The following is a 288,358-nucleotide window of genomic DNA, read 5'->3' as shown; positions in this document are numbered from 1 at the left end:
GTATAGGGGCAGTCCACCGCCAAAGAAATGTCAAACTGTGGACCAAGAAACCTCTGCGTGGTCCCCGTTTTGGCAGATTTTGTAGAACTGGACACAGCTGTCAAGGTATGGGTACGCACCACTCCGAAAGAATGGTTTCAGGAAGATCTGGAGTGACTGACACATGGATAGCATTAACAACTGATGTGTAAAACAAAATAGTACGCCCTTCGTCACGCAAGATGTAGAGCGCATTCTCAGTGCTGGTTTGTGTTCGCAGGTACCGCAAGTACCACCTCCACGGGGAGTTCCCCTTGGTTCAAACAGCCGAGCCGGAGTACTCAGTGTTCGACACGGATTTTGGAGTCCGCTTCGGAATGTTCATCTCTTTTGACATGAGCTTCCAGGAACCAGCCACGAAGCTGGTCACCGACCTGGGAGCACAGGACATAGTGTTCAGCGCGGCCTGGCTCTCCGAGCTGCCCTTTCAGACAGGTACACGGCTCCTTACCAGAACGAAACGTATCCATCGACTTTTATGATTATTTCTGTTTCAAAATTGAATAAAATTGGCTTAATGCAAATATTCTTAATCCGTATACCCTCCAGGATTGACTCGGACTCAGCGAGGGATTCCACCTCTGTCGTCCGAATGGCAGTGTCCTGGATTGGTGCTGGTGATTTTTGTTTTAAGAGGAAGTACAACTAGGTAATGATCCTCTCTGAACAAATTACATGGAAAATAAATTTAAAGTAAAACAAAATTATTTATCCAAAAATAAATTTTAAAATGAAGTACAAAATAAAACCGAATAAAGCCGAAGAGTCGCTAACGAACGTGTGTTCCCTGAGTAAGAGAAAACTTGCAGCTTACATACATACTGTCACGTGAGACTTTGGGTTGAGGGATACAACTGTTGTGGTGGGGCTTTGTGGGGGGGATTGGAAGCCATGAGCACGTAAGAGGGAAATAAGCGGTCTTGGCCTTAAGTTAGGTTTCAACCCAACATTTGCCTGAAGAAGAAGTGAGAAACCACGGAAATCCATTTCAAGGATGGATGAGGTGCGAGTCGGAACCCCATCTACTAAGTTGACCACAGGAGGCTGAGTGGACCCCGTTCCAGCCCTCGTACCACTTTTCAAATTTCTTGCCAGAGCGGGGGAACGAACCCGGGCCTTCGAGGATGGCAGCTAATCGCTGTAATCAGTACACCACAGAGGAGGACCCTTCGCGTAAATAAATAGTCAAATTTCGTAAGGTTGAATAAATATGATTATTGTGATTATATGTACACGACGACTTATTCGCTGCAGACAAGACTTTCTTATGTGGCATTGCGTTTCATCGTGCCGTCTTTCGTTACTTCTCTTGAGGCCCAGGCGAGAGTATCTTCAATACATCAGACCTTAATGCAGCTATCAATATTAGCCAAAATGGCACCGCGTTTGGTTTGTTCAAATGTAAACATGAGAATGTGCGAAGCATCAATTTAGATTTTTCTGTTGCTTTGGTTTGATTAGGAAACGTCAGTGTAGTGATATTTTTTATTGAAATTTGGTTGTAAAAAAACTAATACGATACCACATAGCAGGATCGTGTTGTTCCTGCTTGGATGTAAATCATTTTGAAGCAGGAAGCGTACTCATTGTGATGGTTTCTAGTTACAGATCATCCAATGGGGTGCATTGAAACGTTCGAGGGTAAATTTTTTATTAGAAAGGATATTTTCCGTTTACTTGCTAGTTACTTTCTCCGGGTAACGCCAAGGCTCTGAGTTGGTGCCTGTCCATTTACCACTACTATATCTTTTGAGGTTTATTTGTGAATTAAGATTATTATTCTGTTTGTTATATTAGAGGTCCAGTTATCCTCTCCCTTAAAGTGAGTATTTACTGACGAGATACGAAAATTCATGTGCCACCAGAGAACTTCAAATCGACTCCACTAGTGAGAGACGAAGATTATCTGAAGTGTAACAGAGGAAGTATAAGAGGTTAATCATTATCAGAATCATTGCTATGAGAGAACTGAAATTCCTGACAGGGCTATGTTTCTAATTAATTTCTTGAACGAGCTAGGCTATTACGTTTTAAAGTGTATGTAAATAGAACGTTCGTTCAAATAAATGTATTTATAAAACAAGTGCCAAGCAGAGAAGCTCAGGCGTTTGAGGCGTTCGCCTTCTGACCCCAACTGGGAAGGTTCGATCCTGGTTCAGTTCGGTGGTATTTGAAGGTTCTCAAATACGTCAGCCTCGTGTTGGTAGATCCATTGGCATATGAAAGAACTACTGGGGTATAAATTCCAGCACCTCGGGGTCTCCATAAACCGTAGAAGTAGTTGGTGGCACGTAAAGCCACCATTATTATAAAACAAGTATTGATTTATAGGCAGAAGAATTACGGACTGCGGGGGAATCAAACGGGATTTTACTTTTTAGTTAAATTCATTTATTGAAAAACACAAGCAATTACAATTTATATTTCCACATATTTTCCTGCTTTGGAAATGCATTTGTCCCAGAGTATGGGCAACTTTTTGATCCCTTACACGTAAAAGGAACAGGTTCGTGTCACCACAGTCTCGTCATCCTCAAACCGTTGTCTTCCTAGAGCTTCTTTAAGCGATCCGAACAAATGGAATCCGGGCTGTAAGGAGGATGATCAAGTGTAGCGCCGCTCATTGTCGTGAAGGAGGATGACCTGTCGCATCAGTTGGTCTCGTATTTTACGACGATATGCAACCCTCGCCTTGTTCAACAGCTTGCAGTAGTAAGCAGCATTGATTGTGCGTCGCTTATGCTAAAATCAATCAGCAAAATGCCTCGCCGATCGAAAAACAACAACGGTTGAAAGCACCTTGCCAGCTGACAATCACTGGTGCTGCCTCCCCTTTCCTCCGCCACACCTTATTGGAGTGTAGTGGTGGACCCATGTTTAGTCACAGGTGACGATCCGACACAAAAATGCATCATCCGCAAACCTTGATGTAAGCCTCTGACAGACCTCTGAACGTCTGAACTTCAGATTTTCCGTCAAAAAGGCGAGGGAACAATCTGAAAGACACTTTACGGAACTGTAGGTTGTTTGTGACGATTGCTTGACAGCTCTCATAACTGATTCCGAATTGTTCTGCAATTTCTGATACTCTCGCACGTCGATCTTTAACTGCACGAATGTTTTCGTCTGTAATAAGGACGGCGGTCGTGTTGCTCGTTCTCGTCCTTCCTGTCAGGCAAACACACGCGTCTTTGACGAACTGTGCAGTCAATCTCCACCACTGTAACTCCTTCACGTTGCGCAGTGGAGCGGTGCACCTGTTGCTCCGACATCGTGAGCATTACAGACGAAACGGGGGGAAACACCTAACAGCACGCTTTCTCCACTGCTATTGGTCCCGCCTAAGCATAGCAGAAGAGCGGGACTGGTCCTACCAACTACTGATGCTCAGCAACAAAAATGCGGTTTATATTTGACCGACCTTCGTACGATAAATTTCCAACTTGTTAGAAATCACTTAAGAAAATACCAGATAAACAACAGACAGGTAACCTACCCCCATGGACTACAGCCCTCAATGCAGCTCAATGGTGATGATTTATTGGAAACTGCCGCTCTTTGAAAGGCATCGGATATCCCCCAGGACTGTTATTTTAGAATGCAATCGTATCTTACCCATTTCTTGGACTATACCAGTTCATGGAAAATATTTATGTTTTGACTTTTACACATATTTCTAGACAGCATTGGTTCTATTACCCCAAGTTAAGCATTCTTGAATCGAAAATAGTATACTGCTTTTCGAATCAGGAATGTAGTGTGACATGACGTGCAGAGGATGAAAAGTACGTATTGCGTACGGCAGAAAATACACTTTTTATTTCGTCAATCTCATATCCACGAAATAAGGATATTATTGGCCTCCCCTGCTAATGGTACACCATATAACATTATAATTGCCGTTTCAGAGATAATTCTAGTGATACAACTGATGTTCAATATCGCTGAAATAGGTCTCTGCGTTACATGTGTCGACATTTGGTTTAAAGTGTTCTATATTTTGTTACTTTATCTTAAAATGATACATTGACATGTGTACGTCATTATTTACAACTTAGCAATTAAATACGATGATCAGAAGATTATTTTTATGTATCACCGATGCGTCGGTTATGTTGATTTTGTATTAAGGTCTGATACTATAGGACATGGTTTTAGCCCAGGGCTGGCACAAACGAATTTCCAGTGTTATGACTGTCATGACTAGCGCGGGCAGTTCAAATCGGAAAATGGAGGTGAAAAGTATAGAGGATATAATAACCTTCTTTAGAGACGACAATGGGAGATTTTATGAAAATTGCAAGACTTAAGACTAAATTATGTATTTCAATAAAATAGGATTATTCTCGCACTACTATAAATATTCATTAACGAATTCGGGCAAAAATCAACAGACCGATAAGGATAGGAAAATTCAATAAATAATAATCAATGAAAGCAAAGAACTTCAGTTGCAGGAAGACTTCACAAACCAAAGACGTACTAAAGCCCAGTGATGTAGTAAATAGCAATAGGTACTCCTAATGTACTCTGCAGTGAGCGTATTTATATATTTCTGTTTTAATGATCCACCTAATTTCACTCGTGATTTACCCTAAAACAATCATTACCTTCTATTTAAGACAAAAATGATCATGGAAGTCGATGGGTACGATTCGTTCTTGTAAGTTAAGGTTGGATAAAATAAAATGAACCAGAAACCACAGAATTAAATCAACAAGCACCAAGAGTTCGAAAACCGTAATGAAGACACGCGATCCAAGAGGGTGTGAAGACTATCTGGATGGCAGAGAACAATTTCTTCATTGTATGGATGAGGACATCTCAATTGGTGCCCACAGGGTTCTGTATTAGATCCTATTCTCATGACATATTTATTAATGATATTTGTTGTTTAAATTTGAAGGGTAGAATATCTTTAGAGGCTGATTATAAACATATTTTCTACGTCGGCGATACTTGTCATGACCTTGAATAGAAAATGCAAAACGATGTAAATTTAATTTAATGTTGGCTGGATGAAAATGGATTAACAATCAACCTGGAAAAGATAAATGACATTGTTTCCCACAGGCCTTCCTTTGAACCTAACACCAGGGTCGATATGTGCAAAGTCGACAAGGAAACGCTCCCTTGCTGTTTGTTATTCCTGCTATAGGTATCTTGAGCAGGCTGAAATACAAGTTAAACCCGGGGACTGCTGAACAGTATTTATCATGCATTTACTGAGAACCACCTCACGTGATCCATATTTGGGCAGGACGAGACAATTTGAAAATATCAATATCTTGCATAAAAGGGCACGGAAATATTCTTCAGTCTACTCTTTTTGACACCAATTACACATTTCTATAAATATTGTAAGGTGCTATCATTCACTAGTCTTCGTCAAAAGGCCTCAATTCTCATCGTTCATAAGCTAAAGCACAAGTTGATACACTCCTATACTTCCTGTACGGTAATTCAGATATCCATATACAGAGTGTATCCGTGATTATGTCACAAACTTGCAGAGTAAATGGAGGATGGCAAATGGATTAATTTGAGATAAAGAACCACGTTCCGAAAATAATCGAGTCAAAAGTTGAGCAAAATTGTACTTATTTGAGTCCCTTTACCTGCACAAGTATCACAAGCTTATCCATTTACAACAAACGTTCGAAATGGCGTCCCCCTGCGTCAATGCAGACATGGCATCGTCGCAAAACGTTGTGTGGTACGCGTTCGAATATCCTCGGTGTCGTTCGAACGGCGTCGCAGGCATCGAGATCCAACATATGTCTCATACACAAGGCTCCGCAAGAAGAAATGAAGTGGGGTGAGATCAGGTGAACTAGCGGGCCACGAAACAGGACCTCCTCTTCCTAACCAGTTTGCAGGGAATGTCTGATCCTCTATCCAAAGTGAGGTGGGATTCCATCATGTTGAAACCACATCCATTGACGAAGTGCAAGTGAAATGTGTTCCAGGAACGTGGTTAGTATATCTCTGAATTTAGGCGGGGAGAAAGAAGAAACGGGCCTACCACGTAATCATTGACTATATCTGTACACTCGTTGACTAAACGTTTGTGCTGATGGCTCTTCAAAACTGGTGCGTGGGGATTCTCATCGGTCCAAACATGATTATTTTGGCATTAATTTCTCTGGTGCAACAGGCTTAATCTGTGGAAAGCACATATGCAGGAAACTGAGGATAGACAGCAAGGCGCTTTGGGTGAACACGACTGGAGGTGCGAATTCAGCAGGACTAAAAGCCTTCTCTTTCTGTGTATGGTAGCGGTGTAGCTGCATTTCACGTAGTACTCGCCACACAGTCATATGCGCAACTACTCGAATGCTCATTCTAAGTCGGGAGTCCTCCTCATTCATTGTACTGTGGTACCGATTGCTCTGTTTCACTTAATCGTTGGAACAGTCGCGGAAACAGGGTGTGAGACGGATGTCTCCTACGTTGATATTTGGTCCTGTACAACGGTTCGGCTTCCTTGCTGCTTCAATTTGCTTGCCCATATATGAACACCTCATCAGCAAGTTCCATAACCAGGTACATCTCCATTTTGATAGGGATGATTAACGTATCACTTGAACCCGTAAACACAGACTGAAGCCTAGAGTACAGACATCGCACACCGATCACGTCAGTACACAGCACGCCATCTGCCTTGGAGTCGTTGAGTTACTACCAAGCCTCTTCTGCTCGTTGGGATTGTCTCCCCTATTGTACTCTGAGCACATGTCGTGCGCAGTACAGTCGGAAGTATCAGACTGATTTTTGCTTTAACGTTTCACTGCCGGTCAAAGTGGTGTAGTGGATACGGCGTTGATCTAGTAATCCCAAGTTAACGGGTTCAAACCCGACTGAGGTCGGTGGCTTTTAAGGGTGTTTAAAAGTGACAATCCCAAGTCGTTAGCTTCCGGCACGTTAAAGAACTACTGTGGGACGAAATTCCAACGCCCCGGCGTCTGTTAGGACTCGGCCTCCATTTGCCTTCCTCCATCATTCCTGAAAGATTGTAACATACACCAGAAGGGCTTCAATCATTCATTTTATCCGAATACATACTTGTAAGATTGGTACAAATTTAATATGGAATAATTTCGATTCATGTATTTATTCACGAAGAACTAGATACAGCTACGCTGAGCAAATTTCACTTATACTGTCAACAGGCTAATCATCAAGTGTAAACTTTCATAATAAAATATAACAAACATAACAAAAGGTAACAAGATCAGGTACACAGCCTACTAATAACAACTGTCCAAATCGAGCATATCCATGTTCATAGCCAAGTCGTCATGAGTCAAAATGGCGTATAAGCATTTCACTCAACTTATCGTTAAGAGAATGTTTACAACCATCTCGAATATACTTTTACTTGATGCTGTATCGAGCTCGTATCTCCTATTAATATTGTTAAAGAGAGTTGGGAGGCGGATTAGGAAATGTCGCTGAAGCATTGAGTGTCGTGTGTGGGGAATGTGGGGAACGTCTTTGGTTCGAGTGGAGCGGGAGAGAGAAGAGTGAGACAAGATGTTCCGAGAGGTAATGACATGGAGGAAAGTCAGGTCAGCTACCTGTCCCCTGATGTGCAGCTGTGACACATTGATGATTCTATATATGTTTCCAATAGCCTCCCTGTAGACATGCACATTGTTCACTTTTAAGTGTAAGCTAGTTAACTGCCTCCTGTCAGACAATGTTTGTATGTAATTTAGATTAAATCTGCTGTATAAGTGAATGCATAGGCCCTTTCTTACGTCATGTGGCTCTGTCTTAATGTTGCAGCTGTCCAGTACCAAGCAGCCTGGTCATATGCGATGGATGTCAATTTCCTAGCGTCAGGTTACAACTACCCCGAGTACGGTAGTGGAGGCAGTGGGATCTACGCCGGAAGAATGGGTACACTTGTAGCCGTCGTTCCACAGGTGCGAAGTAACTATTTGTTGGTGTCCACACTGGTCAAGAAACAATCATCTTGTTTCGATCATTTCGTCCAACTGCTTCCCAAGGGACTGGTCATACCACTGCCAAGTGAGGCTGGCGAGGAACCGGCAGCACCGTTCGAGTACGACCGCGACAATCCTGTGGGAGTGCCTGCTTCAGCACTTACCTCCCCTTCAAAAGCCGCACCCCGAGAATTTGCTTCCCGCGTGGATCAGCCCGTGAAGGAGATATTCACGATTGACCAGCGGCAAACCGGTCCTAAAAAGGAGTATAAGGAGGAAGATTTAGAGATGAGCGAAGGCGAGGAACAGTACCAACCTGAGGATGATGAAGAGGAACAATTTCAAGAACCTCAGCCAGAGTATGATGACGAACCTTTCTATTCTGAACCTGAGGAAGGTGACAGTCCCTCAGATGAAGACACATCAGCTACTGAAGCAGATGATGCTGAAGCACGAGATACTGAAGAAAGCGATGCAAATGATGGCGAAGCAGAACAAACTGGGAGCGAAGATTTCTCAACATTCGCGGAAGAGGTGACTGAACCTGTGATACTGGAAACACCTCCGCAAGATGAATCAGAATCAGAGTCCTCTTTGGAAGTGCCCGGTACAGTAAAAGAACCTTCGGAAGTTGAAACAAACTTGCCACACCCGTGCACTGACGAGTCTCGCATCACATATAATGCAAGTAAATGGCTACCAATTTACGTTTATCCGAAAAATTCAATAGGATCAGGACTTCATATAAACAGAGAGAGTTTGGAGGACTTTTCAACCTTCATACTTACATCCGAGAATGTGAAGGAAAATAGTACAGTTAAGGTATGTCACGGTACCTTCTGTTGTGATTTTGACTTCATATTATATTCTGGCACAGAGAACAACCGCTCTCCGCACTATCATTACCGTCTTGTGGCCTTCGATGGCGTAAGAAATATGAACCAGTTTGGTGAGGGCCGATATCAGATCTGTGGAGTGATTTCTTGTAAGGACGAGAGTCTGGAGTCCTGTGGACAGGTCATAAAGGACCCCAACGTGGACGTGAACTTCGCTCGCTTCCATAAACTTGACATAAGAGGCACCTTCAAGAACAATAACACGATAGTCGGCGCCAACACAGCCATTCACAACCTCCTGCCCCTCCCAGCCTCCAAGTTTGATTATGTTTCTGAGCCCATTTCTGAAGATGAGTTGAATGTGAAGATGACATCCACAGTTCATGATCTCACATTCCTAACATTTGGGATCTATGCTCGAAACTATGACGCAGATGATTTCCGTATCAATAAAATAGTGTGTGAAGTTTAAACATGGCTTTGTTTACAGTAAATGAAAGGATTGCGAGAGATTGCAAAAAAAGAAGTCAATAATGTTACGAGTTGGACAGCAGAAAATGGAATGATGGTAACCGCTAAGAAGAGCCAGGTTTTAAGTTTCGCCAAGAGGAAACGTTCCCTCTATTTTAGTTTCTGTACAAGTGAAAGTGTTTCCTATGGACCAGATAAGTACCCACAGCAGGTTTTAATATAAGGAAATATTTTCGTTTTTGGTTATCATATTAACGAGGTTTTAAATGAAGGTTACAGATCAATTCGTATGATTATGATGGCATTTGAAAGTATTACTATAATAAATTCAATAAATAAATTATCGCTGAAGGTAATAGATGCACAAGGGAATCAAAAGAAGAATAGCTCTTGCTAAGAAGGTCTTTCACAATAATGGAAGTCTTTTGTTTAGAAACAAGAAAGGCTTGGAGTGCGCTACTTTACGGCTGTGAGAGCTGGACTGACAAATCGACGACTGGAGTAATTCTAAAGGAAAATCAATGAACAAAGGAGACTGATAAAGGATATGGAAAGAAGGAAGATAAATCTCCTCGGTCACATTCTGAGACGTAATTACTTCCTAGTCAACGTCTTTGAAGGAAAATACTAGGAAAGAAAGGGAGAGGAAGACATACGAAGGGTGTACATTACACATCAGTTGTTACGTCCACCACCTCAACATAATCTCCTCGTAACTGTATGCACTACCGAGCGCCCGGCTGTGAGGTAGTGGGTTCGAATCCCACTGTCGGCAGCCCTGAAGATGGTTTTCCGTGGTTCCCATTTTCACAAGGGGCAAATTCTGGGGCTGTACCATATTTAAGACCACGGGCGCTTCCTTCCAACTCGTAGGCCTTTGCTATCCCATCGTCGCCGTAAGACCTATCTGTATCGGTGCGACGTAAAGCAACTAGCAGAGACTGTATGCGCTTTTGCCACCGATGTGTCAGTCTATCCAGACCTTCCTGAAACCATTCTTTCGGAGTGCTGCATACCCATACCTTGACAGCTGCGTGCAGTTCTGTAAAATCCGCAAAACGGCGAACACGCAGAGGTTTCTTCATGTTCCCGAACAGGTGACAATCACTTGGTCCACAGTTTGACATTTCTTTGGCGGTGGTCTGCCCCTATACTTCCATTGCATCGAATGTTGTTTCGTTTATGGCTCATGGTAATGGAGCCATGTCTCATCACCAGTCACAATCCTAGTCATGAAGTCGGCTGGATCTTGATCATGGCGTTGCAAAAGTTGTCTGCACAACTACACACGCCTCTGTTTTTCGTCTGCAGACAAGAATCTGGGCACCCACGTGGATGACACCTTCCCCACCTGAAAGTGGCCGTGCACGATCCGCTGCAGGGTGTTTCGGCTAATTCCCGTGCCTGCCTCCATTTCCGTAAATGTGATGCATTTGTTTCCTGTTCGGCCCGAGAAATGTTGACACTGTCCCTGGTTCCCTTGTCCACCGATGTGCGCCCTGTTTCCCAACTTTCCACCCAGTTATGAACTGTTTTCCGTGACGGAGCATGTTCTTCACAGACTGCTACCAAGCGCCGATGAATGTCTGCAGTGGTCACGCCTTTTCTGTAGGAACAAAGTCGTATAGCGCTGTCCCTGACTCCTACGCGGACAGTGTTGTTATGAAATGGCTATGATAAGTGCATTCGTTGGCCCCTATGCGTGTGCTGCTACCAAACGGTGGAATAAGGCACTAGTTACACGTCACCACCTTCAAAAGTGAAATGTGAACCATACCAGGGCGAACAAAAAATGAAGTGTAAACCAATATAGCACGCCCCTCGTACTGCGAGGATTTGAGAAGCAGGAGAATGGTTGCAGTGTACGATGATGATGAAATGAATGATTGAAAATCCACAGTCTGTTATCAGTTGCAACCGGATCAGGAATAGAATGAATGAATAAAGCCCCATCTAGTCGCAAAGATGGGGAATGTGCCGACCGCCAAATCCTGTCGCACTCCTGTGGGACTGGCAGATGAAATGATATTGGGTAGTGCTCCTGGAATGAAAGATGACGGGGAAGACCGAGAGAACCTGCAGAAAAACCTGTACCGCCTCCGCCCTGTCCAGTTCACATCTCGCATTGAGTGACCGGGATTTGAACCTTTGAATCCAGTGGAGGGCGGAACTTCATAATAATAATTATTATTGAAAAGTATAGGGTTCTTCAAACAGCGCCCGCGTATTCGTTATTGCGGTTATCCTGAGAATGCACTGACTTATTGTCCAGACTGATGTGCGTAACTCTATAATCGACAACTCTATATTTATTTTAAGTGAGTTGGTTATAATTGTACCGGGCGGTACACCTCCACGCCGCTAGTTCAAATATTGCGCCAATTTATTCTACTCTACAGGAGAAAGCCCGAACTTTGAAAAACTGTATTAATTCTACTATTTCTCCGTAGATGGCTCTATGTGAGTTTCGAGGTGTTTTTGTTTGCTCTGTAGCAAGAAATGTGGACCTTCTCTTCTAGATGTCTCTACATAAAAACTATACCTGTACACATTACACTCAAGGCCGTCACAGTCCTAATGGTGTATAAAAAGAGGATCCATTTTGGTTTTAAACGCTCAAATATTCATGATTAACCACGTTATAATCTTCAAAAACTCTTAATTCAAAATTTTTTAACGTACTTTCCGTGCAATATCCCTATTTTAGATGTTATAGTACAGCATTTTATGAGATCATTGTCCAACATTTTACTCTATAGTTTATAAGATTAGAAAGATCCCGTATCCATTAATTTTTAAGATTGATATAGGCTGATGATGCCTGTAAAAATGGTGAAACATGTACCTAAGGCCTTTATGTATTATGTATATGTTTTAACCACATAAAATAGTGTATTGTATTGCATTGTACTGAAGAGGTGGATCTATAAATATTATTATAATATTTGTGACTAAAAAGATCCGACCCAACAGATACAACGTCTCCTAAAATCAGTCCTAAAGTACCTCGTTTTTATTTAACGTAACCTTCTTGAAGAAATATTGTATTCCTAAGTTTTATTTTTACTAAATTTTGTTCTGTGGTTTGGGGGGTTGCCAATATAAATCAGTTCTTTCCGCCCGTTTTGAATGTAACCAATCATGAATTTTCTAAATTAATTTTCCACCAATACTAGTTTTCTTCTTCAGTTTTGACATGTAATCTTTGGCTGACCAATAAATGCTTGTGGGCGGGTGTTATCATTCATGAAAGGTCTCGAATGTTCCACGAGGGTATATAAACTGCTGATTTTCTGGGGTCGGGGCCACTTCAGTAACATCTTTCTTTGTGTATGGATATGTAGCAGGGGGCGGGAAGCGCCTCTTCCTTCAAGCAGCAGTTCTCCTACAAGGTAATGGCCTGTTAACATCTTCATTCCTAGCTAGCTCAGCAGTTTGACTCTCGGGGAAGGTTCGAACCCTTTAATATGTAACCGACCTTTTAAAACGTTAATTCTTTTCTGTCTATCTATAAAGTAGAAATCTGTAAAGCGGGGATAGAGAGTGCTTCTCCCTCTCGAACTCCCCTTCATTTTTGTAAAAAGGAGGTGACTACGTTTTCGTAACCGTTCTTCTCTTCTTTTATGTGGTAAAATTTTCTCATACGTGTCACCTCCCTAGTATGGGATTAGCCCCTGTATAACTGGCCGAGTGCCACCTAGGTTTTTGGCAATTTCATGTAGGAGTGCAAGCTACGCCTCCAGTCAATTTGGTTTTCTGGGCCATTTAATTAACCCGACATTTTGTTTTCCTCATGTAAAGGCCCTGTAGGTTGGATATTAAATACCCCTGTTTTTGGTGTGCCTTGAGGGCAGTCTTATGTGAAGGTTGTTGTAGCCTTTGATAGGCTTGTAATATTGAGAGCGGTTCTGCTCTTTTCTTTAACATTGTAATTAGGAGCAAGTGCTCCTTGTACTTAGGGGTTTTCTGCCCTGTAGCTCTGTGATTGTGAGCTGAGAGCTCGAGAGTTAATGAATTCGGGCCGTAGCCCAGTAAATTGTGTACCTGATGTAACTTGTTGTTATTTGCTGTCAAAATTCTATACTACCATTGTTAAGTTTTGAAAATATAACCTTGTTAACATTTTAATTCATCTTTCATGCTTCGGTAGTTGAGACCTATTCCAGCCAGCACCTTCTTTCTCCTCTGCAAATCCACAAATCTCCGTAAGAATAATTATTATTTAACACACAGTGCGCTCTTAATTCGGTCATTCATAATCGATTTTGGCCTCCTATGGACCACTTCAGTTCTCATTCATTCATTATTTTGTTAACTGCCTCTTTCTTTCCAGCCGTCCAATGCTGTTTCTGTTTCTTGCTCTAGGAACCCCTCAGATGGATGTCTTGAATCATGTTAACAAACATAGGTCATAAGAGTTTGCTTTCCTATTGGGCTAGGTGTATCGTCGGGCATTCTTGAAAAATGTTCAAAGAATTCTACCGGTCGTTTGCGTATTGTATCTCAAATCCTGCTGCATGTTATATACATGTCTTTACTGCTACGTAATCAGTGTCAGCGCATCTTTTTGATCCGAGAATTTTTCTTAAAAACTTCCTTTTCTTGTCCTCGATTTCTTCATTGTCTTTTCTGGCTGTTAATCCTAGGCATTCTGAAGCATACAGGTACTATCGTTGGATTATTGCCTGATAGCGTCGTAGTTTGATCCAAATAGAAATCGCTTTCTTGTTGCATTTGTTTTTCGTGATGTGAATTAGAGAACGCTTTTATACTACAGTTATTTAATTGATTAAACAGTAGATATTAAACAGATATTCAGATAGGTTAGTTATTAATGGGAACCAGTCATTAATAAGGTGACAATTAGATAAAGCATGACTCTTATGTTATGTCAAAGGTGTAGTGCGATAGCTTACTTGAGAAAAAGTTTCTTTTTACAATTAGTTTTACGTCGCACCGACACATACAGGTCTTATGGTGACGATGGGATAGGAAAGGCCTAGGATTCGGAAGGAGGAGGCCGTGTCCTTAATAGTCTTTATCTCCCGGTATCATCAGCAAAGAGGCGCACTTACCATTTTATCGAATCAGGCGTATCATTCATGAAAAGTATAAAAAGAATTGGCCCAATAACGCTACCCTGAGCCACACCAGACGTAACGTTTATTGGAGAAGATAGTGTTTCTTTGTTCAGCAATTTCCTGGCGAAGCGTCATCTTCATGAGCACAGATGTATGTAATTTATTGTAAATAAATTTGAAACTACTGGCTCAGTGCTGGAAATATAATACATGCGTGCACACGAACAGTTGTAACACAGAGATGCCATTGGTGTGAATCTTGAACGGTCACGAGATAAATACATACATACATACATACGTACATACATACATACATACATACATACGTACATACATACATACATACATACATACATACATACATACATACACAGATACATACATTATCATTATAGACTGTTATGCCTTTCAGCGTTCAGTCTGCAAGCATCTGTGAATTTACTAAAAGTCACCACAATCCTCGATTTGCAACTAGTGTTGTGGCCTCATTTAGTTGTATACCTCTCATCTTTAAATCGTTAGAAACCGAGTCTAACCATCGTCGTCTTGGTCTCCCTCTACTTCTCTTACCCTCCATAGCAGAGTCCATTATTCTCCTAGGTAACCTATCCTCCTCCATTCGCCTCATATGACCCCACCACCGAAGCCGGTTTATGCGTACAGCTTCATCCATTGAGTTCATTCCTAAATTAGCCTTTATCTCCAGATTACGAGTACCCTCTTGCCATTGTTCCCACCTGTCTGTACCAGCAATCATTCTTGCTACCTTCACGTCTGTTACTTCTAACTTATGAATAAGATATCCTGAGCCCACCCAGCTTTCGCTCCCGTAAAACAAAGTTGGTCTGAAAACAGACCGATGTAAAGATAATTTCATCTGGCAGCTGACTTCCTTCTTACAGAATACTGCTGATCGCAACTGCGAGCTCACTGCATTAGCTTTACGACACCTTGATTCAATCTCACTTACTATATTACCATCCTGGGAGAACACACAACCTAAATACTTGAAATTATCTACCTGTTCTAGGTTTGTATCACCAATATGACATTCAGTTCTGTTGAATTTCTTGCCTATTGACATCAATTTAGTCTTAGAGAGGCTAATTTTCATACCATACTCATTGCACCTATTTTCAAGTTCCAAAATATTACATTGCAGGCTTTCGGCACAATCTGCCATTAAGACCAAGTCGTCAGCATAGACCAGACTGCTTACTACATTTCCACCTAACTGAATCCCTCCCTGCCAGTTTATACCTTTCAGCAGATGATCGATGTAAACTACGAACAGCAAATGTGAAAGATTACAGCCTTGTCTAACCCCTGTAAGTATCCTGAACCAAGAACGCATTCTACCATCAATTCTCACTGAAGCCCAATTGTCAACATAAATGCCTTTGATTGCTTTTAATAATCTACCTTTAATTCCATAGTCCCCCAGTATGGCGAACATCTTTTCCCTCGGTACCCTGTCATATGCTTTCTATAGATCTACGAAACATAAACACAACTGCCTATTCATCTCGTAGCATTTTTCAGTTACCTGGCGCATACTGAAAATCTGAACCTGACAGCCTCTCTGTGGTCTGAAACCACACTGGTTTTCATCCAACTTCCTCTCAACGACTGATCGCACCCTCCCTTCCAAGATGCCAGTGAACACTTTCCCTGGTATACTAATCAATGAGATACCTCGATAGTTGTTGCATTCCTTCCTGTTCCCTTGCTTATAGACAGGTGTAATTATTGATCTTGTCCAATCTGAAGGTAACTTACCAATACTCCATGCTAATTTTACTACTCTATGAAGCCATTTCATCCTGCCTTCCCACTATACTTCACCATTTCAGGTCTAATTTCATCTATTCCTGCTGACTTATGACAATGGAGTTTATTTACCATTCTTTCCACTTCCTCAAGTGTAATTTCACCAACATCATTTTCTTCCTCCCCATGAGCTTGGCTGTTCGCGACACCACCAGGATGATTTCCTTTTACATTGAGAAGATGTTCAAAATATTCCCTCCACCTCTCCAGTGATTCCCTGGGATCTATTATGAGTTCACCTGAATTACTCAAAACACTCTTCATTTCCTTTTTCCCTCCCTTCCTAAGATTCTTTATTACTGTCCAGAAAGATTTCCCTGCTGCTTGACCTAGCCTTTCCAGGTTATTACCAAAATCTTCCCATGACTTCTTTTTGGATTCAACTACTATTTGTTTCGCTCTGTTTCTTTCATCTACGTGCAAATCCCTGTCTGCCTCGGCCCTTGTTTGGAGCCATTTCTCATAAGCCTTCTTTTTACGTTTAAGGCTGCTCTCACTTCATCATTCCACCAAGATGTTCGCCTTTTCACATCTTTACACACAGTTGTTCCTAGGTATTTCCTTCCTGTTTCTACTACAGCATCCCTGTATGCCACACATTCACTTTCTATATCCTGAACCTGCCTACTGTCTACTGGTCGAAACTTCTCACTAATCATATCCATGTACTTCTGTCTAATTTCCTCTCCTGGAGATTTTCTACCCTTTTTCGTTTGCAGACAGATTTCACTTTGTTTACGCTAGGCCTAGAGATACTTAGTTCACTACAGATCAGATAGTGATCTGTATCATCAACAAATCCCCGGAAAACTCGTACATTCCTAACAGATTTCTTGAATTCGAAGTCTGTTAAGATATAGTCTATTATGGATTTGGTACCCCTAGCCTCCCATGTTTAGCGGTGAATAGCCTTAAGCTTGAAGAATGTATTCGTAACAGCTAAACCCATACTAGCACAGAGGTCCAGCAAACGCTTCCCATTCCCGTTAGCTTCCATATCTTCCTCACATTTACCAATCACCCTTTCGTATCCTTCAGTTCTATTCCCAACTCTCGCATTGAAATCGCCCATTAGCACTATTCTATCCTTGCTGTTGACCCTGACCACGATTCCACTCAATGCTTCATAAAACTTGTCAACTTCATCCTCATCTGCACAGTCACATGGTGAATACACGGAGACAATTCTTGTCCTAATTCCTCCAACTGACAAATCTACCCACATCATTCGCTCATTTACGTGCCTAACAGAAACTATGTTGCGTGCAATGTTATTCCTGATAAAGAGCCCTACCTCAGACTCTGTCTTTCCCTTTCTAAAGACAGTCAAGTACACTTTATAATCTCCTATCTCTTCCTCGTTATCTCCCCTTACCCGAATATCACTTACTCCTAGCACATCCAGATGCATCCTCTTAGCTGACTCAGTCAGTTCTACTTTCTTTCTTTCTTTCTTCCATAAGCCCCATTAATATTTATAGCTCCCCAGCGAATTCCACTTCGTTTGCCAAGTTGTTTCCGAGGAGTCCCTCGCCTGTCAAATGGGAGTGGGACTCCAATACTCCCATAGGTCCGAGGCTTGCTTAAAATATTCTGAGATCGGTAAATTCATGAAGCAGGATGCTGCCCTGCTTGCAAATAGTGAAAGTGAGGATCTCTCCTCTAACGGGTTAAGGACTACCGGTGAATTGTATAGTCCTAGCCGCCTGAGCACAAGGAAGGCCACTCAGCCGTTGAACTAGGACGTGACTACAAACATGAACCTTGAATAAATCACTCACAAAAGTAGGGCTTTCGGTTTCTTCTGCTCACAGAAGTAGTACTATAATACAGGGATTCTGACTCCTCCTCCTCCTCCTCCGGGTCCCAGGGGCCCGCTCTTCCTTCTCCTCCCGAGGGGCCTTCACAGGGGCCCGCTCCTCCTCCTAATCCCGGGAGCTTTCCCAGGGGCCCGCTGCTCCTCCCGCTGGAAATTTGAATTGGTAAAGAAAGCCACGTGCTTTTGGAAGCTATCATCGACAACAACGCATCCCTAACCTCAGTACTGCCATCTTGACGGGCCTAAACCTCAATGCTGCCAACTTAACCTCACTAGCACGAGATTTGAATCGGTAAAGAAATCCACGCGCTTTTTGACAGCCACGTGCTTTTTGACAGACAACAACGTATCGCTAACCTCAGTGCTACCATCTTGACGGGCCTAAACCTTAGTGGTGTCAACTTAACCTCACTAGCTCGAGATTTGAATCAGTAAACAAAGCCACGTGCTTTTTCTAACGTCTGTCCTCCGCCATATTTAATCAAGAGAGCACCGTGCTGCCCTGTTTCGGGCAATTTCGTCAGCCGTCATCCGCCATCTTTAATCAATAGAACACCGTACTGCCCTCTTTATGGCACGTAGTAGCGGGCAACTTGAAAAGTTCTGTTAGCTGTCATCCGCCATCTTTAATCAAAAGAGCACAGTGCTGCACTCTTCAGCTACTTACCTTTGAAATACGGTGGTGGCAATTACAAAAATTCTACGTGCTCTTGTTTGGAAACAAACCCACGTGCTTTTTTGACAGCTGTCATCCGTCATCTTTAATAGTCAGAGCACCGTGCTGCACTCTTTATTTGAAATGCAGTGACGGCAATTTGAAAAATTCTACGTGCTCTTGTTTGTAAACAAACTCACGTGCTTTTTGGACAGCTGTCATCCACCATCTTTAATCAAGAGAGCACCGTGCTGCACTCTTTAGCTACTTACCTTTGAAATGTGGTGGTGGAAATTTCCACATTCTCTTCTTTGGAAAAAAACTCACGTGCTTTATTCGACAGCTGTCTTGCGCCATCTTTAATCAAGAGAGCACCGTGCTGCACTCTTTAGCTACATACCTTTGAAATGTGGTGGCGGCAATTTGAAAAATTCCACATATTCTTTTTTGGAAACAATCTCACGTGCTTTTTGACAGCTGTCGTCCACCATCCTTAATCAAGAGAGCACCGTGTTGCGCTCTTTAGGTACATAGCCTTGAAATGTGGTGGCGGATAATTTGAAAAGCGGCCATCTTTAATCAACAGAGCACCGTGCTGCTATTTTTATCGTAGTAGTGGGCAATTTCTACGTCACATCTTTCATCCGCCATCTTGCATCGCAAACCTCAGTGCTGCACTCTTTAGCTACTACATTTTAAATATGGTGACGGATAATTTAAAAATTTCTACAGCAGCGATCCCTCAACGCTAATTGCACAAGATGGCGGCTATCCATGCCTCCTTAAGGGTGCTTACGCAAGATGGCTGCTATACATAGGTTCTTATGAGAGGCCCTTGAGGTGCTTGCGCAAGATGGCGGCTATACATGGCTCCTTATGAGACGCCCTAGGGATGCTTGCTTAAGTTGGCGGTTGCTCTTATGAAACGGCTTAAGGGTGCTTGCACAAGATGGCTTGAGACTCCCTAGGGATGGTTGCGCAAGATGACGGACACAAGACGGCAGCTATACGGACCTCCTTATGAGACGGCTTAAGAGCGCTTGTACAAGATGGCTGCTGCTCTTATGAGACGCCGTAGGGGTGCTTGCGTAAGATAGCTGTGACAAGATGGTGACTATACATAGCTCCTTATGAGACAGCCTAGGGGTGCTCGCACAAGATGGCGGCTACTCTTATGAAGAAAGCTAGCTTAGAAGCTACTGCGCATGATGGCCGCTACGGTTATGCATGCGGTGGAGGGCAATTTGAAAATCCATGTGCTTGCGGTCATCTTTAATCAACAGAGCATCGTGCTGTTATCTTTAGCTACTACATTTGAAATATTGTGGCGGCAATGTCTACGTAACAGCTGCTAACTTCAATTAACAGAGCACTGTGCTACCATCTTTAGCTACTACCTTAGGTACGTGGTAGCTTGTAATTTGAAAAATTCTACGTGCTTTTTTGACAGCTATCAGCGGTCATCTTTATACAATATCGGTTATACATAAGCTGTTAAGGCCTTTTCCTATGTCAACGAATTGCTCTGTCAAACAAGTTTAACCCTGCATCGCGAAGGCAAGAGTGTGCAGCGATAACATTATTGTGCAAGTTTAGACTTGCAGATCACAAAAGAAACATGACAAGACTAGAATCAAACGCTGTACTCGTTACAACATGTTTTTAGAACATTGCTTGATGTGTTCAGAACACTAAGAAATGATCAAGACTAGAATAGAACACTGTACTCGTTACAACATGTGTTTAGAACATATTAGGGGGTACCTTTGTTCTAAGAAGATCAAATTGAAACATAACAAGACTAGAATCGAACAATGTAATCGATGTCGTTAACTTCAACATGTGGTCAGAACATTGATTGATGTGTTCAGAACACTAAATAAGTGATCAAGACTACAATCGAACACTGTACTCGATACAACATGTGTTTAGAACATATTAGGGGGTACCTTTGTTCTAAGAAGATCAAATTGAAACATAACAAGACTAGAATCGAACACTGTAATCGATGTTGTTAACTTCAACATATGATCAGGACATTGTTTGATGTGTTCAGAGCAAAAGTACAATTTCAATGATTTGCTTAGTGTAAAATCAAAAACTATGGAAACACACTGTGCACATATCGCGTAGCTAACTCGCTCAGTAAACTACATTGCAAAACTAAAACTTCAATGATTTGCCTAGTGTAAAAATCAAAAACACACTGTGCACATACTGCGTAGTCAACTCGCTCGGTAAAGGATAGAGCAAGAGTACAACTTCAAATAATTTACCTTCCATCATTCGTCTTGTGGGAAAATCATCGAACAAGTTATCGCATAAACATAAAATATCAGTCAATCTGTTGGCATGGGTTACAAGCATGTAGCTCATGCGGAAGGTAAAATTAAACAGAACGCTAGTGCTATAAAAAATACACTGCTTACATTTAAGTCTTTAGCTGTTGAACAAGTTATCCCATAAACATGTAACATGGAATATCGGTTCGGAAACATATTGTTTCATTCTTTTAGCATGGGTTACAAGCATGTAGCTTGTGTAGGAGAGGACTACTATGCAAAATGCTGAACCGAAAAAATAATCGTGATAGGGAATGGAACCCAGGTGTTACGTCTTTTCATAAGGGCAAAAGGACTCTTCCTCCACCACCTCCTCCTCCTGCTCCTCCGCCTAGGGCTAATGGGCTAAAGGGCTAATGGGCTCCTCTACTACCTCACTACACCCTCCTCCTCCCGGAAGGAGTTAGCTGAAGTTGGTACATTTTTAACATAATATCCCCGAGGTGCGGTGAGTTGCTTTTTTCTAACAGAAATCAGTATGTGCTTGATATTTTTAAGTGTTTGGAACATCGAACTTTTCAAGATGGCAGCAGTGAGATTAGCGATGTTCTGTTGTTGGATTTTAAATTCCGCGCTACGACATGCATAAGGTGGCAGCCTTGACGTTTAGCGCCGTAAAGATGGCAGCAGTGAATTTAGCGATGCTCTAGTGTCCTCCAAAGTGAGGTCAAGATGACAGCTGTCAAAAAAGCACGTGGCTTTGTTTACAAACAAGTGCACGTAGTCGTGACGTCATGGTCACGTAATCAGTTCTAAGCTCTGCGTTGTTAAGAGCAGCATTAGCATTAGTTATGTTTAAAAATCTTGGGATTAGAACAGCAGTAAGAATAGCTATGATTAAAAGTGTGTACACATCACCTATTTATTTTGCATGCATCGACTCTCGTACTAAACTTCTCCCGCTAGATTGTGCTGCTATCTTAGCATAACCTATACGCATGAACTTAAAGTACAAGGAATAGCCATGTTTTAAAGCGTGTACACACATCACCTATCGATGTTGCATGCGCCAACTATCGTAATAAACTTCTTCCGCTGGATTATACCGCTATTTCAGCATAACCTATACACATGAACTTAAAGTACAAAGAATGGCTATGTTTTAAAGCGTGTACACATCACGTACCGATTTTGCATTTATCGAGTATCGTACTAAAGATTTTTCACTACATTGTGCTAAAATCTTATAAGTTTGCTGCTATCTTAGCATAACCTATACGCACGAACTTAGAGCACAAAGAATAACGATGTTTAACAGCGAGTACGCATCACGTATCGATTTTGCATTTATCGAGTATTGTACTAAACTTCTTCTACTAGAGCGTGCAACTATCGCTTGTGTGTGCTGGAATCTTAACATAACCTATGTAAACGAACTTAAAGCACAAAGAATAGCGATGTATAAAAATCTTGTGAACATAGCAGCAGCAGTAAGAATACCAATGTTTAAATGCGTGTACACATCACGTATCGATGATGTACGCATCGACTATAGTGCTAAACTTATTCCACTAAAGTGAGCTAAAATGGTATAAGTGTGCTTCTATCTTAGTATAACCTATATGCATGAACTTACAGCACAAAGAATAGCGATGTATAAAAAATATTGTGAACACAGCAGCAGCAGTAAGAATAGTCATGTTTAAAAGCGTGTACACATCACCTATCGATTATGTATGCATCGACTATCGTACTAAACTTATTCCGCTAGAATGTACCACGTTCACATGTGTTTATGCTGCTACTTTAGCATGACTTATGCACACGAACTTAAAGCACAAAGAATAGCGATGTTCCAAAATCTTGCGAACATAGTAGCAGTAAGAATAGCAAGGTTTAAAAGCGTGTACCCATCACTTTTTTATAATGCATACATCAACTATCGTAAAAACAACTTCTACTCGAGCGTGCGACCTTCGCTTGTACGTGTGCTGCTACCTTAACATAACGTATGTGCACGAACTTAAAGGAAAAATATATCTATGTCTAAAAACCTTGTGAACATAGCAGAGTTTTAACTACGTAGGCGTGGATTTTAAATTTCGTGTGCTGACGTAGCATACCACGTGGCCGTGACGTCACGACCACGTGCACTTGTTGGTAAACAAAGCAGTAGTATAGGGGCCCATCCAGGACAAATCCGGCATTCACCGGCATGCCGATTTACAACACATAATATTTTTCCTATTGTATTCAATGGCCCCACGAAAAAAATATAAATAACAGTTATTTAACAATTTTTTATTATTTTTTCCTATTGTCCTAACTGGGTCCTGACGAAAAACTGTTTAAATACCTATAATTTAACCTAAGTTTGGTCCTCGGAAAAAATATAAAATACCCATAATTTTTCCTACTTGTCCTAACACATAATTTTTTTCCTATTGTCCTCAATAATCCCACGGAAAAAACACTATTTTTATTATTTTTCCTTTTTGTCCCAAATGCGCCCCAACGAAAAAAAATGTTTAAATACCTATAATTTGTCCTAAGTGTGCCCCTCGAAAAAATATAAAATAACAATCATTTAAGACTATTATTATTATTATTATTATTAATTGACAGTACTCATTCATACTCGTTCTCTGTTGAAACGACCTTCCAGAGCAACGTTCTATCTTGTTGAAGCTAACAAGGTCATTTCCTCAATGTAATTACTGCTTGCGGTATTAATCATTCTTCAATGTCATCTACACTGTTCCGGTGACGTAATCGCACAGCGGTGTGCAATCTTGTTTATCCGCATGTGCTGCCATCTTTTAGCTACTGACAAGTACTATTTGCTAATGCTTTCGTACTACACTCTAGCGGCAAACGATAATAACACTTAGACAAGACTATTTTAAGAGCACTCTAGCGTCTGCTAATAGAACATTTTAGAAGTGAGCATGATGTAACGTAACACATATAAGCAGTTAATCTGACCTTCACTCGTCAAGTCGTCGTGGCGCAGTGAGTAACGTGTGCAACTGGTAACAGCAAAGACTACAGTTCGAGTACAACTATTAGAAAGAATTTTTAACATTTATTCAACATTAAGTTCATATATATATCCCTACCTGAACGAGAATCTTTGTCTGCCACGTTAGCTCAGGTGGTTAGATGTTAGGTAAATGTCTAGGATTTGTTCTCTTTCGGTCGAAGGCGTCTCCTTTCAAAAATTCTGAGCTATATAGGAGAGGTGAGAAGAGGTTAGAGTGTAATGTTGGTGAAGGTTCTCCAGCGTTTACAATGCTGAGAGATGACTTCGGAGGAGTTGGCCGCTCCAGGAAGTAAAGAGAAGGAGAAGGAGTGAAAGAAGGAGAAAGGAGCGAATAAAAAACCCTGGGGTTAGATCGAGGAAAAATTAGAAAACCAGCGCTGGCTTCGAAAAGTCCCCAGGGTTTCTCCTAAGTTAGGAGTTTTGCAATATCTAACAGCGCTGGTAAATAAAATATGTATATGTTAAGACCTCTGGCAAGTAAGTCTGTGTGTATGATGGCCTCTGACGTAGTGGTAAACACTCTCAAGCCTGAATGTAAAGAGACTCCTGGCGAGGCTTTAACTAGTCCGTAAGTCTCTCTGTGGGTATTTGGCCTCTGGCACGGCTATAAACGCCTGCAAGCCTAAAAAAACCTGTAAACCTTAAGACTGAATATAAGAGACCTCAGGCGCTGCTATAACTAGCCAGTAAGTGTCTCTATGTGTGTGTGTGTATGAGGCCTCTGACGTAGTGGTAAACACTCGCAAGCCTGAACGTAAAGACCTCTGGCATGGCTGTAAATGCCTCTAAGTCTGTGAGAATGAAAGACCTCTGGCGTAGCATAACTGCTCGTAAGTCTGTGTGTATGTTTTGCCTATATATATTTATATGAGTACATCTAGTCTATGCTTTCTATGTGTTAGTAACCATATGGAACGGTATCATAATTAGGAAGAACTACTCTTTTATCGTACGCAAATGAAAATTGTTTGGTTACGTCCTTATTTACTAAATTTTTAGTTATAGCGTCTCTGGATATTTGATTGTAGTGTAATGGTATATTTTCCCTTACTTCGCTTTCAATAATCTTTAGCATAGCTTCACCATTCAGACGTTGTAAATTTCTCCAATTTAGAGTGAAGCCCTTAATTTTCGTAAATAGCGGAACTATCATTATTTTTTAAATAATAACTCTTAGGGCCTGTCGAAGCCAATCAACGCCGCAAATACCTTTTCCCAGTTCATTTGTCCATTCACCTAACATACAACCTGTTTCTATAGTATTTAAACCATTATCTTTATACACTATTGAATCCGTATCGAAATATATCACAGCATCCCCCAATTTTTCAAGAATGTGATATAAGCGTAGTCTTGCGTTTGAAGTAGTAAAAGCAGCAATAAAGACGTTTGTTGCAGTATTACTTTCTATATAATAATCTTTAAAGCTGTACTTCATTTGAACCATATCGTCATTGAGAAAATTCACATCTATTCTCTCTAACCTGTCGTCTAGAAGAATTTCATAGAATCTATCTAGCGTAGTTACGTATTCAGTTTTACTAATATTTTGTCTCTGACCAAACTTACCCCATAAAGAATTTAAGCATGTTTTTGAAACATTACGTTTTCCTGGATTTTCTCCAATATTGTCTAAATCTAGATTAATATCTAATTTTTCCTTAACATCCTGTACATAGTGTTCCTTGCTTTCGAAATCATCTTTCCAAGGACTTGTTTCCAGTTTGATTTTCATAAAATCTTTCACATACCCTCTAAATAATGTGTTGCTCTTGTTTTCAAAATGCCAGACTTCATATATATTAAGTATTTTATATCCCTTTTCTATAGCCATGTTGACTTCATCTGTTGTCCATGTGCCTATAAAACTTCTTTCTATTTCGGTATGGTTACAACTTTGTATTTGTTCCTCTACACACTTGTAACATAGAGGAAATAATAATTTTTCATTCTTGTCAATTTTGATTTTTGCAGGAAGAACAGGGTGATATAATTTTCTTGGTGCTGTAACTCTGCATTTTATTAATCCGTACCAAGTATGATCATAGTAATCCGGTTTATATATTTTATTGGGTGTCCGACAGGATAGTAATCATAATACTGAACAGTTGGATAAAGACTGCAAACATCTACGTATTCTATTTTTTCATGAACTCCATCAACTGTAACTCTTAGTTTTGTGGCATTCGTTCTTCCTCCAAAGAAAGCATCTCTTGGATTAAGAGGTTCAATAATTTCAGGCAGTTTTTGTTCTTTTTCATCGTTTTATACGTTTGAGAATTTTTCCATTCGCATTCCCAAATCTCAATTAGGTTGTTTCCAGCATCTCGTATTTTTTTTACTTCGCTCTAATGTTTTTTGATACAAGTCACTCATAGTTTCCTGATTTTTGTTGTTAATACTTTCAGATTTAAAACATCTTCGACATCCGTGCCAGAAGCATCCGTGGAACTGATAAACGGTATTATTTTCTCTGTCAAAACCATCGACTTTAGCGCCCGCACTTCTAACTTCTCCACCATTCAAAGCATGCTGAATATTTTTCTTGTAATGACTTGATAACCACGAAATAGATTCTTTACTGTATCTTTCATTTTGTTCTTTATCCAGTACAGCGATTGTATTTTCTTGCAGATATTTTGAACGATATATAGCCATACAAACTCCAGCTGTGGTGAGATAACAAAAAGGATCAATATTTACAATTTCTAAAAATTGTTTCCGTAATTATGGACAGCCTCTTCGCAGAATATCAACATCTGAATTACAATATTCGTTAATTTCTTTTTTCATGTTGAATACGTAATTCTCTTCAACTCTTTCTTTATGCCATTTCAAAAACATTTCTCTGTCTTTTGGCTTCATTGTATCGATGCAGTAATATTCTGTATCTGGAATAGAACCTATATAATTTTCATTTCCTTGAGTATTAAACAAGTGTGGGAAGTATCCTTTTTTCAGTTCTTTCAAGCCAAATGTTTTTGGAAAAGCACTCAGAGCACCTTGTACAAAATTACTACTGTCAATAATTTTTAGTCTGATACTCTCAATCTCAAGAAGCATAAGTTTCGTTCCAGTGTAAACAGTGTAAGGTGTGATTGTATTTTCAACGCAATATTTCAAAATAAACTGTGAATCGTAGGCCTTAGCATAATGAGCTATAAATGTATAAACCTTGTGTTCTTTAGAAATCAACCACTTACAGAATTCTTCATTTGTTTTGAATCGGTAAACTGTATCACCACTGAAATTGTGAACTATTATTAAATTAGGTATATGAATACCTGTTTCTTGCTGAGCCTCGTAATCAAACCACATATACTTTTCGGTATAGTCACAATCGTTCTTAGGTTTTAAATATCTGCCTTTTTTGTAATTACAACACTTGAATTCAGAGATATTATCACATTTTAAAATTTTGTGGCATTCTGAGCACTCGAAATAATAATATGGAACACGCTCTACAATTTTTGTCTCATCGAAAGCATTCGTTAAAGTCGTGCCATCTTTACTGCAATTAGGACATCCTCTTGCCATCAAAGGTTTACCCTCTTCTTCTTCAATTAATCTCGTGCATATTCCACCTCTTTGTTTTCTTCTCTGCATGTAACATTTGTGATTTTTAATCTCTACCTCTTCTTTACAGTTTCTACACCATTCGAATCCGCATTCATGTTCTCGATTTCTTAATATAATTTTATTACATCCTGTACATTTCAAAACCGTGTCACAAACGTTTTGATGGTTATCTAAATATTCTTGATTGTAACAATATCTATTACATTGGCGACAATATATTTTATCCTCTTCCGTTTCATGTTCATCTCCAGAACACAATATACATTTGGTTTTTACCTCTTCTCCTTTACACGTATGTTTATTTTTATTATTGTATGGCTTTTTACATTTGTGACAGAAGTAAGAAGAACCCAAGAAAGCCTGCATACTGTTGATTACATCGAAGTGATTTTTATTTTTATATAGGTATATTTTTGTCCCACTATCCCTACCGCTGTAAATAATCGAGTTAAAATTTTCTGCGCATACAACGTTGATTTGAATATTCAATAACTCTTCTGTATTTTTTATATCAGCCAACGTAAACCCTTCTTCATTAAATTCACCCAATCTGTTACACAATTCTACAGCAAGTTGATCCTGTAATTTTCTCCCTTTTCTAATATATGTTACTTCATTATCACTTAATTCACGGTCAAGAATTCGTTTTGTGTGATAGGTTAAAGCCACAATAACAGCCCTCGGACAACATAAATTATCAGTATTGTTGATCTGAGTTACACACATTTTTGTTCTAACATCTTGACTTAAATTTATAATTTTCTTTCCACCACCAGCACCTCGAGGCATTGAAATAACTCGAATGCTAAAACCAGTTTCAGCAAAGTCTAAAGTTAAAATCTGTGCTATTCTTTCGAAAATGAGTGAACTGATTCCTTGTAGCTGTGAAATTTGTAAAGTCCTGTAGAGATGGGATTATTAAAAGATAGATTATTAGCCACAACACACACCATATCGTCTCTCTGTAGTTTAGTCCTCTTTGCAACCAACTTTAGCATTCTGGTTAGTGTGTCTTCAATTATGTTAACATCTGTAGTGGTATTTGCGTTGTTATTGAATTCAAAACGGTAATTAATTTCGTAGGATTTATACTTTTCGTTAAACCTTGGATTTGACTCTACAATGTTAAAAATATCTGTTCTTTCTCTCTTGGACTCTTTCTCTTCATCTCTTGGTTTCTTAAACAGTTTATTGCTGAAGGGAAATATATCTTTTAATTTTTGTGGTCTCTCTCTACTGTTACTAAATAAATCATCATCGAACCGATAAAAAGTAATTAATATTTGGAACACGCTTTTGTCTTGGAGGTCTTGGTTTTTCAAAGATATCATTACTAAACTCGAGGAATGGATTGCTTACAGATTCTTCTCCTTGTATAAGATTTTGAAGTCTTTGAATCAGATCAGCCTTTCTTAATGTAGAATAATTCCTAATACGATTTTCTCTTGCTAATGCTCTCAACTCTGTTACTTTTAGACTGTTCAAGTTATTATTGTTAATTGGCGGTACCTCTAGGGGATTTTGAAGTCTTTGAATTAGATCAGCTTTTCTTAATTGAGAACAATTTCTAAGACCTCTTGTTCTAGCTAGTTCTCTTAAATCTCTCACTGACAGATTTCTCAAGTTGTCCATTTATATAGGAAAAATATTATGAATAATATTTTCTTGTGAAAGAGACTACGCCCTTTCTATTTATATAGGAAAAAAGTTCTTAATAAAAAAAGATGAAAAATGAAAAATAAAAGAATATTCAGCATAATTTAAGCGGTAATTTTCTCATGATAAGGTAGTTTTAGATGGCTTCTCATACTACATCTGGAGAGAACCTTACCACAAATGCATTCAACTTTCTCTGTTAATTTCGAGCGATATTTATCATAGTAAGCCTTTGCACAATCTCTACACCTATGCTCGCTTGTACAGTTTAAACATGGTTTTTCTTTTGTTGGTTGAGCACATTTGTGATTATATCTGCTACCATTTTTAATGTCTTCATTACATACTGGACAGGTAATTGTTTTTTGCTTCCAGTTACGTTCGAGTTCCTTAAGATGTTCAGAATGTTCCTCTCTATAATCTTTTTGTTTCTTCTTTATACATTCAAAGCACCCACTCTTCGATGGTAAATTTTTCTGATTAGTTATTTTGATCTCTTTATGCATTTCTTTCTCTTGTTTACACAAGGGACAAATAACCATAGAAACAGTTTCCATTTGTTATAGGAAAAAGAACATCAGTAAAAATCTCTAAAATAAAAAATAATAATTTTTCATTTATTATAAAACACCTTCATCAGGATCAATTTCGGTTTCGATAGAATCCTCATCAAGTGTTATTTCACTGAACATAATTATTTTCACTTGAGCGGGTAAGATCTTAAGACCTTCATTAATTTTAAATGTTATTTTGTTGTAAATATTAACCTTAAATGGTTTACCTAAATTTAAATGAGTGATAGTTTCTTCCATCGGATTATTTTGGATATACACAGAAAAAACTTTATTGATATCGCTTCCAGAATGTATCTCAGGAACGGGTATTTCGATATCAAATATTGAAACAACTATTTTTCTGATATACAGCTCATAGGAAAATACGTAGCTTATTTCAGTATCTAATTCAGTTGAAAATTTCTTTTCTATTTCAGTTTTATCAAAAACTTTCCTGTTTATTTTATTTACCTTCCGTTCCAGATTATGTATATCATTTGTTAAGGGAGCAATTTCTGATTTTGTAGAATATTCTCGAAATACTGTTTCAATTTCTTCCTTTGTATAATAATTTTTAAACTCATCTTTAGGTATATATTTTGAACTTGTGACTTTTTCTGATGCTGTATTAAATTGTTTCAAACTAATTCCGTCACCATCTTCAACACCATCGCCAATATTTCTTAACATTTTTTTCCTGAATCCGAAATAATCCTTACCATACCAGATTTTACTTTTGAATTCTTCATCAAATTTGTCTTTAGATATAAGATCTTTAGTTTTATTATCAATACTGTTTATTAATTTTGATATTTTTTTGGATTCGTCATCAAATTTCTTTTTATGTAACAAATCTTTAATTTTGTTATCTACAGCTGTCTTTTTGTAAACATTTTCATTAGTATTATTTATTAAATCCAATATTTTTTTGGATTCTTTCTCAAAATTTTCTTTTGGTAACAAATCTTTAATTTTATCATTAGTGTTATTTATTAATTCCAATATTTTTTGGATTCATCGTCAAATTTCATTTTAGGCAAAAAATCTTTAATTTTATCATCTATATCTATCTTTTCATAAACACTCTCCAATTCTTCCCGTATTATAATACTATCATGTTCTTTAATTTTATTTCCGAATATATCCATTTATTATATCCAAAATGTATGGCCCTATAACACTATCTTTCGGTACCCAACTGTTGTGTGAGTTATCGAACCCGAGCCACTTGACATATTCTTGATCACCTTTTTTTCTTAGAACCTTTTCAACCAAGTAGTGATCAGGATGTTTTGTTTTCTGCAGTCCTTGTTCGTAAAATGTGCCCTTAATCTCTTCTCCTCTATAGTCTTTAAGAAAATAGTAGATAGGATTCGTTGCAAAAACTTTGTCAATTTTAAATATTTCTGTGGACCAGTTCCCAGTATATCCTTTTTCAAATAACCCTTTTATTTTGCTTACACGTACGTAATCACCTATTTTAAATTTTGGTTTTCCATGTATAGTAGGCTCAGAATCAAATAAATTATTATATACATCTTCTCGGTTCTTTGGACTAATATCTACTGGTTTCATTTTAATAGTGCGATGAAATGTGTTATTATAGTCATGTACTAATTTTGGAAGAATGCCTACCCATTTATAATTTCCTTGTAGTGAAAACTGCTTCCACATTTTTTCTTTCAGTGTTCTATTGAATCTCTCAACAACAGCTGCTTTGAAATTGAAAATGTAGAGTAGTGATTGATGTTGAATTTCTTCATGAGATCTTGTACATCCTTGTTGTAAAACTCTTTACCTTTATCTGTCTGTATATTTTTTGGAGATCTATTTGATGTTTTAAATATATGGTCTAGTGCATCTCTAACACATTTACCTGATTTATCTTTAAGTGGTATAGCCCATGCGAACTTGGAAAACACATCGATGACAGTCAGTAAATATTTATTGCCTTTATTGATTTTCGAAATTCCTTTCAAGTTACCAGAATCCATTTCTACAAGATCAGCTTGCCATAGATCATCGATACCGTATGTGATAGTTTTTCTAGTAGGATAATTTCTTCTAGCTGGTTTGTGTACTTCATCGATAATGTCTTCTCGTATTCCCTCACCGATCAATTTTTTTTTTACAAATTGACTTTTCTTTGCAACACATACCGAACATATGCCTGATATTCTCTCTCTTCCATTTACTGTTTTCACTCGTTGAGAATCAACTGTGTTTGTTTCTTTCTTGCACTTCAGGCACCAGATATGTTTCATTTATAGTGTAAAAAATTCTCAACCTTATTGTAACTCTAATATTATGGTAGTCGTAGCACCATTAAAGTCAATCAAGTCATCATTTTCATCTGTAATCTCGAGATGTATATTTTGAATTCTGTCATAAATCGGAACAAATAAAGGGTATTGTGGTTCGTAGATTATTGCTCCTCCAAATTCAACATCTGGCATAAAACAAGAAATTACGTTTGTTTCTCGGTGATAGTGATTCCCATCTTTTTCAAACATTCCATCGGCTAAATTAAAGTGAACTTTGATCATTTCGAAGGGTATTATTTTTGGTAAGTCAAGCGCAAGAGTTTTTGTTTTTGGATATACGATTTGATCATTAAATCCTAACACTGAACCGATGCTCTCTACTTTATCAAAGTACAATTTAAAATCACTTTTAATTTCAACTCTATTTAGCTGTTTATTTGCTTCAATACTTATATTGGTAGCATTGAAAGGTGGTTGACTCTGAATACTTTTTTCTAAACTCTCTAATGTATATTGTCCTGGAGGAATAACCATCATAGATATTACATGTGTTCCATCATCTGATGAACCAGGAACAACTTTTTCATAATGTAGTTTATTGTTTTTTGAAGTTACATTTGGTGTCAAAAATCTAGAATAAAATCCGGCGAGCCTAACTTTTCTAAACTCGCTATTCAAGGGTACTGTTAGTCGCTTTTCTAGGGTAGATGAGTCTCCGCTCAACTTTAATAATCTACTCATGTATTATAGCTAAATAAATGAAGGTTGATTGGGATCCAAAAATACGATTACCAGAAAAAGGAGATAAAAACTAAACATGGAGAGCTTTTACCGAATTCTATTCGTTGTGCTATCGTTGGTTCGAGTGGATCTGGAAAAACTACACTTACGATAGATAATTACATCTTAGCTCCAGGATGGCTTAATTGGAAGAAAATCAACAATTTGTACGTTTATTCAAAGAGCTTAGATCAATCAAAGTATCAGGATCTCATCAGCAGATGTAAGAAAATTGAAGATAAAAATGGTCTTTCGATAGCTACGTTTATAGACAATAATGAAGATGCTATACCTTTAGACGAGTGTGAAGATTGTTCTATAGTTGTATTTGACGACTTTATTCTAGAAAATCAAGATATTGTTAGGGAATACTTTACGAGAGGAAGACACAAGGATATTGATTGTTTTTATTTAGCTCAAACTTACTCTAGAATTCCTAAACAGTTGGTTAGAGATAACTTGAACTTTTTAAATATATTCAGACAAGACGACACCAACTTAAATCACATTTACCATGAAAAAGTAGGTGGAGTAGTGGAGATATGAAATTCGATAAATTTAAAAACATGTGTAGTAATTGTTGGAATCAAGATACTTTCGGATTTTTAACTATAGATTCAACTCGTAAACCACACATCGGTCGATACAGAAATAAAATTCAAACATTCTTGTAAACAGACACAACAGACACAATAGACAAACACACTGTTTTTTCGTTATATAAATGTTAGCACATTACGAGTCTATGATGGCTAAGCCAAAGAAAAAGAAGGCAACCAAACTGAGAGAACAAGAGACTTCGAAAGACTCGGAGGAATTTGAAGCTGTCAAACAAGCAAAATTAAATATTAGAAAATCAGAAGAATTGAAAGAAGACCAACCTGTTATAGATGCCATTAGTATGGTTACTAATAAATTAGAGGCATTAGAAGATAGTGTTGTAAAAGCTATAGAAGAAAACAGAGAGGTTGAAAAAAGATTAGTACCATACAAACACGATGACTTTAGTGATTTATTTCCGATACCACCAACACCTGAAGAAACATCGTTTGAGAGAAAGATATTCCTAAGTGACGATGAATCAATCTCTTCTCCAGCAAGGAGAAATTTAGAACCACTCTTGGAGCAAGTTGAAGAGAAAGAAAAGAATAGAATTGCTAGAAAACGTATGTTAAAAGATAGTCCTAGTCTCATAAACGTAGGGCCTGAATTACTAGAAGCCATTAACAATTCTGATGATTTTATATTTGGATTTAGACCTGAAGGAAAAGAGAGATATATTGGTGATTCGAAAGTTACATTCGATCACGATGATTTTATCGTTCAGAAAACAGGTAAAAAATATACAGGGACAAAAGGTCTTCTAACACTTCTAACAAGGAAGGAGATATCCGACAAAGAGTATTAGAAAAACGATTTAAATAACTACAAAGAGATAGCTGAACACACGAATTTGATTTTCGAGGACTATAATCCAGATACAGGAAAAGTACGATCATCAAGAGGAGAAAAATGGACAGATATTTTTAGTGATCTATGGAACGACATTAACGTAAAGAGAGGAATAGGAAAAATATCAAGATCAGCATCTTTAACTACTCCTCCAAAATCTGCAATGTCTCCTGTAAAAACTGGTACAGGTTTTGTGAAAAAATACACAGAAAAGCCTGTAGAATATGTTTGGATGAATGATGTTCGAGATTTGATTGATAGACTTGCTGTCATTCACGGTAATAATTTTTTAAATGAGAAGGTTGGAATCACACAAATGTTAACGAGTAAGTTTAATGACTTCATTGTGAATCATCCTAAAGGTATTCCTTATCTTATTCGATTCTTGAGTAATCTTCCTCATACTTTTTGGAAATCTGAAAAACATGGAAAAGGAATAGTAAATTGGGCTTTAAATAATTTACCTCTTCCAGAAATGCATATACCTGGATTTAATTATTGTGGCCCTTACACGAAGTTAGAAGAACGATTAGCAAGAGGTGATAAAGGAATAAACCCTTGTAAAGCTTGTAAATCTCACGATATAGGATACAGAGATTATAAAGATTTAGAACATAGACATGTAGCTGATAAAGAATTACAACAAGTAGCAAAAGAGATAATGTATAGTAAAGATGCTGATATGAAAGAAAGATTGGCTGCTGCAGCTGTTAGAGGAATAATGTACTCTAAAAAAAATTAGGTATGGGCATAGAAGTTGATGAGAACGGATTAGGATTGTAATATATTTTTATCTATATAAATGAGTCCAATTAGTATTAACTATACAACTTGTCCAAATGTTAAACCCAAACCCAAATCTGTTTCTATCAAATTTCCAAAAGACAAGGTAAAAGAACTCAATAGCATCGATGATTATTTGACTGCCACACAGAAGACGAGAAAACAAAATCAAATAAAGAAAGGTGGTAATTTACTCTTAACATTTACTATACCTGTACTGAAAAAAATATACGAACATTTAATAAAACAGAAAGAGGGTTCAGGTCTATCAAAACATGAAGGAGGAATTTTACCACTTATATTTGCTGCTCTGGGTGCTCTTGGTGCATTAGCTGGAGGTGCGGCAGCAATAACAAGTTCTGTACACAATAAACAAAAGAATGACGCTGAACTAGAAGAACAAAAGAGACATAATCTAGCTGTAGAGAAAAAAGGTTCTGGTTTACCAACAATTCTCGGATCACTTTTAGTCAAGTACGGTTTAGAAAAATTATAGAGGCACTAAAAAGAAATCTGGTCGAGGGATTTTTTTAGAGAAATAGACGACGATATATTAAATTCATTGATCAAACAATACCCACAGGCACTGAGTAATTTTGACATAGAGAAATTAGTTAAAAAATTAAAGACTAAAAATTTTAGAGGTGTATTTATGATTGATGAACTACCAACTAATCCTAATAAAAAAAATTGAATCAGGTATTGTAAATCTAGATACTTCTGATCATGTTGGTACGCACTGGATTTGCTACTACAAGAAAGGTGATGAAAAATTTGTATTCGATTCCTACGGTGGTAATGTTTCGAAAGAATTAGTTGATTATCTATAACCCGAAAATTTATTCTTTAATGCTGAAAGAATACAAAACTATGACGAATATATCTGTGGTCACTTGTGTCTATTTGTTTTGAAACTGTTTTCGGAAGGACATAATAATCCGAGTGAAATTTTAGATATCGTAAATAGGCTTAGACGCTAAAGCAAAGACACGATATTTTCTTTTATATAAATGGAAAAAATCGAAAGCTATCAGTGGCATTCATTCCCAGTGAATGAAAGAACTAAAAATAATGTCATGGTTCCAAACAAAGACACTGAAATAGAAGTCAAAGTTGCTGATGGATGGATAAAAGATAAATTCCAACTATTCATGAATTTAAATGTTACTCATGTTAATGGCACAGACTATACACATTACGAAGGAAAATCGAACGTGAGACTCATAGATAATTATCCAGCATTCTTGTTCTCTGCAGTAACTGTTAAAAAAGGTAACAATGTTGTTTCTAGAACAGAGAATCCAGGTATCGTTGCCTCTGTATTGCATCAACTCATTTCGTCTTTAAGTGAGGAAGTTAGACTTGAATCTAACAATGTCAACAATGGAAAGTTGCAATCAAAATCAGTCGAAGTACTGTATCCGTTAGAAAAGTTAGGTGGATTCTTCAAAGATTATCAAGATATTGAGTGGGAAGGTAATTATACAATTAGTTTCACTTGGAGCCCAAACGCAGGAGATGTGCTATATAGATGGTTCAGTAAAGATGAAACAGGAGGTGATATCGCTGGAACTCGGCCTGAGGAAGGAAAAGTAACTATTACACATTTAGAGATACGCACTCCCGTTGTCAAGTACGAACCAAATTATGAAGTTGAGTGCAGGGAACAAATATATAAAAATCCAAAAAGTCTCATCTCATTTTTTGACCTACAAGCACGTGAATTTTCAGATATTGTTGGTAAAAGGAACTTTGAGATAGACATTACCAATTACTATCAGTCTGTGGGGTTTGATCAACCTTTATTTATTTTTGTAGTATTCCAGACAAACAAAAGGAAATCAGTTGCTAGATTCGTCTCTCTTTGACGACGTACAGCTTCAGAACATATACGTAAAAAATGCTCGAGATGAAATATTTCCAGAAGAATCTTGGAATCTTGACCCTGCAGGAAAATTCTTAAAAGCTTACGACGCATTTACAGATTTCAAGAGAATAACTCAGTTAAGCACAGATGTTGGTATTAGTCCTCGTCAGTATATTAAATCATATCCTGTTTATGTTATTAATATGAGTAAACGTAGAAATGTTATAACTGCTACAAAAACAAGTATGAAGTTGTGTGCAACATTTAATGCACCTATTCCTGGTAATACATCGATGTATGTAATCATGTATGGAAAGAAGAATATAATCTTCGATGCTCAGCATAGACTAATTACAGAAAAATTTTAAGCTATATAAATGAATAAAAAAACTAAAAAGCATTCTAGAGTTGATTGTTGTATGTTTTTCATCGTTAGTTAAGTTTCTTAGAAAACGCGAGAAGAAGAATAATTAATTCAAAATCTTTCTTTTATATTTTTATATTTTCATTTGTGGGGAGTTTAAGGACAAATACGAAATTAATAATAATAGTCTTAAATGATTGTTATTTTATATTTTTTTCGAGGGTCACACTTAGGACAAATTATAGGTATTTAAACAGTTTTTTCACCATTTTAGGTATTTACACGACTTTTTTAGTTAGGGAGCGTTTGGGACAAAAAAATAATAAAAATAGTGTTATGTTTTTTCGTGGGTTTATTGAGGACAATAGGAAAAAAATTATGTGTTGTAAATCGACATGCCGGTGAATCAATAGGAAAAAAATATGTGTTAGGACAAATAGGAAAAAAATTATTGGTATTTTATATTTTTTCCGAGGACCAAACTTAGGTTAAATTTTAGGTATTTAAACAGTTTTTCGTCAGGACCCAGTTAGGACAATAGGAAAAAATAATAAAAATAGTGTTAAATAACTGTTATTTATATTTTTTCGTGGGGCCCATTGAAGACAATAGGAAAAAAATTATGTGTTGTAAATCGGCATGCCGGTGAATGCCGGAATTGTCTTGGATGGGTCCCTATACTACTCAAAGCCACGTGTTTTTTTGACAGCTGTCATCTTGACGGACCCTAACCTCACTTTGAAGGACAATATAGCATCGCTAACCTCACTGTTGCCATCTTTACGGCGCTGAACATGCTTGTAACCCATGCTAACAGATTGAAACTATATGTTTCCGAACCGATATTCCATGTTACCTGTTTATGGGATAACTTGTTCAACAGCTCGAGACTTAAATGTAAGCAGTGTATTTTTTATAGCACTAGCGTTCTGTTTAATTTTACCTTCCGCATGAGCTACATGCTTGTAACCCATGCCAACAGATTGACTGATATTTTATGTTTATGCGTTAACTTGTTCGACTGATTTCCGCACAAGACGAATGATGGAAGGAAAATTATTTTTAAGTTGTACATTTTCTTTATCGTTTACCTAGCAAGTTGACTACGCAGTATGTGCACAGTGTCGTAACGCGAAATTTAAAATCCAACAACAGAACATCGCTAAACTCACTGCTGCCATTTTGAAAAGTTCAGTGTTCCAAATACTTAAAATTATCAAGCACATACTGATTTCTGTTAGAAAAACGCAACTCACCGCACCTCGGGGATTTTATGTTAAAAATGTACCAACTTCAGCTAACTCCTTCCAGGAGGAGGAGGGTGTGGTGAGGTAGTAGAGGAGCCCATTAGCCCTTTAGCCCATTAGCCCTAGGCGGAGGAGGAGGAGGAGGTGGTGGAGGAAGAGTCCTTTTGCCCTTATGATAAGACGTAACACCTGGGTTCCATTCACTATCACGATTATTTTTTCGGTTCAGCATTTTGCATAGTAATCCTCTCCTACACAAGCTACATGCTTGTAACCCATGCTAACAGACTGAAACTATATGTTTCCGAACCGATATTCCATGTTACCTGTTTATGGGATAACTTGTTCAACAGCTCGAGACTTAAATGTAAGCAGTGTATTTTTTATAGCACTAGCGTTCTGTTTAATTTTACCTTCCGCATGAGCTACATGCTTGTAACCCATGCCAACAGATTGACTGATATTTTATGTTTATGCGTTAACTTGTTCGACTGATTTCCGCACAAGACGAATGATGGAAGGAAAATTATTTTTAAGTTGTAAATTTTCTTTATCGTTTACCTAGCAAGTTGACTACGCAGTATGTGCACAGTGTGTTTTTTATTTTTACACTAGGCAAATCATTGAAGTTTTAGTTTTGCAATGTAGTTTACTGAGCGAGTTAGCTACGCGATATGTGCACAGTGTGTTTCCATAGTTCTTGATTTTACACTAAGCAAATCATTGAAATTGTACTTTTGCTCTGAACACATCAAACAATGTTCTGATCATATGTTGAAGGTAACAACATCGATTACAGTGTTCGATTCTAGTCTTGTTATGTTTCAATTGATCTTCTTAGAACAAAGGTACCCCCTAATATGTTCTAAACACATGTTGTATCGAGTACAGTGTTCGATTATAGTCCTGATCACTTATTTTGCGTTCTGAGCACATCAATCAATGTTCTGACCACATGTTGAAGTTAACGACATCGATTACAGTGTTCGATTCTAGTCTTGTTATGTTTCAATCACTTCATTTGTAATCTGTTGTTAAGGTATCCCCTGGCATGTTCTAAACACATGTTGCATCGAGAACAGTGTTCTATTCTAGTCTTGATCACTTATTTAGTGTTCTGAACACATCAAGCAATGTTCTAAAAACATGTTGTAACGAGTACAGCGTTTGATTCTAGTCTTGTCATGTTTCTTTTGTGATCTGCAAGTCTAAACTTGCACAATAATGTTATCGCTGCACACTCTTGCCTTCGCGATGCAGGGTTAAACTTGTTCGACAGAGCAATTCCTTGACATAGGAAAAGGCCTTAACAGCTTATGTATAACCGATATTGTTTAAAGATGACCGCTGATTACTGTCAAAAAGCACGAAGTATTTCTTAATTACCCACCACCACACTTCAAAAGTAAGAAATAAGTGCTGTAAAGATAGCAGCACGATGCTCTGTTGATTAAAGATGAGAGCTGTCACAAATTGCCTGCTAGCACATTTCAAAGGTACTAGCTAAAGATAGAAGCATGATGCTGTATTGATTAAAGATGGCCGCTGTCAAAAAAGCACGTAGATTTTTTCAAATTACAAGCTACCACGTACCTAAGGTAGTAGCTAAAGATGGCAGCACAGTGCTCTGTTAATTAAATATAGCAGCTGTTACGTAGACATTGCCGCCACAATATTTCAAATGTAGTAGCTAAAGATAACAGCACTATGCTCTGTTGATTAAAGATGACCGCAAGCACATGGATTTTCAAATTGCCCTCCACCGCATGCATAACCGCAGCGGCCATCATGCGCAGTAGCTTCTAAGCTAGCTTTCTTCATAAGAGTAGCCGCCATCTTGTGCGAGCACCCCTAGGCTGTCTCATAAGGAGCTATGTATAGTCACCATCTTGTCACAGCTATCTTACGCAAGCACCCCTACGGCGTCTCATAAGAGCATCAGCCATCTTGTACAAGTGCTCTTAAGCCGTCTCATAAGGAGGTCCGTATAGCTGCCGTCTTGTGTCCGTCATCTTGCGCAAGCATCCCTAGGGTGTCTCAAGCAATCTTGTGCAAGCACCCTAAGCCGTCTCAAAAGAGCAGCCGCCATCTTAAGCAAGCATCCCTAGGGCGTCTCATAAGGAGCCACTTATAGCCACCAATTTCCGCATCTTGTGCAATTAGCGTTGAGAGATGGCTGCTGTAGAAATTTTTTAATTGTCCGTCACCATATTTCAAAGGTAGTAGCTAAATAGTGCAGCACGGAGGTTTGGGATGCAAGATGACGGATGACAGCTGTGACGTAGAAATTGCCCACTACTACGATAAAGATAGCAGCACGGTGCTCTGTTGATTAAAGATTGCCGCTTTTCAAATTATCCGCCACCACATTTCAAAGGTATGTAGCTAAAGAGTGCAGCACGGTGCTCTCTTGATTAAGGATGGCGGATGACAGCTGTCAAACAAAGCACGTGAGTTGTTTTTTTTGCTAGGGGCTTTACGTCGCACCGACACAGATAGGTCTTATGGCGACGATGGGATAGGAAAGGCCTAGGAGTTGGAAGGAAGCGGCCGTGGCCTTAATTAAGGTACAGCCCCAGCATTTGCCTGGTGTGAAAATGGGAAACCACGGAAAACCATCTTCAGGGCTGCCGATAGTGGGATTCGAACCTACTATCTCCCGGATGCAAGCTCACAGCCGCGCGCCTCTATGCGCACGGCCAACTCGCCGGTACGTGAGTTTGTTACCAAAGAAGAGAATGTGGAAATTTCCACCACCACATTTCAAAGGTAAATAGCCAAAGAGTGCAGCACGGTGCTCTCTTGATTAAGGATGGTGGATGACAGCTGTCAAAAAAGCACGGGAGTTTGTTTCCAAACAAGAGAATGTGGAATTTTTCAAATTGCCACCACATTTGAACTAAAGGGTGCAGCACGGTGCTCTCTTGATTAAAGATGGTGGATGACAGCTGTCCAAAAATCACGTGGATTTGTTTCCAAACAAGTGCACGTAGAATTTTTCAAACTGCCGCCACCACGTTTCAACTAAGGAGTGCAGCACGGTGCTCTGTTGATGAAAGATGGCGGATGACAGCTGTCAAAAAAGCACGTGGGTTTGTTTCCAAACATGAGGACGTAGAATTTTTGTAATTGCCACCACCATATTCCAAAGGTAAGTAGCTAAAGAGTGCAGTATTGTGCTCTTTTGATTAAAGATGGCGGATGGCAGCTTACAGAACTTTTCAAATTGCCCACTACTACGGACCATAAAGAAGGCAGCACGGTGTTCTATTGATTAAAGATGGCGGATGACATCTGACGAAATTGCCCGCAACAGGGCAGCACGGTGCTCTCTTGATTAAAGATGGCGGAGGATAGATGCTTTGTTTACTGATTCAAATCTCGCGCTAGTGAGGTTAAGTTGACACCACTAAGGTTTAGGCCCGTCAAGATGGTAGCACTGAGGTTAGCGATACGTTGTTGTCTGTCAAAAAGCACGTGGCTGTCAAAAAAGCGCGTGGATTTGTTTACCGATTCAAACCTCGCGCTAGTGAGGTTAAGTTGGCAGCATTGAGGCTTAGGCCCGTCAAGATGGCAGTACTGAGGTTAGCGATGCGTTGTTGTCGATGATAGCTTCCAGAAGCACGTGGCTTTCTTTACCAATTCAAATTTCCCGCGGGAGGAAGAGCGGGCCCCTCGAGCCGGAGGAGGATGGGGGGGGTCGGCAGAATCCCTGTATTATACTACTGCTGTTGTACATCAACTCGTACAGATTTACACAGGACCATTGTTTAAAACCTGCTGATCCAGCCACAAGAGTGAGATACTGTGAGTGGTATCTTGCATAATTGAATGATCGTTTTTCGACCCCCAGCTTGTGCTCTTTACGGATGAGGTCTGGTTTTACCTTAATGGTCGTGTGAACAGTCATAACTCTCGCTGTTGCTGTGCAGAAAATGCTAATGAAGTCCGTCGTTATGAAGGATGATACGTCTACCACCTTTTAACATGTAAGATTTCATATAAGATTTTATTGACGCTTAAAGCAGGGCGGCGGCGCGTGATGGGCACCTGCTGTGTGTATACAACACAACAATAATGCGTGCAGTAAGCAACTGACAAAATTACTGGACAATTACGGCATTTAACGGTTTTTTGGATTGTTTACGATTGTTTTTACATGCACATGATAGTAGTGTAAATAAATACAAAGTCAGCTGATTCATTATTCCGATAATTTGTAGTCTTAGTTCCCTGCATCTCTTTGCTTTGTATTTTTCACCTTCATTTATTCATCGAGTAATAATAATCAAATTCCTATATCCCAATAATATTGCACTTCAAGCCCCCGGCGTGGTTTTGACAGACATTAGAGTAGGCAACCTCTTATTCTCAGCATTTAAGGACACTTTTATTCTCCGTCCCGCGTAGTAGGGAAAATAATACTAATCCACCAGCGGTAAAAGTTCATATAACCACAATTCAGCTGAAAAATGTAGTGTAGATACATTGTAGTATAGATACAGTACATTTAGATAGTGCCGTATCTTGCCTGGTATATTCATGTGTATCTATTAGAGCGTAGTACTAATATAATTTGTCTAAGCATTTAGATTTGTTGGTAATCTTTGAGTACAGAAGTTCTTGCAAATTTCATTTCTGTTTGTGCTTTGTAGTGACATACGGTACCGGTATTGTAATTAGGATACGTCTGAAAGTAGTATAAAAACTACTGTAGTGTAGTGTACAGTAGTATACGAGTAATATCCTATTTGAATTTAGTGTGCTTATTTTATTTTTGTAAAATATTTGTGTAGTACTGGTGTAGTAGAGGTATCCGTAGAAACTCTTACTAAATACAGTTGTTGTAATTAGGATAGGCTTAATTGCAGTTTGGAATTGTGTAGTTCTTGTGTATTACTTTCGATATTCAATAATAAACAGTAGTTTTTATCCTGTTAGGGGTTGTAGGATAAAAAAATAGTGTACGACTAAGTAGTATTGTAGTGTAATCGTATATTAATTACCTTATTGTTGTGTGATCTTTGAGTACTATCCCAGATAATATATACCTCCGTTCATTTAATTTTTGCAAATAAGTTATTTTATTTTTATTTTCATTTCTCCCCGTAAAGAATGGCTAAGGAGCGCGAGTGTCGAACTGTGGGTGTGGCGAGGCATTGAGGAGTATGAGGGAGGAGTTGGAGAGTTTGAGGGAGATAATTAGGATTCTCACAGAAGACAGGAAGGAAGATAGGACCCCCTCAAACAATGTACAGGTTACAGTAGGTGTACAAGAGGGAGGGAAAGGAAAGAGGGAGTTGTAGAAGATAGGTGGTCTAATGTTCTAAGCGGAAGGAGATTGCAGGCTAAGGGCTCTATTCAGGATCAGAATTCAGGACATGTGCCTGTGCGAATTCGGTACGAGTCACTCCAGGTAGAACAACACAGGGAAGATGAGGGACAGGGAACTTTTGCTGAGATGTGTGGAAGTAAGAAGAAGTGAAAAGGTAGGAAAGGGAAGTGTAGAGTAGAGGATAGGAAAAGACAGGTGGAACAAGGTCATGGGAAGAAGAAAAGGGAGGAGGAATTAGCTTCTGCAGCTATCAGGAAAGATAGGGCTGACCAGGAGGGGAGGGGATCAAATGATGTGGGTAGGGTTGAGGCTCTGGTTATGGGGGATTCCGTCGTTAGACACGTGATGAAAGTGTGTGGAGAAAGGGAACCAGGGTAGAATGTTATCCAGGAATTAGGTTGAGGCAGATGTTGAGGAAAGTAAAAGAGAGGGAGGAGGGGATGGAGAAGGTGGTAGTGTTTCACGTTGGTACCAACAACGTAAGGCAAGCTGATATAAGTACCAACATAGTTGGAGATGTGTGGGATCTGGTAAATGCAGCTCGGGTGATATTAAAGAAAGCGGAGATTGTTATTAGTGGAATACTGTGTAGGAGGGATACTGACTGGAGGGTACTGGGGATTTAAATGAGACTATGGAGTGGGTATGTGGGAAACTGGGAGTGAAATTTCTAGATCCTAATGGGTGGGGAGGAGTTAGCGAACTGCGCTCAGATGGCCTTCACTTAAACCGCAGTGGTACGTATAAGTTAGGAAATTTGTTTCGAAGGGTAATAGGGAGGTACATTCAGGGAAACGGGATGGCCTAGGGAGCGATGATAAGTGAACAGGGAACTGGAAATCAAGTAGGGATGACATAAAATTGTTAGTGTTGAACTGTAGAAGTATTGTAAAGAAAGGAAGTAGTTTAATATATATATATATATATGATGTCCCCGTTAAAATTGGCGATATTACGAATATTTTAACAAGTGGAAAGTGAAAATTTTATTGTCTGCTTGTAACTGCAGCATATCATTTGGGGAGTTGTGGCGAGCTGAGAACGAGTTTTTTTCGTCGTTCAGAGGGGTGACACACCGGCAAGATTGTGCCAAGGTCAGAGTAAACCACGTGACTGCCTTCGCACGCACGCAACCCAGCTTGTTTCTGGAATAGTCTGCGCCAATTAAATGAGACCATCAGCCAATTACCGTCCTCGCTGAAGATCACACCTCCCAGGCTAATTAGATAAAAGGCCTTGTTTCGAGTAAATCGCTCTCTTAATGCTCTTAATGCTCTTGATATTCTGAAGCTCTTTCTGGGACACCACGTTCTCAGACCACGTGGAGAAGTAATTTCAATTCAAGTCGACGCCGTTCTGCTAGAATTTAGAGAAACCATTAGTGAATTCTATGGAATAAAGACGCCTAGGAGCCAAGTTAAGTGTGACAGTGTAGACGAGCTATTTATATTCGGCGTGTGCTTGTGCAAAGTACTTAATTTTGTCATCTCAGTTACAGCTTGTGACCGGCACTCTACGGAAGTCGTCGTAGAATTGAACATCTCAAGATGGATAATTCTGCAACCACCGACAACATCATTTCATCGAGGGACACCTGTTGCAGAGCCTCCATGGAGCTGTAAAATGTGAGGCGTATCTGGTAATTGGAAGGAGACTGACCGGAGGAGTATGCTGGAATAACTGACTGTCGACGGGAATCGAACCCCATCAAAAACTTGATACCTTTTTAATTTAATTTATCTGTCTTACCTTTTGTACAACTAGAGGTCTTTCTTCTTAAGTCGTAGATCTATTAGTTTGTTGTAGTTAGAAATATTTCATTTTTCCACTTCTTAAGGTGTCGTGGTAGACTAGGTACGTGTAAATGAAATTTTGGAATCTATTAGAGTAGACATGTAGGTTGTCTTTGAATGATTTCCCATGCTTAAGGAGCTTTATATTTAACAATCACTGACCACACGATAAATCTACTTTCCTTGTAATGCTGAAAGTTACTGGATGGAAATTTACGTGTACATTTTGAGTGAATAGGGTCGAACCTAGTGTCTTTCAAGATCACTTGTTGTATTTATGATGAAGTCATCTAATTTTACGATATTCCATGAGGATCAGTAGATGTAATAATCACTTAAATAATAAAAATATTAACTAAAGATCGGGTAAAACAGAAGTAAACGCTCGTGAGCCATAAAACTACTGTAGAGTCCTTATATGTGAGATTGAATGTGCTCTGTTCATGAAGGGTCTGGAATATGACCAATCCTGAGGGATACTTGTTGTATAATTGTGCAGTTGATGATTTAATGATGATATTTGACTTATTCTTGTGTATTGGGAGCGCAAGATAGATTATAATTATTGGAGCACGTGTTGCGAGTGTATTTCACAGGTAGGAAATAAAAGTAATACAAGCAAGGTTCACGCTTGCGGTAATTTCAACCTGTAGCCCAAATGATGGTAGTGCTTATGGATTTTACTAGAATCTTCCATTATAATTTCATGAGTTAGATGAACTTACATTGATATGTGAAATGTGTTTCTACCAAGTGATACCCATGACTTCGATCACTAGCCACCATAAATGAAGGATAATTTCAGTGCACGGATTATTTCTGCTAGACATTACGCGTCCTGACCACCAATAAAAATCATGCATAAACTTGCCAAAACAGGATTCGATGTAAGTAATGTACATAAAAACGTGTTTCCCTAGTGTGAATGTGTGTGTGTGTATGTAAATATGTATATTTCTCTTGTGTCATGTTGGTTTCATATAATTTTGATCTGGTCACGCACTCGCTGTGACGCAGATTACACTCATCGTTGTGTGTTGCCTTAAGAAATAATTTTCATGCCCTTAAGGGAAAGTTTGATTAAGTTAAGTCGAGGAAGACTAGGAAGAATTTATGTTCTTAATTAGCGAGATTTAAAAGGAAAGATCGTCTCGTTACTTTATGAAGGCACTCGATTTGTAAATAAAATTTATTTAACTAGCTCACACGTTGGTAATGCAAATTTCTAAAATTTGAAATATTTTTTAGATTAATTTGAATAGAAATGAAATACAAAGATCAGAGGTAGAAATTTGTTAGCCGCATGATTAATTGGAGTTATGGTGAAAATAAGTCATTAATAATTAATTCAAATTAATTATTCTGAAATGCTAATGACGATCATTAGGTAAATAATGCAGTGTAAAATTAATAAGAACACGATCGTGTGACAATGAAACGTGGGCTAATTGAATGATGAGAAATTAATAATATTAATAATAATAATCAGAATAATAATTAATTAATTTTGAGAATTTTGAAATCAATTTTCATTTTCTATTGAGGTTCATGTTGGTGTCATTGACTATTATTAAATACTGTAAATGACAAATTCAGTTGAGTACATCCTAAAACCACGTGTTGAGACTACTTTGAACACATTTATTGTAAAACCCTCGTTAGCAAGACAGCTGTTTATGATTTTATGAAGCTCTATGTTAATTTATTTAATTCTTTCAGTCAAATATTGTGATTTGAAAAGGCAAGAGGCCTAATTTTTCTTTGGTTTCATTACAGCACAGTAAGGCTGGAGATTAAGAACACGAGTCACTCTAAATCGAGGAAGAAATGCAACATTATGAAAGTTCTCTGTTATAAAAAGAAATATCAGCCAGAATGTTTTCATTTGTTTGTTTGCTTATGTGAATAAATGTCAGAGTGTTGTTTTAACATTTCTTTTTATCCTGCTTGGTCATCAATCCCTAACAACCCTTAAATGCCTCTAGAAAGTGATAGCCAACGATCGAACGGTCCACCTTGGGATCTCTCGCTCGATGGCTGGGCTTAGCTCGGGAAAAATGGGGGCAATATATACAAGATATTGTAATAGGAGTTGAATCATGGCTGAGAAATGATATAATGGATGCAGAAATTTTCTCACCGCACTGGAGTGTGTATCGTAGAGATAGGATAGGAATGGTGGGAGGGGGAGTATTCATTCCGGTGAAAGAAGTATTTGTAAGCTACAAAAAAGTTAAAGATGAGACACATGAAAGTCTAGGTGTAACGCTCATTTCTAAAGATAATAGGAAACTTGATATATTTGGAGTGTACAGACCGGGAAAAGGTAGCACTGACGCGGATTCGGAATTATTTGATAGGATAGTCGGCTATGTGGGAAACGACATGGAAAGAAATGTGATTGTAGCGGGAGATCTGAATTTGCCAGATGTCAATTGGGAAGGAAATGCGAACGACAGGAAGCATGACCAACAAAAGACAAATAAGTTAATATGGGAAGGACAGCTGATTCAGAAAGTGATGGAACCAACCAGAGGGAAAAATATCCTGGATGTCGTGTTGATAAAACCAAATGAGCTCTATAGAGAAACTGAAGTAATAGATGGTATTAAGGACCATGAAGCTGTCTTTGTCGTAGTCAAAAATAAATGTGATAGAAAGGAGGGGCTCAAAAGTAGGACTATTAGGCAGTACCGTATGGCTGATAAAGCAGGCATGAGGCAGTTTCTAAAAACTAACTATGATCGGTGGAAAACGGTAAATGAAAATTTAAACAGACTCTGGAATGGGTTTAAAGAAAATGTTGAGGAATGCGAAAACAGGTTTGTACCTTTAAGGGTGGTAAGGAATGGCAAATACCCACCTTATTATAATAGAGAAATAAAGAGACTAAGAAGGAGATACAGACTGGAAAGAAATAGAAATGGCTGTGGAAGTAAGGAGAAATTGAAGGAACTTACTAGAAAATTGAATCTAGCAAAGAATGCAGCTAAGGATAACATGATGGCAAGCATAATTGGCAGTCATACAAATTTTAGTGAAAAATGGAAGGGTATGTATAGGTATTTTAAGGCTGAAACAGGTTCCAAGAAGGACATTCCAGGAATAATTAATGAACAAAGGGAGTGTGTATGAGAGGATCTTCAAAAGTCAGAAGTGTTCAGTCAGCAGTATGTAAAGATAGTTGCTTACAAGGATAATGTCCAGATAGGGGAGGAGACTAAGGCCAAAGAAGTAATAAAATTTACATATGATAACAATGACATTTACAATAAGATACAAAGGTTGAAAACTACAAAAGCGGCTGGAATTGATCAGATTTCTGGGGATATAATAAAGACAATGGGTTGGGATATAGTACCATATCTGAAGTACTTATTTGATTATTGTTTGGTCGGAGGAGCTATACCAGATGAATGGAGAGTTGCTATAGTAGCTCCTGTGTATAAAGGAAAGGGTGATAGACATAAAGCTGAAAATTACAGGCCAGTAAGTTTGACATCCATTGTATATAAGCTTTGGGAAAGCATTCTTTCTGATTATATTAGACATGTTTGTGAAATTAATAACTGGTTCTATAGAAGGCAGTTCGGGTTTAGGAAAGGTTATTCCACTGAAGCTCAACTTATAGGATTCCAGCAAGATATAGCAGATATCTTGGATTCTGGAGGTGAAATGGACTGTATCGCGATTGACCTGTCTAAAGCATTTGATAGGGTGGATCATGGGAGACTACTGGCAAAAATGAGTGCAATTGGACTAGACAAAAGAGTGACTGAATGTGTTGCTATATTTCTAGAAAATAGATCTCAGAGAATTAGAGTAGACGAAGCTTTATCTGAACCTGTAAAAATTAAGAGGGGAATTCCTCAAGGCAGTATTATCGGACCTTTATGTTTTCTTATATATATAAATGATATGAGTAAAGGAGTGGAATCGGAGGTAAGGCTTTTTGCGGATGATGTTATTCTCTATAGAGTTATAAATAAGTTACGAGATTGTGAGCGGCTGCAGGGTGACCTCGATAATGTTGTGAGATGGACGGTGGACAATGGTATAATGATAAACGTTGTTAAAAGTCAGGTTGTGAGTTTCACAAATAGGAAAAGTCCTCTCAGTGTTAATTACTGCGTTGATGAGGTGAAATTTCCTTTTGGGGATCACTGTATGTATCTAGGTGTTAATATACGGAAAGATCTTCTTTGGGGTAATCACATAAATGGGATTGTAAATAAAGGGTACAGATCTCTGCACATGGTTATGAGGGTATTTAGGGGTTGTAGTGAGGATGTAAAGGAGAGTGCATATAAGTCTCTGGTAAGACCCCAACTAGAGTATGGTTTCAGTGTATGGGATCCTCACCAGGATTACCTGATTCAAGAACTGGAAAAAATCCCAATAAAAGCAGCTCGATTTGTTCTCGGTGATTTCCGAGAAAATGGTAGCGTTACAAAAATGTTGCAATGTTTGGGTTGGGAAGAATTGAGAGAAAGAAGAAGAGCTGCTCGACTAAGTGGTATGTTCCGAGCTGTTAGCGGAGAGGTCACGTGGAATGATATTAGTAGACGAATAAGTTTGAGTGGCGTTTATAAAAGTAGGAAAGATCACAATATGAAGATAAAGTTGGAATTCAAGAGGACAAACTGGGGCAAATATTCATTTATAGGAAGGGGAGTTAGGGATTGGAGTAACTTACCAAGGGAGACGTTCAATAAATTTCCAATTTCTTTGAAATCATTAGGAAAAGGCTAGGAAAACAACAGATAGGGAATCTGCCACCTGGACGACTGCCCTAAATGCAGATCAGTAGTGATTGATTGATTGATTGATTGATTGATTGATTGATTGATTGATTGATTGATTGATTGATTGATTGATTGATTGATTGATTGATTGATTGATTGATTTTTGAGTAACTGCACTTCTGTTTATATGTATGCTCATTATAAAATACTAGAAGTAAAAGGCTAACTTTACGAATCTATTGCTACGCTAAATACGTATAGTTAGAGGCAGATTATTCATTATTATTATTATAATTATTATTATTGTTATTATTACAGTCATGTTCATAAAAACCAGAAAACATTGAAGGAATAGAGGCAGGAAGTTCATATTCACAGGACACGTGCATTAGTATCTTTCGAAGATTAACATTTAAACTTGTCGGCCTTCAGGTTCAAGGTCCCGGCGCACCACCAACGCCTGCGGCTCACGTTTTCGCTCTAAACCATAGGTAACGGATCAGTGTGACTTTAGCAGACGTGAAAGGTGCCTCGCAGACGTATGCGAGAACCGTACCGTCAAATGAGTCAGTTCAAACGAGGGCGCATTTTTGACCTGATAGAACGTGATGCATCCATCCAAGAAATTGCTGCTCGTGTGGGACGAAGTGTGTCGGTAGTGTACAGAATGGTTAACAGAAGGCCGCTTAATACGACGAGATCAGTCTGGTCGCACCAAACCACCCCTCCCAACTCCACCACCGAGAAGATCGACACCTCATCCGACTGGCATTTCAGCACAGATGTGCGTCCTCCTCGGCTCTGGCGCAACAGTGAAACAGTGTAATAGATCATTCACTATCGTCGTTTATTACGTCCTGGATTACTGGCACGTCGTCCACTTCTACGCCTACGTTTGACTAAACATGCTCTGCTGTATGGAACGACGTCACTGGGGACAGGAATGGCAGCAGATAGTGTTTTCGGACGAATCCATGCTCTGTTTGTTTGAAAATGGTGGCCGCATTTTGGTTCGCTGCAGACAGGGGAGAGGCATAACAATGACTGCATTCGCACAAGTCATACAGCGGCAACTCGAAGCCTTATGGTGTGGGGTACTAATGGGTACAACCACAAATCACAGCTGGTGCGTGTCCAGGGCACTGTGACCAGTTTGCCCTACGTGGATGACATCCTTGCAACCCGTAGCGATACCCTTTCTGCAGGACACCGCAGACACCATATTTAAGGAGGCCAATGCGCGACCACATGTTGCTGCACGAACTCGTACCTTCTTGTTGTCACACGATGTCAGACTGTTGGCCTAGCCCGCCGGATCACCGGACTTGTCGCCAATTGAAAATATGTGGGATATGGTGAAACGACTGGTGTGGCGCTGTGACCCAATGCCAACCACCAAGATGAACTGTGTAACCAGGTGAATGCAGCCTTGATGGCTATACCTCAGGACGCCATTCGCGCCTTATACGCGTTGATTCTATCACGCATGGAACAAGTTGTCAGTGCCCATGGAGGACCCGGTGCCTATTAGCCAAGAGGACCTATGCTGAACGTAGGTAACTGAAATGCTAGTGAACATGTTCTGTGAATATAAACTTCCTATCTCTGCTTTTAAGAACATGAGTGTATATCACAGCATTTGTGACTAATATATATTGAAACAGAAACGCCCGTACTGTAGCTTAGTGGAGGGCGTGTACGTGCCATGCTCAGAGGTTTGTGCAATAAGTTCTTTTTAAGTGGAACTTGCAGTTTATTCAAGAAAAACAGATAAATCGTATCACCTTTACAGGCGAATGGTTGGAGTTTGAGTGTCTAGAAAGATGTAGAGAAGGCGTCGTTCGTCGGCGTCGGCGTCGGTCGTCGTCCCTCAGCGTCGGCGTTGTCCGACGTCCCTGAACTCCTTCCCCTCACCATGGCATCACGTCATCCCACGGCGGTTGTCGACCCTTGATGTTTGATAGAGACTCGAACCTGAAGTCTGACGTCTGGTGATAGTGCAGCGAGGAACACATTCCACTGAAATCCCATGAAGGGAGTAAAGAAACTCCTCTACCGCACGACATTGCACGAGTTCCACTGTCAATAGTGTTGGATGCAAACTACTTGGAAGAAATAAATTCAGAATCACAGTTCCGTGATGATAACAGTGCTCAGTCACTGACGAACTTGAAATGACCGTATGCAACTTCACTTAATCTCAGTTCAAAGGAAAGAAATAAATTGAGTCCCTGGGACACATTCTTTCGTAATGTTCGTAGTGAATACGGTGAAGCACACATAAACATTACAGTTTCTATGAAGGCAGTTTTAATTGGTCACAGTGCAGTCTCGTGACTTGAAACCAAGTTTTCGTAAAGTAACAGTTTATAAATTGTAACACGCAGTCTTGTGGAAAGAAACTAAGTTCCAGTAAGACATAGTCTTTACGAAGTAACTTAACACAGTCACTCGAAAAGAAATGTAGGCACAGTCTTTTAAGAAGTGAATAAACACAGAAATTAATTTTCCACTGAGGGACAGTTTTTAGAAGTAACTTAATACAGTCTCTCGAAAAGAAATGTAGGCACAGTATTTTACGAAGTGTCTCTCGAAAATAAATTGATTTTCGCTAAGGTAATGTCTTTATGCACCAAGTTAATTACACTCTTTATAAAAGCAATGTCCACGTGACAGCAATTAATGTACAGTCTCTACAAGGCGAAATTCACAAATCAAAATAATGTTAATCAGCTGAACCGATTCTATGAGTTGCATTACTATTGAACAAGTCTTCCCCGGCAACTTATTTCCTTCAGGCGAAGTTAAAGTCCTACGAGTACACGTTCGACATTTAGACACTCGAACCGTATCGCGTATCATCTACCATCGGCACTTAGCCGGACAGAATAACCGACTCAGCTGGGACACGTCTCAATGGACATAATTGGGCGGCGCCCAAGTCCATTTGAGCATAAGCCCTTCGGCCTGTATGGCCTTGAGTGCTACTTTCGACTGGTTGGGGGTTGAACAGAACGGTTTTTGAAGGATGTGGTATATTGATACTCACGGGTAAGATCATAACTGGTCAGAATGTGACCTGTACCCCGAGGGCTAGAAGGAGTGGCCTGGGGGAGTGCCCGAGGTAGTCTTAATTTCCCGTGTGGGAGCTTGTGAATTGGAGTTCATGAGATTGTATTACGGTTTGTAGGTAGAGCAAAAGGAGGGTGAGTGGTCACCCATCCAAGTAATGACCATGACTAATGTTGCTTAACTGAGCTTTGTAGAGTGATATAGCGGAATGAAGAACTTGAACGGAAAGAGAGAGGCAGGAAGGAGAGACTGATGGAGCTTGGACGGGAGATATCTTGGCATGGTTGCATGGTGGGGTTAGTTTATTATTAATTGCTTGGCAGGCATGGTCGGAGTGACAGGGGTAGCTTGGAGAACAATTAAGTGTAGTATTAATTGCAGGAGGAAGGAGGGGTCTAGGTTTATGTTCTGGAGCGGGCTGGAGGGAGGGCCTAGACCAGGGGGTGGAGGGAGATTACTGATTGGGGGCGGGGGAGGAGGTTTGTTGGGTTTGATGTGCTTGAAGTGCTTGTAGTGGGACTTGATTGCCTTCTTGATGTAAGGACAGCCAGGGAATGAAGCGGCGTGGCTTGCAATCGGCGAGGCGGTGTGGACCTCCACATCTGTTACATCTTGCAGCATCCTTGCAGGTAGCAGCAGTGTGATTTAGTTTGAGACAGTTGTAACATTGTATTACTGGTGATGGATTCGGCGGAGCGTGGGTTCGACGCTATGGGGGTAACCTGAGGGGGGAGTGGTTCTTAGGAGCAGGTTTGGATTTATTGTTTTTGCTTTTTGGTTTGAGTTTGCTTTGGGTCAGATCTGGTTGGTTTGAGGTGTTAGGTGCAGACAGATCGGATGTTGGTTCGGATGAGCTGGAGGGGAGAGAGTCTGGAGTGGTGGAGGATAGAGGTTGTAACAGAGTAGAGATGGTTTGAACTGCTTTAATCTGGAATTCCATTTTCGACCATTTTCGAGCCATTCATTGAGACTCTCAGCCAAGCGCTCGTCACGAGCACATCACGGAGAGCCAAGCTTCCGAGTCTCTAACTGCTTCGCCGCCAGCTCAAGCCTACAGCCAAGTTCCCTGCGCGGTCCATCTACTTTGATACACTCAAAGCGGACACCCAGTTACCCCATTAACCAGGACATGCAATCACAAACCACACCACTCCAACCCCCACTCCCTCCCCTCCCCCAGGTACATCAATCAACCCTCGCCCAAAACCCAACCGCCGCCTCCACACCCATCTCTCACTATTTTATGCTACAACTGCCTCAAACTAGACCATCATGCTGCTACCTGCAGAAATAAAACCAGATGCAATAGGTGTGGTGGCCCACACCGCCACACCGAATGTACAATACCTCGGGCCCAGGTGCGGTGCGCGAACTGTCAAGACAGTCACGCGGCCTCGTTTCCTGGCTGCCCATACTTAAAGATAGCAATTGTAGCCAAACAAAAAGCCAAACTTCAAGGTAAACCACCCTCTAAACCTACCACCCTTACCGCTAACCCTTCACAACTACTCCCCACCCCCATACCACCCCCGCCAAGCCAAGTAAATAACGCCCTCTTATTCCTACTCCTCAATATCCTAAGCAGCCAAGCATACCCAGCTCAGGGTCCCCTCGGTGGATTGAGTAGCTGAGGACCCTGAAAACTCCCAACCAAGACCTCACCAAGAACTACCAAGAACTCTCCCGAGTCCTCACTTCCTAAATTGACACTCTAAAAGCACTTCAGCCCCTAAGATGAAGCACTGGTCTCGGAACGAGGCTCGGTGCAACCCAAATGCCGATAAACAACGCTGCTATTTTTCCAAAACCAACATCTGCACGCTTTCATTAAACAGTAAACGCATAGTTTGCTAAATGTTAGCCTCTGCTCAGAAATCAGATAAAAGTCCCATTACACAAGAAAAGGTAAAATATGGGCGTGGTCAGTACTTGGATGGGTGACCATTCCAATACTACCACATATCTGAAACACTAATTCTGTGTCAGCCATCACTTAGCGAATAATTATTTTATGTCCATCTAACTTCACTCTAATAACTCTCCTACTAACAACTTCAAGCTACCAAACCGCCGTTAAGCAACATTGGGTTGGTCACTCACTGGATGGGTGACCAATGTCAGCATCACTTACCTTTTCATCACTTATTAAATATTAATTTCACTACTATCTACTAAACCACCGCTAAGCAACATTGGGCTTCGTCACCCACTGGATGGGTGACCAATGTCAACACCTCTCTACTTCCTGGATACACTCCCAGTGATCTGTCTGCGGTCCCGCATCGGAACACATTCTCAGCCCAGCGCTCGAACAGAGCACATCGAGAGACCCAAGCACAGGCAGCCAAGACAGTAGCACCTAGATCGCTAACCACGTCGCCGCCAACCAGACATACCACCGGTGAGCCCCTAGCTCGCCCAACACCAGCAACCAGCCAAGCGCCAGAAACCCACCAGCGAGCTCCTGCGGATAGGCCACCTGCCAGGACTAATTCAAATCCAACAATAGCCAACAATAGCCAACTGCCAACTGCCAACCAAGAACAGGCAGTTAAACCAGCAGCCTGTAAACCCCGAATACACAGGCACAGAGCATTTGTCAGAGCCTGTAAACCCCGAATACACAGGCACAGAGCATTTGTCAGAGCCTGTAAACCCCGAATACACTGGCACAGAGCATTTGTCAGAGCCTGTAAACCCCGTATACACAGGCACAGAGCATTTGTCAGAGCCTGTAAACCCCGTATACACAGGCACAGAGCATTTGTCAGAGCCTGTAAACCCCGTATACACAGGCACAGAGCATTTGTCAGAGCCTGTAAACCCCGTATACACAGGCACAGAGCATTTGTCAGAGCCTGTAAACCCCGTATACACAGGCACAGAGCATTTGTCAGAGCCCTCAGTGTGATTACTGGCTCGGAACTTGTCCCGTTGAGATACGGAAAAACTACACCTGTTCCGACCGTACCCACTGAGCGATCGCCCTTACGCCGGTCCTCTAATAAGAGTTTGACCCGACCAGTGTTTCATCTTACCCTCTATACATTTCATAACCATGATCCACTCACAAGAATGGCAAGCCTTAATGGAAGCCGTTGCCAGCCAACCAGCCTCACACAACACTATTCCACCACAAGAATCAATCCTCACTCAACCACAACACACCCCACCTCCGTCAGCAGTACAATACACCCCTAGTCCACCCAGACATAACTCTCCACCCTAGTCCCCCACCTCACCCAGTTCATCACCTCTCCCACCCCTCCTACACTCATCCCAAGAAGAAGAAGAAGAAGAAAAGACAAACTGCACGGACAGCTACTCAGAAGATATTGACTACACAGACCCTCTTTTCTGTGTACGTGGGAACACCACCTTCCCAGTATCTCCAAGATGCAAAGTACTTATCTTCAACCTTAGAGATCCTGACCCGGTCCCAATGACCAGGAAAACGATCATCACCAGCCTTATGCCCATCTTCGATGAACATATTTCAGTCATAGAAGAGTCTCATAACAATCTTCTTTTAGTAACTCCATATAGAAATTCCTCAATTCATAACATACTGGAAGCACTTGAAAAGACCAACATTCCAACGCCTATCATTATAAATCCCATGAATAATGATGTCAGTCAGCTAATAACTCTCCCAACAAAAACTGCACAACAAACTACTCAAACTGAACTCTTCTCCACCACCATATCTCAAATGCAACCAACAGCACAACCAGCAATCCGGACGACCACGGCCCAAGACCGAAAGAAAAACCAGCACTCCAAAGAGGACCAAGATGTCAACGGCACGAGAAGAAAACCGAAGAAGATCAAATATACTCAAACCGACTCCTCCTACTTCACCACAAATACCATGTCACAAACAACTCCAAGCACACAAGATAAATGTCACCAAGCATCTCCTGCAGCCTCCGATATGCAAACCCAAACCATACCCGTCCCTCCCACCCTACCCCCCCCCCCCACAGAGCCGACAAGAAAATCCAAGCAACCAGCACCACCATCCATTCACAAAACAAGCAAACCTCAGTCAACACTCATCCGTCCTCAAAACAAAACCAATCAAACTGCACCAATGCACCCCTTCTTCCCGCACCACATCTCAAATCCAAGCCTCGCCCACCACACCCATGCTGTGGTCCTCACCACCACAGCGACTGCAAGGTACCACGGGACCAGGCGACCTGCGCAAATTGCCACGGAAACCACGCAGCATCTTTCCCTGGTTGCCCATACTTCAAAACAGCCCTAAAACAGAAACATCGCAGAAACACGTACCCAAAACCTCAATCAAACTTGCCAAAACAGAAAACCATTCACCCACCTCTACTTACTACCACCACCTCCCAAGCTAATGCACCCAACAATAACCTGCTCCTCCTCATTCTTAATCTTCTCCAAAACCACCTCCAAGAAACTCAGGGCCCCCTCGGGTGATCGAGTAGCCGAGACCCTGAAGAACCAAACCAGCAATCCTCCACCCCCCCCCCCCCCAGCCATGCACAGTAAGAAAACCAAGTACGTCCTCACTTCCTTACTCCATCAGCCTTCACATCAGAAATACAACAACTAAGATGAAGCACTGGTCGCGGTGCACACATTATATGCTGCCAAACACGATGCTTTACAATTCCAACCGTCAAATTTATTTAATTTAAATATTCCAAATTGCTGTATTTCTAAATTTCAAGTATTAATAACATCTAATACACGGGAATACAAACATATTCCAGTTAACAATTCAGTGACAGGGTCCGATATAGCAAAGTAACATCGGGCGTGGCCAGAGTGTGGATGGGTGACCGTCCAGGTTCGGCCCCTGTCACTGATACATAAAAATTTAGAAATTCCATAAAACAGCCATGGTCAACACGGTCAATTGTTGCGTTAAGCCATCAACACTTAACAGTACTCACTTAACAGAAAAAATTCACCATCTTATTATTATTATTATTATTATTATTATTATTATTATTATTATTATTATTATTATTATTATTATTATCGCCATCTATAATTTATTCTTCCTATACTTATTTTCCCGAACAGACCAGGTGAGGAGCGCAATAGCGCACCGGTACTGGTACTACAACAGGCGCCCCTTAGGGGTGTCCATCCCTCGGGGGTGTCCAAACAGTAATTTGGCGGTCCCGCATCAGCCATTCACATTCGCCTGGTAGCCTTCGTACCGAGCACATCCCTGAGCTCCTCCGACGTTCTGCCCTATCTTCGCCGCTGCTAACGGCTTCTACGGAGTCTCCCTGGTCGCCTCCAGCAACGCCGTGATCGTCAAGCCGTTCCCGGCCAGCCGCTGCCGCCTTTAATTGGTGTTACCTGCCCGGATCACATAAGCTGTGAGGAGGTATTCCAACTGGCACTTGTGCTGGTTGCCTATCTCCCTCTGCTCTGCGGGCTACATTCCCTGCTGCCGTGATTCTCGTCTGGAACCCGACCTCTGCTACCTGCTGAGGCTCTTCTACCTGCGCTGAGGGTTGCATAACCCCTCCCGCCTGAGCCCCTTGGGCTCACACTGCATCGTCTCGCCGTTTGTTCACGGACACTCACGCTTCCGACTGACCGTTGCTATAAGCCAGGAGTGAATTTCCAAAAGAGCAATTCCGAAAGAGCACAAAATTTGTCGGCTCCTTGGCTTCTTAGCTGGTCTGGGTGGCACTGTTGCCTCCTCGCAGCAGCACTGGTAGTTTAGGGAGCAAAATTTAGCGTACTGCTGCGGGCATAGGTTCCCCTTAAATAATTTTACTGCCGCTTATCGGCCATCATATTTCCGTTTCCTGTTGCTCGGAGCTCGTGACTTGTCTGTGGCCACAACCACGTACAAAGAACTGTCCCTGGCGCGACTACTCTGACAACAGGTATACGGCTTTCTCTGTCCACCTCTGGTGTTTGACATTCCCCCATTCTGCCGCTCATTTTACAGAACCACTATAGCTGCATTGATGTCCCCCCACACTCTCTACTGACTGCCTCCCCAGGCCTAGTGACACCCCGTGCCTCGACAGGGGACCCCATTGTCGAACAATTTACTTATTTTTTTCACCAGATGCCGTACTATGACCAAGGTAGGGAAACACCCCTCTAACATGAAATCATCCGCTATCAATCGCCTTAATAGGCCTGCGAAAGCCAATCCTGTGAAGGGGAACAAACAACCCTGGCACGCAGAATTTATTCCCCCTATCACTCTCGGCAAAACCACTTCAGCTAGGAAAATTCTCAGCATTGATGATCCCTTATTCTCCCCTAGATCTACGACTGCAGCCTTGGTAGGCACTTTTACACAGGGTAACTCCCCACCCAGGACGAGGTCCCCCTCACCATGCTTCTCATCAGACTCAGGATCCACTACTCTGTCTCAGTCTACCCACGATGATCAGTCAACACGCCACCCTAACCAGGACGAAGATCACCCTCTCTCATATGCTCAAGAAAGATGTTTCACTCCAGACAGGAACTCAAACGAAAATGATTCTTCCTTAGACAAGGCCACTGCCACCAACCACCATCAAGATGGACGCACCATCGCTGGCCAAGAGAGAAACGATGTAGATCTCCCCTACTCTTCGCCGACAGGAAGGTCACAGAAGAAAAGGCTGAAGTACCTCACTGTTGAGCCGAGACCTATTGTGACTTCAAACAAATATGATGTATTCAATACTGTCATTCCATCTGTTACTCCCACTACCGCCCCCAAGCCTTCCAGCATTGAGAAACCTCCCCCCAATTCTCCAGCAACATCTTTCAGATCTCCTACTCATCAACCTTCTGATACCATAACCAATACTTCCAATCCCTCCTGCAATGCTACTACCCAAGCTGATCCAAATCCCCCACCTACGCAGAAGAAAATCAAAATTCCACCAGTCTATGTTAAGAATGTCAAGGACATCCATGCCTTCAATTGAAAATCAAATCGATTACTCCCTCAAGATCCTTCACGACGGAGTGAGGGTCCAAACCAAAACACCAGAAGATTTTGAGACTCTGAAATTGGTCATCCTCCACCATAAGGGCGAGTTCCACACCCGCCCTCTCTACGACAGGCGCTATAGAAAAGCTGTCATCCGAGGTCTCCACATTACACAAGACCTAGAAGGTATCCAAGAGGCTCTAAGGCAAATAGGATTCAACATTACATCTGTGGCCCAACTCACAGCTCTAAGGACAAAGAGGAAATTACCTCTATTTCTCATTACCTACTCTGGTGACACTACGGATGAAAATAATATCTATAAAGTAGAAAACCTGCTCCGCACCGATGTCAAAATCCAGCAATACAGAAGCCCTGCTGGACCTGTGCAATGCTATCGTTGCCAGGGGTTTGGTCACCTGTCTGGAGGTTGCCACTGCCACACCAAATGTGTAATTTGTGGTCAACTACACGCTACTAAGGACTGTCCGAGAAGAGGGGACAAGCAAGCCAAACCCTGTTGTGCTAACTACGGCCTGGAATACACAGCCAACTACCGAGGCTGTAGTGCCTACCAGCGCCTCATTGAGGCCCAGAATACCAGATTACCCTCCATCAGGAAGAAACCAGCTGGTCCTCCCCCTGCTCGTCTCAGACCGAATATCACATTTGCCAATGCCACTTCTGGTTCAGAACCTCCCCCTCAGCATGCCCCAATACTCTTTCTCCCTCCGATTTCCCTGCTCACCCCCTGACCTCGACGGCCCCCTTATCGTCAAGGGAACTACCGTCTCATTCTGCTTCCCCATCTTCTTCAGAGTTCTTAAACCTCTTCAAATTACTTACTGACCCATCTCTCAAAGAAATCATATCCTTTATCAAGTCTACTCTTCAAAAAATAGTGGCAGCCCCTACCATTAATGACAAAAAACAGATATTACTTGAAGCTGTATTCCTCTGGTTCAATAATGCTTACCCAGGGAATTGAGAGTCCTATTCTGGAATGCCGAAAGTATAAAGCGCCAGCATACTGAACTCTGTGTAATCCTAAATCAACTCCACGTAGATATAGCCCTCATCGGTGAAACCTGGCTCAAACCCCATATCCCTTTCCGTATACCTAACTTCACAATTTACCGTGATGATCGTCCCACCGCATTAAAAGGTGGCACCGCTGTCCTCATTCGACAATCTCTATCCCATCAAAGAATTCCCACCCCTCCGGATCTCACTTCCCTTGAAGCTACCACTTTTAAAGTTGATACCCAGAAAGGACCTCTCAATCTGATTGTTATATTTCCCCCTCAGCCAGGTTCGACTCAGCTGATTTGGACAAACTCATTCAGGGTAGCTCCCAATGCATACTGGCAGGAGATTTTAATGCCAAGAAACCCAGATGGAATAGCCGAACCACCAATCCCAGAGGTAATCTCCTCTCTAATTACTGTGATAGGAATCTCCTCCTTACTCATGGTCCAGACAAACAAACTTTTTACTCTCACAACGCTAACGTGAGACCTGACACACTGGACATTGCCATCTCCTACAGAATCAGACACCACATTCAACTTAATACCATAGATGTCCTCGATTCCGACCATCTCCCGTTGCGTGTAAGCTTTGGGAAAGCATTCCTTTTGATTATATTATGCATGTCTGCAAAATTAATTACTGGTTCGATAGAAGGGAGGTCGTGTTCAGGAAAGGTTATTCCACCGAAGGATTCCAGCAAGGTATAGCGGATATCTTGCAATCAGGAGGTCGAACCATTGACCTGTTTGAAGCATTTGATAGGGTGGATCATGGGAGACTACTGTCAAAAATTAGTCCAATTTCAGTAGACAAAAGAGTGACTGAATGCGTTGCTATATTTCTAGAAAACAGATCTCGAGAATTAGAGTAGGCAAAGCTTTATCTGACCCTGTAATACGAGGATTGAGGTAAAAGTCATGGCAACTTTTTTGTTGTAGATATGTGAACGGATCACAAACGTATATGTGTCGTGTGGAAGTTCTGCGGTCATAGTGTGTATGCAGAACAACAGATGGCTCTGTGATAGCTGGTAGTAGCGCAGCGAGGGCTGTGAAATCAGTCAGTTGGTGACTGCCGTGCGAGATGGAAGTAACCCGTGTTGAGCAGCGCACTTACATCAAAATAGCCGTTCTCCGAGGGAGAAATGCGATGGAATGTCACAGTGAATTAGTGGAAGCCCTTGGGAATAACGCCCTACCATACCGTACAGTAGCACGGTGGGTAGGAATGTTTCAGCAAGGACGTGTGTCAACCAGTGATGAGCAACGTTCGGGACGACCTGTCAGTGTGCAGAGCGAAGTGGCATGTGCCGTCATCGAGCAGCTCCTGGATGAAGACAGACGATGCACGCTATACTTGAGTTAGAGAGGGCAAGTGGCATCGAGAAAGGCACCGTCCACAGGATAATGCGTAATGACCTGCAACTGCCCAAAATCGCATCGCAGTGGGTACCGCATGCACTGACGGAAGTTCAAAGGTGGGTGCGCTATGCAATATGCTCCGACCACCTTGTACGCTGGCAACAGGACGGCGATAAATTCTTGCCACGAATAATCGCCATCGATGAATTTTTGGCCAGGACATACGAACCAGAACTGAAATGTCAGTCCGCGGAGTGGCGACATGCTGGATCACCAAGGAGGCAGAAGGTCCGTCAGAATCCTTCCCCAGTCAAATTGATGGTGATCGTGGCGAATGACGTCAGGGGTGTGATTGTTTGCCACTTTGTTCCACATGGCAGAACAGTGACCGCACAGTACTACAGGGACTTTCTGGTGTACAGGTACGACGTGGCGTTTGGGAGAAACGTCCGGATCTTGTGGACAGTGCAATAATCCTGCACGACAATGCAACACCACATAAAGCAGAGTGTGTAAGGCAGCTGCTGCGACGTTGGGGATGGGAAGAATTGGAGCACCCACCGTACTCTCCCGACATTTCGCCCTGTGACTTTGATCTCATACGAAAGATTAAGGAACCACTACGTGGTGAGCAGTTTTCAGTACGAGAGGACATCGCTAATGCTGTGCGTCAACAGGTGACCCGATTCACACATGGTGCGGCAAATGCTGAGGCAGATGGTATTGAGCGCCTCCCACATCGCTGGCAGCGTGTGATGTCAGTAACAGGGGACTACTTTGAGGGTCTTTAGGCCCAGGTTTGTCATGTCAACTTCATGTGTACTGTGTTGTCATTTTTTTGCACTGGGAAGGCCATATTGCCCTGTATACTACCGCAAAAAATTAGTGAGTTACGATATTTCAGTGCTATTCATTGTCCAAACATGTAGTTAACACCTTGTCCTTTCGTCTGTATATGTCACATTCTCCAACCGGAGTGGTATCTTCAAGAAAAAAAAAATAGTTGCCACCACTTTTGCTCCATCCCTCGTAATTAAGAGGGGAATACTCAAGGCAGCATTATTAGATCTTTAGGTTTACTAACTTATGTAAAGGATATGAGTAAAGAAGTGGATACAGAGATATGGCTTTTTACGGATGATATCCTCTATACAGTAAGATTGTGAGCAACTGCGAAATGTCCTCGATAATGTTGTGAGACGGACAGCAGGGTATGTTATGATGATAAACGGGGTTAAAAGTCAGGTTGCGAGATTCACAAATAGCAAAAGTCCTCTCATTTTTATTACTGCGTTGATGGGGTGAAAGTTTCTTATGGGGATCATTGTAAGTATCCAGGTGTTAAGGGAAGATCTTCATGGGGGTAATCACATAAATGGGATTGTAAATGAAGGATACAGATCTCTGCACATGGTTATAAGGGTATCTAGGGGTTGTAGTAAGTATGTAAAGGAGAGGGCGTATAAGTCTCTGGTAAGACCCCAACTAGAGTGTGGTTTCAGTGTATGGGACCCTCACCAGGATTACCTGATTCAAGAACTGGAAAAAATCCAAAGAAAAACAGCTCGATTTGTTCTGGGTGATTTCCGACAAAAGAGTAGCGTTACAAAAATGTTGCAAAGTTTGGGTGGGAAGACTTGGGAGGAAAAAGATGAGCTGCTCGACTAAGTGGTATGTTCCGAGCTGTCAGCGGAGAGATGGCGTGAAATGACATTAACAGACGAATAAGTTTGAGCGGTGTCTTTAAAAGTAGGAAAGATGACAATATGAAGATAAAGTTGGAATTCAAGAGGACAAATTGGGGTAAATATTCGTTTATAGGAAGGGGAGTTAGGGATCGCAATAACTTACCAAGGGAGGTGTTCGATAAATTTCCAGTGCCTTTGCAATAATTTAGGAAAAGTCTAGGAAAACAAGAGATAGGGAATCTGCCACCTGGGCGACTGCGTTAAATGCAGATCAGTGGTGACTGAGCCAGATGCAATTGGAGGCCAAGTGAATGGCGTGGGTAGACTATGAAATCTGGAAACAAGGTACAGAATGCGAAAGATTTTGTTAACGTTTTGAGCAATAAGTCCAAGCAAATTACTGTTCAGGAGGTACCGCAGTTTGAGAGATAGATCTTGAAAAATGGTTGCAAAATGTGTCAGTCATTCCGGCCACACATTATGTAGGATGAACAATCAGTATGTACAAGTTTTGCAGTTAAAACCTAAACTGTTGCGCTAGTCAGCGTTCCTCGCAACAGTGTGCCGCAGTGTGTTCCATCAACATGAAGAAGGTCATCACGTAAATTACAAACACCGCACTATGCTCGCTTGCCACTAGTCAGCTACAGTAGGTGCTGATATTAAAAATATTATTTTATCTTGTTCATTCATGGCAATTCCGTTTGTAATATTTAAAGTGCATTTATATTACTGACTGTTCTGATTATTTTTTTGCAATAAACCAATGCCTATAAAATTGTATGAGAGTAAAATAATGTGAATTATAAGCAATAAACTAACAGAGTGTGACATTTATAATTGCGGAGATGTCAGCCAGTCACACACAACATGCTTTTAAATTTAGTTTTAGACGTTCTTTTTATGAAAGAGCACCTTAAGCCTTGTTCGCCAAACTATATTTTGGGAAACAGTATTCAAAATAAACTTTCAGAGAAATATGCGGAGGAACTTGTTCACGCGAAGAGGGAATTGACATTTATGTCAGTCATTCACGGAAAGATTGCAACCAAGTATTTAGTATAATTTTTATTTCTGAGCTACGTCTAACACAACATAACGTCCGGCTCCTTGGATAACTGTTTAGCGTGAATGGCCTTTGATCACGGGGACCAGGGTTCGATTCTTGGCAGGGTCGGGAATTTTAACCATAATTGGTTAATTTCTCTGACACGGAGGCTGGGTGTATTTGTCGTCTTCATCAACATTTCATCCTCATCACGACACGTAGGTCGCCTGCGGGCATCATATCAAGAGATCTGCATCTGGCGAGCCGGTCGAAAGTCATACGTCATTTCACTTCATTGTAATTGCCCAGTGTAGAACTTTCTATTTACACGCACCACGACGTTTATATATATATATATATATATATATATATATTCCCTTGCCGAAATAAATTGTGAATATCAGACAGTCACATTTTATGTAATTGACCTGAAATATTTTTTTCACATAGAATGAATCCACCGACCCCGCAATGAACATCCTAATGAAAGAAATTGAAATTAGTGTAACTGGAATCATATTTGCCTTAACCACACTTGGGTCACAGAAATTGGAATTCGGACTCTTTTCCTCAGCTGGATTTGCAGTATAGCCGTTTCTAGCTTCTTAGGTTTACACACAGCACGTTGCAATGGATGTTAAGGGTTCATATTTAAAGCAAGTGAGATCTCTCTTCAGTTTCACTTTAATTTTGTTCATTTCATTTTATTTTCTCTTCTACTACAGAAAAGGTGTTTAAGAGGTCATGGATGAACTAATGAAGATTCGAACTGAGAATGAGTCAAAAAGCCGTTAAGACCTAAAGAGTTTAAAGAAGAGAAAAGCACCTTCAGTGCCCCAGAATGAACGTCTTGTGGTACGAGCGGCGATACATGCGATGGAAAAAGTGAAACAAGGAGGAAGATACAAGATCAGAAAAGGAAAGAGAATGCACAACTATAGAGGTCACAATCTCGAATTTTTAAATTCGTTTCAAGGGAGATAAAATAACTGTATTCATCTCACTATACATATAGGTGACCACAAGAATAGATAGAAAATAATTGCGAATTTGATATCACAACACCGCCGAATCAGCTCTAAGTAAATATAAAATTCTCTAACTAAAAGTACAAATGGTGTTGCTCAGGGATTCTCCGATCACAAGAAGACAGGATGCCACATACCGCCTCTAGCAAGCATCTTCCATTGTGATGGTGGGTTTTTGTAAGTTGAGTGAAATAAATTCAGAAATTAACACAGATATTTACTTTAATTCCTATACATTTCTCAGAAAATCATTGAACAAATTAACACAATGTCTAAACAAATTATGAACAGAAAACGTTCAAAATGATTTACCTCCGAACGCATTATCGAACAAATATTATGTACAAATGGCATTCATAATTTCAGATCCTGTATTCGTTTATTGATTTATTATTTATGCTCCGTGTGAATGCATTTTACAGCAAACGCCAGTAGTTACGTTTCTCTGTGTGTCTGTATCCGCATCACGAGAAAATGGCCGAACAGAATTTAATGGTAAACCGGAGAATAAGGCGCTACGCTTTAGGATATAAATACATTTTTTCCGGTCAGTGAAATGGTACTTCGGAGGAAGGCCTAATATTTAATTCTGACTTATCTACGTTATTACTGATCCTGTCAATAAATATTACATACCGAAAGTTATGCACAGTACAATTGGCAGTAAGTTCGTTGTACGCGTCCACTGAGGAGTACCAGGGCTGATGACGATCATATCGTCAGAGCTGTAATAAGTTAGACGTGATATATCTTGAGGAATGGACTGGACACACGAGAAACGTGGAACTTACAACATCAAGGATTATGGTCAAACCTCATTCTGAGGCAGAGGACTAAACTATTTTTTAAGAAGGGAGAGATCAATTCAAGATAAGCAATAATGAGAAAGTAAAACAGAGAGCAAAGAAGCGGGTACGTAACGACAAGCCACTGACAGTGTACAGAATCCGGGGAACATCGTACACATGTTAAGTGACGGGTACTAAAGGCAGCAACTATAGGTAGTGTGACTAGAAGACAGCAGTTAAATGATCTACTTCCTGACAAAAGAATACGGCGGAAATTAAGAGCGTCTTGCAGTTGATCTCCTCCTCCACACGCCAAAACCGTGCCAAGGCCTGCCATTCTTTTCATTCACTCCGATACTGAAAAATGAACCACGGTGCGACAAAATTGTCCTTTGTTGACGGACGACTGCTCCTGAGAAGTGTTGTCTTCAGGAGACTCTGAAGCGTGGATAATGAGTACTTTAGTACTAAGGTGGAGATAATATACTCAGAAAATAGAATTCGCTATTCTTTAAAATTCATACAATGTTATTTTATATGAGATTGCGGAAGACCTGGAAAAAAATGAAATGTCGTATGGCTTTTAGTGCCGGGATATCCCAGAACGGGTTCGGCTCGCCAGGTGCAGGTCTTTCTATTTGACTCCCGTAGGCGACCTGCGCGTCATGATGAGGATGAAATGATGATGAAGACAACACATACACCCAGCCCCCGTTCTATTGGAATTAACCAATTAAGGTTAAAATCGCCGACCCGGCCGGGAATCGAACCCGGGACCCCCTGAACCGAAGGCCAGTACGCTGACCGTTCAGCCAATGAGTCGGACGGAAGACCTGGAGAAAACGCAGAATGGCGTGAGTCTTGGGTAAGGAGTACAAGATGAAAATAAATAAGCCCAAATCAAAAGTAATGAAGTGCAATCGAACGAAGTCAGGTGATGAAGGAAATATCAGATTAGGAAATGAAGTCTTAAAGGAAGTAAATAAATATTGTTACTTGGGTACTAAAGTAACTAAAAATGGCAGAAGTAAGGAGGACATAAAATGCAGACTAGCACAAGTTAGGAAGGTCTTTCTTTAGAAAAGAAATGTGACATTGGATTGATATAGGAATTAGGGAGATGTTTTTGAAGACTTTCTTCTGAAGGGTGGCGTTGTATGGAAGTGAAACATGCACAACAACTAGCTCAGAAAAAAGAAGAGAAGGTTTTGAAATATGGTGTTACAGGATAATAAGATGGATAGGTCGAATCACGAACGGAGACATACTGAATCGAATCTGTGAGAGGAGATCGATTTAGCTAAACTCGTCCAGAAGAAGCGATTGAATGATAGGATACACCTTAAGACACCCAGGACTTGTTCAGTTGGTATTTGAGGGAAGGGAAGACAGTAAGAATGGTATGGGTAGACCAAGGCATGAGTATGACAAGCAGGTTGTAGATGTAGGACGCAACAGTTACGTACGAGTGAAAAGGTTAGCACAGGACAGGATGGCTTGGAGACCTGCATCAAACTAGTCTCTAGACTGATGACTCAAATAACAAGAACAATATATTTTATCATCGTATGCTCCGAAAATCCAAATTCATTCCCTTTACACAGCAATTTACATTTATTTACTAGTGTACCACGAGTAAGGCCTCCCGGTTAATTTTAAACTGTGCATGCACCTCACATAGAAAATGTTTGTGTCCATAATTCTCTGAGGTTACCTAAACTCTAGAGGTGTGATATCAAGGTAATTCACCTATGAGAGTATATGATATTAATTTCATTATTAAGAGTTTTCACTAAAAGCTCAGTAAGATGCGAGCATTAGGGAGGGGGGGATCTCGGCATCATGAGATCACATTAGACTGCTACGCCCTTTTTAGTATATAACTGCTAGGTCACCGGCTCCGTTTCCAAATTAGATGTAGGGCTTTTTCTTTCAAAAAACAAACGCAACTTTTCGTCTTTACATTTTTGTATTTTAATTTCCTCTGCGAAAATAGTCTAAATGTAAGGAAGATCGGGTGTTTGCCCTCGTCAACCTTCCTCTAATATTCTAAACCTTCTGAATTTTCTTCCATTTTTCTGCTCTAATATTTCTGATATTAGTCACCCGGATGTATGGGATTTCCCTCTGTGTTATAGGGCCGGATGCCCAGTTAGGGATCTTACTTCTCACATTAAGGTGCAGTGTTTGGATTTCACTGTGTACTTTCGGCCTTGTAAATTTAAAGTAATGTAGGCCATATACCTCTGTAAATAATCTCTATTTTTTAAGGTAACATTCAGTAGCGGTAATTGTACGCTTTCTTCTGTCATGATTGTTACGGAGTTTTCCGTGGTAGGTAGAGGTGAAAGAAGGTGCGGGTGTGAATAGGTCTCCAGCTACGAAAGCAAAATTAATTTAAAATTTAACAAGGTTATATTTTCTTTTCAAAAACAAAGAAATAACAAGCATGGCAGGTACAAAGTAGCAAATCAAAAGGGGTAGTTACAATATTTACAGGAATTGGGCTTCGCGCCCTGATTTTACACTGCTTGGGCAATCAGCTCAGTTTTACCCCAAACAGGAGTTTTAACAGAGGGGCAGAAAACCCCATTCATACCTAGGAGCCCTTGCTCCAAATTACACAGAAAAGCCTCCACGAGGCATACAACACTCTATTTTCAAAAGAGCCACTCGCTCTCAAAATTTAAGCCTCTCCCAGGCCACACCAAACTCCACCTTCAAGTTGTCCTCCCTGGACATAGACACAGGGGTAAAATACCCAACCTACTGAGGTCTATTAAATAAAAATGGGCAATTACATGACCTCTAAAATAACAATTTGAGAGGAGGCGATCTTGCACTCCTAATACACCTGTTTTTTAAAAACCTAATCTGGCTCTAGGCCACTAATGCAAGGGCTAATCCCATACTACCGAGGTGACTTTAGGAAAGAACAATTTGTTTTACATTAACGAAGAATAGGTTGAGAAAATAAGTTCACCTCAAGACAATGTGAGTGGGAGCTCGAGAGGGTTAGCACTCTCTACCCCAATATGCATCTTAAAAGAGAATAGAAGAAAAGATCGTTACATTTTAGGAAAAGGTTACATGGAGGAACGCTTCGCACCCGCCCCGAGAGTTAAACTGCTGAGCTAGCAAAGAAAGAATTTATTAATCGGCCATTACCTTATTGATGACCGCTGCCGAGGAAAGAGGCGCTTCCCGCCTCCTGCTATGTACTTTATACACTGAAAGATGGAACAGAAGTGGCCCGGAGACCCTAAAATCAGCAGTTTAAATACTCTCGCAGAAGGTTCTAGGCGTTAGGGGAATGAAAACACCCTCCCGCGATGATTTTATTGGTAGATCAATAAACCCCCTACACAATACTAAGAAGAAACACATAATTGGTGGAAAATTAATTCAAGAAATTCGGGATAGGCTAGATTTAAAACAAGGGGAAAGAAGGGGTTAATATTGCCAACTTAACCAAAGACTGAAAATTTTTTAGCAAAGAACAAACATTTGAAATAAAAATTTCTCCAACAAAATAGTTCTTTGACTCCGCACTAGGTTGCACTATTGTTGATCTTCAGTAGTGTCCTCTAGAAGAGAAAGTTCACACTTCTTACTTCAAGCGAAACAAAACCACATCAAAAATGACACAGTTCAAAAACTCAAAATTTTCCACGTGGTGACATCTTCTGAGAAAGTAGAGAATTAATAGCGTAGATAAAGTTCAGACTTCCTCCAGCAGAGGAGTTTCAACTGGCGCACATTTTAAATTAGCGGAGTGGAGGTGTACCGCCCGGTACAGACCTCCCCCCCCCCCCAAAAGTTCCTCCCGGGGTGACACATGAAATTGTTTGAAAACAAGGTCCAAGTTTTGATGTAGATATGGAGATTAATTGCCAAAAAAAAATTTATAAGATTTTCTTAGTTTGGTTTGATCTAGTTTCAAAATTTTGTTGTTGCAGATGAAGAATAGTTTTTAAGTTTGTAGAAGTAGAATTCTGAGGATAAACTTTTAATACTTAAAAGTGATGAAAAATTTTGCAATGTCCACCAAATATTGCTGTTGAATTCCCGAGTGTAGTTATCTCTTATAGTAACTGTCCATGTAGTTGATGTTGATTAAGTTGGATGGCCAGACCGGCCGTTGCAGCTTGCGTCCAAAGGAGGTCGCTCGGACCCCTCAAGTACCCTGAGATACCGCTCGCCCGCACTATGAGGGGAGCAGTGGTGTTGAAACACGCCGCGCCCGCGGTGAAGGAATACAGGCTGCGGGCAAGTAGCAGGTCGTGCGCCGCACATCAGCCTTGGCCGGGAGGAGAGCTCCGGCTCGCCGTGCACATGTCGTCCTCGCTGGGGCCGAGGGGGCCCGTCCTCGAACCCAGTCGCGGCACAGCGCCGCGCGGCTGCGGGGGCACTGAAACATTAAAGCTAGGCGGCAGAATATTGTTGGACCATCATGTTTCTTTTGAGGGCACAGGCATGTAGAGAGATTGAGGGGCCAGCGGCGTGCAGATATCCATGGCATTTCATCTAAGCCAGCCACAGTGTGTAGTGGAGCAGGAGACGGGAGCGTGGTAATGGCCGTGGCAAGGACAGGATGGCAGTTTAACAAATCGGGGGAGGTTTCACAGAAATGCTTACATATAAAATAAAATAGAAGGAGCAGAATGCCTTAAGAGTGGAACTCAAAAAAAAATATAACCTTCATATTCCTATCAAATTATATGAAGCAAGTTGACACAAAATTTACACCGGTTTCACCTGGGACAGGTGAACCCTAAATATCCTCTCGGTGGCTGGATTGCTTACTAACAATGTAACCGGCGTAAGAAAATCGAGAATGATGCATGGCCCATGAAATCTGGGGGCAAGCTTGCCCGCGGGAACAAAATTCTTGACCATCACCTGGTCACCTACCTTCAAAGGGGTGGGTCTCCGTCCACGATCATACTTTTCCCTAACCTTTTCATGAGATACCTTAAGATTGGCTTTAGCCTTCTTCCAAAGATCTTTAATATTATCCGGATATATTGTCTCGGGTAGAATGTCACTCAGAGACCAAAGGTTAGAGAGCGGCGTGTTGGGAACAAACTTGAACATCAAGGAAGCTGGAGTGAACTTATGAGATTCATGAACCGCCGAATTCAAAGCAAAAGCTAACCAATGCAGGGACGTGTCCCACCTGGAATGATCTTCATGATGATAGGCAATAAGTGCGGACCTGAGATTACGATTAACCCGTTCAGCCAGAGATGGTTGAGGGTAATAAGCAGAAGTAGTTACATGAGAGATGGATAAGTCAAAACAGAATTTACGAAATAAGTTAGATGTAAAAGCCTTAGCATTATCAGATACAATATATTGGCACGGACCAAAAGAAGCAAAAATAGAATTTAAGCAAGTAATGGTAGACTGAGCGGTAGCCAGCTTAGTCGGAAATAACCAAGAAAATCTGGTAAAACCATCTACACACACAAGGATGAACTTGTTGGCATTACCCTTTGACTGGGGGAATGGTCCTACATAATCAATATACAGGCGTTCCATGGGGCTCGACGCTTGCTGAGAAGACAAAAGGCCTACCTTGGTGGACATGGTCGGTTTACTAAGCAAACAGGATTTACAAGCCTTTACTAGTTCACGGATTTCACCGTCCATACCTTTCCAGATGAACATTTCACGAATCTTTTCACGAGTTTTAAAGATACCAAGATGCCCTCCTAATGGGGTCTCATGATAATACTTGAAGATCATAGGTACAAGAACCGCTGGAACAACAACTTTCATCATCTTATCATGCCTCGAAGGGCAACATAGAACACCATTCCTCAGAACATAAGGGACAACATGTTCCCCAGAAGAAAGGGTTTCCATTATCGGAGCCAGCGTCGGATCTTCACGTTGGTATTTCTCTATATCCCTAAAGAGCATGGGAGCATCTGTTAGGATGGCATTAACCTTAGATAGTATGGACTCGGAAGGTGATGAACTGTCGACCGGTTCGTGGGTCTCAACGTCGTTAGAAAACATACGGCTGAGTCCATCAGCAACAACATTTTCGGTACCTCTGATATGTCTAACATCAAACTGGAAGGCAGAAATACGGATGGCCCAGCGGGCTATACGACCAGTACGACGCGGCCTACCTAAGACCCAGCTTAAGGCTTGATTATCTGTCTCCAGGTCGAATTTGACATGTTCCAGATAGAGACGGAACTTCTCTAAGGCGAATAAGACTGCCAAACCTTCGAGCTCATAGATGGAATACTTGGCTTCTTGAGCCGACAATGTCCTAGACGCATAGGCGATGGGGCGCCTCCCTAGTTCAGTCTCTTGAAGAGGACTGCAGCTACCGCTGACGACGATGCGTCGGTTTGGACAATGAATTTCTACGAGAAATCAGGCATAGCAAGTACAGGGGCATTACAAAGAGCTAATTTAAGGTCTTCAAAAGCGGCTTGTTGAGAAGGTCCCCACTCGAATTTGATGCCTTTCCTACGAAGAAGGTTTAAGGGCGCCGCTCTATTAGCGAAGTTAGGAATAAACTTCCTGAAGAAATTCACCATACCAATGAACCTGGCGATACCTTTAATGTCCTTGGGAGGTTTAAAATCACGGATGGCCTGTGTTCTAGAATGATCGACTGCTACACCATCAGGTGACACAATATGCCCTAGGAAAGACATAGAGGGCTTAGCAAAGGCAACCTTGGACAACTTAACAGTTAACCCAGCCTTACGAAGGCGATCGAGAACTTCTCGCAGATGATCTAGATGTTCTTCAAAAGTCTCTGAAAATACGACGACATCATCCAAGTAGTGATATAAGTACTCAAATTTGATGTCGGAGAAGACCCTATCTAGTAGCCTAGTGAGTACAGCTGCTCCGGTGGGGAGCCCGAAGGGCACGCGGTTGTATTCGTATAAATTCCAGTCCGTGGCAAACGCTGTAAGATGTTTAGACTCTTCGGCAAGGGGAATTTGATTATAGGCCTGATTCAAGTCCAAGATAGTAAAGAACTTGGCCTTACGAAACCATGAAAAACAAGAATGAAGGTCGGGAAGGGGCACAGATTGTAACACCACCTTCCGATTGAGAGCCCTGTAATCAATGACAGGCCTGAAGCCTCCTTGGGGTTTCGGGACTAAAAAATAGGCGAAGAATACGCTGACTTAGAGGGCCTAATAATACCGTCCTTCAACATCTGATCGATGATTTCTTTTAGAGCCTTCATTTTAGGTGGAGATAGCCTATAAGGTGGAAAACGAACAGGAATCGAATCCGTGACCTCAATTTTGTATTCAATAAGGTCAGTAACACCAAGAGTATCAGAGAACACCTCGGGGAACGACTGACACAATTTGCGAATACTATCAGCCTGCTCCTCAGGTAGATGTCTAAGGTCTAACAACATCTCATCCTGGGTAGGCGAAATAGAAGAACATGATGCAGAATTACACTTTAATAGAGGGATATTACAATTAGAGGCAAATTTGAAAGTGCAAGACCTACTCTGAAGATCGAGCACAAGACCAGTGTGAGAAATAAAGTCCGCTCCCAATATAATGGGGCAAGACAAATGCTTGGCCACAAACAATTTAACTTTCCATGTGAATTGAAAAATACGAATTTTTACATATAAGGAACCGAGAATTTCTAATGGAGAGGAATTAGCCGAAACGTATTGGATCGCCGACAAACAATAGTTAGGAAGCTTACAAACAGATTTCAATTTTGAATACCAATCAGCCGAAATAATAGAACAAACACTACCTGAATCTAAGAGAGCTGTTATAGGCTCGTTACTTAACTCAATTTTGAGAAAGGGGACCAGTGCGGGGGAATCCGCCGCAATCCTAAGACACTCTTTGGGACCTTCAAAAGATGAATTTGAAAATTGCTCGTTCCCTGAATTTACAACCTGTTTACCCGGGGCTGAGTCTCGGAAAGATGGATTAGTCGACTCAGCCGAAGCCACTAGTCACTTTTTATTATTGGCATAGGTGGAATTTGCACCAGAAGTTGAGCAGGAGGGGGTGCTATTAGAATTGGGACAATTCTTGGCGATATGTGAGAAAGCCCCACATTTAAAACAGCCTTGTGATGACCCGGCTCCATTCCTTGTCCCACTTGACTTGATCAGTGGACACTTGTTGCGCAGATGGTCAGGCGACCCGCAAGCATAACATTTACGGGGATTGACTGGTCGGCGAGGTGGAGGCCGAGTATTACTAAAGGAAGGCGGGGGTTCTTTCGCTACACGCAAAGAATCGCCGTATCTAACTCCTTCCGCTGAGACGGCCAATGCTTCAAGTTCCGAGAAAGTTTGCGGGCACGCCGCGAAACACAAATATGACCTGTAGGGTGGTGAAATTCCTTCCACAATAGCTTGTACAATCTGATCCTCAGGGAAATGAAGAGCAAACACCCTAGTATAAAACTTAATGTCCTGTATGAAATCAGCCAAGTTTTCATCCAAGCGTTGTACACGGTAATAGTACTTCTGAATAAGGGAGGACCTGGCCCTAGCCGGGATGAAGTTAGCTAGCAAATGGGCATGGAAATCCTCAATAGATGATTGCTCGGCAATGGCTCTTACGATTTTATCTGAGAGAATACCAATAGCATACGGATAGATAATTTGCAAAATTTGACATGGAGAAAGAGAAAACACAAGGGCATGATCCTGAAATTCAACTAGAAATCTTAAAAAAAAATTACATCACTGGTGGTATTAACGGAAAACTTAGAGATACCTCTGAGCAACATTGCCAATGGATGAGGCAAGCTGCTAAACCCGGGTGACATAGTAGGTAAAGGTTTTAATGGCAAGGAAGTTAATTCAGAACGGATGTTACTCAATGATGCACGACGTTCAGATTCGTTGTCCAATGGGGCAGGGATAGTTTGAGCAGCAACGGTTATCCTATTAACTTCTCCCTTGGGAGGCGTTTCCTCACTACCTGCATTCACTGTGGTGGGTAGATCGCTTTTGGGAGGAACCTCCCCTGTTAACAATTGAGTGACCTTGCTAGATAATTCAGACATATTTTCAAGCAGCGTACTAGCTTCCTTCTTCTGAACGTCATTCAACTTTAGAGACAACAGATCGTTAACCCTATTCGAAAAATGATATAGCCTAGCATGCACACGCTTGATTTGATTAGGAGAAGGATCATTTTCATCAAAAAAACTAACTACAGAAGCTAGCCCAGTAATATTCTCCGTGATCGTGGAAAGAGAGTCGTCAATTTCTTTCTCTCCCAAATTGGGGATGGAAATGGGCAAATCTAGGGACTCTCTAAGCTTGTTTGTGTCTACTGCAACCGTGCCTCCAGATTGTACATTTCTAATAGTCAATTCATAGATCAACTCCTCCTTGCGCAAATAGTTAAGATGGAGAACATCGCGAGGGCCGGGCATGGTGACAGAACAATTTTGAAAAACTCAAAAAATTCCAGCAACTGGGAAAATAGTTAGAGTTTGGAACAAACAATGTTTAGCCGTCAAAAGGGGCTAAATTGAGACCCATTCAACCACGCTCTGCTACCACTTGTTACGGAGTTTTCCGTGGTAGGTAGAGGTGAAAGAAGGTGCGGGTGTGAATAGGTCTCCAGCTACGAAAGCAAAATTAATTTAAAATTTAACAAGGTTATATTTTCTTTTCAAAAACAAAGAAATAACAAGCATGGCAGGTACAAAGTAGCAAATCAAAAGGGGTAGTTACAATATTTACAGGAATTGGGCTTCGCGCCCTGATTTTACACTGCTTGGGCAATCAGCTCAGTTTTACCCCAAACACGAGTTTTAACAGAGGGGCAGAAAACCCCATTCATACCTAGGAGCCCTTGCTCCAAATTACACAGAAAAGCCTCCACGAGGCATACAACACTCAATTTTCAAAAGAGCCACTCGCTCTCAAAATTTAAGCCTCTCCCAGGCCACACCAAACTTCACCTTCAAGTTGTCCTCCCTGGACATAGACACAGGGGTAAAATACCCAACCTACTGAGGTCTATTAAATAAAAATGGGCAATTACATGACCTCTAAAATAACAATTTGAGAGGAGGCGACCTTGCACTCCTAATACACCTGTTTTTTAAAAACCTAATCTGGCTCTAGGCCACTAATGCAAGGGCTAATCCCATACTACCGAGGTGACTTTAGGAAAGAACAATTTGTTTTACATTAACGAAGAATAGGTTGAGAAAATAAGTTCACCTCAAGACAATGTGAGTGGGAGCTCGAGAGGGTTAGCACTCTCTATCCCAATATGCATCTTAAAAGAGAATAGAAGAAAAGATCGTTACATTTTAGGAAAAGGTTACATGGAGGAACGCTTCGCACCCGCCCCGAGAGTTAAACTGCTGAGCTAGCAAAGAAAGAATTTATTAATCGGCCATTACCTTATTGATGACCGCTGCCGAAGAAAGAGGCGCTTCCCGCCTCCTGCTATGTACTTTATACACTGAAAGATGGAACAGAAGTGGCCCGGAGACCCTAAAATCAGCAGTTTAAATACTCTCGCAGAAGGTTCTAGGCGTTAGGGGAATGAAAACACCTTCCCGCGATGATTTTATTGGTAGATCAATAAACCACCTACACAATACTAAGAAGAAACACATAATTGGTGGAAAATTAATTCAAGAAATTCGGGATAGGCTAGATTTAAAACAAGGGGAAAGAAGGGGTTAATATTGCCAACTTAACCAAAGACTGAAAAAATTTTAGCAAAGAACAAACATTTGAAATAAAAATTTCTCCAACAAAATAGTTCTTTGACTCCGCACTAGGTTGCACTATTGTTGATCTTCAGTAGTGTCCTCTAGAAGAGAAAGTTCACACTTCTTACTTCAAGCGAAACAAAACCACATCAAAAATGACACAGTTCAAAAACTCAAAATTTTCCACGTGGTGACATCTTCTGAGAAAGTAGAGAATTAATAGCGTAGATAAAGTTCAGACTTCCTCCAGCAGAGGAGTTTCAACTGGCGCACATTTTAAATTAGCGGAGTGGAGGTGTACCGCCCAGTACAATGATGATCGACAGAAATGGGCACATTGTACTCCGGTTTAGAAACACTGTACATTGTAAATCTTCCGGAAGCTAAGGCTTCTCTTTTTGACTGTAGAAGAAGTTACATCCCCTTTTGCTAGTTTCTGAAGACCGGCCGCTCAAACATTTTGACTGAGCTACTCAAACGAGTTGTATTTAGTTCACCACACCGTTGTAAATGTTTTGAGTCTTCGAGCTCCTGATGTTCAAAATATCCGTAAATTCTAGAGCGTCTCGACTTTCCGTGAATTATTGAAGGAACCTGCAATTCTTGTAACTTTTTAAATGCAATGAAAGAAAAGAAGAAAACTTCAAATGTGATTTTGCTGGCTATATGTAAATTTTCGTTGTTAATTATCCAGAAAACCACCCCTGACGCTTCATTCCCTCCTCTGCTCTGCGGTAGTATTACTATCTGACGATTACTTTTTGAGAGAATTCCAAAATGAAGCCACCTGATTTGTATGTGAAATCCCCTTACCTGTATGATCTCTAACTTGCCTGCAGGTCAGTTCGGAGTGTCTGCTTTGTTTTGAGGGGTCACTAGCACTTTAACCCCCATGTCACATGCTCTTTGACCGAACCAACACATGAAAGTCTCTTCGAGATTATACAGAGTTTATGAAGTTATCGCGGTATTTGCCTAGCATTGAACTAAATACCTCAGACGAAGAGCATTAACGGCAGTCGAGCTCTGATCACACTAACATAGCTTTCCAATGTCATAGAGAGATATTCTTATCGATTGAAATGGAGTTCGTGTTGCAGAGACTATTAATATCAATACTTTTTATTACATAATAATATTAAGTAAATAGTATGATTTCATGATATTTTTAAATTCCAGTGTTATTGACAATTATAAACATAAGAATTAAGAGGAATATCACAATAATATAGCATGAAATAGATGATCCAAGACACTACACAAAATATTTCATACTAAATAACAAATATAAAAAACCACAGATCATAAATGTATAAAGGTTTTTTAACAACACAGATAGGTCTTTATGGCGACGATGGGATACGCGAGTAGCCTTCACAATAAAGGAAAATTGAAGTATGGAGTCACACTTGGACCGGGACACCCATGTCTGAGTTAACACCTAAATTGTTTATCCTTTGATACTGAAGCTAAAATCTAGTGTTTTGTGAAACTTTAAGTCAAACTTTATTATCATTGTATTGTACTTGATACAGCCACACATTCTTAAATTTCTTGTGCTGTTTTATGAAAATATATTTAATTTAACACTCTCATCTTATTTACGATTTGTATTTAAAGGAATGGTTAATAATCAGTTTAAATATCTTAATAATTAGCCAGGTACTCGTATTTTTATAAACCTATCGTTTAGTTGTTTCGTGGTGGTAGCCTCTGGTCTGAGATAGGAGTGTGAAGACAGGTGTTAAGGTATTAGACATGGGTATTATAGTAGAGAAATAAAAAGAAATAAAAAGGGCATCCACCCGTCAAAACGAAGCACATAACTAAGACTAAGGGGTGGACATACCGTTTCTCCGTTACAGGCAGCAGCCATCGAATTGACGCGATCGCCTTCAAGACCAGTGAAAGGCTTTATAATAGATCCGATGATCAGATTGGAGACATTCGAAGGAAAACCCAGTGAGGTACATGAGGATAGAAAACAACATTCTATCAACAAGAACACTTCGATTATATCAAAGTTTGGTTTGCGCTGGCGAAACCATTCCTCTCTTTCTCGTCCAGTTTTACAAATTATTTAACCTCAGAAAGGAAATTGCAGTGAATGCCTTGAAATGTTACATCCAAGTCCAAAACAACCTTATCTCCCTAACTTTTAGGTTAGAACGCAAAATGATTTGCTTATTAGAAAGTTTCGTTTAGCGCGTTCTTCTGGGATGTAGCACAACAGTTGTTAATGCCTTCTGTTCCGTTACTGCCTAAACATAAGAAGTCTAGTGATCATATAAGTACCGAGAGATACACCTCAACTCCGCGCCTTCAAAAGAAGAGCCTTAATGAACTCTATCTATCCAACAACATGTGAAACTGCTATTACAAGGAGTTGGGACTTTAGTCAGAAGATGTCACTACTGGAGTATGGAGTAATTGTGTTGTTGTGAAGTTGCCTAAACTGACTGGATTTATTTGCTTTGTGTTTGTTTACTTCAAGAAGTTTGGACATTGCTCCATAGAGGTCACTACTGGTCATGCACTGTGGTGCAAGGTAAAAGGAGCCGTTATTGAAAGAAATTTTGTGTTCATGGTTTTCCTCTAGTAAATCAACTTTCATTTGTTTTTCTTACATATTTCAAAGTGTGAAACACTTCTTTCTCATTCCGCCAGTTTTGAATCTGGCCAATGGGAATGTTTTTCAATTATTTTTCAGCCTATCACAGGCTTCTTTTTCGTTCTTTGGGTGTAACGTTTGAATTTGCCAATACAATTGAGAGGGTGTGTCTGGATTACTCCACAATCCTCTCGAGCCTTTCCTTTGGGTGTATAAACTGCGGCTGCTCTGGCTACCTTGTCTCATTGATCGTCGTCTTTCTGTGTGTGTGTGTGTGCGCGCGTTAAGACAGGAGGGGAGGAGTCTCATTCTTCGTCTAGCAGTCCAGCAGCCAAGGTAATGTCCACCAGACTTATGTTTCGGTAGCTATCTCCGCAGACTTACACGAGGGGAAGGTCGTAAATTCCAACTATGTAACCTGTTTTCTAAAATGTAAACCGTCTTTCGGCTAATGTAAAATTTCCTAAATTCTTAAAACTGTAAATCGGGGATAGAGAGTGCGTTACCCTCTGGAGTTCCCCTTCAACTTGGTTTGGGGTGACTACGATTTAGTTCTGTTTTTCTTTCCTGCAATGTATTAAATTAACTTTCATTCGGGTCACCTCAGTAGCTTGGGATTAGCCCCTGTATCATCGGACCGAGAGCCCTGTAGGGTTTTAATACTTCATTATCTAGAGGCGCAAGTGTAAGCCTCCGTTCAGTTTGTGTTCGGACCATTTATTTAACTAGTTCTTCTTCCACAAAGGCCCAGTAGGTTGGGTAATTGATACCCCTGTGTACTGACACTGCGCCTAGAGAGGACAGAGATTGTAAAGTTTTGTGTAATGTTGGAGACCATGTAAGCTCTTTCCTAAATTTCTGTAATATTGAGGAGTGCCTCTGGAAGGCTGTAATTTTTGGGAGCAAAGTGCTCTTGAATTCGGGAGATTTCTATCCTTGCTCTAAATAATACCACTTTGAAATTGTAATTGTGTGAACTAGGGGATTGAATCCCAAAATTGTTAAATTACCTATTCGGGGGTGTTCCACCCTTGTAGCAAAATTGGCATTTTACCTGAGATTTTGTTAATTTCACGTAGTTAAAAATGTGTTAAGTTTGTGATTTAAAGAGAAATATAACGTTTGTTGAAGTTTAAATTAATTTTGATATAGTAGTTAGACCCATCCAACAACCGCACCTTCTTTCACCTCTTTCTGCTCCACGGATATCTCCGTAACAATATATATTCAAACTCCTCCGTGGTCAGTGGTACTTGGTAAAGTTGTATTTTACCTGACAAAATTAAGGCTTTCAGGAATTGTGTTCCATCTAACCAGGTACAGAAATATACATATATTACACTGTACTACTTAACGATAATTAGATTAAATACAAATTAACTTAATAATATAAGGGGATGAGAGATGAAGTTATATTAATTGAAATAATTTGTAGATGTATAAAAAATCTTAAAACTAATATCCTACATGTTAAAAACGGGGTAGTGCATAAACTTTAGCAACATTTAAAAAAACGCTTAATAGTTTTTGTACCGGCTGGTTCACCTCTACGACGCACATTTGACCTTTCCGCCTTAAAGTACTCCTTTACAGGAGAAACTGTGAACTTAAAACTGGATCTACTTGAACTTTTGCTCTGAAGATGTCACTCTGTTAATTTCGTCGTGTTTTTGTTTACTATTTATCAAGAAGTTTGGACATTGTCATATAGATGTCTCTACTAAAAAACTATGATCATGCACCCTGGTGCGAAGTGAAGGAACTTTTTTGAAGAAATTTTGTATTCATAAGTTTTCTCATTACTAAATTTCGTTCTTTCATTTGTGAGTTGGCAATATTAATCTTTTCTTTCCGCCAGTTTTGAAGTTAGCCAGTCAATTATTTCTGTAATTAATTTTTGACCAATCGTGTCTTTCTTCTTCGATTTTGTGTGTAAGTGTGTACTGTAGCCAATAAACGCCTGTGTGTGTGTCTTAATTATTCATAAAAGGTCTCGAATCTTCCCCGAGGGTATAAAAACTGCTGATTTTCTTGTCTCTCGGCCACATCATCAACATTTAACTTAGTGTATGGACGTGTAGCAGGAGGCGGGAAGCGCCTCTTTCTTCAGGCAGCAGTTCTTGAGTAAGATAATGACCGCTTAACATCTTTATTTCTTGCTAGCTCCGCAGTTTAATCCGCGGAGAAGGTCCGAAATCTTTACCATGTAAAATTCTGTAAAAACTTCATATATTTTTAACTGTAAATCGGGGATAGAGAGTGCTTTACCCTATCGAGCTCCCCTTCATTTTGATTTGAGGTGACTACGTTTTCGTAACCGTTTTTCTACTCTTCCTTAATGTGTTAAATTTATTCTGTATACGAGTCACCTCCATAGCTTGGGAATAGCCCCTGTTTCATCGGCCTAATGCCTTTTAGGTTTTAAATTGTGTGTGTAGGAGTGCAAGTCCTTTGGTATTGCGGGCCATTAACTTAAACTGTTCTTTTTCTGCCAAGGCCCAGTAGATTGGGTACAAGGTACCCCCGTTTCAGTGGTGTAATTTGTGCCTTGATGGCAAGTGATTGTAAAGTATGGTATGCCTTTAATAGGCTTGGAAAACTGAGAGCGGGTCAGCTCTTTTCTGTATTGGAAATGTGCCTCTAGAAGGCTTGACATTGCTAGATGGGAGCAAGTGCTCCATGTAATTAGGGGATTTCTGCCCTTTGGTAATATGTGGTTGTGAGCTGAGAGCTCAGGAATCGTAAAACTTGGGGCTTGAAGCCCAGCTTGTTAAATTGTCTCTGAATCTTGGCTTTTCCTGGTCTTGGACCTGAGTGTGGGTTATTTGTTGACTTGTTGTTATTTGTTACATTTTCAAATTCTATGTAAAAATTGTTAAGTTTTGCTATTTTCGAAAATATAACCTTTAATGATATTTTAATTCATATCTCGGCTTTGTGGATAGACCCATTCCAGCCCGCACCTTCTTTCACCTCTGCATTCCACGGATATCCCCGTAACAGTTTTAAACTAATCTTCTATCTTGACAATAGAATGGTGGTGAGTAGCAGCATCAAGTTTACTGATGTTCCTTATTGGTGCATAAAATGTCTCCAAAGTGCTTCCTTGAAAGTGCGAATAGCGCTTAACTTTCTGGTGCCTTCGGAAAGGAGGTTCTCCTCACGGAAGGCAATTACTGTCAATGAATCGTCGTAAACGGCAATTTGATGCGTAGGTAAAGCAAGGATGGAATTATTAGTAGATCTTCATATATCCAGATCGAGGGTTCAAAACTGGCGGATGTAGTTGCGATTTTGACGACATTCCATGCCACGCATACAGCAATAGATCTCTCGCTCCTCTGCCATCTGGTAGTGTAACTTACAAATTAACGAGCAGGCACCCTAAAGTTTGTTGGACCTAAACCAAAAGGCTTTATTAAGATTCAAAGAATAAGAGCGGGTATTTCCCTGATAATATTGCATTATAAAGTGCTTAAAGTGATTCTCCATACTACGATTTTAGACGGTACGTATGCTGGGGCTCCAAACATGTTTTCTGTCTGCACTGCAGGCAAATGTCTGAGATACATAGCGACGCTGAACCTAGATCACGTACTAAATCTGTCCAATAAGATGCCTTTGTTCTGTCGGTCAGTTAAATTACGTCATTGACAAGCTCATTGGTGTATAGACAGCGCGTGTAGAACTGAGATAAACAAACGCATTCCTGCATGGAGCATGGCGGCAAGTGTTTGGCTGAGTCAGAGTGATGTCTGCAGAGTATGGAGAAGTTCATTTGCTGGTTGGCTGGACATCTATCCAGGGAGACTGGTAGGTTCCCTGACTACTGGAGGAGTTGGCCGTCCCGTTAGGGGCGCGCAGCTCTGAGGTAGTAGAAACCACTGTCGGCAGTCCTGAGGACCTCTGTGTGTCGGAACGACATAAAGCAAATACTGAAAGAAAGGAAAAGTTTCCCTGAGCGACTGGAGGGGACCCAGACAATGGTGTGATGGTGAATGCGATGAAAAGTCAAGTTGTAAGCTTCACTAAGAGGAAAACTCCTCTCAGTTTTAAATACTGAGTTGATGGCTCTGGGGAATAATGTAAGGTGTTAATGTCAGGAATGATCTTCATTGGGGTAATCATATTAAAGAAGTAATAAAGAAAGGTTCACATGCTTATGGGAGCATTTAGGGGTTGTAGTAAGGATCTGGTAAGACCGCAGTTAGCAGCACGATTTGTTCCAGGTGCAAACCTTGGCCTGGGAAGACTTGGGAGTAAGGGGACGAGATGCTCGACTATGTGGTATGTTTCGTGCTGTCCGTGGAGAGCTCGCGTGGAATGAAGAATAAGCTGGAGTTTAGCTTTTAAAAGTAGGAAAGATCATAATATGAAGGTAAAGTATGAATTCAAGAGGACAGATTGGAGCAAATAATCATTTCTAGGACGAGGAGTCAGGGGTCAAGGAAAATGCTCAATAAATTTCCCTGTTCTTTGAAAATGTTTTTTTTTTCTATTTTCTTTACGTCGCACCAACACAGATAGGTCTTATGGCGACGATGGGACAAGAAAGGCCTAGAAATGGGAACGAAACGGCCGTGGCCTTCATTAAAGTACAGCCCCAGCTTTTGCCTGGTGTGAAATTGGGAAACAACGGAAAACCACCGACAGTGGGGTTCGACCCCAATATCTCACGGATGCGAGCTCATAGCTGCACGCCCCTAACCGCACAGCCAACTCGCCCGGTTTGAAAATGTTAAAAGAAAACCTACGTAAACAATGGATAGGGAATCTGCCACATGGGAGATAGCTCTAAATGCAGTCCACGTAAGACCTTCTCCGAATAGTAGTGAAGGCACTCGAAGGGTTTAGAGACGGACCACTTGGATTGTCGTCAGCTCTACACATTAAATTAATTGCATTTAATGTATTTTCCTGCAATGCTGGAATGTAACGACATTGTGTAAAGTAAGCACGTTGTGTCGTCTATCAATCCGAGCCACGGGACACGTCAGTTTATTTGAAAATTCGCACATGCGTTGTTCGGGATTCGTTTTGGTTGAAAATAGAGTCTGGGTATTTAGCCATTAAAAGGTCAGATTGCAAATTCCCTACACTAGCCCGCGCAACAGTTTTGCCGTGAGATCTGCATAAACCTCACGAGCCGCGCCTCTTGGTACTCCTGAAAATTATGCTATTCTTGTTACATTTCAGAAGAGCGGGCAAGACGGTGCCTCCTACTCGACAAATTATTTTGATAGCTAAACTAACACTGCCTATACATCCGGGCGCTAGTTGCAAACCAACCACCGGATAAGTTGGCCACGCGGCTTCGGGTCACGGGACTGTCGGCAGCCCTGAAGATGCCTTTCCGTGGTTTCCTATTTTCAGACCAGGAAAATGCTCGGTTAGTATCTGAAATAAGAGTAGGGCCGCTTCTTTCCCACCCCTAGCCTTTTCTTATCCCATCGTAGCCATGAAATCTATCTGTGTCGGTGCGACGTAAATCAAATTGTAAAAATATAAGCCAGGCATTACGCCGCATTTAGTAGTTTCATCTCCAGCAGTGTGACATCTATAAGAGTTTTGTCTGTAACTACGCGCACCACGAAAAAATGGCTGAAGAGAATTTAATGAAAAAATGTACGTAAAGTCGGCGAATGAAGGCATAACACTCGATTCTCAAAAATCCATTTGCCATTGATACTTTCACAGCCAGTACTTATAGACATGATATAGGCTTTTGAGCTTATGCCGTGTCAAGAAAATAAGGTGAAATTCATTACGTTTCGCAGAGAACTGTACTCTGAGTCATCAGAAGAAAATCTCGACTGTCCACGAGAAGGGCTTCTTAAACAATGACTTTTTTGAAATTTAGAACGTTATAATAGAAGTGGAAGCGATTTGCAGATTCCTAGAGCCCTTCATCCCTGAGAAACGACGAATCAAAGCTCACAGAAGGGAGAAGTGAAGAGAACTGCCCACTTGCCTTACATTCACAACACCACAGATTGAATTGCCAAGGTCCTCCGCAAACACAATATAAATACCGTGTTTGTCGCCGCCACTAAAATTGCTTACAGTTTGAGTAAAACCAAGGACAAATTGTCCCCCCTTTTACATCCTGGGGTGTACGAAATTCCCTGTACTTGCGGTAAAGTATACATCGGACAAAGATGCCGGTCCAATGGTACCCGTATCAAGGAACATGAACATAATATACGTCTCAGCCAGCAATAGCTGAGCACGCGAAGTCATGTTCCAAGATGCTCGAACTCGTACCCACACTAGACACTACAGGTCCGGGATTATACGGGAAGCTGTGGAAATACGTAGAAATCCTAACAATTTCAACAGGGACACCGGCTATCAATTAAGTAATACCTGGTTGCCAGCCATTAAGAATTTACGTAGGTAGTTCCCTTCCCGGTCCCTTCACTATTGTTATTTCTTCTCGGTGTTTTCCAAATTCGTACGTTCCTCGTCGCCAGATGTTTCATTCCAGGCTTGTGTCAATGTCATGTCTTACGTACACACGTTATGTGACCCTCTTAGACTGATTCTGATGGTTCGATGAGCTTCCGCTTCGAACGCTAGCGTTGCCACGTCCTGGGAGCCATCTGGTGATGAATGAACGTACCATTTCCACTTCTATTATAACTTTCTAAATTTCAAAATTTCATTGTTTAAGAAGCCTTTCATGTGGACATTCGGGATTTTCTTCTGATGACTCAGAGCACAGTTCTCTGCGAAACGTAAAGATTTTCACCTTATTTTCTTGACACGGCATAAGTTCAAAAGCCTACACAGTATCATGTCTAAAGTTTATGTTATTAGTGGTCCTATCGATGAATAAAGTTATATTGAATTAAATTTCTGATCATCTACGTCTTTTATATTTTTATCGCACAGACTGTGATAACAGAGATATTCCATATCAATGCTGAGCCTAAAATTGAAGTTTTAAATACCTATGTTATTACAGTACACAGCTTCATCTAGAATACTGTAGCGACTCCTGGCTCATATACAAAATTTGAAAACTCGTACGAGGACTGGAGTTCATTTGAGTAGAGGGGTTTGATTCTTACCTCACCCATGCTTGAAATGGTTTTCCGTGGTTTTCGACTTTTTCTCCAGGCAAAGGCCCTCTTCCTTACCATCCCGCACGAGATGCGTGTTCGAGGTACTGGTCCTCCTTACGACCAAATGTGTCCATGAGGAGGAGAAGAAGGGATCTCTCGCTGAGCCCTAGGAAAAAACAACGCTGGATGGCAAACGGGTTAAATAATCAGAGGGATTTGAAAATGATTTTATTAAGCCGAAAAAGAAAATGAAGAAACTTACACGTCCTTGATTAGTCCACTCTGACACAGTATTCTCGTCATAGGATGTGGACTACCTACACTAACGGTATATGTGAAGTACGGGAAGTTGATGACACGTTATCTGCGGTCCATCGGATAGAGAACAATATTCACGTAACACATTAATCTTGCAGTTAAGATATTTATCAGCCAGAAAATATCATGAGTTATCATCCGTTATCGGCTCTTTCAGATGTTGCCTCAGTCGTTCAATCTCCGACCTTTGCTTTCCTTCTTATCTTTTTGTTTGGGAGGTGTAAACATCTGCTATTGAGCAGTTCAAGACCTGCTGTGTGCTGGATGCTTGTCTAAGGCTGTGAGTAGAGTTCTGTTCTTTGTTTCTTTCGTGTTATTATTGTCTTTGCCTTTATTATAATTAAAGGGTCGTCGGGTTTCCCCGGCGGAATTAAAATGAGCGCCCTTTGCTGTTGCCAAATTTGGTTTTATCCGTCACTGGAAACGAAGATCTTGTTGTCATGTTTAATTTATCAGCCAAGGGGCAGAATTGCCGAGACTTCTTCTCTAATTAAAATAAAGAATATAGATATATAATTAGTCAACGTGTTGTCGTAACAACTTCATAAAGGGAATCTTAAAGAAATCTGTGACCTCGTGCTCATTCAAGGACCACGTAATCACTTTTCCGGGAGTTGAAGAAATGTATTAGTACTTTGAGGAGATGCGCTGTCAAGCTGATGGCAGTGCCGACAAGAGAGTGTCGCAGGTTTTGGTCCTGGCTGATTCCGGTCGTATTTGAAGGTGCCTAAATACGTCATCCTCGTTTCGATAGATTTAATGGAACATGAAAGAATTCCAGCGGGACTAAATTCTGGCACATCAGCGTCTCCAAAAGCAGTAAAAGTAGTTAGTGCTACGTAAAGCTAATAAAATTATTGTTATTGTTACGCAGATATCCGTGGAGCGGAAAGAGGTGAAAGAAGGTGCTGCGGTGAATGGGTCCAACTACAATATCAAAATTGAATTAAAAGTATAACTAAAGGTTACATTTCTTTTAGAACTTCCAACTTAACAATTTTCTTCACTGAGTGATCAATAACAAATTTGTGGATTGAAAATAGAGAATCCCAGAATAGGGCATTTAACAATTTTGGGCTTCAAGTCTTCGATTTACAATTTCTGAGCTACAAGCTCAAGTTTACAAAATTTACAAAATGAAGAATAATTTAGTAAAGGGCAGAAATCCCCTAACTCAAGAGCACTTGCTCCCAAAATCACAATGTCTAGCCTTCTAGAGGCACCCTTCACTATTACAAAACTTTGAAAAGAGCTTACAGGCTCTCGATTTTTACAGCCCATTCTCCGGCCTCCCAAGGCACGAATTACAAATGGAAACAGTTTTACACAGGGGTATCTAGTCCCCAACCCAATGGGCCTTTGCGGAAAAAGAATAGGTTAAATAAATGGCCCGAACACAAACTGAATGGAGGCCTACACTTGCGCTCCTAGGTAATGAAATATTAACACCCTAACAGGCTCTGGGCCCAATGAAACAGGGGCTAGTCCCAAGCTACTGAGGTGACTTGCATGAAAATAAATTTAATACATTACAGGAAGAAGACATTTACGAAATTGTAGTCACCTCAAACCAAGATGAAGGGGAACTCGAGAGGGTAACTCACTCTCTATCCCCGATTTACAGTTAAAGACTTTATGAAATTTTACATGAAAAATAAGATGATGATGACGATGCTTGTTATTAAAGGGGCCTAACATCGAGGTCAACGGACCCTACTTGAAAAACAAGAGCTTTACATTAAAACGGTTACATAGTTAAAAATTCTGACCTTCCCCTCCGGTAGGTATGCGGAAACAGCAAGAAAGATTTAATTTATGTGGCCATTACCTGGCTGATGTACTGCCTGCCGATGAATGAGGCGTCCCTCCTCCTGCCTTAACACACACACACTCAGAAAGACGACGATCAATAGACAAGAAAACTCGAAAAGCTGCAACTTATATACCCTCAGGGAAGGTTCAAGAGAATTCAGGACTAATCCGGACACCCCCTCTTATTTTTATTGGCTGAACCCAAAAGTTACACTCGAAACAGAACAAGGAACCTGTGATAGGCTGAAAATTAATTACAGAAAATTTTCATTGGCCAGAATCAAAACTGGCGGAAAGAGACATAAGTGTTTGCAAACCTAGAATTACATAAAAATCAAATGAAAGTTGAGAAAACCTATAAATACAAAATTTCTTTCAATAACACTTCCTCTAGCTTGCTCGAGAGTGCATGACAATAGTTTTTTTGGTCGTGACATTTGTGGAAAAACATCCAAAACTTTTGATGTAAACAAACACACAGCAAATAAACTCAGTCAGTTTAGGCAACTTCATAACAACACAATTACTTAATACTTTAGTGGTGACATCTTCTAATTAAAGTCTCAACTTTATGTAGTAGCAATTTCACATTTTGGTCCATAGAGGAGTTTATTAAGGCGCTTATTTTGAATGTGCGGAGTTGAGGTGTACCTCCCGGTACAATTATTATTATGATTCTTATGATATTTATTATTAATAGGAGAGTGTTGAACCTCGTGTTGGGAACAATACAAAATATTTGCAAAACATGACAGAGATTCTTGTATATGCACACATTTTAAAACGTTAACTGAAATGAATACTTCAATAGTATCATGCTGGAATCATACAAGTTGAGCTTCACTGGAATAACCTTTCCTAACACCGAACTGCCTTCTATCGAACCAGTTATTAATTTCACAAACATGTCTAATATAATCAGAAAGAATGCCTTCCCAAAGCTTACATACAATGCATGTCAAACTTACTGGCCTGTAATTTTCAGCTTTATGTCTATCACCCTTTCTTTTATGCACAGGGGCTACTATAGCAACTCTACATTCATCTGGTATAGCTCCTCTGACCAAACAATAATCAAATAAGTACTTCAGATATGGTACTATATCCCAACCCATTGTCTTGAGTATATCCTCAGAAATCTTATCAATTCCAGCCGCTTTTCTAGTTTTCAACTTTTGTATCTTATTGTAAATGTCATTGTTATCATATGTATATTTTAATACTTCTTTAGCCTTAGTTTCCTCCTTTATCTGGACATTATCCTTGTAAACAACACTCTTTACATACTGCTGACTGAATACTTCTGCCTTTTGAAGATCCTCACATACACACTCCCCTTGTTCATTAATTATTCCTGGAATATCCTTCTTGGAACCTGTTTCTGCCTTAAAATACCAATACATACTCTTCCATTTTTCACTAAAATTTGTATGACCACCAATTATGCTTGCCATCGTGTTATCCTGAGCTGCCTTCTTTGCTAGATTAAATTTTCTAGTAAGTTCCTTCAATTTCTCCTTACTTCCACAGCCATTTCTAACTCTATTTCTTTCCAGTCTGCACCTCCTTCTTAGTCTCTTTAATTCTCTATTATAATAAGGTGGATCTTTACCATTCCTTACTACCCTTAATGGTACAAACCTGTTTTCGCATTCCTCAACAATTTCTTTAAACCCATCCCAGAGTCTGTTTACATTTTTATTTACCGTTTTCCACCGATCATAGTTACTTTTTAGAAACTGCCTCATGCCTGCTTTATCAGCCATATGGTACTGCCTAACAGTCCTACTTTTAAGACCTTCCTTTCTATCACAATTATTTCTAACTACGACAAAAACAACCTCATGATCTCTAATACCATCTGTTACCTCAGTTTCTCTATAGAACTCATCTGGTTTTATCAGCACCACATCCAGGATATTTTTCCCTCTGGTTGGTTCCATCACTTTCTGAATCAGCTGTCCTTCCCATATTAACTTATTTGCCATTTGTTGGTCATGCTTCCTGTCGTTCGCGTTTCCTTCCCAATTGACATCTGGTAAATTCAGATCTCCCTCTACAATCACATTTCTTTCCATGTCATTTCCTACATAGCTGTTTTCATCTTATCAAATAATTCCGAATCCGCGTCAGTGCTACCCTTTCCCGGTCTGTACACTCCAAATATATCAAGTTGCCTATTACCTTTAGAAATGATCCTTACACCTAGAATTTCATGTGTCTCAGTTTTAACTTTTTCGTAGCTTACAAATTCTTCTTTCACTAGAATGAATACTCCCCCTCCCACCATTCCTATCCTATCTCTACGATACACACTCCAGTTCCGTGAGAAAATTTCTGCATCCATTATATCATTTCTCAGCCATGATTCAACTCCTATTACAATATATGGTAAATACATATCTATTAAATTACTTAATCCTATTCCTGTCTTTACAATACTTCTACAGTTCAACACTAAGAATTTTATGTCATCCCTACTTGATTTCCAGTTCCCTGATCCCTTATCACTGCTCCCTAGGCCACCCCGTATCCCTGCTGCGTATACTGAGTAATATACCTAGACCTTGGAAGTGAATTTTGATAAAGATGACTCTCTTTGTCTTTGTGAAGACATACTATCTCTGTCCTACGTTATTCGGGAATCCCTTTGTTGGTCAGTTTCATGGTTACCTGATAAACGGACTTTTCGAACGCAATGTACTGCGACCTATATTCGCTTTCCATTTCGGCATATGGGTTATCACATAAAGATAGCGAAAAATCACTACAAAATATTAATTGTTGTATCGTAACACGTTAGAGGAATACTGGCCGAAGTCGGTGATAGGTCGCAATTCATTCGGTCGTTCTGAAGCTGGTTATTTACATTTTCATGTTTCAGTGTGGAAATTCTGCGACAAAATGAACACTACGATATGTGTGAAAGTATAAAGGAAAATAACATTCTTGTAAGTTACATTTAGTTACTTGAGGGAAGTAAACAAAGTATTTTGATAAGGATTGGGTAATTAAGTGGTGTAAAGGTTGGAGTGATTAGGTGCCACCCCCGGAGGCCCGGGTTCGATTCCCGGCTCTGCCACGAAATCTGAAAATTGGTACGAGGGCTGGAACGTGATCCACTCAGCCTCTGGAGGTCTACTGATTAGAGGTGGGTTCGATTCCCACCTCAACCATTCTCAAAGTGGTTTTCCGTGGTTTCCCATTTCTGCTCCCGGCAAATGCCAGGATAGTATCTACCTTAAGGCCACGGCTGCCTCCTTCCCTCTTACTTGCCTCTCCCTTCCAATCTTCCCATCCCTTCACAAGGCCCATGTTCTGCAGAGCAGGTGAGGCCGCCTGGGCAAGGTACAGGTACTCCTCCCCAGTTGTATTCCAGATCCAATGTCTCGCGCTTCAGGTCACTGACCTTGAGGCGGTAGATGTGGGAACCCTCGCTCAGTCCGAGGGAAAATCCGACCGTGGAGAGCAAATAGATTAAGAAAGAAAGAAAGAAAGAAAGAAGGAAAGAAAGAATTACATAATTTATTTAATATTTGTTTTTAAATTTGACGTTTAAGTGTTAAAACATTTGTTAGCAGTGAAAGTAGGGGTCCCCATACTACGAAAAACGTAAAATTAAGCTCTCAAGGGCCCGGAGAGCTTCAAATTGTGAGTCTTGGAAAACACTTCCGACCTAAACGCTAACCCAAAACCGCTGGTTTCTTTACTCCTTTTCTTTTTTATTAAAATCCCAGCCAAATTAAGTTATTTACACAATTCTTTCTGCACTGTGTTCCTAAGTTCGATACCGTCAGGTGTTATTTGATTTTTGGAAAATATCCACACCGAATGTAGTTATAAGGGCGCGGGTGAAACTCGTAGTGGTAGAAAAAGGCAAACTGCGACCGGATAACGATGATTAAGGAAAGGACTTTAGGCCTAATTACTAAAGAATGTATTTTCATACTTAATTTACCTGAAATTCGTAGCTCGGATGTCTTCAACACTGAATTGCTTGCCTGAAGGTCATGTTTTCTTCGACTTGATTCACTGAGATCGTAACTGCTCCGCTTCCTGTGGTCACAGATGAACCGCTGCTACAGCTTACCGCGTATCTGACAACGGCAACGGAAGACGTGGTCCAAGTGCTTGATATATTCCTAAATGATTTATGCCCGTAGCTGAGTATTTTGCACTTAAACACATTATAGGCAGAAAGGCAAGAAGTTGTCGAAGGTTCGCTAGTTTTCGATTCACTCCAGAGGTCTGAAATCAGTACGGCTCTCGGTTAGTCAATCGAACTTCAAGAAGAACAGTCGGACGATGAATTCAGGTCAGAAAATTACAAAGTTCCAAAGTCGAATTCACCGCCTGTTCACAGCCTGTTTCCAGTCATTCGACCAGGTCAGCAATGGAATGAATGAAGCCTCGCCTAGTGCCGAAGATAGTAACTGTGCCGGGTGCCGAAGCAAGTCGCATTCCTCTGGGGCAATGATCAATGAATGACAGATGAAATGAAATGATGTTAGAGAGAGTTTCTGGAATGAAAGATGAAACAGAAAACAACAGTACCCTGAGAGAAACCTGTCCCACTTGCGCTTTGTCCAGCACAAATCTCAGATGGAGTGACCGGGATTTGAACCACGGGACTCGGCTCTCAGAGGCAGGCGCGGAGCTACTTTGCATATAGATACCACTGTAGCACTCACAATGATGGGGTTGCTTGTAATACAGGTTGGTAAACACTGGTCATGGGAGATGTTCAGTTGTTGCCGGCTCACCGCACGCAGCAGTGTTGCACATTAGCTCGTTTTAATGGCAACACATAAAGCGAGTTTACGTGCTCCTATCAGCGAGGTCTGCGCACGCTGTCTGTCATAACCTCATCTTGTGAGTCGAGCCTCTAACCCTCACGCCCTTCGAGAAACAAGAAGCGTTAATGTGGAGGTAAGTGTTCTGACGTTATGGGCTGATGAATATGTAATATCAATGACAGGGAAGAAATGACATTTTCAACTTGAGGCTTGAAATAAGGCTTCTTGAATTGCTGCAACGAACTACCGCTAAAGGAAAGTTAAGGTATTATTCTTGTGTGTTTTACTAATTATTTGAAGGAAGTAATTATCTCCCAATATGACGATGTTCTGTTTCTAAAGACTAGCCTAGAAGTTAGCTCTCACCGCTGTCAGATTTAGAGTGTGCACACCCCCCAACCCCCTCCTCCATCAGTACGAAATATCTCCTTCGATTTTACTCTATAGTGGCTTAAAGGTTTTGGCCTTTAAACCATCTTCAGTTTGCGCCAAATGAAATATAATTCGAAAGCACTGAAGATGATCTGTTTGAAATGTGGGTGCTGAAACTCTACGACATGAACTCCGTGACAGTTCATTAATGACTTTGGACAGTTTATTTTCAATTTACTTTAAGTCGCACCGACACAGATAGGTCTTATGGCGACGATGGGATAGGAAAGGCCTAGGAGTGTGAATGATGTGGCTGTGCCCTTATTAATTAAGGTACAACCGCAGCATCTTCCTGGTGTGAAAATGGGAAACACAGCCGGTCCCACGGTCTAGGGGCAGAATGTTTACCTCTCATACGGAGGCCCCGACTTCGATTTCCAGTTAGTTTTTTTTTACCTGGATCTGAGAGCTGGCTCGAGATTCACTCGGCCTACGTGATTACAATTGAGGAGCTGCCTGACGGTGAGATAGCGGCCCCGGTCCAGAAAGCCAAGAATAAGGATTCATCGTGCTGACCACACGATGTACCGTAGTCTCCAGGCCTTCGGATTGAGCAGCGGTCGCTTGACAGTCGATGGTTCTCCGGGGCTGGTGCGTCATGGGGTTTGGTTTGGAAAGTCGGAAACGAAGGAAGATCATCTTCATGTCTGCCGACAGCGGCTTCGAACCCACTATCTCCCGAATGCAAGCTCACAGCTACGTGACAGATTGTTATTATCACAATGAGGAATGTAAGATTGATTAAATGTGTACCGGGAGGTACCCCTCAACTACGCTCATTCAAAATAAGCGCCTTAATAAACTCCTCTATCGATCAAAAGTTGAAACTGATACTACGTGAAGATGTCACTACCGAAATATTAAGTAACTGTGTTATTGTGAAATTTCCTAAACTGTTTTATTTCTCCTTGTTTTGTTTCGCTATACATCAAGAAGTTTGGACATTTTTCCACAGATGACACTACCAAAAACTCTGATGATGCACTCTGGTGCAAGGTGGAAGAACTTATAACTTAAAGAAGTTCCGTATTACTAGACTTTCCATAACTGAATCTATGTTCAGTTTTGGGGTTGGCAACAGTTCTTTTTCCTTCCGCCAGTTTTGAATCTAGCCAATCAGGAATTTTTGTAATTAATTTTCAACCAATCCCGCATTTCTTGTTCACTTTGTGAATGTGTGGCCGGATTAGTCCTGAATCCTGTCGAACCTTCCCTGAGGGTATATAAACTGCGGCTTTTCTGGCTGCCTTGTCCATTGATCGCCGTCTTTCTAAGTGTGTAAGGCAGGAGGCGGGGCGCCGCTTTCTTAGGCCGGCAGAACATCTACAATGTAATGGCCACGTAAATTCTATCTTTCTTGCTTTCTCCGCAGATTTAATCCAAGAGGAAGTTCCGAATCCTTAACTAAGTAACAAACCTTTCTAAAATGAAATCGTCTTTCGGCTAATGTAAAAATGTCATAAAGTCTTTAACTGTAAATCGGGGATAGAGAGTGAGTTACCCTCTCGAGCACCCCTTCATCTTGATGTGAGGTGACTACGATTTAGTAACTGTACTTTTCTGTAATGTATTAAAGTGATTTCCATGCAAGCCACCTCAGTAGTTTGGGACTATCCCCATTTCATCGGCCGAGAGCCCTGTAGGGTTTAATTTTTCATTATCTGGGAGCGCAGTGTACGTCTCCATTCAGTTTGTGTTCGGGGCGTTTATTTAACCTGTTCTTTTTAGCAGAGGCCCTATAGGTTGGGTACTAGATACCCCTGTGTAAAACTATTTCAATTTGTAAGTTGTGCCTTGAGAAGTTAGAGATTGGACGATTTAGATGTTGCCTTGAGTAGGCTGGAAGAAACTGAGAGTCTGTTAGCTCTTTTCAAAGTTTTGTAATAGTGAAGGGTGCCTGTGGAATGCTAGACATTGTAATATAGGGAGCAAGTGCTCTTCAGTTAGGGGATATCTGCCTTTGACTAAATTATTTCTCATTCTGAATTGCAAACTTGAGCTGGTAGTTCAGAAATTGTAAAACTAGGGGCTTGAAGACCAACATTGTTAAAGTTCGGAATCTCGGATTTTTCCAAGTTTAGCTTCAAGATTGGCATTGTACCTGATTGTTCATTATGATTTCACTTAGTGGATTTTTGTTAAGTTTGTTTTTAATATTGAAATAATTATAACCTTTGTTAAAATTTTAATTCAGTTCTTGGTATTGCAGTTAGACCCATTCAAACCCTCATCTTCTTTCACCATCTCGGCGTTCCACAGATACCCCGGAACAAGTGGTAGCAGAGCGTGGTTGAATGGGTCTAAATTAATTTTAATTTTAAATTTTGATGGCTAAACATAGGATCCGCACCGAACTCTAAGAATTTTATCGGTCGCTGGGAGCTTTTCTTAATTTGTAAGTTTTCTATCATCATGTCTGGCCTCGCGAAGCCCTCCATCCCGGGTACTAGCGCAAGGAGGAATTGATCTATGAGTTACTCATTAGAAATGTTCAATCTGGAGGCGCGGTTGCGGCAGATACTGCCAAACTTAAAGAGTCATTAGAATTGCCAATGTGTATCCCAATTTTGGGGGAGAAGGAAATTGATGAGGCTCTATCCACTATCACTGACAATACCATCGAATTATCGTCTGTAGTTTGTTTTTTTGAAGTAAGCGATCCATCTGCTAACCAACTTAAAAGAGTACAGGCTAGATTGTTCCATTTTAATAACAGGACTAGGGACCTATTGTCTGTAAAGTTGAAAGAAGATCATGCTAGGGAGGCTAGTTAATCAATTGTTGACTGGGGCAGCTGCTCCCAAACCCGACCAATCCCCAGCGAGTGAGGAGGATTCTTCCAAATGCTGGAAAGTGGAACATCTGGGGCAACTCAACAAACACCGGCCTCATTGAAAACTGAGTCTGGTCATTCAAAAAATTTCACTTTTCTTTTTTAACAATGCTGTGTTGGAAGCCTCTCAACTCTCTATGCCGTCACCAATTATGTCACCCTGTTTTAGTAGTTTGCCCCATCCATTGGCTATGTTGCTTAGGGGAATTTCTAAATTTTCAGTCATCTCCACTAATGATGTCATTTCATTTCTCAAGATCATGCTCTAGTATTTCCCTCTCTCATTCGTAAATTCTTCAAATTATGTATCCATATTCCCCAGGCATCCTCTCGGACAACATAGTTAAGGCCATTGCTGATCGCTCATCCATAGAAGACTTCCATGCGCACCTTTTGGCATATTTCATTCCGGCTAGGGCAATGCCATATAAAATACAGAAGTTCTATTTTAGGGTACAACGTCTGGACGAAAATCTTGCAGACTTCATCCAAGATATCAAATTTTATACCCGAGTGTTCACTCTGCATATTTCTGAGGACCAAATATTGCAAACTATTGTTGAAGGTATCTCTACACCTTATAGATCTTACTTACGTTTTGAAATTCGTCTCCAAGGCTTGGCAGAATTAGAGACTATGGCTGCCTCAGCTGATGGAGTAAGGTATGCCGACACCTCAAGAGTTGCAAAGGAGCCTCCTCCATCGTCTAGTAGTTATCGGCCTCCACCTCGCCGAACTTTTACCACCCGCAAGCGCTATGCTGGTGGGCCTACGGAACATCTGCGTAATAAGCGCCCAGTGATAAAATCGAGTGGGACAAAGAATGGAGTAGGGTCATCACAAGGATGTTTTATATGAGTTTCGTTTACTCACCGAGCCAAGAATTGCCCTAACGCTAATAGCATCTCCTCCTGCTCAACTTCTGATGCAACGTCCGCGAACTCCAATAATATGAAGTGACTAGTGTCATCGACTGAGTCGTCATGTTCATATTCCACAGGCTCAGCCCCGTTCTTCTAATCCATCATTTGAAGGCCCTACAGAGACACCGGCACTTGCACTGCTCTATTAGACTCAGGGTTATGATTTCGGCTGAATGGTATTCCAAATTAAAAACTGTTGTAAGTTTCCTGACCCTTTTTCGTCTACTGTCAAATGCGTTTCGGCTAACTCTTCTCCATTATAAATTTTGGGTTTCATCCTTGCTAAAATTCGAATTTCTAAATTCACCTGGAAAAAAATTATTTTGTGACTAAACACTTGTCTTGCCCCGTAATAGTGGCAGTGGATTTCATGTCTTCTACTGGTCTGGTGCTCGAAATTTAGAGCAAGTCTTGCACCTTCAAATTTGCTAATACTTTTAAAATTCCTTTTCTCAAATGTAACTCCGTGTCATGTTCATCTGTTTCGCCTACCCAAGATGAGATGTTGTTAGACCTTAGGCATCTACCTGAGGAGCAGGCTGATAGTATTCGTAAATTGTGTCAGTCGTTTCCTGATGCATTTTCTGATACTCTTGGTGTTACTGACCTTACTGAATGCAAGATTGAGGATACGGATTCGATTCCAGTCAGATTTCCGCCTTATAGGTTTCCTCCTCCTAAAATAAAGGCTCTTAAAGAGATCATGGATCAGATGTAAAAGGACGGTATTATTCGACCTTCTAAATCAGCGTATTCATCGCCCATTTATCTGGTGCCGAAACCCCAAGGTGGCTTCTGGCCTGTGACTCTTCCTGACCTTGATTCTTGTTTTTCCATCGTTTCGAAAAGCCAAGTTCTTTACCATCCTAGACCTTAATCAGGCATACAACCAGATCCCTCTAGCTGAAGAATTGAAACATCTAACTGCTTTTACCAAGGATTGGAACTTGCGTGAGTACAACCGCGTGCCTTTCGGGATCTCCACGCGGGCAGCTCTTTTCACTAGACTGCTAGATTGGGTCTTCTCCGACATCAAATTTGAATACTTGTATCACTATCTTCATGATGTCGTTGTATTTTCTGAGACTTTTTTTTGCTAGGGGGCTTTTACGTCGCACCGACACAGATAGGTCTTATGGCAACGATGGGATAGGAAAGGCCTGGGAGTTGGAAGGAAGCGGCGGTGGCCTTAATTAAGGTACAGCTCCAGCATTTGCCTGGTGTGAAAATGGGAAACCACGGAAAACCATTTTCAGGGCTGCCGACAGTGGGATTCGAACCTACTATCTCCCGGATGCAAGCTCACAGCCGCGCGCCTCTACGCGCACGGCTCTGAGACCTTTGAAGAACACCTTGATCATCTAAAGGAAGTATACGATCGCCTTCGTAAGGTCGGATTGACTGTCAAGTTATCTTAGGTAACTCTTGCTAAACCTTCTATGTCATTCCTAGGGCATTTTGTGTCGCCCAATGGTGTTTCTATTGATTATTCCATAACACAGGCCATCCGTGATTTCAAACCTCGTAAGGACATCAAAGTTATTGCCAGATTCATCGGCATGGTGAATTTCTTCACGAAATTTATTCCTATTTTCGCTAACAGGGCGGCGCCCTTGAATTTACTCCGTAGGAAAGGCGTCAAATTCGAATGGGTGCTGCCGCTTTTCAAGATCTGAAATTAGCTCTCTTTAACGCCCTTTAATGCCTGAATTCTCAAAGAAATTCATTTTCCAAACCGATGCCTCATTCGTCCTTCTTCAGGAAACAGAACTCCGAAGGCGACCCATTGCCTCTGCTTCTAGGACATCATAGGCTCAAGAGGCCCAATATTCCATCTATGAACTTGAGGGTTTAGCAGTTTTATTTGCACTAGGGAAGTTCCGTTTCTATCAGGAACATGTCAAGTTTGACCTAGAAACAGATAACCAAGCTTTAAGTTGGGTATTACAGTAGCTAGGCCGCTTCGTACTGGTCGTATAGCCCGTTGGACCATCAGGATTTCTGCCATCCAGTTTGATGTGAGGCATATCAGAGCATCTGAAAATGTTGTTGCGGATGGACTGAGCCGCATGTTTTCTCATGACGAGGAGACCACCCAGAAGTAAGACAGTTCTTCTCTTCTCACTCCCATAATTTCGGGCATTAATGCCATCTTAACTGATGCCCCCACGTTATTTCGGGATATTGAAAAATATCAGCGTGGAGACCCTGTGCTGGCCCCTATTATTGAAACCCTTTCTTCTGGGGAACATGTCTCCCTTATGTGTTGAAAAACGGAGTTTTGTTGTTGTCCGTCGAGGCATGACCAAAAGATGAAAGTAGTGGTTCCAGCCATGCTTGTACCTATGATCTTCAAGTACTATCATGAGACCCCATTGGGAGGCATTTAGGGATCTTCAAAACTCGGGAAATGATCCAAGAAATGTTCATATGGAAAGGTATGGATGGCGAAATTCGTGAATTGGTAAAAGCTTGTAAATCTTGCTTGCTTAGTAAGCCCACCTTATGCACTAAGCTAGGTCTATTATCTTCTCACCAAGCGTCGCACCTGATGGAACGCCTATATATAGACTACGTCGGACCCTTCCCCCAATCAAAGGGAAACGCCAATAAATTCATTCTGGTATGTGTAGATGGTTTCACTAGATTTTCTTGGTTATTTCCGACTAAGCTGGCAACCGCTCAGTCCACTATTTCTTGTTTGAATTCTATTTTTGCTTATTTTGACCCTTGTCAATATATTGTTTCTGATAATCGTCAGGCATTCACATCCAAGTTATTCCGTTAATTTTGTTTTGATCTGCCTATATCACATGTAACTACTTCGGCTTATTATCCTGAAACATCTATGGCTGAGCGGGTCAATCGTAATCTTAGATCTGCTCTAATTGCGTTTCATCATGAAGATCATTCCAGGTGGGATACGTCCCTTCATTGGTTGGCGTTTGCTTTAAGTTCGGCGGTTCATGACTCCCATAAGTTTACTCCAGCTTCTCTTATGTTTAAATTTGTCCGTAATACGCCGCTCTCTAACCTTTGGTCACTTAATGATATTTTACCAGAGACAATAGATCCCGATAATATTAGAGATCTATGGAAGAATACTAAAGCCAATCTTAAAGCTTCCCATGAAAAGGTTAAGGAAAGATGTGATCGTGGACGGAGGCCCACCAGTTTAAAAGTCGGAGTTCAAGTCATGGTTAGGAATCTTGTTCCTGCGGGCAAGCATGCCCCTTTTTGTTAAGCAGTCTAGCCACAGAGAGGACCTTTAGGGTTTATCTCTCTCAGGTGAAACCTGTGTAATTTAATGGTTGTTTACTTTAGCCATTTAGAGTCGGCAGAAGTCGAAGATCACGTATCTTTTTTAAAAAAATCTGATAAGAATAGAGTTAAGGCCTTCAGCCCTGCTGGGTATATTTTATCTTATGTACGATCTTCCCCTCTGGTTTTCCTTCTGTGAATTTCTTGGTGGACCCCTCTCCTGCATCCATGCGTTATTTACACACACATGGCCACCAACGCCGCCCGCCCTTGTGCCTCTCAGATAAAGGTCGTACACCCTTAAGTTTCAACAACACTTCCGTGTCGCCCAGGTGCCCCCTCAGCGGTCGGCGACCTGGCGACTAGTGAGGCCTCCTCCTGTACGGCGCGCCCGAGTCCATCTGAAGTGCCGTAACCGTACCGCCAACACATCTAATCTGCGGTGACCATCACCACAACTACTCCTCTCATAGTGGACAGAGAGGTGTATCTGCCGTCAAATATATCTTTCTGCGACCACAAGGACACTTTAAATCTGGATTTACGTATTTTTCTACAGACCTATTTTCGGAAAAAGAATTATAAAAACTTTTTTCACATGGAAATATTTTCTCAAAATTCGTCTGCGGCACCCCAAGGAAGGCATTTGAGGGTGATGTTTGTCCCCTCAACTCCGCCTTAACAAACTCCTCTATCGACCAAAAGGAACTTTAATCAGAAGATGCCACTAGTGAAATATTGAATAATTGCGTTATTGTGAAGCTTCCTAAACTGATTGAATTTCTCCTTGTTTTGTTTCGCTATACATCAAGAAGTTTGGACATTTTTCCACAGATGACACTAACGAAAACTCTGGTCATGCACTCTGGTGCAAGGTGGAATAACTTAAAGAAATTTCGTATTCCTAGGTTTTCCATAACTGAATCTATGTTCATTTTTTCGGTTGGCAACACGTCTTTTTCTTTCCGCCAGTTTGAATAGTTTCAAGATTGGCATTGTACCTGAATGTTCCTTGTGATTTCACCTAGTGGAAATTTGTTAAGTTTGTTTTTTAATGTTGTAAGAAATATAACCTTTGTTAAAATTTTAATTCAATTCTTGGTATTGTAGTTTGACCCATTCAAATCCCCACCTTCTTTCACCATCTCTGCGTTCCACAGATACAATTGATTCAAACTTTCTGATATATATTAGTGCTGGGGACGGAGCGGAGCGGAGCGGAGCAGTTGTTGTGACGTCATCACCCGGTAGTACCGAGTGAATGTCCTGACGCGGGACGTTTAAACACGTTATAGGTATGGTACTGCGAAGGTAATGCATCCCCCTATTAATACCCTTCTCTCACAACGTAACAACTGTAAATAACTGCATATATATTCACTATAATTGTTATATACGTAACTGCTAGGGAGTAGGAGGTAGTATGTGGAATAAATGTTAGTAACTCGTGTAGTTAACTCATTCGAATAGTGAAAAAAAAAGTATGGCGCATACCTACCGAAAGGGTTTGTATACAAGGGGATTGGAAGTTAACAGAAAAGTAATGTATTAACAATTATTTCGTAAGTTCATATCATACGGTACACTGTTAATGAGAAGAATAACCTGAATATATCAGAATATAATGGAAAACACTGACATAATTTCATCTACAGGATGACAAAAGTAATTACGTAAATGAACGTTGACTGGAATGTCCTTCTTTGCAAATGTGATTACAAAACATATCTGACAACATACTACTACACGTCCCAATGCCAAACAGCTATCAGTAGAATGCTTCTATAAATACAGTTATTATATTATATTATATTATATTATATTATATTATATTATATTATATTATATTATATTATATTATATTATATTATATTATATTATATTATATTATATTATATTATATTATATTATATTATATTATATTATATTATATTATATTATATTATATTATATTATATTATATTATATTATATTATATTATATTATATTATATTATATTATATTATATTATATTATATTATATTATATTATATTATATTATATTATATTATATTATATTATATTATATTATATTTGATGTGCCACCACCCGTCGCGCATGTGCGGCCACAAAATTTGCATTATGCGTGTTTCCTATTATCAGTGATGTCAAAAAACTGCCAGGCATCCGACGGTTTTCGTGGCATTCGTGGAACAACGTTCTGTAAAAATTTCTTTAAATTCCTTTAAATGTTCTAAAAATATAACTGCTATCTACGAATATGTTTAAATATCACACTAACACCACAAATATAATCTAACAGACTTTACATTATCTAGAAAACATAACAAGCGTAGGAAATATATACGTACATTCGAAACACACAGATTGAATACAGGTACTTTCGTACGTGTGTTGTGCGCTACACTGTGCTCAGGTCCTCCGCGAGTACTTGCAGTTGTAAGCGGAGGGGATCGGTGGTGCGCTCTACCGCTACAACCGGATTACTCATCGGTATTACTCGCTCCGTCGCCACCTCTAATATATATATCGTGCTGTACTGACTGGAGACTCTTACATACCTTTGGCTTATTTCTAAAATGCCGTAAAAGTATTTCATGAAATTTTTCTGGAGAAGCAAAAATCACCACAGTGAACAAAATATACAGAATGTGCCAAACTTTCAGGACAAATTCCTCGCTCTTAGATCAGCAAAATGCGTGATATGGACACGATAGGAAACTCTTTATTTCAATGCTTTTAAAAAATGGTATTATTTCGGGGCGTCGACGTAGAAAATCTTTTGCCCCTAGTTGCACCATGGTTGCACCTGCGTGTATTTGGAAGTTGCGGAAGCGTAGGGTGTTGAATGTGGGAAAAGGAACGTTAGGGACGATACAAACAGCCAGTCCCCAGGCCAGGGATATTAAACATTTACAATTATAAACCCCTGACCTAACCGGGAATCGAATCCGGGGCCGCCGGGTGACAGGCGGACGCGTTTCCCCCTACACCACAGGGCCAGGCTATTTCAATTTTAGAACTTATTTTCTGTGACTACACAGTGCATTACCATGGAAACACACAGCACCAGGGGTGTACCATTAGGGCATTCAAGGGGACCCGCACTCTCTTCGCGAAAAAATGATATTGTATATCCACCGTAATGACACTCTGCACGAACATGATATGGGCGACTTTGTAGAATCAGTCGATATAGATCGTTCTTTTATACGTAGAAGAATTGTCACTTCACTACGTCTAGCAGCAGTTTACTGTTTTGAGTGTCAGGCAGCAAATAATTACAGTAATGAATACCGATACCAAATTGTCACATTTTAATTACAAAATGATACTTTCTTCCTGAGTTCGTATTATACACACATTTTGTATAACGTTATTCGACAACCAATATTAGAAGTTGGTGTAGTAGCAATCAGTCGACTCAGTTTCTAACGAGCTCGCTTTGCGTGAAGTTGTGCGCTTTAATATACATACATACATACATACATACATACATACATACATACATACATACATACATACATACATACACACATACATACATACATACATACATACATACATACATACATACATACATACATACATACATACATACATACACACATACATACATACATACATACATACATACATACATACATACATACATACATACATACATACATACATACATACATATATTATCATTATAGACTGTTATGCCTTTCAGCGTTCAGTCTGCAAGCCTCTGTGAACTTACTAAACGTCGCCAAAATCCTCGATTTGCAACTAGTGTTGTGATCTCATTTAGTTCTATACCTCTTATCTTTAATTCGTTAGACACCGAGTCTAACCATCGTCGTCTTGGTCTACCTCTACTTCTCTTACCCTCCATAACAGAGTCCATTACTCTCCTAGGTAACCTATCCTCCTCCATTCGCCTCACATAACCCCACCACCGATGCCGGTTTATGCGTACAGCTTCATCCATCGAATTCATTCCTAAATTAGCCTTTATCTCCTCTTTTCAAGTACCCTCCTGCCATTGTTCCTACCGCTTTGTACCAGCAATCATTCTTGCTACTGTAGCAGGAACGCCCGTACTTCAGTTTATCGGAGAGCATGAGGAACGACAAGGCGTGTACGGCCCATGCTAAGAGAGTGAGAGAGAAGGGTAGTGAAAAAAAATATTCATGATTAAGTCGATCCTTCAGTTTATTCAATAGATATGCAAAGAATTATGTCACCTTTTACAGCTGAATCGTGGAGTTGTCCCTGAAGGCGTGGAGAGGACGTCGTCCTGCGGCGGCTGCGTCGTCTTGCGGTCGGCGTCGGCGTTGTCTTCCCTCGTTGGTGTTTTCTCTGTATTAGTGTTGATGACTCGAACCTGAGGCAGGAACGGGGAAATGTGGAGCTTCCACATTGGACGTCATGGGACACTGGTGTGACACTTCTCTAAGGCGAAGCACGCCGAAATAGTTCCCACAGTCAATGATGTTGAACGCACTTTAGCAGCAAGGATAAAGTTAGAGTCACAGTTCCACGAGGATAAGATGGAAGGAATTATCGTATTTGGAATAATAAACAAACGAAAACAATCTAGGACCTTCCGAGGTGCAGTGATTAAGCACTTCATAAAGAAAATTAAATTTACCGGGTACAGTCTCTGCACTGTACTCCATGAGCACAATACACTTGTTGAAATAAATGACAGTCCAAGTTCTATTACGTCGTCATTTTTAGAAGATCATACGTGATTCTGAACAGGTTATGATGGGAATTGGCATGGTTCCTCGGAAAGAAATCACGATACTGCATTCCACTGTCTTTAAGAGGGAATGTTGGCACAGTTTATTATGAACACAGTTCAACGGATAGACACAGTCTTTAAATGAAATGAAGGTCGGCACAGTCTATGCTAGAAACACTGTCGCTGTTTTAACACAGTCTTTAAATGAAATCAAAGTTGGCTAGAAACACCATCGCTGTTTTCACACAGTCTTTAAATGAAATCAAGGCTGGCACAGTTTATGCGAGAAACACAGTCTTTAAATGAAATCAAGGCTGGCTAGAAACACTATCGCTGTTTTCACACAGTCTTTAAATGAAATCAAGGCTGGCACAGTTTATGCGAGAAACACAGTCTTTAAATGAAATCAAGGCTGGCTAGAAACACTATCGCTGTTTTCACACAGTCTTTAAATGAAATCAAGGCTGGCACAGTTTATGCGAGAAACACAGTCTTTAAATGAAATCAAGGCTGGCTAGAAACACTATCGCTGTTTTCACACAGTCTTTAAATGAAATCAAGGCTGGCACAGTTTATGCGAGAAACACAGTCTTTAAATGAAATCAAGGCTGGCACAGTTTATGCGAGAAACACAGTCTTTAAATGAAATCAAGCCCACGGAGAAAGCTTTTAACACGAACGTTCTGAACTCAAGTATACAGCCGGACCGAGTGACGAATTATGTCGCGACGTGCTTACTTGCACACACTCACTGAACTCACGGCTTACTGCCGACTTCCCTCACTCTCTGCCTACTGCACACTGCAGCTGCACACATTCTGCTTTACCCCAGGCTGGCGACTCGCTTATATTGCCGAAGGCCGGTGGGCGTGGCTACACATGTGGGCCCCAAGAAAATTTTATATCTTGGCCATCTTCACACCGATTGACACGAAATTTCGGCTAGCAGCGTTCATTATTCCTGCCTGCAAGGTGACGTTATTGAAATATTGAGATTATATTTCGTTCATGCAGCAATGCTATGGAACACGAAGGAACCTTCTGCGTGACGTCGCTTGTCCTTGGCCGGTGTTCTAGAACATCGCGAGCTTGCTTGCAGTTCCCACTATGCCTGTGCGCTCGGCGCAAGTTTTAAATGCTTACGGCCGGGTGTTAGCGAGCTCCTCTTAATAAAAGAATGAAACGTGAATGCTCGTAGGGCGTTCCCGTTTCACTACTTTCATGTCTGTTACTTCTGACTTATGAATAAGATATCCCGAGTCCACCCAGCTTTCGCTCCCGTAAAGCAAAGTTGGCCTGAAAACAGACCGATGTAAGGATAGTTTCGTCTGGGAGCTGACTTCCTTCTTACAGAATACTGTTGATCGCAACTGCGAACTCACTGCATTAGCTTTACGACACCTTGATTCAATCTCACTTACTATATTACCATCCTGGGAGAACACACAACCTAAATACTTGAAATTATCAACCTGTTCTAGCTTTGTATCACCAATCTGACATTCATTTCTCTTGAATTTCTTACCTAGTGACATCAGTTTAGTATTCGAGAGGTTAATGTTCATACCATACTCATTGCACGTATGTTCAAGTTCCAAGATATTAGACTGCAGGCTTTCGGCACAATCTGCCATTAAGACTAAGTCGTCAGCATAGGTCAGGCTGCTTACTACATTTACACCCAACTGAATCCCTCCCTTCCAGTTTATACCTTTCATCAGATGATCCGTGTAAACTACGAACAGCAAAGGTGAAAGATTACAGCATCGTCTAAGCCCTGTAAGTACCCTGAGCCAAGAACGCATTCTACCATCAATTCTCATGAAGCCGAATTTTCTACATAAATGCCTTTCATTGATTTTAATAATCTACATTTAATTGCATAGTCCCATAATATGCTGAACATCTTTTCCCTCGGTACTTTATTTGGACAGTTTTTGATTTGTGTTCGTAAGTTATATTTTTCTGTGCTTTAATCGTATGAATGATTTAACCGAGACTTTGGTAACGGTTACAGAGTACAGTCCTGTAGTTACTGGGAACTGAAACCAATTAAACTTAACTAAAAACAATTTAGCAGTTCAGCAGCTTAGCCGTCAAACCACGGAGGCAGTCGATTATTTGATAATACTCTTACAATAACGTATAATAGGTTTGTTCATAAAACTTGACAGTAGGCCTATACTGCATTATTTCTTCCTGCTGTAATTAAAATTTGATTAAGTTATTCGTAGGTTTCACATTTTATTTGAGGGGGCTCGTACCGTATTCGTATTGACCAGCACACCACATGCAATACTCCAGTGTAATGGTGTGTAGCCGAGTGCTGGAAACGACCGTGAAGTAATCTTCTTTCCGCACTGTTTTACTCTATTACAAATAGTCTCTTATTGGCCGAACTTTATAGCAATCAGAGATAACATGGAACAAGGAACACTAACTAACTGTTATCCTCCGAGCTATCCGTGGAGAGACGTTAGTGGTGCTTTCAAAACTAGCAAGTATGACAATATGAAGATAAAGTTGGAATTCAAGAGGACAATTGGGGAAAATATTCATTTATAGGAAGAGGTTTTAGGGGCTGGAATAACTTACCAAGCAAGATGTTGAATAAATTTCCAAATTATTTGACTTCATTAAAACATTGTATCTGAAATTATTAAAAGAACATTTATACTGTACGTAAATAGACATGAATATTGGGTTTTAGTTCCCAAACAATTTAAAACGATTATGCATAACAAGATAGTAATTAATGAATTAATAATATTGTGCCCTATAATGACTTAGTTCCAGTCAGGCAAGCGCCGAGATGGAACTAAGTGCACCATAGTGTACAACACATCCACCGGAAGTGAATATACATGGCACATAGCTTACCTTGCAGTGAATATATCCTCCAGCAGCTCAGGAAAAAATAGCATGAATCAGGGATTATGCGTATAACCGGGGTACAAAATAACTTTAAATATAGAGGATACTACAGAAAAGTATGCAAGGCTTAAGCAATCCTAACGAAAATAACTCAACATTTTTGCTGCATTCAATTTTTTAACAATGAGGTTTTTTACAATAAAGGGGATTATGATGAGATACAACGTACAAAGCAAATATGAGAGATATAATACACACGACTCTTATTCATAATCTTGGAGACGTCGATAATATATCCTACATTTTGGGGTAGAGGGAAACTCCGTCCTACCATTTCCAGTGCTGTAACAAGCATAACAAAATGGTGTAAGTAACTAAGTATTAAAAAGTGAATCTGCACAATAGGCAATTCTCGTAGTTCACATACGTCCTCCTAACTAGATCCATGCCTCAGTGCTCCAAACATCCTACAACCTAAAATAAACATGCTATTTACACAGCTCTGACATGGACTCGATCCCAAGTTCTTCCAAGAGCAAGGCACCTATCTTGTAAGATAAAATAACAGGAACTCAAATATCTCGTCCAACACACATCAAATTAAGCGTGGTCGTACAGAAATTACATTGACAAATGGGAATACAATATCTCTACTTGGACCGCAACATAAAGGTCGTTGTTCTCAACAAACACTTGACAGACACCAGTCTGCTCTCTCCTTCACCGAGCCTCGGTCCTAGCGTCACACACTACCCTTCACCCCTCACTACGAGCACGTGACAAGTGAGCGGCCATTCTTGTTTTAAATATAGCTAACAGCTGACGAAACGTAAACACATAGCGGGAAGTCTCATACTGCCTCCACACCCACGAATCTGGCCATCCTATCGTGCTCATCAATATGCACGGGTTACAAGCCATCATCATTATTACATTATCAACTTACATATTTACAGCTGCTGCTTACAATGGGCTTATATATCATTATTCCATGGCGCTATCCACAGCGCAGTCACTTTCTGGCCATCACAAGGGCGCTTACATCTCATAAACGTACTTCACAACAATATGCGATAGGACCTCATTTACCTCTCCATGCACTATCAGCTGATTACATAATTCTCATATGTATCTTAGGATTTGACTCGCTCCACCTGATACGTCAACCCGAGCGGGTTTAATGGAATTTGAAGATCATAAACGTATTATCTTAGTCCTCAAACTTATCTACTTGAGTATGACACATATCCTGTTAACTATATCTGTCTATCTAACTACTGTATAAAGAACGTGCTGGTCCGATATGCGAGATCTATAAAGCAAATACGCAACCATGATGATACCATAGGCAAGAATTATCACCCAAAACAAAGAGACAACAACATGCCACTTACAATAAGCCTAACTGAGTTCGAGTCCTGGGGCATAGATATTATATACACGACTATTTACCCTGACATATTTACATGTTGGCAGAAGGCCAACCTCACTCCTGTTTTGCCATATATTATATCATGCTTATTACAATCGGATGATCTGTGTCTGTAAACATTACGGAACGGCTCCTCTATAAATTACTGCATCCTGTCGTCTTTAGATGCAGGTGGCACACCCGGTTTGATGGCTGTAGACATCCTGGCTGGCAGCAGCATTTCTTGCAGCTGTTTCTGGCGGTTGGATGATCGCCCCTTTGATGTCGTGCTGAGTCGACGTGCCTGGTGGTCCTGGGTCGACTGTTGATGGCGTGAAGACTCCTCGTCCGCTTCAATTCCCGTTACCGCTCCACCAAACCACATGAGCAGTATCTCGTTCCGTGATGACGTAGAGAAAACTGTAAATAAATGTACATTACACTCTATCCTTGGTTTGACGCCTGCCTCCACTACAACCATAGCTTTATGGGGTCTGGTAAACAAGTCCCTTTCCAAGTGTAGACCTGACAATCAAAATTGTTTATTCTACATTATATGATAACAGTATCACTAGATTGCTCTCACTTCGACCGAACTTTCTGACCCAATCGATAACCTGAGCCTACACTAATATGCGTCATTCGTTTGGTACCATATGAACCTCAAGTAACGTGAAGCGACTAGTCATGAACAGCATTTTATATCAGCAGAATATTTTCACATCTAAGGCAGATCAACACTTGTTGTTTCATTATTAAGCTCAATTATCAGTGGTGGTTAATTACATTTTCAAGACTTGGTTGAACCTTGAGTGCGGCTCGTAGATAAAGACAGTCTTCTCTTCGCCGAGTGGCAGCGTGGCAGCCTTCTTGTAGCAGCAGTACACCCGATGAATGAGCCTCGTTTGCCTGGCGGTGGTATTTATAATCAGGCTCGCGTCATCAACTACCAAGCTCGCTGTGGGTGGCCTCAACTGCGCGCGCCCACATATGGAAATTTTTCCCGCAATTATGTGTGTCAAGTGCCTCGACTATCATTTATGATTACTACTATAGTCATGCCACATATCAAAATTTTCAGGAATTTACGCTGGTTGCAGTTCTTCTATCAAATCCTGTGCCTTCCTCATGTGGCGGAAAAATTAATTAATTTCCTCTTCCCACCAAGGGAAAACAACCGCGAGATTCCAAGAAGCGGTGTGCGTTCGACGCTATCGGTGAAGTGGCTTCGCTTGGGTAATACACTTTTTATGAGTCTCTGAAAGCTTCATCACGCTTCGGATGCCTCGTTCCCACGAAAAAATGCGCACTCTAAGATACTCTTACATACGAAATGCTACACACAGCGCCTTTCAGGGTGGTCTCATGCAATTCCCATTATTCATGATAAAATCAATATTCTTCGACCATCAACAGAATGATTCAATATATAATCTGGCGAGTTGGCCGTGCGGTTAGTGGCGCACATCTATGAGCTTGCATCCGGAAGATAGTAAATTCGAGCCCTATTTCGGCAGCGCTGAAGATGGATTTCTGTGGTTTCCCATTTCCATGACAGGTTAATTCTGGGGATGTTCCTTAATTAAGGCCACGGCCGCTTCATTCCCACTGGTAGTCCTTTCCTATCGTCGCCATAAGACGTATCTGGGTCGTTGCGATGTAAAACCAATTGTAAAATATACATACATACATTTTCATTATAGACGGTTATGCCTTTCAGCGTTCAGTCCGCAAGCCTCTGTGAATTTACTGAACGTCGCCACAATCTTCGATTTGCAACTAGTTTTGTGGCCTCATTTAGTTCCATACCTCCTATATTAAAATCGTTAGAAACTGAGTCTAACCATCGTCACCTTGGTCTACCTCTACTTCTCTTACTCTCCATAGCAGAGTCCATTACTCTCCTAGGTAACCTATCCTCTTCCATTCGCCTCACATGACCCAACCACCGAAGCCGGTTGATGCGTACAGCTTCATCCATTGAGTTCATTCCTAACTTAGATTTTATTTCCTCATTACGAGTACCCTCCTGCCATGGTTCCCACCTGTTTGTACCAGAAATCATTCTCGCTACCCTCATGTCTGTTACTTCTAACTTATTAATAACATATTCTGAGTTCACCCAGCTTTCGCTCCCCTAAAGCAAAGTTGGTCAGAAAACAGACCGATGTAAAGATAGTTTCGCCTGGGAACTGACTTCCTTCTTACAGAATACTGTTGATAGCAACTGCGAGCTCACTTCATTAGCTTTACTACACGTTGATTCAATCTCACTTACTATATTACCATTCTGGGAGAACACACAACCTAATACTTGAAATTATCGACCTGCTCTAGCTTTGTATCCCCAATCTGACATTCAATTCTGTTGAATTTCTTACCTACTGACATCAATTTAGTCTTCGAGATGCTAATTTTCATACCATACGCATTGCACATATTTTCAAGTTCCAAGATATTAGACTGCAGACTTTCGGCGCAATCTGCCATTAAGACCAAGTCGTCAGCAGAGGCCAGACTGCTTACTACATTTCCACCTAACTGAATCCTTGCCTGCCATTTTATACCTTTCAGCAGATGATCGATGTAAACTACGAACAGCAAAGGTGAAGGATTACAGCCTTGTCTAACCCCTGTAAGTACCCTGAACCAAGAACTTATTCTACCATCAATTCTCACTGAAGCCCAATTGTCAATATAAATGCCTTTGATTGATTTTAATAATCTACATTTAATTCCATAGTCCCCCAGTATAGCGAATATCTTTTCCCTCGGTACCCTGTCATGCTTTCTCTAGATCTACGAAACATAAACAAAACTGCCTATTCCTATCGTAGCATTTTTCAATTATCTGACGCATACTGAAAATCTGACCCTGACAGCCTCTCTGTGTTCTGAAACCACACTGGTTTTCATCCAACTTCCTCTCAACGACTGATCGCACCCTCCCTTCCAAGATGCCAATGAATACTTTGCCTGGTATACTAATCAATGAGATTCCTCGATAGTTGTTGCAATCCTTCCTGTTCCCTTGCTTATAGATAGGTGCAATTACTGCTTTTGTCCAATCTGAAGGTACCTTACCAACTCTCCATGCTAATCTTACTATTCTATGAAGCTGTTTCATCCCTGCCTTTCCACTATACTTCACCATTTCAGGTCTAGTTTCATCTATTCCTGCTGCTTTGTGACAATGGAGTTTATTTACAATCCTTTCTACTTCCTCAAGCGTAATTTCACCAACATCATTTTCCTACTCCTCATGAGCTTGGCTGTTCGCAACACCACCGGGATGATTTCCTTTTACATTGAGAAGACGTTGAAAATATTCCCTCCACCTCTCCAGTGATTCCCTGGGATCTATTATGAGTTCACCTGAATTACTCAAAACACTGTTCATTTCCTTTTTTCCTCCCTTCCTAAGATTCTTTATTACTGTCCAGAACGGTTTCCCTGCTGCTTGACCTAGCCTTTCCAGGTTATTACCAAAATATCCCCCGACTTCCTTTTGGATTCAACTAATATTTGTTTCGCTCTGTTTCTTTTATTTACGTACAAATACCTGTCTGCCTCGGCCCTTGTTTGAGCCATTTCTGATAAGCCTTCTTTTTACGTTTACAAGCTGCTCTCACTTCATCATTCCACCAAGATGTTCGCCTTTTCCCATTTTCACACACAGTTGTTCCTAGGCATTCCCTTGCTGTTTCTACTACAGCATGCCTGTATGCCACACATTCACTTTCTATGTCCTGAACCTGCTTACTGTCTACTGTTCGAAACTTCTCACTAATCATATCCATGTATTTTCTGTCTAATTTCTTCTTCCTGGAGATTTTGGACCCTTATTCGTTTGCAGACATATTTCACTTTCTCTGCCCTAGGTCTAAATATACATAGTTCACTACAGATCAGATAGCGGTCTGCATCATCGAAAAACCCTGGAAAATTCGTACATTCCTAACAGATTTCTTGATTTCGAAGTCGGTTAAGATATAGTTTATTATGGATCTGGTACCCCTAGCCTCCCATGTGTAGCAGGGAAGAGCCTTATGCTTGAAGAATGTATTCATAACTGCTAAACACATACTAGCACAGAAGTCCAGCAAACGCTTCCCATTCCATTTAGCTTCCATATCTTCACCACATTTACAAATCACCCTTTCATATCCTTCAATTCTATTCCCAACTCTCGCATTGAAATCGCCCATTAGCACTATTCTATCCTTGCTGTTACCCTGACCACGATGTCATTCAATGCTTCATAAAACTTGTCAACTTCATCCTCATCTGCACCCTCACATGGTGAATATACGGACACAATTCTAGTCCTAATTCCTCCAACTGACAAATCTACCCACATCATTCGCTCATTTACGTGCCTATCCGAAACCATGTTGCGTGCAATGGTATTTCTGATACACAGCCCTACCCCTGACTCTGCCCTTCCCTTTCTAACACCCGTCAAGTACACTTTATAATCTCCTATCTCTTCCTCATTATCTCCCCTTACCCGAATATCACTTACTCCTAGCACATCCAGATGCATCCTCTTTGCTGACTCAGCCAGTTCTACCTTCGTTCTTCCATAAGCCCCATTAATATTGATAGCTCCCCATCGAATTCAATTTCGTTCGCCAAGTTGTTTCCAAGGAGTCCCTCGCCTGTCAAATGGGAGTGGGACTCCATTACTCCCATAGGTCCGAGGCTTGCTTAAAATGTTCTGAGCTCGGTACATTCATGAAGCAGGATGCTACCCTACTTGCACATAGTCCAAGTGAGGATCTCTCCTCTAACGGGTTATGGACCACCGGTGAATTGTATTGTCCTAGCCGCCTGAGCACAAGGAGGGCCACCACTCAGAATATGTCCGAGATGTCCACTCCCATTCCATAGCAACTGGCATCCCGACTCTCAGGACCACTTACTAGGCCACTCAGCCGTTGCCCATGGTTCACGAACTAGGACGTGACTACAGTAACCCACAAACATGAACTTGTACCTAACTAAACAAAAGGTTGCAAGAGGAAATAAACCTATTTGAGTTATGACTGGGTATCAATTTTACAGTTATACAAATACATATATAAGTGTAAAATAGAAATGATAATAATTAATAAGTAATAGAAAGTAAGCAGTTTAGTAAGGAATTAATAACTCAATTGTTTATAACTAATAAAAATAAAAGTATAACGAACGAATACATAATATTTGAATCACGAGTATACATACGTTTAACAAGAGGATATAAAAGAAAAATATTTTAATTAGTACGTTTTAATAATTAGTCATTCACTTACATAAAATCCCCAAACTGCTGCTTTGTCCTAATATTCTCAGAAATTTTGTTCCATTCAGAAGAAGTGCAAACTGGAAATCTTATTCGTTGTAGAATTTATCTGAGCTTTTTACCAAAATATCAATTGTTACGCTCTTTTTTTCTGGTGTGCGGTGAATATGTACAGTATCAGTATGGTGTGACTGATCTACGATAGTTCACTACATCGACAAGTCACTGTCTACACTCATAAATCTCTCACTGACTAATCGCATACCAAATGCACAGTACAACGAAAGACCCGCAGCAATATCAACACGATAACTCACTCACTCCCAAAAGTACACATTAGATCACAGTTGATCCGTTGATACTTCTGCTGTCATTGAACACAGTATTACTACAACGTACTGTAATAACGTTGAGAAGGCCATGGAATTGTCTTCAAACAAGTTTGCCACTGTAGCACATAACCTGAAGATATCTATAAAGATCTTAAGTATTATACAACATATGCAAAGATGGGATGATGATGTCCTCTGTAAATGGAGCTTCCAGAACTACCTTTCATTAGCACACACACAACTGAGTGCTTTTCTGAGGAATTTCAGAATCATGGAGTGTTATTTTAGTGATAAACGTGATGTAACTTTAACCTAACTTCTCTCGAGTTATTGATATACATATAACCAGAAGATTCTCTAATGACTGACACATCAATATTATAGAAAACATGACCTAACCTATAATATATGAGTTGTATTTTGATGATGAAATAAAATACACAATCTGGCCTGTAATATATGGGAAATGCTTTCAGTTATAGACACATCATATCTTGCATCATGGGGAGTAGTTAACTGCAGACTCTCCAGAGCAGTCATCAGTATGTTAGTTCACCTGATAGTGGCAGTTGTAAAACATCAATTTTTATGGTCTAGCCAGTTCGAGACTTGTTGGCCGGCGCAGCAAGAAAGGTGGGCGTATGAAATTTGTAATCACTAAATTGCATTCAGATTCGGAACATTTTCGCAGAATTCATACGGAGAGAGGACATGTGACGTGCTGATTGTGATTCGTCTGTCGGATGGAGAAGTTAAGCAGTGTGATTTTTATTCCACCGAGTAGGATATGTGCCAATACCGTGTTCCACCCTGTCACTACCTCACTATCATAATCACCTCACGCCCAGAGGCGGAGGTCGCCCAAAGGCGTGAAATGGAAAGGCGTGGACCTTGCAAGCCGAAGGTCTCCTCAGATATTCCTGGCACGTAGAACCATGCGCTACATTTATAATAAAGATGTATTACGGCTGAGGGCATCCGAAAATTTATATAAATTAACGTGACAAAATATGTGACGGAAATGTAACCATAGCAACCATGCAGGTTGTGATGTACGGTATGGAAGGATGGCCATACAATTTTATCTAGCAACCGTGCAGGCAGTGATGTAAGGTATGGGTGAATGGCCAGATAATGTTACCTAACAGCCGTGCAGGCAGTGAAGTACGGTATGGAAGGATGGCCATACAATTTTATCTAGCAACCGTGCAGGCAGTGATGTAAGGTACGGGTGAATGGCCAGATAATGTTACCTAACAGCCGTGCAGGCAGTGATGTAAGGTACGGGTGAATGGCCAGATAATGTTACCTAACAGCCGTGCAGGCAGTGATGTAAGGTACGGGTGAATGGCCAGATAATGTTACCTAACAGCCGTGCAGGCAGTGATGTAAGGTACGGGTGAATGGCCAGATAATGTTACCTAACAGCCGTGCAGGCAGTGATGTACGGTAGTATGGAAAGATGGCCAGACAGTGTTACCTAACAGCCGTGCAGGCAGTGATGTAAGGTACGGGTGAATGGCCAGATAATGTTACCTAACAGCCGTGCAGGCAGTGATGTAAGGTACGGGTGAATGGCCAGATAATGTTACCTAACAGCCGTGCAGGCAGTGATGTAAGGTACGGGTGAATGGCCAGATAATGTTACCTAACAGCCGTGCAGGCAGTGATGTACGGTAGTATGGAAAGATGGCCAGACAGTGTTACCTAACAGCCGTGCAGGCAGTGATGTACGGTAGTATGGAAAGATGGCCAGACAGTGTTACCTAACAGCCGTGCAGGCAGTGATGTAAAGTGTAACGGGCGGTACACCTCCACGCCACTAGTTCAAATATTGCTCCAATTGAAACTCCTCTACAGGAGAAAGCCTGAACTTTAAAAAACTTTATTAACTCAACAGTTTCTCAGAAGATGGCTCTGTGTGAATTTTGATGTGTTTTTGTTTGTCATTGATCAAGAAGTGTGGACGTTCTCTACCAGATGTCTCTACTAAAAACTATGATCACGCACTCTGGTGCAAAGGAATGAACCTTCTTGAAGAAATTTTGTATTCAAAAGTTGTTGTCTTTACTAAATTTTGTTCTTTTATTTTCGGGTTGGCAATATTAATCCTTCCTTCCACCAGGTTTGAACTTAGCAAATCCCGAATTTCTTTAATTAATTCTCAGCCAATCATGTATGTCTTCTTTGATATGGATATGTAGCTCTAAGCTATCCAATCAAGTTGAGGGAGTGTGTCTACTCATTCTTGAAAGGTCTCGAATTTTCCACGAGGGTATAAAACTGCTGATTTTCTTGTCTCGGGGCCACTAGTATAACATCTAACTCAGTGTGTGAATATGTAGCAGGGGGCGGCAAGCGCTTCGTTCTTCAGACAGCAGATCTTCAACAAGGTAATGGCCTTTTAACATCCTTATTTCGTGCTAGCTCAGCAGTTTAACTCTCGGGGAGAGTTCGAAACCTTTAATATGTAAACTATTAAACATGTAAACCCTTTTCCTGGTAAACTTCAGTTTTCGTGAACTTTAATTCGGGGATAGAGAGTGCTTTACCCTCTCGAGCTCCCCCTCATTTGAAATTGAGGTGACTACGTTTTCGTAACCGTTTCTTCTCTTCATTAATGTATTAAAGTTTTCTCATACGAGTCACCTCCCTAGCTTGGGATTAGCCCCTGTATTATCGGCCTAGCGCTACATAGGTTTTAATAACTTTAGTGTAGGAGTGCATGTATTCGCCTCCATTCAATTTTGTATTTTGGGCCATTTAATTTACCCGATGTTTTGTTTTCTTCATGAGAAGGCCCTGTAGGTTGGGTATTAAATGCCCCTGCTTCTTTGTGTGCCTTGAGGGCAGTTAGTAGTAAGCGTTGTTGTGGCCTTTGATAGGCTTGTAAAAATCGAGAGCAGGTCAGCTCTTTCTGGTATTTTGGAAGGTGCCTCTGGGTGGCCTGACATTATTAAGCGAGAGCAAGAGCTCCATGTAATGAAGGGGATTTCTGCCCTTTGTTAAATTGTGGGTGTGAGCTGAGAGCTCAGATTTAGGGGCTTGTAGTCCAGAATTTGTAAAGTTGCTGTGTACCTGATTTAACTGTTGTTATTTGTTGTACGCTCAAAATTCTATGTTACCATTGTTAAGTTTTGAAAATATAACCTTGCTGAAATTTTAATTCATCTTTCGAACTTGTAGTTAGACCCAATCCAGCCAGCACCTTCTTTCACCTCTGACTTCCAAGGATTACTCCGTAACAAGTGGTAGCAGAGCGTGGTTGAATGGGTCTCAATTTAGCCCCTTTTGATGGCTAAACATTGCTTTTGATTCGAACTCTAACAATTTTCTCAGTCGCTGGAATTTATGGATTTTTCAAAATTTTTCTGTCACCATGCCCGGCCCTCGCGATGTCCTCCATCCCGGCTATTTGCGCAAGGAGGAATTAATCTATGAATTAACAATTGGAAATGTGCAATCTGGGGGCACAGTTGCGGTAGACACCAAGAAGCTTAAGGAGTCCCTTGATTTGCCTATTTCCATCCCAATTTTGGGAGAGAAAGATATTGACGACTCTCTTTCCACGATCACTGACAATACTACTGAGCTAGCATCCGTAGATAGTTTTTTGAAGAAAATTATCCTTCTCCTAATCAACCTAAACGTGTGCAAGCTAGATTGTTTCATTTTTCTAATAGAGTTAACGATCGGTTGTCTCTAAAGTTGAAGGACATTCAAGGGAAGGAGGTTAGTGCTCTTCTCGAAAACCTTTCCACATTGTCCAGTAAGGTTTGCCTATTGTTAACTGGGGCAGTTCCTCCCAAAACCGACCAACCCGCTACGGTAAACGTAGTTAGCGAGGAAGACTCTAAAGGAGAAGAAAATAGGAAATCAGTAGGAGTTCAACAAACCTCTGCTCCATTAGACAATTAGTTTAAACGTCGTACCTCTTTGAATAATGCACCTTCTGAATCAGCTTCTCCGCCACTTAGGCCTCTACCTACTATGTCACCTGGCTTCAGCAGTTTTCCCCATCCTTTAGCAATGTTGCTCAGAGGTATTTCTAAGTTCTCCGTCAATTCCACCAGTGATGTTATTGCCTTTCTAATATTTGTTTGTTGAGTTTCAGGATCATGCCCTTGTTTTTTCTCTTTCTCCGTGTCAAATTTTGCAGATCATTTATCCCTCTTCAATTGGGGTTCTATCAGACAAGATATTTAGGGAAATTGCTGAACAGTCATCCATAAAAGACTTCCACGCCCATCTGTTAGCTAATTTTATTCCGGCTCGAGCTAGGTCATCTCTAATTCAGAAGTACTATTATAGAGTACAGTGACTTGATGAAAACCTGGCAGACTTCATCCAAGATATTAAGTTATATACTAGGGTGTTTGCTCATCATTTTCCTGAAGACCAAATTGTACAGGCCATTGTGGAAGGCATTTCCCCATCGTACAGGTCTTATTTGTGCTTTGCGTCGCGTCCGCAAACTTTCGCCGAGTTGGAAGCCATGGCTGTTTCAGCCGAAGGGGTTAGATACGCCGACACCTTACGTGTCGCGAAAGAACCCCCTCCACCTTCTAGTAATTTTCGGCCTCCACCTCGCCGATCCGTAACACCCCGTCAATGTTATGCTTGTGGGTCACCCGACCATCTTCGAAACAAGTGCCCCTTGATTAAATCCAATGGGACAAACAAGGGAGCAGGGTCATCTCAAGGCTGTTTTAAATGCGGCGCTTTTTCACATATTGCCAAGAACTGCCCTAATGCTAACAGCACTCCCTCCTGCTCAACTTCCGGTGCAACTTCCACCAACAATCATAAGTGACTAGTGGCTTCGGCTGAGTCGGCAGATTCATCTTTTCAAGGCTCAGCCCAGGTTAAATCCGATGAAAATTCAGGGAAAAGTCAGAACTGTTCTATATTACCATTTGAATGTCCAAAAGAATGTCTTAGGATTGCGGCAGATTCACCCGCACCTGTTCCATTTCTCAAAATTGAATTGAATAATGAACCTGTAACAGCTCTATTAGGTTCTGGCAGTGTGTGTTCCATTATTTCGGCCGAGTGGTTCTCCAAATTGAAATCTGTTTTTAAACTTCCTGATTTTTGTTCGTCTTCGGTTCAATATGTTTCGGCTAACTCATCTCCATTAGAAATTTTAGGTTCTCTGTATGCCACAATCCGCATTTTGAAATTCACTTGGAAAGTAAAACTGTTCGTGGCTAAGAACTTGTCTTGCCCCATTATATTGGCAGCGGACTTCATGTCTCACATTGGTCTAGTGCTCGACCTTCAGAGCATGTCGTGCACTTTCAAATTTGCTAGTAAATTAAAAATCTCTTTATTAAAATGTAGTTCTGTGTCATGTTCATCTATTTCGCCTACCCAGGATGAGATGTTGTTAGACATTAGACATCTACCTGAGGAGCAGGCTGATAGTATTCGCAAGTTGTGTCAGTCGTTTCGAGAGGTTTTCTCTGATACTCTTGGTGTTACTGACCTCATTGAATACAAGATTGAGGTTACGGATTCGATTCCAGTCCGGTTTCCACCTTATAGACTGTCTCCACCTAAAATGAAGGTTTTGAAGGAAATCATAGATCAGATGTTGAAGGATAGTATAATTTGGCCCTCTAAGTCGGCGTATTCATTGCCTATTTTCCTTGTTCCGAAACCCCAAGGTGGCTTCAGGCCTGTGATTGATTACAGGGCACTCAGTCGGAAGGTGGTGTTACAGTCTATGCCCCTTCCCGACCTTCATTCTTTTTTTTCATGGTTTCGTAAAGCTAAGTTCTTCACCACCTTAGACCTCAATCAGGCTTATAACCAGATTCCTCTGGCCGAAGAATCTAAACATCTGACAGCATTTGCCACTGATTGGAACGTGTACGAATACAACCGCGTGCCTTTCGTGCTCCCCACGCGAGCAGCCGTGCTTACGAGACTGCTAGACAGGGTCTTCTCCGACATCAAATTTGAGTATCTATACCATTATATTGATGATGTCGTCGTATTTTCTGAGACCTATGAAGAACATCTAGATCATCTGAAAGAGGTCCTGAGTCGCCTTCGTATGTCAGGGTTGACGGAGAAGTTGTCCAAGATTGCCTTCGCTAAGCCATCCATGTCATTTCTAGGGCATGATGTGTCGCCCGATGGTGTCGCTCTAGATCATTCTAGAACACAGGCCATCCGTGATTTCAAACCTCCCAAGGACATCAAAGGTATTGCCATTTTCATAGGCATGGTGAACTTCTTTAGGAAATTTATTCCTAACTTTGCTAATAGAGCGGCGCCCTTGAACCTTCTTCGTAGGAAAGGCATCAAATTTGTGTGGGGGCCCTCTCAACAAGCCGCTTTCGAAGACCTCAAACTAGCTCTTTGTAACGCCCCTGTCCTTGCTATGCCCGATTTCTCTAAGAAATTCATCGTCCAAACCGACGCGTCGTCGTCGGCGGTAGTTGCAGTCCTTCTTCAAGAGACTAAACTAGGGAGGCGACCCATCACCTATGCCTCTAGGACATTATCGGCCCAAGAATCCAAGTACTCCATCTATGAGCTCGAAGGTATGGCAGTCTTATTTGCTTTAGAAAAGTTCCGTCTCTATCTGGAACATGTCAAATTTGACTTTGAGACCGATAACCAAGCCTTTAGCTGGGTCCTAGCTAGGCCACGTCGTACGGGTCGCATAGCCCGCTGGGCCATCCGAATTTCTGTCTTCCAGTTTGACTTTAGGCATATTAGAGGTACTGAAAATGTTGTGGCTGACGGGCTAAGCCGTATGTTTTCTAACAATGTAGAGACCTCTGAATGGGTAGACAGTTCTTCACTTCCCGAGTCTATTCTACCTGAGGTTAATGCCATTCTAACTGATGCTCCCATGCTCATTAGGGACATTGAAAAATATCAACTTGAAGATCCAACGCTGGCCCCAATCATAGAAACCCTTTCTTCTGGGGAACATGTGGTCCCTTATGTATTGAGGAATGGTGTTTTATGTTGCCCGTCGGGGCATGATAAGAAAATGAAAGTTGTGGTTCCAGCTGTTTTCGTGCCCATGATCTTCAAGTACTATCATGAGACACCATTAGGGGGGCATTTAGGCATCTTTAAAACTAGAGAAAAGATCAGAGAAATGTTCATTTGGAAGGGTATGGACGGAGAAATCCGTGAATTGGTAAAAGCTTGTAAATCTTTTTGGCTTAGTAAACCCACCATGTCCACTAAACAAGGGCTCTTGTCTTCTCATCAACCGTCGCGCCCCATGGAACGTCTTTACATCGACTATGTAGGACCCTTCCCCCAGTCAAAGGGGAATGCCAACAACTTCATCCTTGTGTGTGTGGATGGCTTCACTAGATTCTCATGGTTATTTCCGACTAAGCTGGCTACCGCTCAGTCCACCATATCTTGTTTAAATTCCATCTTCGCTTCTTTTGGTTCATGTCAATACATTGTTTCTGATAATGCTAAAGCCTTCACCTCCAATCTCTTCCGTAAATTCTGTTTTGTCCTGTCCATCCCTCATGTAACAACTTCTGCTTACTATCCTCAACCATCTCTGGCTGAACGGGTCAATCTTAATCTGAGGTCGGCTCTTATTGCCTATCATCATGAAGATCATTCTAGGTCTGACACGTCCCTGCATTGGTTAGCTTTCGCTCTGAATTCGGCGGTTCATGAATCCCATAAGTTTACTCCAGCTTCTTTGATGTTTAAGTTTGTACCCAAACGCCGCTCTCTAACCTTTGGTCTCTTAGTGATATTCTACCTGAGACAATAGATCCAGATAACATTAAACATCTTTGGAAGAATGCTAAGGCCAATCTTGAAGTGTCTCACGAAAAGGTTAGGGAAAGGTATGATCGTGGACGGAGGCCCACCAATTTAAAAGTAGGAGACCAAGTTACGGTCAAGAATTTTGTTTCCGCGGGCAAGCTTGCCCCCAGATTTCATGGGCCGTGCACCGTCTTGGATTTTCTTACGCCGGTCACATTGTTAGTGAGCAATCCAGCCACCGAGAGAATCTTTAGGGTTCACCTGTCCCAGGTGAAACCTGTGTAAATTACTTGCTCATTGGATCTTTAACATCTTGTAAGAACCCCAAAGGTTATATTTTTTTCTAAATCCTAGGCCTTTTGCCCCTTACATTTTTACATTTGGTTGTTTTTTTAATCTGCTTAGTATAAATATTGTGAAACCTCCTCAGAGGGTACTCTGCTGTCCTCTCCGTACGGACATTACCGAGCTCGATAGCTGCAGTCGCTTAAGTGCGGCCAGTATCCAGTAATCGGGAGATAGTGGGTTCGAGCCCCACTGTCGGCAGCCCTGAAGATGGTTTTCCGTGGTTTCCCATTTTCACACCAGGCAAATGCCGGGGCTGTACCTTAATTAAGGCCACGGCCGCTTCCTTCCACTTCCTAGGCCTTTCCTATCCCATCGTCGCCATAAGACATATCTGTGTCGGTGCGACGTTAAGCAAATAGCGTACGGCCATTACCAAGCTTCCGTCTCCTGCTAAACCACACCAGTGGCAATAAAAATAAAAATAAATTAAAAGTTTCCACGCCGCTGGCCCCTCAGCCTCAACTCCAAGACAGTACCCTAAAACATTAATGTCCAACACAATTCTGCCGCCGAGATCTTACTGTTTCAGTGCCCTCGCAGCCGTGGGGTACGGGCCCACTCCACTCCAGTGAGGTCAACCAGTGTACGGCGAGCCGGAGCCCTCCTTCCGGCCGAGGCTGATGTGCGGAGCACCAACCGCAAACTGCTCCAGGACTGTAAACAATCGTCGCGTCTGTGGCGTGCTTCACCACGACTACCCCTCTCATAGTAGCGAGAGTGGTGTATCTCAGGGTACTTGAGGGGTCCGAGCGGCCTCCTCTGGATACAGGCAGCAGCGGCATGTCGTGCCGTCAAAAGTAATCGGCGGCTAATGTACTTCTTCAGCTACATGGAGACTCTATTTCTGCAATTAATAATTTTTTGCTTCAATCAACCTTTGGTGGACTTAGAAGAAAAATATTACTTCCATGAATTAATGTTTTTATTTCGCAATTCTACTACTACAAAGAAATTCTAAAACTGGACTTAATCTAGTCGCACTCATCTATATCAAACAACTTAAATGACCTCCGACTACTGAAAAATTGTATTTTCTCTTCTAAATTCTTCTTCAACCATTCAGCAACAAACTTGGACTTCGTTTTGGGAAAAAAAATTCTCTTCTGTGTCACCCCTTTGAAGGACTTTTTTTGGGGGGGGACTGTACCGGGCGGTACACCTCCACGCCGCTAGTTCAAATATTGCTCCAATTGAAACTCCTCTACAGGAGAAAGCCTGAACTTTAAAAAACTTTATTAACTCAACAGTTTCTCAGAAGATGGCTCTGTGTGAATTTTGATGTGTTTTTGTTTGTCATTGATCAAGAAGTGTGGACGTTCTCTACCAGATGTCTCTACATTAAACTATGATTATGCACTCTGGTGCAAAGGAATGAACCTTTATGAAGAAATTTTGTATTCAAAAGTTGTTGTCTTAACTAAATTTTGTTCTTTTATTTTCGGGTTGGCAATATTAATCCTTCCTTCCACCAGGTTTGAACTTGGCAAATCCCGAATTTCTTTAATTAATTCTCAGCCAATCATGTATGTCTTCTTTGATATGGATATGTAGCTCTAAGCTATCCAATCAAGTTGAGGGAGTGTGTCTACTCATTCTTGAAAGGTCTCGAATTTTCCACGAGGGTATAAAACTGCTGATTTTCTTGTCTCGGGGCCACTAGTATAACATCTAACTCAGTGTGTGAATATGTAGCAGGGGGCGGCAAGCGCTTCGTTCTTCAGACAGCAGATCTTCAACAAGGTAATGGCCTTTTAACATCTTTATTTCGTGCTAGCTCAGCAGTTTAACTCTCGGGGAGGGTTCGAAACGTTTAATATGTAAACTATTAAATATGTAAACCCTTTTCCTGGTAAACTTCAGTTTTCGTGAACTTTAATTCGGAGATAGAGAGTGCTTTACCCTCTCGAGCTCCCCCTCATTTGAAACTGAGGTGACTACGTTTTCGTAACCGTTTCTTCTCTTCATTAATGTATTAAAGTTTTCTCATACGAGTCACCTCCCTAGCTTGGGATTAGCCCCTGTATTATCGGCCTAGCGCTACATAGGTTTTAATAACTTTAGTGTAGGAGTGCATGTATTCGCCTCCATTCAATTTTGTATTTTGGGCCATTTAATTTACCCGATGTTTTGTTTCCTTCATGAGAAGGCCCTGTAGGTTGGGTATTAAATGCCCCTGCTTCTTTGTGTGCCTTGAGGGCAGTTAGTAGTAAGCGTTGTTGTGGCCTTTGATAGGCTTGTAAAAATCGAGAGCAGGTCAGCTCTTTCTGGTATTTTGGAAGGTGCCTCTGGGAGGCCTGACATTATTAAGCGGGAGCAAGAGCTCCATGTAATGAAGGGGTTTTCTGCCCTTTGTTAAATTGTGGGTGTGAGCTGAGAGCTCAGATTTAGGGGCTTGTAGCCCAGAATTTGTAAAGTTGCTGTGTACCTGTTTTAACTGTTGTTATTTGTTGTACGCTCAAAATTCTATGTTACCATTGTTAAGTTTTGAAAATATAACCTTGCTGAAATTTTAATTCATCTTTCGAACTTGTAGTTAGACCCATTCCAGCCCGCACCTTTTTTCAGTTCTGACTTCCACGGATAACTCCGTAACATAAAGTATGGGTGAATGACCAGATAACGTTACCTAGCAACCGTGCAGGCTGTGATTTAAGGTATGGATGGATGGTCAGACAATGTTACCTAGCAACCGTGCAGGCTGTGATGTAAGGTATGGAAAGATGGCCAGACAATGTTACCTAGCAACCGTGCAGGCTGTGATATAATGTGCCTTACAATGCCCTGGTTGCTATCAAGAAAACGCTGAGAACCAACGAGGTACATTATAGTGGATAAACTTACTCACAGCTTATCTGAATCGTAAATCCTCTTCTGCAGCACAGCATAGCTCAATCGGAGAAAGGTAAATGGGTAAAGTGGGTCGGCGAAGTAATATAGAAAATGAAGAGGAATTGTTCGATCAGGTCATAAACTAACGCAAGCTAAAATAGGAAAGTGCGTGAGTTGCAAATTTCGGATCTAGATAACAAATATTTATTACAAAATGAGAGGTTTGTTGACTCATATTAAAATTAATAAACAAATTTTATACAAGTGACCTTTTTAGTTAATAATGACATTAAAAATTGATTTTCGGTTGTCGTCTGAGATAATGATGGGAAAACCTTGTATCTCCAACCTTAGCTGCAGCAGCAATCGGGTTACCAGCTTATTCATTCGGTACAGCTAAACTCAACAGAAATCAAACAGAATAATAAATCAAGGGAAAGTTAACTCGCATACACAAGTGATACTAAAGTATATCCCTACTGATATTATGCTGCAGGACTTAAGGTTAACACTAAAAGATGCAACACAAAATGGATGACATCAAAGATTCGAACTCAAGACTCCACAGAAAGACATGCACCATTTCTAATTACGACACAATTGGGAAACAATTTATTAACAATACGCCGAAATGCATGGACTGACGGTACAGGCAATCGTGTATATATTTCACATTTTAGAAAGCCGTCAGGAAAGGGTCAAAGTCCTTTTTGGTAAACAGAGACTTCATTGTTCCGACCAGACGTGTAGAGAGAGTTTCCTTCAGAGAGTAACGTCAGATCTAAGAAGCTTGCCTCATAATCGAGAGCCATCACGAACCTGCCTGCGATTTACGAGCGGCTGACAGTTGCTAAACACACAACTGTGAGACTCTCATTCACAACGTCCCAGCCCTCTCATTAACACAACCCACGTGTAAGTACCACACGTATTCTTATTCCACACAGTGCGAATCACAGCGCACTAATTTATACATAATTTGAGCTCATTTAGAGCTTTATCCCTTGTACGTTTTCGTGCCTTTTGTTTGCACACGCAACTATCATTTCACAGCCTATGCCTGCGTACATAGCGCAATTCAGGGCTCTTATCTATCATTTCTGGGCTTATCAAACACATATCTCTCGTCTCTTATTTATTTATGCGTGAATTCATGGCAGGATCGACCTCGTGTAAGATCTCAGATGCTTTAAGGAAATATTGAACATCTTATAGCAATACGTCTGACAACAAACCACATATATCTAAACATGTCTCATGCATTTCTAGCTAGGCTCTAAGACTCTTGGTCTGCCTGTAGAAAATCTCAGACTGCGCAAATCTTTTAGTGCATGAAATAATGACAACCCTTTCTTCATTGACTGAAGACCTTATATACAACAAAGTATGACACACATGAAAGCAAAAATCAAGAAATTATAACATGTAAAATTAAACTATCCTAATCGTGCTCGTCCTGAGCATAATCTATATAGACTATAAGTGCCCGAGGACACACTTACTATTTACATATTAGCCTGAAGGCGTTAAGTTACATCTTTAAGTTATTGAAACTACGCTATCTCTGCTCCATGCTGATAAGTTAGGATTTGCCTGACCTGCAGCTGTGAATATACTTGAGCAGTTCTCCCGGCGGATATAAGATTTAGCAACCAATGCTAATGCTGTTGATGGAAGGCAACAGTCCGGGTTTCGGGATTGGAGCCATCACGAGGATCTGCGTTTTTCAGCTCGAAACTCGTACTGTTGAGTTGATCGCCTCCTCCTGGTTGTTTACGGTGCCTTGACTGGAGGTGATGCACGCTGCCAGCGGGCCCTCGATCGTTGCCTGTCTGCGATGACGGATGTCCCTGTTGTTTGGCTCGGACCAGCGCTTCCAGCGTGATTAACTGGTAGTATCAGGTGAATTATTGATGTTAGAGAACTGTAAGGAAAAGCCTTATTATTTCGTATCCTTATTTAGAGGCCTAGGTTCCCCTCTTGCCTTCTGGATCATTCCCTTTAGGTATCTTGACTCTCCTTCAAGTTAATCTTTATAAAACAGTACACACGATTTTCCCGTACTAATGAAACTTACAATTGACCGAAATTAATCTGAAATAATTGAAGCAGTACTATCTTTCCGGGCATACAATAACTTGTAACACTAGATGAGAACACGTTATATATACAACTCTGCGTAGAGTAATTAGTGGTAAAGAAAGCAGTTAAATCAGTTTACTGTTCAAAGTTCCTATTTACATGTCACTAGCACAATGCAGTCTGCGACACATGGAGATAAAGGCTGTCTTCTGGTCGTACGATGCGCACAGAGAGTGCATCTCGCGTCCCACACGTGCTGTATTTATGAAAGAGCGTTACACACTCCCGTGAGGTTCCTGCTGTGTGGTCCACTTGAAATGTGCACTCACGGAAAGGAATTTCGCTCACGGTGCTCGAGGTAATTATAGATTAATTCGTAGAAATTGTTAATAACTACATGTGGCATATCAAAATTTGCAGAAACTTATGCTCATTCTAGGTAATATTTCCGAATCTCGCTATTCTTGTGTGGGCAGAGATATCCAACGAATTTCCTTTCCCTCCAAGCTGAATTCTCCTGCGGTTTCTCATGAAGATGCTGGCATTAGGCGTTATGAGTAAGCGGTTCGCGTGGGTTCATGAAATTGTATAGTCCATGCTGAGAACTCCATCCGCTCTGATCTCTTAAAAAGCGCGCAATGTTGCGTGCTATTGCACCATAATATAAAATCTGATGTTATTCCTATGTGGTCTCATCTGCATATTTTAATTATCTGCAGGCCATCTCTATTTGACCATGAACGGAACGGTTCAGTAAGGTATGGATATATGGCCAGACAATGTTACCTAGCAACCGTGCAGGCAGTGATGTAAGGTATGGATATATGGCCAGACAATGTTACCTAGCAACCGTGCAGGCAGTGATGTAAGGTATGGATATATGGCCAGACAATGTTACCTAGCAACCGTGCAGGCAGTGATGTAAGGTATGGATATATGGCCAGACAATGTTACCTAGCAACCGTGCAGGCTGTCGTGTAAGGTATGGAAGCATGGCCAGAAAATGTTACCTAGCAACCGTGCAGGCAGTGATGTAAGGTATGGAAGCATGGTCAGACAATGTTACCTAGCAACCGTGCAGGCTGTCATGTAAGGTATGGAAGCATGGCCAGACAATGTTACCTAGCAACCGTGCAGGCTGTCATGTAAGGTATGGAAGCATGGCCAGACAATGTTGCCTAGCAACCGTGCAGGCAGTGATGTAAGGTATGGATATATGGCCAGACAATGTTGCCTAGCAACCGTGCAGGCTGTGATGTAAGGTATGGATATATGGCCAGACAATGTTGCCTAGCAACCGTGCAAGCAGTGATGTAAGGTATGGAAGCATGGTCAGACAATGTTACCTAGCAACCGTGCAGGCAGTGATGTAAGGTATGGAAGCATGGTCAGACAATGTTACCTAGCAACCGTGCAGGCTGTCGTGTAAGGTATGGAAGCATGGCCAGACAATGTTACCTAGCAACCGTGCAGGCTGTCATGTAAGGTATGGATATATGGCCAGACATTGTTGCCTAGCAACCGTGCAGGCAGTGATGTAAGGTATGGATATATGGCCAGACAATGTTGCCTAGCAACCGTGCAGGCTGTCGTGTAAGGTATGGAAGCATGGCCAGACAATGTTACCTAGCAACCGTGCAGGCTGTCATGTAAGGTATGGATATATGGCCAGACATTGTTGCCTAGCAACCGTGCAGGCAGTGATGTAAGGTATGGATATATGGCCAGACAATGTTGCCTAGCAACCGTGCAGGCAGTGATGTAAGGTATGGAAGCATGGTCAGACAATGTTACCTAGCAACCGTGCAGGCTGTCATGTAAGGTATGGAAGCATGGCCAGACAATGTTACCTAGCAACCGTGCAGGCTGTCATGTAAGGTATGGAAGCATGGCCAGACAATGTTACCTAGCAACCGTGCAGGCTGTCATGTAAGGTATGGATATATGGCCAGACAATGTTACCTAGCAACCGTGCAGGCTGTCATGTAAGGTATGGAAGCATGGCCAGACAATGTTACCTAGCAACCGTGCAGGCTGTCATGTAAGGTATGGAAGCATGGCCAGACATTGTTGCCTAGCAACCGTGCAGGCAGTGATGTAAGGTATGGATATATGGCCAGACAATGTTGCCTAGCAACCGTGCAGGCAGTGATGTAAGGTATGGATATATGGCCAGACAATGTTGCCTAGCAACCGTGCAGGCAGTGATGTAAGGTATGGATATATGGCCAGACAATGTTACCTAGCAACCGTGCAGGCTGTCGTGTAAGGTATGGAAGCATGGCCAGACAATGTTACCTAGCAGCCGTGCAGGCAGTGATGTAAGGTATGGATATATGGCCAGACAATGTTGCCTAGCAACCGTGCAGGCAGTGATGTAAGGTATGGAAGCATGGTCAGACAATGTTACCTAGCAACCGTGCAGGCTGTCATGTAAGGTATGGATATATGGCCAGACAATGTTACCTAGCAACCGTGCAGGCAGTGATGTAAGGTATGGATATATGGCCAGACAATGTTACCTAGCAACCGTGCAGGCAGTGATGTAAGGTATGGATATATGGCCAGACAATGTTACCTAGCAACCGTGCAGGCTGTCATGTAAGGTATGGATATATGGCCAGACATTGTTGCCTAGCAACCGTGCAGGCAGTGATGTAAGGTATGGATATATGGCCAGACAATGTTGCCTAGCAACCGTGCAGGCAGTGATGTAAGGTATGGAAGCATGGTCAGACAATGTTACCTAGCAACCGTGCAGGCTGTCATGTAAGGTATGGAAGCATGGCCAGACAATGTTACCTAGCAGCCGTGCAGGCAGTGATGTAAGGTATGGAAGCATGGTCAGACAATGTTGCCTAGCAACCGTGCAGGCTGTCATGTAAGGTATGGAAGCATGGTCAGACAATGTTACCTAGCAACCGTGCAGGCTGTCATGTAAGGTATGGAAGTATGGCCAGACAATGTTGCCTAGCAACCGTGCAGGCAGTGATGTAAGGTATGGAAGCATGGTCAGACAATGTTGCCTAGCAACCGTGCAGGCAGTGATGTAAGGTATGGAAGCATGGCCAGACAATGTTACCTAGCAACCGTGCAGGCTGTGATGTAAGGTATGGAAGCATGGCCAGACAATGTTACCTAGCAACCGTGCAGGCTGTCATGTAAGGTATGGAAGCATGGCCAGACAATGTTACCTAGCAACCGTGCAGGCTGTCATGTAAGGTATGGAAGCATGGCCGGACAATGTTACCTAGCAACCGTGGAGGCTGTGTCTTATGGCTGGTTGCCATCTGACATTAGCAGCCGTTGATGGATGGCCAAGACCGCGAGACAAATTTATCATCGTTTGATTTTCGCAAAGAAAAAAGCGGTTTACTTTTTATCGTATATAGTGTATGTTGTCCGATACCTACCGTACACGTTTCTAGACATCTGATTTCGTTTCAATTGAACACCCTTTATATTCCCTGTAGTGTTCTCAATGTGTTATTTGTTTCCCGTTTCAGGACTCAACGTTACCTGTACTACGATGCACAGAGCTGGAATATTCCTCGTGGTGTTCTACTTCCTGGTTGATCTTCAGTTCAGCCACCAGGTGAGTAAAACAGTCTGGTAGAGAGGTGTCGTAGTTACGTAATCTGTTATTCGGATGTCCGTGGGTTGTCACGAACACCCTCCTGGAATTGTGTCGATTAAGGCCGCACACGCACTGTGGCGCTCAGAAAGCGAAGATTATGGCCGCTTCTGGGTGTGAAAAATCGTTTCGTTTTTACAAGTTGATTTACGTCGCACCGACGCAGATAGGTCTTACGGTGACAATGTAAGAGGAAAGGGGTGGCAGTGGGAACGAAGCGATCGTGGCCTGGTATGAAAATGGGAAACTACGGAAAACCATCATCAGGACTGCCGACAGTGAGGTTCGAACGCACTATCTCCCTAACGGAAGTCCACAGCTGCGCGCCCTTAACCGCACGGCCAACTCGCTCGATGAGTTCCTTTCCCCGCCACTAGCGTACGCGATACCGGTCCAACCACAATATCACGAACATTTTGTTTTAATGAAAAAGAGGAAGGAAATTTTGAATTCAAGTGAGGTAGTGGTGATGATTATTGTTTTAAGAGGAAGTACAACTAGACGACCATCCTGTGCAAGTGAGTTAAGAATACGGTAATTAAACTGTATAATTGAGGCGTTGACATGGGAAAGGTCACTTTTATTACAAATTGTGTTTAATCATCCTCCTGATCAATAGCCATTTAGTTAAGGCGAGATTTCAGTTTAGATACGCTTCAACCCCAACAGAGGTTCATCCACAGTAATATACTGAAACAGGAATGCCCTGTCAGCATTCGCCGTTCATGTATTTCTTGAGGAAAACGCGATAACACCCGACTGTATGGGTTTAAAACGAGCACAGAGCGCGCAGGCATCATGGGTGACAGCATGCAAGTGATCGCTTGCTGCAGAGCACCAGCCAAGGCCAAATGACGTCACGATCGAATTTTCCATTCGCTCCGATGTCATTATATCACGAACGGGATGTCAGATCGTGATTTGAAGAAAGTAACCTTGTATGCCTGGATAACAAATAGTACTGCCAAAAATTTCATGAAAATCGGCGGAAGGATGGCCGAGATATAAAATTTTAGATAAGCTCATATTTTCAGTTTGGCCGCCCGACCTCCAGTCCCGTAGTAGAGAGTGTGTGTGTGATTTCGTCGTGTACCATCTGCCACGCCGCGCGGGCCAGCTGCGGTAGTACAGTCTGCTACTCTGTCCGGCTAAGGACCGGTGATAGAAAATACGCGATACAAGTGTCGAACATATTCTCATCGGACTCTAACTTCACGTGCAAGCAGAAAACTTATTCATTTGTAATGTCGATCTGTGGAGTTGATTAACATCATTTTCGTCTTGCGAATTTCGTATTGCAGAGACTATACAGTAATCGCTAGATATTTTTGAAAATGTGCTGTTATAAGAGTGTGAAGGGCTTAGTGCGTAAAGACTGTGCCTTAGCGAAACATTGTTCCCTTTTCCAGAGACTGTGTTAAGTTATTTCGTGAAACTGTGCCATCGTGAAAGTACATTTCTTTTCAAAGGATTGTGCTAACTCGCGTCGTGAAGGACCGTGCTAATATTTCCTTTCATTAGACTGTGTTAAATCCCCTCGTGAAAGACCGTGTCTACATTTGTTGTCGAAAGATTATGTTAAGCTACTTGTAAAACTGTGCCTCAGTGGAGAATTTATTTCTGAGAGACTGTGTGAATTTTTAAGACTGTGTCTTAATGGAACTTGGTTCTTTTTCGCGAGACTGTGTGTTAAGAGTCAAAAACTGCTTCTTTTCTGTCTTCATAGAAAGTTTAATATGTTTCCACGCGTGTGTGTGTGCTAGATCATTTCATTTGCTTCTCCGTACTCATTACAACCAGTATGAAATACTGTGTCCGTAGGATTCAATTTATTTCTCTTCTCCACACCGAGATTAAGTGAAGTTGAATCTCAGAAAGTTCCAGATTATTTTTTCGTTACCTATCACTTCGAGTTCGCCAGTCAATATTTCATGAACAGTATTAATTTCTATTATTTTCACAGAACTGTGATTTTGAATCCATTTTATCAAAGTAATGTGCGTCTAATACCATTTACAGTGGAACTTGTTCAGTTAATAAACAGTGTCTCGCCACAACTTACAGTGCAGTGTCGTATCAGATTCTATTGACATTCTGTGCGAACCTCTTACATTTCTCTACTCCCTTCCTGGATCTTTGGTGGAATACAAAGCTAATAAACTATTCCACGCTGCTCTATCACCACACGACCGACCCGAGGTTCGAGTCTGCTTTAACATCGACGGTCGACAACCGCCGTGGGATGACGTGGTACCTTGGAGGGAGATGAGGAGTTCAGCGACGTGGGACGACGCCGACGCAGAGGGACGACGTCTTCTCCACATCTTTCAGGACACTCAAACCATTCATGTGTCAAGGTGATACAATTTCTATGTATTCTTGAATAAACTACAAGTTCCACTTAAAATGAACTTATTGCACTACCCTTCTCTCTTATACTCTCAGAGCATAGACCGTACACGCCCTGGCATCAATCCATGCTCTCGACTAAGCTAAGGTACGGGAGTTCCTGTTTCAATACATTATAATAATCTAAAATAATTAGACACACGATTTAAAGAGTGTCTGTTAAAGATGTTTTTCATTAAAGATCATGATGAAATTACAATACGAGGTGACTGTCATTACAAATATTTTTGTACTGGAGGTCTTTTTGTTGTAACTCCCTCTTAGCCCCTTAATGCAGTTCAAATATACGAACACTGTGGTCTCTCGATTATTGTTTTAGGTCAGAGGCTAAAATTATGTGAGTTGCTAGTGATCTCGATCGAGAGCTGGACTCCGCAGTCAGCAAACGAGGGAAGGTCAAGTAGGCCACGTAACGTTTTGAATCAGACGGTTCAACTTCACTAGCGACTTTCATAATGTTATCCTCTGACTTCTCACAGTGTTCGTATATTTGAACTGCATCAAGGGGCAAAGAGGGATGTACAACAAAAAGTCTCCAGCACAAAAACATTTATAATGACCATTACCTCGTATTGTAATTTAGTCATGATTTTTGATGAAAATCTGTTTTAACAAGCACTGTGTACAATTGTGTGTCTGATGTTTTTACATTATTATAATGTATATCGCTGACGATCACCCTATGTTAGGGTTCAAGTATGTCTAATTGAAAGCTCATCTTAGCTATGTATTGATCAGGAGGATAATTAAATACAATTTGACAATTTGTGAAAAGTTCAACCGTTAATACGGATAAAACTTGAGATTTATAGTCTGTAATAATGCGAAGGCGAAAAAAGAAAAAGAAATTAAGTTTCTTCATGGAGAACGTAGTAAACGCTCATACCAATGACACGGAAAATGTAGTAAGTAAACTGGCACAGTAGATTAGTTTCTAGGATTGGCTCAAGATGGAACCTGTGTTTAGTCCACGGCGTTTGGCATAGAGAAGGTAGTAAGTGCCTCTGGTGGAATTAGGTATAACCTTCGCCATTTTTTGAAAGTCAACTGTGTGTAAACCTTGTTTATAGTTACTATAGCTCGTCATATTGATCATTTAGTTACCAGAATGCCTCCGAAATCTATTCAGTTCAAAATGGTAATTCGTTATTGCCAGCATCTTGACATGACGTTCATTCTAGTACTTTGTTTCCAAAAATAGATACTACGTGTGTCGAACAATAGTTCCTGAAGAAGATGCGGAAATAATCAGGGAGGCTAAACATTTTCAACCATTTACGCTAGGGGGGGGGGGGGGGTCTGTGATGTATTAGGACTGTGAGCTGGATAAGAATATCAGTAGCTGAACTTCCCTCAGACAAGACAACGCCATCATTCAACGAGTTAAAACCGTGGAAGGAGCACAATATCCTCTAAAGAGGACGCCCCTATCGCGCGTTCAACATGCAGACCTTACAACCTTCAGCGAACCGAAATAAGGATTATTTTATTGACCATTGAACCCTTCTTGGCCTGGAATACGAAGCCGCAGTGAAAGCAAAGTTCAAGTATCCACGACAACAAATGTGGCAACGCCCAGGGCCTGTGCAGGATTCGAACACACTTCTCCGCAACGTTGATCTTAACAACTGGATCTCGTGGGGTGGATTGTCCGTATCTAAAATATATATCTAGCTTACAGGCTTAAGGGTGTGGAGGAAATTCGGGACGCACTATTGTACGGCAAAATGAAATTCTTCCAATAGGAGCAAAATAAATTTAAATGTCCTTGGCAAAATAAAATAGTTTTTAAGATAATATAGTGTAAAAGTCTTTGGGACCATACCACCCATTACATGTAACTACGAAGTACATAAATTAACAGAATAATATTCATTTCCCGGACAAGATGATTGTTAGTCTTTATTCAGATAAATGCATCCCCAATATAGTATCTAACAGGTTACTGTAATTACGAATGCGTCAGTGAAACATACTTGACATTCCCTTCGACACTGGGAACCAAATTACAATTAAACAAGAAAAACACTTGAAACTAGTTGAGTGGTTAATCCCCCTTTACAATTAATAGACAAAACAAAACAAAAAAAAATGAAATTACATACAGAATAAAATGGTCCACTACTCGCGAGAGAAAATACGACCCAACATCATTACGTGAGTAAAGTCAGAATTTACTTACAACACATAATCAAGTCACTTGTATAAACAGTCAAGAAACACAAAGAAAAATACACATTCAAACACTGGCTGTATGAATATATCTGTCCAGGTCAAAGGAACCCGAACCATTCCACGCTGGATGTGCCGGGATTCGAATCATGGGTCTTCTGGTATCGTAGCGGGTTGCTGAAAGTAAAACCCTATCTATTTTATTTTCAAAGGGATCCTATCACCTAAATTCATTAATTAATTACATGGCCCTGCGGCAGAACAATTTATTTGTATACGACACAGAGCTCCTTGTGGCAGAGAATACGATTCTGGTCCCGGGCCTATCTTCACTGTAACACAGCCTCCCCTCAGTCATCCATTTCATAGTGACAGCCGAAACAAATGGGACACGACCCACCAATCGGCCTTCCTTCGCTTACAACGCCCTTCTTTAAAATCTCCGTGTGACCCTCCATACTATTCTTAACTTCTCATTCTATTGAAAACAAATCACATGCTTTTAAACTTCTCATATAAATTACCGTAGCAATCCCCTTTGGTAAGATAGCAAGTCAAAACGTTAATTAGTTAGATCATTAGCAGGGATCTTCTCACCATTCAATTCACACTGACACAGACTCAAGCAATACATACCCGGGTTCTTGACCTGAGCACGCTGAAGAATAACAAAGAAACGGTGTTTTTAAACTCTATAATTAGGCATATGAGAAACATTATACTTCTTTACAATGCAGGGGAATAGAATAAATAACATAAATGCTTCCTTACGGAAACCCCTATCTAAAATGGAGGTTTTTGGATTCCAATCCCAGCGTCGTTCATCATACATCATACAGCATATCTGTATCAAAGAACCCTTATGCTATAAATCTATTACTAATTTGATATTTCAAGGAAAATGTATTGAGTGTATAACTACATCTAGAGAAATACATGCATTAATTATACTATATTTACATGTAGTGAATACCTGCCTACGATATATATATTCCACCATCTTAATCTTTAACCTAATGCACTCCTAAGCTAAATTTTAAAAGCTTCAATTCAAAAATACTGTGCATGTAACCTGCTATCAAAATGAATTACGCGATTGCTGTAACCCGATGGTGAATGTGGATTAATTACACCGATTCCACCATGATTTTTAGCAAATCAATAACATTAACTCACTCAACAAGCTTCCTACACTAACCACTGAAATATAATTTTCTTTTTAAGATACAACCTACTCTACTATAAACTTATTTACAAGATACGCATTCATAGTTACTAAAAATGGAATGCACTTATGTGAAAACTTAATGATGCCTTCCGTTCAAGCCTCGGGCGGGTCCATGCTGGGAAACTTTAGCCCTCCATATCGGCAACGATCATCACTGGTATCGTCCGACTCGTTGGCTGAATGGTCAGCGTACTGGCCTTCGGTTCAGAGGGTCCCGGGTTCGATTCCCGGCAGGGTCGGGGATTTTAACCTTAATTGGTTAATTCCAATGGCCCGGGGGCTGGGTGTTTGTGCTGTCCCCAACATCCCTGCAACTCACACACCACACATAACACTACCTCCACCACAATAACACGCAGTTACCTACACATGGCAGATGCCGCCCACCCTCATCGGAGGGTCTGCCTTACAAGGGCTGCAATCGGCTAGTAATAGCCACACGAAATTATTATCACTGGTATCGCAAGGGTCCAGAGCTGGGTGGCTGTTTCTTGGTTGAATCTCTCGTTCTCCACTGAAGACAGTGTTACACCAACACAGAATATTATCCACTCATGAACTTAATGTTACAATCACCCTTTATCGTGATTTCAGGGCTACTGTCACGCACAGAAATTACGCTCTGTTATCTATAAAAATTATCAATATCCGATTTAACAGTTATAGAACTTATTCCGTATTTGATCGCTGTCAAACACATACGTTCGTGTACTGTTTTGCCAATACGAGCTTATATATCTCAAATCATTCCCGCACAAAGAAGCATAGTCTTGTGACGAGTGACGTGAAGTAGGCTCCAAGACTACTTCAGTAGTATAATTGGACAGTTCGGCGGCCGCCGCCGCCGCACGCCTCCTCCTCCGCCGCCTCCGCCGCCGCCGCCCACGGGAAATTTGAATTTTGGCGGGAAATTTGAATTTTGGCGGGAGATTTGAATTTGTAAACAAAGCCACGTGCTTTTTGACAGCTGTCATCGACAACAAACCATCGCTAACCTCACTACTGCCATCTTGACGGGCCTAAACCTCACTAGTGCCAACTTAACCTAACTAGCATGAGGTAAACAAAGCCACGTGTTTTTTGACAGCCACGTGCTTTTTGACAGACAAAAACGCATCGCTAACCTCTGTACTGCCATCTTGACGGGCCTAAACCTCAGTAGTGCCAACTTAACCTCACTAGCATGAGGTAAACAAAGCCACGTGTTTTTTGACAGCCACGTGCTTTTTGACAGATTTGTAAACAAAGCCACGTGCTTTTTGACAGACAACAACGCATCGCTAACCTCAGTACTGCCATCTTGACGGGCCTAAACCTTAGTGGTACCAACTTAACCTAACTAGCATGAGGTAAACAAAGCCACGTGCTTTTTTGACAGCTGTCATCCGCCATCTTTAAACCACAGAGCACTGTGCTGCCCTCTTGCGTCACCTGTCATCGGCAGTGCTGCCATCTTGACGGGCCTAAACCTTAGTGCTACCAACTTAACCTCACTAGCTCGAGATAAACAAATCCACGTGCTTTTTGACAGCCACGTGCTTTTTTTGGACAGCTGTCATCCGCCATCTTTAATCTATAGAGCACAGTGCTGCCCTCTTTAGCTACTTACCTTTGAAATGTGGTGGCGGATAATTTGAAAAATGCTTTTCGACAAGCAGCCATCTTTAATCCAGAGAGAACAGTGCTACCCTCTATGTGGTGGCGGCAAATTGAAAAATTCCACGTGCTCTTGTTTGAAAACAAACTCACGTGCTTTTTGACAGCTGTCATTTGCCATCTTTAATCTATAGAGCACAGTGCTGCCCTCTTTAGTTTGAAATGTGGTGGCGGTAAATTTCACGTGCTCTTGTTTGGAAACAAAGCCATGTGCTTTTTTGACAGCTGTCATCCGCCATCTTTAATCAACAGAGCACCGTGCTGCTATCATGCGGGCAATTTCATCACCTATCACCCGCCATCTTTAATCTACAGAACACCGTGCTGCCCTCTTTATGGCTACTACCTTAAGCATGTAGTAGCGGGCAATTTGAAAAGTTCTGTTAGCTATCATCCACCATCTTTAATCAAGAGAGCACCGTGCTGCCATCTTTAGCTAGATACCTTTGAAATGTGGTGGCGGCAAATTGAAAAATTCTACGTGCTCTTGTTTGGAAACAAACTCACGTGCTTTTTTGTCAGCTACCATCCGCCATCTTTAATCAACAGAGCATAGTGCTGCCCTCTTTAGTTTGAAATGTGCTGGCGGCAAATTCCACATGCTCTTGTTTGGTAAACATAGCTACGTGCTTTTTTGACAGCTGTCATCCGCCATCTTTAATCCAGAGAGCACCGTGCTGCCCTCTTTATCGTAGTAGATGTAAATTCGTCACCTGTCATACGCAGTGCTGCTATCTTTAGCTAGATACCTTTGAAATGTGGTGGTGGATAATTTAAAAAGAAAAATTCTTCAGCAGTCCTCTCTCGACGCTAATTGCATAAGATGGCGGCTATACATGACTCCTTAAGGATGCTTACGCAAGATGGCTGCTATACACAGGTTCTTATGAGACGCCCTTGGGATGCTTGCGCAAGATGGCGGTTATACAAGGCTCCTTATGAGACGCCCTAGTGATGCTTGCGCAAGATGGCGGTTGCTCTTATGAGGCGGCTTAAGGGTCCTTGCACAAGATGGCTAGAGACGCCCTAAGGATGCTTGCGCAAGATGGCGGACACAAGATGGCGGCTATACACGTCTCCTTATGAGACGCCTTAAGGGTGCTTGCGCAAGATGGCTGCTGCTCTTAGCTTAGAGGCTAACACGTCGTGCTAGTTCGATTCATTAAATTTGGGGCTTAAATGCAAAATGTTAAATATCTCGAAAGCGATGCATCGTAGAGCAAACCGGACAAAAAATTTTCTGCCCAGTACCTCGGTTCGCAGTACGAGGAACAAGAAAAACATAGTCTAATGATGAGATCAACGGTTCGGTTCCTACTTAGGCCCTTTAGCATTCGCTCTGTTTTAGCTTGTATTGAAGCAAGTCTTCGTAACATGATCAGGTTTAGCTATGGTAGAGAGTATAACGTGCCGTGCAGGTTCGATTCATTAAATTTGGGGCTTAAATGCAAAATGTTAAATATCTCGAAAACGGACAAAAGTTTTCTACCTGATACCTAGGTTTGCAGTATCAGGAACATGATAGCATAAGAAAAACATAGTCTAATGATGAGATCGACGGTTCGATTCCTACTTAGGCCCTTTGGCATTGGCAGCTATCTATTTCTACAAGATGGTGACTATACATAGCTTCTTATGAGACAGCTTAAGAGCGCTTGCACAAGATGACTGCTGCTCTTATGAGACGCCCTAGGGGTGCTTGCGGGAGGTAGCAGCGACAAGACGATGACTATACACAGCTGCTTATGATACGGTCTAGAGGTGCTTACACAAGATGGTGGCTGCTCTGATGAAGAAAGCTAGCTTTGCATCGTGCGGGTATCTTTACAGCACTAAACCTCATACCTTTGAAATGTGGTGGCGGGCAATTTGAAAAATTCGACGTGCTTTTTCTTCACAGCAGCTATCTTTAAACAATAGCGGCTATACATAAGCTGTTAAGGCCTCCTCTTATGTCACGGCATAGCTCTATCGAACAAGTTTAAACCTGCATCGGGATAGCTAGAGTAAGCATGTGCTGCAGTGATGACGTCATTATGCATGTTTAGACTTGCAAATCACTAAAGAAACATAACAAGACTAGAATCGAACACCGCACTCTATGCCGTTAACTTTATCATGTGATCGGAACATTGATTGAAGTGTTTAGAACACTAAATAAGTGATCAAGACTATAATAGAACACTGTACTCGATACAACATGTGTTTAGAACATGTCAGGGGATACCTTTGTTCTAAGAAGATTAGATTACCGCACATTCCTTGTAGGGCTAATAGGCTAAAGGGCTAATGGGCTAAAGGGCTAATGGGCTAAAGGGCTAAAGGGCTAAAGGGCTAATGGGCTAATGGGCTAAAGGGCTAGGGCGCCTCTCCTCTCTTTATCCGGGCTTGAGACCGGCTCTACAACTAGAGGCGGAGTTAACACCCTAAGGAAGGGAGAATGTTGGGAAATAATCTATACGAATATAGCTACTCGATCGACTATATACTACAGATGGATGACTTAGGTGAGGGTAAGCGCTTACTTAATAATACCTACACGACGTAATTCATACTCTATTTCAAAAATATCTTCTTTGTACTGTGTGTAACCAGCATCATGATAGGCTCTTAGCAGTTGTAAACGTTTTACGAGTACGTTGGGGTCTTTACAGTAGCTTATATCTACATAGGGTAACAGAGGCTTGTTGTGAACTTTGAGTCTATATGCAGACAGTTGATGTGCAGGGACTTGTTTTGATGTAATACGTGCTTCAGCAGTAGCGTTTCTAGGTACAAACATAACTTGTTTCGATAGCGATGAAGCGTTGAAATTTCCTTCTTCTTTACCTTGCATCTCTTCTTGAGATGTTTGCACTTCGACAGAACGTGTAGTAGGCTTAGGAAATGAAGTAAAATCATCAAGCTGTAATGGCAATGAATTTTCTTCTTCTACTTTCCCTTTACTACTGTTTTGATCAACATCATTATCCTTATTATCATAATCATGATCTTGCCTCTCTTTATCTTGAAGTTTGTGCTCAGTAACAGAACTTGCAGCAGGCCTAGACAGCAAGGGAGAATTAAAAATCTCTCGCAGAGGTGTACTTTTTAAACATAAATCAGTGTTCGCTGGAATATGGTTGAGCTCTTTGTATTTTGTTCCCGATGAAGCTACATTACACGCGGCTTCATGACGTTGAGCGTTGTATGCGTTCTTGAACTCTCTTCTACAACGTTTGCATTGAAAAATCGTCCTACATGATATCTCATGACGTCTCCTGTGATAGCTTCGGGAAAATGCTTTTCCACACTCTTCGCAAATATACCTAGAAATAGGTTTTTCCATGACGGACTTTTATCTTCTGCTAACAGATTCTTCTTTAAATCTACTCGACATTTGTTACTCTCTACTTCGATGATGCGAACAGCTTAGCGATTAATAGTAAACTAACACAAAAGCGTATAACCAAGGTAGCAACAGTAAGGTTTAAGCCCACCAAGATGGCAAGAGTGAGGTTAGCGACGTTCTGCTGTTGGATTTTAAATTCCGCGCTGTAACATGCATAAGGTGGCAGCCTTGAGGTTTAGTGCCGTAAAGATGGCAGCAGTGAGGTTAGCGGCGCTCTATTGTCCTTCAAAGTGAGGTTAGGGTTCATCAAGAAGACAGCTGTCAAAAACGCACGTGGCTATGTTTACCAAACAAGAGCACGTGGTCGTAACGTCACGGTCACGTAGTATGCTGCTTCAGCATGCAATGTTCAATGTCTACACCTACCTAGTAAACACTCTGCTATGTTCACAAAATTTTTACTCACAACTATTTTTTATGCTTTAAGTTCGTGCACATAGGTTATGTTAAGATAGCAGCACACGTACAAGCGATGGTCACGTGCTCTAGTAGAAGATGCATGCATTATCAAAAGGTGGTGTGTACACGCTTTTAAACCTTGCTATTCTTACCGCTGCCATGTTCACAAATTTTTTAAACACCGCTATTCTTTGTACTTTAAGTTCATTCGCATAGGTCATGCTAAAATAGCAGCGCAAACATATGTGAACCTTGTACATCCTAGCAGGATGTGTTTAGTACGATAGTTGATGCATGCAAAATCGATAGGTGTTGTGTACACACTTTGAAACTTAACTATTCTTCGTGCTTTAAATCCGTGCACATAGGTTATGCTAAGATAGCAGCACACTCTAGCGGGAGAAGTTTTGTACTCTAGTTGATGCATGTATAATCGATAGGCAATGCGTACACGCTTTTAAAACATTGCTATTCTTACTGCTGCTGCTATGTTCACAAGATTTTTATACATCGCTATTCTTTATGCTTTAAGTTCATGCGTATAAGTTATACTAAGTTAGCAGCATACTTATAAGGTTGTTGCACGCTCTAGTGGAAAAGTTTAGTAAGAAAGACGATGCAGGCAAAATCGATAGGTGATGTGTACACGCTTTGAACTTGGGTATTTTTTGTGTTTTAACTTCGTGCACATAGGTTATGTTAAGATTGTAGCACACACAAGCGATGATCGCACGCTGTTGTGGCAGAAGTTTAGTACAAGAGTTAATGCGTGCAAAATTGACTGGTGTTGTGTACACGCTATTCTTTGTGCTTTAAGTCCACGCACATAGGTAGCAGCACACAATTGCGAACGTTGTACACTCTAGCGGTAGAAGTTTAGTACGATAGTCGATGCATGCAAAATTGATAGGTGATGTGTACACGCTTTGGAGCATAGCTATTCTTTGTGCTTTAACTTTATACACATACGTTAGCAATACACATATGCGATCGTTGTACACTCTGGTGGTAAAAAATAGTCGATGCATGCAAAATCAATAGGTGATGTGTACACGCTGTTAAACATTGTTATTTTTGTGCTTTAAGTTCGTGCGTATAGGCTATGCTAAGATAGGAGTACAATCTAGCGGAAGAAGTTCAGGGTGATCTGTACACGCTTTGAAACATGATTATTCTTTGTACTTTAAGTTCATGCACATAGGTTATGCTAAGATAGCAGCTCAATCTAGAGGAAGAAGTTTAGTACGAGAGTCGATGCTTGCAAAATCGATAAGTAATATGTACACGCTTTGAAACATGGCTATTCTTTGTACTTTAAGTTCATGGGTATAGGTTATGCTAAGATAGCAGCGCAATCTAGCGCAAGAAGTTTAGTACGAGACTCGATGAATGCGAAATCGATAGGTGTTGTGTACACGCTTTGAAACATGGCTATTCTTTGTACTTTAAGTTCATGCTAAGATACCAGCACAATCTATCTGAAGAAGTTCAGTACGAGATTCGATACATGCAAAATCGATAGTTGATGCGTACACGCTTTAAAACATGACTATTCATTGTACTTTAAGGTCATGCGTATAGGTTATGCTAAGATAGCAGCACGATCTAGCGGAAGAAGTTTAGTACGAGAGTCGATGCATGTAAAATCGCTAGGTGATGTCTACACGCTTTAAAACATGGCTATTCATACTGCTGCTCTGTTCCTAAGATTTTTAAACATAGCTAATCCTAATGCTGCTCTTAACGACGTAGAGCTAAGGATTGATGAAGTGACCGTGACGTCACGACCACGTGCTCTTGTTTGGTAAACATAGCCACGTGCTTTTTTGACAGCTGTCTTCTTGACGAAACCTAACCTCACTTTGAAGGACAATAGAGCGCCGCTAACCTCACTGCTGCCATCTTTACGGCACTAAACCTCAAGGCTGCCACCTTATGCATGTTACAGCGCGGAATTTAAAATCCAACAGCAGAACGTCGCTAACCTCACTCTTGCCATCTTGATGGGCTTAAACCTTACTGTTGCTACCTTGGTTATACGCTTTTGTGTTAGTTTACTATTAATCGCTAAGCTGTTCGCATCATCGAAGTAGAGAGTAACAAATGTCGAGTAGATTTAAAGAAGAATCTGTTAGCAGAAGATAAAAGTCCGTCATGGAAAAACCTATTTCTAGGTATATTTGCGAAGAGTGTGGAAAAGCATTTTCCCGAAGCTATCACAGGAGACGTCATGAGATATCATGTAGGACGATTTTTCAATGCAAACATTGTAGAAGAGAGTTCAAGAACGCATACAACGCTCAACGTCATGAAGCCGCGTGTAATGTAGCTTCATCGGGAACAAAATACAAAGAGCTCAACCATATTCCAGCGAACACTGATTTATGTTTAAAAAGTACACCTCTGCGAGAGATTTTTAATTCTCCCTTGCTGTCTAGGCCTGCTGCAAGTTCTGTTACTGAGCACAAACTTCAAGATAAAGAGAGGCAAGATCATGATTATGATAATAAGGATAATGATGTTGATCAAAACAGTAGTAAAGGGAAAGTAGAAGAAGAAAATTCATTGCCATTACAGCTTGATGATTTTACTTCATTTCCTAAGCCTACTACACGTTCTGTCGAAGTGCAAACATCTCAAGAAGAGATGCAAGGTAAAGAAGAAGGAAATTTCAACGCTTCATCGCTATCGAAACAAGTTATGTTTGTACCTAGAAACGCTACTGCTGAAGCACGTATTACATCAAAACAAGTCCCTGCACATCAACTGTCTGCATATAGACTCAAAGTTCACAACAAGCCTCTGTTACCCTATGTAGATATAAGCTACTGTAAAGACCCCAACGTACTCGTAAAACGTTTACAACTGCTAAGAGCCTATCATGATGCTGGTTACACACAGTACAAAGAAGATATTTTTGAAATAGAGTATGAATTACGTCGTGTAGGTATTATTAAGTAAGCGCTTACCCTCACCTAAGTCATCCATCTGTAGTATATAGTCGATCGAGTAGCTATATTCGTATAGATTATTTCCCAACATTCTCCCTTCCTTAGGGTGTTAACTCCGCCTCTAGTTGTAGAGCCGGTCTCAAGCCCGGATAAAGAGAGGAGAGGCGCCCTAGCCCTTTAGCCCATTAGCCCATTAGCCCTTTAGCCCTTTAGCCCTTTAGCCCATTAGCCCTTTAGCCCATTAGCCCTTTAGCCTATTAGCCCTACAAGGAATGTGCGGTAATCTAATCTTCTTAGAACAAAGGTATCCCCTGACATGTTCTAAACACATGTTGTATCGAGTACAGTGTTCTATTATAGTCTTGATCACTTATTTAGTGTTCTAAACACTTCAATCAATGTTCCGATCACATGATAAAGTTAACGGCATAGAGTGCGGTGTTCGATTCTAGTCTTGTTATGTTTCTTTAGTGATTTGCAAGTCTAAACATGCATAATGACGTCATCACTGCAGCACATGCTTACTCTAGCTATCCCGATGCAGGTTTAAACTTGTTCGATAGAGCTATGCCTTGACATAAGAGGAGGCCTTAACAGCTTATGTATAGCCGCTATTGTTTAAAGATAGCTGCTGTGAAGAAAAAGCACGTCGAATTTTTCAAATTGCCCGCCACCACATTTCAAAGGTATGAGGTTTAGTGCTGTAAAGATACCCGCACGATGCAAAGCTAGCTTTCTTCATCAGAGCAGCCACCATCTTGTGTAAGCACCTCTAGACCGTATCATAAGCAGCTGTGTATAGTCATCGTCTTGTCGCTGCTACCTCCCGCAAGCACCCCTAGGGCGTCTCATAAGAGCAGCAGTCATCTTGTGCAAGCGCTCTTAAGCTGTCTCATAAGAAGCTATGTATAGTCACCATCTTGTAGAAATAGATAGCTGCCAATGCCAAAGGGCCTAAGTAGGAATCGAACCGTCGATCTCATCATTAGACTATGTTTTTCTTATGCTATCATGTTCCTGATACTGCAAACCTAGGTATCAGGTAGAAAACTTTTGTCCGTTTTCGAGATATTTAACATTTTGCATTTAAGCCCCAAATTTAATGAATCGAACCTGCACGGCACGTTATACTCTCTACCATAGCTAAACCTGATCATGTTACGAAGACTTGCTTCAATACAAGCTAAAACAGAGCGAATGCTAAAGGGCCTAAGTAGGAACCGAACCGTTGATCTCATCATTAGACTATGTTTTTCTTGTTCCTCGTACTGCGAACCGAGGTACTGGGCAGAAAATTTTTTGTCCGGTTTGCTCTACGATGCATCGCTTTCGAGATATTTAACATTTTGCATTTAAGCCCCAAATTTAATGAATCGAACTAGCACGACGTGTTAGCCTCTAAGCTAAGAGCAGCAGCCATCTTGCGCAAGCACCCTTAAGGCGTCTCATAAGGAGACGTGTATAGCCGCCATCTTGTGTCCGCCATCTTGCGCAAGCATCCTTAGGGCGTCTCTAGCCATCTTGTGCAAGGACCCTTAAGCCGCCTCATAAGAGCAACCGCCATCTTGCGCAAGCATCACTAGGGCGTCTCATAAGGAGCCTTGTATAACCGCCATCTTGCGCAAGCATCCCAAGGGCGTCTCATAAGAACCTGTGTATAGCAGCCATCTTGCGTAAGCATCCTTAAGGAGTCATGTATAGCCGCCATCTTATGCAATTAGCGTCGAGAGAGGACTGCTGAAGAATTTTTCTTTTTAAATTATCCACCACCACATTTCAAAGGTATCTAGCTAAAGATAGCAGCACTGCGTATGACAGGTGACGAATTTACATCTACTACGATAAAGAGGGCAGCACGGTGCTCTCTGGATTAAAGATGGCGGATGACAGCTGTCAAAAAAGCACGTAGCTATGTTTACCAAACAAGAGCATGTGGAATTTGCCGCCAGCACATTTCAAACTAAAGAGGGCAGCACTATGCTCTGTTGATTAAAGATGGCGGATGGTAGCTGACAAAAAAGCACGTGAGTTTGTTTCCAAACAAGAGCACGTGGAATTTTTCAATTTGCCGCCACCACATTTCAAAGGTATCTAGCTAAAGATGGCAGCACGGTGCTCTCTTGATTAAAGATGGTGGATGATAGCTAACAGAACTTTTCAAATTGCCCGCTACTACATGCTTAAGGTAGTAGCCATAAAGAGGGCAGCACGGTGTTCTGTAGATTAAAGATGGCGGGTGATAAGTGATGAAATTGCCCGCATGATAGCAGCACGGTGCTCTGTTGATTAAAGATGGCGGATGACAGCTGTCAAAAAAGCACATGGCTTTGTTTCCAAACAAGAGCACGTGGAATTTACCGCCACCACATTTCAAACTAAAGAGGGCAGCACTGTGCTCTATAGATTAAAGATGGCAGATGACAGCTGTCAAAAAAGCACGTGAGTTTGTTTTCAAACAAGAGCACGTGGAATTTTTCAATTTGCCGCCACCACATAGAGGGTAGCACTGTTCTCTCTGGATTAAAGATGGCTGCTTGTCGAAAAGCATTTTTCAAATTATCCGCCACCACATTTCAAAGGTAAGTAGCTAAAGAGGGCAGCACTGTGCTCTATAGATTAAAGATGGCGGATGACAGCTGTCAAAAAAAAGCACGTGGCTGTCAAAAAGCACGTGGATTTGTTTATCTCGAGCTAGTGAGGTTAAGTTGGTAGCACTAAGGTTTAGGCCCATCAAGATGGCAGCACTGCCGATGACAGGTGACGCAAGAGGGCAGCACAGTGCTCTGTGGTTTAAAGATGGCGGATGACAGCTGTCAAAAAAGCACGTGGCTTTGTTTACCTCATGCTAGTTAGGTTAAGTTGGTACCACTAAGGTTTAGGCCCGTCAATATGGCAGTACTGAGGTTAGCGATGCGTTGTTGTCTGTCAAAAAGCACGTGGCTTTGTTTACAAATCTGTCAAAAAGCACGTGGCTGTCAAAAAACACGTGGCTTTGTTTACCTCATGCTAGTGAGGTTAAGTTGGCACTACTGAGGTTTAGGCCCGTCAAGATGGCAGTACAGAGGTTAGCGATGCGTTTTTGTCTGTCAAAAAGCACGTGGCTGTCAAAAAACACGTGGCTTTGTTTACCTCATGCTAGTTAGGTTAAGTTGGCACTAGTGAGGTTTAGGCCCGTCAAGATGGCAGCAGTGAGGTTAGCGATGCGTTGTTGTCGATGACAGCTGTCAAAAAGCACGTGGCTTTGTTTACAAATTCAAATCTCCCGCCAAAATTCAAATTTCCCGCGGGCTGCGGCGGCGGCGTAGGCGGCGGAGGAGGAGGCGTGCGGCGGCGGCGGCCGCCGAACTGTCCAATTATACTACTTACTTCCAGACTGACTTAGGGTGCGCCTGCTGCTGCTCTATATGTAAGACTGTCACACAATGGCTGACCCTAGACTCCTCCCGGAGAGGATATCAATCTATTCCATTGATATCACGAATAACAGTGAAGCCGTGCGATCGAGAGGTAGCTAAACGTATTCCATGAATCTCGATTGTGTGCGGAAGCTGATCCATTCATAAACTATCTCGCAATATCCATAGCAACATCCCTGCCTCTCAAGCGACTGGCCACGTGTTCAGTGTTTCGCGTGGGACGCTTTCTTTATGTGATAGAATCACTACTGCGTAATTTAAATTCCGCGGGATATTTAGCATACCCCTTCCGGACAATCTCTCCACATAATTCCAAAGATGCATGTGGTGTCATTTGTTCTCCTAATCATACTATAATTTGAGATGATAATTTAATCTCTCCTCACCATTTCGTGAGATTTCTCTGCGGAATGTTGGCTATCCGCGATTTTCGCCCCCACTGTATTATCACGTGGTACGGGATCGAGGCCTGCCCTCTTCTATTCTCGTCACACAGATATCTCCATCGCATTCGCTCCTTGGATTGAACTTCCCCTGGCTCTCAACCCTCACGCGTTTCCCTTCCTAGAATCCGCGCGTGCCAAATACAGGACATGCTTAATAAAATTTTGAACGCATGCGCCTGGATCACTAATTCAAGGCTCTGATACGTCACACTATGCTGGAAAAATATAATTTGTGTAATTGTGAAATTTCCCCTTGAAATATACACGTCACCTGACAAACAGATTACGCGGTGAATTATTACAACAGCTGTTGTACCTGATTCATCATTAGTATAAAATTGTGTGTTAAACTGGCAAATTGATTGATCTTTGATTTTACATGATTTATTTTCTGTTACATCTGTTTCAAAATATTGGAAAAACTATTTTCTTCTCATGTGAACTTCACATTTTATGACTTAACTAGCTTTCCCACCGGGAGAGTTGGCCGTGCGGTTAGGAGCCCGCAGCTGTGAGCTTACATCGGGAGATAGTGGGTTCGAATCCCACTGTCCGCAGCTCGGAAGAAGTTTTTCCATGGTTTCTAATTTTCCCACCAGGAAAATGCTGAGGCGCCTCCTTAGTTAAGGCCACGACCGCCTCCTTCCTACTCCCAACCCTTTCGTATCGCATCATCGCCACAAGACCTGTCTGTGTCGGCGCGACGTCAAGAAAATTGTAAAGATGAAAGGAAAACTACGTTTCGCGCCTCAATTAGCCTCAATTAGCCTCAATTAGCCTCAATTAGACTCAATTAGCCTCAATTAGCCTGTGTTTCAATTGCCGGATGTAGTTCATTACTTAGCGTGATATAAAAACGTGAGACTGAGAATAGCGCCCACGTGTAGAACCGTCTGTATTAACATATTTTGATATTTTTACTTTAGTGTGTTTCAAGAATTCGCATGTTTCGTAAAGATTGTAAAGGGAGTGAAATGTTCCAGAGGTCGACCCCCGGCTCCGCTACGTACACGGCCGCGGTGGTGGAGTACGCGCCTCCTCTCGGCGTCACGATGGACAACAAGGAGGAGCATTTCCGCCACAACGTGGAGGCGTACCGGCAGTTCGCCGAGACAGCTGCTGGGATGGTGAGTAGCTTAGACCCACTGAACTGTTACACCAAGACGGAACCAAAGATGAAAGTCAATAATACATTTCGTTCCAAGATAGATGGCCCCATGTAGTTTCAGTCCGCGCCTCAATACGCACTGTGTGCAATACCTTAATATTATTATCAACAGATAGCACAAAGAAGTGACTTCCGCCGTAGCGACGCACATCCGGTTATGCTCACCACAACCCCTCCCTCCTCCTTCTATCCTAATCCCCCTCCTTCACCACACCCCCTCACCAACTATGAGGATTATAATGCAGTTATAATATTTCCATTCCCAATACATTATAGTTAATATATTTTTATTTTCAAGTACTTGCTATGTCCGAAATAATAATAATCTGGTACCCCTAGTTCGTACGTCATACTATGTTACTGGGAGCATAACATCACACAACAAAGTAGTTTTACCTTGAAATGGATGATTGACACATTACCATAAAGCTGATTAATACATTCCTTCAAAAGCAAGACAGCGGAGATGGGTATCACATGAAAATTAAAGTAACAGAATTAAGTGCACTGAGAGTGAAGAACAGAAGCATTCAGCGTCCAGCCCCTGAGGTGGACTCAATCAGGAAATAGAGGATTTCAGGGGGACACCACAGGCACGTGGGCACTTACTGTACCATCATTGGAACTATCGCTTAAAGTCGATATTTGTTCGAACAAGATTAATTGATTGGGTAAAGTCGGATTCAATACAATCCATCAATATTATCTCCATAATACTTGACGTTATACGACTGATTCTTTGTCAGAACGACCCACTGATTGAAGTTAGACTTGAAATACTTCACTTCGGGGCAAACAGCCTTTAATTACAAAAGTCGCTATTTTCATGCCCACTTGCCTGCCATCAAGAGAACTTCCTACAACTAGCTACACGCTGCGAATGACCTCCAGCGCCATCCAAAAATTACGACTGGAACTACCTAAAGCTGGCTGCAGATTGGAAACATAATTCCCATAAGACTTTCACCGGGGGGGGGGGGGACTGAACAACATTCATAGCGCTAGTGAATGAGTAGCATGTGACGTTGCGTCCCCTGATGATTCTAAATATTTCGTTGTCTGCGGCGTTTCTATTAACATTTTATTCGGATCCTTTTTATGTGCTAAGCATGTTTTGATATTCTCATGAATGTTTCATTCTAAACCATAATTGCATTTGGAGATTAATTCATTGTCTTCCATATTCAATATGCATGCCATAAATGTTGATTATTGCTGCGAATATGTTCCTCAAAAGCAGAATATTTGTTATATTGCTCGGGTATTATTATTATTATTATTATTATTATTATTATTATTATTATTATTATTATTATTATTATTATTATTATTATTATTATTGTTACCGTGTTTTGGTGGATCAGCAGGGGTGAAGGAAGCGACTGGGGGTGAATAGGTCTCAACTACAAAGTTAAAGGTAATTTAAAACTTTAACAAAGGTTATATTTTCTCTTCAAAATAACAGGTGACAACAAGTAACAAAAGCGTAACAGGTACCCAGTAGCAATTCAACAAATTGAGAAATGATAGATTACAGTTTTTACCAGTTCAGGGGCTCGAACCCCGTTTTACATTCCTTGAGCCCACAGCTCACAACCACCATTGCCGAAGGGCAGAAAACCCCTAAGAACAAGGAGCGCTTGCTCCTAATTACAGAGTTAAGAAAAGGAGCAGACCCGCTCTCATTTATACAAGCCTATCAAAGGCTACAACAAACTTCATTTCTATCTGCCCTCAAGGCACACCAAGAAACAGGGGTATTTGATACCCAACCTACAGGGCCTTTACGTGAGCAAAATCAAACATCAGGTTACTTTACTGGCCCATAATACAAAATAGAATGGAGACGAAGCTTGCACTCCTAATACACTTTTAAAACCTACTTGGCACTAGGCCGCTTACGCCGGGGCTAATCCCATACTAAGGAGGTGACACGATAAGAAAATTTTATTACATTACGAAGAGAAGGAAAACGGTTATGAAAACGTAGTCACCTCAAAACAATATGAGTGGGAGCTCGAGGGGGGTAGGCACTCTCTATCCCAATTTGTAGTTAAAGAGACAGAATTTATACCAAGTGTCTTTTACATTTTAAATATAGGTTACATGAGGAAAGTTTCGAACCCGCCCCGAGGGTTAAACTGCTGAGCTAGCAAGAAAATAAGTTATAAAACGGCCATTACCTGATGGTTGAACTGCTGCCCGAAGAAAGAGGCGCTTCTCGCCCCCTGCTACATAATTACACAATGAGAGATGTTACTGAAGTGGCCCCGAGACTAAAAAATTAGCAGTTTATATACCCTCGCGGAAAATTCGAGACGTTTCATGAATGATAATCCCCGCCCACAAGCTTTTTATTGGACGGCCAAAAGATTACAAGTCAAAACTGAAGAAGACATCTAGGATTGGTGGAAAATTAATTAAAAAAATCACTCATTGGTCGAATTCAAAACTGGCGGAAAGAGAAGGGTTATACAGCCAACCTAAACAATGACTGAAAGAAATTTAACAAAGAACAAACTTATGCATACTAAAATACTTAAAAAAAAACAGTTCCTTCACTTCGCACTAGGGTGCACCGTTGTATTTCTTCAGTAGTGCCATCTAGAAGAGAATGTTCACACTTCTCACTACAGAGAAAACAAAAATAAATCGAAAAAGACACAGTTCAGAACTCTTCAAAATTTACAGATAGCGACATCTTCTGATAACCTTTAGAATTAACATGGTTGTTAAAGTTCAGGTTTCCTCCAGTAGGGGAGTTCCAACTGGCGCAATGTTTAAATTAGCGGCGCGGAGGTGTACCGCGCGGTACAATTATTATTATTATTATTATTATTATTATTATTATTATTATTATTATTATTATTATTATTATTATTATTATTATTATTATTATTATTATTATTTCAGCCAGCCATGTGGAGTAGAACAGATTAGAGCAAGATTTTCTCAAGCTCTTACTTACAGCTTATAAGCATACCTCATAATGACAGAAATCACCGAGCATACCGAATGACACCCACATTATCCCCTGCCTGTCATAAGAGGCGATTGAAAGGGGTCCCATATTCTCTTAACTTGGCAGCGTGGGTTGGCTACCACGGGCTCTTAGCTGAGTCCAGGCATTATTCCACTGCTCACTTTGATCTATTCTATCCGACCTCGGTTGATCAACTCATGTTAAACGTTGAAGTCTAAATGGTGTGACAGAGCGTGGTTAGCCAGATCGAATCCCGTTAGTGGAAAAATGTTCACCATCAGAATGTTGGCCGGCAGCGTAGGGTAGGTGGTGGTATACAATTTGTAATCACTAGAGTCCGTGCAAAAAACCTCTTATATAGGGCTTCTGATAAGTTCACCTGCATACACCCCGGCGTCAGTGGGTAGGGTCGGACACATCCCACTCTGATGAGTCTAGTGTCAGACCTAAGACGAAACGCTGGTTAATAGAGCAAACGCCTGAAAAGAGTTACATCTGATCCATTTTTTGACATGCTCTGTTGGTGAAAAATATCTAATTCCCTCCTGGGGAACATAGAATTTCCATTCGGAATTGCTAGGCGGGCAATAATTCCATTGTGGAGTTTTATCTCCCGTATGCAGTTACCAGACTGTGCCTCTTATATAGGGCTTCTGATAAGTTCACCTGCTGACCCCTCTTCGCTTCCGGCGCGACGATCCATTGTAAGAACTATGCAGTGGTGCCAACCCCTCCGGACATTCAAGCCCAACTCTCTGAATCACCAACACTAGTCCCAGTTGTTAACGAGCCCACATCCTGGACGACGCTTCAACCATCAACACCCTCGTTCCCAACAACCACCACGACGTCCGCTAGTATCCTTTCTTCTCTTCCTGTCACAACAGTTACCACTTGTTACCCATCACCAGTTATGTCGTCATCTCTCCCAATTTCTTCGCCCACTGCCCTTCAGCAACTCCCCGCTAACACGCCAGAATCAAATGTCACCGCTTCGCCTTCGATATCATCGCCAGTCAACACCGCAGCAGCCGCCGCCCAGACATCATCATCGACCCAGTCGTCTTCACCGTCCCCTCCAGCTGTGTATAGCTGTGTACTACGTGGAATCCCACCTGAAATCTCCGACAGGGACGTTCTACAAGAACTTCGTGCGGCGGGAGTTCCGGTCCGACGTGCTATTCGGATTCGGAACGCCCATGGCCCAACATTTCTGGTGCGGCTCCAACTGCCTACATCTGATGCCGTCCACCAGCACATCACCAACGCTGCCATTGTCCACGACGAACATTATCGAGTGGAACCCTTTCATTCCCCACCCTCACCCGGTCGCCAACCCCCTGATCAAACGTCTCGTCGCCCCCTGCCAGTTCCCCCTCCTGTTTACCTATCTCCACCAGTGTGTCCACCCCTTCCTCCAAATGGTTTCATCCCTCCACCCCTCCCAACGTTTGAACTCCTTCGTCTTCTCATCGCTTCCCTCCATCTCCTTACCTTGCACCTTTACCCCGGCACTTCCTTCTGAACTTCATCTCTCCCACTTGCACTCCACCTTTTCCCTCAAACCATTCCGCAAACCATCTATTGTCTCGCATGTACTTCTGAATTAAGTAAAGCGTTTGTTCAATCCTCAGGCATAGACATAATTCCTCTCCCATCTCCTACTTCTTCACATCTTTTACCCATCTCCTTCTTCCATCACATCTCCCCAACCCGCCCGCATCTCTTGGCCAGAGTGAGGGCGTTACCCTATAGGTGGCCCGCCCCACCCCTTCAGCGTGGGGAATGAAAGCATTTGGTAGTAGTAGTAGTTCACCTGCATACACCCCAGCGTCAGTGGGTAGGGTCTGACCCATCCCACTCTGAGGAGTCTAGTGTCAGACTTAAGACGAAAGGCTGGTTAATAGAGCAAACGCCTGAAAAGCCTTACATCTGATCTCTTGGATGAACTACAATGCTGTTACAGAAACACTTTGTGACAACTAACAATCTCTCACCTCATATCTGAACTAATATTTCCAGAACAAAAACTAACAACTTGACTTACAAATTTTTACTGTTATTTTCCTCTCATCAACTCTACACAGATGTCAACAGACTTTGGAATAGCAATCGATGTGACAAAATTTTATCGATCTCGCTTCTTAACTTCCCTCGAATAAAATTTTACATGGCTTAACACAACAGTGCGCCTTCACGCCAGCCTTAACTGAATAACCACGGATTACGCCTACATGAATTTCATCTTTACATTGAACAGAATTTTAGATAAATTAATATCTTAACTTTGACAAACCACAAATGTAGAAAATAAACGTACGGAAATGATACTTTGCTTTAGACATTATATTCGTTTCTCTACCATCAAAATCTACTACTCTACAACACTTCACATGCTAGTTTCGCGACTTTCCCGATTATTCAAGAAACACAAACAAATAATGACCTTTTGCCATACTTCTCTGACATTTTCACGAAGTAAAAGGGTGATAAAAATGCGTCACAGATTCGCACACAAAGAATGGTGACATCATGTAATAAATAAATGTATTTTAGAAATCTTTACAGATTCACCGGCATCTCCATCTTTATTTAGCCACCTCGTCAGATAGCGGCTTTACAAAACATTTTTTTCCTTTCGTTTTAATTTTATTTCCATTCACCTGAAAATAATGACATATGTCGGTTCTCTTATGGACAATCTTCTACGAAGTCGCGGTTCTCCCACGTTACTTCGGTGAGTTGACTGTTCGAGAATCGAATTCGGGACCCTGCACTACCTGACTCCAAATTTTTATATGTGCCTGTCGTGACCTACCTGTCCTGTGAGACGTTCTAGTAGGTTGGTCACCAGGACGTTGGATGTTGAATTGACGTATTATCTGTCCTGCCGAGCGGAAGGTAGGGAGGTAATTGAAGGTACGACTCTGTCCCGCAACTCACGAAATGAAAGAATAAATATTCTCCACTGTCTTTTATTACCTAGGACGACTAAGTCTACTATATACAAGATATTTACAAGTTGAATGTGTTAATCTGAAGAGAGAGCTTGTTCCACGCGCCTACTCTACGGCTACGCGAATATCTGAACTCTGCCGTGTGGCACGTATATCCTACTGACACTATTAGCTGCTCCCAAGAGCCTGGTCCTGATAATACGAATTACTGGTCGGAAGAGAGCCATCTTGGCTTAGGGTTATATCAGCTCTCCTAGAATCAAAGGTTGATCCCTCACCACTACCTTGGGGGTTAGGTCTAATGGGCGTTACTTAGCTGCTCACCTAGTCGATGGCGCCCTCAACTAATTATTCTCAAATAATTATCGCGGTACGTGCTGCCCTCTGAGCACTACTGTCTCTGTCTCACTTTGTACTATTCTTTCCTTGTTTCTCTAAAGTGCAACTGTACTGGCTTTGTTTCTTTGCCGGCTCGCCGCGCGGCTCGCATACCGACTCTGTTTGTCCACATCCAACAAACAAGTAAATATCCGTTGTTGTCAACAGGTTTTCGTAAGCGCATTTCCCAAGCTCTCCGCCTAACTAAGGCTTCTCTGCTACATGTAACTTCTTGAAACATTCCTTCTTCTTTTCTATTATTATATCTGACTTATGATTACTATACAATTACTCTGATACTACAAAGTGCTCATATCACTGATTATTATTCTAATACTATGTTTCCCTTGACACCTTGAGATCGAGTCTCGGCTGCAAAACCCGGCTGCCGTCCATCTGGCAGTCCGCCGGTTTGAGTCCCTGCGGAGGTCCTTATACGACACATAAACAACAAATATCCTTCACACGTTCTCTTCCTTGAGCGGACCGAACACGTCTGTCGAACACCGACCCGCACACGCAACATTTTAGAACACAAAAATTATATTTACAACTTCAATTGCAGGAACGAGGCATTAGAATGACCGTCTGTTACCTGTCCCTGAAAAACGACGTGAGGATTCCTCGCTTGGAATGCTCTCGATTACTTTTATCGGAAGAATACTTTGACTGACTAATTTTATGTTACGCAACTTTCGGCTATTGCCGACCTGAACACTATAACACAACAGTTTAAAACGTAGTTCATAGAATGTTTACGATTGCGTACTTTTAAAACCTATCTCCAGTTGGAGATGATGTTGCAGCAGCTTCGGTAAAAATCTATCTTTCCTTGGGACTTACAGTAGTCTTTCAAACGCTGGTTTATAAAGTTACTCTGAAATTCGTGCACTCGCCTCAAAATCACTGGACAAAATGCAAGTTTGCAAATGCATCATCGATGTTTTATACAATTTACTACAACTCTCATGCCATTTGCACTTACCGCCAAAATTTTACACACACCTTTTCTACTCTATAAAAATGTACTGAAGGCAGGTCTCGATGTAACACATAGTTGTTTAGTTTAGGAGCAGTGTTATTGAGAAGCACTTAACCGACTGAATATTGTTAAATTACCTCATAAGATAGGATGTAACAGGCGCGTCTCTTGACAAACATCCCTATGTATCATTAATGACAAAATTGTTTCACTTACAGTTCCCTAACATTTACTTAAAATGTACCTTTTATCAGAACAAATAGTCCAACATATCCACGTGCCATCTCTGGTCAGAGATAAAAATGAACGTGTAATTTATATTGGTCATCATATTGGTCACCATGTGACCTTGCCGCGGTGGGGAGGCTTGCGTGTCCCAATGATGCAGATAGCCGAGCCGCAGATGCAACCATATCGGATGGGTATCTGTTGAGAGACAAGACTAACGAATGGTTCATCGAAAGGGGGGTAGCAGCCTTTCGGTAGTTGCAAGGGCGGCAGTCTAGATGATTGACTGATACGGCCTTGTAATAATACTCACCATGGCTTAGCTGTGTTGATACTGCTACACGGCTGAAAGCAACGGGAAACTACAGCCGTAACCACCTCCCGAGGACATGCAGCTCTCTCTGTATGAATGATGTACTGATGATGGCTTCCTCCCGGGTAAAATATTCCGGAGGTAAACTAGTCCCCCATTCGGATCTCCGGGTGGGGACTACACGAGAGGGGGCTATCATCAGGAAGATGGGTACTGACATTCTGCGAGTCGGAGCGTGGAATGTTAGAAGTTTGAATCGTTGTGGTAGGTTAGAGAATCTGAAAAGGGAGATGGATAGGCTAAAGTTAGATGTAGTTGGTATAAGTGAAGTATGTTGGCAGGAAGAACAGGATTTTTGGTCAGGCGACTACCGAATTATCAACACGAAATCAAACAGGGGTAATGCAGGAGTTGGTTTAATAATGAATAAGAAAATAGGGCAGCGGATAAGCTACTACGACCAGCATAGTGAAAGAATTATTGTCGCCAAGATAGACACCAAACCAATGCCCACCACAATAGTGCAGGTCTATATGCCTACTAGTTCAGCGGATGATGAAGAAATTGAAAGAATATATGAGGAGATAGAAGATTTAATACAATAATATGTCAAAGGTGACGAGAATCTAATTGTGATGGGAGACTGGAACGCAGTGGTAGGCCAAGGAAGAGAAGGTAGCACAGTAGGAGAATTTGGATTGGGACAAAGGAACGAAAGAGGAAGTCGGCTGGTTGAATTCTGCACTGACCATAATTTAGTCCTCGCCAATACTTGGTTCAAACACCACAAACGACGGCTGTATACGTGGACGAGACCTGGAGACACTGGAAGGTATCAAATAGACTTCATTATGATTAGGCAGAGATTCAGAAACCAGGTGTTGGATTGCAAAACTTTCCCAGGAGCAGACGTGGACTCTGACCACAACTTGTTGGTCATGAAATGCCATCTGAAACTGAAGAAATTGAAGAAAGGAAAGAATGCAAAAAGATGGGATCTAGACAAGTTGAAAGAAAAGAGTGTGATGGATTGTTTCAAGGAACATGTTGCACAAGGACTAAATGAAAAGGCCGAAGGAAACACAGTAGAGGAAGAGTGGAGAGTCATGAAAAATGAAGTCAGTAGGGCTGCTGAAGAAATGTTAGGAAGGAAGAAAAGATCAACTAAGAATCAGTGGATAACTCAGGAGATACTAGACCTGATTGATGAATGACGAAAATACAAGAATGCTAGAAATGAAGAGGGCAGAAAAGAATACAGGCGATTAAAGAATGAAGTGGATAGAAAGTGCAGGGTAGCTAAGGAAGAATGGCTGAAGGAGAAGTGCAAGGATGTCGAAGGCTGTATGGTCCTGGGAAAAGTAGATGCTGCATACAGGAAAATCAAGGAAACCTTTGGAGAAAGGAAATTTAGGTGCATGAATATTAAGAGCTCAGATGGAAAGCCAATTCTAGGGAAAGAAGACAAAGCAGAAAGGTGGCAGGACCATATCCAACAGTTGTATCAAGGTAAAGATGTAGATAATTTCGTTTTGGAACATGAAGAGGCTGTTGATGCTGATGAAATGGGAGACCCAATTTTGAGGTCAGAGTTTGACAGAGCTGTGAGTGACCTAAATACTAACAAGGCACCTGGAATTGATTATATTCCCGCTGAATTACTGACTGCCTTAGGAGAAACCAGCATGGTAAGGTTATTTCATTTAGTGTGCAAGATGTATGAGACAGGAGAAGTCCCATCCGATTTTCAGCAGAATGTTGTTATACCTATTCCCAAGAAAGCCGGTGCTGACAGGTGTGAAAACTACCGCACTATTAGTTTAGTATCTCATGCCTGCAAAATTTTAACACGTATTATTTACAGAAGAATGGAAAAACAAGTTGAAGCTGAGTTGGGGGAAGATCAATTTGGCTTCAGAAGAAATGTAGGAACACGTGAAGCAATCCTGACTTTACGTCTGATCTTAGAGGATCGAATCAAGAAGGACAAGCCCACGTATATGGCATTTGTAGATCTAGAAAAGGCATTCGATAATGTTGATTGGACCAGGCTATTTATGATTCTGAAGATGATAGGGATCAGATACCGAGAACGAAGAATTATCTACAACCTGTATAAAAATCAGTCTGCAGTGATAAGAATCGAGGGCTTTGAAAAAGAAGCAGCAATCCAGAAAGGAGTGAGGCAAGGCTGCAGTTTGTCCCCTCTCCTTTTCAATGTTTACATAGAACAGGCAGTAAAGGAAATCAAAGAGAAATTTGGAAAGGGAATCACAGTCCAAGGAGAGGAAATCAAAACCTTGAGATTTGCCGATGATATTGTTATTTTATCTGAGACTGCAGAAGATCTCGAGAAGTTGCTGAATGGTATGGATGAAGTCTTAGGTAAGGAGTACAAGATGAAAATAAATAAGTCCAAAACAAAGGTAATGGAGTGTAGTCGAACGAAGGCAGGTGTTATAGGCAATATTAGATTAGGAAACGAAGTCTTAAAGGAAGTAGATGAATATTGTTATTTGGGTAGTAAAATAACCAACGATGGCAGAAGTAAGGAGGACATAAAATGCAGACTAGCACAAGCAAGGAAGAACTTTCTTAAGAAAAGAAATTTGCTCACTTCAAACATTGATATCGGAATTAGAAAGATGTTTTTGAAGACTTTTGTGTGGAGCGTAGCATTGTATGGAAGTGAAACATGGACGATAACTAGCTCAGAAAGAAAGAGAATAGAAGCTTTTGAAATGTGGTGTTACAGAAGAATGCTGAAGGTGAGATGGATAGATCGAATCACGAATGAAGAGATACTGAATCGAATTGGTGAGAGGAGATCGATTTGGCTAAATTTGACGAGAAGAAGAGATAGAATGATAGGACACATCTTAAGACACCCAGGACTTGTTCAGTTGGTTTTTGAAGGAAGTGTAGGTGGCAAGAACGGTAGGGGTAGACCAAGGTATGAATATGACAAACAGATTAGAGCAGATGTAGGATGCAATAGCTACGTAGAAATGAAAAGTTTAGCACAGGATAGGGTGGCATGGAGAGCTGCATCAAACCAGTCTATGGACTGATGACTCAAACAACAACATATAATGACTTTAAGACTCCGGTTCCTTATGACACAAATGTCACGGGTTGAATGTCAATGTCATAAAAGTTGATTATTGCTGTGAATATGGTCCGCAAAAGCAGAATATTTGTTACATTGCACGGGTTTAATTATAAGAAGTTTATCGAGCCATCAGCTCTGTTTACAATGACTCTCCCTCTTTTTCTATCATATGTCACGTTACTCATTTCATCTCATTAACTCCTCTGATGAGGTTAACGTCAGAAAGGGCAACCTGTAAAAAAAAGTCCGCCACGGTAGATTCTTCTCACCTGAGACCCGACCCTGTAAGTAAGAGCTTGAGAAGATCTTCTTCTATTCTCTTCTACTCTTCACTTCACAATTAACATCCTTGAACTGGCCGGAGAACGAACCCAGAGCCTTGGAATAAAAGAAATGCGCGCTAGCTCTACAACACAGGACTGGCTGAAATAATAATAATAATAATAATAATAGCTGCCTTTGTGGATTAGGGGCAGTGTTGGCTTCCGGATCCTAACATAGAGGGTTCAGACCCGAAAGAGGTAGTCGCATTTTTGAAGGGTGGAAAAGTCCATTCCACACTCCATGTCGTAAGATGTCGGCATGTAAATATCTCTGATGACACGTCTGGTGTTTACCCGTCAAAATTCATTAAAACTCAACTCAGAATGTGACGGAACGTCGAAATTAACAAGCAGATAGGCTGATGGAGGGTGCGGTGGAATAACACCCACATTATCGCCTGCCTGTCATAAGGGGCGATTTGAAAGGGCCCCATATGCTCTTAACTTGGCAGCATGGGTTGGCAACCGCGGGGTCCTGGAATTAATTCCACTGCTCACTTCTCTCTATCCTATCCCACCTCTGTTGATCAACTCTTGTTCTCTTCCGACCCCGTCGCTATTAGTTGTACTTCCTCTCAAAGAATAATCACCACTACCAGCAGTTCGTGCTGTGCCCGGTAGGTAACGTTGTAGGCGATGCCTCAACGACATTGAAACACTTGCTTCCTGCCAGCATGGTGAAACTGTTCACCGTCCATGAAGAGATCCACGGTTTGGAAGAGAATGGAATCACTTGAAGGATCGAGCACAAAGTAGTCCTGACGATGTTCATCGTGACTATCTGAAAAGATGGAAGTCATGGGCATGCTAATTGGGAGTAGGAACAAGATACCTGGAGAATTCCAGCTGCCAAAATCCTTGAGCATTGATTTGCTTTGATATCATGAGTAAGTATTTTAAGAACCCACTTAACCTCTAAAGTGAGAAACATTTACTGTGTAATAAATATATCATATATTTACGATTTTAGACTGTATTTTATTTTCTTGCTTCCTAGTGTCGATACACTCATTCCTGTTCCGAATCTCTTTCTCTCTCGTTATAACATTGCGATAATACGATCTGACCAATCAAACTCATTCTCAAAATGTCTGTAGCCGTTTTTACGTATTGCTTAGGTTTCAGCATTTTGAAGAGTCTGTTACCTATAGCTTGAACTATGTTCTCTCATATCATGGAGCAGTAGGATCACTGATGTTATTACTGCCGATATTTTTGTCCACTTTTACAATCATTGCAACCATAAAAACAACCTACATACTGTACACAATTGTCAAGATGGTGCACCCATGACTTGAAAAAATTTCTCAACATTTATACTCAGATTCATTTAGAGGCCACCATGAAGAAAAGAAGAAGAAGATACACTATAATTCCAAATATGACAAATAATTTCTACGTACTTGCGTAAATACACCAGTGTTGTAAATATTTAATGAAGTCAATCACACCGATAATATGTGTAACTAAAGCCAGTTTTTGATAACCCGTACGAAGAACGGGTACTTCTGCTAGTATATTATAAAGAGGAAAAATGTGTATGCTTGTTTGTATCGGATATACTAAAAAACTACTCAACCGATTGTAAAAATTACTTCATCTATAGAAAGCTACGTTGCCAGTGAGTAACATGGGTTGTATTTTATTTTCAAAACAATTCGAGGTGGCGGGCACGGGGGGGGGGGAGGGTGGAGGCGGATATAAGAATAATAGGGTAATATAGGCAAAATATCGAATTTGTCGTACGAGGACGAGATAAAGCTCAGTTTAATCCCCTTGACGCAAAGAACAACACTCGCCAAGCCCTAGAACCAACCGTTACGGAGATATTGGCACCACACTACCCCTGCTCTAGGAATCGGATAAAAAAATGAATTGCCGTAACCATGGCAACGTCAGTTCCAGTATTCTACAGCAGCGAGATTATCTACATATATCACAAAAACATAACATGTTACAGACATGAAATTTGGTATTTGGAATCTCGTTTAAAATAAAAGAACACAAATTTTGGTTTTCATAAAATCCACTTAAGGTGTGAGGGGGGCGGGTTTGAAGAGAACGGAGGTAGGAGTTGAATTCATTATATGAGGATAGATATATCCCAAAAACTGAAGACGTTACTTACGTGAAAATTGGTAGGACCTACTTGGAATCTCTCTTAAAAATAAATGAAGACACTTTTTTTTGGAAAATCCACTTAAGGGATGGAAAGAATAAAAAGGCGCGTGAATTTTTTAATAACTTCTTCCTCCAGCGGTTTTCCCACACCTGCAGGGTCGCGGGTGCGAACTGTGTCGCACATGTGCATTTGACGCTGTTTAACGGCTGGATGCCCTTCCTGACGCCAACCCTATGTGTAGGGATGTAATTACTATTGCGTACTTCTGTTGTGGTGTGTTGAGTGGATGTGTTGGGACAAACACAAACAACCGAGCCAGAAGAATTAATCACACATAAAATCCCCGACCCAGCCCGGAATCGAAACCTGAACCCTGTGAACCGAAGGCCTCAATGCTGAACACTCAGCCAAAGAGTGGGGCAGTTTTTAAATGAGAATATCTACCGTATACGTCATGTTACAGGCGTGTTACTTGTAATCCTCTTTAAAATAAAGAAACACCTACTTCTTGTTTTTGGAGATTGAAAATAAGTTAAGGAGGACTTGAATTCTCTTTATGAGGATATTTATATCTCAAAAACTAAGATCTTACAGACGTGGAAATTGGTATTTGGAATCTCCTTTAGAAATAAAGGAACCCTTTTTTTGTTTCGACGTAAACGAGGACTGTTTCTCACATGTAGAATTCCATGGCGCATGTTCCGGGTTTAGCTCTGCCAGTAGCTTGGTCAACTTAGCCACAAACGTAGTTTGCTAAGAGGTTCTGGGGTAAATTAAATACAATTTTTCGGTGAGTTTTTATACTTGAGGGATTTTCAGGTAATGTCTTAGGGCAGTGGCGAGGAAAAATTAATTTTTATTAAATTACGAAATTCTCGCGAGCGAAGCCGTGGGGAACAGCTAGTTTATGAAATAAAAATACAGAATTTAAATACAAATATTTGGTATTGAACTAAACCATCATTTTAAAGATTTAAAGAAACGAATTAGAGTTAACTGTATCTAAAATCTAGGCATCAAATAAGTTAAATATCTTTAGAAAACATGAACTTTAATATATTTAATCAATGAATAAGTAACGTAAAATCGTACGTATTATATATAAAGAAAAGAAATAAGAATTTTAAATATAATTATTCAGTGCAATATTGGCAGTTCTTTCTTCTGGCGCCAAGCTACTTGGAGAACTTACTCTGGAACTGTCAGTGGGAAAAACAGTCTTCGCGTGGGTCGATTTTATGGATCATTGTACCAATGGTTATCAAGCTGTTATCTTCGTAATTCATTTCAGGATCGCAAGACAACCCGGAACGAAACTTAATTTTCCATGGACGCAATCGCCCCAGGGTGATGTTGCTCATATCGCCTTTGAATTGTCCTGTGATTTTCACGATTAATTTTCTGGTATGTCGATGCCGCTGCTTTCGCGTGGCCTGTTTTACCAGTTGTACGAATTAAATAATTCCTTTATACTGTAAGCGGCTGCATAACTTACTAACAAAACGGTAATAATTGTGCTTGATAAAACAACATCCCTGTTAAAGAAGCCGCCAAGAGACACAATCGATCCTGCAGACTGCAACCCGTTCCGCTATTATCACTGACAAACATTCCTATATACTGTTAATTGTATTTTATTTCCATTAAGGACTTGGTTCATTGCCTTCTTTAAAAAAACGGAAGCGGAGTGAATTGGCGCGTACACTTACTGTATATGCTGGAAAGTGCCGCGGCCATTTTTGATTGGCAAAAGTCAAAGATTCATGCGCAAAAGGGAAGTATTTAATCTGAAAAATCTTGAAAAGGAATGTATTTCCGTTGAGTTTTCAAGAAACTCAAAACTTTTGCTGTACTACTGAGACGATTTCTAAGATTGAATGAATATATGTACAACATTTTTCACAAAAAACGGAGATGTTGAACACAAATTTAAAACCACATTTCACCCATTTTCACCCCTTTAAAGTAGGAATATTTGAAAATCCTTCCTTAGTGTGCATCTACACTACAGTAGGAACATGTCCTCAAATTTTCATGCAATTATCTCCAGTAGGTTTTGCTGTGCGTTGATTATCAGTCAGTCAGTCAGTCAGTCAGTCAGTCAGTCAGCTTTATAAGAATCATCAAAAATTTTAGGAAATCATTGTGAAAATAGTACTTTAAAAAGCTGGTCTAGGTCCATCATCAACTTTTGAGGAAATCCGGAAAAAGAGAAGTAACCGAAACATGGTAGTTGAAAGTAATGTAAAGCGCTTTTCGTATTTGTACGAATTAGCTCATATTTATCCACCATTTTCTTTTATAAGCCGTAGAGACAGAGCAATCTTTGAGCAGGAAATGACACTTTGATAACAGATAAGCAGTTTAAACCTAGCGTGCGAGGAATTATGTGCAACGATACGGCCTAGCCAGCGAGGAATTAGGTGCAACGACACGGCCTAGCGTGCGAGGAATTAGGTGCAACGATACGGCCTAGCGTGCGAGGAATTAGATGCAACGACACGGCCTAGCGTGCGAGGAATTAGATGCAACGACACGGCCTAGCGTGCGAGGAATTAGATGCAACGACACGGCCTAGCGTGCGAGGAATTAGATGCAACGACACGGCCTAGCGTGCGAGGAATTAGGTGCAACGATACGGCCTAGCCTGCGAGGATTTAGATGCAACGATACGGCCTAGCCTGCGAGGAATTAGATGCAACGATACGGCCTAGCGTGCGAGGAATTAGATGCAACGACACGGCCTAGCCTGCGAGGAATTAGATGCAACGACACGGCCTAGCGTGCGAGGAATTAGCTGCAACGACACGGCCTAGCCTGCGAGGAATTAGATGCAACGACACGGCCTAGCGTGCGAGGAATTAGATGCAAAGACACGGCCTAGCGTGCGAGGAATTAGCTGCAACGACACGGCCTAGCGTGCGAGGAATTAGCTGCAACGGCACGGCTCAGGCAGCCAGAAAAAAGAGCTATCTAAGTTAGAACTTCCATGTTGGGGGCTGAGCACGTGAACAACGCATGATAGCTCTAGAACATACGAGAAAAATTTCTACTAACTTTTCATCCCATGGAGATATCAAATAATGACCTGCAGCATCTTGTAGCCCGTGCTTTAAAAGTAAACATGTCTAAATTTAATTAAAATCGACCCGCGGATTTCAAAGCTTTTCCACCGTAAAGAAATGCAATTTTATCAGAAGGGGAGGAAAGCTCATGCAGCTACCTAGTACGAAAGAGCAGGCATTTACCCTGGTAAGACAGTTCTCAACTCACAGCAGTCTGTAGAACGCGGATATACACGTGGAGAATCGAACTTTGTTATCGCATGGCGGTACTATGCATCAGTAGTCCAGTGACAAGTGTGGAACTTGGAAAATTTTCAGGACTTGATAAATCTCACCATTAACGGTGCTGTGATAACAATTTACTTTATATCTTTAATTTTAACTGAATGAACTTGACTGTTTAAAACTTGTAATATTCTTCGAGGCAGAATAGCTTAAAACATTTACAGCTGATGAACGTGCGCTAGTTAAGGACATTTTCTTGTGAGTATTTCGTTTACTGAAACAAGCAATCTCATAATAATGCTTTAAAATACACGCCTAATGACAATATTGAACTATCAGCATATTGGACCTTTCGTCGCGAGTGCATGAAGTACTTCATTCTCCTCCGCCGCAATCGATACTTAAAAACTTTCACGAGATGTAACATTCCTTCATTTTGAATAGAGCGTGATCTCCGTGTGACAATACATGTATATATTCACGAGATAAAACATTTCGTCGTTTTGAACAAACTGTGATTTATGTGTGAATACACTTTTAAATATTCTCACTGTGAGGAGTTGTTAGCATTTTTATGTAAATATAGAGTACCAGGAAGGCCTAGATGCTGGCACATATAAATTTAAAACTTTATTTCCAGCATACAACTCCATTCCGATATGTGAACAGCTGAGTGAAAGAACGTGCTAGTACCCACGAGACTTCACGAACAAGCCAGGTGACGTCACTGCCTCTTGTAACTTGCCTCCCCTATAGACGTTTCTCGGAGTTTTTTTCATGAACTTTTTAACGCCTCGACCGATTAAAACAGGACCAACGCTAAATTGTAGCTGACATTATAAAAGCAAAACCCTGCAAATTTCAAGTCAGTCTGTCCAGTAGGTTTTGAAATATAACAATTTAAACTTTGGAAAGAATGAGCACTCTTCGTCACATGATTCATAGCGCCGCCCACCTGGCGGGGATATATAGGCCACTATGTCAAGGCCAGCATGCACAGAGAGAGGCAGAGGGAGAGAGAGCAGTCTGACCCTCGTGGCGAGTACAGTCTGTCAGTGCAGTCTCGTCGCGTTTCGCGAGTACGTAGTTATGGCCATCATCGAACGCCGTTGAACTTGTAAAGAACGTCGCACCGTACTTATTCTAACGTGCCGCGACGACGATAAATTACTATACATTTCCGGAATATAACACTTGTGAAATTATTGGAGTGAGAATTCAAGTATTTCATATTTACAACTAGTGCATGGCATTGTATACTTTGTTAATTTTGCGTAATAGTGAACTACGACGATACCTCAAATTATCGTGTGTGATAAACAGAAACCATCATTTACGACAACTTCGATTATTCTAGGACTCATTTCTTTTCAGACAGTACATTCTTGAACTGTGTGTAACTTTATTTTCTCAGTGTTCGTGCCATATTAGGACAAGACTTTACTGTTTTTCCAGTAATAAACTCGCTGAACATTAAGAACTTTTATTTAGATAATTCATGCTAGTATAATATAATCACGGCCAGAAAATCATCTCAATCTGCATATGATAGTGGCTCAGAGACTGTGATAAAAATTATTACACATTGCATTTTTAAGTGTTTGAACTGTACTTACTACTTCACGACCGTATTTTCAGATGTTATCAGTGACGATTTTAAACTGTGTCTTGTGCAGTAAGGACTGTAATTATTCATTTAACGTCATAAAATTAGAATATGAACTGAACTGTGTTTTACGACAGTGAGTGGTAATAACAGCCGTGATTACTAAAATTAATCGTGCCAATTGAACTTTCCGTGTGCTAATATCACTTGCAAGAGCAGCGGAAATCTTGGTCAAATACTACAAGATCCAGTTACATCAAACATCATTTCATCTATGGTACCCATCGAGGGACGTCAACGTGGTCTCTTCATGGAACATCGTCGAGTTCGAGTCTCCATCTGCACTCCGCGGAATGTTCCAGACTCCCATTCTCCACTTCAACATTCGTAAGCTGAATTTTCTTTTCTGAGTAATCACAAACTGACTGACTTTCTTTTGCAAAACTATCAATCCAGAATAGTGATATTCCAGTGCTACGTGTGAATAATATTTCATAATTTTTCATCATTTTTAAGAAGTTCATATTTGGTGATAAGTTTATTTTAAAATTAAATAATTAATTCACATTCACATTACGTAGAAGAACTTTAGTGTTTTCAAGTGTATTATGATCCTTAATTTCAATTCTAACAAACTGAGAGATATTCAACATGAATTTAAATCTTTATTTCAACTTTTCAATAATAAGTGCGAGTGTTCATTTTATGGTTTAAGACTTAGAAAGACTCTAGGTGCAAAATTGATATTTAGTGTTTTCATAAGACTTAAAAAGACTATAGGATATCTATGTGCCATGAAGGAGTGATATTTATTTATTTTTTTCGAACTGATTTCAAGAAGATCTCTGGTTAAACCTTTGATTTTGACAGATTTTGATGAAAGATTTGAGTCCTATATTAAGATTGCAGTGTGATGAATTTTTGAATATTATTAATAAATTGTTTGGAAAAAGTATAACCATCTATTATTCACCCTGCGATTCTATCCTTCTCTGTATCGGCTCCAAAATCACCGTACACACCTGAGGTCCTTCTCATGCCCTAAACCCACAAACATTTCCTGGTACAATAGGTACTAGTATTACTCAGGATTGTTGTACTGTTGTACTGGTTTGATAAGTTTACTGCTACAGAAATAAAATTTCGATTTCCAGGGCAGTGATCATTAATAATTTACTGCCATACTTTGTACATATGCACTTAACATGACACTATGTTCGTCATCTGATTCATAAAAATCTGAAATAGTTTAGACAGGACATTCAATAATCATTACTAGTCAGTTGAACTGTTTCGTTTTTAAACCCAATAAAATGCGTTAAAATCTGACGAGTGACTATTATAATCATATATACGTGTCAACGTGGAATTGGAGACGTGGATTCAACGCGGCATCGGAGACGTGGTACCAAGGGTGACGACATCACGACACCGGCTGCCAAGGACGTCAACATGTGGTTCGCTGAACCGCATATCTTTACAATCCAGTCCTGAGTTCCAGATTACAGGTAATATGAGTGTTTTTGGACTCTTTTTAAAATTCCACAAAACTAACTTTTCATTGGTGGCATTTTAGAAACAGTGACTATTGATAGCAGTTCAACAAACAATTTTACTGAAAATCGTAGTATTCCAACAGTATTACCACAGTGTTCAAACTTCAATTCATAAAGAAATAATAAGACTGGACCTTGTACGAAATGAATAATTTGCGATATTTTAGAAGTTTAAAGTCTTAAATTTTAAAGAAACTCTAGAAGAGACTTTAACAATTTCAATTGTTAGATTATTAGAAGAGACTTCAGAAAAAATTTCCATATTTCGAGTGAAAGAAATTTAACTTAAATTAAATCATTTCCATTTCAAACGAGTTCTAGAAAGAATTTTAAGGACTTTTGAAGGAAAAATGATACTTTGAATGAAACTTTATTTTGGAATAAAAAACATTCATTATAACTGATTTGGTAGTAACTTCAAGAAGAAAGTGAATCCCTTTATGAAAAATAATTTTTCTGTTCAAGTAAATCATAAGGAAAGGTCAAGTCACAATCAAGAAAATGAACACAATTTGTTTTTAAAAATCAACTATTATTTTGATCAGCGTATACCTCTCTCTGTACCTGCTCGATAAGGACCGTTGTCGACTCTCATGCCCTTATTATCCATTTGTTCCCGGTACAATATATCTATAAATAATAATATTTACAGTTTAAAAAAAGACAGGTGTAGATAAAGAAATGATGATTTGTTACCTTTAAAGAAATTTCATGATGAATCCAAAAAATTATCGCATTCTAAAAATCTACTGATGATAATGTCTATTAAAGGGTGGGTGTTGATAACAAAATTAAAGATTAAACTATGGATGATAATGTTTATAAGAAGACAGATGTAGATAACTAAATTAAAGATTTGTTACATAAAAAATTGATGAAGAATCCAAAATAATGTTAGATTTAGTAAAAATCTGCTAGCGTTAATGTCTATAAACAGAAGGATGTAGATAACAAAATAAAAATTTGATATCTAAATACAAATATGATGAAGAATTCAAAAATATAATCTGGTATACTGAGTGCACCGAGTGCCTCCGTGGCTTAGGCGGCAGCGCATCGGCCTCTCACCGCTGGATACCTTGGTTCAAATCCCTATCACTCCATGTGAGATTTGTGCTGGACAAAGCGGAGGCGGGACAGGTTTTTCTCCGGGTACTCCTATTTTCCCTGTCATATTTCATTCCAGCAACACTCTCCATTCTCATTTCATAGCATCTATCACTCATTAATAACATCACTTTGGGAATGGCGACCCCATCGTACTAATAGCCTATATATGATTCATTCATTTCATTCCTGACCCTGTCAATGACTGGAAAACAGGTTGTAGGTTTTCATTTTCATTTCACTGAGTGCACCGGAAGGTACACCAGCCTCGTTCATTTAAACAAAGCGCCTGGGAGAACGCCATTTACCATCTAAAAGTTGCAACAACTAATACAAGAAGTTTGGACATTTTCCTACAAATATCTCTACTATAAATTTACGTTATGCTCTCTGGTGTGAAGATTGACTACTAAAATTATTAAGTAATTTTTTATTCCTAAGTTTCCTAAACTGAAGTAATTATTCTTCGGTTTTTGGTGGGTTAAAAGTTACAACACTTTGATCTCTTCCCGCCAACTTAAGATGTTGACCAATATAAACTTTTGTATATTTGTTTTTTCAGCCAATAAGCGGTGTCTTGTATTTATGTAATTACCCAATCAAAACTGGGGGTGTGTCTGGCCTTTGCCCAGAGTTTTCTGGAACATTCCTCTTGGGTACAGAAGCTGACACATTTTCGAACCAGGTTGTCTTATTGATCGTTCCAGTGAATAGAGTGTGGGTTAATGAAGGAGGCGGGGGCGCCTTGTCCATCGTCGATTAGTACACCAGCTCAAGTTAATGGCAGCCCTGGTTCAACTAAATGATAGTCTTTGAAAGCTAGATGGAGGGGAAGGTTTTCAACCTTTAATAATATTAACTTTAATTTTCTAAAATGCAAATTTCAACTTTAATGTAAATTTCACACATGTCGAAGGAACTTAACCGAAATCAGGGAGTATATAGTGAACTACATTCTCGTGTTCCCTTTGAACTTGATTTTGAGGTGACTGATTTTGTAATCGTTTTCGGTTTGTAATCTCTGTAACGTAAGTATTTCTCCATGTAGTCACTTCAGTGGTATAGGCTTAGCCTCTAACTTCTGGCCAGAAGCGCAGGTAACCGCTTGTTTTCCGGGCCAGTAACTTATCCCGTTGTTTTTCACAAAGGCCTGGTAGGATGGCTACTCTATACCCCTGTTGAATATTTTTTATTCCTTTTAAGTAAAGATATAGACAATGAACGTAGAAAACAGTGAATACTGTTTGATTTTTATAAATGCAGGTCGTGCCTTTTGATAGAACTTGGTAATGTGAATTTTTGGAAACAGGTACATAATTGTAATCTAATAGAGCAAAGACGTCCCTCCAATTAATGCAAAGGTTGAACCGTGGCTTTGGAGAGTTGTCTTCCAGATAATTTGTGGAGCAAAAGGTGCTCTTTGAAGATTATATATTATAAATACTCTGTCTCCTTGTGATGTAAAAGAAATTGTGAGCTTCGTCCCCTTGACTAACCCGTACATTTGTTCTCTGATTATTCTTGAACTCTCTAAAATGTTTTTCAAGCTTTTAATATAAGGTTCTGTAACCAATCATTGTTACTTATTGACGAGTTGGGATTTTGAAAAGAAACCAAAAATAGCAGAGAAAATTTTAAATTAATTTTCTGATTGTCTTACATCGACCAATTAATGCCCGCACCTTTTTTAACCTCTGTCCACTACAAAATCCCGGTAACAAGTGGTAGCAGAGCGTGGTTGAATGGGTTTGAATAAAGCCCCTTTTGACAGCTAATCATAGAAATCAACTCCGAACTCTGAACATTCTCTTGGTTGCTGGAAATTTTCAAAATTCGTTACATTTTCTATCAATATGTCTGGTCCTCGGGAATTGCTTTCCCCAGAGTACCTGCGCAAGGAGGAATTGATTTATAAACTTCTAATTAGGAAGTTGCAATGTGGTGACACGGTTGTGGCAGATATTGCCAAACTTGAGGAATATTAAGGATTTCCCATATGTATCCCGGTATTTGGGGACAAAGAAATTGATAAGGCTCTGTCCACTATCACGGATAATACCACCGAGCTAGCTTCGGTTGTTAGTTTCTTTGAAGTTAGTGATCTTTCTGCTAATCAACTTAAAATATTTCAGGCTAGACTGATCCATTTTTATAACAGGGCTAGATACCTATTATCTCTAAAACTATTATTATTATTATTATTATTATTAAAGCGTCTTTATTGTGGCGAAGTTAGGGCTCCCGGCCCTTTCTTACACTTAACCACTTCATGTATATACAATGTATATTTTACATAAAATTTAAACATATGAAATCTTTACAACCTAAAGTATAACTAAAGCAACTAAAGTATCACTAACTAAACTAAGGTGAGTAAAGTATAACTAAATTATATACAGGAACACATTGCAATAAACAACCATATTCACTCTCATTCATGCATCCCATTCACACTCAAGAAAGACTGGAAGTGCTTAAAAGATGACGCTGGCAAAGGATTTTAAATTTTGTCTTAGATTTAGCTTCCCTGATGTCATTGGGGAGTTTATTCCACCAGCTCGTGGCGGTGATAGTAAACGATCTGTTGTAGGTTGCGGTTCGATGCACAGGAATTTCTAGCGTACAGCCTGACCGGGTATTGAACAGGTGCAGGGAACTAAGGTAGCGAAATCTGGTGGATAGGTAAGGAGGAGTGTTTTCAGAAAGCACTTGATACACCAAAGTAGTTGCGTGGAGTCTACGTCTGTCATTCAGTCGTAACCAAGATAATTGTGTATAGAATGGGGATACATGGGCGTATGGTTGTATGTCGAATGCATACCTGATGCATGCATTTTGAACACGTTGCAGTCTCATGCTTTGCTCGTTATTGATATCAATAAAAACTGTATCACAGTATTCGAGAATTGGAAACAAGAGTGATTGAATGAGCTTTATTTTCAAGGACCGAGGAAATATATTTTTAAACCGCTTCAGAGGATGCAGGCTTTGATATACCTTTTGGCACACTTTCGTCACATGTTGCGACCAGTTCAATGTTTCGCTTATAGCCACACCAAGATTCATAACTGTTTCACAAAATGGAATAATGGTATTGTTTAGTGCTACAGGAGGAATTTCATATTGTTTTAAGACGTGTAAGTTTTTTGAAGTACCAATGATTATTGCTTGCGTTTTAAGAGGATTAATTTTGAGATTGTTACTCAATGCAAAATTACTTATGAGACTTAAATCAGCATTAACTTTTTCTACAGCACTCTGAATTTTATCAGTTCTTGAGTGGTAGTAGATCTGCAGATCATCAGCATAAAGATGATACTTGCAATGTGTAATCGATTTGGCAACATCGTGTAAGTAGATTGCAAACAGCAATGGTCCAAGTACAGACCCTTGGGGGACACCGAGGGGGTTTGTTAAGCCACTCAGATCTGCTATTATTTACTTTGACACACTGACGGCAATTTTTGAGGTACGAACTGAAAAAGTTTATTGCCGTCTTGCTGAAATTTAATGAATCCAATTTTGAAAGTAGCAGTTGAGGAACAACAGTATCAAAAGCACTAGAAAAATCAAGTAGAACCAGTACAGTCACTTGTCGAGTGTCCATTGCCTGTCGGGTATCATCAGTTACTTTCAGTAGGGCAGTCGTTGTGCTGTGTCCTTTCTTGAAACCAGATTGGTAAGGGTCAAGCAGTGAGACGTTAGTCAAGTAAGTGAGGACTTGTTCGTGTACCAAGCGTTCTAGTACTTTGGAAAGGGGTGGGAGAATGGATATAGGGCGATAATCTGATGGTAAACTAGGAGAATTCTTCTTAGGAATAGGAATGACGATACCGTGCTTCCACACAGTTGGGAATACTCCCTGTACAAGGCAATGATTAAATATATGCGTCAGAATAGGTAATATGGCACCAATAATATTTTTTATGAAAGATAATGGTATGTCGTTATTACCCGGAGCATCAGACTTGAGGGAGTAAATTACACGCTTCACATCGTTCGCCCCAACTTTTTTGAAAGTGAATTTTACTTGATTTACTCGGGAATGAGCATTTATGGCGTTAATATCATCATCAGTTAGGTCATCAACTGGTTGATGATGATGATGATGATGATTATTATTATCATTATTAGGATAGTTAGCATCATAGTCATTATTGTCAGTAATATCATTATTAGTGTATGCTGCTTTCGTAAAATGAGAATTTAGATCATCAAGTGGTATACTGGGTGTCTGCATGGTCAGGCTGCGACCTATACCCATCTGATGCAAATGTTTCCATATTAGTGCTGAATTTCGTCTGTTTGTTATCTCTTGAATATATTTATACTTGCTGTTACGAATTAATTTCTTAACTTGATTTCGGAGAATACGGTAATTTTCGAAATCACTAGTGCTTTCAGTTCGCCTAAATCGCCTATACCAAGCATCACGATTTGCCATGACCGACTTAATTTCATTTGTTAGCCAAGGAGACGAAGGATGAGAAACTCGAATTTGCTTCTTCGGAGCGTGTTTGTCATACAGTCCTAATATTCAGTCTGTCAACCTTATCATCAATGTCATTAGTCAGTAAAATGTCATTCCACGGCAATTGATATGCTTCATTTCGTATTATCTCAGTATTAAAATGCTTGAAGTCTCTTCGCATTATGTACCTGGTTTTGTACTTTGGTGCCTTGAGAGAGTAACATAAGTATATGAGATCGTGGGTCGAAATACCTGGTACAGGAAGCTGTCCATGTTTTACCACTTTCTGCGGATTGTTTGTTATAATAAGGTCAATCAGTGTGTGAGACGTGTGGTTTATTCTGTGAACATGGTTAGTCGCGTCTAGTGTCAGTATATAGTAATCCATGCCATGGAATAGGTTTTGTAAGTATGTTGATTCGTTACTTGTAACTAGGAGATTAGTATTGAAGTCACCAAGAATGATTATGTTTTCGTACAGCGGAGTTAACTTCGATAATGCCACTTCTAGGTCAGATATATGTTGTATGTCCGGCGCCTTGTATACCACTCCGATCAGTAGTTTTTGATTATTAACCAAGAGTTCAACAAACATGAATTCAGGTCGAAATGGAGTCTTAGGATCTGAGGTCATAATTATTTTACTTTTTAAGTCGCTACGGCAATATATAGCGCAACCGCCCCCTACACGATTTAAACGATCTAGGCGATGTAACGTCATGTTATTCAGCTTTACGAGATCAGATTTGAGTGACTGCTGTAACCATGTCTCTGTTACACAAATACAATGCAAGTTACTGTTACTAAATAGAGCCTGTATTTCGTCAAAGTGACAAAGAAGCGATTGTGCATTGATATGACAACACTGAAAATATTGTTGGTGGGGAGCTAACCTTTCCTTAAGAATGTCTCCTGCCACGGCTGGTGAAGGGGAAGGTAAGGGTGAAGGCGGACGACAATGAAGAGGGATAGGGTCAATGACATCACGGACATGCTGTTCGGTATAAATAATTGACTCATTTACGTTAGCCATTGTCAACAGAAAAATTCAAGCTACTCACCCTAGTTGTTTCATAAGCACCTCCAGAAATATTTACACAATCACTCTCGCACACACTATCAGATTCACATACACAAACATTATACGCTATTATATCACTCATAGTTTTTCCTAGTCAATCTCGTCGCTCACATAAGGCTTATTAATTGTGCCATGCTGCTAACAAACATTTTCTGTCCATTGTCTTTCAAAACAACAATGCGGCCGTCCTGTGTCCACACCCTTCGGAGTCCGAAGTGATCACGTGCCCTGTTTAGAATAGTTTTTCTGATACCTGTCAGGGATTCAGTCAGTAGAAGGCTAGTTCCTTTTAACAGCCGCTTGGCCCTCCAAACTCTGTCCCGGTCATGGTAACGCACGAACTTTATAATTATAGGGCGCTTACCCGTAGCAACAACCTGAGCTGTGGTTCGTTTTAGCACTCCTAAACGATGGCAACGATCTATATCAGACATAGTTATATCTACATTTAACTTGCCCTTCATCGTGTTGATAACGTTCTCTGTCGGCTCCTCATGCAGCACTAAGCTGTACTGTTCAACTTCATCAAGCAGTTCGGCCTGTTGTTCGAGGCGCTGTTCAGTAAATTCCAGTTTTTTTGTTATGTCTTTCAGCTCACTAGACACCTTTTCTTGGAACAGGGAGAACTCAGCCTTTAGTCGCTGCAGCTCATCCGCGCGGCAGGTGCAGCTTGCGACGTGTTCCAAGCGGCCTTGGAAGTCCTTCATAACATCTTCAATAGACGCTACACGACGAATAGCTTCTTTCGCGGACATACTGAATGATGCTTCAGGTCAATTACAGTTTAGTTACACTGAGAAAGTCACAAATGGCACTTGTTGGCTGTTAATCTTGCTAATTAACGAGATTACTGGAGAGGCGTTTCACACAACAGCAGCAGTTGGCGCCAGGATGATCATGCGAAGGAGGTTAGTAATTTGGTCGAAAATCTGTCGGACATGTCTAATAGGATTAGTCAATTGTTGTCTGGGGGCCGCTACTGCTAAAAGCGACCATGTTCCTACGGTAAACTTGCTTACGGAAAATGACTCTAGCAGGTCTATTGAGAGTAGCAAATCGCTGGCTACTCAACAAACATCTGCCCCATCGGAATAAGTGTCTGATCATCTAAGGCAACTTTATGAGTAATGCAGTGTTTGAACCTTCTCAGCCTCCAATGCCATCACCTGGTATGTCGCCTGCGTTTAGCAGTTTGCCCCACCCCTTAGCCATGTTGCTAAAGGTATATCCAACTTTTTCATTAACTCAAGTAATGATGTGATTTCATTCCCAAGATCCTTAGTCGAATTTCAAAATCATGCTTTTTGTATTTGCTCTTTCTCACTCTCAAATTCTTCAAATAATTTACCCGTATTCTGTAGGCGTCCTCTCGGACAAAATAGTAAAAGAAATATACAAGATTTCCACGCCCACCTCTTAGCTAATTTCATTCCGGCTAGAGATATGTCATCTTTAATACAGAAGTACTACTTCAGAGTACAGAGGTTGGACGAGAACTTTGCCGACTTTATTCAAGATGTAAAATTTTATTCTAGGGTAGTCGCTGTCCATTTTCCAGAACAGCAAATTGTACAAACCTTGGCAGAAGGAATCTCTCTGCCCTGTAGGTAATACTTAGGTTTTGCCACTCGACCCAAACCTTCTCGGAACTCGAGGCAATGCCAGTGGCAGCAGAAGGTGTAAGATACGCCGATACCTTCCTTCCCCTTCTCGGCCACCACCTCGCCGATCCTTCCCCACACGCAAGTGTTATGCGTGCGATCGACTGAACAACTTAGAAATACGTGTCCCTTGGTAAAATCTAGTGGAACTAGGAACGGAGCAGTTCCGTCCCAAGGGTGTTTTTAAGTTCGGGTCGTTCTCCCACCTAGCCAAGAATTGCACTTGTCTAAACAGCACATCGTCCTGTTCAACTTGTGGTATTGCCTTAACTAAACCAGAAGATAGGAAGTGATAAGTGTCATCAGATGAGTTACCTTCGCGAGGTTCAGTCCCCGTTCAATCAGGCAACGAATACTTCAAGGAAGAGACTTACTCTAATTTATTATTTGAAGACCTTTGGAAATGCCATAAAATTTCTTCGGAAACCCCAAGATTCGTCCCCTTTCTGAAAAGTCAGGTGAATAACGAACCCTTTACGGCACTATTAGATTCAGGGAGGGTTAGCTCCATTATTTCCTAGGAGTGGTACTCTGAACCAATAGCTTGCTCTAAATTTCCGGACTATTGTTTGTCTTCTATTAAATGTGTTTCGGCAAACTCGTCACCATTAGGAATTTTTAGATTAATTTTTGCTGAAGTTCGAATCTCAATATTTAATTGGAAAATTAAATTACTTGTGGCTAAACAATTGCCTTGCCCTGTAATGCAGGGGGCCGATTTCATGTCTCATTCGGGTCTGGTGCTCGATCTTCAGAGTAAGTCATGCACCTTCAAGTTTGTTAGTAACCTTAAAATTCCTCTTTTGAAATGTAATTCTGTGTCAATTTCATCTATTTCGCCTACCCAGAGTAAGATGTCCTTAGATCTTAAGCATCTACCTGAGGATAGAGGCTGAAAGTTGTCTCAGTCTTTTCCTCACATATTTTCAGAAACTTTTGACGTCACTGACCTTATTAAGTACATGATTGAGCTAAACGACTCTATTCCAGTGAGGTTTCCTTCTTATAGGCTATCTCCACTAAAATGAAGGCTCTTAAGGAAATCATTGATCAGATGTTAAGAGATGGTATTATTCAACCTTCAACGTCGGCGCATTCATCACCCATTTTTCTTGTACCGAAACCCCAAGGTGGTTTCAGGCTTGTCATTGATTACATGGCTTTGAACCGGAAGGTCGTGTTACAGTCTCTGCCACTTCCTGATATTCATTCTTGTTTTTATTTGGTTTCGCAAGGCTATGTTCTTTATCATCTTAGATCGTAACCAGGCATATAACCAGATACCTCTGGCAGAAGATTCCAAACATATGATGGCTTTCGCCACTCATTGGAATTTGTATCCTCCCCACGGGCGAGGCTGTCCTTACTAGACTGCTGGATAGGGTCTTTTCCGATATCAAATTTGAATATCATTATCTCGACGATGTCGTCGGGTTTTCGAAGACCTTTCAAAAACACTTAGATCATCTGAAGGAAGTCCTCTATCGCCTTCGTAAGGCTGAGTTGACTGTCAAATTACTGTATCTAAGGTGGCTTTTGCTAGCCTTGTATATCTGTATTAGCGCATATTGTGTCGCCCGATGGTGCTTCAATCGACCATTCCAGAACGCAGGCTATTCGTGACTTTAAGCCTCCTAAGGACATCAAGGGAATGGCTAGTTTCGTAGGCATGGTGAGTTTCTTTAGGAAATTTATCTCTAACTTCACTAATATGGCGGCACCCCTGAACGGCGCCGTCGCAGCAAAGATTTTAGCTATGCCTCTTCCTCTGCTGTTGCTGCTATTCTTCTTTAGGAAGCGGAACGTGAAGCTGGCCTATCGCCTATGCTTCTAGGACTTTATCCGCTCAAGAAGCCAAGTATTCCATCTATGAAATAGAAGGTTTGCCCGTTCTGTTTGCCTTGGAGAAGTTCCGCCTCTATCTGGAGCATGTCAAATTTGAATTAGAAACAGACAATCAAGCTTTAAGTTGGGTTTTACATAGGCCCCGTCGTCAGGGACGTATCGCCCGTTGGGCTAGCAGAATTTCAGCCTTTCATGTTTTATAGACATTAACGTTAGCAGATTTTTACTAAATCTAACATTCTTTTGGATTCGTCATCAATTTTTTTAGTAACAAATCTTTAATTTAGTTATCTACATCTGTCTTATAAACATTATCATCCATAGTTTAATCTTTAATTTTATTATCTACACCCACCCTTTAATAGACATTATCATCAATAGATTTTTAGAATCTGATAATTTTTTTTGATTCGTCATGAAATTTCTTTATAGTTAACAAATCTTTATTTCTTTATCTACACCTGTCTTTTTTATAAAAACTATAAATAATATTATTTATAGATATATTGTTTTTTTTGCTAGTTGCTTTACGTCGCGCCGGCACAGAGCGGTCTTATGGCGACGATGGGACAGGAAAGTGCTAGGAGTGGGAAGGAAGCGGCCGTGGCCTTAATTAAGGTACAGCCCCAGCATTTGCTTGGTGTGAAAAAGGGAAACCACGGAAAACCATCTTCAGGGCTGCCGACAGTGGGGCTCGAACCTACTGTTTCCCGAATACTGGATACTGACCGCACATAAGCGACTGCAGCTATCGAGCTCGGTAGATATACTGTATATATATATATATATATATATTGCAGCGGGAACAGACGGATAGTAAGGACATGAAAGTCAACAACGGTCCATATCGAGCAGGTACAGAGAGAGGTATACGCTGATCAAAATAATAGTTGATTTTTAAACATGAATAGCGACTTACTCATATTACATCTTTTATTTGTGGTTTTCTTAATTATATTTAGTTCTACAAACACATTTAACGGTAACTGCCCTAGGTGATGGATGGCTTCTGGAAATTTTCATATTGTGGTGTGTTGTAAAGGTAGTGTGACCGGACATCATTCTTTACCTGGAGCTGCCCATTGTCCGGGGTCCGGGTCGATTATGTAAAAAACCGAAATGTTCTCTTTTAGTGAAGCTGTTCTCATTTACTACTTCGTGACGCAACCGTTCATCTATATAGTATCGATATATCGAAATGTTATTATGTTACGCACGATTATTCTCTGCATGCGTTGTATTTACCACATTGTATGTCCGGCCCCATGGGTAAATGATTAGCGTGCTGGCCTGTGGTCATATTGACCCGGGTTCGATTCCCGGCAGGATCGGGAATTTTAACCATAATTGGTTAATTTCATCATCATTTCATGCTCATCACGACGCGCAGGTCTTCTACGTGAGTCAAATCAAAAGACCTCCATCTGGCGAGCTGAACTTGTAATCGGACACTCCCGGCACCAAAAGCCATATCCCATTTCATTTGTGTAGTGCATACTTCTCTCTCATCGATACCCTGACATAACACTGCTATGTGAATGTGTAGTGCATACTTCTCTCTCAGCAATACCCTGACATAACACTGCTATGTGAATGTGTAGTGCATACTTCTCTCTCAGCAATATGCTGACATAACACTGCTATGTGAATGTGTAGTGCATACTTCTCTCTCAGCAATACCCTGACAGAACACTGCTATGTGAATGTGAAGTGCATACTTCTCTCTCAGCAATACACTGACGTAACACTGCTATGTGAATGTGTAGTGCATACTTCTCTCTCAGCAATACCCTGACAGAACACTGCTATGTGAATGTGTAGTGCATACTTCTCTCTCAGCAATACCCTGACATAACACTGCTATGTGAATGTGTAGTGCATACTTCTCTCTCAGCAATACCCTGACAGAACACTGCTATGTGAATGTGTAGTGCATACTTCTCTCTCAGCAATATGCTGACATAACACTGCTATGTGAATGTGTAGTGCATACTTCTCTCTCAGCAATACCCTGACATAACACTGCTATGTGAATGTGTAGTGCATACTTCTCTCTCAGCAATACCCTGACATAACACTGCTATGTGAATGTGAAGTGCATACTTCTCTCTCAGCAATATGCTGACATAACACTGCTATGTGAATGTGTAGTGCATACTTCTCTCTCAGCAATACCCTGACATAACACTGCTATGTGAATGTGAAGTGCATACTTCTCTCTCAGCAATACCCTGACAGAACACTGCTATGTGAATGTGAAGTGCATACTTCTCTCTCAGCAATACCCTGACATAACACTGCTATGTGAATGTGAAGTGCATACTTCTCTCTCAGCAATATGCTGACATAACACTGCTATGTGAATGTGAAGTGCATACTTCTCTCTCAGCAATACCCTGACAGAACACTGCTATGTGAATGTGAAGTGCATACTTCTCTCTCAGCAATACCCTGACATAACACTGCTATGTGAATGTGTGACAGCTTACAACGACAGAAGACAACCGGGATTTGAAGGAACCCTGACCAGTTCTGCAGTTTCAAACAATTCCTGAATGACAGTATAAATCGCTTTATCTTGTAGTCAGAAATGGGCTGTAGTTTGCAGTGTTATTAAAATTTGCAGAATACCATTTCCCTACACCAGGGCACAATGCAAACGTAGAGAGAGTATTTTCATTGATCCTAGCACAATGGACTGATAATAGGAAACGTTTCAAACTCGAATGTCATATTAATGGTGCCCAATGGAACTTACAAGTGTACTTTTTTATAATGTTGGACACGCGAAAACTCCTAAAGGCAACAGAATGTTCAGAAGAGTATCAGCAAGGCGTGCAAATTAGTTGCATTATTTACATTTTGTAAAAATTTATGTATAATATGGAAAGAGATACATTTTATTCATGTATGTGAAAATTAGAATAGATTTCCAAATTCACACTCACAATGGAGGATTTTAGTGTCCTTCTTTTTCGACATCGTCCTCCTTTTAAAATAATTTTGTCTTCCTCTTCGCATCTCCCCTGTGGAATGTGGACCCGGGGAGGCCTAGTGCACCCTTCGCATCTGAGTGTGTGGTGAACGTCTCCATCTGACAGACGAACAATCATCATCAGCAGTAGTACCTCATCCATTACTGGTGAAGCTCCTGGTTCGTCTGCAGCAGAACCTCCGCACTGCCATGCGATGTACTGTGTACCGATTACAATTTTATTTAAAGAAATAAAACGCGAGTAAACATTACTAAGATGTGCAGTTCAAATACATTTTGTTTGTCGTTTACCCTCCAGGGTTGGTTTGTCCTTCGGACTCGGTGAGAGATCGCACTTCCACCGCCTCAAAGCCAGTGTCCTGGAGCGTGAGACATTTAGTCGGAGATACAACTGTGGAGGAGGACCAGTATTGCGCCCAGACGCTCTCACCTGCTATGCCGAAAAAGGGCCTTATGGGTGGATGGGAAGATTGGAAGGGAAAGACCCAATCATGAGGAAAATGCTGGGACATCATCAGTCCCGAGGAAAACTATCTGCCACATGTGTCCATAAAAAAAGGAGGATGAGAATAACAACATCGTTCAGCACTGTTTGTTGTAACTGGCGCACCGAGCGTTAAATGTTCCCATTGTTGTTTCATAGTGAATTCCAAGGTTCTTAAACACTACTAAAGGTTGGGCCCAACGCGAGACGAGCTGCTATTGGTTAACGAAATGACGTCACAGAAGGAGCAAAGCAGCCAAGCCCATAGCGCGCAGTTCAGTAACAATCTCATAATACCAGCAAACATTACAGTTTCTAAGAACTAATTCCACACTAGACACAAAGTTTACTGCTGTTATAAGATTGAAAGAAAGTACAGCATAGTAAGTTTCATTATTTCTATTACGAATAAGACGTAAATGTAACGTGACGGCACACTGACCAACGCTCGAAATTTATTAACAAATCCAAGTTCCTCTACTTAGTTTGAGGAAGGCTACGTGCTCTCAAATCTGTCAACATAAATATTTAGAGATACGAAATGTTTGTAATATTAAATGTTGACAGCAGAACTTCCGTAATGGAACTGCCGCATGTTAACACACGATATGTGACTCACTTCCGCAGATATCGAGTTTAAAGCTTAACAAATATTATAACAGCAGCAGAAGTAAGTTCATATTCGAAACCTTGCATAGATATTCCTACTTTTTAAAATTAAATAAGAAAGAACAGGAAAAACACTTAATTAGAACACAGTCCTACCTGTGAGATCAGATGTCATGAAGTGGTTGCTTTTGAAGATAAAATCCACTGCCGTGCCTTTCGCCGATGAGCTGCTATGGATTTTTCAGTCCTTGCCCGAATGTTCATTTGTCGTATGCGTATAAATGTTCTCGTCCTAACATACATTTTTACTATTTCTGCTGGTACAGCGGGGAATTTACTACTAATTATTTGACACACTTTGCGTATAATATTAGGTATGCGTGACAGTTCAGCACGTCCGTGAAAATTAACTCAAATTTCTTTAATTGGTTTAGCCATTCTTCCGGTGGAACGAGTAGACCTCCCCGAGATAACACTTCTATCCATCCCACAGAGGCTGTACCAGAAGATATGGAAAGCATTTCCCCAGTGGGATTTCCCATTGACCTATCATATTTTCTTCCACGGTAGGCGATGTAGCCGGCGAGGTACCGAAATCCCTCTGCTGAATAATCAGGTATCGCTGTAGATTGCGGTGAATCATTAACGGCACGATTTTCTATCGCAATGTCCCGAATTTCTGTCTCACCTTCAATCATGCGTAAAGCTTCAGACATATCCGGCAGTAAATATACAAGTTTAGATGTCAGTATCACATTATCAGTTTCTGAAATCACTGCAGCTTTATTGGATAACGGAATATTTTCTGAGTTCGAGCCCAGAAGAAACAGTCTCAATCTAAATTTCACCTCGGTTGGTAGCGGATGTTCATAGAAATTCCCGAGTCCTCTTATCTGGGAAAATAAATTTTCCAGACAGTCTTGGTTTAATCGAGCAGTCAAAATGTACTTTATGTTGAGATATTGGAGGTCACTAAAAAGGCCAAATAATGAACGGATGGTCGTCATAAAACCTTTCTGAAATGGGAGCAATTGACTCGATTTACCAACACAGAAATTTCCCACGCAGATATATACACTACAATTATACTATGAACACAGAAATGTCATTCCAGCTACTATTACACTCTTCACGCAACTGACGAAAAGAAAATAACTGCACGAAAATACAGTAGGCCACCATATAAACCAATAGCAATATACGGAAAGAAACTAAGTATAGATATTACTTAGAAATCCTTTCTTTATAAGGCAGACAGCGATAAACAACGAAATAAGATACACGTGCGGTTGTATGCGACACAGTCACGGTGCTCCTTTGATGACGTCACGCGCAGGACGAGAGAAAACTAACATCTACTGCGCAGCCAATCTGGGCCACCCGTGAGTGAATTCTTTTGTCGGTTTTGTGGCGAAGCAAACAGGTAATTATTGTCCAGAGGATTCTATACACTTCGCCGATCTTTCAGGTAAGTTATGAATACCATGCCAGAAAAACTGCTTGTCTTTTGCGGGAAAGCATTCGTCGACCCATTTTTCAACTTCCTCGAAATTTTGAAGTGTTGCTCTGCGAGCGCGTGACTTATTGATGCGAAGAGGTCATAGATGGTGCCATGTCAGGGCAGTACGGCGGGTGCGGGAGGATGTCCAATCCAAGCGATTTCAAGGTGTCTTTCACTGGTGTTGATGTGTGAGACGGCGCATTGTCGTGTAGCAAAACCTCTTTGCCATGTCTTCTGCCCATTCCGGTCGTCTTTCGGTCAATGTGTGATTTAAATTAATCATTTATAGGCGATAGCGTCGTGAATTAAGGCTTCAAGAGTCTTCGCACTTTTGTGGTCTACCAGAGCGCGCACTTTGTGTAACACTTGGAGCGTGTTTACCAGCAAACGATGACTTTCCACAGCTTTTTCCTTTTGATTAAATAAGAAAAGCAATTCGTACCGCAAATGTCCTTTTTCAGGCACAAACGTCGACATGATCACTGAACGATACAGCACAGACGCTAGTGTTTGGCGCACTCAACTTGTGTTGGTAGTTTAATGTCAGACGAAGAAACTGACGTATGTCAAATTCATACGCTGCGTACTGTTCGCTCGCGCGGTCTCTTAATGAAACCGGAAAAGAGTTATGCATACGCCTGGTAATAAAAAGTGTTGCCAAATTGTCCTTATTCTTGTCATCTGAAAATCACGTACGTTTGTGATATAAGGTAATTGAAGGAGGTTTGTTTAGAGGAAGTACAATTATGACCAACCACCCTTCGTTAACACTAATCAGAAGGTCCGAATGAAGTTATAGCCAGATGGAAGGCCGGGGCCACAATGGGCGTATATAGGAAATACTCCCCACTCCTTACAAACATAATACAATGCGGATCGGAAGAGAACAATAGTTGACCGAGCGAGGTCAGATAGAAAAGATGAAAGATGGAAGTAATACCACGCTCATGAAGGGTAACGTTGGTCGCCAACCTACCCCCTTTCCTTTACAGTCTGCGCCGCAATGATAGTAACACCAGGCAACACTATGTGGCGCAGGTGAACGCTTCCACTGGTAGCGCTGACGTGAGTAGAATAACAACTGTTGGTTTGATATGTTGTCTCTTTTTCTGTTTCGTTGCCGTGCGGTCAGTATGAGCCACGGCCATAAGGAGACGCATCTCGAAGGGAGCGTGACAGAGATTGCTCTGGATGTGCAAAAATACTTTACAACTATTAAATGACCTCTTTGTTCTTGCCATAAGCCGCGAGATTAAAGGAGCAATTAACAAAGTGTAAGGTTACCGTCCGACACTTTCAAACTTCGCTGGCCTCTTTAGTCTTTTTTTCTTCTGCAGTGGTTGATAAAGAAATCTCTGTCTCTTCATTGGTGGGAATGACGTCTTCTGCCAATGTCCGTGATCCTTGGCAGAAGCAACGGATAAAGGCGCCCGGATCATTACTTTAGGTTATAAAAGTAATTATACATCTAGGAGTCGATCGGATGGACCCTGACAGGCGTAATGAGCACATCTCTCCTCCAGAATCATTTCTGTGTAAGAACAGCAGCACTGATATGAGGCGCTGACAACCAAACTACTTTTGTTTTGATTCATTCAGAACGGGGTTGTCTTCTTTAAGAGCCGAAGAAGCTCAACCACATTTCAATATTTATTCTTACTATAAATTTATTTTCGCGCCACTGAAAACTCTTTAGTTTTACAATGCCAAAGGAACTCAACCGATGAAATCATATGGTCTGTTTAAAGGTAGGCTACGGCTGATGGTTGAGTTGTATTATTTGACTGATTGATTCTACATTTCTCTTTATTAAGTCTTAATACAAAAATGGTCTAATCTGTATTGTGTGTTTTCGTAATATTAGTTGTTATTATGGTTTTTAAACTGGCTGTGACCTATGTATCCACCGAGATGGTAATTTAAATCTCAAGCAATCGTGCCGTAGTAGCTTAAGTACACAGTATTATTTTCTAAAACTGTGTTCATGTGCGAAACACATGTGATAACTATGTACTCAATCATATTCTTACAATAAACTACGTATTTTGAAGGGTTGTGTTAAACTTTGCCTCTGTTCTAATGTGTTATCATCATCTTAACAGGAAAGTGACTGAAAGCCAAAAAGTACCAAAGAAAGCGACTTCAAGTGATAGTTATAGGCAACTTTCCAAAATCCAAAGAGGCTCAAGTACCATTTAAAATGAAAATAGCTAAATAATTCTGATGTTCGAAAGAGTGTTCCCAAAGTTCTTTAAAATATCAGTCCAGTCACATAATACAATGTGTATAGCCTTTTCGGCAAAATAATTACTAGATATTTCATATTGTCAAAAACTTGGAAGCCAATTTTCTCAGAATCAATTATATGGCACTTGAGCCTGTATGGTTCTGAGCGCCTAATATAATCCTTGCGGGGTGGACTCTATAATTCTACCACCTTTCCTTTCCCCGTGGCGCAACAGTCCCGCACAGCCTTGGCCTACCAAGCGACCGCTGCTCAGCCCCAACTCCTGCAGATTATGAGGTGTTGTTTAGTCAGCACAACAAATCCTCTCGGCCGTTATTTTTGGATTTCCTTACTGGGAGCGCGATTTCACTGTCAGATAGCTCCTCAATTGTCATCACATAGGCCGATTAGACCTCGAACTAGCCCTCAGATACAGGTAAATAATCACTGACCTCGACGGGAATCGAACTTGGGGCCTCCGGGTAAGAGGAGTGGGCACAGCGGGGCCGGCAGTCGGTTTGAATTTGAGAGCGTCTACTTTGAAGCCCTTAAGGTTCATTCGTCTTAGTCACCTCTTATGAAATTAAATGGCGTATGGCTTTTAGTGGCGGGAGGGTCCGAGGACATGTTCGGCTCCCCACGTGCAGGTCTGTTATGACAGGCGAGGACTACCATGGATACGTGTGAATGACAGTTATCATCATTGCTTTCTTGTGCTGCAGGAAGCGGACATCATCGTGTTCCCGGAGTATGGACTGGTATCCCTGGGACTACCTCGACATCCGGACGGGTCGCCTGCGCTGGCTGTGACAGTTCCTGCTCCCAGCGAGGCTGTCATCCCCTGCCTGGACACTCCTAGTGGTCAATATGAGGTTAGTCACTCGGACGATAAGCAGGTGTGTAACCTGTTGTGATGATCCTTCTGCACATATTTTCCCCTCTTAAGGGTAACAGACATAGAGAGAGAGTCAGTATCTAGAAGAAGGCAGTTGGGTTAAGGTGTCACAAAATGTACCACTTCAGATCTTACGGCGACTGTAACATTTTAACGAACTTCAGTGATACCATACAGTCGCCCGGTCATTCATACAGCCAGTTCGAATAATAATAATAATAATAATAATAATAATAATAATAATAATAATAATAATAATAATAATAATAATAATAATAATAATGGAAACGCCGAAACAGAAGAAGGGGTGGGTGGGAATGGACTCATTCCGTGCAGAAGAAAATGATATAAAATGTCGTGCAGTTTTGTAAGGAAGAGAAAAAAAGAGAACAAAGTAATTATACCTCTTCAAAATGTAATTTCAAAGGCGGCACATGTGGTTGGTAAGTCCAAAAAAACCGTAAGAAATATTTTGAAAGACACTGAAAAGGCGGTGAAACCGGCGAAAAGGTTTCAACACCACGAAAAAAATGGTCTGAAAGAAAAGTGATTTCTATAGATGACTTCGATAAATGTTGTATTCGTAGAAAATTCCTAGAGTATGATGAACAAAAGAAAGAAATTCCAACACTGCGGAAACTGCTTGTATTTGCGAAACATGAAATACAGTTTAAGGGAGGAAAAGAAACTTTCCGGAAAATTGTAAAAGAAATGGTGTTTTATTTCGGGAAGTGTAAAAATAAACGAACTATCCTCGCGGAAAGGTCAGACATTGTTGCTAGACGTGCGGACTACTCACGAGCTATAAGAAATAACGCGAAGGGTCCAAATACATCAGTAGTGTACACGGATGAAACGTGGGTTCACACACACTACAGTGTAAAAAAAATGTTGGCAACATGAAGACGTCGCAGGGGTTATGACGAATCACAGTCCAGGACAACGAGCTCCATGCGGAAGGGAGCAGATTTAATTTATGACTCACAATCCAAATCACAAGATTACCACGATGAAATGAATAGCTGCAATTATCAGAAATGGGTAGAAGATAAACTTATTCCAAATATTCCACCCGAGAGCATAGTTGTTATCGATAACGCGCCTTATCATACTGCGCAAGTCAATAAAGCCCTCACTAACGCATCTCGTAAGACTGAAATGGTAGACTGACTTACTCAGCATAACATATATTGTGATCCCACTGGGAGACGAGGTGAAATTTTGAAACTTATAACACGTAATAAGCCAAAACCGGCATATAGAGTGGATACAATGTTAGAACAAAAGGGGTTTACTGTCTTAAGGCTCCCTCCATACTATTGTGTTGTGACCTTAATCCGATTGGACTTATTTGTAATTTGTTTAAACAAAAGATTACTGCTAAAAATGTCTCTGCTATTAGCTTAAAAACCCTAAAGGAACTGACGAACACTTCTTTACGAGAAATCACTCAACAGGACTGGGCAAAAGCTTGCGAAAAAGTACGAAAAATTGAGGAAAGTTATTGGTACAGGGATGGTTAATGGAGGACACCATAGAAAATGTCATCATAAATGTTGGCCTTGACAGTGACGATAGTGATGATGAAAATGAGTGTCGTGGCAACACTGAACAAAGTGATATGGATACTGATACTGCAAGTGAACCTGGTACGGACAATAGTGGGAATAGTGAGACAGACACAGCTGATGAAGAACCTGGTATCTATCCTTTGTGTGCAGGACCATCATTGTATGACTGTACATGCCTCTCTCCCGTCCGCGGCAGCCTTACCGTGGCGAGCTGCCGCGCTCCATGTCTAGCGGTAACAATTCCCTGGGGGAGTAGTATGTGTCTTACCCACCCAACCTCTTTGACGTTTTAAAAAGGGTACAATATTTCCACGTACACGAGTTCGTGGGACATTGCTGCACAGATTGTTTTAAAAGCGGGGACCTGTTTCATGAAATGTGATGAACACTCTGGTAAACACTCCACGATCAGAAAGCTTCTCTCTCGCACTCACAACACGGGCTACTTTAATGGCGGAGCAATGAGTTAGGCTGCGCTAGAATATAACGTCAAAGAGTTTGGGTGGGTAAGACTCACGTGTGCGCAACTATTCGGAATAGGCCATATGTACATACGAAAATTTTTGTTTCAACTGATAGTTCGAGTCATATCGCTCTGGGACAGCCTGTATACGGCATACATTATTTTAAAGTACATTCTTGTTTTAAAGGCTGTATCGGAGAAAGTGTGAATAAGCAGTAGAACTTCATTTGTAACATAGAGTGGAATAAATGCTTTCTAAATATCCATATATTGTAATAACAATATAATTAGGTTATCTAAATTAGTTGACAACATCTAATTGTGAAGTATCGGTCCAGGTTATCACTTCCTCTCGTGCGCGACACTATCATCTTCTTTGTTTTCGTCACAGAATTTTCAATACCAACTAATTGAATTTTCAACTTCTGTGAGTGTTAATGATTTCTTCGCACTACCCCGTGATGGTCTGCAGTTGTCCGAAAGATTTTTTATAAGCACTGCAGTTGACGAAGTTACTCGGCTTCTCTTTAACACAGAGCTGAAATTAGTGATATTTGCTCTGGGGTCACTTATTGTATTAGCTTAGGGAATCCCTAGCTGGCGCTGATTTTGGAATTTATTTCTTATTTGTATTTCATCAAATAAAATCTGGTCCCAAGTGGAAATCTGTGAGCGAAAAATCTGAACCCTGGAAAACATTACGATCCAAAGGCCAAATTCCGTTCTGTGAAATATCACTTCACCGTATGCCCTCCCAGGAGCCTGACGAAGCTATGTCTAGTGCTTTGAAGAATTGCACATCTATGTGAATGGTATGAGGTAGAAGGCAGATCACTATCCCTGGTCAGATTCATGGCTTGGAAATTTTTTGGTGTGTGTTATTGAAAAAGAGAATCCGCAAGCCCGTTTCCAGTCATTCGACCGGGTCACGAAAGTAACGGATGAAGTCCCTATCTATCTGCGAGGACAGGAATTGTGCCGGCTGCCGAAGCTTCGCGCACTCTCTTGGAGAAATGATTAGACTTACAGATGAAATGTTATGATACTGGAGAGTATTTGTGGAAAGAAAGATGATCGGATTATCCGGAGAAAAACCTGTCCCGGCTGCGTTTTGTTCAGCACATATCTGACCTGCAGTGACCGTGATTTGAAGTACGGAACCCAGCGGGGAGAGGCCGGCGCGCTCCGCCTGAGCCTTGCAGGCTCGGTGTGTTTACTATGAAATGTCATTGTTCTTCTTAACAAAATTATAATTCCTTATCTAGTATTCTGATAACTAAACCCGTATAAAAATCCCTCTGGTGTTATTTTTAGAAAATTCCTTTAAAATCTACCGATATATATTAGAAGAAAAATAGTGGCACAGTTTAAAACACACAGCATTTTCTTTCCAGCACAGGCCCATTTCACAACGGAGTAAAGACATTTCCAGTAATCCTGACCTTAAGAACAGTTATTTATATCTGGCAACAAAGTCGATTCAGACTTACTTATGAGTGCGTAGTGGCTTAGATCGTCGTGGAATTTTTTACTCCTTGGACCATGAAAAAGAACAATCTGCTACCTTCAAGGCAATAATGCTTCATGTTGTCCCTTTCCACAAGAGCTTCTCAACTTCTTCAAAAAGTCCTTCCAAAAGACGCAAGTTGTAAAATGTAAATGCCGGTGCAATTTGTGAGACTCCTTGGGTTTGGACACCTGATATTCTAGTAGATATATCTCCATCATTTCCTCAATGTATTGCGTAGGATGTTATTGAGCAAAGATTCAAAGTCCTTACAAGGAGCTATTTTGAGATATTTAAGAATTACTCCCCGTCGTCAGACTGTCATGTGCTGACATTAGGTCTAGGAAGTCCGGCTCCATGGCTAAATGATTAGCGTGCTGGTCTTTGGTTCCAGGGGTCCCGAGTTCTATTCCCGGCAGGGTCGGGAATTTTAACCAGCAATGGTTAATTTCGCTGGCTTGAGGGCTGGGTGTATGTGTCGTCTTCATCAACATTTGGTCCTCATCACGACGCGCAGGTCGCCTACTGGCATCAAAAGACGTGCATCTGGCGAGCCGAACATATCCTCGGACACTCCCGGCACTAAAAGCCATACACCATTTCATTTGGTCCAAGAACAGAGGCATTGTCTCCTTCATGTCCTCAGAACATTCCTGTTGGAATCCTCTCTCTCCTCGACCTGTTGCAGATCATTCTCTCTAACAATTTGCAGCATATGCTTAGCGTGTCTGCCCTCTGGATTGCTTTCAGTGTATTCTTGGATTTAGTGCAGCAACTACAAAATATATAAAAGTCTACCATTTCGCAGGATGTGATTGTTCCCTTCAAAACCGCTGCAAGCTCCGGAATAGACAATTCTTCCAAGAGAGAAAGTTGTTATCCGTTCTATTTTAGGTTTTTCCAGCTAATTCTCTGTTGCTGTCTGCTATATTTCTGGTTAATCAGACCATCCTACGTGCCAGAGGTTTCGGTTTTACCTTTCAAATCTTAATGGTACATTCAGGAGAAATACCACACAGTTTGAATTAAAAGAAAAACCACTTCACCTTTTGCGAAATTCCAATCATCTTAAATATGTCTCTCGATCATAGCCATCCATTAACAATGCAATGGTAACGAACTTTAAGGCATAGCCTGCACAGTTGCTAGGTAACACTGATCATTCATCCGTACCTTACATCACTGCCTGCATAGTTGCTAGGTAACATTGTCCGATCATTCATCCGTACCTTACATCACTGCCTGCACAGTTGCTAGGTAACACTGATCATTCATCCGTACCTTACATCACTGCCTGCACAGTTGCTAGGTAACACTGATCATTCATCCGTACCTTACATCACTGCCTGCATAGTTGCTAGGTAACACTGATCATTCATCCGTACCTTACATCACTGCCTGCACAGTTGCTAGGTAGCATTGTCCGATCATTCATCCGTACCTTACATCACAGCCTGCATAGTTGCTAGGTAACATTGTCCGATCATTCATCCGTACCTTACATCACTGCCTGCACAGTTGCTAGGTAACACTGATCATTCATCCGTACCTTACATCACTGCCTGCACAGTTGCTAGGTAACATTGTCCGATCATTCATCCGTACCTTACATCACTGCCTGCACAGTTGCTAGGTAACATTGTCCGATCATTCATCCGTACCTTACATCACTGCCTGCACAGTTGCTAGGTAACATTGTCCGATCATTCATCCGTACCTTACATCACTGCCTGCATAGTTGCTAGGTAACACTGATCATTCATCCGTACATTACATCACTGCCTGCATAGTTGCTAGGTAACATTGTCCGATCATTCATCCGTACCTTACATCACTGCCTGCATAGTTGCTAGGTAACACTGATCATTCATCCGTACATTACATCACTGCCTGCACAGTTGCTAGGTAACATTGTCCGATCATTCATCCGTACCTTACATCACTGCCTGCACAGTTGCTAGGTAACATTGTCCGATCATTCATCCGTACCTTACATCACTGCCTGCATAGTTGCTAGGTAACATTGTCCGATCATTCATCCGTACCTTACATCACTGCCTGCACAGTTGCTAGGTAACACTGATCATTCATCCGTACATTACATCACTGCCTGCACAGTTGCTAGGTAACACTGATCATTCATCCGTACCTTACATCACTGCCTGCACAGTTGCTAGGTAACACTGATCATTCATCCGTACCTTACATCACTGCCTGCACAGTTGCTAGGTAACACTGATCATTCATCCGTACCTTACATCACTGCCTGCACAGTTGCTAGGTAACACTGATCATTCATCCGTACCTTACATCACTGCCTGCACAGTTGCTAGGTAACACTGATCATTCATCCGTACCTTACATCACTGCCTGGACAGTTGCTAGGTAACATTGTCCGATCATTCATCCATACATTTTGTCACAGCCTGCACATTTCCTATGATTATACTTCCGTCACACGTTTTGTCACGTTGCTACGTTACACTGAATTTCAGATGATCTGCAACCATATATCAAATTGACCATCCAGGTCTGCTTGAATATTGATAGTTCAAATTACCTGTTAATGAATTCCATTTATGTTTTCTGACTGCATCTAAGCAACCTGTGTTTTATAACTGAGTATTTATTCCGCATATGATTCATTTCATTTGTGGCTCCAGCAAGGAACACATTCCTTTCCAAATCCCCTGAGGATGCACTTCATGTCTATGGCAGGTACAGCTCAAGCAAACCGGTTCGAATTTTTGATAATTGGATTTATTAATGTATCTGGTTTGATCCGCAGATATGTGAATTGCAATGAGGATACTACCTGCCTGATTACAAGGAGCCTTTCTCTTCGACATCATACATGCTCAGCATCGGGCATATGCTTTCGTCAGCCTTGTTAATAAATACGGTTATCCAACAATATCCATGGGCATATTCGTTAATAAAGAAAATTCGGTGTTCATAAACTTTTCGGCCATATTTATAAACAAAATGTCTTTAATTTTTTACGAAAGAATATTTTCATTATCTTTTCGTGTTTCTGCTCATATTTGGGTTCGCTCATGCGCGAAGAGCACGCAAATTCGTAGCGCGGAATACGATGCTTTCTTACTTCTTCTAAACATTGACTAACAAATAGCAAGTGAAAGTTCTATAAACAGTATTTGGCCATGTTTACGGCCGGATGCCCTTCCTGACTCCATCTCTATGTGGATGATGGATGTAACCACTATTGCGTGTTTCTGTGGTGGTTGGTAGTGTAGTGTGTTGTGTGAATATGAAGAGGAGAGTCTTGCTACGGACACAAAGACCCAGTCCCCGAGCCAGAAGAATTAATCAGAAGGGATTAATATATCCGACCCGGGCGGCAATCGAACCCGTGACCGTCTGAATCGAAGGCCCGTACGCTGACTATTCAGCCAAAGAATCGGACAATTGGACATATCCCAGTGGCAATTACAGTCGTGTGATACAACAAGCACCATTATTTTAAGATTCCACATCCAGCAACAGCCTACTAGTAGACAAGTAAAGTTAAACAACAACAACTAACTACCACAACATGAGCGCAATAAGCAATTCCATGGAAAGAGAAACAAATACTACTAGTTTCTTTCTTTCTTTCCTTCTTAATCTGCTTACTCTCCAGGGTAGGTTTTTCCCTCGGACTCAGCGAGGGATCCCACCTCTACCGCCCCAAAGGCAATGTCCTGGAGCGTGAGACGTTGGTCGGGGGATACAGCTAGGGAGGCTGACCAGTACCTCGCCCAGGCGGCCTCACCTGCTATGCTGAACAGGGGCCTTGGTGGGGTATGGGAAGATTGGAAGGGATAGACAAGGAAGAGGGAAGGAAGCGGCCGTGGCCTTAAGTTAGGTACCATCCCGGCATTTGCCTTGAGGAGAAGTGGGAGACCACGGAAAACCACTTCCAGGATGGCTGAGGTCGGAATCGAACCCATCTCTACTCAGTTGACCTCCCGAGGCTGAGTGGACCCTGTTCCAGCCCTCGTACCACTTTTCAAATTTCGTGGTAGAGCCGGGAATCGAACCCGGGCCTCCGGGCGTGGCTGCTAATCACACTAACCACTACACCACAGAGGCGGACAATACTACTAGTTTAACATTCTAAATCAAGCAGGAAATCACAAATTACAACTTTTAATTTTCACTTTGCACAGTCGCCAATGGTCTTCTTAAACGTCTCGATACCGGAAGGGAATCTATGAATGACTGATGCCGGAAATTTATTTCGATCCCGTATGGTCCTGTTTACGAAGGGAAAATTGTTCACATTCGTATGCTGGTTTCTGGCTCTAATTTCATGCTTGTGATCATTTCTCGACAAGTACGAGGGAGGTTCCTAATACTACTCCAGGCAGTCCTTCGAGCTCTACTTATTCTAGATTAAAGACTTTCCCAATTAATGGTATTCCTCCTATTCCCGTTTACGAAACGCATCGCTTTTTTTAAAACTTTTCCTAGGGAATTTATTAAGCCTACTATGGCCATTGTCTGCGAGTATGGTGATGACCTAGGGAAAGGTCCCATTCTTGCAATATTTTGGAGAGGCAAACGGTTTTACTCCTGCGTCATGGTGTGGGGAGTCATCGGGTGTGACTTCAGGTGGTGACTGGTAGTGACTGAGGGAACTCTGACGGGTACAGTGGTACGTGACGGAGACACCTCTGATGCGACAGTATCGCGGAGCCATTCTTCATCCACACACGGCACGAGTCTGCGTGATGTTGAGCGACTCCGTACATCTGTCGCGGATAGAGCATGTGTGGACGCAACTCCATCCTAGTGTCAGTATACAGTTTAGGGCCCAGGAGAGGATGCAACGGCTTTATGTCACCCTTCCCAACTGAACCAGTGCAACGTCATACTGATAAGTGGGCTCGTACATTAGTCTCGATTTTGTCATCACCAAAATAACATCACATTCCCTCGCCCCCCCCCCCCCCCCTTCAGCGCGTTTCAACTATGTTTCTCACGTCAAGGCGGAAACGGGTTCCAGGAATTATAAATGGCCAAGGGGAGTGTATACGTGAGGATTTAGCGAAGGCTGAAGTATTTAGCATGCAGTATGTAGGCCTAAATATAGTTGGATATAAGGATAATGTCCAAATAGAGGAGGTGACTAATACTTGTGAAAAACTGAATTTTGCTTTGATAATAAAGATATTTACAATATGATACAAAAGTTGAAAGCTAGAAAACCAGCTGGGTTTTTAAACATTTCTTGGGATAAACTAAAGACAATGGGTTAGGATATAATATTATATCTGAAGTATTTATCTGGTTACTTTTTGCATGAAGGAACTATAACAATAGGTAAGTTGCAATTGTAGTCCCACTTTACAAACGAAATGGTGATAAACATCAAATGGATATTTAAAGGCTAGTCAGCTTGACATGTTGGGAATGCATTCTTCCTGATTATATTAGATACAAATTGGTTTGAGAAAAGGCAGTTCATGTCGAGGAAAGGTTATTCCAATGAAGCTCAACTTGTTGGTTTTCAGCAAGATACAGCAGATATTTCGGATTTAGGAGTTCAGATTGACTGTACAGCTAATGGCTTATCCAAGTAGATCATGGGAGATTACTGAGGAAAAGGAGCGGTATTGGACTAGACAAAATGTGACTGAATGAGTCGCTACATTTCTGGAAAACAAAACTCGGAGAATCAGAGTAGGTGAACTGTTCTCTGATTCTATAATGATTAACAGTGAGGGGGGAGGGGTTACCAAGAAGTGTTACTGGACCTCTGTCGTTACTTATATCTATAAATGATATGAGTGAGGGACGGGAATCAGAGATGAAGCTTTGTGTGGCTGATGTTATAGAGTGACTACAAAGGTATGATGATTAACGGGGCTGAAGGGTCAGGTTGTAAGAATCTCAAAGAGGACGAGTCCTTTCTGTTTTAATTGCTGTGTTGATGGGTGAGAATACCTCATGGGTATCATCACTCTAATTTTACACTTTACAAACCCTATAATGCAAGAGCTTCCTACTCTCCGATAGTGGTAGCTTCGTTGAGTCCCTGTGAGTTTGTTTCTCCTATTGTGGTAGGTTCTAAGCTCTAATTATCCTTTGTCGTTATTCCAATAATCTCAACCGTAAGGAAGTTTGACTACTTATTTTATGTTCGCAAATTATCATTCGTCCAATTGTTTAAAAAGTAAGAATGATTCATTCTACTCCACTCTGTCTCTGAACACTACCCTTTTCCCTGAATTTTGAGAGCACCTGTGGCCGCTCCTATACTCGGGCCTGGCGCGAAGACGGCCATGGGTGGACCATTACTCGCCTCCTGCTTCTTTTCCTCTTCACTGTAAAACGTGTAGAAAGCCGTTCGGGTTCAATCGCTGTGTTGAGAGCTGATAGTAATGGATGATCAAATCTCATCTTTCTCCAAAGACAGAGGCGGTTCCGGAAGTCTAGTGATAGGGGTCTTGTCTCCACTTAGGGGCTGAGGAACCTGTCGTGCGCGGCTCGGGACAACGCCATCTACATGGTGGTGAACTTACCGGAGAAGTCTTCTCAGGACGAGGATGACGTCTTCTACAACGCGAACGTGGTGTTCGATCGCCAGGGAGCGGTCATTGCCAGGTAAAACTTCCACTTCGTTTCGGTTTTTAGTCAACTGTCAAACCTTGCTCTGGACTATGCTCGCAGCGCGATGTGAACGCCCGCTGCGAGCATAGGTTAGACTGGAATGAGTTCAAAACAACGTGAATCTAGTAAACGAGCGTTAGAGGTTTGGTCACACTGTATCATCTGCTCAAGTTAGCCGATCAGATCGCTTCATGGGAGAAGTCAAATGGGCTTTGCAAGGCGGTGTTGTTTCTCTTCAAATATTAATTTAGCATGCGTCATCCCCCCCCCCTCCCTGATGTATGGGTGCGAGGCCCGGGACTATATTCCAAAAACTCCATTTTCCAAATTACAAAAGTTCATTACGTATAATGACAAGAGGCACCCCACTGTTAGATCTCAGATAAAGAAAATGACCAAGTCTAGACCAAACGATCGTAATCCTAAAAGGAACAAGAAGAACACCGCGATACCTGCTCTGGTACCTCCCCACTAATCCACATTTCATTAATTACAACAAAACTAAATCCCTGAAAAGGCCCGTTTGTTACGAAAGTGAGATTCTTCCACCTGCCATCTCTTCAGTCACATAATTCAACACCACTATTTATTTGTATTTCAAAATTTCTAGCGACGAGGAGGGTTCTTCACTTACACGGATGTAAAATATCGCCTCCATGAAAGATCACTTTGTCCCCCGCCAATGCAGCACAATGGAGATTTTTCGACTCATCGGGTATTTATCGCACACATATGAGTAAAGGGAATAATTTTCACACAGGGTGCCTCAACAAAAAGTAAGCTGGCACGATACCACCAGTCCGAGCAGACAGGATCGCACAGCAGCACACCTGCCGAAACGAACGATCCTGCATGGTTCTCAACCACTCTTAACTCACACGCAGATTTGGCAACACTGCCCATTTCAATTCACTCGCGAAGCGATCTGATTGGTTTACGGCGCCAAATATGACCGGTGCACATATGTTCGCAGGTACCGCAAGACTCACTTGTTCGGAGAGACAGGCCTCACGTCACCACCAGAGACAGATTTTACCTTCTTTGAAACCGACTTTGGTGTGCGCTTCGGAACCTTCATCTGTTTCGACTTGATGTTCGAGCAGCCAGGCATGAAACTAGTTCAGGAGCTGGGAGTACGGGACATAGTGTTCCCGACGGCGTGGTTCTCAGAACTACCCTTCTTAACAGGTAATGCAGAAAATTATCATCACTATTGCTACGTATGAAGCACTGACCGTCTTATTGGTCTAATTTACATTTCGGATGATATTAGTGCACGCCTTTATACTCGACAGAAAATGCGAAGACTTCACTAATTGGTCGCTTCTTACAGAAGCCTCTTGTTATCAGACCAGTTCTCCACTTGTTGGTGTTTATCTCAGTTAATGAGTCACTACTGATTTGCGTTCAGGGCAGTCGCCCAGGTGGCAGATTACTATCTGTTGTTTCCCTAGTCTTTTCTCAAATAATTGCAAATAATTTGAAAGTTAATTGAACATCTCAGTTCCAAAAATTATTCCAATCCCTACCTCTACTTCCTATAAACAAATATGTCCCATTGAATTCTAACTTTATCTTCATATCGTGATCTTAAACACCACTCAAACTTATTCAACGCCATATCTCTACTGACGCCATGAACATACCGCTTAATCGAGCAGTTCGTCTCATTTCTTCCAAGTCTTTCCAGCCCTTACTCCTTTGTCTGAAATCACCCATAACAAATCAAGCCGCATTTTCTTGGATATTTTCCTGTATTCGTAATAAAGTAATCCTGGTGTTGGTCCCATACCCTGGAACCTTCTCCAGTTGGGGTCTTACCAGAGACTTATATGCTCTGTGCTTGATATCCCTTTAGGGTCCCCTAATACCCTCATAACATGAGAGGATCTTTAACTTTTATTTACAATCCCGGAGTGATCGCCATGATATAGTGAGCGCTGTTCGGTTCTCAGATATTTCACCATCATCTCAGTGTCTAATGTCCATCTCTCACCTTTGTCGAGGTGTGTTTGCAGTCTCTCACATTCTTGTAACTTACGAGGGCTGATCAACAAAGACTGAGACTGATTTTTTCACAGATGTTTATTACTCCATTTCAAAGTTTACATGATCTTTTCTTACGAAGATGTCTCCTACTACCTCAATGAGCGTCTCTGGCAGTCCTTGAACACATGCTGCAGACCATTCTGTGTCAAGTCCTTGAGAATCGCCTCGCTTTCCTTAAACACTGCTTCAGAGTTCTCAAATTGAATGCCCCTAAGCTTAGCCTTCAGGGTGATGCGGATGAGGTGCGACGTGAGGCTGTGCGCCACCCAGTCCGGAAAGCACTGGTCGTTTCTTTGCAATGTGCTTCCTCAGTGAAGCCAATACTGGCCTGTAGTATGCTGCTGTAGTGCTACTCTTGCGTCACCCCCATTGTCTGGAACGCGAAATGCACGTAGTGCCTACACAATGGAACATTACTACCAACCAACCAACCGTGAAGATAGTGCTGCCGCCTACGGACATTATACATAAAAACCTGCTCATTTCGAATATTTATCTTACAGATAGGAAACTATCACTGATGCTACAAAAAATGACACACAGACTTTATTAAGGGGCCTACGTATTCATTACTCCATTCATAGTAAAATCAACCACAAATCTGTCATTCCAGTTCCTACGGGCGATCCTCATTGAGAGATTTCAACTTTCACATCGCATGCATCAATGTTACTTCATATAACAGCTCCATTCAATCAGGTTCGAACACACGAACTTTACATGTCGCGCACCATGCATTCGGTACACTCTTCTCGACTCCAGACCAGACTGACAATTCTCACAGTCAATTCACGTGACTGCTGTACATTGTGCTCGACTCTAAACAAGACTGACAAGTCGCACAATCAACTCACGTGACTGCAGTACACTGTCTTCGACTGTAGACAAGACTGACAATTCGCACAGTCAATTCACATGACTGCTGTACATTGTGCTCGACTCTAGACCAGACTGACAATTCGCAAAATCAGCTCACGTGACTGCAGTACACTGTCTTCGATTGTAGACCAGACTGACAATTTGCACAATCAACTAACGTGACTGTTGTACACTGAGCTCGACTGCAGACAAGGCTGCCAATTTGCACAATCAGCTCACGTGACTACTGTACACTGTGCTCGACTCCAGACATGACTGACAATTGACACAATCAACTTCACTGCTGTTCACTGTGCTCGACTCCAGACAAGGCTGACAATTCGCTCAATCAAATCACGTGACTGCTTCACACACTGAACTACTTAACACAAGACAACAAAAACAAACAAGTCAACTCTCTAAGAATTCTGCTCGTTGTTGACGGTGAACCTGCTTCTATGTGACTGGTAATAAAATAAATGGCGTGTGGCGCCGGGAGAAGCCCGATGCAGGTTTTTCGATTTGACGCCGTTAAGACGATCTGCGCGTCTGTGAGGATGGAGCCCTATCAAGGTGAAATCTAATGCTGAAAACCTCACACACACCCAGTCCCCGAGCCGTAGGAATTAACTAAAGAAATTTATAATCCCAGAGCCGACCGGGAATGTAACCCGAGACCCTCTGAATCAAGGGCCAGCATGATAACCATTAAGCCATGGGTCGGCACATATGCCTGGTGATGGGGATCCAGTATATTGGGGTGCGGCTGGAATAGGAACTTTCTGGTGTCGTCTTCCAGATAAGCCACGGAGACGGAAAGTACAATATGAACAGAGGCCGTCATGAGCCCCCAGGCCGGCCTAACTCACTCATCCCTTGTAGGAAATACCGGGAGAGGTTGCAGCTGTATGAACGCTTAACATTATTACTATTATTATTATTATTATTATTATTATTATTATTATTATTATTATATGCGAATAAGCCCATTAAGACTACGCAAATAACTTAGAATCGTACATTTGCCTTCCTCTGTGCCCCTATTTCTTTCATTCTTTCACTGTGGGCTTCCTTTCTGCCTTCAGACCAGCTTGTTCCAGTCTTCTTCTTTGGTCTTTCCTATTGCTCAACTTGCCTTTTATGAAATTTGGATCTGAAGATTACCCTGTTTTTGACAAATGCTGGTCTAATTTCTGTCTGTTTCAAATCGGTTTTAATTTCGCCAATCCATTTCATTTTGTCTGTTTTAATCTTACTCCTATTTTTGTAGAATTCGACTATTTGTTTGTCTGAATGCATTCTTATAATATGACCATAGAACCTTAGCCTGCGTTTTCTACTATCACTCTAAATATTTGTGTATTGCTTGAGTTACTGTCTGCCTCTACAGTAAGTTGATATTGTTCGTTGGTGAGTCTTAGGCCTAAAATCTTTCTTATGCTTTTCCGTTCCTTTTTTCTCAATGGTTTCAATGCCTGCTTTCCCCTTCAAGAGTCTCGGATCCATAAAGACATTATGGTTTAATGACTGTATTTTAGTGTCTAAGTTAGCAAAACTTTTCCAAGAGCAGACGTGGACTCTGACCACAACTTGTTCGCCATGAAATGCCACCTGAAGTTGAAGAAATTGAAGAAAGGAAACAAGGCAAAAAGATGCTATCTAGAGAAGTTGAAAGAAAAAAGTGTGTGGGATTGTTTCAAGGAACATGTTGCCCTAGGACAAAATGAAAAGACTGAAGAAACTCTATAGAGGAAGAGTGGAGAGTCATGAAAAATGAAGTCATTAAGGCTGCTGAAGAAATGTTAGGAAGGAAGAAAAGATCAACTAAGAATCAGTGGATAACTCAGGAGATACTAGACCTGATTGATTAACGACGAAAATACAAGAATGCTAGAAATGAAGAGGGCAGAAAAGAATACAGGCGATTAAAGAATGAACTGGATAGAAAGTGCAAGGTAGCTAAGGAAGAATGGCTGAAGGAGATGTGCAAGGATGTTGAAGGTTGTATGGTTGTAGGGAAGGTAGATGCTGCATACAGGAAAATCAAGGAAACTTTTGGAGAAAGGAAATCTAGGTGTATGAATTTTAAGATCTCAGAAGGAAAGCCACTTCTAGGAAATGAAGACAAAGCAGAAAGGTGGCAGGAGCATATCCAACAGGTGTATCAAGGTAAAGATGTAGATAATTTGGTTCTGGAACATGAAGAGGCTGTTGATGCTGATGAAATGGGAGACCCAATTTTGAGGTCAGAGTTTGACAGAGCTGTGAGTGACCTCCATAGGAACAAGGCACCTGGAATTGATGACATTTCCTCTGAATTACTGACTGCCTTAGGAGAAACCAACATAGCAATGTTATTTCATTTAGTGTGCAAGATGTATGAGACAGGAGAAGTCCCATCCGATTTTCGGAAGAATGTTGTTATACCTATTCCCAAGAAAGCCGGTGCTGACAGGTGTGAAAACTACCGCACCATTAGTTTAGTATCTCATGCCTGCAAAATTTTAACACGTATTTTTTACAGAAGAATGGAAAAACAAGTTGAAGCTGAGTTGGGAGAAGATCAATTTGGATTCAGAAGAAATGTAGGAACACGTGAAGCAATCCTGACTTTACTTCTGATCTTAGAGAATCGAATCAAGAAGGACAAGCCCACGTACATGGCATTCGTAGATCTAGAAAAGGCATTCGATAATGTTAATTGGACCAAGCTATTTATGATTCTGAAGATGATAGGGATCAGATACCGAGAACGGAGAATTATCTACAATCTGTATAAAAATCAGTCTGCAGTGATAAGAATCGAGGGCTTTGAAAAAGAAGCAGCAATCCAGAAAAGAGTGAGGCAAGGCTGCAGTTTGTCCCCTGTCCTTTTCAATGTTTACATAGAACAGGCAGTAATGAAAATCAAAGAGATATTTGGAAAGGGAATCACAGTCCAAGGAGAGGAAATCAAAACCTTGAGATTTGCCGATGATATTGTTATTTTATCTGAGACTGCAGAAGATCTCGAGAAGTTGCTGAATGGTATGGATGAAGTCTTGGGTAAGGAGTACAAGATGAAAATGAATAAGTCCAAAACAAAAGTAATGGAGTGCAGTCGAACGAAGATAGGTGATGTAGGAAATATTAGATTAGGAAACGAAGTCTTAAAGGAAGTAGATGAATATTGTTACTTGGGTAGTAAAATAACTAACGATAGCAGAAGTAAGGAGGACATAAAATGCAGACTAGCACAAGCAAGGAAGAGCTTTCTTAAGAAAAGAAATTTGCTCACTTCAAACACTGATATCGGGATTAGAAAGTTGTTTTTGAAGACTTTCGTGTGGAGCGTGGCATTGTATGGAAGTGAAACATGGACGATAACTGGCTCAGAAAGAAAGAGAATAGAAGCTTTTGGAATGTGGTGTTACAGAAGAATGCTGAAGGTGAGATGGATAGATCGAATCACGAATGAAGAGATACTGAATCGAATTGGTGAGAGGAGATCGATTTGGCTAAATTTGACGAGAAGAAGAGATAGAATGATAGGACACATCTTGAGACACCCAGGACTTGTTCAGTTGGTTTTTGAAGGAAGTGTAGGTGGTAAGAACGGTAGGGGTAGACCAAGGTATGAATATGACAAGCAGATTAGAGCAGATGTAGGATGCAATAGTTAGGTAGAAATGAAAAGTTTAGCACAGAATAGGGTGGCATGGACGGCTGCATCAAACCGTCTATGGACTGATGACTCAAACAACAACAAGTTTCGTGTGCTTGGAGATACATTTTTAAGAGATATTTTGAGTTAGTCGATGTGCAGAGTCCATTTTCCTGACCTGTCTCACTTAAATTGTGATACCCGTTTGTTGCAGGTCAGGTATTCCGTCTTTTCAAAAGATATCTGAAGGCCGACCTTTCCCGCGATTTATTTCGGGAGTTCAATCCGATTTTGGGCTGTTGAAATGTCTCGGGTTCTTATTGCAGGGTCATCCACAAATGATATGCAGATTATAGCTAATTTTCTCTGTCTAAATTAATTGGTTAGTGAACTTTGACGTCCAATTTTTGTTTGCGTCATTCTTGTATTACTTTTGCTAGGACACAGTTGAATAGTCCATGTCCTTGTCTTACTACCCTTTTGGTTTCAAAGGGATCTAAGGTTTCGCCAATGATTTTAACCTTGGACTTCATGTCTGTCAGCGTCAGTTTTATGATTGATGGTGTTTTCTTGTCTAAACCTTGTTCTTTCAATATTTGAAAGAGTAATTTGCGATACACTGGATCGTAGGCCTTTTCGAAATCACCAAATGTGGACACTAAATTTTTGCTACAGATTTTCTGATGATCTGGATACGATGGGCCTGGTCTGAACCCTGCCTGATGTTCTCTGATTTGTGGTTCTAGTTGTTGCTGTACTCTATCAAGGAGACATTGGTATACAATTCTGTATGCAACAGATATTACTGAGATTCCTCCGTAGTTGTTTACATCTGTTCTGTCTCTCTTCTTGTGTAGCGGGAGATTTAATGCATTTTTCCAGTCTTCTGGGATTTGTTCTGTTTTCCAAATGTCTTGCATGATTTTTGTGATTTCTTTTATGGTGTATGGCTTGTTGATCTGAGTACATTCTGCTATGATTCCATCCTTACCCGAGGCTTTTTCGTTTTTAGGTCTTTTGATCTCTCTTGTGAATTATTCTTCATCTGGTGGCAATTTATTTGGATTAGTGTTTTCAGGTTCTTGTGGAGAAAAACCTTTGTGTTGGTTATTATTATTATCAAAAACTGTGAACCATCATAACCATTTATGAAGTAAAATACCAAATTCTGTTGTTATACTCACTCACTCACATTCTCTCTTGCCGGACTGGGCAGCTCAGTCGGTGTAGCGCTTACCTTCTGAGGTCAGGTTGGTGAGTTCGAACCTGCTTTGAGTCCTGTGGTATTTGAATGTGCACTAACACGTTCAAGATGTCCCGTGGGACTAAACTTCGGCACGTCGGCGTCTCCGAAAACCAAATATCGATTAATTCTGTCCCTCGCTTTAAAAATGCCATCGAAAGTGAAGAAACGTGTCCCGAATATTATATACATTTCATGACGAAAAATATGGGACGGAATCCATAAGGGATGGTGGAGAGAGAGGGAAAAAGGGAGAAAAATACCTCAGTATTTGTTTTGCATTTCTTTATTTCGTTTATGTATGTGTGTATGTTATGGAAATACAAAGTCAATAAGAAACAATGGACATACTGCTAAATGAAGAAGGACAGAAGGAAATTGTAGGTTTGAAATGCTCAGTAATTGTAACAGAGGAAGGATCTAGAAACCACTATGAACGCTCTGAATGGGGAAGAGAGATCCATAAAATATATATATATATATTCAAATTCTTACAGGACTCATCTGGAGCAAGGATGTAGCTCAGGAAAGCAAGTAGTTTATACGGAATATTTCGTACACATTGAAGGAGATGTACTAGTTTCATGTGTTCTCTTTGTTTCAGCTGTGCAGGCTCAGGATTCCTGGGCGCTAGCCATGGATGTGAACTTCCTCGGCGCGGGCTATAACTACCCCCAGGTTGGTAGTGGTGGCAGTGGAATTTACGCAGGCAGGAAAGGGGCTGTTGTGGCAACCATGCCAGACACTAGAGGTAGCTACCTCCTGGTAGCGTCGGTGCTCAAGAAGTATTCGGAGAATGAAGACCACGACGTACGCAGTGGCTTCATCATCCCTGTATCCCCCGATCGTGAGATGTTGTCAAAAGGCTTCGAACGAGAAGAAATGGATGATAAGTTGGACAAGGAGAAGAACAAGTTGAAGAGCTACTGCCCGGAGAAGGAGCACTTATACACGGGAGGACACCGTGCTGTGGACCATGGCTACCTGCTGAAGAAGGAACACCTTGAAAAGTACACATCGCTACAGCTCACACCGCAGACCGCGCTCTACAGAGACCAGTTCACACTCTCGAGCGGTGAGTTCCACTGTACTTTCAAAATGAAGATGAACTTCAGCTTAGAAACACCGGTGCTCAGCGAGAGACAGCCCACATACCATCTGGTAGCATTCGATGGAGTCAGAACCTTTGATGGTGTTGCAACAGGCGGTTTACAAGTTTGCGCGATCCTCTTATGCGCAAACGACAAATTTGACTCGTGCGGATCACTCGTTGAAAATCCAGGAAGCAGGTACTCAAGCTTCAGGGACATTGAAATATCTGGTGAATTTAATGGTGACCATTCTGTCATCCTGCCCAGTACTTTGGCCGATGATCGTCTCCTTCCAGTTCCAGCAACAAGTTTCGAGTTCCAGACGACGCCTGCTCCGGGTGGCAAACTCCAGGTTGTAATGAAGAGTTCTGAAGAACATTTCACTTTCCTCACGTTTGGGATATACGGTAGAAATTTTATTAAAGACTCCTCATAACTGATGATCTTCTGCGACATGTAATGATGGGAGTGGTGTAATCATACAACAGGTGTAAAGTATATATAATGGTTGAAAATACTTTAAAACTGCGATACAGCAAATTGAACTAAACAATATGACGTTTTTGAACATTCAATAAAAGTGTTTACACGAAGGGACTGGACTGGTCTGTTAACTTCCCCGCCATTACATAAAAACGTAGGACAGGACTGACACTTTTAATAATAAAAATAGCTTGCCCTTGGTTCACGAACTAGCACGTATCTTTTTCTATCTCGGTGGATATATCGAAGTGTCAAGTAGAGACAAAGGTATTTGGGAGAGGTACATCCCGTTATTATTTAGCCGTTTTGCCTATTTCAGTTTTCGTTGTCTATTTGAAAGTTTAATGGTGCTTTTTCGGCCTTATAACACTCAAAATATTTCTTAGATCACACAATACGGTAAAGTGCCCCACTTATCATATTTCACTCAATTGTGATTAAAGTGCTGAAACGCGTTTCTTGGAGAGTTCTGTCAAATGGGAAAGGAAGATATTGGAAAACTTATTCGGTTCGAATGTTATTCACGAATAATCCGAAAGGGCAATTTTTAAAAGTGAACTTGTTATTACCCGACGTTAATTTAAAATATTTCAATAACGACTTTGATCCATTGTTAAAATATTATTATTACCGGGCGAGTTGGCCGTGCGCGTAGAGGCGCGCGGCTGTGAGCTTGCATCCGGGAGATAGCAGGTTCGAATCCCACTATCGGCAGCCCTGAAGATGGTTTTCCGTGGTTTCCCATTTTCACACCAGGCAAATGCTGGGGCTGTACCTTAATTAAGGCCACGGCCGCTTCCTTCCAACTCCTAGGCCTTTCCTATCCCATCGTCGCCATAAGACCTATCTGTGTCGGTGCGACGTAAAGCCCCTAGCAAAAAAATATTATTATTATATTATATTATTATATATGCCTTTATTTGTAGTGGCGAAGTTAGGACTCATGGTCCTCTCTTACACTTAACCACACTTCATTAACATTGTACATCTGAGAGCAATATTCACTACCATTACAAACTAGAAACAAAATATGAAACAAAATAACATAAACACTATAAATATTCTTAGTCATGTCTTAAACTATCGTTAAAAATTAAAAGTTGATTGACACTAAATACCCTAAGCACAGTAAACGCACATTCATACACACATTCACTCTACCAGATTCATTCAGCCTGGCGGCACACATCGAGGAGATGCTCACGGCAAGACAACTGAAGGAATTTAAGGATTGTATGGCTCTAATGTTGTGGGGGAGAGAATTCCATACTCTAGCTCCATTTGCAACAAAGGAACGGCTGAATGCTGCTGACCTGCTGAGAGGGATAGCAAGTGTACTGCCAGAGCGTGTGTTATGCTGGTGGAAAGAGGATAGGAAATTGAGTTGTGAAGATAAGTAGTATGGAATATTCTCTTTTAATACTCGAAAGATTAATACTGCCACGTGGAGGTTTCGATATTGTTCAAATTTTAGAAGGGAAAGTTGTCGAAAATAAGGGGTAACGTGAACATCATAGCGTAAGGAAAAGATAAATCTAATACACGAGTTCATAGCACGTTGTAATCGGTTTAGTTGTTCTCTCGTGGCATCAATTAGTACTACGTCACAGTAGGAAAATATAGGGAGGATAAGAGTATTTATAAGCCTAATTCCCATGTTTAGTGGCAGCATATTTTGATTATATTTTAGTGGATGAAGGGACGCGTACACTTTTCTACAGATATTTGTAATGTGCTCTCCCCAGTTAAGATTCTCGTTTATAGTTACACCAAGATTTCTTACCGAGTTTTCGTACGAAATAATTTTACCAGATAAAGTTAGTGGAGGAATGTTTTTTTTGCCGCACTGATTTGTTTCGTCTGCCCAACAATAATAGCTTTCGATTTTGATGGATTAATTAAAATACAGTTTTCATGAGCGTATGCACAGATATTATTTAAGTCAGAGTTCATATAACCTAATGCTTGATTGATGTCTGAAAATTTGGAATGGTAATAGATCTGCAGATCGTCAGCATACAAGTGGTATTTACAGTGTCTTAGCCGTGTAGATATATCGTTAATATAGATAACAAAGAGAAGTGGTCCAAGTACAGAGCCTTGTGGTACTCCTGAAAATTTCATTACCCATTCGGATGACCTATTCTGAATAATTACGCGTTGTTTTCGTTCCGTAAGATATGAGAGAAAGAATTCTACAGCTGTCTGTCCAAGGTGAAGCGATTTCAATTTAGCAACCAGTATGTCTATATTTACTGTGTCAAAAGCGCTGCTAAAATCAAGAAGTGTAAGTAACGTCACCTGCCTTTCATCCATAGCACGTCTCATGTCGTCTGTAACTTTCAGTAGGGCAGTGGCCGTACTGTGTCCCTTTTTGAAACCCGATTGTAAAGGGTCAAGTAGTTTGTATTTATTTAAATAGTCGGTTAATTGCACGTGTACTATGCGTTCAAGAGGCTTGGAGAGAGATGAAAGTATGCAAACAGGTCGATAATCTGTTATAAGTACAGGTGAGGAAGTTTTGGGAACAGGATTTATAATGGCATTTTTCCACATTTTTGGAAAGAGGCCACTTGTGAGGCACGTGTTCTATATATGAATAATGGCAGGAAGAATAATGCCAATGATGTGTTCTATTATGAGTATGGGTATTTCATCAGGTCCTACAGCAGATGATGTAATTGGTAATACCTCGCGTTTCACGTCAATCTCTGTGATTTCGCGAAATTCAAAGAATGGCCTATTTGGTGGTGGCTGGTTCAGAAGAGATTTTATAGTCTGTGATATTGTGTGTATTTCCGGTTTCATTTTTACTTCAGAAAAATGAGCATTCAATCTCTCCAGAGAGATGTCTTGATTACATGGCTGGGGCAAAGCTTTCCCAATTCCAATGGAACGAAGTTGTTTCCAAGTGTTTGACACATTTAAATTTCCAGCCAGGTGATTGTAAAAAGAAAATTTCTTATTTCGAATTATTACTTTAATTCTATTCCGAAGTGTCCGATACTGTTCAAGCGCTCTGGAAGAGTGTGTGCGTCTGTAGAGCCGGTGTAACGCATCACGGTGAGACATAATCTGTTTAATGTCACCGGTCAGCCATAGAGAAGGAGGTCGGGAGACTTTGGACGTACGCTTAGGTGCATGTTTATCAAGGAGACCAAGTATAAGTGAACTTAAAGTTTCAACTTTCTTATCGATACCGTTTATTTTTTTTACGTCATCCCAAGGACTATTCAAGGCGTCAACTCTCAGATGATCTAAGTTTATATGTTTAATGTCCCTGAATGTGATGTATCTGGACTTATACTTCGGTACTTTGAGCGAGTAAGATAAGTATATTAAGTCATGTGTCGATATGCTAGGGGTAGGAATTTGTCCATGTGATACTATTTTCTGTGGGTTGTTAGTGACCATTAAGTCAATTGGTGTATGTGAAGATGAGGTATGATTTGTCGGTTTTAGTGGAAGTATTGTCATATCACACGTCTGGAAAATACTTAAGAGTTGCTTTGTATCTCCATCCTGTTCCAGTAAATTAGTATTGAAGTCTCCAAATATTAAAATATGTTCATAAGCAGGTGATAGTCTCTGCAGGATGTCTTGAATGTCTGAGAGGTGACCTATCCGTGGTGGCCGATAAACAACTCCTATTAGGGCTTTAACTGTTGTCACAGTTATCTCGGCAAAAATGAACTCAGGTCTCGGGTCAGGACAGTGGGCAGATGTGCATACTATTTTACATTTAATATCATCTCTACAGTACAAGGCTACTTCTCCACCTCTTTTATCTATTCGGTCATGCCTGTAAATATATGTGTGCCACAGTTTTGATTTTCACAAAACTCAGGTGTCCAGGGTGTTTAGGGTGTCTCTGGAAAGACCCCAACTAGAGTATGGTTCCAGTGTATGGAACCCTGACCAGGATTACTTGATTCAAGAACTGGAAAAAATCCAAAGAAAAGCACCTCGATTAGTTGTGGGTGATTTCAGAGAAATGAGTAGCGTTATATAAATGTTCCAAAGTTTGGGCTGGGAAGACTTGGGAGAAAGGAGACGAGCTGCATGATTAAGTCGTGTGGGGATGAGTAGACGAATAAGTTTGAGTGGTGACTTTAAAAGTAGGAAAGATCACAATATGAAGAAAAAGTTGGAATTCAAGAGGACAAATTAGGGTAAATATTCGTTTATAGGAAGGGGAGTCAGGGATTGGGATAACTTACCAAGGGAGATATTCAATAAATTTCCAATTTCTTTGAAATTATTTAGGAAAAGGCTAAGAAAACAACAGATAGGGAATCTGCCACCTGGGCGACTGCTCTAAATGCAGATCAGTAATGATTGATTGATTGATTGATTGATTGATCGATCGATCGATCGATTGATTGATTGATTGATTGATTGATTGATTGATTGATTGATTGATTGATTGATTGATTGATTGATTGATTGATTGATTGATTGATTGATTGAGTTCGACGATGTATGATGTGACAATAGTGACAATTAATCACGTGAGTGTGTCGTGCGCCATTATGCCGCCAACATGTAAACGTTGTTTGGTTGAAATTAATAAGTTAGAAAAGTGGAAATAAAAACTTAAAATGGTGAAATATAGTGATGAACTAGGACCGAGTTGTCTTTCGAATGAAGATGCCGTGGTAGTAGAGCGATCAACGAATACAACTGATGAATATAATTGACCTTCAAATACTTCAAACTCTTTAGTTCAGATCGAATCCCGCTGCACACACAGGCATTACGCGAGAAGTATCGTTTAACGAATACTAGTGAACACTTGGCGATCAGTACTCGTAACAGAACGACTCTCGATGTGGTTTTTACTCCAAGTGATGTGTTATACGTTATGCTTTAGCACTCACAGAGCGAACTTAAACAAGAAATCACATGTTGAGGGTGCATCAGTTATGAGTCCGGCAGGTGATGAAACCATCGACATTAATAGTGAGGAGTTCGAGAAGCAAGCTAAATCGTTTGAAAGGAAGAAACTCAAATACATCTGACAGAAGACGTGTATGTAAGTATTAATACGGTGGCGAAAACATATCCAAACACAAAGTAGGGTTTGTGCTGGATTAACGAACGTTTGTAGGCATGTTTGTACATCTGAAAGATTACGTTGGTTCAAATTTCCCGGAAATCCCTTTGGCATGACGCTTGTAGCGGCCCCATGACTTTGCCCATTAGGTTTGCTTTAAATACGGTCTGAACTTTGCGAGAGCTTTAGTTACCTGTGAGATTGGGCGGAGTGACTCTGAGTGGGTCAAGAATGCCTTTACGACGACGAAGAGGCCAATATCAACAGGTCACTGCGGTTCAACAGGCCTACGTGAAGGTGGAACGACTTGTGATTGTCCCCACTGTGCATGCATGCTGGCAGCGGCGGTCAAGAGAAGATGCGCTGGCAAGGCCCACCGCATTCGGGGCAGCAATCCGAGCGACAGTTGGCAACATTGTACTGTTCAAAACCGGTTACTTGAAGGAGAGTTCCAAGCCAGACGCCCTGCGGCGTGCATTCCATTTCCCCCGAACCACCGTCGTCTGCAACTTCAGTGGTGTCAAGCGAGAGCTCATTGGAGGATGGAGTAGAGGTCCGTTGTGTTTTCCGATGAAAGCCGGTGTTGCTTTCATGCAGTGATGCCTTGTGCTTTTAGACAGAGGTTAGCTGAGCGCCTGCATTCCACGTGTCTGCGGCGTCGACACACTGGCCCTGCACGGGGAGTTCCCGTTATAGCAGGGAGCACTCTGGTTATTCCACGCACCCTGACCGCAGATCCGGTGATTCTACCCGTTGTACTGTCATTGAGGAACAGCATTCCAGGGTGTGTTTTCCAGCAGGAAAATGCTCGCCCCCTGACGCTGTTGTAACCGAATGAACTCTACAGAGTGTCGACATATTGCCTTGGTCTGCTTGCACCCCGATCTGTCCCCAGTCGAGCACGTACGGAACATCATTGGATGACAACTCCAGCGTTATCCACAAGCGGCATTATCCATCCCTGTATTGACCGCCCAAGTGCAACAGGCATGGAACTCCATCCGACAAGCTGACATCCTGCATCTGTACGACACACTGAATGCAGATTTGCATGCCTGCATTCAACAGTTAGGCGATTACACCGGTCATTAATGGACCAGCATGGCATATTTGTGACGGCCTTTCTGCGCGGATATTAACCTCTAGCCTTGTACCTCGACAAATATACTGTCAACATTTCCGTGTTTTACATTTCTTACTTCATAGTGTTTGGGTATTTTTTCTTTTGCTAGGGGCTTTACGTCGCACCGACACAGATAGTTTGGGTATTTTATCCGCCAGTATAATTATAGTAATACATATTCTGTACGTTGTAAGCAATGGTTTACTTGTCCGTCATGTCCTAAAAGTTCCCTCTTCCACATTTCGTGAAGGAACATATTCATTGCCAGTTACTTTGCCATAGGACAAGAACTGTGCAGTTTTAGTGGTTATTGTGTCCCCATATCACCACCAAAATCTGACGATGCTCCAACTAGCCAGTCACTAAGGCGTGTCCGGTCTTAACCCTCTAAGCAAAGTCTAAAACTTTATCGCTAAAACAGATATTGTGGAATATATACTTCGACGGACCGGCGTTACTTTCGGGTGAAGCTATCTACTTAAGTAATGGGCGACAGTCGGTCAAATAAACACGCGTGAAACCACAAGATCGAACGCAATGAAAACCACCAAACATCTTACATTATATCAGCAGACGTTCTCGATTCCACCAACATGCTTAATCCAGCGTAGACACGCTCATCAGTTTAGAACCAAATAACTTGTGTATAATCGGACTACACTTGCCATTTCTTTGACTTGTATTTCATTCATGAGAAATGAGTAGCTTAAAATTGTATACCCTCAGACACTGTGGTGAAATCCTAACCGTCCTTACGTAATTAGTTAGGGGCTATTATCACCTAGACTACCCTTATCTTAATAATCGTACCTGAATCGCAATAACTAATTACACACACAATAAAATTACACAGAATCACCTAAAACCCTTACTTGGATTTCAATACACCACCATAAAACTCATATTAACTGTTACCGTGGTTTGGTGGATTAGCAGAGGTGAAAGAAGGTGCCGGGGTGAATGGGTCTAACTACTATGTCAAGAAAGAATTTAAACTGAAATGGAAGGTTATATTTTTGAAAAGCAACAAGTTAACAAATTCTCACTGCGTGAGATAACAATTACATAGCAAGTTTAAAACAAGATTGAGAAGAAAACAACAGATTCAAGATTTTAAATCTTTAACACATTTCGACCACAAGTCCTTAGTTTTACAATTTTGAGTTCCTAGCTCTAAACTCAAGTTTGTTTCAAGGGCAGAAAGCCCCTAATAACATGGAGCACTTGCTCCCACCTTGCAATGTAAAGCCTCCCAGGGGCATCCAAACAACACTAGAAAAGAGCAGACACGCTCTCAGTTTTTCAAGCTTCTTCAAGGCAATACCATACTTTACAATTAATTGCCATCAAGGTACAAAAAATGAAACAGGGGTATCTCGTAGCCAGCCTACAGGGCCTTCGTGTAGAAGAAACAACAATGGCCCGAAAACAAAATGAAAGGAGGCGAACACTTGTACTCCTCTATGTAGCTTCTTAAAACCTAAAAGGCACTAGGCCGATGACACAGGGGCTATTCCCAAACTGGAGGTGACTCGTATAAGAATTATTTAATACATTAAGGAAGGGAAGAAAAACAGTTACCAAAACGTAGTCACCTCAAACCAAAATGAAGGGGAGCTCGAGAGGGTAAATCACTCTCTATCCCCGAATCACAGTTACATATTTCCTTAAGTTTTTACATAAGCCGGCATTAAATTACATGTTAATAAAAATAGGTTACATGGTAAAGGTTTCGGACCTTCTCCGCGGGTTAAACTGCTGAGCTAGCAAAAAATAAAGATGTTAAATGGCCATTACCTTATTGAAGAAATGCTGCCTGATGAAAGAGGCGCCTCCCGCCTCCTGCTTTACTTCCACACACTAAGTTAGATGTTGATCGAGTGGCCGAGAGACGTGAAAATCAGCAGCTTATAAACCCTCGGGGAATGTTCGGGACCTTTCATGAATAAAACAGGCACACCCTCTCACGTTTATTGGCTAGCTTAAAATTACACACCAAATCGAAGAAGATGCCTGTGATTGGTAGGAAACTAATTACAGAAATTCTGGATTGGCTAAATTCAAAACTGGTGGTAAGAAAAGATCTACATTGCCAACTCACAAAAGAATGAACCAAATTTAGTAAAGTAAAACTTATGAATACAAAATTTCTTCAAAAAAGTTCCTTTATTTTGCACCAGGGTGCATGTTCATAGTTTTTGGCAGGTATGAGAGAATGTCCACACTTCTTGAAGAAAGGAAAACAAACAAGTTGAAGTTCACACAGTACTGGCAACTTCATAATCACAAAATTAAGGTGGTGACATCTTCTGGGCAAAAGTTTAAGGAGGTCTAGTTTTAAGTTCAGAGTTTCTCCTGTAGAGGAGTTAAAATTGGCGCAAGATTTAAATGTGCGACGTACAGACGTCCTCCCCCCAATGTCCTTCCAAGGGGTGACACAAAAGAATTTTTTTTAAATTCTCATTAGTTGAAGAAAATTTCTAATTCCTTGCAAATAGATTTGTGGAAGAATATGGATGAGACGTTAATAGTTGAAAAATAATTTCCAAAGTCTTTTTCTTTAAGTGAATAACTAGTTAAACTCCAGGTTTAGAGTGTCTTTGTTGCCGTAGAATGCCAAATAGATGTTGATAATTTTGACGGCAGGACAAGCCGCCGCTGTCGATGTCCAGTCGAGGTCGCCCGGACCCCTCAATTACCCTCAGATACACCTCTCCCGCTATTGTGAGAGGCGTAGTCGTCGTGAAGGACACCGCAGAACTGTATTAACAGTCCCGAGACTAGTCGGCGGTTGGTGCACCGCACATCAGCCTTTGCCGGGAAATGGAATCCGGCGCGCCGTACACAGGAAGACATCACGGGAGTGGAGTGGGCCCGTACCCCACCTTGGTGGCGGTACGGTGCCAAACGGCTGCGAGGCATTGAAATAGTAAAATCTCGGCGACATGAAAGTGTTGTTGGTGACTGGAGCATAGAGGGAACGATCTTTATTGGTGAGGCAGAGGGACCAGCGGCGTGGTTTTGCACGAGACGGGGGCTTGGCAATGGCCACTAAGAAATTCAAAGCAGGATAACCAGAGGGAACGATCGTACATTGAACTTATACAGATAAAGAACTTAAACGATAGGGCAGAAGGCCTTCAAATAAAACAAAAATATAACCTTCTAAGCTCCTGCAAAATGTTAATGAATAAGTTAACAAGGATATTACACAGGTTTCATCTGTGAAATGTGGACCCTAAAGATCCTCTCGGTGGCTGGATTGCTCACCAACAATATTATTGGAGTCAGGATATCCAAAATGGTGCACGGCCCATCAAATCTGGGGGCAAGCTTGCCGCGAGAACAAAGTTTTTTTACCATGATTTGATCTCCTACTTTAAGATTGGCCGTAGCCTTCTTCCAGAGATCTCTAATATTATTGGGATCTATTGTGTTAGGAAGAATATCACTAAGAGACCAAGGGTTAGAGAGCGGAGTGTTGGGTACAAATTTAAACATCAAGGAAGCTGGAGTGAACCTATGAAACTCATGCACCGCCGAAGTAGTTACGTGTGATATAGACAGGTCAAAACAGTATTTACGGAAGAGATTGGAGGTAAAGGCTTTAGCATTATCAGAAACCAAGTATTGGCACGGAACAAAAGAGGCAAAGATGGTATTTAAACAAGAAATGATGGACTGACCGCTAGCTAGCTTAGTCGGAAATAACCAGGAAAATCTTGTGAAGCCATCTACACACACGATAATGAATTTATTGGCAATCCCCTTTGATTGGGGGAAGGGTCCTACGTAGTCGACATAGAGGCGTTCCGTGAGGCGCGACGCTCGATGAGAAGACAACAAACCTAGATTAGTGGACAAGGTGGGCCAACAAGATTTACAAGCTTTTACCAATTCACGGATTTCACCGTCCATACTTTTCCAAATGAACATTTCTCGGATCATTTCTCGGGTTTTGAAGATACCTAAATGCCCCCCTAGTGGGGTTTCATTGTAGTACTTGATTATCATGCGTAGAAGGACAGCTGGAACCACGACTTTCATCTTCTTATCATGCCCCGACGGGCAACATAAAACACCATTCCTCAATACATAAGGGACGACATGTTCCCCAAGAGAAAGGGTTTCCATAATAGGAGCCAGCATCAGTTAGAATGGCATTTACCCCAGGATGTATGGACTCGGGAAGAGAAGAACTATCTTCCAACTCGGAGGTCTCCGCATCGTGGGCAAACATGCGGCTTAGTCCGTAGGCCACAACATTTTCAGATCCTCTTATATGTCTAACATCAAACTGGAAGGCAAAAATTCTGATGGCCCAGCGGGCTGTGCGACCAGTACGACGCGGCCTAGCTAAGACCCACCTTAAGGCTTGGTTATCTGTTTCCAAGTCGAACTTGACGTGTTCCGGATAGAGGCGGAACTTCTCTAGTGCAAATAAGACTGCCAAACCTTCAAAGTTCATAGATGGAGTACTTCGCTTCTTGAGCCGATAATGTCCTAGATGCATAGGCGATAGGTCGCCTTTCGAGTTCAGTCTCTTGAAGAAGGAATGCAGTCACCGCCGACGACGACGCGTCGGTTAGGACGATGAATTTCTTCGAGAAATCCGGCATGGCAAGGATAGGGGCGTTACAAAGAGCTAAATCAGGTCTTCGAAAGCGGCTTGTTGAGACGTCCCCTGCTCAAATTTGACGCCTTTCCTACGGAGTAAGTTCAAGGGCGCCGCTCTGTTAGCGAAGTTAGAAATAAATATCCTGAAGAAATTCACCATGCCAATGAACCTGGCAATACCTTTGATGTCCTTAGGAGTTTTGAAATCACGGATGGCCTGTGTTCTAGAATGATTAATATCAACACCCCCGGGTGACACAATATGCCCTAGGAATGACATGGCAGACTTAGCAAAAGCAATCTTACACAACTTCACAGTTAACCTTGCCTTCCTAAGGCGATTAAGGATCTCTTTCAGATGATCTAGATGTTCATCAAAGGTCTCAGAAAATACGACGACATCATCAAGATAATGGTATAATTATTCGAATTTGATGTCGGGGAAGACCCTGTCTAGCAGTTTTGTAAGCACAGCTGCTCCCGTGAGGAGCCCGAAAGGCACGCGGTTGTACTCATACAAGTTCCAATCCGTGGCAAACGCTGTCAGATGTTTGGATTCTTCGGCTAGAGGGATCTGGTTATACGTCTGATTAAGGTCTAAGATACTGAAGAACTTAGCTTTAAGAAACCATGAAAAACAAGCGTGAAGGTCGGGAAGGGGCACAGAATGTAACACCACCTTCCAATTTAAAGCCCTATAATCAATCACAGGCCTGAAGCCATCTTGGGGTTTCGGAACTAGGAAAATAGGCGATGAATACCCCGACTTAGAGGGTCAAATAATACCATCCTTCAGCATTTGGTCGATGATCTCCTTAAGAGCCTTCTTTTTAGGAGGAGAAAGCCTATAAGGTTGGAACCTAACTGCGATCGAATCAGTAACCTCAATCTTGTATTCGATAAGGTCAGTAACACCAAGAGTATCGGAGAAAACATCTGGAAACGACTGACACAACTTACGAATACTCTCAGCCTGCTCCTCAGGTAGATGTCTAAGATCTAACATCTTATCCTGGGTAGGCGAAACAGATGAACATGACACAGAATTACATTTTAGTAAGGGGATATTGAAATTACTAGCAAATTTGAAAGTGCACGACTTGCTCTGAATGTCGAGCACTAGACCAGTAAAAGACATGAAATCCGCCCCTAATGGGGCAATACAAATGCTTAGCTACAAACAGTTCAACTTTCCAAGTAAATTTAGCAATCGTAATTTTGGCGAAGATGAAATCTTAAATTTCTACTGGAGAACAGTTGGCCGAAACGCATTGAACCGAAGAGAAACGATAATCCGAAAATTTACAGATAGACTTTAATATGGAATACCATTCAGCAGAAATAATGGAACGCGCACTCCCAGAGTCTAATAGAGCTGTAACAGGTTCATTATTCAATTATTTTGAGAAATGGCACAAGTGCGGGTGTCTCCGCCGCAATCCTAAGACACTTTTTGGGACCTTCGAATGATAAATTGGACGAGCCCTGAATTTTCCCTGAGCTTTCGTCGGGTTTAACAGGGGCTGAGCCTGAAGACGGTGAGCACGTCGACTCAGCCGATGCCACTAGTCACTTTTGATTATTGGCTTTGGTGGAAGTTGCACCAGAAGTTGAGCAGAAGGAGGTGCTATTAATGTTAGGGCAATTCTTGGCAATGCGATTAAATGAGCCACACTTGAAACATTCTTGAGATGACCCTGCTCCGTTCTTTGTCCCGCTAGATATAACCAAAGGGCACTTGTTCCGGAGATGATCTGCCGACCCGCAAGCATAACATTTACAGATTGTGAAAGTTCGGCATGGTGGAGGCCGAAAATTACTTGAGGACGGAGGGGGCTCCTTCGCGACACGTAATGTGTCGGCATACCGAACTTCTTCGGCTGAGGCAGCCATAGCCTCCAATTCGACAAAAGTTTGAGGACGCGACGCAAAACACAGATATGACCTGTAGGGTGGTGAAATCCCTTCCACAATGGCCTGCACGATTTGATCTTCTGGGGAATAAAGAGCAAATACCCTTGTGTAAAATTTAATATCCTGATGAAGTCGGCCAGATTTTCATCCAGTCGCTGTACTCTGTAATAGTACTTCTGAATTAGTGATGACTTAGCTCGAGCCGGAATGAAATTAAGTAGAGGGGATTTGAGGACTCTGGACCAGTATGGACTCTGGACCAGTAAGGAGACTGGACCAGCCGCAGCCTCTGCTCATGCGCGGGGCGCGCTTCCCTCCCCTGCGCGGGCCTCTCACTTGGCAAGGCGCGTGTGGAATGTTAACTACACATACTCGGAGGTCAAGAGGTAATTATTTCTTGAAAGGTATGGGCAAGGTGCTGTGACTGGATTTGCTTTAAAAGGTTACTTGCTGGAGTAGCTTTCACTGGCTAAGTGGGTCAACCACATGTGGAATGAGAACAACACACTTAGAGGTCTTTATGTAAGAGGAAATTAATTTCTTGAAAGGTTACTCTTGCGGGCAAGGTGCAGTAACTATGTGCCAACTGGATTTGCTTTAATAGGTCACTTGCTGGTGAAAGCTGAACAGGATGTTCGTTTATGTAAAAATGAACCCTCCCTCCTCCTTTACTGTGGGTGAGGGGAAAACACTAAGCAGTGGTACAGTGCAGCTGTTACTAGGCAAGAACCGCTTTCGAACTTGTTGAAGGTTATCTCTGTTACAAACAGGATGTCTATTGTAGGTTGTAATTTCGAGTGAAGGTGAACCAGTGACAAGTCCAGCCTACTGGTGAGGAGTGAAGGTGGTGGCAGGGAGTATTTAAGGAGCAGAGCACAACATGAAAACTATCATCTAGTTGGAAGAGTTCTCTACTACTACTACTGCTTTTCTTTCCTCTTCAGTAAGTGTAAGTTTATTTAGTTTGTTAATTTTAAAAAGATATAGCAGCTTCAACATAATGGATATGCTAATGAAATTAAACAAAATTGCAAAGGCACCACAATTTCATAATAAACTAATCGAGTTGCAAATTAACCATCAATTTAAGGTTAAAAAGCTGCGAGCGGTAGAAACAGGATTTGGGAGGAAAATAATCGTTGATATAGAAGGGGAAGATGAGGAGACTGTGAGTGTTTTCCTGCCGGCGCAATTCTCAAAACTTACAGCAGAAGAAATAGAATAAATAAATTCAATAAAAACAACTTGAAAATGATGTACAAAGGCATGGAGAGGGTCTACCATCAAGTGTGCTTCCTACAGTAAAATGTCAACAGTTACAACAATTATTTTAACTAAGTAAGTATGCAGATAGTATTTTTGGTTCATATATATGTAATTTGTTTCACCGTATTTTGTATAATTGTTTTGTTAATTGAAAATAGTATGTGGTGCTTCTTTCCAGGTTCGTGGTGGTGATATGATGAAGTGGAAGAAAGTTGAGATTAAACCAGGAACTGAACATCAAGCATATCCAAGCATACAGAGTCGTCGTCTGCAAGTACATCGTGAGGAGGATGTGGTCGCTACTTCGCAGCCTGTTGAAGATGAAGCGGGACAACTGAGCGCGCGACAACAACAAGAAGTGAGTGCTAATTGTATTGAACTATGGAACAGAGGGGCCTCCCTTTTTAATTATACAGTATATGTGACGAACCTGAGTAAAGCTTATGAAAGCCAGCAGGAAGTGACAGCTGCTGTAGTGCGATTTCTTTTGACTGAATTTTCAAGTAATGAACATTTTCTACTATTTCTTGGCTATAATACATTCGAAGAAATTTATAAAATTGAATTTTCCTTTTCTTCACAAGAATCGAATAACATTTCCTATTACCGGAATACATTGTTAGGGAAGCTTCAGGACGAGTTTCCAAGCGAAGCTGTTCACTGTTCACTCGATGTAGCAGGGAGTGACCTAGCTCGTTGGTTATACTGTGTAATGACGGATTACATTCTTGATAAGTCGTTGCTACAGCAACTGCTGGACTTGTCTTGAGATCGCAGAAAAATTTAGCACCAAAACGTATTTTTTTTAGTCATGGAGTTTCCTTCGAGCAAACGTAGAAAATTAGACATTAATTTACAGACAGATGAAGATGCGGGAAAAATGCAATCTCATTTTGATAGAGCGTTTCAACGCATTCGTTAGTTTATGAGGGAGGTAAATGGATCAATATTAATTTCATGTCGGTTCGAACCTAGCGAGGAGCGAGAAGAAGCTCAGTTCGAGCTGATTGAAAATTTTAACGAGCTAGAGGAAATGCGTAATCGGATGTTAGAAATTTATTTTCACGCTCGCACTGTTAATGCGCTAACTTTTCAGATAGAAGATTTGTCTGCTTTTCAGTGTAAACAAATCGAGGAAGCTTTTCGGCGCAGAGTGTACACACTAGCGGTGGAAAATGTTAACAATGATTTCTTACTTCCCGAAGAGTTCCTAGATAAATCTTACGTATGGTTTAATAAGTATGTGAAGAAAGCACTTAACACACAAGCATTAAAAGTAAATACCGTTCTCTGCACACAACATGTTCTTCACGATAAAATCGATAACAAATATTTTCATTCAAGGAATGCTGAAATTACCGAAGGTACTAATTTAAGTGAATGGTACAACGAGCATGTAACTAAACCGATTCTGAAAAAATTATCAGAGTTCGAGGCTCGTGATTCGGGTTGGTCTCTGCTACGAATTCGCGAATTGTGGATAAACATTAATAAAAATGTAGGTTTTCACGTTGGCAAGTCGCCAGCTAGTTTAACGTTGCCTACAGCAATTAGAAACAAGAAAGCAGTTATTAATCTGCAGAACACACGAGATGCTTGCTTTGCGTGGAGTGTAGCTGCTGGCTTAGTTCCAGCTAAACATCATGTAGATCGCATTTCTTCGTATCCACATTATAATGAAATTTTAAATTTAAAAGGCATACCAATCCCGATTGAAATGAGATACATGAGAAAATTTGAAGAACAAAACGAAATCTCCGTGAATGTATTCGGAGCGCAGTATGACGAGAACAACTGGGTGTGCATAGGACAGAAAGAAGACAAAAAAGAGTTTACCCTTGTACCTTTGTACATTTCACATAAAACGTGCGAAAAGAAAGTTGATCTTCTAATGCTTCAGATTGACGACAGTGAGAAGTATCACTTTTGTTTGATTAAGAATCTTCCACGTCTTGTGCGCTCATCTCTTACGAAGAACCGCAGTAGAATATATATTTGCAGACGGTGTTTCTCTTACTTCCGCAATGAGGAAAAATTAACCCGCCATCGGTATCGTTGTTAGGTAGCCCCTAACAAAAACATTCCTGAATTAAGAAAAGTTTTTTGGTTTAAGACTCAAACTTTTCAAACTCCAGGTATTCTCAAATGAGTTTATGAGTCACATGTTTTCCTTCGTTACACGATGATTCAAACCAAAAAACTTTTCTTAATAAGGAATGTTTTTGTTAGGGGCTACCTAACAACGATACCGATGGCGGGTTAACTTTGCACAGTAATGACTGTATACAATTTCCGGTGGGCAAATGTATAATGCCTTCAGATAGAGAACGGCTAGTCTACTTTGCAGAGTATAAGGTTAAAGAGACAGTGCCTTTTATTGTGTATGCTGACACAGAATGCATACTGAAACCTGCGTCTACTTGTTTTCCAAATGATAACACGTCGCATTCAACTCCAATTCACGAACATGTGCCATACAGCGTAGCATATTATTTACACTGTAGTTTTGACACAGATTTGTGCTCTTTCAAACTCTATCGAGGTAGTGATTGTGTTAAATGGTTCGTAGACGAGATGTATAACTTAGTGGACACGCTTGCGCCCTATTATTTTGAAACGAATCCGATGTTACCATTGATGTTGAGCAAGAAAATAAATTTCTCTCGTCTACATTATGTCACATATGTGAGAAGGAAATCGCAGATAATGAAATTAAAGTTCGCAATCATTGTCATTTAACGGGTGTCTGCAGGGGGTCAGCACATCAATCGTATAACTTACAGTATCGTAAAATTTCTATCTTGCCGGTAGCATTCCATAATTTGACAGCCTATGATGGTCATTTTATAATTAGAGAACTGCATAGGAAGGGAGGGGATGATGTGACAATTCTCAGAGCGAACATTAAACTATTACCAGTGAACATGGAGCGATACAAAGGATTTTCAAACTTCATACGTTATAACCAAAGACAATGTGTTGAACTAAGATTTATAGACACAACTTTATTCCTTTTTCGCTGGATAAAATGTCACTATTACTTAGTGACGAGTTAAAGCTTGTAACGAGACGGTATTTCACCGATGATTTACAGTTTAAACTCGCTTCTAGGAAAGGGATATTTCCATACGAATATGTTACTAGTATGGAGGTGTTAGACGACACTAGTTTACCGCCAAGAAGTTCATTCTTTAGCTCTTTAAAGAGTGAAACTATTTCGGAAGAAAACTACGCGTTTGCTCACCTTGTTTGGAATAAGTTTAACTGTAAATCGTTGGGTGAATATTTTGATCTTTACTTGAAAATCGATACTTTACTCTTGGCTGATGTATTTGAAAACTTTAGATTAAGTGGAAAAGATACATATGGTATTGATGCCGCTCATTTCTACACGGCACCGTCTATGACATGGAGTGCTATGAAAAAAATAACAGCTGTTCAGCTAGAATTACTTCAAGATGTCGACATGCTGCAGTTTTTCGAACGCTCCATACGCGGTGGTAATGTGCAATGCGTTACGCGGCATGCAGTAGCAAATAACAAGTACATGTTAACATACGATGAGTCCAAACCGGAAGCATACATAATGTACTTTGAGGATAACAATTTGTATGGATTCGCTATGCAACAGTTTCTTCCAACGGGCGGCTTTCAATGGGTAGAGAACGTCGAGAATTTAGACATTATGAATGTAGGAGATGAAGAAGATGTTGGGTTTATGGTAGAAGCTGATTTAATCTACCCCTCAGAACTTCATGACAAACATGCCGATTATCCATTGTGTCCTGAAAAATCTACGAAACTCTTTACAACAAGGAACGGTATGTTCTTCATTATAGGCTATTAAAACAGTGTGTAGAATTAGGTATGAAAGTAGCTCGCATTTACAGAGCGATTCAGTTTAATCCGAGCGCATGGTTAAAATGCTACATTGATTTGAACACAGAGAAACGAAAGTTAGCAAAAAATGAGTTCGAGAAAAGTTTCTATAAATTAATGAATAACGCAATTTTTGGTCGTTCATTAATGAACGTAAGGAAGCTGCGCGACGTTAGATGGGTCACACAGTGGGAGGGTCATTCTGGTGCACGTACGTTGATCTCAAGAGCAAACTTCAAATGTGTATGATTATCGAAATGAAGAAACTTCAAATTCTTCACAATCAACCGGTTTACCTCGGTGCTACGATTTTAGATTTGTCAAAAATGAAAATGAACGATTTTCACTACAACGTTATTTTAAGAAACACAGATTCAAACTCACAACTACTATACACCGACACCGACAGTTTGATATACAATTTTTCATTTGATATTTACGAGTTTATGAAGGAAAATTCAGTTTTGTTTGACACAGAAAATTATGATGAAAATAATCCTTTCGAAGTTGAAAGAAAAATTCAGGTGAAATATGTTTAATGAAGGATGAAAACGGTGGAAGTATTGTTGAAGAATTTGTAGGTTTGCGACCAAAGATGTATGCTATTAAGTTGTGTACAAAAGAGAAAGCTACATGTAAAGCTAAGGGTGTCAAAAAATGTTGTTGATCACCTTACAATTGATCAATATAGACGTTGTCTGTATGAAGGTGAACAAGTGACTAAACTACAAGTGTGCATTACTTCTACTTCTCATTCTGTGTTCACGGTTCGTCAATACAAACTAGCACTCACAGCTAATGATGACAAAAGATACATCACAGATAACAAAATTAATACATTACCTTTTGGACATTACAGTCTTGCAGAGAAAAGAAGTATAACCAATGTATAGCTATCTTGCATAGTAGGTTTGCTTTTTTGTAAGCACCTCCTCCACTTTCTCATCAGTTTTACCCTTCGAATGTAAAAATAATGTAATTTACTCTGTAGGTAGGAGGAGAAGCTCTTGTTTCTTCTGTGTTTACTTTAATAAATTTTTTGAAACTTTTGTAATTAAGAAAAAATGTAATCTTACAGAATTTCAAACTAGATAAACATTTCACTCGCTGCTTCTTTTATTCAATGTATTGTACTACTTTCTCTTTTAAAGTGTATACTATTTTTTATTTTAAGAAACTGTTGTTTCTTCTGTATTTGATTAACAAAAAGAATTTCACTTGCTGTTTCTTTTATTCAATGTATTGTAGTGTATTTAGTGCACTGTATATTATTATACTGTAAGTTAACTTCCTATATATATATATTAAAGTGCATTGTAAACTTTTATTTAATCTTTTTTCTTTTCGAAAAAATAAATTCCAAACTAGATGATCAAAAGGTTGTTAAAAAGTTTTTTCTTTCAACTATCCTGCGCTGCCTCTCCTTTTATTCCTTGTACTCTAACTAAAGTAGGAGAATGAGAAAAAGAGAACATATTTCTTTTTACAATCAAATTTATTGAATGAGAAACTACAGAGGATTTTTTAATATAAAATTTTTATTGAATTTTTGACTGCCACCACGAGGAGAGACCTGCAGAGGAAAAAATTTAGTTGCTAGCAGAATAAAACCGAAAAAAGCAAGCAAGAAAAAAGGATAGTATTATATCTATATTTTTTCCTTTACCTTAATAATTGTTGAATTAGTATTGATATCAAGCTCGAACGTTGTCGTTGTTAGCTCCTGAATCCTGACAAGCATGGTGTAAGTTCGCCTTCAGATGATCTGGTAGATACTGCCAGAGTGTACTTAACTGATGTTGTTCGTAAATAGATAATATGTTTTCAGGGAAGAAAGCCCACTCAAATTGATTGAATCTGCTCACACCTTCTTTCTTAAATTTGTTTAGCACTGAACACACTATTCTCATCACACCATCTGACGATTTTAACCAACTATGAACTGCGTTAACGTTGAACATAGCACAGCTGCCTGAATGTCTTGCAACGTGTGGTAAATGACGCGGACAGTCAACGGGGAAACACTCGTTACGCATTGTTCTTAAATCAGGTACACCTTCTATAGTGTTCAAGTCAATTATGCATGTACGAGGATACTCTCGCAGTGCTAATAGACGTAACTCATTAACACAGTTGCACACAACCAGATATTGGTATTGTTGTTCACTGAGAAGATTGAAAAACGACGTAAGCGTGAAATCTAAATTAGGTACACTCATACCTAACAGAGCAGTAGATAACACATATGTAGACGAATCTATATTACAACAGGCTATCTCGTAACCTCCAGTAGGTAACCTCTGAATGTCAACTATCACTCCTCTGGGTTTTGCACTCATGGTGTGCTTGATATCGAAGAACTGAAGCAGAAAATCCTCACTCTCTCGTTTATATACACTATTAGAAAAAAAGGAAGAACTCGCGCAAGATTATTGGAAGAAAAATACTTCATTCGTTAGTGGTTTATAATTTATTATGCGATCATGAATAATAATGCAATGCAGAGTAGTGTTGGCTGGAATAGGTTCGTTTGTTTCAATTTCAACGCGAACATCTACAGAGGAAGATTTTATCGATTCTACCTGTTCCATGCAATTAATAACAACAATAGGGCAATGCGATTGAAATTCACTTCGTGATATATTCGGTTCGGAACGATTATCATCAAGCTGATAGTACGCATCACGAAACTTGACGAAAATATCATACAATTCACTGCAGTCACCATTGTTAAAATTAGCTACAGCCTTTTCATGGGGATAAAAGTTTGAATTTAAGAATACGCCAACGGATCGAATATTACAGTGATCGAACAGAGAAGAAGAAGCATTAATTTTCTTACGATCGGTTTGGAAAGCAAGCATAAAAATCTCGGTTTTCTATTTGTGACGTAGTCATAACAGTCCAATTAATTTTCGTTGAATTTGGAATAGTAGGTAACTCGTGATAACTCCACGATCGAAATGCTACAGGAATAGAAGGATTTTTTGGATTAACTTTATGCGTTTAACTTCTTCCTCGTCGGAGAGTATTAGAGTTGGTAGCTTTATATACATTTTTCATACTTTGACCTTAGCTGTTTCTTCCGCGTTGGCTGAAAACAGTGCACATTTGTCATCTCTAGAACGAATAAAGATAAATTCAAGTTTACAGTTTATGAATGGTTTCCTGTAGTCTTCAAATAAACCGCAAAGAAGACGCAGTGGGATAATTGCATGGAACAGCTTTGTAGTTGCGTGGGCAATATTAGCTTCGTTTGGTGGTGTAGAAATTGATGGAAAATAACCGGCATTTTGCAGCGCTAGCATTTCATTTTTAGAATAAGAGGCGAAAGTTTTCATAGCATTAGTCGTACCTACACGCCGAGTTCTTTCAATCTCTTTCCCATTCAATTCAACACGAATTCCGTCGAAGAGATTTGCTGCAAAGTTGTGATCGGGAGCGGCTGTAGCTGAAGGTGTATTATCTGCGCTTGATCTAACTATTTCACCTTCGATGTGCAGCTTCAGAGGGTAAAAAGATATGTTCTTGGTTGTGTACAGGAACTCGAATTTCATCGTTGTTTTCATATTTCGTGCCCGCATATGGATGATAACTCCTTACTTGTCGCCTGGCAACTCTGTTGTCAAATATAACTTTGTCCGTTACGTTGAACATATTTCTCGTTGATGTTACCGTGATTGTATACACAAAAAGAAACTAAAGTAGTTTTTAGTAGAGATATAGATTTATATGCTTTATCCTGTGGCAGTCGGTAGCATTGTAATGTGATTACACACGAAAAGAGAGTAATGTTACCTTGATTACACACGAAAAGAGAGTAAAGTAGTTTCTGTAGGAGAAATAGAACTTATAGTAGTCGGTAGCCTAGCGATTGTAAAAAGTCTTTATTTTTTGCGGTTAATTTGTTCTTGTCGCGTACACGATGAGATTGTTTTTAGCTATACTCTATATTTGACTACTCTGGCTGCTTCCTCTTTTAATCCTCGGTTTTTTGACTGGTTGTTGTAAATTACTACCATGATGTTGTTGTTCAACTGTTCCTTACTCGAATGATAGTACATAAGTGTGCGCTTTATGTTATATATGATTACTGTATTTTTACTGGACGAATAATTAACTCTACTGTTACATCCTCATTTTGTAAGTCGATTGGGTTTTCGAACTGATCTTCGAGTACGACTGATATATGTTGAATAACACTAGTGTTTACCGGTAAGAAGCTTATAGTTGACGGTTGAACTACGATAGGATAGCCTGCTGGAACAAGCGGTTTAAAATTGTATAACGAATGTGTTTGTTTACCATTGAGGTAGGAACCGGAACCTAACACGAGATTACAACATACGCGAATCGAGTTCACGTTATTAATTTTAATAATCTCCCCTGAAATATGTAATTTATTAGCTTCATATTTTTGTCGTGAAAATCCTAACAAATCAGCAATTGAATCGGAAACATCAAAGTCTACGTCTAGGTTTGAAGACATATTACAGCGAAGATAAGTATTTTCATAAGTAATAGTAATAAGTTTACTATCTCCATCTAGAGGGTCATTCTCCTCTTCGAGAATAGGAAAGTTGTTAATTATTGCTTCTTGAACTAGAGCTCCTATTTCCGAAAAAGTATAACTACCTTCCGGTAATGTGAGTACAGTTGTTTTGTCTCCCTTCATTTTAATACCAATCTGGTTATTTGTGCTATTAACGCTCACGTTACCTATTTCATTCAGCTGCGATTCATGGTTAGCATATTTCTCATATACATTTAACAGATAACCTAAGCTACTACCAACACTGTTCGATACATTGAAATCAATGTCAAACGGAGAATGCATAGTAGGTTTTTTGTTAATAGTCGAGATAAAAAACTAAGTTTTGGAGTGTACTCCCGCAGAAATAGTTTTACATTTTTAGTAGTTAGCAAACTTTCTACTTTTGCCACGAGATCTTCGAATTCATAAATACCTTCTACCACACTCAAAATAATTTTTTTACCATTCAAATATATGGCAAACTTATTATTTTTTATAGTGACATTTCGAATACTATTAGATGTAAATAGTGCGGCAAGTCCTATTTCATAGAAGGAAGCTCTATTCAAATAAATCGGGGTTTCTAATACTACATCAATCTTCGAGCCTCTACCCTCGAGTGTAATCCGTCTTTCATATGGCATCGTGCACACTGAACACAAATACTAATGTCGTGCTGTATTTATACAGTATAAAAATAGTAAACACAGATGACCACAAATTGATGAATTAAAAGTTTGATAAGAATGAAAATTATACTGAATTTAACAGTTTTTTAATATTCTAATACCTCTTTAGGGGGACGTACATTACCAAAACTATCGAAGTAGTACACATACGCACCTCGTTTACTGAACGCAACCCAGTGCGAACCAGATTTACTTATCGGATCTAAATTCAAAATACAACTCTCATTTTTACGAGAAATTTTCGGTAACGTATCTCGCATAAACGCACCTCTGAAGTAGGGAATTTTTAAACGAAGTGCGTAACGATATAGATCTATGTTAGATAATGCTCTATTCGGCAGGCCTTCCATTATCTTTTGTATGCTGGAAGATTTAAGTAAAGGCCCTTTCCTTTGTTTCGAGTAGAAAGCCCTTTCCCACGCATCGCTTCTAGCATTCGATTGTGGCGTTTCATTTCTTTTAATTCTTCCTGTGCGGCTTTCGCCTTGTTTACTGCCGATGCTATGCCCGCAGCTCCACTTGCTAGACCGCCCAAGCCCGACAAGGCTGCAAATATCGGAAGGAGTGGAATAAAACCACCTTTCTTTTTTTACAGCATGCTGTTTTTTTTTGGTTTTACACGTTCTCTTCGATGTTTTGATTTTCTTCTTCGTCTACCCCCACCTACTTTAGATTTCGCTTTCATAATACCCGTAAATGCTAGTGCAGCTGCTCTTTCTCCTAATGATGCGTCCTGAGAGTTTACACGAGACCAAGCCTTAGAGGCTAAGATTTCATCTGCTTCTTTGCTTCTGTTCCGATCTTTGTAAGTAGCATAAGCGATATCGTGTTCTTTACATGCCTTATCTAATAGATTTATTCCTTGATCACCACGCTTAATTCGTTTTTCTAACTTTGTCCCAGGTCCACAAAATTCCTAACCTGGAATGTGCAATTCTACTGGTAAATTATCTATAGCTTTATTAAGAACTTTGCCTATTATTCCTCCCTTCCCTACTCGTTTACATGGAGCTGCTACAACGTTGCGTCTTCGACGCAGCATACTCAAATAAGAGCTCCTTCTAGCAAGTGTGTTATTATATACGATGTACATTTTTAAACGATGTGCAACTGTTGAGTACTAAAATGTATGAAGGTTATTTTTATTCTTTTTTTGAAGGTAGGAAGATATTTATATAAATAAGAGAGACATTTTTCTGCTCTCCTCATTTTACAACGACGTGGCGTACATTCCTCGTCCGTTAAATTTAAAATCTGAGGTAGATCGGTAAAGGACTTTCGCTAGATGGCGTGTACAGTGGACAGATCCCGTAAGTTTAGCTAAAGCTGGATTTTACTACACGGGATACCTAGACGCAGTTAAATGTATTTTTTGCGGAATCGAATTATTTTCGTGGGAAAAAGATGATGATCCGTTAACAGAACACATAAAATGGTCACCTTCTTGTCGGTATATGAGGGGTTGTGAAGTTGGCAACATATTATTAGATCACTATAACAGGACAGCTCTTCCAGCACTTCTTAATACTACGTGTAGTGTGATGCACGAACCATTTTGGAACTAGATAAGTAAAACAGAAGGTAAAAAAGTTCATGTTTATTTAGTAATCAACAATAACTTTGATAAAAAGAAATCCACTGTACGTGTTGCTCTTGTGCACTGGATCGTTGAAAATTATTATCAACGAAAGAAAGTGATGGTAAAGGCAATAAAACAATCGTTATCTTTACCTGTTGCAAATCTGAACGACACAAAACGTTCAGTAAGAAAGAAAAACAAACATAGTAAACTGTTACCGGACACAATACGCGGTATCATATGCGATCCATCGAATGCAGAGAAGACTAATGTAATGATTAATTTGTTATTGCAACCAAACGGGTTACGTTTTGAGAATGTGTATGTTTACTCAAAATCATTGTCACAGAAGAAATATATTGAGCTAGAAAGCTTTTAAAATGTATTAAAGAAATAAAATGTGAGTTTTACTCTGATCGTGAGCAAGTAATACCGCCAGAAAAAGCTCAAAGAAATTCTGTTTTTATTTTTGACGATGTAGCAAGCGACAAACAGCAGCACATGAAAGACTACTTTAGTAGAGGTCGACACCATATCGTGGATGTTTTTTACTTATGTCAGACCTATTCCTGCATTCCTAAACAACTTGTTAGAGACAACGCTAATTTCATTATTCTGTTTAAACAAGATGCAAGAAATCTTCGTCATGTCTACGACGATCACGTGAACACCGATATGAGTTACAACCAGTCCACTGATTTATGTTATCGTTGTTGGTCGCAGTCGAAATTCAGCTTTCTCGTTATCGATAAGTATAGCGAGATAAGCAAAGGTCGATATCGAAATGGATTCGATATATTTTATGTGATATAAATACGACAGTGTATCCATTAACGAACTCATTTTCGAATTGTTGAGTAGAGAAAGAACATCACGATGGCATCAAACAACAGAACCAGTAACGTGTATGTAACGCGACCATCATCACGACATGATATTGCTACTAAATCATATGTAGATGAAAAAATGATGGTTAAAACAAATTACGTAACATCAACATCTGACGGAAACTTAAGTATTCATGGTAAACGTTTAAAGAACGTCGGCAAGCCTATAAACATGGAGGATGATTGTAATAAAAATTATGTGTTAAAAACCGTTAAGGACAGTATTAATAAAGAAGAAATACAACGTGACATTTTAGATCTAAAATGAAATACATGACATATGTGAACTAGAAGAGGATGCAGTTGATTTTAAGAACAAAAGGCTGAAAGGAAAAGCTCCAGCGACGAATGGAAACGAAGCAGTTTCGCTTGACACAATGCGTACGCACACTAACCATGTGCAGAGAAATTTAGAGAAACGAGTTAACGACGTTTCTGCACGCATAGAATATGTTGATTCTCTTTTACGTGAACAAGATGCAATTTCGCTTTTATTTTTAGAAAAGCATACAAAAGGTAGACTACTACAACTGAATGACGATGGATCGATAGATATGCAAAATAAACGAGTAACAAACATCGGCAAACCTATTCATTCGACGGATGCGATTAATAAAGCATACCTGGAAAAACATTCAGCAGCGCGTGAAGAACTCGAAAAACTGAAGAATGAAATAAGCAATCAACAGAAACTAAACGTTGATGTGGGTGGTACTTTGAGTATGGAAAATAAGCGAATTACTAACGTACATAATCCGTTAAATGAGAAAGATGTTGCAAATAAAATCTTTGTAGAACAGTATGCAGCTGCGCGGAGAGAAGTTGACGAGTTAAAACTTGTCATATCTAAACTTCAAAAAAATTCTCTACCAGTAGAATCTAACGGAGAATTAAATATGAAGAACAAACGAATTACAAATGTTGATTCACCTATCCACGAGCAAGATGTTGTTAACAAACAGTATTTAGAAACGTTTGCTACTGCAAAAGAAGAGTTTGAAGTGATGAAAAAGGAACTGCACAAAAAACCAAGAAAAGCTCTTTTTCAAATTAACAGTCTACCGTCAAATCAGTCACCAATATATATGCTACAAAACTGTCGTCTTATGTATAAGCTTCCCTACACGGGTACACTTACACCGTTAACAGTTTCACGTGGTTCTCTGGTATATGCGAGGATTAATCACGTGAACAATCCAATCGAATTAGAAGTAGGTACACCAATTGCTGTAAAGGAAGGTGATGAAATTCAATTCCGCCTAAAAATCCAGAACAATGGAATACTAACGATCTTCCACTCCATATACTCTTTGAATATACTATATATGAGTAAAACAATAGACGTTACACTTCAGTTTTAAAAATGCAGGCGAACATAGTGGAAAAAAGTCGTGTAAAGGATAAACTAGCAAAATAAAGAAAAGATGTAAAAAAATATAACTCTCTTAAAGCAGATATGGCTTTAAACCAACTAAAGTTAGAAGAAACATTTAAACCAATAACTGCACCATTAAATAAACTACAGCAGCTTACAGTTAACTCGAATGGATTAAATGCAAAGAAAAATCGAAAATTAAATAGTTATATAAGTGATGAAGAAGAAGAATCAGAAGAAGAAGAAGCTCTGGACGGAAAGGTTACATCTCTCCTGAAAAATTATCTTAACCCACAATTGAGACACAGAGTTGATAGAATATTCGGGGTTCGAGTAGTTCATGGAGAACACTATTTAGGAAGTAAAAAAGTACTGTTTCGCGATAACAATCTTATAATTGACAATTTTAACTGTCCTTTAACTGAAGGTCTCCTTGAATTAATATTTCAGAAAGATCCGGACGCACAGTTGTATGATGATAATGATCTGTCAGCTTACAGTCATACATTAAATTACACTAACGTGCACAGGAAACAGTATGACGCAGGCAAACCAATGAGAGGCACAAAATCGCTCAAATTTCAAAAAATTATCAAGCCATTCGTAGAAGATGCAAAAGTGAAAAAAGGAAGGATCACAGCAAAATTTGTAAGTGTACACAAATACAAACGTACAGGAAGAGGATCAAAAGTAGCTAAGTGGAAAAATGAACAAAGAAAGAAGATCGAATTAGTTCATTGGAATGATCCAAACAATCTAGTGGAGAGACTGAAAAAGTTAATAGCATCTAGAAGTGCTGGTCATTCGTCACACGAAAACGAAATCTTGTCAATCGAAGAAGAACTTCGAAAGTCGAGGTACATCGAATAAATGAACACTGTGCGGTGGGACGAACTTCCGTTCGCAAATATATTTAAAGCGGTTAGATTCTCAAAGGATATTTCAGTAATCTATGAAATTGGATGTGAAGACAGAAGAAGCAACTGGCAACAACTGGCTATAGATCGACTGCGATTCAAGAAAAGAATAGACGACACAGAACGAATTCTTTTACCTATACTTTATGAACAATATCAGAGAAGAAATAGCGAAAGAACTCCACGCTCCAGTGAGAAAGAATTTTGAAAGACGGAGCGTTATTACCCTCGGAAGAGATGATTTACATCAAGCGGATCTTGTTGATATGTCTCTGTTTTCGAAAGTTAATAGTGGATATAAATACATGTTAACTGTTATTGATGTTTATTCAAAGTATGCCTGGACTGTTCCACTTAAAACAAAAACAGGAAACGAAGTAGTGGAGAATATGGAACGCATCTATTCAAAATGTAAACGCTATCCAAAACATCTGCAAACTGACAGGGGAAAAGAATTTTATAATAAGATTTTTCAACAGTGGATTACAATAAGAAAAATTAAACACTATTCGACAGGGAGCAGCTTGAAGGCAAGCGTAGTTGAACGCTTCAATCGAACACTGAAGCAGTGGATGTGGAGGAAATTCTCGGCGTGTGGATCATACCACTGGCTTCGCATGCTACCAAAACTATTAGATGAATATAATAATCGAAAACATCGTACGATTGGTATGAAAACTATAGACGTCACAAATAATCTACAACAACTTGCCACTGTGTACAAATTACGGGAAATGAAGAAAAAGAAGTCTCCTTATCCACCAAAATTTAAAGTAGGTGACACAGTACGAATAAGTAAAATTAAGCGATATTTTACAAAGGGCAAAGGAGTAATGAATTATTTACTGTAAGAAAAGTAAAAGAAACATCACCGAGAACTTACTTGCTTCACGACTATCAAAATAAACCAATATATGGAGCGTTTCATGAACAAGAACTGCAGAAGACAAAACATCCTAAAATATACCTCATTTAAAAAATTTTAAGAAGAAAGAACGACAAGGTTTTCGTATCATGGCTAGGATTCTACGCCACGCATAATTCATGGATTCCGAAAGAATATGTATTCTAAAAAAATCAATAGTAAGTACGCTAGTATAATATATTTTTAATTTTTTACTCTAATGTCTGATAGATTTACCATCTTAATTGTTGCAGACTTCCCTTGCTCAAGAAACAGTGCTGTTTGTTTTGTTGATGGCAACGTTGGACATTACCTCAAGCAAGAAGATATTTTCACCTCAACTCTGCATAATAAATTCGAAACATTTGTATAACATGTATCATAATAAATTATATTAAACAAAATTTAACTAAAGATAACCTCTTATAATTTTTTAAATAAAAAATTTAACTCCCTTCTTTCTTCCTACTCCTTTACGTATCTGTGTTAGTGCGACGTAAAAAAGTCTCTTTAATTAGATTGTCTGCCTAAGAGCAGAAAAGAAAGCAAGATAAATAAAATATATTTTTGCACTCACCTATAACGGTTCAAATAAATTAAATTCTCCTCCTCCTCCTCCTCCAGGATATCTCACTTCTTATTCTTCTACTATATGGAAAGAAAAAGTTAATGTAAAATTAAAATCTTTCGCAATCCTACAATAGACGATGTCTTGTAATTAAAAAAGTTAAAACTCACCAAAAATATCACCGTCACTTCCCTAATCGTCCATTAACTCTCTTAGCTCAGCTATCATAGCGTTGCAGGAAACAAGCTGAATTTGTGTATGAACAATAGATGAAAGTTCGGACTCTTCGTTAGTCAATTGTCGCATTCTATTAACAATCGCTCTTTCAAATGCGCCCTGTATTTCCAATATATTGTTTATTTCACACATTTCTTGTAATCTAACTACTTCCTGTAGCGCTAGAAGAGTTTGTTGTACAGATGGCATTTCAAAAGGTGTTTGAAACTGTAACGTACTTACTGCAAGCGATTCGCACTATATATACCCGTTCTAATGCCAACATGTAATTTGGAATAAAAAACTAGTTTCAAAAAACCAGCTTGGGTTCCACATCTGCTGCGTGGCGTGCGCACTTTAGTTTACGCATTCTTTTTCGTAGCCTGAGGAGATGAAACTGCGGTCGAAGATCGACCATGACCGCTAACGACCGCGAAAGCTGCTTGCAGGACACATCGGGGATAGATGTACAGTGCAAAGCAACGTTCTGCTTCAAACATATTTGTATAATATTTTTACACACACAATAAAGTCGCGTCTGGTAATATAATGTGAGATTATCTTACACCTAGCATTAACATTTTTTATAAAACAATCGAATTCACTCACATCTTTAGTTAGCTAGCTAGATGAGTGCAAGTTCGATCCTCCTCGTTGTCAATCATAAAATAATTATCTCTAGTTCCCTATTATCACACTAGGCAACTGCTAAGGGAAGTATACCTTAAAGCTAACTGGACTAAACGACATGTCGGTGTGACGTAATGTTAATTGTAGCACGCTATTTAAAAAAGTGTACGAATAAATACTAAGGTTTTGTTGTTGTTGGCAGCAGTGTGTGTGTGTCATCAATCGTGGAACAACAAGTAAAGAATAAGTATGGTGAGAAGAAAAGCTGTAGCAGTAACATACAGTGTAAATGTGAACTTTGTACACCAAATATTAAACCGGATCCTCTACGTACAATATATTTTTCACCAGTAAGTGAGGCTATTGCATCATACTATACACATGGCAGTTTACTTCGCATGCCACAACATTTAATTAATTATCTACCATCTGGGTTTCTCTCAACATATGCAGCTAAAGATTTAGATGACGCATGGGAGAAACTTCCCTTCTACACGAAAACAAAACTAGAAATTGCGGTTTGCACTCGATGTACGAGACATTATTGCTACAGAGGAGAAGATGAAGTTGACAATTTTGACAGCCCGAATCCAATGATTAAGGACTGTGAGGCATGTAAGAAAGAATTTAAACATGTATTTTGAACTAACAGGTAAATAAAACAGTGTGATGTTCTACTTATTAATCGAGTTGCTTGAATAATTCTTCCTAACCTATATTTGCAGAAACATATGTTATGTTTTTCACCAAACACATAGTAAAACCTCGATTTCTTCCCCCACTGCAGAATTTTTGTTTCCTATCATCAAAGGACCTACCTGTGTGGGTGTCACAAATTATAGCTTTTACCCACATACTGTCCCAAGTCAGAGGTTGATTAAGGAATAATTCGTAATATTTTATTTTAAAAAAGCCATGCTTTACAGTTTTTTCAACCAATATTTCTGCTACGTGGCAGTGCGTTCTTCTTTTGTTTTGTCGAACACTGTCGTGTTTAATGTCTTTGATAACCAAAGTTCTTTGCTGTCGTTTTTTTCTACGTCATTTAATTCGCAGTCAATTCATGTAGCCTAACTGAATCATTAAACGATTTTATTATTTCTTCTTCCGTGCTAAACATATATATTCCATATAATTTTTGATAAGATAGCAGATCATGTGTTAGCCTAACTAATTTATTAGTTCAGAGATCATAATGCATTTTTTTAAAACAAAAAATATTTGTGTTAGCCATCTTGGACAAAGATAAAAAGAAATCACAGACATGACACTCTCATGTACGGGCTGTTTGACCTCGAAGAGTACAAACAGTTGACGACGTATCCAACAAACAAAAAATTACGAGCTGTTTTTTGTTTTATTCCGTATGTAAAAATTCATACTATCGCGTTCGTAACGACGGAATTTCTTAATCAACCTCTGATTTCAGACTTTATCTGAGATTTTTTATTTGTTTTAACTAGTACAGTGATATTTTATGGATAGCATTTATTGATGTAAGGTTAGTAAACAATGCGTTTATCTATCGTCAAGAATTACAGCTAGATGTGCATCCTAACAACATCATGAACGGCTTGTGAGAGCTAATCAAGGATGAAAAATAATTAAAGGTAAGTAGTCGAGAAAAATATTATTATTATTTAATTAAACTAAGCACTTTTGTGTCGACCTTCACTCATCTCCAGTTGGCTAGAGTCGTTAGTGGTTAACCTTCAACAGACAGCAAAGCAGGAGGAGAGGAGCAATTCTTTTTTACAAAAAACCCACATCCTGTTCACCTTTCGCCAGCAAGTAACCTTGTAAAGCTAATCCAGTTGCTGCAATTATTTCACATGTAGCTGCCCCACCTTGAGCAGTGAGAGGCACTCCAGCATGTAACTTTTTAGAAGCAAATCTACTCACAGGACCTTGCCCCAACACCTTTCAAGAAATATTTACCTCTTACATAATGACCTCCGGGTAGGTGTAGTTAACATTTCCTATATCTAACATGCTGATTTATGTCTTTCCTGACACCAACATAATTACATAGGCAAGTAGAAACTTTTTTGGTAATTAAACTAAGCAGTTAATTACACTCAGTACAGTTTTTTTTTTAAATCAAGCTACTAGAAGAGTAAGGTTAATAGTTAACTTATTTTGCTCTTACAATACCCTTCAGTGAAAGAAATTCAATCACGCACCATAACAAGTGTTGTTAGCTATCATACCCACCTAGGCTTAGCAGTAGAAAGCTACCGCAAGGAGGACATTCCACACTTGTTTGTAGCCTTGACAGCAAGAGGGCCCCCCTCCGTACAAGAAAGTACATTCCCCACGCGCCTTGGCAAGTAAGAGGCGCCGTTAGGGAGGGAAGCGTACGGGCATGCGCAGAGGCTGCGGCTGGTCCAGTCTCCTTACTGGTCCAGAGTCCTTACTGGTCCAGAGTCCTCAAATCCCCTCTACTAAATGATCTAGCAGATGGGCGTGGAATTCTTATACAGAGGATTGTTCAGCTATGGCTCTGACTATTTTGTCTGAAGGGACACCAATGGAGTAAGGGTAAATCATCTGAAGAATTTGAGAAGGGGAAAGCGAAAACACAAGAGCGTGATCCTGAAACTCAACTAAAAATCGTAAAAATGGAATGACATCGCTAGTAGAATTGACCGAGAATTTAGAAGTAACATAGGCAAAGGATGAGGCAAACTAATAAAGCCCGGTGACATAACAGATAATGGCCTGGTCGGTGAAGAGTCTTCAGAGGCAGCGCTGTTTAAAACGAAAGGTGGAATCGAATTACGCCGATCAGACTCATTTCCTAATGGGGCAGACGTCTGTTGTGTAGCCACAGATTTTCTACTTCCTTCACCCTTGGAAGAATCCTCCTCATTAGCTACGTTTACAACCGTGGCTTGATCGGCCTTGGGAGGAGCTGTCCCAGTTAACAACTGACTATCTTTACTGTACATTTTAGAAAGGTGTTCTACAAGAGTACTGGCCTCTTTACCCTGAAGTTCATTTAACATAAGAGACAATAGATCGCTCACCGTGTTATAAAAATGGTACAATCTACCCTGTACTCCTTTAAGTTGGTTTGAAGATGGATCACTTACTTCAAAAAACTAACTACAGATGCCAGCTCAGTAGTGTTGTCAGTGATGGTGGACAGAGCCTAATCAATATCCTTCTCTCCCAAGGTTGGGAGACTAATAGGTAATTCTAATGACTGTTTCAGCTTGGTGGTATCAGCCGCAAGCGTGCCTCCAGACAGAACATTTCTAATAGCTAATTCACAAATCAATTCCTCCTTGCGCAAATAGCCGGGATGGAGGGCTTCGCGATGGCCGGACATGATGGCAAAAGATTTTGGAAAAGAAAATTCCAGCGACTGAGAAAATTGTGAGAGTACAAATCAAGGATTATGTTTAGCCGTCAAAAGGGGCTTAATTGAGACCCATTCAACCACGCTCTGCTACCACTTGTTACCGTGGTTTGCTGGATTAGCAGAGGTGAAAGAAGGTGCCGGGGTGAATGGGTCTAACTGCTTTGTCAAGAAATAATTTATACTGAAATGGAAGTTTATATTTCTGAAAAGCAAGAAGTTAACAAATTCTCACTGCGTGAGATAACAATTACATAGCAAATTTAAAACAAGATTGAGAAGAAAACAAAAATTCAAGATTTTAAATCTCTCACAACACAATAGCAAGGGGAAAGAGTGTTAGCACGACCTGGGATAATAATAAGTAACTAAAATAATATCAGAATACCTACCTATGTGGCGTGATAAGTAAATGTGGGGTGCCAATAAATATTTTATTCATACCAGTGGCAAAAGGAACGAAAACCTTAGCATAGAAAATGAGATGGTCGACCCACAACAACAAAGATCGTCAAAAGATAATCATTGGGACACCACAACGCTCAAGGTAAACCAAAGTTATTTCACTGGTGGTGACTTGTCGGACCACGGATAGACTTGCGGTCAATGCCTCGTTGGGTGAAACCTAGTATATCAGATTTTATCATTCACCAATCAGCAGAGCCAGTGGACGCCACGGCGGGCTACCCGAGAGGGGTGTCCGTGGTAAGTACAATTTTTTTTGTTTTGAAAAGAAGAAGGGAAAAGGGAAAGGTAAAGAATGAGAGAGAACGCACAACTGACCAAATGTAAGAAAAGGAGAATGGTTTTAAAACAAGTTGTATTTTAAACTTCAAATGACTAGAATAAGCAGGGTACAACAAGCAAAGAAGGGGAATTACAAACTTTTGACAAGGGCTCAGCCCGTTTGACAACCAAGACACAATCAAGAATAATAATTATTAAGATTTCTTGGGAACTATTATTATGACTTTCAGAAAAGCCCAAGAGCAAGGTTCGACAGGGAAAACTAGAATCGACACCTATATAAGTACACAAACACTTTAATTAAGAAACAAAGCCACTAAATCTTTATATAAACAATGATTTAAGGCCACCCTAACAATCTTCATTTTGCACCCAAAGGAGGGCAGGAGAGTTATAGCACATCGGAGGACAAGAATTTTTAGAACTCAATATCCGAAAGGAAGAAAAGCAAAGAAAAAGGAAGTGGGGTAAGGAGGGAAGAAGAGAAAAAAGGAATGAAGACGGGGGGGATCCTTCCAGGCTGCTTAGACGCTATCACGTTTGCAATGTAAACGACCACTCGGGTCAGTAAAAAGTTCAAGGTGTGGCAACACTACTCTCACTTGTCCAAGCACAGTTTATTCTGGCGTATGAGATTGATAAAGGTTCCAGTCTGAAGGACTTAGATAGAATAGAAACCATGAAACCACTAAATAATTCAACATTCAAAGTTCAAATCTTGATATTGGCCGCGAAAGATATAAAAGGTTGTAACTTTTTGCTCACCCAGTCTGTTGGTAAATCAATGCAGCAATTCACAAATAAAAGTAGGTAAAACGTCGCAACGGATCAGCCGTTGGCGAACAGTTCCGCTCTCTCCACTCGAGTTGTTTTCCAACTGAATGTCTGACCGCCGAGAGTAAGGAATAGCTTGCTTATATAGGTGGTGAACATATTCGAGAAGTTACTCGATGAAAAATACGTAGGTGTGACGTCACAACGAGGAAGCAGCAGCAGTGCCAGAGAGCAGGCCAGTTAGTGAACAGCTGGGCGAGCAAGCAGATGAATGCGACAGAAGGCAGAAGGTAAGACGTAGTAGAGCGGTCGTAACATATTCCCACCACGCGGCGAATCCGAAGCATGGGGGAGATGACGATGATGATCCAGAGGCGGAGAAGAAATTCCCATGGTGACCACGGAAGATACCATCGCCGGAACTCGTAGAACGATGAAGCACAAACGGAAAGCAAAAACCAAACAGGCATAAGCAGCGAAATAAAAGGAAAAGGGAAAAGGGATGGAAGGAGAGAAAGAGAGAAGAAGGGAAAACAAAGATGGTAGAAAGTAGAAAGGAAGAGAAAGGTGATATGGAGGGAAATAGAGAGTTACAAAAAATAGACATATATACATTAATAAAAAAGGAGTGGCCTTAATGTATATATATATATATATAGAGAGAGAGAGAGATACAATAAAAATAAATATTTTAGAATAATATATGTAATTTAAAGTAAAGTTTCCTATATGAGAAATCAAAAAAAGGGAATGTAAAACCCCTAAAATTTATATATGGGAGAGTCAGACATAGGGGGAGGGTGAGTGGAGAGAGCAGAATTGAGTGAGCAAAAGGAAAGAGAAAAAGAAAATACAAGTATAGAAAACTCAAAATGGACAAATGAAAGAAGATAAAAAACCTAACCAAAAGGAACAACAAAGGCAGCCTGGAAGAAATCTCTATCCCTAACCCTCAGGAGGGGAAGGAGGGAAAAATTTCTTCATCTGAGAAAAATGAGCTTTTTTAACCTCAGTAGGAGTGTCAACGGATTGGAGGAGGGCAGTGGTCGGAGGGGGAAAGGAGAGGATACGGAAAGGACCAATCCAGCGAGGGGAAAGCTTTGCAGATAAATTTTGAGAAGTAGAACTAATGGGATGATTCTTTAATAATACAAAATCAGAAACTTGAAAAGATGGGGAACCTACTCGGGATTTACAAGCTTTACGATGAAGATCTCTGGCGTGAAGAAGTTGTTGAAGGGCTTGATTCAGTTGAGTATCAGTGAGAAGATGAGAGGGGGTATCCAATAATGAGGATAAATTCCAAGATAAATAAAGGGGTGTGTGTAACTCTCTGCCAAGAAACAACTTGGCAGGAGTAAAGGAGGTAGAAGAATTAATAGTAGCATTTAATGCGAAAACAAAATGGGGAGTTCGGAATCCCAAGACTTATGGTCAGTAGAATGAAAAATAGAAAGAAAAGTTTTGAGATTTCGATGGTAACGTTCTACAATGTTACCCTGAGGATGATAGGGGGAAGTAAAACTTTCTTGATACCGTAAGAGAAACAAAAATTATAAAAGGCCTTAGAAGTAAAAATAGAGGCATTATCGGAAATTAATATTTTAGGAAGACCAATGATAGGAAAAATCTGAGTGGATAATAAATTAATAATTATTTGGGAAGAAATATTTCGTAACGGACGAACAATAAGAAATTTGGAGAAACCGTCGAGCAAAGTGAATATATAAGCATTACCTTTTGAGGATTTTACTAACGGGCCAACAATATCAATATAGAATTTTTCAGCGGAATAAGTGGCAGGAGAAGCGGCATAGGTCCCATAGGGTTGGTGGTTGAGTGGCTTATGTTTTTGACAAGAATCACATAAACGAACCCAAGAATATATGTCTTTTCTCATCTGTGGCCAAAAAAATTAAGAGGCAAGAAAAGCATAAGTTTTGGCCATTCCAAAGTGGCCCCCAACAGGGGAACCATGGAAATACTGAAAAATCATAGGACGTAAATTTGAAGGAAGAACGAGGCGAGAAATAGCACGTGGAGTAGGTTTAAAAATAAGAAGATGATTCTGCAAACGAAAAGGACCAGAGTAAATTGGAAGAGAAAGGTCTTGAATGAGCTGTTGACAATACGGATCTTGTTTCTGATGGTCCACACAGGACTGAAAAGAAAGGGGAAAATTAGTAAGGGAGGAAATAGAGGTAATAGCATTAACAGGCAAAGAATCAATTTCAGAGTCATGGTATTGAGTATCTTCAAAAAGGCGGGATAAAGCATCAGCAACTGAATTATGAAAACCCGATACAAACTTAAGCGAAAATTTAAAACGAGATAACCGAAGGAGCCAACGACCAGTACGACCTATTTTAGGAGCATTATGAAGCAACCAGGATAATGCTTGATTATCGGTCTGTACTACAAATTCGCGATGGTCCAAGTATTCGGCAAAATGTTCAATAGCCAAAAGAAGCCCCAGAGCTTCTCTTTCGTAGACAGAATATTTTCGTTCTGCAGGAGATAAAAGACGACTAAAATAGGCAATGGGTAAGGTTTGGCCATTACAAGTTTGTTGTAAAACAGCACCAAGAGCGACGTCAGAGGCATCAGTTGAAAGTTCAAAGGGGAGGGAAAAATCGAGGATTTGCAAGAGCGGGCATGAGAAAGTTTGGATTTTAAGGTATCAAAAGCAATTTGTTGAGAATTAGTCCAATGAAATTTAACGCCTTTTCTTTTAAGGAGATTTAATGGTCCCGAAATTTGAGAAAAATTAGGAATGTATTTGGCATAAAAGCCCACCATACCTAAAAAGGAGCGCAATTGTTTCAAATTCTGAGGAGGGGGAATTTTATGAATGGCGGAAACACGGTCAGGATCAACAGCGACACCCTGTGAGCTGAGGATATGACCAAGAAATTTGATAGATGTTTGAGCGACAAGAACCTTGGAAGGGTTAACAGTCAAGCCAACGGAACGAAGACGTGTAAGAACTTCACGTACATGCAATAGGTGAGGTTCGAAATCAGGAGAATAAACAAGGATATAGTCAATAAAAGGAAACAAATATTCGTACTTAAGATCGGAAAATAAAAATCAACAAAACGCTGCATGATCTGAGACCCAAGATTTAACCCAAAAGGAACTTTTTTGAACTGATATAAACCAGTAGGCGTAATAAACGCAGTGTAGCGAGAGCTAACATCATCAAGGGGAATCTGATTGTAAGCGGAGTTGAAGTCAAAAATAGTAAAATAATGAGAATTAGAAAAATGTTGGAAAGCGGATTGTAATTTAGGCATCGGATAGGCATCATACAGTATACGGGCGTTTAATTTTCTATAATCGACTATAAATCGAAAGGAGCCATCAGTTTTATTAACAGTGAAGGCAGGAGAGGCATAATTGGAGGATGAAGGAACGATAGTGCCATCACGAAGCATCTTATCAATTAATTCATTAAGAATCTTCATCCTAGGAGGGCTAAGAAAATACGGAGAGGAGCGAACCGGAGCTGTGTCAGTCAAATCGATATGGTCTGTGAAGTTCTTAACAGTCCCTAAGTTAGGGGTGATCACATCAGAAAATTCCTGGAGGAGAGACTGTACCAGATCAGAATAAAGAGAATTAATAGTGAGGGAGGAAGACTGATGGGAAAAGGGATAATCAAAAGGGTTTATGAGCGGAACAGATTTGGATGAAAAATGAAAAGAAACCTGGAAATGAACGGAATCAAGAATGAGACCAGTGTGAGAAAAAAAATCAAAACCTAAAATGAGGGGAGACGATAAATGTTCAACCACAAGAAAAGTAAAGGGCCAGGAAAAATATTGCATTTTAATGTCTAAAGATATAGTGCCAAGGACATGAAGAGGTTGGTTTGATGCAGAAATACATTGCCGAGAAGATGGAGTATACTGCAAATGAGGAAAATTGGCTTTTAAGGATTCAAAAAATGGCAAACTAATAAGGGATACGGCAGCACCTGAATCTAAGAGAGCAACTGATGGCAAATTATTCACAGTTATCAACACATGAGAAGTACAAGGAAGAAAAGAAGCACTAGAAGAAAACGGAGGAACATTTTCAGGAGGAGAAAAAGTAAATGAAGGCAGGTTTTCCCCAATAATACGACGACTGCCTAACGACGTGGGTGGAAGGCGTTTCCCGAAAGTGAGGCAGTACAATACTTAGAAATATGTCCCTGACCTTTACAACGAAAGCATGTTATAGTTGAACGATTTGTTGATGAAGAAGGAGAGACAGAAGGCGAAGGTAACGAAATAGGGAGGGGAGGGGGTACGATACCAGGTGGGGGAATAGATGAATAATATGAAAGATCTCCTAAGGAATTAATGACATGAGACTGAGCCAAATTGTATAACTGAAGCATGGTAGTGGGGGGGTTAAGTGCATCGAGGAGCTGACGAAAGGAAGGAGCAGCATAAAAACGGACAATTGAAATTAATTCAGAAGTATTACAAGCAATGTTCAGTACATCACTATAGGTAGTAATAGAATCAAGATAGTCATGTGTAGATTCAGTAAGTAGTTGGTGGCGACGGACAAACTCAGTGCTTAATTTGTACGAATCTCATAGGGCAAAAAATAGTTATGTATGATAGTCCATAAGTGAAACCATGAAGAAAAATTAGACATATTATCAAGCCAAAATTTTGAAAAGAAACCAGTAGTTTTAGCCGACAAAAGACCAATTAATTGAGGAAAGGAAGCAAGTGTAATATTTAAAAATGTTCTCACAGAGAAAAGCCAAATGGTCAAGCTGCGAGGATCAGTAGCTTGTAGCTGAGGTACAAGAAGCAATGATTACTTAACTATCTGAATATTAAGTGCACTGTCAACAGAAGTAAGATGGGGGGAGGAAGAAAAATGGGATGGTGGAGATGGAAATATTGCATGTTGTTCAACGACTGGAGGAGATTTTATGTCATCAGAAGAATGCATTAGTGAATCCGAAGAAGGAGAGAAAGAAATCAAGTCCCCGATAAGAGGGTTCGGTAAGAACAGATTATGATTTGAGGGACGTGGTGAAGAATTAGAACTGTCACCCAGAGGAAAGTTATCCGAAAAACATGCCATAACGATAAGGAAAAGAAAAACGGAGCGTATAATTAATAGAAAAGATTGTCTGCTACCATTTGTGGCGTGATAAGTCAATGTGGGGTGCCAATAAATATTTTATTCATACCAGTGGCAAAAGGAACGAAAACCTTAGCATAGAAAATGAGATGGTCGACCCACAACAACAAAGATCGTCAAAAGATAATCATTGGGGCACCACAACGCTCAAGTTATTTCACTGGTGGTGACTTGTCGGACCACGGAAAGACTTGCGGTCAATGCCTCGTTGGGTGAAACCTAGTATATCAGATTTTATCATTCACCAATCAGCAGAGCCAGTGGACGCCACGGCGGGCTACCCGAGAGGGGTGTCCGTGGTAAGTACAATTTTTTTTGTTTTGAAAAGAAGAAGGGAAAAGGGAAAGGTAAAGAATGAGAGAGAACGCACAACTGACCAAATGTAAGAAAAGGAGAATGGTTTTAAAACAAGTTGTATTTTAAACTTCAAATGACTAGAATAAGCAGGGTACAACAAGCAAAGAAGGGGAATTACAAACTTTTGACAAGGGCTCAGCCCGTTTGACAACCAAGACACAATCAAGAATAATAATTATTAAGATTTCTTGGGAACTATTATTATGACTTTCAAGAAAAGCCCAAGAGCAAGGTTCGACAGGGAAAACTAGAATCGACACCTATATAAGTACACAAACACTTTAATTAAGAAACAAAGCCACTGAATCTTTATATAAACAATGATTTAAGGCCACCCTTACAATCTTCATTTTGCACCCAAAAGGAGGGCAGGAGAGTTATAGCGCATCGGAGGACAAGAATGTTTAGAACTCAATATCCGAAAGGAAGAAAAGCAAAGAAAAAGGAAGCGGAGTAAGGAGGGAAGAAGAGAAAAAAAGGAATGAAGACGGGGGGATCCTTCCAGGCTGCTTAGACGCTATCACGTTGGCAATGTAAACGACCACTCGGGTCAGTAAAAAGTTCAAGGTGTGGCAACACTACTCTCACTTGTCCAAGCACAGTTTATTCTGGCGTATGAGATTGATAAAGGTTCCAGTCTGAAGGACTTAGATAGAATAGAAACCATGAAACCACTAAATAATTTAACATTCAAAGTTCAAATCTTGATATTGGCCGCGAAAGATATAAAAGGTTGTAACTTTTTGCTCACCCAGTCTGTTGGTAAATCAATGCAGCAATTCACAAATAAAAGTAGGTAAAACGTCGCAACGGACCAGCCGTTGGCGAACAGTTCCGCTCTCTCCACTCGAGTTGTTTTCCAACTGAATGTCTGACCGCTGAGAGTAAGGAATAGCTTGCTTATATAGGTGGTGAACATATTCGAGAAGTTACTCGATGAAAAATACGTAGGTGTGACGTCACAACGAGGAAGCAGCAGCAGTGCCAGAGAGCAGGCCAGTTAGTGAACAGCTGGGCGAGCAAGCAGATGAATGCGACAGAAGGTAAGATGTAGTAGAGCGGTCGTAACACCTATTATCCCGCAGGAAAGGTCGTCGCCGATTGCGGAAGCAAGGGCACAGGAGGTCGAGTGAATCAAATAAACAGAATAAACTAACAATTGGCTGAAATAATAATTCCTGATAACTTTGAAGGACAAACATTAATAAGACAAATTATTTAAGAACATCTGACTTCCAAAATAATAATTTAAATTTCCGAGCAATTAATAAATGAAAATTCAATTCAAAATTATAATATTAAAGTCAACCTTTAAGAATGAGCGCAGAAAATCTTTCAGAACAATCAATCAATGTAGTTCAATTGAAAAATAAAACCATTTAATGTAACTGTTACGGAGTATTGTGGATGTGCAGAGGTGAAAGAAGGTGCTGGGGTGAACAGGTCTCAAAATACGAAATTAAAGTTGATTTAACAAGGTTATATTTTCTTTTCAAGATCAATAAATAACAATTATAACAGGTACTCAGTAGCCTAGCAACAATTCGAGAGTGTACAATTACAGTGTTACAGGATTTGGGCTCCGAGAGCCAGACACACAATTCTTGAGCTATAAGCCCAACTTTACGATATACAAGATTCAACAAAAGGGGCAGAAGACCCCAATCATGCCCAGGAGCTCTTGCTCCCAATTACACAGTAAAGCCTCCTTGAGGCACGCAGAAACAAATTTTAAGAAAGAGCGACCCGCTCTTAAGTTCAAGCCTATCAAAGGCCACACCAAGCTCCACTTTCAAGTTGACCTCCAAACACAAATAACACAGGGGTAAAACTACCCAACCTACTGAGGCCTATTCAGTGAAGAAACAGGACCATTACGTGGCCTCCAAAATACCAACTTGAGAGGAGGCGAAACTGCACTCCTAATATACTTTATTTAAAAACCTATTTGGCACTAGGCCACAAATGCAAGGGCTAATCCCATACTGAAGAGGTGACTTATATAAGAAAGCGATTTACATTACATTAGAAGGGAAGAAACGGTTGTGAAAATAAGTTCACTTCAAAGCAATATGAGTAGGAGCTCGAGAGGGTTAAGCACTCTCTATCCCAATTTGTAGTTTAAAAAGATAGAATAGATACCAAGTGTCTTTACATTTTAAAGGAAAGTTACATGGTAAAAGGCTTCGGACCTGCCCCGAGAGTTAAACTGCTGAGCTGGCAAGAAAAGAAGTTATTAAAAGGCCATTGCCTGGTGGTTGAACTGCTGCCCGAAGAAAGAGGCGCTTCCCGCTCCCTGCTACATAATTTACACAATGCTAGATGTTACTGAAGTGGCGCAGAGACCCGAAAATCAGCAGTTTATATGACCTCGCGGAACATTCGAGACCTTTCAGGAATGAGAACACCCTCCCACAAGCATTTTATTGGATAATGGCAAAAACTACTACACTAGATGAAGAAGAAACACCTTATTGGTGGAAAATTAATTACAGAAATTCCTTATTGGTCAAATTCAAAACAGGCGGAAAGAAAGGGTTAATATTGCCAACTTAAACAATGACTGAAAGAAATTTAACACAGAACAAACTTATGAATCCAAAATTTCTCCAAAAACACAGTTCTTTCACTTCGCACTAGGGTGCATAATTGTAGTCCTTCAGTAGTGCCATCTAGAGGAGAATTTCCACACTTCTTACTACAGGCAAAACAAATATACATCGAAAGCGACCCAGTTCAGAAAACTTCAAAATTTACAAGTAGGGACATCTTCTGAGAAACTTGAGAATTAACACTGTAGTTGAAGTTCAGGCTTCCTCCAGTAGAGGAGTTTCAACTGGCGCAAAGTTTGAATTGGCGGAGCGGAGGTGTACCGCCCGGTACAGTAACTACCACCGTCCGATCTGTAATTCAATTCTCAGCACTAAAGAAATGAGAGATCCACTCAAAATAAAAACTTGAATCAATTATCTTAATATGCAGGCTAAAAACTTCTCCAATGGGTTATGTCGGTTACCACAAACGGTGTAAGAAACAGTAGTAACCCAAAACATACATTATTTCAGGAATCAGGCAGAAATTGTGCAATGACATGCAAATAATTCACAAGTAACACAGTTAATAAAATATCCCACAATGAACAGTAACTTCAATCAAACCAGTCACAAGATCGGGTTAACAATCCTGCCCCGAAAGCAGATGACAGTCAAGGTCCCAATAATTAGCCGACACTCATGTGTCAAATTCAAGGAGCAACGCCCCATTTACGTTTGCACTCTGTTACACAGTATAACAGAATGACAACCGCCATGATCAAATTCCTACATAAGTACCAGTAAATCATCAGAAAGGCTTTCACCCCTAAAACTTATTCTTTTTCTTTTACTTGCTCGGAAGGCTTGAAAATATTTAAATAATAAAATAATTATTATGATTTAAAAGAGGAAATGAAATTAAACCACCATAAGCTTACACAAACACTTCGTGTATAATAGTTAGTTGGGAGCTCCACAACGTAAATATACTTTTACTATAATGGAACCTTAAATAACTGCATTAAGGGAAACATTAATATCTTTCATACCATCAAATTGAAACCCCAAAACTATGAGTATTACGTAAGGAATTACACAGATATTATAAAGTCCAGATTTTTTAATTCTTAAAATGTTTAAGCTCGAAAAGTCCGAAGTTCAGCAGTAGAATTTCTCACATATCGTAGCGTTTAGTAGTGTTCATGTCTCTTAACACAAATAAATAGCAGGTTTCGGTGGGGTAGGTACACCAGTATACATATGCTTGAAGCAACTTACAAGGTCAGACGCAAGAAGAAATGAAATCATTTTTAAAAACCAAACAAACCAGTTCTTCGGCCCTTACGGCCTGATGGTGAAAACCATCATCCGGGATCGAGTCCCACAACCATTTCTCTTCTCTTGACGGATATTTTTTTTTCTTAAAACCAGGACCAGAAGCGTAGGCTTCAAGGCGTCTTCTTCCAATTCAGCAACGAGGATCAAAACAAACTGCAATCGACTTCATTATTGACTAGCTGCGTTCATCGGCCTAGCAAGGTAAACACCTCCCGGCCAGATAGCAGCACCACATAGTCATTTCGTACGACTAGTTCCAACTCGACCGCCAGATGGCTCACCATTACCAAATCAGAGAAAGTTCAAAGAATCTTGATGTTTGAATTCACGGTGAGGCTGACAGTAAGGTAACGCATGAACGAAATCCAGAACAGATAGTACCATAGCGAGGAATAATTTTAAATCCATTACACCCTCCCCCTCGAAAGGATCAACCTGGGATGGGGCATAACCAGTAGGCCAGATGTAAACAATTAGGTGTCTCAAATATACATGTATCTAAGAAAATGTTCCATTTTCAATAATTTAACATTAACATGTCTCGGAGTGAGTAGAGGTACACTAGTGTAATGCATAACGAAATGATATGGATCACTCCAGTACGTCAATGTCCATTTAAGTTCATGTTTCACACACAATATTACCAGAAAGAAAACCTTCCTTGAAATGTTTACATAATAGCAAACAGTTAACCCAGCACGAGAAGTACATGATTCACCGGAGTTCGCTCAAACACAACAAGATTTCAGAGAGACCAGCTCCACAAGGAGACAGGTCTTACAATTCTTAAACTTAAAATGATTCTCACTTAAACTTAATTCGGGGCTTCAATTATAGAGAAAAGCATAGCTTCCTGAATGATAGTCGAATTACCAAATACTTTTCATAAAAGGAAACACAAATAGAAGGAAGGGAAGGGTTTAAAATAAGATCATAAAGGAAACATAAGCATCGTCAAGAAATAAGTCAGTGCAATGAATGGTACATAACTGTTAAGTGACGTTAACACACTAATCGCTTTATCATCAGTTTCCTTTTATACAGATCAGAACATATCCATAAGTGACATAACATGACAGACAGGACCACGCAAAATCAATTATCAGGCTCAAGAGTAAATACAAGGAACTCAATCATATATTAAGGTTACATTTTAAACACATATATCTGTAAAACCACAATCCACCAATGAAAGGATGAAATACATCTTTGAAAATTCCAAATCATTTCTTGGTCAGAATCAATTATTCCACTATTCAGTTTCAACTTCCATATCAACTACGCATAATCTCAATCCAAACAGAAGGGAAAACGACCAGTAACAGTGCAAATCAAGACACGGAATAAACATGCTTAGTATAGTGAAATAAGCTAGAGTAGGAGATATCAATGTTCAGAGCAATGGTAACAAGTTAGTCACAGTTGGAGACATATGCACAATTTCAGATGGAGGCTACGCGTTAAAGTTGGTCATAAACAACCGAACTATTACCAATTACCAAAAAAACTCAATGTCGACACCTACATCAACACCCTAGAAGTACCGGGACAGTAACATAGGAGACAATTCTGAAATCTCACAGTCCCTCTATAAGGCCCCATGTCCAGATAGAGGGTCCGCGACCACAGTACCGACCGAATGAGCAGGATAATCCATACTTATCCTTCTACATCACAGAACGGTAAGTCCAAATGCAAATCCAGAAAAAGAAACTCCCATAAAATAAGTGCCATAGACAGGCAGGTTAATGGAACGAATATTAAGATACTAGAAATTAAATAAGATGACCTCAGATGAACAGACTATGCCAGAGAACATGAAGTTAAACCAAGACCAAGACGAGAGACTCCAATTTACTCATATTAACTAACAATATTTCCCCAAAAGAGTTGTAGATACATAGATGAGTTCTATTCAATTCCAACTTGACACCCCCCAAAAAAATTAAGGCCAGGTACAACCTCCTCTTGATGTCCACCTTCCAACCACCCATAACAAGATTACCGCAACAACAATCCAACACCACTCTAATGACCACCAGTGTAGATGCGTCAGCCACAAGGGTTAAAGGACATACCAAATACTCGACAACATCCCAACAAATCACAGAGTGCCCACCAAATATCATCATCACAATACCTACCATTATGATCTCAGAGGAACACAGTCGCCACATAACGAAACCATAATGCCACCCCAATATAGTTCCCAACATCAATCCCAAAATACCAAATTTCACACCGTTACACAAGGATCAGAAACCATACCAAAAAGGTGAAAGGAACGTCTACGTTCCTTAGGTCATGAATCCTTTACTATCCCAGCCTAAATCTCACCAAAACACATGAAACCAACAAATCACAAACACATGACATGATTCTACAACTCTACACCAAACAATACTTAGGAAACAGATTCAAATTTTGACCCAAAACCAGAGCGAAGACAACAGCGATGTACAGACAACAATCAGACTACTTTTCAAACACAAGACCACACCCTTATAGAACTTCTATAGTCTACTGAAATAATGTACCAAGGTCTATCAGAAAACATAGCGTCATAATGAACATCCCAAACACAAGGTATAGTAAGGCCACAAGTGACTCATAAGGAACCACAATGTAAACTGAGAACCAAACGACTCCCAAGAAAAACGTGAAGTTCACCCAAATAGAAGGTCCATCCTTCCCAGAATCCAAGAATTAAGATACAGTAAGAGCACAAGGCTCATGCACACAGCAACCAGTAACTCTTCTCCAGCTCCGGGCGTCAGGACTTCATACAAATAACTTCACTCGGATAAAGGTAGATTATTCTATATCTTCAACACCTACCCTCAAGTTTTCATAACAATACCATTAAGAACCATAGATTCGGAAAAACACCTTTTTTTCTTACTAAAATTATCACTTCGTCAGTACCCAGACAAGGCAAAATCTCGAGATTACAAGATACATCAGAAATTTTACAGAATTACGTTATGGAACGCAAACACACAACATAGGTAATTAAAATCATTAAATTTTTCTAATAGACACTATATCAATACCAATATCACAGAAATTCTTTTTTAAATCACAGAGAGGTTCTCCTACAGAAATCCATCCTGCACCGCTGAATCATAATACCAAAGTCACATTACCAAAACCTGGAACCACATCAATTTTCAATTTTCAATCTTCTACCACAACAGGTCCCAATTAAATTTACACCGATCATACTTAACAATGATAATAATAAGATTATTTAAAACTTCCATTAATAGATCACGGAGTGTTAATTTCACAGATATACCCTACTTAAACAGGATGAAACATCTAATACAGTCTTTCGTATATTTGTCAACTTCAACAAGATTCATACTCACCAAGGATGAAAATGATCAATATACAGACACCCCAATACACAGCTTTCCAAATGAATTCAGCAATACTGATCTTAACGGAAACCGAACCCAGAACAGAACTCCTTATTTGTAGTATACAAGAAGTGGTCTACCGAAATAAAACCCGATTTACGCTACAGTTTGAAAACCTGAACACAATGCATTGTTCAAATTACTGGTTTGAGAAACAATTAGGAAATGGAAATGTAGACTTCAATTATAATCTAAAAGTTAAATTGGATAGACTTAAAGTTACACGCAGTATTGATAGGGAACTGGTTGTCTCTCTGTACATAAAAGTGGATATTGGTATATTTGAGATTAATAGACTCAAACACTACTGGACCGATTTCGCTGAAAATTCCACAATATGTTCTTATTACTCATGGGAGGGTTTGAACGAAATGCGATAGGTAGCTTTATTATGACGAGTAATTTTATGTAATTAATTTGATTTCAAAGCCGAACAAAGTTTGGATCCGTCTTACTGTATATATTGTCCCTAGACAACAGGAACCTTCTCTGTATCATGACAGTACGCTGTATATAGGATGGGAACACGCCGCCATGTTTTATAAAGTACCTTTCCACATTTTCTAATAAACCACTGGAGAAATTCAATCAAATTTGGTGCACTTATGACTTACTATCTTACTGCGGGGATAAAACATCCCTAGCACTCTTAGGGAAGGGAGCGGGAATAGGAGGGGGTGGCATATAAAAAATGGACAATAGTGTCGAATCCGTAGTTTTTGGAGTCGCTGAAATGAACAGTGATACCCTAGATGGCGTTTAAGTCAAAGTTAATCCCCTATCGGTACAGCAGATGAAAGAAAATGTCCAAAATGACTTCTGTTTGCTATTTGCTTTACGTCGCACCGACACAGATAGGTCTTATGGCGACGATGGGACAGGGAAGGGCTAGGAGCGGGAAGGAAGCGGCCGTGGCCTTAATTAAGGTACAGCCTGGTGTGAAAATGGGAAACCACGGAAAACCATTTTCAGGGCTGCCGACAGTGGGGTTTGAACCTACTATATCCCGAATACTGGATACTGGCCGCACTTAAGCGACTGCAGCTATCGAGCTCGGTTCCAAATTGACTGAGATTATGGATGTTCCAGCATAGCTGTAAACCAAACTTGGTAAAAATATGACTTACTGCCTGCGGAAAAAATACTGTGGGGGAAATACAATCCTAGCAACCATACGGAAGGGGATGAAATGTAAAAGTAACTGAAAACTACCGAGATTAGCATCGAATCCATAGTTTTCTGGGTGGCTAAGATAAAATATGACACTTTGGATATCGTGTAAGTCAATGTTTAACTCCAGTAGAAATGGGGGTTACAAAGGTTGGAAAAGAAAATGTCTAAAATTACCGAGATAAAGGAGAAATGTGTGTGTGTTCCCGCAACCAAACTTAATGACTTACTATGTGGGACACCGCTAACACCCCTAGGGGAGGTGATAAAGTACAAAACTAATCAAGAAAGATGGATATCAGTGTCGAATCTACAGTTTTCGGGGCCACTGAGATGAACATTGACACTCTGGATGCGTTTTAAGTAATAGTTCAGCCCAACGGAACTGGAGCTCGAGAAGTGTTGAAAGAGAATATCCGAAATGAGCGCGAATATGTTTATATGTTCAGTACACCTCTTAACCAGATGTTATGCCCCTATAAAAAGCACCATCATCATCACCTCTTAACCGAACTTCGTACGCATGCGACTTACCACCTTGAAAAAATATAGTACACCCCTAGCATCTTTCGGGGTGGGGGTGAGAAGGCAAGGTTAATGACGAACACATAGCCTTATGGGTTTCGGTAATGAATAGTGACACTCCGGATGCCGTTTAAGGGTTGAGAAGAGATGAGTCGAAACTGGCCGAGATTATGGATGTATGTTCAAGCACAGCTCTCACACACACACACTTACACTGTGCTGGTAAGACACCACTAGGGGGTGATATGTGAAAATCAACAAAATTGTTTGATGGGATCAGCTACTTCCCTGAAAATTTGTAATCTCAGACTCAAACTTAAAGTTAAACGCATAACATAACTCTAAATTTTCAAAAGAGTTCGTACTATCAGTGAACGGCACAATAACGACATCTGCTAAAATATATAACAGTTATATGAAATCCTAAAATAACAAAGTGCCCCAGCAGAGCCCGGTACTAAAGGTAGTTTTGTATATAAATATATAATTGAACACCTAAACATAATTTATTGTTCAAATAACTGGTTTCAGAAATAATTAGAAAAGGGAAATGTGGACTTGAATTATAAGCTAAATATTAAATTGGGTAGACTTAAATTTACCTCCAGTAAGAAAGGGCAAGAGTTCTATTTTGTACATATAAATATGGGAACAGTATGTTATTGCTCTGCCTTTTTTCTTCAAGGATATCCTAATGCAGTCCTATAATACGTCAGAATTTAATTTCAAAATTAACATAAATTAAACGCTACAATATCACAAAAAGAAGATATTCTACTAGATGACGTCACAGGTCATTATGTTGAGTCTGGCTGTAACATCGGTAGTTGAAACAGTGGTAATTAAAGGATGGTAGTGTCAGCTTCGTACCTATGTGAGGAGGAGTAGATTAGGTAGAGGAGGAGGAGGAAGAAATCGTATGCTACTAAGTCTAGGAGGAGGAAGAGGATGAGTATGGAGTGCCTTCCAGTAGCAAAATTACCTGTAACCTACAAAACCGAGCTCAGAAAGTACACAGTCCTCCAACCGCTTTCGAACTCAATCATGTTAGTCTGCGTGGATAGCCGAGGTGACAATTTTGAGGCTACAGTTTCTGATCCTCTCATATAGCTCTCTGGAGTTAGGTCAATAAAAATGGTGTATAGCAGCCATATTGCCTAGTAGCCCTTGCCTCAATTCCGGAAAGTTAGACGAATAATACCAATAGGTCATAAGCTAACGTTGTGATGCCTTGATCCGGATATTATTTGACCTTCACAATGAAAGAGTGCTCGTCTCAGCAGACTACATTCCGAACCCATGAGATCATCGTGAGTTATAACCAAGAAAGCTTGTCGCTTTCTTCTCGTCTATGAATGAACTATTTTATTCCATGCCATAAAGATGCAAAGGAATTCAGCTCACTCATCTCTGCTTTGCTGTACTCATCAGTTCGAGTTGAATTGTTTGCGGGTAAAGTCGCTTCATGCAACTGTCTTCAACATGATCTCCCCACGCTACACCGCTAGAGTATCCACTACCACCCTGATCGACCCCGAGCCAGCAGGCCCCTCCTCTTCACCATTACCACCGCGAGTGAATGCTTGCTGCTATGTGTATACCGTCGTCAGACCAGTGCTGACACATCTTCAACAAGAAGAAGGTGCGTTGTGTGGTGTGTCTTTTAAATTTCATATTTAGTGACTTGTTGACGTTATATTTAAACTTAACATTTTCAGGTTCGTTTTCACTTTGCTCATGTGTAGTTTGCATTATAAGATTTGGTGGTTAATAAACCTGCTCAAAACAAATCTATGTTGTATATTACTGCAATGCTGTTGCCGTGGATATCCTTCAAAAGGTAAGTCTATTACTTGCTCTATTGTACCATTCCCTGTATTTATTGCCGGCTACACTCAGGGTTCTGTAAAGCGGTGGTCCCGTTCGATGAATTTTGGGCGACTCAATACTAATCTAAACTTATACTAATGAGTACATTGACAGGATAAATGGACATATATATCGAAATGAAAAACGTTTATGGGGTAAAATGGATTTATTAGTCCCGAGAAAAACATATAAATGGTCCATGCTAATTGGAATATTATAATAATTACCGTAATCGACCTCTAACCAGTCGTAAATATAATTAATCACACCGCGTAAAACGCTTACAAGAAATATTATAATATAAACCAGTAAACAAGATCGGGTTCAGACTCGTTAAAATACACTGACTGACAGAGCAAATGCAACACCAAGAAGGAGTGGTCAGAACTTTATGCCAATTGCAGGGTAGACTGACGTCACTGAGGTATGCTCATGATGTGAAATGCGCCGCTGTGCTGCGCACGTAGCGAACGATAAATGGGACACGGCGTTGGCGAATGGCCCACTTCGTACCGTGATTTCTCAGCAGATAGTCATTGTAGAACGTGTTGTCGTGTGCCACAGGACACGTGTATAGCTAAGAATGCCAGGCCGCCGTCAACGGACAACGGAGGCATTTCCAGCAGACAGACGACTTTACGAGGGGTATGGTGATCGGGCTGAGAAGGGCAGGTTGGTCGCTTCGTCAAATCGCAACCGATACCCATAGGGATGTGTCCACGGTGCAGCGCCCGTGGCGAGGATGGTTGGCGCAGGGACATGTGGCACGTGCGAGGGGTCCAGGCGCAGCCCGAGTGACGTCAGCACGCGAGGATCCTGCGCATCCGCCGCCAAGCGGTGGCAGCCCCGCACGCCACGTCAACCGCCATTCTTCAGCATGTGCAAGACACCCTGGCTGTTCCAATATCGACCAGAACAATTTCCCGTCGATTGGTTGAAGGAGGCCTGCACTCCCGGCGTCCGCTCAGAAGACTACCATTGACTCCACAGTATAGACGTGCACGCCTGGCATGGTGCCGGGCTAGAGCGACTTGGATGAGGGATTGGCGGAACGTCGTGTTCTCCGATGAGTCACGCTTCTGTTCTGTCAGTGATAGTCACCGCAGACGAGTGTGGCGTCGGCGTGGAGAAAGGTCAAATCCGGCAGTAACTGTGGAGCGCCCTACCGCTAGACAACGCGGCATCATGGTTTGGGGCGCTATTGCGTATGATTCCACGTCACCTCTAGTGCGTATTCAAGGCACGTTAAATGCCCACCGCTACGTGCAGCATGTGCTGCGGCCGGTGGCACTCCCGTACCTTCAGGGGCTGCCCAATGCTCTGTTTCAGCAGGATAATGCCCGCCCACACACTGCTCGCATCTCCCAACAGGCTCTACGAGGTGTACAGATGCTTCCGTGGCCGGATCTCTCACCAATCGAACACGTGTGGGATCTCATTGGACGCCGTTTGCAAACTCTGCCCCAGCCTCGTACGGACGACCAACTGTGGCAAATGGTTGACAGAGAATGGAGAACCATCCCTCAGGACACCATCCGCACTCTTATTGACTCTGTACCTCGACGTGCTTCTGCGTGCATCGCCGCTCGCGGTGGTCCTACATTCTACTGAGCCGATGCCGTGCGCATTGTGTAACCTGCATATCGGTTTGAAATAAACATCAATTATTCGTCCGTGCCGTCTCTGTTTTTTTCCCAACTTTCATCCCTTTCCAACCACTCCTCCTTGGTGTTGCATTTGCTCTGTCAGTCAGTGTACATTGATGCCTCGTGATAATACAGAGGAATTAGTCGTCAATATTATTAAGCTGATTGGTTACAATTTTACCAATTACCATTTGATAAGTCACCAGCTGATGATTCAACAGCTGTCATAAAAACGGTCTCCGACGAAAAAAAAAGACGAGTAAAACATCTGCCGACAAAAATTGCCGATTTACATAAATTTCGACGACTGAGATAATTGATGACTAAAATAATTGACCTATCGTATTTAAATGGTTGACTACTCCGGACAAGAACCATAAATCCAATATAATTTCCCGTAGGCCTTGTTGTAACACAACGTCTCTCTGATGAACCGGTAGGACTAATACATTCGTGAAATAGCTAATACAAATATTTACAGTCCGTCTAAATTGCGGATACAAACATATAAATACACTATGGCTTAGGGGGTTCCCTAATTAACTTATGTACTACATAGCTTCAACCATGAGCTCGCGGGCTCACCAAAGCAGTCCAGGCAGAACTGGAAGTCAATGAAAACAGCCGATGAGCTGTCATGCACCACAATTTATACAACAAGACATAAAATCACATAAACAATGCAAAAGATCACACCTGTGGGAAGAACAACATACAAATATATATACACTAATGATGAATCTGGGGAGTCGACTTCGTGGTATGCAGACGGCGTTAGATTTTGCGTCTTACAGACACAAAGTTGTCAGTAATCTCGGCTCTGTAACTATCAGCTGTTGAGGAAAACAAATACTGAGCTGTCGAGGGAAGGCACCCTCAAGGCGACTTTCACTTTCACACAGAAGGAGAGACATATTCTCTGCCAGTGGTTCACTTGACTAACGGTACTGCAAGTAGTTAGGTCTTGGCCTGCTACACAAATATTTTCGAGGCATAGCAAATGAAGAAACGCATTCTCTACTTAGCCGATGCATTCTTTACATCTCTCTGCTGGCTAATTTAGCACTCACATATATAAGGCTCCCTCAATTCTCAAAGGCATATCTCGCCTTAACACATATATTAGGCCTCATTTCAAGCCTCAAGCATGTCATGCCTCTCATCTCAATTATTCTGGGTTGCCTTCCCGCAACAAAGAACAGGCTCCCACACCGATTCCAGAGACAGCTGAAATCATATTAATATAGCATGCATAGAGATACCTGACTAACATTATGCTGCTAATTACACGAATTACCGAACGGTGATGGCGGGTAGCCGTGGTTCATATCAATGACTCTCTTCCCCAAATAACTACAGCAAACGTGGAATAACATGAAATACACCCTAGCAAAAATAAACACAAACAGACTAAAAAATCCTAAGGCGTGACCCTCTACCCTTTTAACTAGAATACATATGTACAAGTGGCATAGGTGTAAAGCATCCACACCCCCTTTGCCAAATATTTAGCGTTACATGAAACAAACCAAACTACAACCATAATAGCTGATATTTAACAAGAATAAATAGTAGCTAATTTCCCTAACCTGAATGTACTTTTCCTACACTGATATCATGCCATTTAATATTGGATTTAGGGACTTATCTTTCGTAGTCGATCGTCATTCATCCCGGATTCCACAGCCACATGTCTAGGCTGTTTAGCTGCTCATAATTCCAGTGCTACACATTGGTTGGCAGGTCGAGGCGTTGATACCACGCTCCTCCATGATTGTCTCCTGGGTTTCTGCAGAATACAAGTAGATTAGCACCAACTTCTTCACCGCTTAACGTGTACACTTTACACGATGCCGATCCTGATGTTAGGCTGTAATTGGCTCAGGCTCCACATAGATGTTATTCCGAAATATGTGTCATCAGTTTAAGGGTTCAAACCCAATCGACATAAGTTTATGTAGCGGCTGAAAATGTACGAGACGCACACGATACACATGTAACCCGTTCAAGAACCGCTGTGAGATACCGGTCACATCTATCTCACGCGCAGCGCTCGAGCTTTAATTAATTTGATTTTATAAGTAAAATCTTCGCGCGACCAGCTCGTGGTCTATGAACACGGCGAATTATAACTTAGGACACTAATACTGTCCTGTAATTGTCTTGCTCGAGATGAAAGTAAAGTGAACTATAAACGCGCACAAGTGTATAACGGTCCTTTGTTAATACAAAGTCTCGCGTTCCCGGACAACGTGTTACTCGCACCACCAAGTTCAGAAGAATAAGGACGCTTTCCCCACCAGGGTTCCTTAAGTAAACTGTCTACCCCTTTGTGTCACGAGTCGCACCCACGGCTAACAGTGACCGGGTGACGGTTGACCGGCTTTCTCCTTGTCCACGACATTTCGTTCAAATTAAATTATTAAAGAGACTCAAGAAGACATTATTAGGATCCAAGAGTTAATGATAGTTATAACTGCAGGTGATATTTAATTTGGAACTGTGGAATTCTAGCTTAATGGGGAAATGATCGCGGAAAATCTCGAGATGCATTACTGCGAATTCGAAGTTGGTCATCCTGGTCATCCTGCAGTCTCCTGACTTTCATGGCTGACGGACGTGCGTGAGATCAGCTGCTCAGTCAAAGTGAATTAGCAGGTGTTATTTCCTAGTAACATAGTTTGAAAGTGTCTCCCTGTCGTGGTCATACTTTTATCAGTTCATTAAAACATTCCACTGTGAAACAAGAGACCGTCACAAGGATCCTGAATGAGACTCTCAGCTCGGGTAAGTTTCTGGACAGAATTATAGAGGAGATATCGGAGCGAGTGTCCACACTTGTTGTTAAGGAACTAGAGAAATATCTCCAGTTCAATGCTGAACTTGTAGCGAATTTAAAGAACAAACTTGAGTGTCGGGACAAGGAAATCCAGGCACTTAGGTCATAATTCGAAGCTAGAAGTGACTCTCTCGAACAATATAGTAGGATAAATAACCTTAGAATCTTTGGAGTGCAGGAGAGCTCACAAGAAAATACTGACGAGCTTGCTGTAAACGACTTCAAAGATATAGGCGTGAATATAAACATCAATGATATTGATAGAAGTCACCGTGTTGGGCCTAAATCAGTAGGGAAAACTCGGCCTATCACTGTCAAGTTTACTTCTTATCGTACACGACAAGAAGTATTCCGTAACAAAAGGAGACTAATTAAAGGACACTCATGTTACCATCCGCGAAGATCACACGTCCGCTAGACTCTCCATACTAAAGGCCGCCATTCACCGTTTCCATGTAGCCAACTGTTGGACTGCAGACGCCGATATCATCATTAAGAAACCTGATTGGGGCAAAGTGCGCATTAACCGGCTGTGTGACTTACCGGAGGATAGAAATAGCAACTAAGAGGACAATTCACTTGACTGTTCTGATCTCTAATTATTATATTTCATTTTATTTAAATACCACCTTAGTGTAATTTAATTAGATTAGCTCACTGTAGTTAGATTATTTCATTCATATAATTATTAATTTTTCATAAGGTAATTAGATTAGCTCAATTTAGTTAGATTATCTCATTCGCATAATTATTAATTTTTCATAAGGTGGCAACGAGAACTAATGGGTTACTCTCCTCTGACAGTACCGGACATTCCTTCCCAGCCACAATCCCTTTCAAGGCCTCACTCACCCCACCACTCTCCACAAACAGAACACGGCCTTGTGACAACTGTCCACTGACCCCTTCTAGAATTCCTTCTCACTCAACTAGAGACCTGGTCATAGGTAAAGTTTCCTCTTTCCCTAAAGGTCTCCATATAGCTCATCTAAATGTACATTCTTTGTCTGCCCATTTCCACGAAGTTAAAGGACTTGCCCCGGACTTGTTTGATGCTTGCCTTCTGACTGAAACACGGCTTCATGATCTGATCCCTTCGAAGATTTTCAACATACCTGGCTACTGTTTACTTCGGAACGACAGAGCTGGAAAGACGGGAGGAGGTGTAGCAGCGATAGTCAAAACCAGTTTAAAGCCTAGAATAATTGCATGTTCAGATAGCGAATGCATTAGACGCCCGGAGTTCCTGCTCTTGGAAATAATCGTAGCCCATCAGAAATCTGCTGTCTATGTGGTGTACAAGGCACCTGCGATTGGACATTTGGAGGACGTAGAGATTGCATTGTTACGCGTACTTCCACAATATGAAGATGCAATTGTCATGGGCGACTTTAACACAGACACCGGAAACAACAATGACGAATGTCGACAGCTTTTAAACATGACTACATCTTGCGATATGAGCATTTTGTAAACACTCCCTACTCACCACACCGCCACGTCACACACGACAATCGACTTAATGATTGTCAAGAATATAGACAAAGTACTACAACACGGACAGACATCTGTACCAGGAATTTCAGCTCATGACCTAATATACATATCCTACTCCTTAAAGACCCGAAAGACAAAACCAAGGACTATTACATTCAGAGATCTCTCTAAAATGGACTACAGTATGTTCACCGAAGACGCACTGGATGTTCCATGGCACCATATACTGACAGTTGACAACATTGACATTAAAGTAAACATATTTAACGAATATCTGACAGCGCTCTATGATCGACACGCCCCGCCGAAAACAGTACGGGTAACGCGAGCCCCAGCACCGTGGCTAAACTTAGAGCTAAAGGAGTTAATGGCAAGACGAGATGCCGCTCATAGAAAGTTTAAGCGACAACCGACACAAGACAATTTTGATGCATTTAAACGGCTACGAAATAAAACATCGCAGGCAGTACGCAACGTTAGAATTAGACATGCACATACCCTGCTAAAACAAAATACTAGACCTGCTATGGCTTGAAAAGAACTAAGACACATGGGAATAGGTAAACAAAGAGACGACCATTCTACTGACATATCCCTGGACTCCCTAAATACATATTTTACCACTCCCGGACATACCATTGACAGAGAAAGGAAACATAGAACACTATACAGCAATTACAACTCCCCTGCACCTGACAGAGAAAAATTCTACTTTTCACATGTGACACCATCGCCAGTTAAACAAGCCATATTTAGAATAAAATCGAAGTCCAAAGGGATAGACAACATAGAAATAGAACTTATTAAGACAATAATTGACATAATTTTACCTACTATAACTCACATATTTAACCACTCACTAATGACTGGCACGTATGCCTCCTTATGGAAAGCTGCCGTTGTCATCCCGCTCGCTAAAAATGACCGCATGAAGACGTAACTGACTATAGACCTGTGAGCATATTATCGGTCCTTTCAAAAGCCCTAGAATTTATTGTACACCAACAAGTCTCCAACTACTTGCAAATACACGATATTCTTGACGAACACCAGTCTGGTTTTCGACGTAATCACAGCACTAGTATTGCACTACTTAAGGTTGCAGACAACATTCGCAATGCGATCGACAAGAGACAAGTTACCATACTGGCTCTTCTTGACTTCTCTAAAGCCTTTAACTCCGTTGACATAGACATACTACTTTCCAAACTATTTAAACTCCAGTTCTCGACAAACAGTCTTCAGTTGATGAGTCCGTACCTCCGCGGTCGTCTGCAGTGTGTAAGAAATAACAATAATGAATATTCATCCTGGCGATCCGTAGAGGTTGGTGTTCCACAGGGGTCTGTCCTACGACCGCTTCTATTTTCTGTCTATATCAACAGCTGCAGACACCACATGTACGCTGACGATATACAATTATACTTGCACTGTGAACCGGAAAGACTAAACGATGAAATTAAAAATTTCAATAGAGACTTACAAGAAATCTGTAACTGGACTGACATGCATGGACTTAGATTAAATAACGTAAAATCTCAAGCTATAATAATTTCACATTCTCGGCTTTGTTAAAAAACCATAAGCAACTTCACTTTACCAAAACTCTACCTACAAAATTCACCCATTGATTTCAGTGAATCTGTCAATGATCTCGACGTTATGATAGACGAACATCTTTCCTGGAAGCAGCAGGTTACCAGCATCTCCAGGAAAGTATTTGCGACACTTAACTCACTTAGAATATTCCGCAACATATTTCTCGAGTACGCGCTCTGGTATTGCCTCACTTCGACTACTGTGACGCCGTGTACAACGACCTGACTACTACTCTTAACGACACACTACAACGCGCGCAAAACGCCTGTGTTCGCTATATATGTGACCTAGGTTACTTTGACCATGTTACACCTGCCTACTATGAACTCGGTTGGCTAAAACTCAAACAGCGCCGTAATGTTCATGCTTTATGCCTTCTTCGTCGAATACTCTCCTCATGCTCACCTCCCTACTTGCACAGTCAATTTCACCACCTCTCATCCAATCACAGTTTTGGAACACTGTCAAAATCTCATACACTCTTATCTACTCCACCTCACCGCACCACACGATACACAAACTCATTTGTTATTTCTTCGGCACGACAATGGAATGCACTGCCCGCCTCTGTCAGAGGAGCTTCGCCTGCTAGTTTTAGGCAACTTTGTCACCGCTACCTACTAAGTAATTCTATAGACTTTATATAATTCCACTGTTATTACCAAGGATAATACAAATTAGCTAATCGTGTCATAATTGTGTAAATAATCATCTTCATCATCATCATCATCATTATTTCTCCTATTTTTTCCTTTTTTGTATTTATTTTTTTATCATAATATTGTATTGTTTAGTAGTTGCAAGGTGTTTCAATTGTAAGTGTATTTATTTCAATTTTTCGCATGTAAAATCTGTATTTTCTGGTTAGATGGAAAATCTTGCCAGACAAAATAAATCTATTGTATTGTATTGTATCTTGTTGTGGAGCACCCTTCGTTTGAATGTAGTAAAATTTGAAAGTTTAAACGCGGATAGCGTGCTTAGTAACCTTGGCAACGACTCGCTTCGAATTCAAACGGGAGAGCTACGCTCTGGAAAATTCCATTCCGTACCGCTCCCAGCTTGCCTATAACGGAACTTTAGAGTTCGTACCCTGCTTCTTGCATGCGAATAATTGATGCGTTGCTAAGATTACCATATTACGAATATTGAGGCATTCAGGGAAAGGCTCACTATGGTGAACTGTTCTGTCATCGCTTTAAGCGTGAGTGTCTCTATACCATACTTGAGTGTGGTACGTTATGTTACCGTCATGCTGAAATTGTCTGCAGTGAAACAATACACCTACCTCCGCAAGACCGACAACACTCTTACGTATTCGTTCAACAGGAATAACCGCATATGTTCCAGAGAGCACATTTATTTCGTTATAATTAAGATCACCGTGACATGCTGCCTACCTCCCTACACCAGTTCTTTTACCGGTCATCTCCTCTGTTGCAGGTTTATTTACCTACAAAGCTGCCCATACGCTGAGCTACAGGTAGCAAGCTGTGCGAGTACTACAGTTGTCTTCATGTCTCACGAATATAGCAACTATAACATTCTGCTCTTTACCCATACAAGGTCTTCACCCCCTGTCACCCTCTCACCTGGAAGTGTTCCTTAAGTTAAGAGTTGAAAAATGTACTATTGCTCAAAATCGTGAAGTATGATTTTTATGGTTAAACACACAAATTTTTACCATTTAGTGTACTTTGTTAAATTAAACGGTTTTCACGCTCATATGAAAGAGCTTCTCGAGACTCGTACGTCAAACGGTTTAAGAGTTATAAACACTGCGTCCTAGAGCTTTGTACAAAATTATTTCTTAATAAACACAAAAAGCCAACAGTCAAACTAATTAGTATCCACACAGGGAAGGGCATCCCGCTATATAACTAGTCGCTCTTATTCTACCCAAAGAGGTTGTTTTTATTAAACTGGAAGCGATGTCATCGCCATAAGAGACACGTATTTATTTCATGCAGAGAAGGGCAACCGACCGTAAAACTAGAACTCGGGCAAGGTTAATAAGCGGGAGAGAAGGACAGTTGTCCGTAAAACTGCTCTTCATCTACTTTAGAGTCATAGCACGTTTACCAGGAGGAGAGGGGACTACCTACTGTCATCGATTATGAAGGGTGGAGCAACTTGATATCACATCTCCAGGTGGACGGGTTAATTTAATGGCAGTTTTGATATCCTGGGGGTATTAAAATGAAACAATAGAAGGTTCACAGTGCGCACAACATCTAAATACCAATATTCTCCCTGACTAGTACTGGGATATTAACCTCAGAGTTTGCTAAAATATAGATCTCAAAACCATCTAGTCCACAAAGGAAAAATTAAATATGGGATCAAAAGTGCACAGTTTTACGAAAGATCGATGCACAGGAGGGGAGGACGCAACATTAACTTTCCGGGGTGGCCTTCCTCATGGTAAAGTTCTTCTCATTATTGTTATTTTAACAGGATAATATACCGGGCGAGTTGGCCGTGCGCGTAGAGGCGCGCGGCTCTGAGCTTGCATCCGGGAGATAGTAGGTTCGAATCCCACTATCGGCAGCCCTGAAGATGGTTTTCCGTGGTTTCCAATTTTCACACCAGGCAAATGCTGGGGCTGTACCTTAATTAAGGCCACGGCCGCTTCCTTCCAACTCCTAGGCCTTTCCTATCCCATCGTCGCCATAAGACCTATCTGTGTCGGTGCGACGTAAAGCCCCTAGCAAAAAAAACAGGATAATATAGCATTTTCTTTAAAAATTTATTTACGTTGCACCAACTCAGATAGTTCATATGGCGACGGTTGGACAGGAAAAGGCTACGAGTGGGAAGCAAGCGGCCGTGGCCTTAATTAAGCTACAGCCCCTGCACCTGGCTGGTGTGCAAGCTGCCGATAGTGGGTTACGAACCCACTATATCCCGAATGCAAGCTCATAGCTACGTGACTAAAACTGTTTGGCCAACTCGCTGGTTTATGGTAGTGTAAGTGATCAGTTCTACGACTGCCAACCACTGATGGCTTCATTTTCACCAGTTCCCGGGACTGTCACAAACCCATCACAGTCCTCTATGTACCAGCTGCAATGTGTGCCACTGTAATTCCTTACCTCGCGCACGAACCCACAACCACAAAATAAAACATTGAATGCCTTATCAAACCAATAGCAGTTTGTGTATTAATTCAGATCACGAGTCTGGCAAGCAGCTCTGACCATAACAGCAGGACGCGGGAATTTTCTGGTTACAGGACGCGGCCTCCAGATATTACATTTAAACTTCCAATTGCTTTCGTTGAAGACGTTCTCTCCGTGAATGCCTACAGGCTTCGTAGGTTTGTTTAAAGAACTTCAAAGATGGATGAGGTCGTCCAAATGCTGCCTCTTAGTTCTTCCGCCCAACTAAGGAGGGTGTTTGAACTTATTAGTACTTTCTTGTTTCTTCTTCACTTCCAAATATCTCTTCATCTACTCGCTGTTTTCTTTTTCACATTCTTCATTCCATCCTGTATTTATTCTGGATTGCATTGCAGAAAATTGGAGCTTGTTAATTAATGTTCTGAATTTTTTCTACCTTGAATGGTTTCTTCATCAATGCTAATTTCATTCAAGTCTTCACTGATTTCTTTTAGCCGATTATTGTGAGTTTCCATTAATAAGGCTAAGTTTAACATTTTCTTTGTGAGCCTGTTATTATCCATTCTATAGAAGTGGACATCAAATTGTAATCGTCGTTTCGTGACTGTACCTCAGATTTTTACCGTAAGTTTATAGATTTCATGTCATATCTTTTTCATACAAATTCCATTTTGGCATTTTGGTCCTAAGATTTTTTTGTGGATTTTCCTTTCTTGTTCACTCGAGATTTGCCACCAATTATGACAGCTTTACATTGCTTCTGTTTTAACTACTGTGTTGCGCATTTCTTGATTTTGTTCGTTTATTGTATCTGTTCTAAGTAATCTTGTATGCTCTTTGAAGTTATACAGTTCCTCCTTTGTTAGCTTGCTGATTTAACCATGCTGGTTCTAAAATTTCACATACATACTTACAAATATCTACTTGAGCGATATTTATATATTTGGTGATCAACGACTGACTGTTTAAACGTGATCTAGTCCCTTCCATTCATATTTCGTCTTTTCATAAGAGATTTGGAGACCTGTTTTGGATGCTATTTCACGAAGGTTTCCTACAGAATAGATTTGTTCCTGTCTGTTGTTGGCTGGGATAGTAATATTATGCTAGGCAATTAAGGTGAATTTTATTTTGGAGATATCTACCAATACTTATTCATTATGTCATGTCATTACCGTCTGTATTATTATCATTACTGTGTAGTTAGTTTATGTGAGTTATAGTATAAGGGGCAGTCTAATGGAAGGCGAACACCCGCCATAACACTCGTTGGGCCCGAAAGGTGGCAACACTGTTTTTACGTATCGATAGTGGCATAGCTGTGGTAGGAGAACTGCATAGTGACAACTCACAGGTACAGGCAGTTGTTGGTGCGCGGACTGGTCTAGTGTGTTCGTCCAGTCGTAGAAGTGGAGGCGAGCAAAGCAGACCAGAGAAATGAGCGTGCTGGAAACTGTCTGAAGTGTGTGGAGAACACTGCACGAGTGGCATAGGAGATCTCGAGAAGGGAGCACATCACTGGCTGGGGAACTCTTCAACATGATGCGAAAAGTCCGGATCTTTTACTTTGTGTTTTTCACATTTTTGCGACCTGAAGAAAGACATTCGTGGCTGTCGGTTTCAGTCGGACGAGGAAATGAAAGAGTGGGTGCGGTTGTGGACCCGTCAGCGACCTAACTCTTTCTACAAAACTGGAATAGATCGTCTGGGCTCCCAGTGGGACAAGGGTAATTACTTTTGAGTAGAACTATATCATGGTCACGTTGTAGCGGGAGATCGCTTTTCATTTGACTACAAACATATATATGTTAAACAATTCGATATTTTGTTAGTACTTGTTGAGGAGCTACTGGCCGTATTTTATTTTATTATCGTGCCAGAAATATCTTTTACAAAGCCAAATATTATGTACGAACACCGAGACCATCGTGAAGCGCATTCTGCCCTGCCTTAAGAAACTGAACGCGTGGGACAGAGAAACAAGTGTTTCATAGTTTACTCTTCGCCACATTCGCATCCAGCATCTCGCAAGGTTGACTTAGGACCTGCGCACGCCTGTCGATACAGTACAGCCAGGTGGGAAACTTCACGCTACTGCCATCCCTCCTGCGATGTTATGATCTTGGTTTAACTGGAGTTTCAAGTCCTCCAGTTAGATCCTATCATGTTCGCATTCCGTGGATTAGGCCTTCGAAAGGGGGTGGAGTACAGGAGTTAGGGGTTCATGAGCACCTCCTAGCTATAATTAGAGGATCGATGTTCATGAGTTAAAACCACTTAAAAGTATCATTAAAAGCCCTTAAATTGAAGGGAAAATGCTACGAAATAAGTAAATAAAATATTTTATTGAACTGACTCCTGGTGACTGTGTACAATTAATATATCCTTGTTCTATTCACTGCACAGTTCTTGTTATTATAGAACTGGGGACCACTTGTTCCTCACATTCCTTGTTTAATGTGCTCACTCTCACTCGATCTGTTCCACACAAGCCGAAGGTGTGCCTTCCACACAACTCAAACCTGTATTTAACTGTTGCTTCTCGTTTTCATTTGTTCTTCTCCGAGAACCAACGGGCGGCTGTGATGGTTGGTGTAATTCTCAGAGTTCTATATTGTGTTCCTGCAGATATCCTGGAAACACAGTGCTCGCACCTATAAATCCTTTCCTTAACTTTTCTGGGTCATCACCAACTGCTGCTTATGAAAGCCACTTAGAACGTTTAATCATATGTATGAAACATTTATAATATTGATGTTGTCACTTGTGAACTTTTATCAGTTTGACAACAAGGAATAGATGTACAAATTAAAAAATATATTATAATAATCTAAACACTAAAAAAATTATTTATATATATATATATTGTACCAGGAAGGCATAGGCCCTGGCACATACAAATTACACATTTTATTTTCTAGCATACAATTCCGTTCCGATGCATGAACAGCTGTGTGAGAGAATGTTCTGGTACCCACTGCACTCCACGAGGCAGAACGCAAGTCAAGCAAGGTCAAGTGACGTCACCGCCGACTGAAGCTTACTTCCCCTACAGAAGTTTCTCGGCTATTTTTATGAAATTTTTAATGCCTAGACCGATTAACACGAGACCAACGCTGACTTCTAGCTAATGTTCTGGAAGTAAAACTCTGCAAATTTGAAGTCAACCCATCCAGTAGTTCCCGAAATATGACAATTTAAATTTAGGTAGGAATACTCGCCCCTTCATCCCCTAATTTCGAGCGCTGCTCGCCAGACCTGTATAAATAGGCCACTGGGAAAAGGCCATAACCAGTCCTGTGTGCACAGTGTGTGCAGAAAGTATGCGCCGTCGCGATTCGCGAGGACATAATCACGGCCGAACTCGAACGCTGTTGAATAGAAAAAGAACGTGAAGTTTTCGCCGCGCTGCGACGACAGTAAGATTCTAGACGTTTCTCAAGGAGAATTATCGTAATATAATACTTGTGAATTTATTAACAGAGTGAAGCTATAATTGGGAGTGAGAACTGAACTGTCCAATATTTTACTGACTAGTCTACGACATCGTGAAATGTACTATCACCATATAATTCTGAACTGTGAGAATATCCTAAATCATTACGTGTGGTAAACTGAAATCAAAATTTAAGACCATTTCAATCAGTGTAAGACATATCAGTGAACTGTGTAAAACTGTATTTACTCGACATTCGTCCCATAACAAGACAAGACTTAACTACTTTCCTCGTCACTTTCTCGATCTTTTGATCACCACTGTGAGAAACCCAGTGAACATTAAGGACTTTTTACAATAATATTAAATAGTACAGACTAGTGTGGTGTAAATACAACCATAAAATTGCCTTAATCTGTTAATAATATTTGTTTAGAGACTGTGACCGAGACTGTTACAAATCACATTTTCAAGTGCTTATGGACTGTGTTCACTACTTTACAATCGAGTCTCAGACATAATTAGTGACGATTATGGACTGTGTTAATTCTCAACCAATGAACTGTGTACGTAAAAACTGTGTTTTCTGCAGCATGGACTGTGAATGTTAATTCGACACCGTAAAATCAGTATAAGAATAGAACTGTGCATTACGACGGTGTGCAGTATTAATATCCGTGATATTTGCGAATTGAATAGTGCCAATTGAACTTTCCATGTTCCGATATTACCTCCAAGAACAACGAAAATCTTGGCAAAAATACTACGAGATCCTCCTACATCGTACGTCGCTTCCAACGGGGGATTTACATGGTTTCTTCAGTTATGGGACCCATCGAGGGACGTCGACGAGGTAGACAGACTTGGTATCTTCACTGAACATCGCCGGTGCTGAGTTCAAGCTTTCACCCGCACTCCGCGGAATGTTCCAGACACCAAGTCACCAACTCCAACACTTGTAAGCAGATCTTCTCGTATTCTAAGTGAGTAATAACATATGAATTACTTTTTACAAAGCACTTAGTTCAGTAGAGTGCTCTTACAAGTGCTTCGTGTGGATATCAATTCATAATTTTATCGTCATTTGAAAGAACCTCATATATTTCTATAACATCCTTTGCAAAGTTATTAATTAATTTAATTAACTTTACCTAGATGAACTGTAGGATTTTCGAGTGCTTTATTCATTTCATTCAATTCAAGCAAACTGAGAGACATTCAGCAAGAAATCAAATATTTTATTTTATTTATCAAACTTTCCATGACAAGTGTGTGTTCATTTTTGTGGTTTAAAATTAGAAAGACAGTAGGTCAGCACCATCAATGATGAACTGATTATATCCCAGATGCTATTTCTGTGTTTGCATTTAAATTAGAAAGACTGCAGGTTGTTCTTGTTCTATGGAAGGGTGATAATTATTTTTGATATTCTCAAGCAAACAGACTTCAAGAAGATCGTACCAGAAATCTTTTATTTTACATTTTTGGCGAATATTGACTACAAATTTGTGTTTTCAGTACAATTTGAGGGTGATATTGTTAATAACTGTTACAAAAAGAGAATTACCGTCTGTTGTACTATTCGTCTCTGCACCTGCTCCAACATTCACCGAACTCTACCTGAGACCCTTCCCATGCTCAAACCCCGGTACAATATTGAACCCAACTAGTTCATGTCATTGGCATGTAATTGTTGTAGTTGGACAAAAGTAATATTATGCTAGGTGGAATCCATATGTGAAGCAAGATGTATGTCGTATATCCTCAACAGCGCACGTGTAAAGTAGAGCGGATATTCCATCAGAAAGGAGGCGATGGAATCTTCCACACTAGAGAGAGAAACGTGAGCAGATCTTACGAAGCAGCTAATTACAAGATAGCGCCCGAGAGAAGAAATGAAGCAGCAGCAGGGACACCAATATAAACGCTTAGCTTAAGTCCATTATGAGAGACAAATTAAGACTTTCACGTAATTATAAAACTGCAATAGAGATATCCTGCCAATACATTTTAATAGATATTTGGCCACTGGAAGCAGGATATGAATCCCAAGACACTTGTTCCATGAGGTACGCGGACGGGTGAAGAGAAGCACTACTGTTAACTTCGGGACTGAACGGTTCGGACGCGTATTGTGATTGTTGCCGGGAAAACGTGGACTGAGCATTTATCTACGTAAAGGAATAATGTTTGTGGGTTACGGTAGTCACATCCTAGTTCGTGAACCATGGGCAACGGCTGAGTGGCCTAGTAAGTGGTCCTGAGAGTCGGGATACCAGTTGCTATGGAATGGGAGTGGGCATCTCGGACATATTCTGAGTCGTGGCCCTCCTTGTGCTCAGGCGGCTAGGACTACACAATTCACCGGTGGTCCATAACCCGTTAGAGGAGAGATCCTAACTTGGACTATGTGCAAGTAGGGCAGCATCCTGCTTCATGAATTTACCGAGCTCAGAACACTTTAAGCAAGCCTCGGACCTATGGGAGTAATGGAGTCCCACTCCCATTTGACAGGCGAGGGACTCCTTGGAAACAACTTGGCGAACGAAATGGAATTCGATGGGGAGCTATCAACATTAATGGGGCCTATGGAAGAAAGAAGGTAGAACTTGCTGAGTCAGCAAAGAGGATGCATCTGGATGTGCTAGGAGTAAGTGATATTCGGGTAAGGGGAGATAAGGAGGAAGAGATAGGAGATTATAAAGTGTACTTGACGGGTGTTAGAAAGGGAAGGGCAGAGTCTGGGGTAGGGCTCTTTATCAGGAATACCATTGCACGCAACATAGTTTCTGTCAGGCACGTAAGTGAGCGAATGATGTGGGTAGATTTGTCAGTGGGAGGAATTGGGACAAGAATTGTGTCCGTGTATTCACCATGTGAGGGTGCAGATGAGGATGAAGTTGACAAGTTTTATGAAGCATTGAGTGACATCGTGGTCAGGGTCAACAGCAAGGATAGAATAGTGCTAATGGGAGATTTCAATGCGAGAGTTGGGAATAGAACTGAAAGATACGAAAGGGTGATTGGTAAATGTGGGGAAGATATGGAAGCTAATGGGAATGGGAAGCGTTTGCTGGACTTCTGTGCTAGTATGGGTTTAGCTGTTACGAATACATTCTTCAAGCATAAGGCTATTCACCGCTACACATGGGAGGCTAGGGGTACCAGATCCATAATAGACTATATCTTAACAGACTTTGAATTCAGGAAATCTTTTAGGAATGTACGAGTTTTTCGGGGATTTTTCGATGATACAGACCATTATCTGATCTGTAGTGAACTAAGTATCTCTAGGCCTAGGGTAGAGAAAGTGAAATCTGTCTGCAGACGAATAAGGGTAGAAAATCTCCAGGACGAGGAAATTAGACAGAAGTACATGGATATGATTAGCGAGAAGTTTCGAACAGTAGACAGTAAGCAGGTTCAGGATATAGAAAGTGAATGGGTGGCATACAGGGATGCTGTAGTAGAAACAGCAAGGGAATGCCTAGGAACAACTGTGTGTAAAGATGGGAAAAGGCGAACATCTTGGTGGAATGATGAAGTGAGAGCAGCCTGTAAACGTAAAAAGAAGGCTTATCAGAAATGGCTCCAAACAAGGGCCGAGGCAGACAGGGATTTGTACGTAGATGAAAGAAACAGAGCGAAACAAATAGTTGTTGAATCCAAAAAGAAGTCATGGGAAGATTTTGGTAATAACCTGGGAAGGCTAGGTCAAGCGGCAGGGAAACCTTTCTGGACAGTAATAAAGAATCTTAGGAAGGGAGGGAAAAAGGAAATGAACAGTGTTTTGAGTAATTCAGGTGAACTCATAACAGATCCCAGGGAATCACTGGAGAGGTGGAGGGAATATTTTGAACATCTTCTCAATGTAAAAGGAAATCATCATGGTGGTGTTGCAAACAGTCAAGCTCATGGGGAGGAGGAAAATGATGTTGGTGAAATTATGCTTGAGGAAGTGGAAAGGATAGTAAATAAACTCCATTGTCATAAGGCAGCAGGAATAGATGAAATTAGACCTGAAATGGTGAAGTATAGTGGGAAGGCAGGGATGAAATGGCTTCATAGAGTAGTCAAATTAGCGTGGAGTGTTGGTAAGGTACCTTCAGATTGGACAAAAGCAGTAATTGCACCTATCTATAAGCAAGGGAACAGGAAGGATTGCAACAACTATCGAGGTATCTCATTGATTAGTATACCAGGCAAAGTATTCACTGGCATCTTGGAAGGGAGGGTACGATCAGTCGTTGAAAGGAAGTTGGATGAAAACCAGTGTGGTTTCAGACCACAGAGAGGCTGTCGGGATCAGATTTTCAGTATGCGCCAGGTAATTGAAAAATGCTACGAGAGGAATAGGCAGTTGTGTTTATGTTTCGTAGATCTAGAGAAAGCATATGACAGGTTACCGAGGGAAAAGATGTTCGCTATACTGGGGGACTATGGAATTAAAGGTAGATTATTAAAATCAATCAAAGGCATTTATGTTGACAATTGGGCTTCAGTGAGAATTGATGGTAGAATGAGTTCTTGGTTCAGGGTACTTACAGGAGTTAGACAAGGCTGTAATCTTTCACCTTTGCTGTTTGTAGTTTACATGGATCATATGCTGAAAGGTATAAAATGGCAGGGAGGGATTCAGTTAGGTGGAAATGTAGTAAGCAGCCTGGCCTATGCTGACGACTTGGTCTTAATGGCAGACTGTGCCGAAAGCCTGCAGTCTAACATCTTGGAACTTGAAAATAGGTGCAATGAGTATGGTATGAAAATTAGCCTCTCTAAGACTAAATTGATGTCAGTAGGTAAGAAATCCAACAGAATTGAATGTCAGATTGGTGATACAAAGCTAGAACAGGTCGATAATTTCAAGTATTTAGGTTGTGTGTTCTCCCAGGATGGTAATATAGTAAGTGAGATTGAATCAAGGTGTAGTAAAGCTAATGCAGTGAGCTCGCAGTTGCGATCAGCAGTATTCTGTAAGAAGGAAGTGAGCTCCCAGACGAAACTATCTTTACATCGGTCTGTTTTCAGACCAACTTTGCTTTATGGGAGCGAAAGCTGAGTGGACTCAGGATATCTTATTCATAAGTTAGAAGTAACAGACATGAAAGTAGCAAGAATGATTGCTGGTACAAACAGGTGGGAACAATGGCAGGAGGGAACTCGGAATGAGGATATAAAGGCTAATTTAGGAATGAACTCGATGGATGAAGCTGTACGCATAAACCGGCTTCGGTGGTGGGGTCATGTGAGGCGAATGGAGGAGGATAGGTTACCTAGGAGAATAATGGACTCTGTTATGGAGGGTAAGAGAAGTAGAGGGAGACCAAGACGACGATGGTTAGACTCTGTTTCTAACGATTTAAAGATAAGAGGTATAGAACTAAATGAAGCCACAACACTAGTTGCAAATCGAGGATTGTGGCGACGTTTAGTAAATTCTCAGAGGCTTGCAGACTGAACGCTGAAAGGCATAACAGTCTATAATGATAATGTATGTATGTATGTATGTAAGGAATAATAACCTGTTTAATATTCTGGATTTAATCCGCAGGGATTACTCCAATAAGGGAATTAATTATTTTCAAATTGTCTTAGATTTGAACAATTATGTTTAAACTGCCGATCGACTTGTTCGTTAAGCGGCGGTAAACATGGTTATAGATGAAGTTGCAGGGCACGTTGGAGTTTGATTTACCATTAAATCGGGGATTCTTGCTGAGAACGGATATCAATTAGTCTGTTCCGGATACTGAACGCGAGAAGGAGAGGAACGTATTTTTGCGTTTATTATTTGTATCATAATTATTGAAGCTTTTGTGTTGGTATTCGACTGCCGCATTTTCGTTTGTTACAGCTGGCATCGCGTTTTATTTTATACAGACAGACACTGAACATGGCGACCGGCAACAGTACACGTGTTTTTAGTGTACCTCTGAATTTGTGTGGACATAATGTGTAAATATGCAGTGTTTATTCATGTGATGTGTTTGTGTCGACTCGTTTGGGGCAGTCTGGTCATCCATCTGACTTGTTTTAAAATAGTATTTGTGCGCCTATTGAACTGAACTTTGTTATGTGCGGCCGATAATTTGTTTCGTCGATCGCAACATAAAAGTTTGGTCCTCCGGGCCGCGATGAGAATCATTGTGAACTTTGAACATTGTGCTAGCCACCATAAAATTGTTATCGTCATGAATTGCTGCCTGCAACCTCCATTTGAACATCAATCAATCAATCAATCAATCAATACTGATCTGCATTTAGGGCAGTCGCCCAGGTGGCAGATTCCCTATCTGTTGCTTTCCTAGCCTTTTCCGATATGATTTCAAAGAAATTGGAAATTTATTGAACATCTCCCTTGGTAAGTTATTCCAATCCCTAACTCCCCTTCCTATAAATGAATATTTGCCCCCAGTTTGTCCTCTTGTATTCCAACTTTATCTTCATATAGTGATCTTTCCTACTTTTATAAACGCCATTCAAACCTATTCGTCTACTAATGTCATTCCACGCCATCTCTCCGCTGACAGCTCGGAACATACCACTTAGTCGAGCAGCTCTTCTTCTTTCTCTCAATTCTTCCCAACCCAAACATTGCAACATTTTTGTAACGCTACTCTTTTGTCGGAAATCACCCGGAACAAATCGAGCTGCTTTTCTTTGGATTTTTCCAGTTCTTCAATCAGGTAATTCTGGTGAGGGTCCCATACACTGGAACCATACTCTAGTTGGGGTCTTACCAGAGACTTATATGCCCTCTCCTTTACATCCTTACTACAAGCCCTAAACACCCTCATAACCATGTGTAGAGATCGGTAACCTTTATTTACAATCCCATTTATGTGATTACCCCAGTGAAGATCCTTCCTCATATTAACACCTAGATACTCACAATGATCCCCAAAAGGAACGTTCACCCCATCAACGCAGTAATTAAAACTGAGAGGACTTTTCCTATTTGTGAAACTCACAACCTGACTTTTAACCCCGTTTATCAACATACCATTGCCTGCTGTCCATCTCACAATATTTTCGAGGTCACGTTGCAGTTGCTCACAATCTTGTAACTTATTTATCACTCTATAGAGAATAACATCATACGCAAAAAGCCTTACCTCCGATTCCACTCCTTTACTCATATCATTTATATATATAAGAAAACATAAAGGTCCGATAACACTGTCCTGAGGAACTCCCCTTTCAACTACTACATAGCAACGAGCTTGGCGCGAAAAGCATCGTGAACAGTTATTGTGTAAAAGCACCAGGATGTCGTGCTTAAGACTAATTACTACGAATGTTTGAATTCGTCATATTGAGTTAAACGAAGTCTACATTGTTTTGGAACTGTTTTGATATCGCGCGTTAACAATCCGTGGATGTTACCACGTGCTAACGCAATTTTTCTTGGGAACTATTTACGCCAGCTTATATCTCATACCGTGATGTTCTAGGTGTTAAATGCTGCTTGGGATTTGGACTCCAGCGAACATTACATCGCAGACGTCATCCTATGGACTTTCCAGTCATTTTGGGCATGTGGTTCCAGTCAAGAAGTGGTTCCATTGGTGGTGATGATTAATGATACAGCAACGCTATGTACTGTAAGTCTGTTCCATTTGTCTTTATTGTTCCTATCTTGACTAGGGTGGACATCCTGCCTACTATCCTAACCCTACTGCTAGCACTTTCCGTGTATAGAATTAACAGATTTGTCTTGACTTCTCATGGGCATTATAAGATTTCGTGCTAATAATTTGTTGGACCGCTTTGTGTATTTTGCATATTTTAGAACGTACGTGGTTTATTATACGTTATTTCATGCTTTTGTGCATCTACCTACATTGTTGGTTCCATTCAAAGACTGTCACTCATTCTAACAATGCAAACTGAGTGCAGTGCACTGAATATAGAGCTTATTGTTTGTATAGTCACCATAGTTGTAAGATTGATTTCTATTATTATCTTGTCAATAACTGATTACCCGAACTATTCATCATGGTGTTTGAATCCGAAGCATAGGCTGTTCAAAAACGTGGTCTGCTTAAAAGGTCATTAACTCACCTTGAAAATTACTTGAAGCAAGATAACATCAACCTCTACAAACTGATTTTCAAACAGAATAGATTGCCAAAATTTGGAAGGAATTCAGTGCAGTTAGGGAGTGTTTAGAATGTGAATTAGACTTAAAAACTAGCGAAACTTACGATAGAGAGCATGATGAATTTGAAAACAGGTATCATACAATAGTTGGTAGGATTAAAGAATTGCTTTGTTCATTTGAAAGACCCAGGAGTCCTAGTAACACATCCATTGTCTCTGATAACTCTTCTCGATCCAACTGTAGCTTGAAGCTCCCTCCCATTGAATTGCCTGTTTTTAAAGGAGATTTGACAAAATACTTGAGTTTCAGGAACACCTTTCAAAGCTTAGTTATTAACAAAACCCGCATTGACAATGTGCAAAGACTACACTACCTATTGTCGTCTCTTCAAGGCGAACCTAGGGATTTGTTGGATAACCTAGCCATATGCGCCGACAACTTTACTGTTGCTTGAAATTTAATTGATGAAAGGTACAATAATAAACGCTTGATTGTTTCACAGCATGTAAAACATTTGCTCAATCTCCATAATTGTACTAGTGGATTTTCCGTTGGATATCACAAATTGATAAACCAAGTAAAATCTAATCTTAGTGCTGTTGACAATTTGGAGGGTCAAGTTCCACTTCATGAAATTTTGCTACAGGAATTGATTCTAAATAAGATCAAGCTCAACCATAGAAGTGAATGGGAAAAAATATTTGCCTCCACTGATATATCCACAAGAGACTTAAAATCCAACCTTAAAGCCCTTCACATTACCAACAATAGTACTTCTTGAATTGTAGGTTCTGCAGACTTGATAACCACAGCATTTCTGTTCAAACAAGCAAACATTGATCATCGTCGCAAGTTTGTGAGGGAAAATAAAATTTGTTATTTTTGTTTTTCCGCTTCTCATGTTTCTAAACAGTGTAAGCAAAACAAGTGCCCCTAGTGTAACGGGTCCCACAATAATTTTAATAAATTAATGACGAAACCCAATAAGATGTAGTCAAAAAAATAAATTAATAAAATTCACGCCTTTTAACGAAGCCGTAAATATGAGTTTATCGAATAATGTATTGACGTATCTACCACTCAATATGGATTTTTTTTTGGATTTGGAGTTTGTGAAAGATTATTGTTCTTATGTCAGTAATTTTATGAGTGGAATTTGATTAACTTTGAAATAAGTCGAGTTATTAAATTTAACAAATAAATGTCTGGTGCTTAATGGAAAATAATATTAAATTGATCAACTCGATTTGTAACATTGATCAATTGTTATGGGTTTCGTTTGACTTCGTGACAGCGATTATTTTTTATTTTAGAAGGGTTATCAATTTTTTATTTTCGTTATCGCTTTGCCAGAGTTTTCCTTTTTAATAAATTTGTTTGCAAAAGATTTCTCATTCATTATTTTTATTATTTCTTTCTCTCTTATCCTTCCTGCATAGTAATTTAAGATTAACTTACATGATTCGAAGATATCACCGGGAATCACCCGTGTACGACCCTGGGATTACAGTAGACGCCCAATGTCGTAAGAGGAAACGGTAGAATATTGACCTAAAATCTTCATGAAAGTGGGGTTATTGTCATTAACAAAACTGAGTTCATCACTAACATCAGAGATGCACCCAACTCAACTCCACATGACGATACAGCAATAAAGAAGACTAATAGCTACAGATACTTCGGAGAACGTCAGTGAAGATCTAGCAGTAGTATAATTGGATGGTTCGGAGGCCGCCACCGCCACCGGGCTCTCAGGGGCCTCCTCCGCCTCCGCCACACGGGAGGCCTTTCCAGGGGCCCGCTCCGCCACCCGCGGGAAATTTGAATTGGTAAACAAAGCCACGTGCTTTTAGACAGCTGTCATCGATAACAACGCATCGCTAACCTCACTGCTGCCATCTTAACGGGCCTAAACCTTAGTGGTACGAACTTAACCTCACGAGCGCGAGATTTGAATTTGTAAATAAATCCACGTGCTTTTTGACAGCCACCTACTTTTTTGACAGACAACAACGTATCGCAAACCTTAGTGCTACCATCTTAACGGGCCTAAACCTTAGTGGTACCAACTTAACCTCACTAGCGCGAGATTCGAATCGGTAAACAAAGCCACGTGCTTTTTGACAGCTGTCATCCGCCATCTTCAATCCAGAGAGCACCGTGATGCCCTCTTTACCGTAGTAGATCCAAATTCGTCACCTGTCATCCGCAGTGCTGCCACCTTAACGGGCCTAAAACTTAGTGCTACCAACTTAACCTCACTAGCGCGAGATTTGAATCGATAAACAAATCCACGTGCTTTTTTGACAGCCGTCATCCGCCATCTTCAATCCATAGAGCACAGTGCTGCCCTCTTTAGCTACTTACCCTTGAAACGTGATGGCGGATAATTTGAAAAATGCTTTTTGACAGCAGCCATCTTTAAACCAGAGAGTACCGTGCTGCCCTCTTTAGCTAGATACCTTTGAAATGAGGTGGCAGGCAATTCCACGTGACAGCAGCCATCTTTAATCAAGAGAGCACCGTGCTGCCCTCTTTGTGGCGGTGGCAAATTCCACGTGCTCGTGTTTGGAAACAAACACACGTGCTTTTTTCTGACGGCTGTCATCCGCCATCTTGCATCACAAACCTCAGTGCTGCACTCTTTAGCTAGATACCTTTGAAATGTGGTGGCGGCAATTTGAAAAATTCTATGTGCTCTTGTTTGGAAACAAAGACACGTGCTTTTTTGACAGCTGTCATCCGCCATCTTTAATCAATAGAGCACTGTGCTGCTATCATGCGGGCAATTTCGTCAGCTGTCATCCGCCACCTTAAATCCACAGAGCACCGTCCTGCCCTCTTTATGACATGTAGTAGCGGGCAATTTGAAAAGTTCTGTTAGCTGCCATCCGCCATCTTTAATCAAGAGAGCACCGTGCTGCCATCTTTAGCTAGATACCTTTGAAATGTGGTGGCGGCAAATTGAAAACTTCCACGTGCTCTTGTTTAGTAAACAAACTCACGCGCTTTTTGTCAGCTGTCATCCGCCATCTTACATCGCAAACCTCAGTGCTACACTTTTTAGGTACATACGTTTGAAATATGGTGGCGGATAATTTAAAAAGAAAAATGCTACAGCAGCCATCTCTCGACGGTAATTGCACAAGATGGTGGCTATACATGACTCCTTAAAGGTGCTTATGCAAAATGGCCGCTATACATAGGTTCTTATGAGACTCCCTTGGGATATTTGCGCAAGATGGCGGTTATACAAGGCTCCTTATGAGACGCCCTAGGGATGCTTGCGCAAGATGGCGGTTGCTCTTATGAGGCGGCTTAAGGGTCCTTGCACAAGATAGCTGCTGCTCTTATGAAGAAAGGTAGCTTAGATGCTAACGTGTCATGCTAGTTCACTTCATTAAATTTGGGGTTTAAATGCAAAATTTTAAATATCTGGGAAACGGTGCATCGTAGAGCAAAACGGACAAAATTTTTCTGCCCAATACCTCGGTTCGCAGTATGAGGAACATGATAACATAAGAAAAACAGTCTAATGATGAGATCATAATTCTGCGGACATATTTTATGCTTGTAACATAATTACATACACATTCGTTATAAACTGTTACGCCATTCAGCGTTCAGCCTGCAGCCCTCTGTACCACCACAAGTCTAATGCTGTGGCCTCGTTTAGTTCTACACTTCTTATCTTTAAATCATTAGAAATTGAGTCTGAGCATCGTCATCTTGGCCTCTCTCTTTCTTACCTCCAT

The 288,358-nt window shown here is 40.8% G+C and overlaps 1 protein-coding gene across 2 annotated transcripts; it reads left to right on the top strand.

Moving 5' to 3' along the window:
- Nucleotides 1–88,283: 88,283 nt before the first annotated feature.
- On the top strand, nt 88,284–211,062 carry LOC136872817 (vanin-like protein 1). Of its 2 annotated transcripts, XM_068225814.1 has the most exons (7): nt 88,284–88,388; nt 133,337–133,425; nt 152,516–152,659; nt 191,254–191,403; nt 201,437–201,579; nt 202,559–202,773; nt 209,983–211,062. In XM_068225814.1, the coding sequence occupies exons 2-7, from the start codon at nt 133,360–133,362 to the stop codon at nt 210,903–210,905; spliced, it is 1,641 nt and encodes a 546-aa protein (XP_068081915.1). In that variant the 5' UTR covers nt 88,284–88,388; nt 133,337–133,359; the 3' UTR covers nt 210,906–211,062. The 2 variants fall into 2 exon arrangements, with proteins under 2 accessions (XP_068081915.1, XP_068081916.1); XM_068225815.1 differs by lacking the exon at nt 152,516–152,659.
- Nucleotides 211,063–288,358: the final 77,296 nt, after the last annotated feature.

This window comes from Anabrus simplex, chromosome 2 (genome assembly GCF_040414725.1).
Source record: "Anabrus simplex isolate iqAnaSimp1 chromosome 2, ASM4041472v1, whole genome shotgun sequence".
Lineage (NCBI taxonomy): Eukaryota > Metazoa > Arthropoda > Insecta > Orthoptera > Tettigoniidae > Anabrus > Anabrus simplex.
This window is presented reverse-complemented; position numbering and strand designations above follow the sequence as displayed.

Coding starts and splice junctions, on each gene's coding strand:
- LOC136872817 (XM_068225814.1), top strand. CDS start 133,360: ATGCACAGAGCTGGAATATTCCTCGTGGTGTTCTACTTCCTGGTTGAT. Junction 191,404..201,436: donor CTCCTAGTGGTCAATATGAG/GTTAGTCACTCG, acceptor GTCTCCACTTAG/GGGCTGAGGAACCTGTCGTG. Junction 202,774..209,982: donor AGAACTACCCTTCTTAACAG/GTAATGCAGAAA, acceptor TCTTTGTTTCAG/CTGTGCAGGCTCAGGATTCC.